Source organism: Peromyscus maniculatus, chromosome 5 (genome assembly GCF_049852395.1).
Source record: "Peromyscus maniculatus bairdii isolate BWxNUB_F1_BW_parent chromosome 5, HU_Pman_BW_mat_3.1, whole genome shotgun sequence".
NCBI lineage: Eukaryota > Metazoa > Chordata > Mammalia > Rodentia > Cricetidae > Peromyscus > Peromyscus maniculatus.
The window spans coordinates 86,256,050-86,544,407 of NC_134856.1; the positions used below are offsets into that span (position 1 = coordinate 86,256,050).

General features: G+C 42.9%; 1 protein-coding gene, 1 long non-coding RNA gene and 1 pseudogene across 8 annotated transcripts; 1 reads left to right on the top strand and 2 right to left on the bottom strand.

The window, feature by feature from the left end:
- Window positions 1-39,249: 39,249 nt before the first annotated feature.
- LOC102915386 (small ribosomal subunit protein uS12m pseudogene) lies at window positions 39,250-39,677 on the bottom strand (annotated as a pseudogene).
- A 5,151-nt stretch (window positions 39,678-44,828) lies between these two features.
- Sfmbt2 (Scm like with four mbt domains 2) lies at window positions 44,829-232,336 on the top strand. Of its 7 annotated transcripts, none has more exons than XM_076572822.1 (21): window positions 44,834-45,147; window positions 65,485-65,631; window positions 72,962-73,056; window positions 75,329-75,569; window positions 125,760-125,848; window positions 127,813-128,059; window positions 133,558-133,655; window positions 154,146-154,247; window positions 159,087-159,234; window positions 169,173-169,255; window positions 176,989-177,115; window positions 184,757-184,870; window positions 186,656-186,698; window positions 188,485-188,555; window positions 191,164-191,303; window positions 201,046-201,155; window positions 210,530-210,705; window positions 213,017-213,183; window positions 214,339-214,602; window positions 215,777-215,905; window positions 227,464-232,336. In XM_076572822.1, exons 2-21 carry the CDS (start codon window positions 65,535-65,537, stop codon window positions 227,602-227,604), a joined length of 2,682 nt encoding a protein of 893 aa, XP_076428937.1. In that variant the 5' UTR covers window positions 44,834-45,147; window positions 65,485-65,534; the 3' UTR covers window positions 227,605-232,336. The 7 variants fall into 7 exon arrangements, 6 of the variants coding, with proteins under 6 accessions (XP_076428939.1, XP_076428937.1, XP_076428934.1 ...); XM_076572819.1 differs by having other exon boundaries at window positions 44,835-45,147; window positions 191,161-191,303; XM_076572820.1 differs by lacking the exon at window positions 44,834-45,147 and adding an exon at window positions 45,398-45,688 and having other exon boundaries at window positions 191,161-191,303.
- LOC121829537 (uncharacterized) lies at window positions 165,991-173,031 on the bottom strand. The gene is made up of 2 exons (XR_006072456.2): window positions 169,983-173,031; window positions 165,991-167,550 (listed from the first exon to the last, which is right to left on the bottom strand). It is a non-coding gene; the product is annotated as an uncharacterized LOC121829537 (long non-coding RNA).
- Window positions 232,337-288,358: the final 56,022 nt, after the last annotated feature.

Consider the following 288,358-nt stretch of genomic DNA (forward strand, 5'->3'; position numbering starts at 1 on the left):
CCAGGTTGGAATCACAGGATACCACTTAGGCATGCATACATTGCACTTTCCAAAAACACATTGAAGGATCTCCACCCACCTGCCTTGAATGTTTGGAAATTCGTTCTTCACACATGTTCAAGAGAATGAGGGTGCTGGCCAATATCTAGCAATACCCTGATGCGAGTCTCCCTTCCTTGTCTGGACTCATGAGCATCTTTTAGTTCTCTTAGCATCTAGTATTTGGTACACACTACAGTTTCACCAGAATGAGCTTGAGTCTTCTGTACAGACTGTTTCAGATGCGATTGAGTCTATGTAGTTATTACTAGTGAAGGAAGCAGAAGAGAACCCACATCCTTAACCTTATCCTTGCTCTAGTGTAATGAGCACTTTAGCTGGAGTAAGAACAGCTCAGAGCAAATGCTTGACCACCTTGAATGAAATATGTAACTTGGGATATAACAACATCTAGATCTGGGGAAAAAGTTTTCTTTTAGTTAATGTTATTCTACAACTGCTCAAAGCTAAGTCTCTGGCTGAACGGAGAATAGACACTCATCTTTTGCTTTCCATGTGGAGTTGGCTCTAAGAAACTCTTCCCTCCCATTTAGATAATCAACAGTCAGAGATTCTCAAGTCCTATAGATATATCTACAATGTGACCTACACATCTTAGCACATCTTCCTGTATACTTCAAATCATCAGAATGTGAATAGATTCATCCAAATAGATTTAGTATAACACTTAGTGTGTGGCAAATCAAATTTATGTTTGAGGAACTTTCTAGAAAATTTTTTAACTTCTTTTTTTTTTTGAGACATTCTGCTGTGTCCCAGGCTGACCTTGATCTCCTGATCCTCCTGTCTGCATCATAATACTTTTGTTGCTTAATTGGTTGAATCCACAGTGAGGACCCAATAGGCATAGAGAGCCAACTGTCTTTTGTTTGTTTGTTTGTTTTTTCGAGAAAGGGTTTCTCTGTGTAGCTTTGCACCTTTCCTGGATCTCTCTCTGTAGACCAGGCTGGCCTCAAACTCACAAAGAACCACCTGCCTCTGCCTCCCGAGTGCTGGGATTAAAGGCATGCGTCACCACCGCCCGGTTCCTGAATTTTTTTATATGTCATTAGATTCCATAGACACACGTGTGTAAAAAGCTCTTCACATGTAATGAGTCCATTTGGGGTTGGACCTGGGACTGGAATTTCTATTGGTAAGTGCCCTCTAATTAAACTGCCCTGTCAATCAGTTTTTTAAAAATCTTGTCTCTCTGCAGAAAAGCACAGGAAAGCTATGTCTCTGTGACTAACCAGGCAGGCATGTGTCACCAGAATTGACCAATTGCCTTCAGCCATATCAATTAAATCCCCATTCTAGGTAGACTCAGAGAAGAAACAACACAGGTCTTGTTGCCAAATCCGAAGAAAGCACACCCTTGTAGCCAATCTCATCTCACCCACAGAAGCATAAGCATTTCTCAGCTCTAATGTTCCTGGGGTGAGAGGCACTTTGGGTATTTATTATACACCAGAGAGCAGTTAAGCACATGCCTTTTAAAAGGCTGCATTTTCAAGCTCGCAAAATAGTGCATGGTGCTGAAGGACAGGGAAGGCTTTCTTCCAGTTAGGTTTTTTTTTTTTAAACAGTCAAACAAGTTGGTTGGGAGCTGGAGAGCTAGAACTAGGTTGGCAGAGTGGATTTGAGGTCAATCCCCAGAACCTTCAGAAAAGGGTCTGGTGCAGGGGCATGCCCTTGTAATCTCTTCTCTGGGAAGATGGAGCCAGGCACATTCCTGGGGCTTTCTAAGCAGAGAGCAGATCCAAATCAGTTAGAGACTATCTAAAAACAAGGAGGATAGATAGAGAATACGGAAGACGTCTGAGGTTAATCTCTGGCCACAGTTGCAGAAACACCAATTCAAAGAATTATACAGGAAAAAATGTCTAGAAAAGAATTGGTATGGTTTTCTATGAGACACATGAGCCAACAACAGTACTAAATGGTTTCAGTAAAAATTCCATCATTCATTCATGAATTCCTTTACTTATTAATTCTGCAGGGATTTATCAAGCACCTGCTGTAGACCAGAATCTCCTCTTTTGGGTGATGTCCAGATAAAGGAGATTCATTAGCTCTGGCCACTCCACAAGCACAGTGTACCAGCTACTTTCCTTGTGGCTGTGATAAAAGCCTGGTTTTTTTTTTTTAAGCAATTTAAAGAAGGAAGGTAGATTATGGCTTACAGTTTAAGTGGCTACTGTCCTTCAGAGTGGGGGAAAGTATGGTGGCAGAAGTGTGGGGTGGCTGGTCACAGCCAGGAAGTAGAGAATAGATTGAATGTGGGGCTGGGAAAGGAACCTCGGATCCTAGAGGTCCACTTCCTCCGTTGAGGCTCTGTCTCAAGGCGTATCAGGAGCTGGGTGCCATGTGTTCCAACTCATGAGCCCATGGGACACATTTCACATCGAGCCACCACGGAACTGGGGTTGACCTGACTCTTCTCTGTGCAGCAGCTGAAACAGTGAGCCAACGGACTCTTCTTCCCAGGCACATTGCTTTCTGGGTGTTTTATTGTTGTTGTTTGTTTTTCAGGACAGGGTTTCTCTGTGTAGCCCTGGCTGTCCTGGATCTCACTCTGTAGACCAGGCTGGCCTCGAACTCACAAAGATCCGCCTGTCTCTGCCTCCCGAGGGTTGGGATTCGCACATTGCTTTCTGAGTTGAAGCATTAACGCTAGGAAAGGAGTTCCTATCTTTCGGCTTCTGTATCAACAATGATTGAAACATTTTAAGCAGTCATCTCTTATAGCTGATGTGTGTGAGGTGATGAGGAGAAGCTGACAGAGCCGTGGCCTGGGCCGAGTGCTCTCCGAAGCCTACTTTTTCTTTTCCTTCACCTTGGCTGTCCCAACAGGACTATAGCGCAGGCCCCTGTGCCGCTTCAGTTTTATAGGACTAGGAGCAGATAGGAAAGATGGCTTCAGCTTGGTGTGGCTGTAAGTGGTGTGGTACACACTTTTAATCCCAGGACTGAGGAGACAGAGGCAGGTGGATTTCTATGGGTTTGAAGATAGCTGGTCTCCTGGCAAGACCATGACCATGAGCTACACAGTAAGACCCCATCTGGCTGGGCGGTGGTGATACACGCCTTTAATCTCAGCACTCGGGAGGCAGAGGCAGGCGGATCTCAGTGAGTTCGAGGCCAGCCTGGGCTACCAAGTGAGTTCCAGGAAAGGCGCAAAGCTATACAGAGAAACCCTGTCTCGAAAAACCAAAAACCAAAACAAAACAAAACAAAACAAAACAACAACAAAAAAGACGCCATCTAAAAGAAAGAAGGCTTTATGTGTATTGGAGGGATCATGGGATCATTTTGTGTTGGTGGCATCATAATTGCCACTAAAATGATAACACATTAGAAAAGAGGTTTACATGAAAAGAGAATAGCTTTTTGTCTACCCAAAGATTCATAACTGGCCAGGCAGTGGTGGAGCATGCCTTTAATCCCAGCACTCGGGAGGCAGAGCCAGGCAAATCTCTGTGAGTTTGAGGCAGAGAAACCCTGTCTCGAAAAACCAAAAAAAAAAAAAAAAAAAAAAGATTCATAACTGGAGTGAGGAGTGTGGGGCATGGGTCAGCAGGTAAAGACACTTGCCACTAAGCCTGACACTTTGAGTTCAATCCCCAAGTCTCACATAATGAAATGAATCAACTTCTGCGAGTTTTACACACACACACACACACACACACACACACACACACACACACAGAGAGAGAGAGAGAGAGAGAGAGAGAGAGAGAGAGAGAGAGAGAGAGAGAGAGAGAGTCTCCATTCCACTTTTATTGTAAATAAGAAAGTCCTCTACTTTGGACCTAAGAGTGAAGAGTCTTCCAGCATCCATGAGATAGGTACAGGTTAACTCAACAGTGTCTAGAAAGGATATAAACCCAGGCTTTGCCTGGTTTTTGATGAGACCACACAGATGGTGCTGATAGAACTCCAGATAGAGGAATTTGATTCAGATCCTCCCGATGTTAAATAACATTAATATTGTATCAGACACAGTCAACTTCTCCTGGCTGGCAGTGGACTTTTTCAAAGAAAAGGGTAGGGTATTTTGATGGAATTTTGAAGGATAAATGGAATTTTAACAGAAGGCTAAGGAAGAAAGAATGTTCCAGAAGAGGGAGCAGAGTGTAGAGACTGAAGGCCAGGAAGCATAGAGTGTGTTATAACAATGCTGCTGAGCAGTGCCTGGTAGAAGTTCCTGGGGCCTGGAGTGAAAGATGAGGTTGAAGGTACAGGCAGAGGCCAGGACACGGCTGCACATGGGAGCACCAGGATCACAGGGAAGTCCTGTGATCAAATTTGTGTCTCTGAAAAGTCCCTCTGGAACAGTGTGTAGATGACCCGGAGAACAATCCTCTGGAACAGTGTGTAGATGGCCTGGAGAACAATCCCCTGGAACAGTATGTAGATGGCCCGGAGAACAATCCCCTGGAACAGTGTGTAGATGGCCTGGGAGAACAATCCCCTGGAACAGTGTGTAGATGGCCAGGAGAACAATCCCCTGGAACAGTGTGTAGATGGCCCTGAGAACAATCCCCTGGAACAGTGTGTAGATGGCCCTGAGAACAATCCCCTGGAACAGTGTGTAGATGGCCCTGAGAACAATCCCCTGGAACAGTGTGTAGATGGCCAGGAGAACAATCCCCTGGAACAGTGTGTAGATGACCCGGAGAACAATCCCCTGGAACAGTGTGTAGATGGCCCTGAGAACAATCCCCTGGAACAGTGTGTTGATGGCCCGGAGAACAATCCCCTGGAACAGTGTGTAGATGGCCGGAGAACAATCCCCTGGAACAGTGTGTAGATGGCCTGGAGAACAATCCCCTGGAACAGTGTGTAGATGGCCTGGAGAACAATCCCCTGGAACAGTGTGTAGATGACTGGGACAACAATCCCCTGGAACAATGTGTAGATGGCCAGGAGAACAATCCCCTGGAACAGTGTGTAGATGACCGGGAGAACAATCCCCTGGAACAGTGTGTAGATGGCCGGGAGAACAATCCCCTGGAACAGTGTGTAGATGACCGGGAGAACAATCCCCTGGAACAGTGTGTAGATGACCGGGAGAACAATTCCCTGGAACAGTGTGTAGATGGCCGGGAGAACAATCCCCTGGAACAGTGTTTAGATGACCGGGAGAACAATCCCCTGGAACAGTGTGTAGATGGCCGGGAGAACAATCCCCTGGAACAGTGTGTAGATGACCGGGAGAACAATCCCCTGGAACAGTGTGTAGATGGCCGGGAGAACAATCCCCTGGAACAGTGTGTAGATGACCGGGAGAACAATCCCCTGGAACAGTGTGGAGATGGCCCTGAGAACAATCCCCTGGAACAGTGTGTAGATGACCGGGAGAACAATTCCCTGGAACAGTGTGTAGATGGCCGGGAGAACAATCCCCTGGAACAGTGTGTAGATGGCCCGGAGAACAATCCCCTGGAACAGTGTGTAGATGGCCCTGAGAACAATCCCCTGGAACAGTGTGTAGATGGCCAGGAGAACAATCCCCTGGAACAGTGTGTAGATGGCCGGGAGAGTAATGAGCTGCAGCAGGAGCCGCTGGGGTGATCTAAGTAAGGTGGGGAGCGACTGAACTTTGAAGCTTCTGTAGTTTCAACATCAACATTTTAATTGACTGTCCAGGAGAGTAGCTCTTAGCCCAGAGTTACTCCAGGCTGGCCAGCTCCACGTTATTTCCTAGTCTTACGTATTTTACTTTGTAAACATTTCTGTACCTATAAGAAGCCTCTTTAAATTAGAGATATATTCTTGGAAAGGTGCACTTGAATTAGAGGAAGATTTCCTTTTTATGAAAGTTAGCAATAGGACAATGGATTTTACTATGACAATTTTATACATACTTTGTTCTTAATTCCCTTCATCTACTCCCCTCCTCCTAACCATCCCCCTCTTGGCTCCCTTTCTGCCTCCCAACAACAGCCTGCTTCTTTCATAGTGTTTGTATGATATCACCCTCTGGCTTGGCTCTCCCTTGTTTAAGATCTCATCTTCCCCCTGTTATGGTACCTTGCATGCTTTTATGATCTTATCACTCCTCTGTACACCACACACACACACACACACACACTAAAACCTGGGAATTGCCGGGCAGTGGTGGCGCACGCCTTTAATCCCAGCACTCGGGAGGCAGAGCCAGGTGGATCTCTGTGAGTTCGAGGCCAGCCTGGGCTACCAAGTGAGTTCCAGGAAAGGCGCAAAGCTACACAGAGAAACCCTGTCTCGAAAAAACCAAAAAAAAAAAAAAAAAAAAAAAAACCTGGGAATTGTGGTCTTATGAGAGGAAACCTGGGATGTTTGTCTTTCAGGGTCTCATCTATTTCGTTTAACATGAAGACTTTCAGTACCACTCATTTTCCTGCAAAAGTCTAGACTAGCATTTCCTCACAATGAATACAGCTGTGTTGTGTTCCTCATCCACTCATCTGCTGAAGAACACTTGGGCTCGTTCCACCTCTTAGCTAGAGTGACTAGTGCAGCAATAAACACGAGTGGGGTGTGGCTCTGTGACAGGAAGTAAATCCCCGTGGGTTAACACCTAGGAATGGCAGTGCCGGGTCATATGGTGATCCCATTTTTTACTCTTTAGGGAGTATGCAGCCCTGGGTTTCTCTTCCCTCACATCTTCACCAACATACATTGCCCTTTGTTTTCTTCATGTCAGCCATTTTGACCAAGTCAAGAAAGCTAGAACTTTAGGGCAAGGGTTGCTCTGTGATTAAGAGCTGGAACTGAGCTGGGTGGTGGTAGTGCACACCTTTAATCCCAGAGCTCAGGAGGCAGAGGCCAGACAGAGGCAGGCGGATCTCTGTGAGTTCAAGGCCTGCCTGGTCTATAGAGAAAGTTCCAGGGTTACATAGAGAAATTTTGTCTCGAAAAACAAAAACAAAATAACAACAACAACAAAAACAAACAAACAAAAGCTGGTACTGCTCCTGCCAAATACCAGGGTCTTCCCAGCACCCACATCGGACTGAACAACTACCCAGAACTCAGCTCACATTGGGCATCTGATGCCTCCAGCCTCTGAGGGCTCCTGCGCTCATCAGGCACACAACTACATAGAGAAATACAAACCTTCACAAAACTAAAAACAAAATAAATCAAAATAAAAAAAGAAACAGTAAGATTATAAAAGAGGTTTTTTTTTTTTCTTTTCCTAAAGAATCTCAAAGTAGTTTTAATTTGCATTTGGCTGGGGGCTAAGGACAATGAATGCTTTTTCAAATATTTAGTGGCCATTTGGGTTCCTTCTGAGAACTGTCTCTTCCCTTCCTTAGACAGCCTGGTGACTGGAAGATTTGACTCTGGTGTTATTTTTTGCCATTTTTTACCCATCTAGACCTCTCTGGACATAGAGTTGGCAAATGTCATCCTTCTGCAGACCTCTTTGCTCTGGTGGTTCCTTACCCTGGTGCAGAAGCTGTTTAATTTCATGCATTCCCATTTGGCAATTCTTAGCATTATTTCTTAGGCTGTTAGAGTCCTTCCCATCAAGTCTTTACCTGTGCTTATAAATTGACATGTTTCTTTTTTGTCTTTTTCCAGCAGTTTCCAAGTTTCATGTCTTATGTTAATATCTTTGACCCAGTCCTAATTCAATTTTGTCTGGGGTAAAAGACACAAACATAATTTTATTCTTCTGAATGTGAATATCTACTTCTCCCAGCATCACTTATTGAAGACGTTACCTTTTTCCTAATTTAGTATTTTTGTCAAAAATTAGGTGGAAGTAGCTGTGTGGTTTTGTTTCTAGATGCTATGTTTGGTCCCATTGGTCTGCGTGTTTATTTTTGTGTTTCTGTCAGGCTATAATTGTCACTATGGCTCTGTAGTATAATTTGAGACCAGGTATTACCATGCCCCAGCACTGTTCTTTGCATGTGAATCTTCCTCCTTCTTTCTCCTCTTCTTTCTTTTCCTCCTTTTAAACTAGGTTTGACTGTGGTGTCCGGCAATGCTTTAGTTACCATGCAATCTTAAGGGCAGCCAACTAAGGACCAAATTGATACAGAGAGGAGGAAGCTTCAAAAGAAATCGAGAAGAGTTTTCGTCAACTGTGGATTAAACTAGTATGTATGTAGAAGAAAGGGCATCTATTTTTATGCCAATCCTAATGCTTAAGGGGAGAGAAAAAAAAAGCAAAGTGAAAACAGTGCCTTCAAAGTAACTGGAGACATGCCAACGTTGCAAGTCGGGTGACGCTAATAAGAGCCACACTGTTAGCCGGGCGGTGGTGGTGCACACCTTTAATCCCACCACTCGGGAGGCAGAGGCAGGCGGATCTCTGTGAATTCGAGGCCAGCCTGGGCTACCAAGTGAGTTCCAGGAAAGGTGCAATGCTACCCAGAGAAACCCTGTCTCGAAAAACCAAAAAAAAAAAAAAAAAAAAGAGCTACACTGTTTGCTAAAAGAAGCTACAGATAAATGATAACTGCCCAGAGGACAGTTAATTAAAATTGTAGCTGTTTAGAAAAGAGTCCCATTTGGCTTAGAATTAACAAATCAGTGAGAAATTCTTTACTGTTCTTCTCTTTGTTATTTGACTATTCCCCCACCCCACCCCATCCCACTCCCTGTAACATCTGTCTCCATTTGTACAATCTCATTAAGGGCAACGTCACCCATCTCTGAATGTTGACAAACAGTGGGTAGTATTGCATTCTTTCATTGCGTTCTCCTGAAGAGAGTTTGTGAGAGTTAACATGTTTAACTGAAAGATAATTTATGTGCCGGAAGGAAATAAGGAAATGGTTTACCTAGAGGTCCACAACCTCTGGAAGAGATATAGTGTTCTCTTCTGTGCCAACTTCTTCTCTGGGCTTCAGTACTAAATGTGAGCAATTAAAGCACAAATTAACATTTTATGAAATACATCTAAACACTTCATAGTCACAAATACAAAGCTGGAAAAATTATAAGTGAGGAACCTCTGTCTCAGAATAATTATACCCTTAACACTCTTTCTGGGTGCAAAGTTTAGACGTTTTCTCTAATTTCTCGTGGTGATTTGTTATTACAAAGTGAAAAATGAAGAGAAAGCAGAGGGTTTGGGAAAATATATCAGCCACTAAGCAGCCACTACTGGAGGGAAAAAAAAAGAACAGTGATTTCTTATCGGGGAGAACATGACACTAATATTCATGACCCAACAGGAGCCCTGGGGACCAGACGTCTTTTGTGCCCTCAGAATCAGACATCTGCCATTCCTTGCCTATGATGGCCACACTTTGACTGTTCCTTTTGTATCTGGCTTGCCCATCTGTGTCTCAGAGGTGGCTTTACTGTATCGGAGTTCTGGGTTGATGGTGTTTTTTCTTTTCTTTCTTGAAAGTTACTCTTTTGTTGTCTTCTGGCTTGCATCATTTCTGATGAGGAGTCAGTTATGATTCTTATTGCTAACCCCGTGACTCCTTTGATTGTTAATCTTTTCCCACACTCTGTCCCAACTTGGCATGTCAGCCTGTGTTCAGGTTTACTAATACTTTCACTGAAAATGCAAGTGACTGCTAATGGCATCCAGTATATTTTAAACATTTCGTCTTTGGGTCCTGAAATCTTTCTCCTGTCTTCTGAACTACTTCTGTATTTGCCAATTATATATAAATTCCCCTTACATTATTTAAAATGTTTATTATAATGGTTCTAAAATAATTGCAGCTGATTCCAATAACTGGACCTAACTACAGGTCTGTTTCTACTAACCGCGCTTGTGTTTTTTATTATCATTCAGTATCTCCTGTTTATCTGCCTTAAAGTTTTTATTGCATCTAATATGTGCATGTAAAACACAGTGATGATCAAAATATGGTAATGTTTTTATTTTATTTGCCAGAGGATGTAGGACCTTTCTCTCTGAGAAGTTAAAGGGAAAATACTCAGATTCTCTCTCTGGCTAAATCTGCCTTAGATCTGAACTGAAGCTTTAACTCCTTTGAGGTGATTTGTGTGCTAGCTCAGCCTCGTTCCTTCACTACTGCCTTCTTTTGATTGTCATCCGTATTTGATTTTCTGGGCTTCCGTTCTAGACATTTGTCTTGTGTTTTTAGCTGCAACTCAGTAGGATCCTGGAGTCCAAGCACTGGGGGAGAGTCCCTGGGTCTTCAAAATTCTCCTCTTTGTTTTCGACCTTTTCTTTACTCATACTGCTTTCTAAGTTTAACTGTGAGGGGGGAGTGATGTGAGAGTAATTGCCCAATATATTTTCACACTGAGGGCATTTCTGTGCGACCCACTCCTGAAGCCTCAGCCACCATCCACAGCTCAGCTGACTTCTCTTTCGGGTCAGGGCAGTCCTGCAATACCTAGATCAGAACTCATCAGGAAAGGAAACTGTCCCCATTGTCTCTTTACCCAGTGGAAAGCTCATTTTAAGGAAATGCAGCTCAGAGGGTCTTCATCTATTCCTTAATCTTTGTTTGTTATTCCTGAAAATACTGTTATTTCCTTGATGTTTTGGTGTTTCCAGGGGAAACAAAGGCCTTTTGTGCTGTTGTGAAGTAGGCATTTGAACCAATGATTTGAATTTTCTAAATTCAAAATATCACTAGGAGAAAATATAGGAGAATTTGTCATATAATCTTGGATCAGAGAAAGTCTTTTCGATGCAAGACACAACCTCAGATCCTCATGAGCTGTAGGGAAATGTTTTAATTTCTCTTCTCCTTTTGACTTTCTTTCTCTACAGATTTTCTATACATATATATCTTAAACTAATACTGTGAGGTATACCAAAAGCAAATGACAAAGGAAAAATTGGGAGATTTTTGTATATAGTCTAAAGGAGTTGGAAATTTTTTATATGCAATATAGAAGGAAAACAAAAAGTGGGCAGCTGATATTAAAAAAAAAAACTATAAAAAGAGCATCACATTAAAGCACCCCCAATCTCACCGGTAAGAACTTCAAATGAAACCAGGACACTGTTTTTCCTTGTCTCCTTGACAACGTTCAGTGCTAAAGAGGCTATGGGAGATCACCCCTCATGTATGTCATAGGTCAAGTATAAACTGGCATGATGCTCTTAGATGTACTTGTTCATGCTGCCTTAGAGCAGTGGTTCTCAGCCTTCCTAATGCTGCGACACTTTAATACAGCTCTGTGTGTTGTGGTGACTCTAATAACAAAATTATTTCGTTGCTACTTCATAACTGTCATTTTGCTACTTTTATGAATTGCAATGCAAATATCTGTGTTTTCTGATGGTCTTAGCCGACTCCCGTGAAACGGTAGTTGGACCCCCCAAAGGGGTTGTGACCCACAGGTTGAGAACTACTGCCTTCGAGTTTTGTTTGGTGATGTCAATCAAAAGTATATAGTCATTATATGCTTTGATTAAGCATATAATACATGGGAGATGTACATAAAGATTTATACAAGAACCTAACAACTCTTTTTCAGAGCAAAAGCTGAAAATAGTCCCAATAGCCAGAGTGCAGGCTGGAGTAAGGGTGTGTAATGTAGTCTCTCAGTGGAATACTCTACAGAAGGAAGTGGGGAATCCTACATGCAGACATACAGAGACTGGGCTGGGGAGATGGTTCAGTGGAAAAAGTGTTTGCTGCACAAACAGACGGATCTTCAGCATCCATGCAAAAGCCAGGCATGACCCCACAAGTCTGCAGCTGAGGAGATGGACACAGATGAATACCAGAGGCTCACTGGCCAGCCAGGATAGGCAAAAATGGCAATCTCCAGGTACAGTAACAGACCTGGTCTAAAATAATTAAATAAATAAAATGGGGGAGAGCCAGCAAGATGGCTCAGCCTCATCAGGTCGAATTTCTTGCTGCACAAACGTGATGACCCAAGTTCAATCCCTGGAACTCTCAATAGAAGAAAAGAACAAACCCCTGAGGGCTGCTCTTTGACCTCCAAATACATACCATGGCACACACACGGTCACACTCGATCACACACACACAATAATAACACATTTAAAAAACAAGGTAGACAGGGATGGGAGAAAGGTCTCCAATGTTGTTGACCTCTAGCCTCCATAAGTACCAGCATAGGCAAGGTACCCCTTATATCCTTTCACACATGTAGACCCACAAAAAGAAATATTATCAAGCAACATCGGCAGTTATGAAAATCATGACATAGAATAACATAATTTGTAGGTCTCCACTTATACAAAAACATGGGGATGAATTTATAGGGCTAACATTGGTCAGAAAGCTTGCAAGAAACTGCTGGTCGTGGCACTAAGAGTCTGGTCTGGGAAAGGCCCTGGTTGTTTCATTTTAAATCACATCATTATTTGAATTGTTTTCATTTTAAGTCATATCATTATTTGATTTTTTTTTAAATAAAAAACTATGTTGTTTTCCTAAGCACAGAAAGTTACCACCGTTACAGAAAAGGGCCTGGGCGAGGGTTATGGTGCATGTGTGCCATGCTCGTTGTTGAACAGCCTGGAGCCGGGTAAAGTGAGTTATGTAACTTGGAAGATTCTTCTGATGAACCTCCAAATGCTAGTCAGCTTAGTGAGCCCCATTCTTAACAGCTGACCAGACAGCAACTGGTTTCACTGATTTGAGAGTGGACTTCCACTTTGGTGTGAGCTGAGCAGATACCTCAGAGGAAATGGGTGTCTTGTTTTGATTGAATTGTGACATTTTGGAAACCAAGAAACTTTGTTCTGGGAATCGATAGTGTAGTCTTGGCCTGGCCACTGCTTAGCATGGAACCTTCTAGCTCTCTTTTTCTTTTTTTTCCTAGACCTCCTTTGTAAAACATTGACTGATGACTATTTATCTTTCTAAAATTATGCACCTTAAAAGAAGAAAGGAAGCTGAAAAAAAAAACAGAATAAACACAACATTCCACATTTTTAAAATGTATTAACATCTGTTTCTGAATAATATTTCCAATGATAGATTATTGCCAAGCGAGCCCCTGCCCAGTAGCAGCCATGGTTTTGGCTTCTCTGAGCTTAGATTTGGAGGGTCTGGAAAGTTCTTCCCTCTCTGATCTTTGACTTCTTCCATTACTAGTGTTACACAAGCTCGGAAACACCCGTTACGGTGTGGGGAGGTAGATGGCCCAGTCAGGGAAGTGCTCCCCGCACAAGCATGAGTGCTCCAGTTCAAGCCCCAGAGCCTCCATGAAAAGCTAGGCATGGTAGTGCATGCTTGGAACCCAGCACTGGGAAGGTAGAGACAGGTGCGCCCCTGAAACTTACTGGCAAGCCATCCCAGTCTACAGCAAGAGCCTCCAGGCTAGCTAGAAAGCTCTGCCTTGAAATCCAAGATAGAATAGGACTGAGGAAGACACATAAGGTTTATATCTAGTTACACACATGAGCGCACAGGCATGTACACACACGCACACACAGACACACACACACAATGCATTCAATATGTTTTTGGCTTGTTATACTATCTCTGGATAGATGGCAGGTACACATACCCATTTCATAGTAAATTTCATCTTACTCATTTAGGGAGAGAGAGCAGTGGTTACCCAGTGATGTCAAGCACATCCTACTTTAAATAGAATGCTAGCAAGAAGCTACATTATGGCCTGACTATTTCTATTAAAATCTCCAACAAGGCTCCCAGGTGAGTGTGGGAAGTCCATGCCTTTGTCAGGAAAGCCATTGTGTACTGGTGTCTGAGGCTTCTGCGCTTACCTGCTGGACCTGGCCAACTTATTTTGATATACATTGATTATTTGCAGCACAGAGCCCTAGACTGGGAACACCATCCAGGAGAGCAACCAGCTCATCCGGGGGTTAGTTTAGCTTGCTAGGCGGACAGCGAAAGACCATCCATCACCAGGTGAAGCAGAGATGCCTGGCCCACAGCCCACAGGACTTCAATTAGGCCAAGACAAATGGAGGAGGCGGCAGTGACGGCACCCTGCACTGTCTCCTGAGAAACACATCTGCAAAGAAAAGGCACCTCAGACCCCACGGGTCTGTCCCCAGCCCTGCTCTGCAGACACACGGGGAAGGACAGAACCAGCTGGCCAAGGCAGCTCCCTCTGCCGTAGACAATGACGGGGCAGCCACATGGCCGGGTGAAATATATTTAGGATAGAGACAGTGAGGCTCCCTGCGTGGTGGTCCTGGTTCTGTTTGCTTGACTGGGTAGTGCGTTTGTCTGGCAGCATTTTCGAGGAAGGAGCTGCTCTTGGAAACCAAAGCAGTGTTTTTTTTACGAAGTCCTCTTTCCTGTGTGCTGGATCAATGGTTCTTAATCAGGGAGTTGTTGATTAAATTAAGGGGGCGGGTAAGTGCTGACAAGGTTGACCTGACTGCTCCTCTATCACGCCCCTCTTCATGGACCATTTATAATACAATCCTATGCCAGTTCGATAGCGCGTGGTTCTAGTCTACAAGTAAATAAATATGCACATAATAGGAATCTTGTTATGATGTACTACATAATTTTGGAGTCCACCACTATACTATCTGAATCATGTGTTCTCACACTCTCGCCTTCTTATTCTAAGGAGTGATGTGCAGAGACAAGGAAACCAGAGACACTGTGACCATGTAAGTACCTCCTCAGCTCAGTCAAATGCCTTGAAGTGTTTCTACTGGAAAACTTAACAAGCAGATACAACAAAATTAGAGTTTAGAGCTGGTGAGATGGCTCGGGGGTGGGGGTGGGGGTAAAGGAACCTGCTGCCAAGTCTGAGGACGTGAGTTCAATCCCTGGGACCCATATGCTTGGAAGGAGAGAACAGACTCTTGGAAGTTGTCCCCCGAACTCCACATTATGCCTTGGCACCTGCATACATTTTCCCTTGCACAGGTTTTACACACACACACACACACACACACACACACACACACACACACAGATACACAGACATGTAAAATTTACTTTTTAAAAAATAAGAGGTTTAGAAGAATAAAAATATTTAAAACAAATTACCATTATAAACATTTAAAGTAAGCATAGGATTTAAAATAATTAGCTTTCTATTCCAGATAATATACTGGTGTGAATGCTGTAACTCACTCTTCCGTTCATGCCACGACCACTTCTCTCTCTGCAGTGTGATAAATAATTTGCCTTCTTTCTATTAAAAAGAAATCGTTGTAAAACATTACTTATTCTTCAGTATGGAAAGGAAGGCCCTGAAGATTCTGATTCCACACCCTATTTTGTGACGTAGAGGATGTCGCGCTGGGAGGGTCATGTCCACAGGTGCATCACTTGCAAACAGTTTCTCCAGCCCCTGTGTCCATCTTAGCCTTGCATTCATCTCACTTGAAAGTCATTTGACTTGTTTGTTGAAGGGAGTATTTGTCTTCAGAACTTCCCCTCGGGCTATGGAGGGAAATAAATAATAGACGAGGACGCAGTGAAACGTGCACCGTATTTGTGTCGGAGACTCTTGGTTTCATTGGCTCTGTTTATTTCACCAGGTCGTGACTTGAGCTTCAGTGTTGAAGTGTAGGTGCCGGGGAGATGCTCGGCTCCCCAAGTGCATGCCATGCACGCACAAGGGCCTGAGTTTTACCCCCCAGGAACCAAGTAAAACACACAGAGATGGTGGTACCCAAGTGTAATTCCAGCACTGGGAGGATGGAGTGGATCCTTGGGGCCCATCGGTTAGCAAGCCTAACCCAGTCTGCAAGCCCCCAGGTGGCAATAAAAGACACTGTCTCAAAAATAAAAGGTAAGTGCTCCCGAGGAACACCACCTGAAGTTGACCACTGTCACCTGTGTGCACCCACATACACAAACACACACACACACACACACACACACACACACACACACACACACACACACACGGGGAGGCCCACAGTAGTTCCTCGCCTTGCAGATCATGACACCTGGCTCATCTCCAGATCGACTCTTGTGATGGACACTGGCCATGTTGACTTGTTGAACTCGAGTCTCAGGCTGCCCTCTCTGGGTGTGTTACGTTCTTTCCTCTCTTCTCCCTCTCCCCTCTCCTCTTCTGCCTCACAAAAACCTAGGGCTGCAAACCTACCGAGAAAGAGGAGGAAAGTGTAGTTGAAAGAGCATTGGGTGGGAAGGTGGCACCCGGGCTTCCAAATTCAGGTAGTGGCTCTTTTAGAGAAGCTGAATAAACGGAGCTCGAATCACTGCCGGGCCAGCAGATTTGGGTACAGAACACAATCAACTGTCGGAAAAGCAAATCCCCAAATCCCTGTTCACTGAACACAAGGTCCTGAATTGGAAGGCAGGACTGTCGGCAGTGAGGGGGCTCTGACCACACCTGCTACACCATGGAGTAGGAAGGGGGTTAACTGACTGGCATTTGACCCTCAACCAGCCAGGGACCAGATCATCTATTCAAGCTTACATGGCCACTTCTTACATTTTGACTGTAACCCTTCTCACAGATCTGCTGACAGGCTTACTGTTTGTTTATAGGAGTTGGCAGATTGTCTCCAGTTGAGGCAATATTTCATTGCCAGGTTATGACGTATTACTATTTTTACATATTGCAGGGCTTCAGTCTGCAGAGTTCTGGTGGCTTTTGGAGACTCCAGGGTGAAAAGTATAAAATGCAGGTACCCGAGACAGTAAGGATTTTTGTTGTTTTTAACTTTTGCTTTGAAAGTGAAAAATTCATGGTGTGTGTGTGTGTGTGTGTGTGTGTGTGTGTGTGTGATATGTGCTCCAGTGTTACTACACCTGTGTGCATGTGCATATGGAGGTCAGAGGTTGGCATCAGGTGTCTTCCTCAGTCTCTCTCCATCATCATCTATATGACAGGGTTTCTTCTCAGTGTAGTCCAAACTGTCCTGGAACTCGATTTCTAGGTGAGGCTGGCCTTGATCTCAGAGATCGACCTGCCTCTCCCTCCTGAGTGCTGGGATTAAAGGTGTGTGCCGCCACCACCCAGTTATCCATCTTATATTTAGAGACAGGCTCTCTCACTGAATGGAGAGCTCACTGTAGGCTGACTGTCCAAAAGTGCCCCAGGGATCTGCCTGTCTTTGCTTCCCCAAGGCTGAGATGACAGATGCATACCACCTGTCTTTTTATGTGCATGCTAGGAATCTGGATTTGGGTCTTCATGGTCATGTGGCGACCGCTTACCACCTGAGCGATGTTTTCAGCCCCAGACTTCATTTTAAAGCTGCTAATTTAAATCACACTCTCACTTTCCATTCCCCAGATGATGCAGACATGTTGGACTTCAGAACACTCTGCATCAGTCTCATCTTTTGCCTAGGCATTCCAAGAGGCATGGGCGAGCCAGATATGGCACACGTGATTTCAAAGGAGAAACAACGTGGGAAATTCGAGAGGATCATTTTTCTCCCCTGCCAGTCCTTTCGCTTTCTGGGGATGTTCCCGGAGACAGTAATTGCACTGGTAAAACCTGATGGATTACTTCACAACCAGGGGCAAATGGAGGCAGTGACCCACCGTCTGCTCTCGCACTTTCTATTCTGGTCTCATTTTTGCCTCGCTTTACAAAGTCCCCCACCATTCCTACTCCCAGTTTCTTCTGTAATTGGTGTGAGTGCCTTTCCCAAAAGCAAGGCAGGAAACATGTTTAGAGGGTAACATAAAGGTCTGAGAGATGTTAGTGGGTGGGGACAGATCCAGGGTTGTGTGAAAGGACAATTCTCTATTCTTTGTTCATTGCAGAAAGTTAGGCTAACTGTTTTGCCTAAAGGGGTTTTATTGCTTGTCTCTTAAAAAAAGATGTTTTGTGTGTCGTTCATGTGATCTCTCTCTGTCTCTGTCTCTGTCTCTGTCTCTGTCTCTGTCTCTGTGTGTGTGTGTGTGTGTGTGTGTGTGTATGTGTGTGTGTGTGTGTGTGTGTGTGTGTGTATGTGTGCATGGAAGGTGATGTGTACATGCCACAGCAAATGTATAGAAGTTAGAGGACAGTCTCTGGTCTTGGTTCTCACCTTCCATGTTTGAAAGAGAATCTTATCGTCATTTTTCTGCTGTAAACTGGGGCAGCTGCTCCCCAACTTTCAGGAATTTTCCTTGTAAGAACACGGTTACAGACGCAGGTTACTGCACTTGGCTTTTGCATAGGCTCTGGGTATTTGAATTGAAATCCTCATCCTTCACCTACTGAACCAACTCCTAGCTTTATGGCTTGTCTTCATTGTTATCCCTGTTTTTGCCTTTTCTAATTTAGGTGACTGCGAAGCATTATTATTACTCTGAAAGTCACAGCCAAGACTCCAGAATTCACTGGCTTCATCTTTCACCCCAGGCTGCATTGCGTAGTAACAGGCAAATCATGAGGCTTATCGGAGACTTGTAATTTTGGTCACAAACATGAGAATCAGAGGTAAACAGAGTTAGAATCAGCGTACTGTTAAGATGTGTTAAGTTTTCATAATATGCATTGCTGCAGTGGCCAGATTTTGCATTTGAGCTGCAGCTGCAAGATTTGAGTAACAGATCTGTCCATTTTCAAAATTCCTAGAGCTTAAGAAACATGACATGTTCTGAACATCTTCGTTCTCAGCTCTCCTGTATGCCCAGCAGAGAGACACAGGCCCACATGGGGACAAATTAACAACAACAACAACAACAAATCTTACTTCTTCCACTATTGGTACAGCTCTTACCAATATTTTAAGTCATAGGGAAAAAAAGGGGGGCCATTAAGCACATCTGCCAAGGTCTATGAAAACTGTGCAATAGTTGTAGAAAATTTCTAAACAAGAACCTAAATAATTTGTCAGGGCTTTGGAAAGAAAGAGAGAGAGAGAGAGAGAGAGAGAGAGAGAGAGAGAGAGGGAGGGAGGGAGGGAGGGAGGGAGGGAGGGAGGGAGGGAGGGAGGGAGGGAGGGAGGGAGGGAGGGAGGGAGGGGAAGGAAGGAAGGAAGAAGAGAGAGAAAGAAAGAAAATATGTTCTTTGCTTGAACCAATTGCTAAGTTAAGTGCCTGCTCCTCGCTCATTTTTATTAGCAGGCTAAATATAGTCTGTTTCGATGAAGGCCCTTTACAGCATAGAATAAAATGCGTTCATGACTCATTTTCCTCTTATTATCCTTCAATTGCTCTCGCTCTCAGCACTGCTGAAAGTGGACATTAGGCCCCAGGAGCCAGAACATTACAGAGTGCAACTGATGGTAATCCTTACCAACCCAAAGCGCCCAGACCTGCAAACACTGCACCTGATCTCTTAGTCAGTGCTGAGTCTCCCGACATTAACTCCAGTTTTATCCTCCTGTAAAACAGGGAGTTCCCCTCTTCTCTTCCATACAGCACTTGCTCCTGTTCTGTAAGTGTCACGGGCCCTATTCAGTTAACTTAAACAATTTTCCCTTAACACACATGGTGGGGGGTGGGGGAGGGTTCACAGAACTAAGGTTAATATTGCTAGAAACAACTGGACAGTCACTAAAAAAGTTCATTCACAGACTGGCTTCAGATGCTACATACAAGTGCTATTGTTTTTGGATGACTGCCAATAATTGTGTTATAAATTAATCCAAAAAGAGGGGACAGTCCCAGACCATGCATTTGTTTATTGCATGGATTACAACCTTTCTCCAAATATCTTCTACTTCCTCACGGTGATTACAGCACCCTCATTATGACATTTTATCTTGATCCCTTGATGTAATAGAGAAAAGTTAGAATCACATCTTAAGGAGATAAACAAGACTAGCTTTGGTACTTTAAGTTAATGTCACTTCATTCACAAGTAGAAAGTTTAAATTTTCATTTGTAAGAAGCACAGGGCTTTCTCCCTGAAGCAGCAAGCTATTTATAAATCTCATGGTCCTTATGGGTTGGTAACGCTCCTCTGCCAATCACAAGTGGAAACCCCACCTCCTACTCCCCATTCCTGAGTAACTCAGGTAAGTTCTTTGTGGCTCCACTTCCCTGTTGGCCAAATGAGTAAATTTCTAGCCAGTTCTTCAAATTGTTGGGAGGATGAAGAAAGCATCCCCATAAAATACTTACCAAAGGGCTGTATTAGATACTCATAAAGATCAGACTGTCATATGGCATGCCCTTTTCCCCTTTGATTCTTTTTTAATGCTGGAATTGAAGCCTGGGCACCTTAGACATGCTATGTGCATACTCTCCCACCTCACCACACCCCAGCCTTGAGATGGCTGCTTTGATATTTGAGCTAGGTCAATCCTCACAACATGATGGAGTCAGTCTTGCTGTTATTGTCCCAAGCATCAATGGGCAAATTGGTGAAAAGGAGTAACTAACATCTTCCACAGCTGCCTGTAAAACCTACTTCAGGTCCCAGTGCAACATGCTTCGTGTCTGAGTCCACGCTTTGAGAGCATGAGAAGGGCTTGGAAGGCATTCCAAGGTCTTGTTGCTGTGAACAAAGACCTGAAAAAGCAATGTAAGGAAGCAAAGGTTTATTTTGATGTATAGTTTTACAATACAGCTCACCACGATGGAGGAGTCAGCCAGCGAGAGAACAAAGCTGTTGCTAACAGTTCATCTATAGTTAGAAGCAGAGGGAGATCAATGCTGGTGCTCAGCACACCCTGTTCCCTGTGATGTTCAACCCATGACCCCAGCCCACAGAATGATGCCACCCACATTTTTGGTCAGTTTTCCTACCTTAATTAATCCAATCTGGAACCCCCCTCATAAATACGCTTGTGCCCTTGGTGATTCTAGATCCTGTTAACAGTGAACATCAACCACCACAGCACCTATGCTGTCCATACTTCTTGAGTCTGTTATGCCCCCAAAGGCAACCCTTTGTCCCCAACTGAAGTAAGAACCCACGGAAGTGAATCATCATTAAGGGATGAAATGGGAATAACACACTCACGAACACAGAATGAAGCTGCTCTGCTGCCTCCTCACCCACCACGGAAGGATGGGGAAAACTCTGTACCAGCATCAGGAACCCTTTCTTGTCCCAGAGAGAGTGAACTCAACTATCCTCCTCAGTTCTTACCCGGTCACATAACCAGACAAGACCATGCCCTAGGGCTAGTCACTCCAATATCATTGACTGAACAGATTGAATTCCCACAACACCCAACCTTGTCCAACAGAGCTATCCCACTGAGGTTTTTTTTTTTTTTTTTTTTTTTTTTTTTAGCCTGGGGTCATGGAAGAAGTCCATCCTCACTGGAACCATATATTAGTGGTTAAGTGAATAAGAAACTTAATGTTTGGTTCTAAAAGTAACACTGCCACATCTTGGGTGGTTTATTAATACTGGAGGTAGCACAAGGGGTAGGTTAACAGAGAAAGGGCTTTCCTATGGCACTGATAAAACTGAAAAAATGAAACAAGGAGTGGCACTGGGGTCAGCCCCAGTCCTCCAACTGAATTTGGCTTTATTGTGATGAAAACTGGGCTTCAGGACAAGTGGTGAAGATTTAAAACGATCGAAACACCACTTCCTCAGAAAGTCAGCCCCCTGGGTCAAAAAGTTAACTTAGCTCTGATTTTTATCCTTGGATAAATGACCATGGAAGAGCTTGCTTTTATAAAATGAGCAGTCAGTGGCTTTGAATAGGACATCTGGAAACCTTAGGGTCTTGAGCATCCCATAGAAACATCAGTAACTTAATGAGCATTTGAAAGCAATTCAGTTGGGTCAGGTGGATTTTTAGCAGCCCTGTGAGCAGCTATGATGGGAAGCAGAAAGGGGAAGAAGAAGCAAGAGGAACTGTTGGGAGAGTTGATCTTCAGAAGCTCTAGGTGAGACTCTTATCTCCTTTCTTCTTCTGCCTAATCTGCTCACATCCTCCTAGGCTCCCTGAGGTACCCCAGCGATAACACATCCTGCTCTGCCCTCGCTTCTCTATCCCCACCCACCTTTTGGAAGATGCCTGTCACATGGGTTTGATAAGTGTGATTGTCTTGTCGGCCCAGCCACACGATGTGTCTTTTGTTCCAAGTTCCATCCCTGACTATTTCCTCTGCTGCACCCCATGGTCCAGCCAATCTTCTCCCAACTAGAACCTGCAGGTTTCACTCTGGCCTCCTTGGTCTTACCTTGATCATGACTGGGGGCAACTCCACAGGCCAATGAGGACAAGCTATACCAGAGGAGTTAACCATTGCTCAAGGCCACATAGAAAGTTGGGCACCAGAGTTTTCTAACTTCTAGTATATGTATTTAGTTTAATTTTCATTCAAATTCATATTCTATAGTCTCCTCCCAACCCACTACATTCCTTCTCTCTCCTGTTAGTTCTCCTTCCCCCAGGACACTTCAACACTAATGCCATATACTTCTGCTATTTTATGAATCTTTATAAAATCTAGGGAGCACAAAAGAGAGAAGACACGATATTTCTCTTTCTGAGTCTGCTTTAGTTTGCTTAATATGATTATTTCCAGTTGAATCCATTTTCCTGCAAATAACACAACTTTATTTTTTCTTGTGTGGAGCTAGGATGTGACTCTTGAACTCATGTGTTCTGTTAGTTAGTAACTTGATCCACACCTATGTACCCAAGTCATTCTAAATCCAAAATTCATGGTCTTAAAGCTAGACTCCACACTACACAGAAACACACCGCTGGCTGAATCCCTGTCCAAGGTGCCAATCCTATCAACTCTTCCCCATGCTTTGAAATTTGATGGTGCCAGAAACTTAGCTCATAGAGATGTGGCACAATCACACCGGAGGCTGCTGTGACTTGCAGTTAGGGAAGAAGACACTTCTATGAAAAAAACATGAACCCAAATACACCAATGATGAAGAACCAGGGAAGAGAAACTGATTTCCAAAGGTCCTTAAACTCTGAAGTGAAACAATGACTATCAATTCCTCTCCCCACTATTTCTGTGTCCCCAGTCCTCACATCTGTATTCTTACTTCCAAGTTAATAAATGCCATCCCTTGAATTGAGGTAATTTTCTTGACAGTTTGAATAGCCAGCTCATCTTCTGAGAAAATGGGATGGATCGGGATGGCACTGGCTTAGCTAATGAAACTTAGATGACAGTCTGAGGAGAGTGTAGAGAAACTGGAGTGGTGTGTGTGTGTGTGTGTAGGGCAGTGTGTGTTCTTAGGTTGGCTCATGTCGTGTCAATGCTGAGTAGCTCAACATTTCCTTCTTTGATGGTAGCATTTCCACCTGGCTCCCTCAAGAAGGGGAATATGTGGCCGTGTATGTTGCAGCCTCCATTCATGGTTGGGCTTGAAAATATTGTGAGCTTTGGCATTGAGGAGATGAGTGTTTATGTAGCAAAGTCTTTGATGAGCTGTGTGGCCTTGGGTGAATGACTAAACTCCTCTGAGTGCTTCTAGAGCTATATAAACACAGATAATGTCTACCTCCCCTGCTTTAGAGGAGAAAGTAATCAAAGAAGGATTATTAAAATTCCTAGCTTCCAGCCAGGCGGTGCTGGCTCACGCCTTTAATCCCAGCACTCGGGAGGCAGAGGCAGGCAGATCTCTGTGAGTTCGAGGCCAGCTTGGGCTACCAAGAGAGTTCCAGGAAAGGCGCAAAGCTCCGCAGAGAAACCCTGTCTCGAAAAATCAAAAAAAAAAAAAAAAAAATTCCTAGCTTTCACAAGCAGGTAAGGAAGAGGTGGTAGGTTTTTTTTTTTTTTTAAAAACAAGTATTGGCTTCCCTTTTCTTTCAAAATCCAGCAGAGATAAATGTTTCCTAGTCCTCAAATGTAAATACATGCCAAGGAATCCTCATAGCCATCACACAGCATCATGCAGAGAGACGAATAGCCCCCCATGCCATAGTCAGCCAACTATCTCACTCAGCAAAGGGACCTTGGAGATGGATCAGTTTCTCTCTGTGATGTCCTGACAAAGGGGGGTCATGGAAAAGAGATGAACAGACTTTCCCCAGAACATAGCCAGGATGTGGGAACAAAACAGGATGGAAACGAAGGAAAAGGAAAATGAAAACAGCCAGATTCCAAGTCTACTGGACTTAGAATTTTCAGTCTTATGAACCAAAATATTTCCAGAATTGCTTGTTTCATTTGAGACCTAGAAGAGTTATTTGTAAAACGCTTAGGACCTGTTTCTACTACAGCAAGACTAAGCTTGTGACATTCCGTTTGGCCCTGGGGTTCTCATGCTGGCTGCCCTTCACTTTCCATGGGGGAGAGCATCTGTTCTTCTCTCCCCAAACACACATTTCTGTCCCTTCCCCTGCCCCCCCTACTCCCCTCACTGAGCACCCTGTTCTCTCTTTGTTTATGCTAATGTAATAACCTGTCCCCAGGGAGTGCCACTAAACATAACCTTAACTAGTCAACAACATAATCAATTATTCTCACTGGCGGGAACGGCTTGTTTACTTAATCTCTCCTTTAAAAACAGTCATTTCTAGAAAGGCATTTAATACCTTACTTATTTTGACAGCATCAGGAAACTCCATTGTTAATCAGAAGCATGTTAAATCAAACAGACATACATAAAAGCAGCAGCCGAGATCTGTCAACCGGATCGACTTTTACAGCGTAAAGCTGTAAAAACATTTTATAAGGACAAGCCATTTAGGGTCCGGGAAACTCACACTGAAGGACAAAACTTAGGCCAGATGAGTCCAAAGGCAGAATCACATGTTAAACACCCAAATTCCTTTTAATACACCCTTTTTGTAGGAAGAGATTTCAGAATGAATGAATTTATAGGAACAATAAAATGTTGAGTTCTGAATCATGAAGTATATTTGGTTGATTTATTTTGACAGGTTTGCCATTTAGTTTTAATGATTCAAATAACACTTTGTAGGGATTCTAAAAGTCGGCTGTGTGTGATTTATGTGTGCAGTGATGAAATCCTGGCCATATGAATCTTACTGTATCTTAGTGGTTAAATCATCATTGAGGAGTTGATCTCTAGGTTTGTATGTCAGGGAAACGGTGCAATGCTGGCTTCCTCTACTTGATGATAAGAGGTTTTAAAAATGTCATTTATTTATTTTGTATGTCCATGCATGTATGTATATGAGTGTGCATGTGTCATGGTACATGTTTGGAAGTCAGAGAAGAACTTATTACAGTCAGTTCTCTCCTGCCACGTCCAACAAGCTTGGCAGCAAGTGCTCTTTCTTGCTGAACTATCTCACTGGCCCATTTGAAGTTTTTGTTTGTTTGTTTGTTTGTTGGCTTTTGGTTTTTTAGCATGTTTCCTATCTCAATTTCTTTCTGTATAGGGAATACTGAGAATTGTATTCGCTGTGTAATTATCCAAGCTCTGGTGTCAATTTTTGATATGACTGTCACAGACCACAGAATCTTCTTACACCAGTTGTTTTCCCAAATGGAAAAATAAAAATGATGTTTCTGCTAAGAGAATTAACATCTGGAAGGAACTTTAAGATCTCTTTATGAAAGAACTCTTCCTGAGAGAAAAAAATGATATGCCTTATGAGATAAAAGAGCAGACTATAGATTTCAAATACAGTGGAAGGTATTGAAGAATTATAAAAAACATAGCAAAGGGATATAATTATCTCCAGAAAGACACATCACATATCACTAGATAGACTATAATGCAATGATAAAAAGAGGTAGTAAAAGGATGTTGGATGGAGCTGTGCAGGGTTTAGGGGCCACCTAATTGGCTCTGATGGTCTGCTTGAGAAGACAGCCTCAATTGAGGAACTGCCTAGATCGTGTTGGCTCATGGGCATGCCTGTGGCAGATTGTCTTGATTATTAATTGTTGTAGGAGGGCCCAGTCTACTGTGGGCAGTACCACTCCTAGGCAGGGGGTCCTGGATTGTTTAAGAGAGACAGCTAAGCAGGAGCCTGGGAGCAAGCCAGAGAGCAAGACAGCAAGCAGCATTCCTCCATGGTTTCGGCTTGAGTTCCTGCCCTGACTTCCCTCAATACTGTCCTGTGAAGTGTAAGCTAGATAAACCTTCTCCTCCCTAAGCTGCTTTTGTTCATGGTATTTAACACAGCTATAGAAAGCTAACTAGGACAGGGCTTATGCCATCAGCATGAGCCCCTGTTTGGAAAGCGCTGAATCAAATAGAATTATTGTAGTAGGATATTTTGTTTGTGTTCTGACAAACACAGCTTGCCTGAAGATCAGAGGGCAGAGCTAGCCACTAGTTAACCAGAGGGGTCAGGCAGTGGTGGCACACACCTTTAATCCCAGCACTTGGGAGGAGGAAGCAGAAAGATTAGGAGTTCAAGGCCACTCTGGGTTACATGAGATTAAACTAGTGTAAAAGAGAAACAGAGTGGTGGTCCACTAGGGAGGTGGAGACAGGAATGTAAGGTGGGTGGAGACAGGAATGTAAGGTGGGTGGAGACAGGATCTCGGCCCCACCACTGGGTCTGAGGATTCGTAGAGGTAAGAAGTTTCTAGTGGCTGCTGCTCTGCTCTGATCTTACAGCTTTCACCCTCAATATCTGACTCTGGGTTTTTATTCTTAAAAATAATTAGAATTGTGTTTCATATGATCCTGAAAACCAAATGTAGCCCCAGCAAGTTGACATCTAAACTGCAAGAACCCTGGCAATCACTAATCACTGAAACTTGGTGTGTGTTGGTGGGGGGGCTCATGTTTTTTCCTTATCTCTGGTTTTTCTTCTACGTATCATTACTGATTCCAAATTCTCAATCCAGAGTACCTTGTTCCAGCCTCCCTTATAGGTCTGAGTAGCCAGACAGTTAAGTAACGCCTGTGAATTCTTGTCTCCATCATGTCCTGGTCTTTGCTTAACGGAGAAATAGTCTACCTGTTATACTGACATAAAAGCTTTCATTTTCACGGAACTTCCATTCCTTCCCATCAATTGTGTTTGTTTAAATCGTGTTCACAAAATGACTGGACGTTTTTAGAAACCCACATATTTACAACCATTTAGTGAAGAAAGCATTTGGCTCCCTGGTGGTATTGGGCAACGCTGTGTTGCGTGCTACAAAGGAACAGATAACTGAAGCCAAGAGGGCTGAGTCGGTCTGTTCTACATCCCTGTGATAAAATGTCGGACAGAAAAGGATTAGTGTTAGAGGTGATGATATCAGGGCTCTGTTGAGGTCCATTAAGAAAATTCTATTTCCTCCTGGCCAAAAGAATAGATGGAAATATGACATTCTGATCTTCCCCAGAGACTGGAACAGTTCACACTATTGCCTTCTCTCTTAAGGGTTACTCTACCTGGGCTTGTCAATCACCTGACCATCCCCTAGGAAAGCTGATTCACCTAAAGCCATAATAAAGAGATGGGAGGAATAATTATCCCCTTAATTATATAATGATTTTCCTTCTAAGAAACCTCTCCCATGGTGCAGTGGGTTAGGAAGCTGTCGCCGTGACGTTAAGTCTGCCTGCTTTTCTCAGTCCTGACTTTAGACAAGCAGTTTTCTTCTTCTCTTCTCCCAGCTCTCTTTCAGCATGGCTTCTCTGGCATTGGAGCTTTCTCACTGTTTTTCTAACTCTACCCCACTTTTGCCATCTGACTGCCTACTGCCCTCTGTGATGAACGTGGCAGCCTAACTGAAGTGACATGGCTTTCTCTCTCCTTCATCTTCCTCCTCCAGGCAGCTTTTTTGATTTACAGCTTTCATGCCTCGTTGTGTTTCTCGCCAATTCTAGTAAAAATGTCCTTGAACTTCCTTCTGAATCTGGCTTAGTTTTTTTTTTTTTAAATTTATCTTTTTTTTTTTTTATGTGTATAAGTGTTCAACCTGCATGCAAGTATGTGCACCACATGTGTGTGCCTGATGCCTAGAGAAGCCAGAAGAAGGTCCCGGGTTCCCAGAATTGGGGTTAAAGTGTGTGAAGTCCTGGAAACTGAACCAGGTTCTTCTGCAGAGAGCGGCAAGTGCTCTTAACTGCTCATCTAACTCTCCAACCCTCTGAGTCTGTTTTCAAACCATTTCGTTTTGTTGGAAATTTAAAACTCAAGGTGAATTCAGCCGGTAAACACTAACAGAGGAATTGGTGAGAGAGTGTGAGTGGAAAAGTGAAAAAAAAATTCCAGTTAAATCTTTTGCCCAGAGGAATATATTAAGAGACACAGGCACAATGTTGTACTCTGTGGGAAAATTAAACAAGATTCTCCAATGAAACCTGCGTAGAAAGTCAGGCTACTGGAATTAGGTATTACCTACATTGGCTGTTGTCTTCAAATTCTTCTTTCGTTTAAACGAATAAATGCCCCAATTTTAAGGCCGACTATTGTACACTTTAACTGTCTTTTGTTATTCAAGAAACTATTTCCATTTTTAATGTTTCTAAATACTAATTAATCATTTGACCCTCCCAAGACTTTAAAATTGAGGTCAGAAAAGTTTTTAAAATTTGTAATCACTTGATTTCCCCAACAGGCCTAAACATAAATGCTTCTTTTTTTTTTTCCCAAAAGGAAAAAGAAAAAAAATCTTCTAATAAATACCTAGTTGATTTGAAACTGTTTGGAAAAATCAATTGAGAAATTAAAATGATGGATAATCACAGTGTAGAGCTAAGATGTTACATTAACATTCATATTTTTAGAAGAGGATTGCATTTTAAATATGGCAATAATTACCATATCATAGAGAAGACAGCCTGTATTTTTTTAATTGAAGTTGCACCTGAGGCCTTCAGGGGAGGGTACCCTGATACTGGGGAAATTATCCTCACTAAGGGACGGTACATGATGCTCAAGAAAGAATAAGTGTTCATAGGGGTCAGGACGTATCAGCTGGCTACGTGGAAACAGATGTAACTCTTCCATTTGGGGGAGCATCACCCTAAGCTTCTCCTGACAGCCACAAACTGAGCATGCCCAGCTGTCAGGGTGCAGCTCAATCGTCTGGAACAACATCATATTGGTCCTTCCTAGTCTTCCATGTAGACTTACGTCTTAAATTCACCCTGTATGGTTGGTTCTTTCAAAAGACTAGTTTTTATTTCCATCTATAAAGAGAGAGAGAGAGAGAGAGAGAGAGAGAGAGAGAGAGAGAGAGAGAGAGAGAGAGAGAGAGAGAAGTGGAGCACGGTTTCTTAAACCCCAGCTTGTATGTGTGCCACCCTGGGATCTTGTTAAAACTGTGGGTCTGAATTCAGGAGGTCTGTGAGATGACCTTACAAGTCAGCTTTCCCTCTCAGCTCCAAAGTGATGCTTGTGGTGCTGAGGCGAGCGAGCGAGACCTGCATTTGGGGCCGTACCAGGTCCTGCGTTTCCGTTTATCTCTGTAAGGGACTTCTTCATTTGACCCAGGATTTCTGGACAACTCAAGCAATGCGTGATGGAAACAGAAATCCTGGGTCAAATGAAGAGGTCCCTTACAGAGATAAGCTTAGAGCATTACCTCTCCTCTCCCTGGAAAAGGCTCAGCTTAGGTTTTTTGTTTGTCTGTTGTTTTTCTGGAGATGGGGTTTCTTTGTGTAGCCCTGGCCGGCCTTGAACTCAAAGTTCCACTTGCCTCTCTACCTCCTGAGTGCTGGGATTAAGGGTGTGGGTCACCGCCGCCGCCCAGCTTTAGATTTTGTTTTTAAAAAGTTCTTTAGAGTGAATCTTTGGGTAAGCAGATAGTAGGCATTCTCAAGTTTTAATAAAAGCCACAGGCTTTGAAGAGAATATATTCTGAACCAGTGAGAGGTCAGTAGGTAAAGTTATTTGTCATTCAAGCCTGACAAGCTGAGTTTGATCCCTGGAATTCAGGTAAAGGTTGAAGGAAGGAAGCTGACTCCACAGTTCTCCTCTGATCTCCATTTGTACGATATGTACCCTGGCCCCTCCCTCTCCACATGTCAGGCACATACACACAGTAATAGTGAATAAAAATAAATAAAAGGAAGAAAGGAATGAATGAATGAATAATATTCACCTTAGCTGACGATCACAGGCTCAGGTTCTCTTCAGACTTCTCCAGCCATGGTTCATGTGATGTGTTCTCTTTCTCCCTCCCCATGTACATTTGTGTTCATGTGTGTGTAGGTGTACATGTGTATATGTTTATGGGGGTGCCAGAGGACAACCTTGTCTATAATTTCTCAGAAGCCCTACACCTTTAAAATTCATTCTTTTTTAGAGACAGGGTCTCTCACTTCCTCGGGATTCAAATAAGCAGGCTATCTAGAGTGGCCCGTCTCCATCTCCCCAGCACTGAGACTACAAGTAAGCACATACCACCCCCTTTTTTAATATACACATTTACAGGTTGTCGGGATTGAACTCAGGACCTTATGATTGTAAAGTGAACACTTTACTGGCTGAGGCATCTCCTCAGTCTATGATGCTTCTAATTGCCTTGAATATTTGATTGACACTCCATGAATATGAAATATTCACTGTATTTTCTTTCAGCCTCCTGGACTGGTAGATGGCTAGAGGAAAGGCTGCGATCTGGCACACTAAGCTCAGCTGGAGATGCTGAGATAATTGAAGTGCAGCCTCAGCAACAGCACTGCACTCTTTAAAGTGTAGGTTTGTGCTTATTTATCCATTTCAAAGGACTTGAGTTCAAATCCCAGACATGATTTGAACTCAACGGACAGGAGTCAGCTCTGGTGCTGTGCTGCAGGACGTGCCCCCTGGTCTTCAAATGACTCCTTCTGTTTGTGCTTTGGTTTCCTTATCTGTCAAGGAGAGAAAGTTTTCACAGTTAAGAGGATTAAGTGACATCATTCCTGTCAACTATGAGAAACCTGTCACACCATGAGTGACTGTCATTCAAGTTACAACTTTTGAATCTCCTTTCAGACTGTGGGCATTTGATTATCTATGAAACATGTGTAATTCCTGCTGCTATATACAATGTATATATAGTAGTGATGATGACATCTAATATTAATAGAACCTTAGCACTTATAAAATCTTGGTAACTTGCACATTTTAGAAATTTTAAAAATGTGTTGTATGGCCTGTAGACACTATGGAGAACATAAAATTGTGTGGGACCAACTGTGTCATTGAAAATGTTCTATCTTTGGCTGGATAGATAGCTCAGTGGTAGAGTGCCTCCTAGGAGATTCAAGGCCAAAGTTTGATCCACAGCTCTGACGGAGCAGGAGGAAGAGGATGAGGGGAGGAAGAGGAGAAAAAGGGGGAGGAGAGGAAGGATGAAGGGGAGGAGGGAGAGGAGGAAGAGATGTCCCTTTGGCACAGTACCACATACCTATAATTAAAGGCAAGAGCATCAGAAGAGAGTTCAAAGTCAGGCTGAGGGGAGAAAGGGCTTACACTCACGTAAGTGTGTTTTTCACTTCATAGCTCACATCTGTAATCCCAGCACATAGGAGATAGAGGCTGGAGGATCATGAGTTTGGGGCTAGCCTGGGCTACATACCAAGTTCCAGTTCAGTCTAGGATACATAGGAAGGTTCAGTCTCAAAACAAACAAATGGACAGGCAATTGAACACGTGAATGAATTGATGGAATTTAATAAGGAGAGAATGTTAGTCATCACAGAATTGGGTAACAAATGAGTACTTTCCCCTACTCTGTGGTAAAACGTATAGAAAATCCAATCAGGGAATGACTGCTTTTGTTCTTTCATTTTCTTTAACTTCTAAAGACTGAATTTTAAATTTGCCAAAATTATTCTGAAATTATTCTTTTCAAAGTGGACTAGTGCTATTGTTTTCTTGATTACAAAGGTAACATGTGGAAAGGCAGAGCCTACCTAGGGGACACTGGGGAGGCAGGATTACTGTTAGGAAGGGAACAATAGTTACGTTCTGGAAGAAGGCTACCTTTGTTGCTGTTTTCTGCTCTCTTGTCTCCTTTCCATTTGAGCATTGCAAATATTATTTACCAAATTAAGTATTTTTCATAAATCAAGATGCATCTTATGATATATATTACATAGTATAGAGAGTTAAAATATATATAGAAGGTGAAATTACTCATTTTACTATTATTCAATTATTATCTTATCTGTTTTCAATTTCTGAGGATCTTCAATTCCAAGCAGAAATGCATTTAAAAAAAACCTGAGATTTAAAAAAAATGCTGAGATCATGCTATACATGCTATTTTAAAAATATCTTTCATGTCAAAATGGATAAATTGAGAATATAAGTTTTTAGTGCTTGTTTTGTTCTTTTGTATGTATGTACATCAGTTGATTCAATCAGCTCTCTAGAGATGAGTTTTTTAACAACTGAGTCATAAATACGTGCATGTTTATGTCTTTGTCTTGTTTTCTTAGACCAGCTTTGATTGAGAGGTAAAGATATACATGTGAAGTTGAGACTTCTTGGGCCTAAGCATTGGCTCAGCAGGTAAGATACCTGAAGTCACCAGTTCAATCCTTGACTCCTACATGGAAAAAGGCAAGGACTCACATGAAGGAAGGTGAGAATAAACTCCTACAAGTTGTTCTCTGACCTTCACATGCGCACCCACATACACACACCTGCACATACACACTAAATAAATGAATTCAGTTAAACTTTTCTTCTCTTTTTAAAGTTGAATATTTTCTTTTCTTTTTCTTGAGAGGCGGGGTTTCTCTTTGTAACAGCCCTGGCAGTCCTGGAATTCGCTTTGTGGGCCAGGCTGGCCTCTAATTCACAGATAACAACCTGCCTCTGCCTCCTGAGTGTTGGGATTACAGGTGTGCATCACCATGCCTACTTAAAGTTGAGATTTCAAATGATAGCAGGAGCAAAGAAATGCTGACTTTAGCTCTTGCAATTCTTCCAAAATGGAAGAGGTGCATTGTGCTTCAAGGCCAGGAGCGCAAGGAATCGAGCTGTGGAATCTGATGAGAGGTGGAATCTGAAGGGGATGAGGACAGCACTTACAATCTCTCATGGTTGAACAGAGTGTGCCAGGGAGGAAAATGGTAGGGGAGAAGCTGGATCTTGGACATTCTCAGTTGAATTTTGCTTTTGTTCCTCCACTTTCCAAAAGGAAATCCCTCCTCTCATCTTTGAAGCAGCTTTAGAGTTGTCTTTGCTTATAGTCCCGTAATGTTCCTGTGACTGTAGCTAATGTGCATCTTAATGAGGAGAGGTGGAATCTGAAGGGGATCAGGACAGCACTTACAATCTCTCAGTCAAGATGCCAGCATCAATCCAAGCAGAGAAGAGAAATGGACGGATAGATGGAGACAAGACCTGATGGCAAGTTGGTTCTTTTTTCCTCTCTTTTCAACTGGATATCCTAAAAAGGATATTTAGACTAAAAGTGGTGAAATCGCTTGTCCAAGATGATAACGGAATGTGGAATGAAGAAAATCTAAACTGTAGTTGGGGTTATTTGAACCATGTCAGACAAGTCCGAGTCTGAGTGGGCAGAGTGTCTGAAGCCTGGGCACAAGCTGGCAGAACTGTTTTCTCCATTACTTCTTACGAAGGCATTTAGGGGTTCCCTCTGGGATAGTCAGTGCTTCATTCAGTTTCCCTCTGGTTAGGCTCACATATGAAAAGAAGGAGCGTGCACAGTTTAGCTAGGACAGCACTGAGATAGATGCCTTCAAGGTATTTACATCTGCACTGAATGGGAAGCAGACTTCTTGATCTTTATTTGGGTCTGCAAGGGGCAGAAGTGTCTGCCATTGCAGTGTTGTGGCCTCTGACAGAGGGGAGCTCCGGGGAAGATTGAGTTAGCACCCGGGCATTCATCCCCTCTCTGCCAACCCCTGCTTCTGGCAGTCCTCATAGAGCCCAGCAGCCTCTTAACGAACCGCTCTTTACAAGTGACAGCCATTGAGCTCAGCATTATAATCAGGGAGGTAATAAATGCAAGCTTGGAGAAGGCCTGCAGTGTAATTGGAAATCTGCTGGAAAAAAAAGGAGAGAGAGAGGAGGGAAGGAGGGAGGGAGGGAGGGAGGAAGGGACGGAGGAACCGAGGGACGGAGGGAGAAGGAAGGTTTGTGAGCAAAAAGAGCTTTAAGGTTATTTTATTTTTTGGAAGTGTGGAAGCTTCCAGAAACAGAAAAGGTCAATTTGCAACTCAGTCTCAAGTTGACATACAAGGTTAACTGTGAGAGTGCTCATACTCTAACTTCTGTGCCCCCACACTTTTGCAAAAGAGAGAAGAAAGCAAGTCTCAGGACTGATAGTGCTGGTCCGTTTGTTTTCTCCTGGATTGTAGCCTTCAGTGGTCAGTTTTCACTGTCAACTCGACACAACCTAGAGTCACCTGAAATGAAACTCTCAATGAGAAACTGTCTAGATCAGGTTGGCCTGTGGATGTGTCTATGGGGGTTTGTCTTAATTACCTTAATTATGTGAGAAGTCCCAGACTGAATAAGATAGGACCTTTCCCTGGGTTTGGGACCTGTACTGTGTGAGAAAGCTAGCTGAATACTAAGCATGCACACATTGATGCTCTCTGCTTTTGATTGTGGATGTCATATGACTAGCTGCCACAGAATTCTGCGTTTGCCACTCTTCTGTAAGAATGAACTATGACCTGGGATCTTAAGAGAAAAGATGAAGACTTCTTTACTAGTTATGAAAACTTGGCCTTAGCTTTGGCTTGTTCCCAACTAGCTCTTATAACTTAAATTAACCCATTTATTATTATTCTACAATTCTGCCACATGCTCATTACCTCTCCTCGATATAGTACATCCCACGTTCTCTGTCATTATTTGGGAGCTGGCAGTCCGGTTACACAGGTCAAAGGTAAAGAGCCCCCAACAAAAGCTATGACAGTGTGAGCTGTAAAATGCTCCTCATGGCCCAAGTAAGGAAGACTGTGGGTCATGGCTTTGGAGTTGAGAGTCCACATCTTGGGAGGGTTGTTTCTGTCCAGTGTGCCAGGCAAAGGGTACACTCGACTTCTTAGGATGGTACTCTCAAGTCTGCTTTGAGATGGATCTGCCAGTACCAGCCCAGCAAGTGTCCTTGCTACAGGCTCCTAGGTCCAAGGCTCAAGATAAAGTAAGAAGGCTGCTACTGACAGTGGCTCATGGTGGGCCGGAGCCACAGCTCTATAATCCCAGTTAGCGAGGAGGCTGAAGCAGGAGGACGCCAAATTCTAGGTCATTCTGAGTTACAGAGTGAATTGAAAGTCATCCTGAGCAACTTGGTGAGACTGATCTCAAGACTGAGGAATAAAACTCAGGGAAGTGGCTTAGTGGACAAAATGCCTGCCTACCATGAAGGAAGCCCTGGGTTCCATCCCAGATGTGGTGGCACATTTCTTTAATCCCAGCACTGGGAAGCAGAGGCAGGCAGATCGCCGTGAGTGTGGGGCCAGCCTGGTGTACACAGAGAGTGGCCCTGTCTCAAAAAACAAAAGAAAACCGTAAAAAGCAAAATAAAAAAGGGGGTGGACAGGGCGGTGGTGGTGCACGCCTTTAATCCCAGCACTCGGGAGGCAGAGCCAGGCCAATCTCTGTGAGTTCAAGGCCAGCCTGGGCTACAGAGTGAATTCCAGAACAGGCACCAAGACTACACAAAGAAACCCTGTCTTGAAAAATATGGGGAAAAAAGAGGCTGGGCAAATAAGTCAGAGGTAGAAAGCCTGCAAAGCCCCTTGGTTCAATTTCCACAATAACAATAATAAAAAAAAAATCCCAATTTGTGTTGTTCTTTATGGCTGAGACAGGAAGGAAGAAAACTACCCTGAGAAAGACCCTGGGACCTTTCTGCCTCTACACTGGATTATCCAAATGAGAGTCACACGGAGGCCTCTGCATCCTGCAGATTGTTAGAGTGCTGACATTCACTTGATAAAAGTAGCATTCTTATGAAAGGCACCAGCAGTCCATTGCTGTCACATCCCCACTGGCAGGATCCACCCTCTCTCCCCACAATGACATCACAAAGAAAATCACATCAAGTGCAAACCTGCATTTACGGAGCCCACGGGTCACTCAAAAGCCGTGTAAATAAACTTTGCTTTGAAAATCCCCAATCTGATCTACACTTTCTTCTAAGAAGTTAAGGAAAGGCCCTGGACGATTTCTAAACAATCTTCTCTCAAGTGTTCTTTCGACACCCTACACTTGTTTACAGAATGAAGAAGGAGGTATCAATCCATAGACGACATTCAGATCAAAGCTCTGGCCTTGACCTTACATTGCAAATATTTACTGAGACTCTTCGAGGAACAAATTACTGAGGTCAATATCAGGTTCAAGCTATGATCTTAAGATATGTGTGTTATCACTGCCAAAAGTTAGCTAGGCAATGGGGGAAATGACTCAGCAGATAAGAGCACTTGCTATACAAGATTGAGAACATGGGTTCAAATCCCCAGCACTCACCTAACCTAAAGTATCTGGTACCCCAGCACTGGGAGGGGTGGTGGAGGAGACAGAAAGATTTCTGGGGTTTGCTTACTACCAACATAGGCTGATGAGAGACCCCGACTCCAGGAAATAAGTGGGAGGGCAATAAAGCAAGGCATCCTAAGTCTGCTTCTGTATACACACCCCTAACACACACACACACACACACACACACACACACACACACACACACACAAGCTAAATAATTTTCCTCAATTAGTAGGCAGAAAGAATCAAAACTACCTGGTGGCTTTTCAAAGTGGAAAATATTGGTTCATTCAACATGGTTTCTATTACCTAGATTGAAGACTGTAAGAAGAGATGAGGATATTTCTGTCTCACAGAACTTTTTGATTTTACAATTTTTCCTTCTGGTTTTCCTCTTCCTCTTCTTCTGCTATACCAGTAAGAGACACCCTTGCGAGAGTCACAAGAAATGGCATCCGTAGGTGGGCAAGTTGACTCAGCCAATAGTGGTGTTTGCTGCCAAACTTGATGACCTGAACTAGGTCCCCATGATCACCATGGTGGAAGGAGAGAACTGACTCCTATGAGTTGTCCACTCACCAACACACACACACACACACACACACACACACACACACACACACACACACACACACACTAAAATTTTTATTCATGCTAAAATTTTTGTAATTCTCTTCTATCTGAGAAGCCGAGGCAGTTTGAAATATGAGCACAAAACAAGTAACTAAACGAGATGAGTGGTGCTGGCAATAACTTACTTGGATTAGGGCAAACTTTATGAAGCACCTGAGTAGGAAAGGGTGCAGATGGCTGTCTCTAAGTGTCACTTTGCCCAAGGACCAGCTAAGGCAAAAACAGTGTTTGCTCCCATTTATGACTCAAGATTAAATTTTAATTTGGGGATTTTTGTTAGACTTTTGTTTCATTTCTGGTTCCATAATAACATGTTTCTATGGTTTCCCTTGATTTTTGATAATTTAGTTAATTATCAACTTAAAAAGGGAGAGGTGCTCAGTTGGGAGAGTGCTTGTCTCCTGTGTTGGAGACCTTAGGTTCAATCCCCACTATTATATGAAACGGATGTCCCCATCTGTAATCCTAGCATTTGTTAGGTAGAGGTGGAGGAGGTTTCTCTGCTGCAAGTTCACAGCTTTGGGCTGCCTCAAAAATAAATATAACAGCACCAACAAAAGAAAAATAACAAGAAAGAAAAGAAGAAGAAAGAGAGGAAGGAAGGAAAAGGAAGGAAGAAAGGAGGACTATGTGGTTTCCCATCTGGAATTCTGAACACATTGCTTAGTTTAGGCAGGTAAAGTTAACAGTTAGTGCTCATGAGGTTGAACAAGTGTCATCAACTTATATAATTCTTCCTTCCAAACAAGGAAGTCTAGGACATTGGAGGTCTTCAGTATTGCTGAGTGAGTAGGTGTGAACACAGTCGTTACTGTTGTTGGTTGTTTGTGGTGATGGGACCTGAACCCTGGGCCCGGTGTGTGCTGAGTGACAGTCCTATCACTGAGTCACAACCTGCCCCTTGTTTTTAGCTTTCATTACTTCCCATTCTTCTAGACCTAACTATAAATATTTATCTCTTCAATAAATTGGCTTAGGGAAACTTTGAAAGGGTTCCTTCCCTTCAAGGTATGAACATAAGGTTGGCACCTTCAAGAACTTAAGATGGTGTTCATTTCATGGGCACTTACAAATATTAAGAAAATTCTTTAATGGATGATAAAATATAGTACTCTCTCAAAGAGCTCGTTTAAGTGATTCATTTTCAAAATTGGAAGCAATTTCACTTTTCAAAGAGCATTCAAGTACTTTATATGCCTAACACTTAAAGGACAACTGATTTGAAAGGATTATATTTCAGCTTCCTTCTACATGAGATGTTGATGCATTATATTACATTAAACATAATCAGGACCCACGTCTTCCCTTACTACTTCCCTTACTACTGATACTATATTCGCTAATGTTCTTTCTATTACAAACAAATAATAACAAAAAGACTACCTTTAGCCGGGTGGTGGTGGTGGTGGTGGTGGTGGCGGCGACGACGACGACGACGACGACGACGACGACGACGACGACGCACGCCTTTAATCCCAGCACTCAGGAGGCAGAGCCAGGAGGATCTTTGTGAGTTCGAGGCCAGACTGGTCTACAGAGAGAGATCCAGGAAAGGTGCAAAGCTACACAGAGAAACCCTGTCTCGAAAAACCAAAAAACCAACCAAACAAAAAAGACTACTACCTTTAAACAATTCAAAGGCAAGTCAGTATTTGCTTCCAGTAGATGGCAGTGCAGAGCAGCCTTTGTAGATCTAGTGATACCTCTTTGATCATGAGAATAATTATTTATTCTGTTATAAGGTCATATAAAGAAACTTACACAGTGACAACAAACACCTAGGGGGACTTTGTGCTGTGTTCTGTCACTGACATCTCATCTATACACAATAGCTAAAATATTGGGCGCCCTGCCACTGAAAGGACCTACTATATGTATGCATGAAATCACTTTTTGATGTTGGATTTTGCCTGCTTGTTTTAATTTGTTTATTTTATTTTGTGTTATAAGTCCAGTGGGGCTGTATACATTAGCACAGTGCCAAATTTGATCTCATTCAGGCCGGTCAGCATACACAGAGGAAGGACTGTTCTAGAGTCAGAAGCCATATCCCCGACCAATGTGTGTGTGTGTGTGTGTGTGTGTGTGTGTGTGTGTGTGTGTGTATCCAATACCTTTAATCATTAATATGTTGTGTTAAAAATGCTAGTGGCTCCAGAAAATGCCATTTCCCTAATTAAAAAACAAATCACACAATGTTTCAGGTACAGTGATGGTAAGTTGGAACTCAGATTGTGTAACAAGGAATATATGTTTACCCTATTTTTTTTTTGACACCACAACCTGCAAATGTGTTTATTACAACTGCCATCCCAGCATATGAGGTCCCACCTGTGGACACTGAACATGGGAAGCCACGGGAGCGGGCAGAGGAGTGCTTCCTCCCAATCCATCTCCAGAACTCTTGCAGATTAATAGCAGTCTTGATGAGTCCCAGTGAGAGTTGAGCCCAAGACTAGCTGTCCCTGGAACAGGAAGAACTGGTTTCCAGGGACCCAGTGCCTGACCACTGCGAATTATGGTCGCTTCTTTTACACGTGGCCACAGTCATACTTGCCCCTCACAACTTTGAGTATAACCCCAGGCAGGTCTTGGGTGCAGCTGCTCTCCATGAGGATCACATGGTGCTCCCGCAGGGTGTGGCCCTCCCGGGAAGGAAGCAGATGGCTTTCTTTGCCTGTGCTGAGGAGCACTTGGCAGCTCTTGCGCTCCGCAGAGGTGGCCTTCTTTGGCTTTCTGATAAATGTGCGCAACACCACACCCTTCTGCTGTGGCCTGCCCTCTGTGGGACCCAGACGCTTAGGGGGTTCCTTCCAGCAGGCGGCCTAAGCGATGTATCTGGTTCAAGGTGGCCATGGAACCTGTGGCCCAGAGTTGGGGGACCTAGGACCAGGCCAGGACTGAGGGACTTGGTGAGACCACAGAGAAGGTTGGGCCAGCACATCTGGCGGTATGGTGCGTCCCTCACCAACCTAGCAGTGTCATAGACCTACACTATTTCTTAAAACCGTTTAGAAGAAATGTTACACATGATATTGACTAGTAGTTACTACATGCTATCATATATAAAAATATGCCTAGACAAGTGTCTGGGGCTAGGGATATGGCTCAGTTGGTGCTTGCCTAAGCTCAAAAGGCTCTGGGTTTGATCCCTAGAACCCCATTAAAAAGAAATGTGGCCGAGCGGTGGTGGGGTACGCCTTTAATTCCAGCACTCAGGAGGCAGAGGCAGGTGAATCTCTGTGAGTCGAGGCCAGCCTGGGCTACAGAGTGAGTTCCAAGTAAAGGCGCAAAGCTACACAGAGAAACCCTGTCTCCAAAAACCAAACCAAACCAACCAACCAACCAACCAAACAAACAAACAAAAAACCCACAAATGTGGTGTGTGGTGTTGCTTTCGAGAACTCACCATCCTCTAGTGTATAAGTGTATAAGTGAGTTTAAGGTTAGCCTGGGCTATATGAAATCCTGTCCCAAAGCAAAACAAAACTCCCTTTCTTTCTCTTATCACTCAGCGCATAGAGAAATACAAAGGACCAGAAGCAGAAAGCCAGTTTCTACTCTACAACTTGGTCCAGTTAAAGGCACTGGCCATATAATCTACATTTCCGGATTCCAGCTCTCAAAATGGCTGGACATGAGGCTTCAGGACAGGGAATAAGCTGTCTGAGAGAAAACATCATGAGATGTAATGTGTGTATCATTGTCCACTTAGATATGTTACTGTGTGCCCAGGTGTTCAAGCCAATAGCTATGAAAGTTCTCAGTGATATTTGTCAGGAGGATTTTCCTCGGGGGAAAAAGAAGCCATTAGTCTAAACTGGCACTCTACAAGCAAGGTGTTAGCTCTTTCAAAAAATGCCCCATGAGCATCTAGGCACAATGCACTTTTAAAATAGTTTGTGTATGCTCTTTTTTTTTTTTTTATTCTTGCCGAAGGAACCCAAAATGTCTTGAAATTATACAAGTAGCCACAGCAATAATGAGTCTCTGAATTTTCTAGAGATACATGAGAGGTGATTATATTTTTGTGGACATCACTAAAACATATGCATTAATAATTCTTTAGCCATGTGAGTACGCCTTCTTTCTCTGGGTGCCTTTTGAAATTACCTTCATGACTGACATCATATTCACCTCAGTCCTGAACATTGCTTTAGGCAAAGCAAAACCCACACAGAAACGGTAATAATGGAACAGAAGCCCAGGAAGGAAGAATTATGATCCAAAGAATATCTTCCCAGGACGATCAGGTGAAGAGGACCCTACAGATGGGTCTACTTGATTTTTCTTTCCTCTTTGTGACCCCCACAGTTTATTCTTTTGCCCTATATGTAATTGGTAGAGATAGTGTTAGGATATTACAGAAAGCAATTTGTGGCATTGGGGTAAAGCGAATCACTAGATAATCTTTGGAATCTTAAAAGGCTTTATGGAACATCTAACCTCACATCTTTAGTTTACTCACTGGGAAAAAATGCAGCAGAAAGGGAGGCCACTGGATTCCCAGAGGTCACACAGATAATTAATGATAAAGCAGGGGCCAAGGTCATTCGATTCTTGGTACTTTGAGCAAGTACTATAATGCTGGTAAGGGATAAAGAAGAAGGTGAGAGAGAGAGAGAGAGAGAGAGAGAGAGAGAGAGAGAGAGAGAGAGAGAGAGAGAGAGAGAGAGAGAGAGAATTTAGACTTGGTGACTTAGGAGAGAATGGAAAACGCTCTTTTACATAGTCTGAGAGAAAAGATGTTTTAGGGTAAAGGTTCCAGAAAGAGAAGATTGCACACATTGGTCAAATATTGGTTTTGGCTGTTAGCTCTCCTGATTTTGTGTAAGCTTCTATGTCCTGTCAGTTTTAAAGAATATTCACATACAAAGAGTTTCTGGAAAGGCGATTTCTTTTTCTCCTTTAAAAGAAGTGATGATGTAAACAATGGATGTGGCTACGCAAAGAAGCAAGATTTATTTACTTACTTACTTATTTATTATTTATTTTAAGAATGCAACAAGATTTAAAACACTGTGTTCTTTTAATAAAAACACACTTTTCCAACTCTGCAAGTTCTCATGATGCAATTGTTAGGAATGTACAGATGATGAAGGAGAAACTTTTCTTCTCCTAACTTCCAAATTTTTCCCAGTGTCATCAAAGAAATGGAAGAGCACACACATATTTTACAGTTAGCAAAACTAATGTAAGTATTTTAACATAGTGATGAAATCCATGGCTTAGCCAGAATTTAGGAGTGCAATAGTATCCATAGCCAGTGCTATCAAAGACTTATTTGAGAGGAGATTTTCAGTGTTAATAATGCAGAGACAAATCTTGTATTAATCATGAGACTTACATGACTTTCTCTGAGTTGGAGTGCAATTTGTCTTTACTTTGAAAAAACAGTCTCTGTTCTTACTGCTTCATTCTTGGCAGAGGTTACTGTTTTATTGATTCGGAGTGGATCCCACATTTGGAGTCCCACATCCCTAAAGGGTCTGGTTGCAAAGTAAAAATGGAAATTGGAAGAAGGTATGGGAGTGGGATGAAGGGGTCGCTTTAATTGCCTGAGGGAATCTGTTAACCACTTTTCATTTGTCTCCATGGTGTCCTTGGATAAAAGGGAATAGTGGGAGGTGGTTTAAAAAAGAAAGAAAGAAAGAAAGAAAAGGCAAGGGACGTTAAGAAAAGTCACATGCAAAGAATGAATCAAAAGTAAAGGAAACTGAACTTTGAGACAGTTCGCTGTAGATATCATTGAAGTTCTTTGTGTAAACAATGCAGCCATTGTGTGCTGTGGTAGCGCAATGTTTTTATTTCTTAATCACGACAGGTAGATAAGTAAGTAAATAAATAAATGGAACTCCGAGCCATTTATTCTAGATCCATGGGCAAATTTACATAACGTGGTTCTGAATATCAACCATCTAAAGAGATTGCTCTTGGAGAATCGGGTAAGAAAATCAGATGTGTGTTTTCAATTTTTGATGGAATAACGTTCTATGGGGACTCATGACTTAAAACCAGTAAACAGACCCGAAACTGCATACCGGTGGGTTACAACTCAAGTTTCTTGGCTGGTGGACTGGTAAAATTCGATTTCCTTCCAAACAAGAGCTGCCCGGAAGTCCTGTGGCGATCTGGGAGCTAGGTGGGCGGTCTGGGACGCACAAAGGAGTCCTGCTGCCTAGGGCGCCTTGCGCAGCCACAATCTGCGGCTTTGGGGAGTTGGGAGGACCCAGTGTGAGCTCCAGGCCATTCCGGTTCAAGAGCGCTTTGCATTGGGGAGGGGGGGGCGGGGGATGGACAGGACCGTGACCACTGTCGTCAGGACAGAAGAGCAGGTTGGGATTTGTGCGCTTTAAGTCTCCAAAGATGACTCTGAATCTTGTTCCCACCCCTCTCTGAAGGCTCCACTGTGTGTTGAATGAGAGAAAAGAGGTGACTTGAGATTTTGAGACCCAGAGCTAGCATTGGAATCCTCGGATTCACAATGGATCCATCACCTAGAACCACCTCCGGGTGCTGAAAGGGGCAATTGCGGGTGCTGGTGGCATGGGTAATGTTCAGGGGTCTGATACTGTTGTTTTGAGGACTCTGCCATCAGTGGCTTTAAGGGGCATGAGCTCAGAACTACGGTTTGGTGTTCCTAAAAGTTGGACACCGGTAAGCTTCAGGAGTGGCAAACTCGGACTGGGGATTCAAGTGTGCACCTCAGAGAGTACTGACAATCGAATGACTGGGAGCTTTTGGGTCTTAAGTGGCTCATGTACTAAATGGAGGTGTAAAGGCAAATGAGGCGCTTTAGAGCTCCTAACGAGTTCTTCAAAAATGTTAAGGAAATAGGATCTTCCCAGACTAGCAGTGCTCAGTCTCTCCTAACTTCCACCACCCTCCCTGAATCTCTAACCTTCGGCCACGGTTTTTGCGGAGGTCCATCTGTGCTGTGGCAAGAGCCATTTCTGGGTACATCCCTTCCTGGTTCTTCCAGAAGAGCTAACGCCTCATAGTTGGTGATTTCTTCTGCTCAAGGTTAGCTCCTGGTCCCTTCACTCCATTGGAGATCTCTAGCCCTCACCACTCCTTAGGGAACCACACATGAGGATATATATATATTAGGATCGGGGAGGATGACAAAAATCCCAGGATGTGGTCGTTTTTCAGCGAGTGGTGCAGAGAGAGATGGGCAACAGGAGACTTGGGGGATGGGGAACTTTTATCCAGTGTTTCAAAGGCAAAGACCGTGAGCAAGTGTGTCTGTTGTCTCCTAGTCGATGTAACCGGCTCTACACTCGCACTTCCCCACTGCTTCCTAGCTTCACAAGCCGCGGATCTTGACTACCTGAGCGTCGCCAGCTTTTCCGCACCGGGAACATTTCGTTTGTGTTCTGTCCAGCCATTGCGCCTAAGACCGGGGAAGCTCTTCAGTCCTCCCACCACGTCTGTGACAAAGCGCGCGGGCTGACCCCGCAACCCAGGCTGCGTTGATCTTCTTCCGCACTCTTCGTTTTTCTCGATCTGGCCCAGGGATTCTTATTCCCACCCTATGGGAACCCATCCTGGCCACGAGAAGCCTGGCGAGCTTTGTCACACGCATCCCACTAGATCACAGCTGGTAGATCTCCCCGACAGTCCAAACTTAATTTCCAGCTTCTCAGGCGTGGTGAGAGCCCATGGAAAAACCTCTCCTAAATCCCTCGTCCCTCCCCCAAGGGCAGGAGACTTGAGAATCTTAGTAGAAAAAGCACAATTAAAGACCAGGGGAGGGCGGACCAGGCGGGACAATCGATTTTGTTTTGGGGTCCCCATCCTCCCCACTAAGGAAGCTCTTGGGCAGATATAGCACAAGTTTGTATACTGGGTCGACCAGGGGATTGCAAACCCAGAAAGCAAACAGCCGCGGAGGAATTGCGGAGTTAGTCCAGTTGTCGGTGCAAATGGGTGTTCGGGGACGCTTGCGGTGTGAACTTTCTACCCATCACTTATGGAGGGAGTTTGAAGGAAAGGAGGGAAGGGAGCGGCCCCAGGGGGGCCGCGTGGCGTGAACGGTGCCTGCCTGGGAGGTGTCTGTGTATGCCAGAGCGTGGGGGTGGGAGGATTTCGCGCTGTGGGCGGAAGGAGTCTACCACGAACAGCAGGCTAATTGGCTTGAGACATTTTGCAAGCGCTGGAAAAGGTCGTTGAAGGAGTTCGCTGTACAGAGAGAAAGAGAAATCTTAAAAAAGAGTGCCGGGCATGCGCATAGAGAGGATGCCATATTGGAATGAGGCTGTAGTGGGAGCTGGAGGACCCGAGCGGGCGCGCTAGGGAGGCGGCGGGTAGAGAGCGAGTGAGCTTGGAGGGCGGGTGAGCACGACCAGCGCCCACTCCCGTCGCACCCGGGGGCCAGGCTCCACTCTCTGGGGCAGGACGAACTTCATCAGGTAAGACGCCTTCCCAGCCACTGTTCCCTCGCCTAACCCGGCCCGCAAGCAGATCTCTGGCCCGCAGGTTGAGTGCGCCGAAAGGCGTCTTTTTTTCAGTTTAGTTCGAGGAAAAAAAAAAAAGAAAAAAAAGAAAGAAAAAGAAGAAGAAGGAGAAAGAAAGAAAAAGGAAGCCCGAACCAAGCTAGGGGTGGAGGTGGGGGAGGCGGGGGGTTGGGGAGGAAGGAGGAGAAAAACCGAAGAGCAGGGGCTGGAGAGGAAATGAGCAGCACTTGAGCGAAGCCTCTAACTCCTCTCTGCGCTCTGGGTTGTCATTTTTTTTTCTTTCCCCACCCCCTTCCCTCTGGCTCCGGGCTCTGAAAAGCCAGGCCTTGCGGGAGTCTGTCCGGAGTTGCAAAGTGACCTCGTCCTCCTCCGGGTGCAGCCCGTTCTCTCCCGCCGCCCACCTTCCTTGCTTGTGCACTCGTTTTAGCGACGCAGCCGCCTCTGCCACCTACCCCGCGTTCCCGCGTCTCCTCGACTCTGGGGTCTCCCTCTTTTGGTGTGTATTTGGAGGTTTGGGGGACTAGGGAGAGGAAGGTGGTGGTGGTGGTGGAATTGGAGATCAGCAGGGGTCGGGTGGGGGCTGTTTCCAAAATCGCGCAGACATTTGGAATCGCCCGATTGGAAACATTTGCCTTGTGCAGCGGAACTGAAATTGTCAATAGTAGTTTCGGAGCGAGCTCTAGCAAGGGCGATCTTTTTGTTCATTTTTTTGTCACCGTTTAAAGTAACATCCCGTCACTTGGGGCTTTCTTGTGTACACTCATCCCGTCTCTTTTCAGAATTACTAACCTGATCGAGCTCGGGAGTTTATTTATTTATTTTTATGTGCGTGTGTGTCTTGCTGAAATCCTCTTAAAAAAAAAAAAAAAAAGCAACCGTAGGAACTGCTAGATGTATGTTTTGATTTCTAACCTGGAGCGGTTGAAGGGGATTAGGTTCGTAAAGGGAGAACATTGGGTGTGGGAAGTGGTTGGTTCGCAGTGGCCGGACACACGTCCCCAGCCCAGTCCATACTTGTGTTTTCTTGGAAGCGCTACAGCAGCGGGGAAGGAGTCTTTAGACACCGTACCAGTTCCAATATGGCGGGCTAAGGTGGCTTTTAAAAACTGAAAATAAAGGTTTTGAGGTGGGAAAAAACCCAACTGAAGTGGCCACGCCTTAGTTTCGACTCCTTTTGGTTACTCCAGGAGCTTCTTTAGCGAATTAAGTAGGAAAAAAGAGGGGGAGCGAGCTATTCCAGTTTTTTTTTTCCGTGGTTCATTTGTATCTAGTCCAGAGCTAGAGGGTCCAGGGTGGAGGGGTGCCTTGGGCCGGGATGAGGGCATCCAAGCGCAACTGCCTCGTGCGTGTGTGTGTGTGTGTGTGTGTGTGTGTGTGTGTGTGTGTGTGTGTGTGTGTGCGTGTGTGCCTGTGGAACCGTGTGCAAGCCTGTATGTGCAGTCGCTAGGGTGTGTGTTAAAGAGGCCCCCCTCCCCCACGTCAATGTATGTGTGCATGCGTGTGCGTGTGTGTGTGTGTGTGTCTCGGAACGAGACTCTGCCACGTTCTGATGTGACAAACTGCTGAGGCGAGGTGCAAAATCCACGAGGGCAGAGGGAATGATTAATTTCGCTCCTTTAGGGGTCGTGTTTTCTTGTTCCCTCAGTGTTGTTGGATCCTGCGTGGACTAGGCGGAGCGAGGAGGTGCTTATTAAAAAGACTAACTGTCCAGGGTACTCGGTGCAATAGGGAAGGCTGCATGCAGTCAGTGGGATTTTGTGTCCGGGGGAGATGAGGTTTGTGCCGAATTTAGTGATAGACTCGGGCTTTCCCTGCACTCCCCGCAAAGGTGAGAGGTTGGGGACCCCGGGCGAGGCTCACAGAGGATGAGGAAGCATGGACCTCCCAGCAGCAAAAGGCGTACAAGGTCAACCTGAAGAGTTGCCAGGTCACTTTCGGTTTTCCCGTTCTAGGGAAGGTCAGGGATGGGAAGTGAATTTTAGGAAAAAATTGTCTCTTGCTCAGTTTAGCAACCCACCGGACTGCTGCGGGAGGGGAGCCCTCCATGGGTAGGCGCTCGGGGCTAGGCTTGGGACGTGAATGGAAATTCGAGTGCTGGGGAAAGGTCTGCATCCGGGGTCTGGATGCGTCTGGAAAGGTCTAGAAGTGGAGTTTGGAGATAAAGATTGGAGCAACTCTGGGGTTCTTAGGAAAGCCAGTAAACCTAGACCTGGAAAAAAGCCACTCAGAATGCATGATTGTAGTCGCCTAGCTTGGAACAGGGGTCCCCGACAGGGGTCGCCCGTGTCCACGGCGCAGCAAAGGAGTAGGGTGTGCGCCGCGGGTCCAGCAGAAAAGACCCTGGGAGGAGAGTGGGCGTGAGCCACGTGCCAGTCGCTCGCGATCTCTGGGGAGGGTTGGTCCGGGAGGACGTTCTTCCGCCAACGAATGTGAAAGCGCAAGGCCAAGATCGAGGAAGAGGCATTTAAAAAGGATTGGATTAAAAACAGGACTGGCCAGGTCTGTAGTCACTGCAACAACGTGGTCACCTGGCCGTTGCAGGGATCCAGAAGGTGATTTTACTGGGTCTCAACTCAGTCGGTGGTGGGGATGGGGAGGGGGGGATGGAGCGGTGTCTAGTCCGCTCCAGGGTGTCAGGTGGGTGGGAGATGGGCATTAGAGACTCCACCGCAGGTTATTTCTTCCCACTTGAGCGATTGTTGACAGGCGCGGGACAGGAAGCATTTTATCTTCCCAAGTGGAGCGCGCGGCGCGTCCCCAGCACTCCCAGCCTGCGCGTCCTCGGGTGGGGGTGGGGGCATCCGTGGGCTCAGTTGAGGTGAGGATAAGCACAAAATGGTTCTGTGTTTGCAAACTGCAATTTCAACCAGGGTTCCCTCCCCTCTTCCTCCCGACGTTGCTGCTGCTGAGGGCACAACTCATCCTAAGGCATCGAAACCCACAATTTTGCACCGGGTCGGGCCATGGAAGTGAGTATCCAGTTAATTCCAAAGAATACTCCACAGGGTTGTCGCAGGGCCCAAGTGTTCCTTTCTCATGGGGAGCGGCGGGAAGTGGGCGCGCGGGGGGGGGGGGGAGAGACTGGAGTGGTGCAAGCCACCAGCGCTGCACAGCGGGGACTTGGGACACTCCAGTGGCTGACGTGTGGGGACCTTTGCGCATAAAAATCCTAGGGAGATCCCCGGGGCCCTGCGAGGAGAGGCGGCAGGCGGGTGATCCTTCTTGATGTCAGTGCGGCATCCAGGAGTACCCCAGACAATGCCAGGAAACAGGGTTCCTGAGACACTTCCCAAACTTTTCAGTTTTACTTTTGGAATTTCAGGGATATTGAAGATTAGAGGATTTAGGTGGGATTTCGGGAAAGGCTAGGGACGTTCGTGCACCTGTGGCTCAGTTCCAGGACTCCTAATCCAGTCCGGTTAGCTCTAGTTTGCGCCATATGCCTGGCTACCGCGGGTTCGGGGCACCCAGCCTACAGATGCTGACTGGGAAGGGAAGGTCTTAGCCCCCGGTGAGAAGGAAGCTACTTTGGACCAGGGCTCACTGCCCTTGTAAATCATTGTCAGTGCGCCTACTCTCACCCCTCCATCCTGTACCATAGTCCAAGGATCTGGCTTAACTACACCAAATGAATGAACGCAGGCTCCATCAGGTTTGAGGAAAGGGCTACCTTCCTTTCTGGGGAGATGGTGGTTGAGTTGTTTGGTAATTGGAATAGGGTGTTTTAAAGGAATTGTTGGCCAAGCTGTCTTTGAGACAAACTTCTGCGACTTTCTCCCTACTGAACACTGAATTTGCACTCCCTGGGACCCTCCAAACCATAAAGAGATGCTTTTAGATCATTTGTCTTTGCTCTTTCCTGGGACAGTCAATGGGCAGGAAAAATGTGTGCATACCCTAATAAGTCATTTGTGCCATAGCAAAGTTCTACTGCTAGCAAGACTCACTCCTAGACTGGTGTCAGACCCAGTGAGGAGGGATGGGCATCCGGGCCATCCTCATCTTAGGAAAAACAGCACCAACTACCCCTCGCTCTCTAAACACTAGCCTAGATCTGCTTCTGTGACAAATTGAGCGTTTCCCATCTCCAGTTAGGGTACAGAGACCATGGACCTCACACAGTCAGTTTGCCTGAGATATTACAGACTACATTTTAAAAGACGATGGTCCTTTGTAGATATAAATAACGAGTTCCATGATTCCTGAAAAAAAAAAACTACAAAACAAAACAAGACCCCTTTTCTTTTTGTCAAAAGGTTTGCTGTTTGTGTTCATCAAACCCCTTTTCTGCCCACTCTAGCTGAGGTGACATTTAACTTTTTTTTGGTCCTCATGCCAATAATGCCCCCAAAGAACTGTGGGAAGAAACAGGAAGTGTTAGCAACATTGCTCTGAGCTGAACATGAGATTTGGTTTACTTAATATAGCATGCTCTTGAGCGTAAGTCCATACAGCAAAACCCCAAAGCTCTACTGTGGGATCTAAATACCCTCCAGTTTGGTATAGTCAGTTTGGATAACACTTTCTCTCTTTGTAGTTCAGGATTTGGAACTTTTGTGTTTATGTAACAGTGTAGGTCTCACAAAGAAATTTATCTTGTCAGGAAGTTGAAGCTCATAAATCTTTTGTACCAAAATGATATTGAGGTTTGTAATTCAAAATATGTTTTTATGCCCCATTCCCAATTCATATCCATATTGCTTCAATAGCAGCTTGCTATCTCTCATCCACAATTGAAAGAAAACAGGGAAATTAGTGCATTAAGTTTGATAACCCAGGAATGGCTGCCTAGTTTGTATAGAAGAAAAATTGTTGATAGGAAGAGAGAGAGGAAATTTAGGAGGCATGGCCTTTAGTTTCAGAGATGGGTCTGTTGAGCTGTGTGACCTGGGATGAGCGTTGTTATCATACCAAGTCTGAGCCTTCTTGTCTGCAAGAGGGCATTGGACTGGAGTTTCCCTCAGTGATGTCCCTGTTACCATGAGGGACCAGAAACAAAGAGACAAAGACGAACATGCTCAAGCGATGCTTGAGCTTCCTGTCCCCAAAGTGTAGTAAAACACACTGGCCTTAGGTGACAGTTGTGTGACCTAAGGTCCGAGAGCAGCTGGTGAGTTGTGGGTCACCGTGCAGAAGTGAGTGAGTGCTGTACTGTTCAGTGATGTAAGGGCCACATGAGGCCTTGTCTTCATTTCTGCTCTGGAAAGTAATGCACATACTGGGTTTCGTGAGCTTTCTTTGAATTCGAGTCATGAAGAAATGCTTGATTTGATTTGCGACTACTTATGCCTAGATCTAAAAGGGGCCTTTCCAGAAAGCACTGTGTACACCACTATCCCAGACTTGGTGGGGGTTGTTTAGCGTGCCTTGGCTAATGGCTGTAGTGTGTCTTTATGACGAAGGCATACTGGTAGCCAGTGAAAGTGTTCACTGTCCACTGGGAGACTTAAAACTTCCTATCTCCCGTCTTTGGGTTTGGCTGCTGGGCAGTCCATCCTCTGTAAGACTGGGGCAGTTCTTTTCCTTTTGTTGCTTTTTATGATTTATTTTTATTTTATGTGTATGGGTGTTTTACCTGCATGGATATCTGTGCACCATGTGCGTGCTGTCCGTGGAAGCCAGAAGGGGTTGGATCCTCTGGAACTGGAGCTGCATCTGGTTGTTAGTCACCACGTGGGTGATGGGAATAGAAGTCCAGTCCTCTACAGGAGCATCAAGCTCTCTCTTAGTTGAGGAACCATCTTTTCAGCCCCCTAGGCAGTTATTAAAAATAATTTCTTACTAAAGTAAATGCTAACTGTGTTTACATCAGTGTAAAGATAGTTAATACGTAGGATTGTGTGTTGTAAATAGACACTCTGGATAGAACTTTGAATGTAACAGGGAATATTGCATATTCATATTGCCAGTTCAACTTTTTTTTTTCTTCTGAAAAGATGCTGCCCTTGCTCTGACCACCTTGTTGTCCAAAAGCAATGAGTTAGAAGTGGTAATATGCCACTATACGTTGATAGTTCTCGGTTAGGCAAGGTGTGAACCCTGTGTTAAATCTACATTCCATTGCTGTGACAAATAGCTGACGTAAGGAAGGAAAGGAAAGAAAAGTGTATTTCAGCTCACTGTTCCAGAGTTTTCCATCTACAACCCTTGACTCTTGTTTTGGGGTGTGTGGTCAAAGCATCGAGGTGGTGGGAGCGTGGTGCAGAGACTAAGTGTGTGGGGATATGAGGGCCCAAGAGACAGCTCCCGAGAACATGACCCTGGTGACCCAATTTCTCCTCCTGTTTCCGGATAGCCCCACCAGCTGAGAACTGAGCCCTGGAATACATGCGCCCCCAGGGAGGGCAGTTTATAGCCAAACCCCACCATCGCCAATAGGCTTTTCTTATATGATTGGATGGATGTTTTTTCACACTGACTAAAGAAAAATCCATTGTGTTTGTTTTTCTGAAAAGAAAAAAAAAACAAAAGACAAACAAACAAAAACCATAAAGTAGTTTAAAATAGAAATTATTATAACATTTGTAAAATAATTTGTAAATTGTTATAACATTTGTAAAATAGAGCAAATGTCAGTGTAGTGATCGGAGGAAGATGCATGAAGCTATTATTTAATTAACTTACCAGCTCCCTCCCTCCCTCCCTCTCTCCTCCCTCCCTCCCTCCCTCCCTCCCTCCCTCCCTTCCTATTTGGTTTTGGCCCACCCTTTTCTTTAGTGTCCCTGTATTTGTTCAACACACACCCAGTGGTCTTGTTGGGGGAGGGGAAGGAGAGGCTCTCACAGAGTCTGGTGAATCATCAGAAAGGCAGAGGATGGTCATGGTTATCAGTACGCTCTCTGTGCGCACAGGCAACCTCCCTGTACTTAAGGCGGGCACATTTTTATTCTGGGAGTTTGTTTTTTCCCCTGCAGTTTTACTTCTTGAGAAGAAGGGGAGTCAAACTGTGCCTTCTCTGTTCCCTGGTAACTGTAGTCATTTGGTTTTCTTCCCCCCACATTTGATCAAAACTAATCCATGAACTGAATGGTGTCGCTGGGGTCTGAATTTCAGGTGCACGGTCCCGCAAAGTCTCCTATTAATGGTAACTGAAATCAGCAGCAGGTCACTTTGCTAGAGGGCATCCTGATCTAAGGATCCCAGATGAGCCTGTGAGCAGATTGTGGGTCAATCTGATGGCTCAAAACTTCTCTTAATGTAACAGCTGCTGAGTTAATCATTGGCTGTTTGGCAGCCACTCTTCCTAGTGTGTTGTGTTCTTCTTTTGTCTTTGTTTTGTTTTGTTTTATGGAGACAGGATCTCATTCTGAGGCACAGGGTGGTCTTAAACTCTTGCAATCTTGTTGCCGCAGCCTCCTATATGCTGGAATGTTGGGAGCCAACATACCAATTGCTCATATTTGTTGTAGTGAGAAGTGTGTGTGTGTGTGTGTGTGTGTAGACCAGTGGTCATTCCTTAGGTACTCTTACCTTGTTTTGAAGACAGTCTCTCTCATTGCCCTGGAACTCATGGACTGACCTAAGCAGGCTAACCAACAAGCTCCAGGGACCTACTGTCTCTACCTCTGAGATTACTAAAGTGTGCCACCACGCTGGACTTCCTCACATGGATTCAGGGCACTCAGCCCATCGTATTTGCCTGGCAGGCACTTTACTGGTAGATATCTCCCCAGCCCTGCCTTCAGATATCATAAGCAGTGCTACGGAAATTTTCTTGCAGAACTCTAAGTCTCTGCTTCTTTGTCTTTTGTGGTGTGTGTCTCCAGAATCTAAGCTACATCTCCAGGCTAGTGAGGGCTTCTCTCCGTTTCCTAGCTGGGAAGACTAAGGCCCTCTTTTATTCCAGTACATTCCTTGTATTCCCTTTTACCATGTCTGTAAGGAAGGGAAGCAGGCACGGAGACTCCTGTGAGTTGGAGTGGGAAGGGAGATTTGAGAAGGCTTCCAGAACAGCTCTGTTTTGCAGCTCAGAGCACAGTTCTTGGAGGGGTTAAAAGGTCCATCTCATGTTGGTAAGTCGTATTACTGTACACTATCAGGCTGGTCCAAACTACAGCCTACGGGTTACACATGGCAAAGTACAGCTATGAATGTGGTCTGACCCGAACCTTAAGATACTTTGCTTTCCTTGTGTGGCCCAATCGTGCGACTTTTGGGTATGACAGTAGTAGGTGACAATTTCCTGTTGTGGAGTAACGAGACTGGACAGTCTGTCTTCTGAAAATTCCTATACATTTTCTAAATTCTTTCCTAAGTAAATTAGGGTGTTTTTTATTTACTCTGCAAAAATCTTCAGTTTACTTAGTGAGTTCCCCATGCATTTAAATGATATAATTTGTTAAACTTTGATGTATATGCAAATTTGTGTCTTAAACACACAGAAGTCCCTAGACTTGTGTGAATTCCCAGCCAGATGGTGGAGCTCTGTAGGCCTACTTTCTGGCCATAGTTTTCAAGAGGCTGCCCCCAAAGTTGGTGCTTAGTTTTAATGTTCTGGTTGCCAATTTAAATCGATGCTTTGGTGTATGTATTGATGTAGTCTGTGTGTGTTGTGTGTGATATATGTGTATGTTTGTGTGGATAGGTGCACACGTGCCCATGTCTGTGCAAATGCATGTGGAGGCCAGTGGTTGACTTGGGGTGTTTTCCTCAATTGCTCTCCACCTTATTTTTTGAGACAAGGCGTCTCACTGAACCTGGAACACATTGATTGATTCCGTTAAACCGACCGGCCACCAAGCTCCAGGCTTCCCACCGCTATAGTGCTGGGACTGCAGCTCAGTGCTGCCCCCAACCGGCTTGTTATGTATGTGCTGGGGTTCTGAACCTGTGTCCACATCCTTGCCTGGCAGGCACTTCATTGACCAGGACATGGTTCCTTATGCATTGTAAGCTTGGTTGATGTCATCTGTCAAGCAGTGCTGCTGAGCATCTGTTTGGCTTGACATTCTCGATCCATAAACACCACCCCAAACACTGGACTCTGGTTATTAGACAGTCTATGCAGTCCAGCTCAGAGAAAGTTTTCTTGTAAGTTTCTCCACTTTCTGAGTTCTCTTCACTGAGTCGCCACTGTCTGGCTTACCGTAAGTGACTTACACGTAGATGCACAATGTGTAGTAGATAATTTGTTCACTCACTATGTGACCACTTGGGAAGATGCTGTAATTTATTCTTTTTAACATTAGCAGAACATGAGAAATCTTATATTTGGGGGTTTGTTCAGTGTGTCAGAACCAAGAAGACCACGTCCGTGCAGATTCTAAAACTTAGATTTCTTCTTGGGCTAGGCTTGGTGGTGCACATCTTTAATCCCAAGACTCAGGAGGTGGAGATGGATGGATATCTGTGAATTTGGGCCAGCCCCGTTTACCTATTAAGCCACTGTCTCAGAAAAAAAAAGAAAAAAAAAAAGGCTTTAAGCAAGTTTATTGAGAGATAGAGAAACAGTTCCTGGCAGCTAGAGCACAATGGAAAGCAGTTGGCCCTCCCTTCCTCTCCCCTCCCCTCCCCTCTCCTCCCCTCCCCTCCCCTCCCCTCTGCTCTAACTTCTTTTACTTGACTCTAGGACCAAGTTCAATCCTTCCTGACTTGGATGCACATTCCTGGTACAGGAAACCCTAATTTGGTACTCTGATGCCAAACCCTCTTGTATTCAGGTTGAATTTTCTAATCCAAAAATCTGAAATGCAAAGTGCTCTGAAATTTAAACCTTTTGGAGATCTGATGGGACACTGCACATGGAAAAGTCAACGCCATGAAGTTCTATTTCAGGTATATAGTGTTAGCAGCCCTGTCTAATAAATAGCTGGGTTTGGAGGTACCTGCCTGTGACCCCAGCACTTGACATTGTGAGTTCAAGGCCAGTTTTGGCTGAATACACAGACAGTTTCTAAAACAACAACAAAATCCCCTGATATTAACTAATTCAGGTTGTGTGTAAAAGGTGTTTATGTAGGAAACATAAATTTCATATCTAGACTTGGCCCTCTATCATATCATATTATGCATTTGTATACTCCAAACTCTGAGAGAAAAAAAAAATCTGAAATCCAAGACACTTTTTGTGCTCAGCATTTTAGATAAGGGATTCTCAACTTGTGTGGTATTTAACTGGGTAGTTCACAATCGTATCTTTCTTTATAGTGAAAAAATAACTTGTAACTAACTAGTTGATAAATAAACATACTTTCAAGTGGAAGTGCACTAATCTGAACCTTGAAATTTTTTCCTTCTCATAGAAGGCTGTTATATTTTCAATCCTGTTGCCGTGATAAAGTTCCCTGACAAAGAGCCACCTAAGGGAGAAAGGGGTTTATTTGGAGTTTTAAATTCCAGGTTATAGTCCACCATTTAAAGGAAGTCAAGGAACTCCAAACGGCTAGTCACAGTCGTCCACCGTCAAGAGCAGAAAGAAATGAATCTGCTTGTTTGCATGTACTCGGGTGAATTTCCCCTCTGGTATACCATTCGGGACTCCCTTGCCTAGGAAATGGTGCTGCCCACAGTGAACTCAGTCTTCCCACATCAATGAATTTAGTTAAGCTATTTCCCTGTAGACATGCCTATAGACCAGCCCAACACAGACAACCCTTCACCAAGCCTCTCTTCCTAGGTGAGGGATTCTGGGTTGTGTCAAGTTCATAAATAAATCTAGCCATCACAGACACTTACTTTTACATTTTAATTGATCATTTTTTGCTTGTGGTATGTATGTATATGTGTTCATGTATTCGTGTGTGTGTGTGTGTGTGTGTGTGTGTGTGTGTGTGTGTGTGAATGTGTGCCTGTGGAAGGTATAGGTTGATACTTGACGTTTTCCTTACCCTCTGTATTTTGAAACCGTGTTTCTGACTGAGCTTAGATTCTGATTCTGCTGGACTGGCTGGCCACCCAGTACTGGGAGTGTAGGCATGTATTGCTTCATCTGGCTTTGTTTTATGTGGATCCTGGGACTCGAACTCAGGTCCTTATGCTTGCACAGCATGCACCTTACCAACTGAGTCATTTCTGTAGCTCAGGAGGCTTGTTCTGCACAGGCCCCTCTGTGAGCAGCTGACTCTGCTCACTGTATAGTCCCTGCAGCAGACATTGTTTGAGGACTGAGGAAAGGAGGCCCTTTAGAAACAAAAAGTTGCTTTGGGAGGCAGTGACTGCCTCCGGCTCTGGTATTTGCTCCTGGAATGCCTATTATTTCCAACATATCTTCTATCCTAGTATTGGGGTAGGCATCTGATTGCAAAGAAATTAGCATTTCTTATGCTGGGGCAGCAATTTGTGTCAGATTTCAATCTATTTAGAGTGAAAACCAATGAAGTCTGGTTGAAGAATGGAGAGTAAATTGCTGTCCTAATCAAGGTAAGTCAGACTCTGTGCTGATGGTAGATGGCATCATTCCACGGACCTTCTGCCCCAAACAATCAGGCCATCTCATTTGACGCAGGGAGGAGGCAGGGCTTGTCTGTTCTTAGGAAGGCTGAGAGTTGTCTAGTGAAAGCCGGAAGCGATGTACTTAGTCAGGCATTATTAGCAGAATGAGCCGGGTGACAAGGTGACTATAAATAAAAGGGATGGTGGTAGCGCTTGGCACTTAACACCGCTTTGCCTCCTCAAAGCCATTTGCAGGAGCGTTCTGTTAGGGTCCTGTGATTCCTGGCTGTGTGCACTTGGTTTCTTAGGAAGAAGTTAGGATTTCTCAGAGATCAAATTTTGGTTCCAAACTTGGTTGTGCTTTCTTTAGATTTCTTTGAGATTTTCCTCTTTGACTGGAATCTTCCAAAGGTCCCAGCTCGGTGTCCTGAGCTCATTATGAATTCCTAGTGTGGAGTGACAAAGCTGCGATTCACACATGCAGGACTTCACAAGACTTTAGTGTAAATCTTTGCATTTTATTTTACTTTTTTTCCCTCATGAGTTGGGGAATGAAATAAGTAACTGCACGGTAAGCACAAATCAAATGAGCTTTTGGAGAATGAAGTATGTGGAAGTTAGTGGAAGAGCCAGAGAAGAAGCTGAGAAAGTGCTCTTGGTGGTAGATTAGGAGAGCAAGGATTAATTAAAAAAAAAATAAAAGGAGAAATGGCGGAGGGCCAGCCTTTGAATGAATGAATAGTCGAGGGAAAGAGGAAATGAAGGTGAGGAAATTAGCAATAATTCCATAAAGTGTCCCAGAACTAAAGAAATCGACAGAAGTCAGCGAGCGACCCCAAACCCTCAAATAGATTGCCTAGACACAGTGTTGTGACATTTCTAAGCATCAAAAGACCCGGATTTCAGATGACATCAAAGCTCTTGTGGGTGGAGGCTGGCAGGTGGTGGAGGGCTGCCCTCCTTTTGAGGAAAGATGTCTTTCCAATTGAAGATTAAAATTTCTTTACATTACGTTTTTATTCATTTTGTGTCTGTGCGTGTGTGTGTGTGTGTGTGTGTGTGTGTGTGTGTGTGTGTGTGTGTGTGTGTGCACATGTGCCACAGTGTATCTGTAGAGGTCTGGGTTCCTGGGATTGAACTCCAGTCTTGAGACTTGGCGGCAGTTGCTTTTATCTTGCTAACCACCAACTTAAGATATCTTTATCCACCTAAACTATAGGTTAAAATATTAAAAACATCTGCAGGCAGACAAGGCCTGGCGATTTCTCCACTCAGTCCTTTCTTAGGGAGCTACTAGGAGTACTCCAACAACAGCAGGGAGAAACCGAGAGCAGACATCGGCAGATCCTGAAAAAGTGAAATCTCTAGACATCATCTACATCCAGTTAGGGAAGCTCCAGTGTAGATCGGAGCAGACAAAAGTACTAGTAGATACTGCCACAAATGGAAATTATTACTATTTCCATACTTAATTTATTCTTTTACTTTGTACATGTGTATATGTATGTATGTGTGTGCACATAAATGTTCGTGTGGAGGACACAGGTCAACATTAAGTGTCTTCCTCCATTACCCTCAACTTTGTGTCTTGAGTCAGGGTCTCATGAACCTACAGAGAGCTCACTGATGGGCTAGACTGTCTGTGCAGTGAGCTCCAGGGATCTACCCTTAGCTCCTCACCAAGTGCTGGGTTACGAATGCCTGCCACTGAGCTTGCCTGCCTTCCTTCCTTCCTTCCTTCCTTCCTTCCTTCCTTCCTTCCTTCCTTCCTTCCTTCCTTCCTTCCTTCCTTCCTTCCTTCCTTCCTTCCTTCCTCTTCTCTCTTTCTTTCTCTCCCCCTCCTTCCCTCCTTCTTTCTCTCTCTCTCTCCCTCCCTTCCCCACCCCTCTCTCTTTCTTTCTTTTGAAACATATGTGCTAGGGATCCGAACTTGGGTTCTCATGTTTTCCTGATTGGCACTTGTAGATGGAGCCCCATATCTCCCTGGGCCCTATATTCTTTATTATGGAGAGGAGCTGTAATTGCAATTTTGCTGGCTTCTTTATGTTCTTCAGAGTTAGCTCAGGCAATGGGTGATTTCTGTTCTGTTTTCTTGTGGAATTGAAATGTCTAGATGAGCACATCAATGCGTACTATAATTCTTTTTAAACCAGAGAGATAGCATTTGCAATGCGAATAGTCTTTTCAGCAAAAACTTTTCCTACTTGATAATAAGCATAAAAACATTACCCTATTCATTATACAACCATTTTTCCTGCTCTCAAAGAATTGTTACAGCATGATAAAATGCTCTCTATGTAATGTTAGATGAAAATTGGGTTAGATTCTGAATTTTTTATGAACTCACAAAAATGTGCACCAAGAAACCATCTTGAGAAGATAGAAACACATGCAAATGATTTTCCTAGGTGTTAGGGTTAAAAGTGATTTTCGTTTACTGTTTTTATTTAATTTTATTTTCCTGGATGTCTGTCAAGACTGCATTCACAATTCATGCAGGAAAGAAACTGTAAACATTGTTGAAAACCTGAAAACGTGACATGCCATTTGCCCAAAGAAACATTTTTTCAGCCATGTGAGAGGGCATAAAGAAAGGCTGGCGGGTCTGGGAGGGTTGCTCACTGAGGAAGGCCTTGCTGTGTGAGCATGAGCTCCTGAATACGACCCCAGCACCCACATGAAAAAGTAAGCTGTGCTTATAATCCTGGCTGGGAGGAGGTGGAGCCAGGCAGGTCCCTGGTGCTTACTGACTGATTCTGTGAGCACCTGCAACACCTGCCTTCTGCGTGTGGCTTCCAGGTACACTCACTTCCACGTCCTTGTACACACACATGCATACATACCCATACAGAGAGAAAGGCTTGGAGTGATGTGAGGTTTCATTCTCCAGCTCATCCTGGAGATTTTCTTTGTTGCCAGTATCGTTCCCTTTGAGTTCTATTTAGAATGATCCATTTGGTACATTTACATCAGTGTCTGATTTACAGATTATCCTTCTGTGGTGTCTTGTGAGATACAAATGGATACAGAGTTGAATCACTGTGGAGTCACACACTTTATCAACACCTCCCCCCGTTCGATAGGTGTCAGAGAAACCACCGATATCTGATTTATTCATAGGTACATTCATGCCTCCCCACCCTTTTCAGAAGCTATGTGTCTGACAATATTTTTCAGGTGGGATTTTTTTTTTAATTTACAAATAAGCAAGAAAAGTAATTGCAGTTTTAGAGTAACATAAACAGGTTGTTTTCTACGATTGCTTCTCCTTTGACATTGTCTGCCATCAAAGCCAGCACACTTGGTAACGGTCTAGTATTAGAGGAAGCTTGTCACATGTTACTTGTAGAGGGAAATGGGATTGCTTGTAGTTTCCTAGACTTTGAAATCCCTAGTTCTCTTTTAGCAAGCTTGACATTATTAAATTAAATGAATAGTTTTTTTTTTTTTCAAGAGAGCCAAGAATTGGCGGTGGTTTTAGGATATGTCTCAGTCTCAAGTGTGGCTTCCCAGTGTTGGGTGTCTAGTATGCAACTGTTGGACTCCTGGGGATATTTAAGATGTGTGTGTGTGTGTGTGTGTGTGTGTGTGTGTGTATCACACACACCCTGTTTTGTTTCTTTATTTAGATGAGAGCGTTTTTATTGTACAGAGTGTGATGTGCCATTGAACTGGAGTGTGTTCTCTTCCTTGGAGTTGGGCTTTGGTTCTCTATGTTCAAGGCTGCTCAGTTGCTGTCACTATTGGTGTGTGTTCTTCCAGGATCAAGGTGTGCACGCTCATTTAAAATCTTGCTTTTGATTCTTTGTCTGGCAGTTCTTTTTCTGGATTCTTTGTTTTGTAGAAGTGTGTCCACAGCGGACCCAGCATCCCAAAGTCAACATGGTAACCCCTCCTATGCCATAAGATCTTTAAGTTTAGTTAACAGGAAGTGTCCAAGTCTGTCCACAGCAGGTCTTAATGATCCATATGACATCAAGTCTCTCAGGGAATGCTTTCAACCTGTAAAATGCCTAGGGGTTTAAAGAGCTTCTTCTCAGCTTCCAAAGTGAGTCCTGTCTGAGCTCATATCCACCCCCACCCTGTATCTACCCACCCTTGTTTTTTTTTCTTTTTCAAGAAAGGGTCTCCCTATCCAAGAACTCACTCAGTAGGCCTGTAGGCTCCAGGAGTCTGCTTGTCTCAGCCTCTGAAGTTGCTGGGATCATGTAAGTGTCACATGCCTGGCTTTTCTTTTAAATACCTTCTGGTCTGGGGATTACTTACTAGCAGATCTTCATGGTTGTAAGGCAGGCAGTTGATTAGCTTAGCTATCTTCCAACTCCAGATATTTAAATATAAATTTGCTTTAATGAGGCCCTGTAGAACACACCCATAATCTCAATACTTGGACAGTGAAGGGAGTAGATTCATGAATTCGAGTGTCATTCTTGACTACATAGAGAGTTTATGACTAACCTGAGCTACCTGAGACTCTGTCTCAAATCTTCCTTCCCCAATCCCCAGATTCTTAAATTGAAATCCAGATCCTTAGTTATACTAGCTAGGTTTTGTGTGCCAGTAGCCACATGTTACTGGGGGGTACCATGTCACCAGGCAGGTATAAAAATTTCCTTTGGATGGTGTTGACATTCAAAATCGGTAATTCCATCCTGATTTTAGAGTTCTAATACCACCCAGTGAGTGTCCTTCTAGACTCATTTTCTCCCTGACAAAGCTCTGCTTAACTCATGCTAGAATTAGTTGTATTCTGTAAGTACCCCCCAAACAAAGGAAAAAAGGAATAATTCGGCTAAGAGAGGGAGGTTTACTGTATTAAATGTGGTTCAGATAAAATGATAGTCTGATGGAGAAAATACACAATTAATACTGGAGAGGCATCATAGCTCCTCAGCCTGTTAGAGTTGAAAGGGATCTTTGATTGCCCGTAATCAAAACTCTTATTTAACTGATGAGAAATTTGAGGCACAGAGAGGTTCATTGATGTCCCACAGCTCCATAATGGCTTAGTTACTCCATATTCAAGTTAGTGGTTCTTTTCACAAGGCCAAGGAGACTTCTGCAGTAAGTTCCCATGCCGAAGTTCCGTGGCTGCTCTGCTCTGGAGGCGAGAGGAGCCAATTGTCATGCCTCGGTTTATTGTAAGAAAAGGAAGTTCCCCTTTAGAGCACAGCTTGCCGAACTTTCTTTGTATGTCTTTGGAAAAAAGAATTCTGCCACATTTAAATAGACACTTTGAACTTTGGTTTTGAAATTATAGAGTTTATTTAAAAATAGGAGTAAAAAAGGATGGGAGTGGAGCTTAGTGGAGGATTTAAAGATGAAGGCACACACTCACACATACACATGCACACATTCTCTCTCTCTCTCTCTCTCTTTCTCTCTCTCTCTCTCTCTCTCTCTCTCTACACACACACACACACACACACACACACACACACACACACACACACACCACAGCCACATGCACACTGAAAAGGAAATACGCTTCCTTATTTAAAAAAAATAGCTCTTTTTGTGGGTTGGAGGTGAGAGTATTGTTGTTGGGAAAAGGATTTGGTTTTTAAAATATCCTGTTACTAGCCAGACATGGCCAACAGGCCTATAATCCTAGCATTTGGTGCATGGAGGCCGGAAGATCAGGAGTTCAAAGCTGGACTTAGCTACATAGAGAATTTGAGGCCTATCTGGGCTCTATGAGGTCCTGTGTAAAAAGTACCAACAAACAAAAACTTAAGCAAAACATCTTTATGTGAGTGAGTGTGTGCATAAGTTCTTGTGCTCGAGTGTGCATGCGTGTGTGCATGCATGCATGTGCCTCTGTGTGTGTCTTTTATTTTTGTTTTTGTGGAGGGTTGGGGTGGAATGCAGGGCCTCCCACATGCTAAGGAACACTGGAGCAGCAAGCTAATCTCCAGCCTAAAATACTCCATCTTTATTTTGCTGAGCTTAATGGATTAATTATTTTCACCAGTAAGACTCGACCTCTCATCCCATTTAAAGTAAAATAGACTTTAAAAAAGGAAGGTAAACAGAAATTTCTGTGAAGTAGTGTGCCATTCTAATATTTAATAGGTTTCCCCCAGAACTATTTCCATAGGCTACATTAGTGGCTGAGAGCTGGCTGTGTAGTGATTTATTCTAGCCTCAGTAGCTACATGCTGTGAAAAGATTGTGTTTTGCTAGGATTATTTCTTCTGTGTTCTGTTGATTATGCTTGTTTTCTTTATTCCTTCTCCGCTACTTTAGTTTTACCCCATAACCGTTGCCTGCACTTTCCTGTCTTTAGTCAGCCCTTCTGTCAGTGAGCTTTTCACTGCTGTGACAAAATACAAAACAAATACAAAAACAAAACAAAACAGAAGCAAGTTTCATTCTGGCTCATAGCTTCACCGCAGGTATCAAGAAAGTGGAGGCCCAAGGTTGTCAGGAATCCCACTCAGTCCTTCTCCACCTTATTCAGCGAGTCAAGGTCTCTCAGATAAGCCCAGAGGTCTGCAAGCTGGCTCATTTTGCCAGCCAGCTTGCTCTGGGTTCCCTTCTCCACTTGCATGGCTTGGGATTATGGACAGGCTGCCATTCCCACCCAGCGTTTATGGTGGTTCTGGGGATCCTAACTCCAGTCCTCAGGCTTACATAATAGATGCTTTAGCATCTGAGCCATCTCTCCAGCCTTCGATTTAATTTTTGTTCTTTCTTTTTGTATCATCAACATCTTGGTCATGTATCCTTATGCTTGCTTCATAAAACATAAGCCTCTGTGCTTAGAGAATATTGAATGAAGAAAGATAATCCAGTTGTTTGGAGGTGCCTTCTGTCTTTGCTTGTTACCCCATTTTCTTATTCATGAGCAAGATGCTCAGATGGACTGTTTAATGAACCACTTCAGGCAGTCTTATACTTTCTAGTCTAAAGAAGGCATTTTCAGGAAGTTTTTTTTTTTTTTTTTTTTTTTTCTTCGAGACAGGGTTTCTCTTTGTAGCTTTGCACCTTTCCTGGATCTGACTCTGTAGTCCAGGCTGGCCTCAAACTCACAGAGATCCGCTTGGCTCTGCCTCCCGAGTGCTGGGATTAAAGGCGTGTGCCACCACCACCCCCCGGTTTAAAGAAGGCATTTTCGTCCTTTATACTTTAATTGAGAAATAGCCTGGGCTCCTTCCAACAGTGTTTGGTGAGTTTTGATGGAACAGGTGGATAAATAAATATGCATACAATTTAATTTTAGTTCTGGGTGCCTGCACTTTGTAGCCTCTTCCTGGTGACTGGAGCTGTTTTTTCATTTTCTTACCATTGCACAAAGAATTCACACTCCATTTATACACACATACACACATGCATACACAGGTATATATATCAAACAATTATGGTTTTTATTCTATTATTTTTTATTAAAAATAGATTCTTCTCTTATACAATACATCTGGACCACAGTTTCCCCCTCCTCTACTCCTCCCAGCTCCTCCCACCTCCCCTCTCCTCCAGATGCACTCCCCCTTCATTTCCCAGATCCACACTTTATTATGAACCTACAACTGATCAGAGATTTAACGGTTTTCTAGGAAAGGAAACTTAGTAATGTGTGTGTGTGTGTGTGTGTGTGTGTGTGCGTGCGCACGCACACTAAGGAGGTGATATAGTCTTGGACCACTTATTAACATTTGAGCTACACATTATTCTACTGTTAGACATACATGTACTATATTCTTTCTAGTTTTGCCTTTAGCTTACTTTAGTTTTTATCTACATGTGAAAATATACAAATTATATATATAATTTTTAAAATTTGTGTGTAATACAATATGTAAGTACATATAAATTAAAAATTTTTTAGAGAGGACACATGTGTCCCAGGCTGGCCTTGAACTTGCTATGAAGCCAAGGATGACCTTGAGTTTCTGATCCTCCTACTTTTCCTCACAAGTCCTGAGCTGAGATTCCAGGTGTGCATCATCACCTGGCTTGTATGGTACTGAGATCAAACCTAGAGCTTTATGCACTCTAGGCAAGCAATATTCCCAACTGAGTCACATCCTTTAGCCCCAAATGAATAAAGATTTAAAAATGCAGTAGGGGGGTGGGGAGGTGGGAGGTGGGGTGTGGGGGTACAGTCCTTTGATTCCAGTACCCAGGAGACAGAAACAGGTGGATCTCTGAGTTCCAGGCTAGCCTGGTCTAGAGAGGGAGTTCCAGGACAGCCAGCGCTACACAGAGAAACACTGCTCCATGACTGTGCTGTCTTCCAGAGCTGAGCATGTCCGTCTTAGTAAACATTGCTCCTGGTATCTTATGGTCTCTGGCATAATGAACTATGTTGTAGGATTCTATGGGACCTGTCTGTGATTTTACCTTTCTCTTCCTAGACATAACAGAATGTAAGTGAGGAATGGCAGAGCTATATTATGATGGGGAAATTCTTACCCATTTCTAACTTGTGAAAATAAGCAAACCAATGCGTCAAGGCTTATATAACTGTTCTCAGTCCCAACTCACTGTGAGACAGGATGACTTCTTACAGAGTCAGGAATGCATGTGGAGGGCTGGGGCTGAGGTGAGTTTGTAACATCTCAGCATCAAGGGAGAGATGGCTCTCTAGCTGTCTGATGTCAGCCTGCGGGATTGGCACTTAGATCCTATTTGTTGGTGAAAATTGTGTCCATGTTAGTGATGCTAATGGCCTCTAGACAATGGCTCATTTTGCTGTGCTGTGACCTTTGCTGTTGACGCTGTGTGGAGATGTGATGTGCCGCCGTTCGGCCTCATTCCTGGTGTTTCCAGTTGGCAGCTGCACTACCCTGCTTCTGAAATGTGACGATGAGTTGGTGGCCACACTGCTAGGGTTGTGGTACGTTAGGAGAGCTAAAGGAGTTGATATTTTGAATCCGATTGAAGTCCTCCGATCTTCTGTTTTTGGTGGCCCCTTAGGTAACTTGCCGTAGGATGAACTAAGAGAAGAGGACCCAACACTGGTCAGCATGGAGAGACGTTTCCCAGTTTCCAAGATGCAAAACTCATCCTCACCATTGGAAAAGCAAACTGGCCCAGCAAATGGGAATGGGGATCTTGATTCAGGTAGGATTCTGTATGTTGGTTTATTTCTGAAAATGTGGCTCATGGACCAGTATTTTCCTGAGATGCTCAGGAACAGTGGGTAGCGTGTCTAGAGCGGACCGACCACCAGCTCTTGGCGTTTGCTGTACTAATCAAGTCATATGCCTGCAGATACAGCAGCTTTCAAGTTATGATGATTTGGGGTCAGTATTAATACTGACCATACAAACAGAGTGTGCTAGGTTACAGCCTGGTGACATAGCACTTCTAAGTCTCAGTGCCTTCTGCTAGTCAATGTCTATGAACATCTGTGCTGACCTGACAGCTGTTATGGTGCCCTCGTATCTAGTGACTGTACTGTCCCTCAGTGCTGCACCTCAGCAGTGTCCAGGTTAGTTTTCATGGGAAAAGAAGAGCTGGGGTATAACACATTACTGACATACCCTCCAAAGTATCGAGCATAGCTTTGTAGTGTGAAAGAAATTTAGGTCATGTGCATTTGTGTGATGTAATTGGATAAAACAAAGCAAAAAAAAAAAAACCCAACAAAAAAACAGATTGTGTTTGATTGGATTTTAATATTTAATGAGTTTATAAATGCATCTCTAAAAACATTTATGTGATGGTTTATTTTAAAAGGATACTTCTTTTTCTGAAAGTAGACTTGCATGATTTATAGATCAGCAAATTAAATAAGGGCAAGAGAACTCTATGAATTGGTAATGTTTGCTACAGTGAATTCATACAAAATGTTGCCCGTTAACTTAGGGGGAGAGTTGACCACTGTCTAATGAAATTAGCAAGTTTGCCTTCACTTTAAAATAATAAGGTGTGTATGCGCGCGCACACGTGTGTGTGTGTGTGTGTGTGTGTGTGTGTGTGTGTACGTGCGCGCGCATGTGTGTGTTCACTCATATGCTGTGGTGCTCATGTGAAGGTAAGAATTAGAAGATGACTTGGAAGAGTGAAGTATCTCCTACCTCATAGGTGATGGGGAGCATCTTTACTTGCTCAACCAACCATCTTGCTGGCCCCATTTTCATGTTGATCAAACTAAGTCAATGATGGAATCAAAAACTGCTTGATATCATTGAGCTTGTTAGATCAGGTTTCCCCATTCTCTCTTTCTCTGCAAAGCTATAAAAACTGAGTATCTAATAGGATAAAGGCATGTAGCATCTCTCCTAGGATGAAGCCAGTCCTCCTGGTTCTTCTATATATAAAGAGGGAGGAAGAAACGTCAGTAAGCACAGAGGGTACCTTGCCCCCCTGCAAAAAATGAAAATGTCTTTCTGAGCGGTCCTCACCCCCCCAAGGCTGAAGGTTCATATTAATTGTCTTTTGTTGGAATGTAGATTTGCCTCTCTCTCTCTCTGTCTCTCTCTCTCTCTCTCTGTGTGTGTGTGTGTGTGTGTGTGTGTGTGTGTGTGTGTTTGTGCAAGCATGTACATGAGGTTGATCTCAGGTGTCTTTTTCAATGCTCTCCACCTTATTTATTTGTATTGATTATTAATAATAATTCAGGCAGAAGTTTGTGGGTCACATGTGGGGGTCGGAGGACAGCTTTCATACTCAGGTCCTCAGGTTTCTGCCATAAGCACTTCCCACTCACTGGACTTTTACACCAGCCTTCCACCTCATTTGTGGAGGAAAGGTCTCTTACTGACCTAGTGGGGGTCTGCTGGCTTTACTTGACTGGCTAGCCTGCAAGTCTCAGGGGTCCTCCTTCTCTCTGCCTCCCCAGCACCAGCATTACAGGCATACACCACCTATACTTGGCTCTTATGTGGATGCTGGGGATCTGAACCCAGGTCCTCAAGGATGTACAGTAAGCAAGTACTTTACTGACCGGGGGTATCTCTTCAGACCCAGTTACATTTTCTTCTAATGGTGCTGGAGATTGAACCAATGGCTTTGAGTATGCTAGGCGAGCAAGCACTCTGGAACTACCCCCTAAGCCCCAGTCTTTTTATATCTGCTCGGTAAAGTGATCTTGCACGTTGGAAGTTCCTGGGCATTTCCTTTATTTTTGTAGTGCATCTTCTGCACGTATCGCTCTCTGTGGCTGTGTCATTTTCAATGATAAGTTTTCATTTTCACACAGCTGCCATATTTCTCTCTAGCGTAAGTAGATTCTGAAGCTCATTACTGATAATCTACTGTCAGGAAATTATTCTTACTGACAAGTTCTTCAAAATGATATCAGAGTCAGGGGGATTCCAGGCTGAAAACCCGTCGTAGATACTCATTCATGATTTGTTCTTTACTCTCATGTAGTGAATGGTTTAAATCATACAAGATGCTCCGATCTTTAATACTGAGATCGCTGAATGATTCTAAATTATGTTTATATTTTTCAGCTTCTGATCCAGATCTTTCCCCACTGTGCTGAGGGTTTATGTGTCCCTGTTTCTTAGTATTTCAATGTTTGTGATAAGGAAGCTTTGATTGTGCTACAATTTCTTTAGATTCAATTAAAATTTTTGTGTGTGAATTTCATACATGAGTGCAATGTCTTTTCATCATACCCATCCCATCTTCTATCTCCAGCTCCTTCCGTGTTGCTCCATTGCCTCGTTCAAATTTATGTCTTCTCTAGCTATAATTATTGTTGATATACCTATTGAGTCCCATTAGTGTTGCTCATATGTACTTGAGTGTAGAGCTGACCACTTGGGCATGGGCAGACTATCAGGGGGCTTTTCCCAGAAAACAATCCAGCCTCTCACTTGGTAGCCATCCACTGCCTGTAGCTCTTCAATTATGGGTGGGATCTATGTGCCCCTCCCCCACCCACACTGGCATGTTGGCTGGTGTGGTCTTATGTGGGTGAGCATATTGTCAGGAGTTCATGAGTGTAATAACATAGTGCCACACATTTTAAAAGAGAGTCTAAAACCTTATAGACAACACAGGCTGACTTAATGATCAAAATCACATCTGATAATAACATGATCAAGTATGACTCTTCAAGTCATTTTTTTTAAACCTTCCTTTCTAGATTCATTTATGATGATAATCTGGTTGTGGACTCACTGGGACATGCTTAGGGATGCTCGGAACCTTTTTTTGTTTGATTTTCAGATGAGCTTTCTGGATGTGCAGAATAAGGCATATTTGATCTATTCAGTGGGCTCTAGATGGACTTGTGAATTAGGACAAATGGCATACAAGCATGGTTTCTATTGATAAGTGCTCATACTTTAGAGTCCCTCGCATGTTAAGGATTAAGCTGACTTAATCTTCAGTGCCTGGTAAAGTGGCTGCTTTTTCAGGCCCTTCTTACAGATGAGGTGGGCTTGTGTGAGTGGTGTGCTGGAAGCAGATTTAGTCTCAGGTCCTGGAGTTGGTGTCCTGATGTCATCGGAAATCCTCATCCCCTCCTCGTACATCACTCAGATTCCTTCTTCTTCTCTTCCTTTCCTTCTCCGGAGCTTTGTTACGTGACACATGAGGGCATCTCCTTAGCAAGTGACACCACCCAAGAGACTGTAGCTTGCCGGGCCCTGCCATGCAGGTTCATAATCCTCACGACTTGAGGGGTTGAGACGGAGATGTGAGTTTGCAGCCAGCCTGGGTTACAGAGTATGAGACTACCCTGGGGACTTGTTGAGACCATGTCTCCAGAAAAATGTATAAATGGGGCTGGGATTGTAGCTCATTGTATGAGATGTGGGAGGCCCCTGGTTCAACTCCCAGGACAGAGAAGGGGGGAGGAGAGAGAGAGAGAGAGAGAGAGAGAGAGAGAGAGAGAGAGAGAGAGAGAGAGAGAGAACACATGAATAAGTCTCTACAGCTCTCTCCTGAGAAAACTGTCCTGACTAATGATCAAGGGACAGAACTCTAGTCTTGTGGCTTCAGGGCCTTTCTCTTTGCTACGTTGTTCAGTCCCCTCTGTCCCTCTGTCCATTCTGTCCCTCTGTCTACTCTGTGCCTCTGTTCCCTCTGTCCCTCTGTCCACTCTGTCCTTCTGTCCACTCTGTGCCTCTGGCTGATTTACCCCCTTGCAATGATGATTCTTCTGTGAGATCCATCCCAGCTGGATTGAACTGACTAGTTTTTTCTTTCTTTCACTTTTGGCTTTTCCTCAGGAAAGCTCAAATCTTAGCTGGGATCAATAACTCAAATGTGAAGGCTGCTCTTGAAATAAGATAAAAGGGCATTCCCTCCCAGAAACAAAGAGTGTGTGCCTGAAGTCAGTGCAGATAGACAAATTGTCCAGGATCCTCAGGTCTCCCCAGCAGGTAGAGCACCCCGAGGCACACGGGAATGAAGCCCACCAAAATTCTGAGTGTCTTCAGTCAGAATAAAAGCAAGCAGAACAATGTGGGGACACCACAGTAAGAGGTTCTGTGACGTGGTTTGTGCAGGCCTGCTCAATGACATTTCCCAGGGGAGCCTGTGGTATTGTACATGCAGCCAAGACCAGCCTCTGAGTAAAAAAAAGGAAGCAGAACCACGTGAACTTGAGTCTTCCAAATCATAAAAAATAGTAGGGCCTGAAAGGAAGCTCAGGCAGTGGAGTCCTTGGCTCTAGAGCATGAGGACCTGAGACATGAGCCTAGAACTCTCCTGGGGAGGCAGAGATGCGGAGATCCCTCAGGCCTGCTGACCAGCCACACTCTCTTAGTTGGCGAGCCAGTGAGACAGCCTGTCTTAAAAAGGAGGTGGATGGCTTTTGATGAATGACAGTTGGCATTGACCTCTGGCCTCTGCACATGCCCAGTTGCAGGCTTACTCACACAGATGAATGCACTTATACATGTGTGCACACCTAGAAAGTATATGAGCATTAAATACATTTCTCTCCGTATGTATTGTCTATGTGTTAAGAGACAGGGCTACTTACGTGATTGTGCTTTGCTTGCTTACACGTAATAGTTCTCCTGCCTCAACCACCTAAGCCCAACGCTTGGCTCTCACTGGGAATATATCAAAGAGGCAGGCCTCTTCAGTTTAGAAGAACACGAGTCAATGCTCCATTTTTTTTTTCAAGACAAAAAATGTGTAGCTTTGGAGCCTGTCCTGGAACTTGGTCTGTAGACCAGGCTGGCTTCGAACTCACAGAGATCCGCCTGCCTTTGCTTCCTGAGTTCTGGGATTTGCCACCACAGCCTAGCTGAGTCAAACACTCTTAGAGAAGTTCAGGGCTCACTCTTCATTCTGAGAACTAGTTCTTGGAAGTCAATATTAACCCTTTCCCACCCTACTCACCCCCCCCCCTTTTGAACTTTAGGCTGCAATTGTGTGTTTGGTCAGATCCACGGTGGACTGGCCACTATAGCTCCTTTCTGAGTTATCTAGACTGCTGTTCAGATTTGTGCTGTTTTCCTCTCCTGGTGCTAGGAGGAGCTACCAGCATCTAGAGATGATTTAGTGTCTTCTTCCCATCTCTTTGCACATTTTAAAAATTACCTAGCATGCGAGTTTGTTCATGCAGAATCTGCCGGTTTTCAGAGCCCTGTATTGTGGCAGTTACAGGCTTTACTATCCAGCCTTGTGAAGCCAGGCTGCCTTCAGATTGTAAAGTGAGCTTTTCTCAGGTTTTATTAAGAAAAAAAATGTATGGGGCACTTGTTTACCATATTTTTATTCTAAAGTCACTTGTGTTCCAGCTTTTCATAAGACATTCTCTTTGTGTTTATTCTGGAATATTCTGGTCCCACAGATAGCTTTCTGTTAAAAAAACAAAAAACAAAATGAAGCTGGAGCTGTTTAATGAAAACGCTTGTTTTCTTTGTAAGGTGTGAAGTGTTCATAGCAGCTTTTCATAGTTGGTTTTCATGACATCATGGGGAAATGTCTCCCTAGTTCATTTATGGTGGAGGGGACTGTCAGAGTCTCTTTGGCAAAACGTTTTGGGTTTAAGAGGTTTATGGATCAGCTGTAAATACTTTCTCTGGTTTATGAGATCTCTCATAAACATTGTGTGTTTATAAACCTATTGCTCATTGGGAGCGCCTTTAGAGAATCAACTGTTTGGGGGCACAGGCCAGGGGAGGGCTTGTATGTGGCAGATTTGAACAGGCTGGCTTAGGAGTCAACCTAAGTTTTGTATACAGCTTTATTGCTCCAACAGCATGGCTGGTGTTGCTGGTGCTGGACATACCGATTCTGTATCATTTGATCTCATTCTGGGACTGACATGTGGTTTACTTTCTGAAGTGCTTTTGTTTACCAGAACTACTGCATGCTCCCTGTTTGCTTCTGTGTGTGACTTAGATGCTCCAAGTCCTGTGGATCCCCTGGAGCTGGAATTATAGGTGCTTGTGAGCTGCCTGATGTGGGTGCTGGGAACCAGACTCAGCTCCTCTGCAAAGGCAGAAGCACTCTTTTTTTTATTTTAATAAAATAATTTTCTTTAAAAAAAAAAGATTTATTCATTTCTTATGTATACGGTGTCCTGCCTGCATGTATGTCTGCAGGCCAGAAGAGGGCACCAGATGTTGTTATAGATGGTTGTGAGCCACCACGTGGTTGCTGGGAATTGAACTCAGGACCATCTGGAAGAGCAGCCAGTACCCTGAACCACGGAGCCATCTCTCCAGCCCCGTGCAGAAGCACTCTTAACCACCGAGTCCACTTTCCAGCCCATTTGCTTTTTCTTAAAATGTTACCGAAGTCACAGTTTTATAAAGGTCTCTTATTTTCCAGTCTGCAGCCTTAGTGGGCAGGTAGTTTGGTGCCTGTGTGTATCTTGGCACACACTTTGAAGTGTCCTCTTCTGTTTCCTTCAGTCTACTCAAACGGAGCTGTCTACTATGGCTAATGTTAGGCTAATCCACGTTAGCTTTAAGACAACTCTTACTCGTTTGACTCGAAAGCACAAATGTTGCTTTTAATTTTGACCGGGGATCCAAGTGTTGCCGCTTCTTGTCTCACTGTCTCTGTCTCTATCTCTCTGTCTTTCTGTCTTTGTCTCTGTATCTTTCTGCAAGGCTGACATCAAAGCTGGCGAGCTTCAATTACTCTCCATATTATTTATTTGTTTGTTGTTTGTTTAGGCAGACTCTCTCATTGAATCTGGGGCTCACTGATTTAGCTAGATTGGATGCACAGCGAGCCGCAGGGATCCGCCTGCCTCTGTCTCCCTTTGATTACATACATATGTGTGTTACCCAGCATGGCTTTTTATATGGGTTCTGGATATCTGAACTTGGACAGCAAGCAGTTTACCAAAGCAGTCATCTCTCCGGCTCCCCTTCCTCCTTTTAAACTCAATATTTCTACAACAGCAAGGTGAAGCTTTTCAGAGAGTTCAGCCATCTCCTCTAAAGCGCTGAATCAGTCTGTGTCTCCCAGGCACGCCTTGCCCTAGTTCTGATATTCTTGTTTTGTTTTGTTTCCACAGAGGAAGGTTCCGGCCTGGAGGAAAATGGCTTTAGCTGGGGAGACTATTTGGAAGAAACAGGCACCAGGGCGGCGCCACACTCATCCTTCAGGCATGTAAGTCAAGTCTTGAGCAGCTCCTCCCTTCTGGTCTGTGGGAGGGAAGGGAAAGGGATCTGTTGGGTGATTCAGGAACCAGGCAGAAGAGAAGAATGAAAATGAAGCAGAAGAAGACTTTATAGGAAGAAGGTGAGATGGGGAGTTTGGTTGTTCCTAGGCAGCTAGCTGCACATGAAATAGGCCACAGCTTGAGTCTCACAAAAAGCCAGCGAGTTAGGCAAGATGTTACATTGATGTCTTCTTTGTAGGTGTGATGACTGTATATTCTTTTATAATCAGGTGATATTTGGGGCTTGAGTCCCCTCCACCATAAATTAACTAGGGAGACATTTCCCCATGATGTCATGAAAACCAGCCATGAAAGCATTCAGTTGATAGAATGCTTTCCTAATAGCGTGAAGCCCTGGGTTTGATCCCAGCATGGCCTAAAATGGGGTGTTGTGGTGCATCTGTGTATTTCTGGCACTGGGAAGGTGGAGGCAGGAGAAAAAGGTTGATACTATAATTTTGAAAAGTCATATTAGAGTTTTCTAGGCTTTAGAGAGAAGGTAAGTTGGGTGGGAGGAATCATGATAGATATTCTGAAAATGTATGTCTCACAAAGGTCATTCTCCTTAATAATATCTATTTATATAATCTGGCTAGCATGTCCACTGGGGGACCCACCTAAGAAAAAGAAACATGAGTTCTTGCCAGATTTTTCTTAGGTGTGAACTTTTGTTTCTACAACTCTAGCATGGAAAAGATGATAGTCCCCCAAACTAAATTCTTACATGGGACTATTGAGCCAAAAAAAAATTTTTACTTCTGAAAGATCTGTTTTCTCATCAGCCTACCCCAGCAACAACTGAGCCTTCTTAAGCTTCTTCTGGCTCCTCAGCTGAAATAAGAAAGCCACATTAAGTTCTACTGAGAAGTGGAGTGTTCTTTTGAAAGGGAATTTAGGACCTCATGAACTGTGTAAGATTGCAGCGCCCCCTTCTTCTCTGTACTCACCAGGCTGTGGTTTATTCTGGTCATGGTTGTAGCCATGTGGTGAAACCAGGGGCTGCGTTTTCAAGCCCAGCGAAAGCCGTGCCTCTCTGGCTTATACAGCTGGCGTCACGACCCTGCAGAAGCCCGGCTGACAAGATACTGGGATGGCCTGGTGATTTCCTGAAGGCAGTTTGGGAAAGAAGGGTGATCGACAGCTTTCCCCTTCTTCTCTGTGCAGTGAAGTCATGTCTTCAGTCATGAGTCACCTCCAATCCTCCGATTCTCCACTTCTCTCAGGTCCTTTTCAGCTGAAGTATTTGCCACCCAAAGGCTCTCATGAACATGCGCTCATCTTTCAGGATGTCTGTATTCCTGAAGGATGATGCCAACAGCTACCCTTCCAGATGCAGACTGTCCCAAGGCCTGCGTGCAAGATTGACAGGAAAAGTAGCCTCAGTTTCACAGATGACCAATTCCTGGTCCCATTGCTTTCTTGGCTTTGGAATGTGGAGAACTCCAGGTTGGAAAGTTTTTTTTAGTTTTCTTTTTCATCCTGGTGGTAGCTCCTGGAACACAGAAAACTTGAATCACATAGAAGAGTACGTAGCTGCAATTGAGATATGCTGTTCATTGAACTCAAGATCTTGAGAGCCTTTGTTCAAAAACACTAGCCCTCACCTTTTTTTCCCCCATGTAACCCAGTCTAGTCTCAAATTTATCATGTAGCCAAGAATGACCTTGAACTTCTGATTGTTCTGCCTCCACCTGCCTGCCCTGTCTCCCCCCCAACCCCCAACCAAATGATGTAGTGCTGGGATCACACTCCGGACGTCCTTCATGTTTGGCAAACATCCTACCCACAGCGACATGTTCATTCCTCATTTACTTGTGCCTCACTTGGTGTTGAGCCAGGGTCTATTTGTGTCCCCAAGTTGACCTAAACTTAGGATATTTGTGCCTTGGCCTCTAGACTCCTGGGATGACGGGTGTGTGCCACCGTTCCCGGCTCATTCACGTTTTGTGGTAGTAGGTTCATATTGAAATGACAAACTGTTGAATTTAATGGGTAAAATAAAACTTGTTATGAAAATCCGTTTTATCTTTCCTTTGAACGTGGCTTCCATAAGACTTAGCCTTGTGTTGGAGGCTCATGTTCTGTTTGTCTTAAGTACGTGCCTATGTTAGGGCTGCAGAAGTTCTGTTTTAAAACGTCCTCTGCTTAAGTAGTTCTCAACATCTTCTGAGGCACATGGCTAGTGTGATTATGGTTTTCTTGTGTTTCTGATGTCTCAAGGTGGAAATCAGCATTCAGAGTAACTTCCAGCCGGGAATGAAGTTGGAGGTGGCCAATAAGAACAATCCGGACACTTACTGGGTGGCCACCATCATCACCACCTGTGGACAGCTGCTGCTTCTGCGTTACTGTGGTTATGGGGAGGACCGAAGGGCTGACTTCTGGTGTGACGTGATCATAGCAGATCTGCACCCTGTGGGGTGGTGCACACAGAACAACAAGGTGTTGATGCCCCCGGATGGTGAGCTCACATATCGAAGGCTTTGATATCAAAGAGGTTGCTTTTCATGATGCCTGTCCTTGCTGAAAGGGCAGAGAGAACCTTCTAGAAAACCCTGAGTGGGTTTAGTGCAAAGGTTTTCCATTTCTTTAAAACATCTGGGGTTTTATTATTTAGCAGATGCTGTGGGGTAGGTGGTGGGTGGGTTTTTGTTTACTAGAAATGCTATTGATTTTCAGCTAGTTAGGTCATACAGGAGGAAAAATGGTTCAAGACCAATTCTTAGGTTGTCTTTGGTTGGTAGAAGAGGAACTTAAGCTGGATGCTAAGGAGAGAGAGACAGAGACACAGAGAGAGAGAGACAGAGAGAGAGACAGAGAGAGAGAGAGAGACAGAGAGAGAGACAGAGAGACAGAGAGAGAGAGGCTCTGGGGATTAGATGTGTTGCTTTTACTTTTCTGCAATTTTAGAGAATTGACATTTGAAACAGCCTTCTTTTTTTTAAAATTAATTTATTTTTAACTATGTATGTGTCTGTGTGTAGCTGAGCGCACCTGAGTTCAGGAGCCCAGAAGAGGGCATTGGATCCCCTGGAGCTGGATTTACAGGTTATTGGGTTGTGACTTGGGTGCTGGGAACCGAACTCGGGTCCTTTACTATAGCAGTACATGGTCCTAACCACTGAGCCACTTCTCCAGTCCCCTTACATAGGCATCTTTCCAAAGTTTGCTTGTTTGCTTTCTTTTCTTTTCCCCGCCCCTGCTTTTGACAAGGTCTTACGTAGCCCAGACCGATGACCTTGCCTCTGATCCTCCTGCCTCTACTTTCTCAGTGCTGGGATTATAGACATTTGCCACTACTGGCCCATTTATGCAGTGCCGAGGATTCAAGCCAGGGCTTCCTGCTTGCGCAGCAAACACTCTACCAACTGAGCCACATCCGAGGCGCTGCGTTTAGTTTTTGAGCTTTATTGCTGTGGGGAGACTGAGGTTATGAAACAGAAAGACAGCTCAGCTGATGAGAACTGACATCACTCAAAGCAGTGGTCCAAGATCATATAGACACGAGATTAGTTTAGTCGCCACAGAACAATGGTTCCTTATTGGGCCAGGTTTTCCCCCAGGAGACATCTGGCAATGTCTGGGAATACTCTTTTGGCCCCAATGAAGGGGAGATGCTACCGATACCTAGTGAGAACAAGCCAGAGACATCCCTGAACCTCCTTCAATGCACGGGACATCTCCACAATTGAGTATCACCAGGTTCAACCTTCCTGAAGTGCTGAAGTTGAGGGCTCCTGCTGGGAAAGAAGGCACTGAAGAAGCTCCTATGGGTCTGTGAAAACTGAGTTCAACCAAGTATTTGACTCTGATCTCTGTCTTATTGTATTATAGCATCAGTGGTTTCCAGTGGTGTTGCTACTGTCTCCCAAGGGTATTATTCCATGATCTCTGTACCCAGATGGCTGCTCTTCCTTTGGAGTAATCTCTTTTCCTCTCCTTCTCCATCTTCCTTCCCCTCCCTCTCTCTCCTCTCCTTTCTTCTCTCCCTTTCTCTTCTCACCACTCTTTCCCTTCTCTTCTCTCCTCTCTCCTCCCCTCCCACCTCCACCCCAACCTCTGGTATGATTTTTCTGATATGGAAGAATGGTCTGTGGCTTTTTATTTCATCCCTTTGTTATGCATAATTGATGGCTTGCTAAAGAGGGGTCATAAAATTGGCTGAAGCTCAGAGTTGCCTTTCTGTGACGTTTGTCAGGGTTGAATCCATTGCCTTGACCTCAGCTGACATCATGACCCCCTATTGTCCCAGAAGAAAGAGAGAGAGAGGGCATCCTTTTAGATTGTTGTGTCTGTTCTGTCCTATTACTGGAACTACTTACCTCTTTCCTCCTCCTCTTCTGCCACTGGTCCCTGAGGACAGAACCGATCTGTGCTCACAAACAAGGCTGTTGGGACCTTTATGTCACTCTGTGTGTGTGTTTAATGTAACTTAATTAATGTTGCAAGGACTTTGAGAATACTAAGCAAACACTCTACCACTGAACTGTGTCCTGAGCCCTGTATAATTTTAAAACATAATTCATGTACCATAAAAGTCATCCCTCTAAGTTCAGTGATTTTTACCGTATTCACAAGATTGTGCAAACAGACTATCAAGGTCTGGGGTGATTTTATCACTCCAAAGTTATTCCCCATTCTCACCTACTATAACCCTCAATCTGTTTTTTTTTAAATCACATTTTAAAATTTATTTGTATGTATGTGTGTGAGTGTGTGCAAGTGCACACATGTGTATGTGTGTGGAGGTCAGAGGATAACATAAAGGAGTCTGTTCTCTCCTATGTATGTCCCAGGTTTAGCAGCAGACACCTTTTTTTCTTCTTTTTCTTTTTCAAGACAGGGTTTCTCTGTGTAGCTTTGGTGCCTGTCCTGGAACTCACTCTGTAGACCAGGCTGGCCTTGAACTCACAGAGATTCACCTGGCTCTGCCTCCCAAGTGCTGGCATTAAAGGCATGTGCCACCACTGCCCGGCTGGCAGCAGGCACCTTTATCCTCTGGGGCATTTTACCTTCCTCTCCCAAGCCTGGTGGTACTTTACAGTAGCTGCTGCTTTTGTGACCCCGTCTATAGAGTTTTCAAGTCCCGACGTTAGTACTCTAAGAGCTCCTGGGTTCATCAGGGATGGTCCCTGCTGTCCCTGGAGAGACAAGGCACTGTGGATTCATCAGCTCCCCTCTCTCACTTGGAAGAAAAATATGGCAGTTGTCAAAGTCTCAGAAACACCATCAAATTTGTATCCTGCAGACTCTGTGCTATTAGCCAAGACAAAGATGCCCTTAAAATGACAAGATGAAAATGAAAAATGGAAAAATCCTAGGAAAAGGGTGACCATTAATGTGATGGAAAGATGAGAAGTCTTTTCAAACAAGAGAGAGTGATGTTAGCTTGAGGATTTTTTTTTCAGGGCTGTCTTGTAAAGAACTTAAAAAAATTTACTCTGTAATCAATATGACTTGGGCATCTTTAGTTCAGAGAACAAAGTCAGGAAATAGCAGGTTCACGGGGCAAGAGGTTTTATTGATTTCTGTGGGGAGGGATAATTATTGCTTCATAACCAAAGGCAGTGGTTGTCCTACAGGGAATAGGTGGAATCTGTGTTTTGAATGGAGATTTTTATTGTACGGTTTTCTTAGTGAGTTAATACTATAAATACTACAGCTGTGCCTGGATGATCTTTATCTTTGTTGTGGTTGAATTGAAAAGGCATTGCAAAATATGGAATAGCAATCCAAGACACTAATGTTTCTGTCTGAGAGGCTTGTATGCGCATACAAGGGTTGTGTGTGTGTGTGTGTGTGCGCGCGTGCGTGCGTGCGCGCGCGCGCACCCATGTTTAGCAAAGGACAAACTTGGCTGTCTTTTTTCAGGTCTATCCACTTAAAAAATATATATATATTAGACAGGGTCTCTAGTTGGCCCTGAGCTTTCCAGTTAGGTTAGGCTGGCTATCCAGCGAGCCACAGGAACTGCCTCACTGGTACTGAAATTACAAGCACATGCTGCGAGGCCTGGGTTCTGGAGATCTGGCTTATGTTGTTGAGCTTTTAAAGCAAGAACTTTACAGAATGAGCTATCACTTCAGCCCAACTGAGTCCAAGCATCCCAGGAATCAAAGGAAGGGATGCTACAGCGGACTAGAGATCTGAGATTTTAGGAGCAGCCATCATTAACTTAGTTCCATGGTTGAGTCCCAACCAACATTCTCTGGCAGTCCGTCTTTGAAGTGGGGCCTTCTGTATTGTAATCTCAGGGGGCTACCTGGTCCACCCTCCCTGTGTTTGGGATTCCAGTTAAAGGAGAAAAGTAGGAAAGTGTGACTGATTACTTTTCTATTTTAGGAGTGAGGCATGGAGTTTGTTTTAGGATTAGGATGCATCCATGTCAGCTGAGGAATCTACAGAAAGCATAGGCACAAAATGCCAGTGTCCTGGTTGGATCATGGCATATATTCTGGTTTTATTTCTGTTGCTGTGTTGAAATATCCTAACAAAAGCAGTGTGGAGAAGAGAGGGTCTATTTGGGTCACAATTCCAGGCCATAGCCCAGTATGATAGAGAAGTCAAGGCAGGAGCTGAAAGCATCACAGCCGGTCAAGAGCAGTGAGCGAATTAACACATCCTTGTCGGCTTCCAATACTGTTATACAGCCTAGGGTCCATCAAGTGAAAAGATGCCGTCTACATTCAGGGTGGGTCTTCCTACCTCAGCTTACACCAGCATAGTCCCCCACAGACTTATTTACAGACCAAGCTGAGACAATTCCTCAATCGACTCCATCGGTGATTCCAGATTGGGCAAGTTAACAATGAAAACCCATCAGCCGTGACGTATGTAGGATAGAAGATGCTTGTGGTTGCCTGGGTAGAATGTCCTTTAATCAGCAACTGAGAGTTTAGTTCCCCTTTTCAATCTAGATAACTGAGAGTTTCTAGTTCCCCAGTGAGTGGTCAGGGAATGAATGGTAGCTGACTCCTTGGGCTTTTGCCTACTGTTCTGTGGGAGGAGAAAAAGGAGGATGGGCGTTGCTGAGTTCAAGATCTTTGGATTATCTAAAGTTGTATCTGCATCAAAAAAAGAGCAATTTGATTGATCCATTGTTGGATACATTGTTTTTAGTGACTGAACCCAGGGCTTTGTGCATGCTATGCAAACACTGTACCAACTGAGCTACATCCCCAAATCCAGATTTTATTATTTCAGATGCCAGTTTGATAGGGTACAAAGACCTGGTTACAGTACTATGTTTTCCTGCTGCCCTGTTTTAACTTTATCTTTGAATGAATGTAGGTCTTCATAAATATGTTAAATTTAGCAAGGAAAATCAGTGGGGCAGCATTCCCAGTTCATGTCATTATGGTGTGATTCTCATCAGCAGTCAGAGAACTCCATTAACAAGGACACGCTCAAAGACAGCTGAGTTCAGTGGCCAATTGGCCGTTGAGAGAGCCGTGTTCCTGCTCCGGGGCTACCCAGTGCTAATCTTTCATATTAAAAGTATTAAGAGACGTACTACATTAAAGCCTCACTAAGTGCAGCGAGGGATTAGAGCTCCTATTAGCAGAGCAAAATGGAAAGCGTTTTGGCTTAGTAAATCAATAAGGCTTGATTTATTCATAAGTGTGTGCCACGCTCGCAAAGGGCAGCTGCCAAATAATTATTGTTTATGGTGATAATGTACGGAGATCATTTAATCCAATGACTGTTTTCATTGTTATGTATTCAGAAGTAGCGACATTACCTCTTAATGTCAGGGGCCCGGGAGCTTTGGTTCTCTGATGCTCCAAATGGTGCCTATTGAATTCTTTAAGGATGCTCCTGTGTGAGATTGCAGGTGAATATTTGTGAAAGATGCAGGGCAATAAAAGCCCTCGGATTCTAAACAGGCAAGTATTTATGTGTGCTTTCGATTGCTGCACTAAGAGTGTGTGTTGGAATTATAGTGCCTTAGGAGTCCTGCCACTAATTTTTATTTTCGCCATTATTAAAATTTCTGTAATTTGAATTGCAAACACCTGCAGGCATGCCAGAATGACTGTATTTACCATTTCGAAGTGGAATCGCCATTACCGGAGTTAGTTAATATATATAACTTATTTGAATAAAGGAATGTTTATTCATGAAGTATGAGGAGAAAGTGTGAAGATGGCCGTCTGTCATGTGGGTAGATCTGCCAAGTTCTCTGGCGTGGTGAGGACTCTAGTTGATTGTGACGGAAGCTTTGCCACCAGGTGGGACACAGAACTAAAATGTCCTGACACAAGGACACACTTGTCCACAGCCATTGTTTAAGCATGGTTATGAGGAAGAGAATATGAAGTTTTATGAGACTATTCATTTTTAGTTTATTGTTTTCTTTTCCTATTTTTTTTGTGTGTATGTGTGTGTGTGTGCACATGTGTAGTGTGCTTATGTGGTGGGGATACATGTGAACAGATGTATGTGCATCTTTGTGCCCGGGCATGTGAAGGCCTGAAGGTGATACTTGGAATCATCCTCCATTTCTCTACCTTATTCTGTGAGGCAGGCTCTCTCACTCAAACCCAGAGCTTCCTACTGTGGCTACCCTCAGGGGATTCTCTGCATTCTGAGGATGGAGTGGACAGGCCAGGCTACCATGGCTACCCGATATTTACATAGGTTCTGGAGATCCAAACTCTAGGGAGCATTTAATCACTCAGCCATCTTCCTAGCCAGAGAGTATTCATTTTAAAAACTTAAAGATTTAAAATGACATTTTAGTAATATTAGTGATACTTAATGACTTTTTCCCTTTGGAGATCTTGTTTATTAACAAAAATTGCTAATGATTGTGGCCTCAAGCCCACAGTCCTCCTGCATCAGCCTCCTGAGTGCTGGAATTACAGATTTCTCCTACCATGCCTAGCTATGCCAGTCGGTCCTCTAATTGAACATTTGGAGTTGGGAAGCAGGGGGACACTCATTTGCTATTAGGTAATTTGATGTGAAGAGTATAAAATAATATTGGTATGAGAAAAGATAGAATATATTTGATAAATATGACAGTAAATAAATTAATAATAGTTGTATTTTTAAAAAATCTTTTGGTCAAAAGTCACTTTTCTTATTTTTCAAAGTAGAATCTTACTCCCTAGCCTCGGCCTGCCTGGACCTCACTGTGTAGATGGCATTGACCTTGAATTTGTGGCAATCTTCCTGTCTCAGGCTCCTCTAAGTGTTGAGATTATAGGTGTGTGTCAACACACCTGCCTCCAAAGCTAGCTTTTCAGAATGGTGCATGAGAGAAGAAGGTGCTGGCCGGCAACAAAGTAATCCTTCAATGTGGGCTCAGGAGATCTTTTAAAATAACTTCCATGGGTTTGAAGCCTTTTTGAGCAGGTGCAGAGTCTGTGTAGACTTGTGCCATAGTGTAGACTAGAGTGAAGTTGGCCTGTGAACAATCATTGAGCATATATGTATGTAAGTCTGTCTTTCTCCGTCTCTCTCTCTCTCTCTCTCTCTCTCTCTCTCTCTCTCTCTCTCTCTCTCTCTCTCTCTCTCTCCTCTCTCTCTCCTCTCTCTCTCTCCTCTCTCTCTCCTCTCTCTCCTCTCTCTCTGTCTGTCTCTCTCACCTTCTGTATGTTTTGTCTTAAACAATAGATCATTTTCAAATAATATCACTAAAAACAAATCTTTGGGCTCTGAAAAAAATTAAAAGGTATATAGACAGTTGAGTCTACCTTCTACAGGGCAGCAATTACCTACAGCAGCCACCTCTTTAGATGGTCATTTGTTTCCTGGACCCTTTTTTTGTTTGTTTGTTTTTGTTTGGCCTGGTATGTCTTATATGTGTATTCTTTGTGCCTGAGCATCAGGCATGGGATCAAGAGGATTGCAGATATCTTTGTACAGTCTCCATGCATGCGACCTCAGATCGGAGCAAACTGTTGGATCAGCAATCTCAAGCTTTCTCTCAGTTCAGAAATGTCCTGCTTAACCTGACATGGTGGCACACACCTGTAATCGCAACACTTAGGAAGGTGGTGGAGGCAGGAAGATCAGGCATTCAAGATCAGCCTTGTCTACATGGCCAATTTGAGGCCAGCCTGGGCTACATGAGACCTTGTCTCAAAATAAGAACAAAGTCCCAGATGTAAGAATTCAAAGAAATGTGGTGAATGAGATCTATGAAAGGACTCCTGAAGAAACGGGAGCCAGAGTTGTGCTTTAGCGTCTGGAAGGAAAAACAACGGAGACCAAGGGAGTGGAGGTGGTTTTGATGGTTCTTCTGTAGAGCAGACACGTTCATGAGGGAACAACGAAAACATTCTGCTCTGTGGATTTCAAATCGGCAGATTCAACCAACCACACAGAGTGAAAATACTAAAACAAAAAATTTGCATGTGTTCTGAGCAGGTACAGACTTTTTTCTATTGTTCTCTAAACAGCACACCCCAGCATCTATTTACATTGCTTTATATTGCATTAGGTACTATAGGCAATCTAGAGATTCCCACAAAGCACATGTGTAGGCTGTATGTAAATTTCACATGATTTTACATAAGGACGGAGCATCTGTGAATTCATAGAGTCCCAGATTCAATCCCCTTTATGCATCAAGGGGCAGCTGTACTTTTTCTACACAGTCCGGCATGGCTGAATCTCATGATACTCTTGACTCAGCCTTTTGTGTGCTGGGATTATATGCATGGGTCACTGTGCCCAGCTAATCTTTTCTCTTCAGAATCCCTGTTTGGTGTTAGTGTTGTCTCTTGACAGTTACTGTGCCCTATTCTCCCTTTATCATTGTCTTGTACAGTGAAAAAAATCAGCCTGGAATTTTGTGTTTGTAGCATAGTGCTCCAATTAAAGGTGGATAGATAGATAGATAGATAGATAGATAGATAGATAGATAGATAGATAGTGCATATGTGCAGGCATGTTTACATATATGTATATGTCAGTGTGGAGGACAGAGGTCAACCTTTATCATTTTTCAGCCAAGAGCCACATTGATTTTTGAGACAGTGTCTCTCCTTAGCCTGAGGCTGGTTGGTTTGGTCTAGGTTGGCTGGTCAGTGATGTACCTGAGCCCCTGGTGATAGGATTATAAGCGCATATGGTCATGTTCAGTTTTTTTTTTTTATGTGGGTTTGGAGGCCATGAACTCAGTCCCTTGTGCCTGTACAATAGGTTCTTGGCTGAACTTAGCCACTGCCTCAGCTTTCCAAAGCAGACTATTTCTTACTATGTGCCTATCTACTGTAGTTCTAAGTGTTTAATCCTGTCCTTAGAAAAGCCATGTAAATTGGCTGGTGGCTTTTTTTATTTCACATTTGAAGAGAATGTGGCTGATCCTAAATCAGATGACATGCAGTATAGATTTAACCCAAGGGTGACTATTCCCAGTCTTGAAATCAATGATTTGAAAAAAGTTGGGGTGGGGTGGTGTCAATCATTGTTTGGTTACTGGTAAAATTCTGTAAGATTTTGTACGAGAATGAGCGACCTTGTAATATTAGGAACAGTCTCTGAGACAAACCGTCGGCCCCTTCTTGTGATCTTTAAGAGCAGAGTGGGAAGCTGCTTGCCCAGAGTGTTTCCCATCTTGTCTTTTTTGGCGGCAAATAAACGGAAGAGCTGTGGTCTGGAACTGCTTTGGCGAATGGTAATCATGAAATTATGTAAAGTTATGTAAATTGGATCAGATGCTATTTGGGTTTTCCCTTGTTGCATGAAAACTGTAAGCGCAAAGCCAGGAGCAGATTTTCTTTTCTTGTGAGTCATAAGTGCACTTATTTTCTGTAGCTTCTCAATTGAGCGACATATGTACTATAAACCGAGCATGCGTGCGGTTGTGTGGACCACTAGTGTGAGTTCCTCTGGTGTGTTTCTTTGACCTCTGGTCACTCCTTCCCCTGTTATTTCTTCTTATCTCCTTCACTGTCAGAGCCCTGCTCTCACTTGGCCAATGCCTCCTGTTGCCCTCCTTTTCCCTCATCCAGAGATCCTGTCCCTATCCTGCTCAGACGACATGGCCTCAGTCACAGGGGCCTCAGCTCCATCTGGCTCAGTTCCTGCTCTGGGAGGACCATCTAATGTCCTACATGCACTTGAGGTTCATTCTGTGGGGCAAGTTTCGTGGCACCTGCAACACACAAGTCCTCTGGACTCAGCTTGTTGGCTGGAACGTCTGATGGTTTTTGTCCTCGATCCCACTTCATTGTCCTCCTTTGTGTCCACCCTGAGCCCAGAGTCTCCAGCTCTGCCCACTGCTCTCTGTCTCTCAATTAATCCATTGGACTGGTGAGCTGTGCCCAGTGTGGTTTGGTCTTTTGGTCTTCAGAAAATGCACCTCCTGTACTTTTTATTAAAGCTGGCTCATGGATCAGTGTTCTGGGCCATGCCTCTACTCCATGGCCACATCTTCTCCGGTGATTCTTCCACTCCAGGGCTGGGCCTCAAGTGTGGGGTCAGGTCTCCAGTCCCAGCAGCTCCTTCATTCTGGACTATCTGCAGCCTTCCAGTCTGTAGACCTTCCAGAAGAGAGTTTGCCTTCTCACCCAGCCGTAAGGGAAGGCTCGGCTTGCACATGTCTTCTGAGCCCGAGATTATTTTAAGGCTCACTGAATACAATTTCAATTCAAGTCTTGAGCACTAAAATGGTGGGATTCAGAGATTAGGACTCTCTAGAGAGAGAGAAGTGATAGAATGTGAATATATATGTATATATGTATGTGTATGTATGTATATATGCATATGCACATGTGTATATGTATGTGTGCATATGTGAGATATATATATATATATATATATATATATATATATATATATATATATATATATATATATGGATTGGTTTCGGCTAATATGGTGAGTCTGAGATCAGATGGCAAGGACTGGAACATAAGACTCCACCCAGGAAGGAGACTTAAGAAAGAATTACAGTGTGAGTCCAGGAGGCCCTCTCCTGTACAGACAGGAAGAGCTGAGGATGCAGGTGAAGCCCTAGGGCCTTTCCTGGAAAATTCCTTCTTACTAAGATAAACTGCACCCTTTGTTCTGGTATGCCTTCAACTGATTCAACGAGACCCACCCAAGTGAGGGAGGCAACCTGCTTAACTCAGAATGCTGAGTTTGGGGACTGTGAATTGTCAGAGTGAAAGAAGAATCAGTGGCCAAATTTACTTCTCTAAGAGATCATAACTATGATGGCATTTGTTCATGTCAAGTATCACTGAAGTGCTGCATTGGCAAAATAGCAAGCATTACTCCCCCCACCTTTTTTGGGGGTCCTACTTATGATCCTAGCTATCCTGCCCAGTCAGAGAAGAGCTGGCAACAGTTGTATATATTATCTGCTGAATATTTTATCATATTAAAACTGGATTTTGTGTTTACATCGTACTAATTCATGTTACTCTCACATATGTAGATGTTGCTCCAGAAATGGTATGGGTGAAAGATAATTTTAATTTTTTTTCATGTTGGCAGTGGGTAGACATGGACTCATTGATAGCATTACGTAATTTTTTTTATGAGCACATTTAATTAAAATCAAGTGTGAAAAAAATTTAGACAAATTATTAACTTTAATTGTCTTTGATTTTGGATATCCATAAATAAAATTCAAATGTACATATTTTCATAGATAGATTCAAATGATAAAATAATAGACATTCTGTGCAGTAGCTTTTAGAAGGAAAATAGATAGAAGGAATCTGTTTTCTGGGGACTGTAAAGCTCAGTGGGTAAGGTGCTTGGCTGGAATGCAATAGGTCCTGGGTTTGGGTCCCAACATCACAGAACATAGGACATGGTGGCACATGTTTGTAATCCCATCACTCAGGATGAAGAAGCAGGAGGATTAGAAATTCAAGGCTACATAAGACCCCCTCCTTACGTGTATCTATACTACTTTAAGATTTTGTTCCTTCAGTTTGCAGTTTTTGATGAAATATTTAAGATATTTCTGTGAATAGTTCTATCAAAATCTTGACTTTTATCTTGACAATGATTTTGCTGAAATGAAGGCAAAAGAAAGTCAATGTATTTCTTAGAGTAAGATGCAATTGTCCATGAATTAGGTAAATCTTTACTTTGTTTCTCATCTAAATGTTGCTGGCCTATTAGGACAATACCCAGACTTGGCCTGTAATTACATTTAGTCAGCTTTGGCCTTCTGCCAACTTCGGTGTGTTGTAGGTACCAGAGCTTGTGCTCTCTCTAGTTTTCCTCTCCCCGTCCCTCGTTCCCTCCTTCCCTTCCTCCCTTTCTCCTTCCCTCTCTCTCCCTACCTCCTGTAGATCTGGGGTGGTATGTGTTGGTGTGGTATGTTAATGTATATATGGGTATGTATGTCCCCCTGCCTCCTGTAGATCTGGGGTGGTATGTGTCTGTGTGGTATGTGTAATGTGTATATGGGTATGTATGTGCTCCTGCCTCCTGTAGATCTGGGGTGTTATGTGTCTGTGTGGTATGTGTAATGTGTATCTGGGTATGTATGTCCCCCTGCCTCCCACCTACTCAGTTGCTAACAGGGAAACTAGAGCTGACACAGAGAAGCCAGTGCAGTGACGGGCAGAAATTCTCATAGCTATCAGCAGCCGCTTTGGGTTCCCTTTAGTGCTGGGGTCATATACATGCTAAACGTGTGCTCTGTCACAGGGTGATACCCTCCAGTTGATTCACAGACTGTATTACTGTTGCCATGGAAGCAGAAACATTTTTCTACCAGTCTATGGGCAGTTGTTTATTGACGGCTTCCATTTTCTGTTCTTGTTGAGACCATGTGATACAGAGATTACTAAGCTTACTAAGATTGGTAAGTATTAATTGAAACACATATGTAATACAATCAACTTCTAGCCAGTGACATCCCAGTTCCCTTCATTTTTGCTATGGCTAGTCCACTGGGATAGCATTTTCATATACTTTTAAATTTAATTTTAATTTCTTAAGCCCTTTTTTAATACTAGCATACAAAATAATGGATATGATTATGACATTTTTACTATACTTTGTCCCTTGTGGTCTGTGTAATGTGTATATGTGTAAACTTCATACTTATTTCCATAGTAGCTGAACCTAAGCTCTCACCATCAGTGAATAAGGGTTCCTCTTCCCCTCACACCTTAGCCAACATTTATTTGTTTGGCAACAGCCAAGACTGGGGTGAGGTAAAGCAGTTTGAATTTGCATTCCACTGATGCCCAACTTCCTAGTTTAACCATTGATGACCAATGTAAATACCAGGCAACTTTTAGAGATGTGTAGAGTGGAAAGATCCAGTGCCAGCATGTTTTTCTTTTTTAAGGTCAAGGACTTTTTACCTCAGTCTTTACCTAAAATGCTGTGACAGGGACATGTGATCAGCAGGAGCTTGCATTCTGTGGATTCTGACAGGGCCCCCCTAGACTGCTGCAAAGACATCCCCCCCCATCTCATTAGCTGGAAATGCTTCTTTCCACTTGGGCTACTGTCCATAGTACTGACAAAAATTCTTTGTTGTTTTCCCCGTTCCCTAAGAATCTTTTTACCTGAGTTATTTTTGCTTTCTGTTAAAGTTGTTTATAGATACAAGCTCTCATTCATCTGATTGTATGAGTAAAGACTTGTGCACGTTTTGTAGTCAGAAGTATATCCGTTTGGAATTCCTTTACCGTGTAAATGTATGATGAGGTGTCTCAAAGTTTCTAAACTTTCTGACCCTCAGTCTCTCAGGTATAGATTGGGGCTGAAGATCATGGCCTGTTGATCATTTTATATATTAAATTTGATTTGCATAGATTCCTCAGGGCAGTGCGAAGAATATAAGAGACAATAAGAAATTTGTATTTCTCCCATTCATTGCCCTTTTGCTTGAGGGTGGTGTTTTATTCACTTTTTAATTTCTTATAAAAGCTTGCACAGAGTTAGAGCCCAGGAGTTCTTCTGCAGATAGGAGATAAAGCCTCTGAGCCAAGCCAACAAAACACAACACTAGTTAATACTGGTGTTTATGTGTAGTGTATTGGAGCACTCTGTTGTGTGTGAGCATGCATGTGTGCGAGGGTGTACAGAAGAGGCCAGGAGACAACCCCCAGTGTCATTTCACAGGAACACTGTCAACCTTACTTCTAGACAGGGTCTCTATCTTGGCATGGAGCTTGCTCATTAGACTATCCTGATTGGCCAGTAGACACTGGAATCCACTGTGTGTGCCTCCCCCATGTTAGGACTGCCATCACATGCCACCACTCCTGGATGTTTTAGGTGGGTTCTGGGGCTGGGCACAGGTTCTCATGCTTTCAAGGAGAGCCCTTTGCCAACTGAGCTGTCTTCCCACTCCTGGAGATGTCTCTGTAATCTTCCTGTGCTCATATACATGATAGCAATTGTATTCGGCTCTAAGACCTGGTTCATATTTACCTGGCACATGCACACGTAGAAACCAGGAGAACTAACAAGTCACACTTACTTGTATCAGAAATAAATGACAACCGTCAGCCTGGGCGCGAAGGTGAGGACAGCTGGGATAAGTGGATGTTGCATGCAAGCACATAAATACCTCCTCCGTAGAAATGGAGAGCCCACCCGTAGATCTGGAGGCTGCGGGCTGCAGACCGAAGTGTCAGCCTTGACGTAATGAAGCAGAAGAATTGACTTTTATGAACTCAGTTCTCATGAAAGTTGTCAGACTTCTATCTACCAAGTAGGAAGTTCTGGCAATGGCTAATCTCAGGAGTGAGGTCTAGTGTAGAGAAAAAGATGTTGTCAGCAACTCTCTCTTTGAAAGACAAATGCTTGGGAGTTCAAATGTGTGATAGAACTTTTCTCAGGTATGTGGACAAGAGCAGTCTTGATTCTGACTCCTTAAACTGGTAAAGCCCCTAACTAAGGCCAACATCAGGAGCCTGCCAATATTGACCCCAGCACGTGGGTGTTTAGTTAAACAGTGTGTTCTTTGAAATGTACTGAGCTGTGGTGATAAGCTCATGGTCACTTGGGAAGTTGTTTAGCAGGCACGGGGCAAATGTCGGGAAGCTGTCATGCTTGTAAAACAAGGCTTACCTGGAAGGGTTGCAACAGATGCCTCCAAATGGAGAATCCATGGTCCATCCGTATTTGAGTCTGAGGCTTTGGATTGGCCAGAACGGACAAGATCCTCATCAGCATGATGCTTGTTTGCTAATTGTTGTTGCATAGCTGTGAGGAAACTCATGACAGACACAACTTAAATGAGATCATTAGTAAAGATTATTTTTGCTCACAGTTACAGATGGTTCATTCTACCCAGAGCAGCTAGATAGGACATCATGGAAGAGGGAAGTGTGTGTGGTGGAAATCCATTTAATTTATGGCAGCCAGGAAGCATAGACCAAGACTGGAAGGGATTAAGGACAATGTGTTCCCAAGAATCTATCTTCAGTGGCTTACTTCCTCTAGAGAGGCTTCACTTCCTAAAGTTTGTTTCCACGGGATCCTCAAACAGCTGGACCAGTGTATTCAAAACATGAGCCTGTGGAAGGCTTTTCCTATTCAAACCATTCAGGACCCCCTAGGAAGAATCTTGAGCTAGGAGTGTGTTCTAGGCTGAGAATCCTACTGGGAAGGATCAAGGCATCTCCTGGTCTCACTGAGTAGGTAGAAGCAGACAGGGAGAGTAGCCATGAACACTGAGTCCACGCCTGGCTTCCTGAATGAAGCAAGCTTGGTAGAACAGCTGTGTGTCCTGACTCTGATGGCTTATTTCAGCTTAGGATCCACTTGTGAATGACAACCTTCTTATCTCTTTGAGAAAGTAGTATACACAGGGGATTCCTAAAACTTGGGTCATGGTAGCTTTGGTCCTTAAAATATGGTCCCTAAGCATTAAGTGTTCTAGGTTGGTGATTGGCAGGGGCAGACATTGGTGAACACAGCTAAGGGGCTTTGGAGGGTGAAGGGAATCCCTGTAGCACGCTGTTGTGCTAGTGCGTACTTTTGTCTGCTTTAAGTGCCAAACAGTAGTTCCACCAACCAAAGCAGTTTTGAGACTGAACTGTGAGTTAATATAGCCAGTTGAGGGCTTGAGGGACAGTGCGAAACATTTGGAAATTGAACTGGGACAGTTTTTAATGACTAGATGGTTTTTATTTTCACATTTATGACCTTTGGGGCGAAGGAAGGAGCCTGAGATTCTCTCTGCTGTGATTTCATGTGAGGGAAGTTAAAAATGGACTTGATATTTCAGAATCAGAGCAGAATGGGGACCAGAGAGGTGACAGGTGGTCCCCATAGTCGATGTTGCTCAGTCTCATACTGCAGGGTCTCACCTTTACCCTGATTGAGATAGATGGCTGCCATTCTTACACTTCTGAATGTACAGGCCCTGAGGAGCTTGTGTTCTTACATGCCTGCAATTCCAGCACTCAAGAGGTAATGCAGGATTGTGAGTTCAAGGGCAGCCTTAACCATATAGTAAGATCCTCTTTTAAAAAGAAAGAGACAAAGCTAAACTTCAGTAAGGCCTGTCTCATGTCCAGGATTATTGCTACTCTGAGTATACTACAGAGTAGTCCCCAAAGCCTCAGCATTGGAGAGCTGCCTTTCCCTTTAAGAGGCTAATGTTTAAAAGGATATGCCTATTTTCCAAAGAGTAGCACAAATTTCATTTATTTTATATCCAACAGCTTTTGGAATTGAATAATTACACAAATCAAGGCACAGTTGTCCTTTGAAATGTTTCTGTGGTTTGCAGTAAGCCTGTAAGCTAATATTTCTGAAGAGATTTCATCAGAGGGAGGGCCGAGGAAGTGAAGAGAAACTTGATTTTGAGGAGTTTTGTAATTATTTGTTTGATTATCTTTTATCAAGGAACAGAGCTGCTGCTGAACATAGTTGATTAAACAATGTAAAAATTTTAGAAAGCTCATGACATATTTATACAACGGCCTGGAAAAGACCCCCCCCCCCCCACATATCGTGAATTATAAGAAGTGAATAACCATTGAACTAATCTGTAATTACTTTTTTCCACAATGAACAGTTACGTCATCTGATCCTCATCCGTTCAGCCTGTTTCTCAGACAGTTTTGTGATGAATCTCTTTTGAGGCCGTCACATACTGCAGCAGCCTTCCAGTGCCTACACCCTTCCTCCCCACCCTCCAAGGCAAACAAATGAGGCTCATTCAAAGTTACCAAAGGCAATAATGTATGTTAAGAACTTTTCCTCTCCGCTCTCTCTCCCTTTTCCTCCTCCCTCACTCCTTCTTCTCTTCCCTGCTTCCCCCCTCTTTCTCTCCCTTCCTCCTCATCACCCCCCATCTCTCTCCCTCTCCTTTCTTTTGACAGTCTGGCCTTGAAACTAAATACAAAGTTAAGGCTGACCTCTGACCCTCTTGCCTCCACCTTTCAAGTGTTGGGATTACAGGCATGCACCATCAATGCCAGTGTCAGGCTAAAGACTCCTTTTCTTTACTTTTTTTTTTTTTAATTTTTAGTTTTTGGTTCTCTGGAGACCAAGGTGTGGTGTACAGATCTTGCTTAGTGTTATTTGCAACAGCATTTAACGGGATTTGTTTTGTGAGATGAAAGCCAAGTTCATTCCATGATCTTCAGCTGCACATCTGATGTGAAATTTGTTAGTCTACCGAAACTGAAGTCTCCGATGTATGCGGATCTTTAGATTTATAAGTATTGCTAATGGTTCCTTCTGTGAACTGTGAAGTGCTAATGTGCTTTTCTCGGGTGGATTTCTGTGAAGGATATCGCAGGGACTGTGTTAACATAAATAATCCACCAGCAAATTTACATCAATTAAAAGTCCTATTAGGAGAGCTGGCAGAAGTCTGTTGATGTTGAGTACACTTATGTAGAGATCAGACCTAATATTTCTGAGGAACTTGTCTGTTTCTCACCTTAACTGATCTTGCTACTAACAAAGGGGACGGTTAACATTTAAAGGAGTGGGCTCTTCTATTCAGGGAATGCTCTGTGTTCAAGTTTTACCAAGATTTTAGGTGTTTTTTTTTTTTTTAAATAGATTTGCCCACTTTTGCAATGTTTTCCCCTACTTCTAAATAAATTAGGCCCCCCCATTCCTGTTTGAATTTTCGTTCTTGAATTTTCCTTGGGGTTTTATAGCGAAAAGCAATTTTTAATAATAATAATTATTATTAATTATTTTATTATTATTTAAATTAGGCAAGGCTGGGCTGCACAGACCTGCCTGGTTGTCAGAGAATGACAGCTCCCTTGGAAATAATAGAGCAGAGAAGAGGAAGGACCCAGACAATGGTCACTGCGCAAACTCATTTAGCTGAAAAGACTTGAGCAGAGGTTGCATGTATACCGAGCTGGCCTCAGCCTCCTTGAACTCGGGAGCCTCTTGCCTCCACCTCCTGATACTTTTTGTAGAATGATGGGTGTAACGTTGACTAATTTGTGATCGAATTGCTGCAGGTGATGGTCTACTTAGATAATGAAGACCCATAAATAAGTACTGGCTTTGCAGGCTTGAGCTATCATGCCTGGCTTATTGATGCCGAAAACGGAACCCAGGGCTTCATGCCTTGTAGGCAAGCACTCTACCAACTGAGCACTATCCCCAGCCTTGACCAAATTGTTTCTTACTTTTTTTCTCAATTATTTAACACCGAGGGATCAAAGCAAACTTTATACGGCCTGCAGTACAGGTGTATAGTTCATTGTTAGATGCAAAATTAGGCCAGAAGTCAAAATTTAGACTTCAGTTTTGAAATAAGAAAAAAAAAAAAAAAAAAAAAAAACGAAAGAATTTGGAAGTGTGAGGACTGCAGAATTAACCTTTTCAATACCTTTTTATTTGCCTAAAACATGGTAGGAACTGAGTGTTGTGCTAAGTCCTTGAGAATCACATGGTGTATTCTCAGTATTGAACATTTTGGGCTACTCTTGATGCTGGAAGAATCAAAATTTCATTCCTGTGTGTGTTCCTGTGCAGAAACAGATGAAGGGTGTGGTGGCTAACCTTGGTTGTCAATGTGACCAATCTGGGAAGAAGGAACCTCGGGACTGCCTCCATCACATTGGCCTATGGGCATATCGACTTGGCGTTTTCTTGATTGTTAATTGATACAGGAGAGGCCAGCCCAGAGTGGTCACTACCCTCCCTAGGCAGGTAGGCCCAGGCTATATAAAAATGTAGCTGAACATGAGCCCAGAGACTGACGTTCCTCCATGGCCTCTGCTTCAGTTCCTGTATCTGGATTCCTACCTGGGGTTCTTGTCTTGGTTTCTAAATCCTTTCTTCCCCTAAGTTGCTATTGACCAGTGTTTTCATCAGAGCAACAGAGAAGCAAGCTCGGACAAAGGGTGAATGTCATTCAAGCCAAAGCTTGATGCTATCACATTGTGATGGTATTTTCTGCTGGCCCAGGGAGAGGGAAAACAGATTTCTGTGTGTGATTACTTACTGCAGGGCATTTGACTCTGAATGTGTTCTGTAGATGTAGACTTTGTGTAGGATGAAGGACACAAAACTGATTGGTTTGTGATCTATTTTTTGTGAAAGGTATAAGAATGTTCTTGAAGGGACTTACTGACTTTTAGGAAGGTCTTTTGAACCTACCACTTCTGGGTATACATTTGGCCTTTTGTAGGGCCCTGGAATGTTCTCCTTTTTCTTTTTGTATTGTTAGGGTTAGAATCTAGGGTCTTGGGTATGCTAGGTAAACATTTTATCCCTGAGCTACATCTCTAGCCCTTCAATTCTTCTTTGTTTGTTTTAAATTTGAGATAGTGATACACTAAGTAAGCTACCCTGCCTGGCCTTGAACACAGTCCTTTTTCCTCAGCCTCCCAAGTAGCTGGATTACAGGTATGATTCTCCATGTTGGAAGACCTTCAACCTTGTAAGGTGTTTTGGCTCTGACCCTGAGGGGAAGTCATGTGGCCCCTTGGGCAAGAAGTGGAGTCCTTAGCTTTTTGGTTCATGTGTTGGCAATTTCTCTTCTCTTCAGGCTGTCCTGAAACCATCTTTGTCAAGCCCTTAGCTTGTTTGGTAGGTTTCTTTTTTCTCTTGATTTCTCAAGATTATATCATAACCTTCTTTGACGGTTGTTACCCATAAACCGTAGCTCAAAAATGTTAATTGTAAGAGCTGGGATATTTGTTCATGAGAGAGCCCTTGCCTAGCAAGTTCAACCCCAGCCTCACCCCATCACTGCCAAAACAATTTAACTATAAATTTTAGATGAATGAGAATTTCTTTGCTCCTTCTTCTTTGGTAGCCTACCTGTGTGTACAGCTCTAAGCCAGAACATGTAAAAAACTTAGTTGAGCATTAGGAAGACAGACCAAATATGTTCTTTTTCTGAAGCAGTTCACTGCATACACAAACAGGATGAGGAATTAAATCAAGAAGGCATGAAAGGTCCCCTGACTAATTTATTCCAATTAAACTGACTGTGGCTTCCTTCAGAAGTGTATGAATAATTGTGACTGGTACTTGATTTTTAGATTGGCAGATGAGAGTCATAATAAAGATGAACATTTTCTTGCCTCATTTTTAACTTGAACTCTCAGAGACTCTTACATAACAACCTACTAAGATACTCAGCTTCCACAGGACCTGACAGGGTAGATGTTGCAATCAATGTTGTTGTATTTCCTGCTCTCAGCTCTGTTGTCCCCATTCTCTGAATGGTGTGCTGCTGGGTTAGAACATCAGCTTCTCCCAGCTATGTTAACATTGGTTCTCTGTGTCCTTTATTCTTCTGACAGGTTTTGACGTATACATCTCTTTCCTCCTTACTCCCCTTCACAAAGATATTAATAGAATTTCCTCAGAAGGTGGTGTAATGGTTTAATAAAATTAATGGTTTAGTGAAAATGTTTTTCTTTTGATTTAGCCCCATAATGGCTTAAGTAGTGGCTTATTTGAGCAGTTATTTCATGATAGTTTTAGGCAAAACAAAAGCAATAATTATATTGATTAATGATTATAAACTTGAATAAATGCACATTTCCTGGTAACTACAAGAGTTATTCCTCTATGATTCAGTATTGTAGTTTCTCAGTCTTATTCCCTTCTAGAAGCTTCCCCTTCAATCCATGAGTTAAACTAACTCAGACAAGCACATGTGCACATGCCTAACTTGCTGTAGTAGCTAATATGTAAACTAACTCATGCAATACCTACCAGTTTGCTTGTCATACAAATATTGTGGTTTTCTAGATTAATATCTGGTTATTATTATTATTGAGGTTTACATTTGAAGATCTTGGGGTGCTCACTGTGGACACGTGATAAATTATTTTTAACGAGACAGTAAACTGTCTTCAAATTCTCAACTCTCTGTTGGCATGTTCTACTAAATTGTATGCACCACAGTTTCTTCCTGTGGTTTATAGCTTTCCTTTTTTGTAATGAATGGCAGAATGTCTCTCTAATTCTGCTTTGAAGACTTTTTTATTATGGGAAATTTAAGTATATCCAGTAACAGGCAAAACCTCGTATGTTTGTTCCTCAACACTAACCACGATCAGTTCAAAGCCCATCTTTTTGTTTAATCAATACACCGCCCACTTTCCCTGGCTTTTTCTGCTTAAAAGCAAATCCTAGACATCATATCAGTTCATCTGTAAATATTTTAGCATGTGTCTCTAATAGATAATTCTACACATGTGTGCGTGGAATCATTGAGAAGGCATGGCAATTTAAAGGAAGGCTTTTTTATTTATTTTCAAGATGTTTTTTAAGAAGTGGAGCCAAACATTGATTTAAAAAACACTCCCTTAGTGGAACTTAAATGCCCCTTCCGAAAATCTGTGGAATGAGTAAAACCCAAAATTAAATCAACACCTCTTCTCGGCAAACTGTACCAAAAATTAAAACCAGAAGGGTGCACTTTCTTCTAGATTTAAAAATGCTGAAGGTTTGCATTTTCTTTCTATGGTGGACCTGGAAATATACTAAATATAAATGTCATAGGTTTAGCTCCAGACATAATAGCATACATTGCAATCTCATCACTGGGGAGGCTAAGGAATAAGGCTAAGGAATAAGGCTTGTGAGTCAACCTTGTCTATAGACTTGTATCTCAAATACAAAATGACAATAACAAAACAGTAAATTAGTAAAGAAATTTAGTAGCTCTAGGTTTATAAGACATGGTAGTGGTGGTCTTGTGTGTCCAAAGAGCTCATTACTTCCCATTTTTTGTTTGTTTTGTTTTGTTTGTTTTTGGTTTTCGAGACAGGGTTTCTCTGTGTAGCTTTGCGCCTTTCCTGGATCTCGCTCTGTAGCCCAAGTTGGCCTCGAACTCACAAAGAGCCGCCTGGCTCTGCCTCCCAAGTGCCGGGATTAAAGGCGTGGGTCACCACTGCCCGGCCCTACTACTCCATTTTTTCATTTGTGTATGTTCAAAAGAAAGTCAGCTAATTTTTAGTACTCATGAAAGACCTTTCTAGATCTCATCTTGAGAGGAGTTAGGATACTGAGAAAGTTAAGTCACTGTACTGAGTGAATTGATTACTTGCTATGCTAATAATTTTTCTCATGGTTGTGACCAGGGCTTATTTTGGTTTGTAGATTGAAATGGGAGATAGTTCAAGAAGGCATATAGTCTGTCACAGCAGGGAAGACATGACTCAAGGCGAATGAGGAAGCTAGTCCCATTGCCTCTGCAGTCAATAAACTGAGGCACACAGTAAATGGGACCTGGTTTTTAAGACCTCAAGGCCCACCCCCCATTGACTCACTTACCCCAGCTAGACTCTACCTCCTAAAGGTTCCAGAATCTTCTAAAACAGCTCCACCAGTCAGGGACCATGTGATGAAACAGGAGCCTGTGGAGGATGTTTCACCTTCAAAATGCAATGCATGCTAAAGCCAAGGTTATTTGTTCTAACTCCTTCCCCTTAGAGAAAATGTGTGGATTAGAAGACTAGGGTCTGCTCAGCCATCAGCATTACAGACCTGAGTTGATGCTGTGTCACAGAAGTGTGGGCATCTCTGCTTGGTTGTTGAGCAGGGTCCTAATAACCGGTAATGTTGGTTATCACCTAGAATGAACTTGAAATCAAGTCAGGTCCTTCTATAATACATGCATGCCTTTAGATTCTTTGTACCCTGGAGGATCCCTGCAATCCTGTCCCTAATAATTTTCTTGCTAACTGACAGTCTGGGCATGCACAAGTAAGCATGTCTGCACACCCATAAGTCCACACACACACACACACACACACACACACACACACACACACACACACACACACGGTGTTCTCCACTAAAATGACTTTCTACTTAGACATTTGGTAACTGTAAGGTAAAGTATTAGATTCAGGAACATAATTGGGTTTGTATACTTAAAGATTGTTTTTCATTAGTACTGTACTGATCAGCTTCCACCTCAGTCTCTTGTTCAAATGGAAAGTGAAAATTATTTTTCTATTAGACATTGTACATAGGCAGACATGTGGTTAGACAGTATTGATAATTAATTGCATGTGTTGCAGAATAATGGAGGCAGGGAAGGATCTTAGCATGTACAAGATTTATTAACTTAGTACTCCTGATGGCATATTTATTTCTGCACACTAACATGCTTTATGATAAAGATTTGGTAGGCTGAGTAATTGTATTAGAAGATGATGGTGTGGGAAAAGGAGGGGAGAGATGGAACATGGGGTGCTTTAGCACCTCCATAGAGGGTTTCTTGCTTATGTGTCTGGTAATTTTTGTCTAGCACAGTATCCCCTAGAATCCCATGGGCATGCCTTCCTGACTGACCCTGTGTGGAGGTCACATGCTTAACACATTCAAGGGTAGGTGGCATAAGTCTGCAGGGCCACTGCATGCTGCCTTTCTCAATTTTCCTTCTTTCATATGATACCAAAATGAACGAATTAACATTTGATTTTCATGTTTATTCCTTCTAGAGTTTGAAAAACATGTTTCTAGAACTATGAAAGATTAAAAAGTGTTTTCTATTTAATTGCAGTTAAAATTTATTTGATGTGTATGAGTGTTTGCCTGCTTATGTGTATGTGCACCACATGCTACGTCCTCAGTGCTGGAGGACACCCGAAGTGCCCGAGTTCCTTGGAGTACAGACTGTTGGGAGCCACCTTGTGTGTTCGGAACAGCAAGTCTCAGAGTCATCTCTCTAGCCCCCAAATATGAGAGAATTGTGGTGGAATTCATGCCTGTGTAAGGAAATTCACTGTTTGGAATACAGCATTCCATCTAGACCATTCCTTGTCTAGTCAGTCCAGAAAGGGTTGGCTCCCTTGTTGCCATAGTGTGAAGCAATTTTAGAAGTACCCAACACCTCTAGTGCTTTCTCAGTCCACATCCATTGAGAGGCTAAAGTTATCACGCTCTCCCCAAAACCCCACTCAAGTTTGGATTGGACTTGCATAAACCAAGGAACTGAAATAATGATGAGATTGAACTCAGTTTCCTTCTGTTTTAGGAAAGATGTCTGAGCATGTCAGAGATTCTATTTTAGAGCCTGAGTCTCACTGTTGAAAGGGTCCCAGAGAAGCGCTGAAGCCTGACCTCAGTTCACAGCTGTGTCTGGAAGTAGAATAGACAGAGCCATGAAAAACTGGAGATAGGATCTTACAATTCTTTTAAGAAACATGCAAATGTCTGGGTTAAAGGCTTAAAAGGAAGCGGGGCATGTCCTAAAGGCCAGTTTATTTAGCAATTTTCCAAATGTTTTCACTGTGTACCCTCTATAACATTCCAGATGGTTTTAATCCATGTCACTATTCTGATGCTCATAAATGCTCTCCTGAAATGTTGGTTGCCTTCTCCTTTTAAAGGGGAGATAGCCATTTTAATTTCAAAGAAGAGGCTCCCTTCTTCCCTCCAAGAAAGATTGTTAATTTGTTTTATATTGAGAGCAATCCTGTAATAAAATCTGTCGTATTGTTAATTAAAGATCTCATTGTAGGTCCCCGGAGAGCAGATCTTGTGAACTTTGGCGTAGGAATGTTGCTTTGGGTGGTGTATTTAATTCTCTTCAGTGATCCAACGGAGAGAGGAACTAGGTGCTTGGCAGGTTTCCTTTGCCTCCAAGCAGAATGGCTGATTGATAATTCCATCATTTGCATTTGTGATGGTTAATCTTCATTTCACCTTGAGGGGAACTAGATTTTCCTAGGAGTCACAGCTCTGGTATTGGATGTGAAGTTTAACTGATGAGGACAGAGTCAATCCTAAATGTGAGTGGCAGCATGCCCTGGGAAGGGGCGGCAGACAGAAGAAAGAGGAAAATGGGAAAGCCACCCAGCACCAGCACCTGACTTTACTTCCTGCCCGTGGAAGCAGTGTGATCAGCAGCCTCTCACTCCTAAGCCTTTTTGGCCACGACAGACTGCATCTTCTAAACAAAGCAAACCTTTCTGTCCTTAAATTGCTTTATCAGTTACTTTGTCACAGTGGCAAGAAAAGTAATACAGCAGCACATATAGAATCACTAATGTAAGTCTCTCAGTGAAGAAACCTGTTCGGAATTTGCCTGGTAGAGGACACGCAGTTTGTGATCCAAGGGACCCACACATCGAGTCCTTGCTTCAGGAAAACAAGGCATACCTTTCTCTGAATAGAAGGGGTAGTATTATTGAGTGTTTTGAAATGGTACCAGTGGTCAGCAAGTGTGACTTCTTTGTGACTGTTGATCTTATATCCTATAGTGACATGTTCCTTTGATAAGAAAATACTTGAGTAATTCTCGTGGAAAAAAAAATAAGTGCAGACAAAAGGTTTCCAAAGACAAGCTTTCCAGTGACTTGAAGTCATTTCCACTCTGGTTGTCTCTGGGTGTATGTCTGAGATGGAGAAGAAGGTCTACAACCCCTGGCTCGCCAGCTTGTTTCGTTCATACCATGGGCCCAGACATTGGAGAATAGCTCATAAAAGGAGTTGAAATCCCTTGAGGAAGCACCAGATAAAAGCTAGTCATTAATTAATTTTTAGGAGTCAGCAGCTGCACACTCAGGCATCTAGTTTGATAGGAAAGGAAAACAAATGCCTTGGTTTTAAATTGCCTTGTGTGTATGACAGCATATTAAAGTAATGAGAGCAATTCATCTTGCCACGATGGACTTGTCAAGCTTTGATTCCCCACCCTGCCACTCTCCTCTCTCTGCGTATGTGTGTATACTGCCTGTTAGTTTCTATGTGTGTGTCTGCGTGTGTGTCCAGTGGACAGTCACATGTGCATGTGCATGTGGAGGTCAGAGGTTAACATCAGGTGTCTTCTTCCATTACTCTCCATATTGTATATGTAGGCAGAGTCTCTCACTAAACTTGGAGCTTGCTCATTCTGGCTAATGTAGCTCGCCACTTGCTTCTGCGATCTCTCGTCTGTGCCTTCTGAGTGCTGGGTTTGCAGGCGAGCTGCCACATCTCCCCAGTTACTGTATGGGTGCTGGGGACCTGAATTCTGGTCCTCAAGCGTTTGTGGCAAATTCCTCATCTACTGAACCACCTCCACAGCCCTTCTCTGTCTCCATCCCCTCCCCTTTCTCTCTCGGCTAGTTTAATCCCTATGCTTTATGTACTATAAAAAAGATAAAACAATAGTGATAAGAAAAACAAAACATGAAGTTATCACAAGCACACAATTCTACTGATTGCTCAAGATACCTAGACACAAAGCTGCCCTGCCAGAGAATGTTTGCCTTTCCCAAAGGTTTATGTCAAGTAATGAAGACACCTCTGGGTGTGTCTCCTAGATGGTTCTAAATCCAATCAGGCTGGCAATGAAGATTAACTATCACATGGTCCAAGTGGCTTCTTAAGGGAAATTCCAGAGAAAGACTAATCTCTAGGCAGAGAATTTAGTGAACACTGGCATGGACATCCTGACAGGAGTCCCCCATTCTCATACTGCTAGTTGTGAGGGTATGTTCCTGGCACCAGGCAGAATTTGAGAAGCAGACCTGCACACACACAGTCAACAGATATGTGTTGAAATAATTCATATCTTCTCAGTGTTCTTTGTAATTCTTGGGGAAGTTTTGTTTTTGTGGTGATTCATGCCTCTGTGATGTGATCATGTGATCCCACCTTGAATTGCACGCTCCTCTCATGCTTAGGATGATAACACTATGCAATGTTCTTGGAGCTCCTTGTCATTCTTCAAGAATTTACAAAAAAAAAATTCAAGTATATTTTTCATCCAAAGAACCACTTCAGCCCTCTCCTTGGTATTACCAGGGGTTTACATCATGTCCTTGCTAATTGTACAGAAATTGAAGCCTAATAATTAATGTTACTTTGTACATTAAGTAGTACAGCTTTCCATGGAGATCTGACTCTGAACTTCTACACTCTCTCTGCCGAGAGGGTCAAGAAGGCCATGCAATTATGATGTTGTTGATGTATACATTTTGATTTTTGTTTCTAGTGATGGATCTCATAGCTATACCAATAATCTCTTATTTATTTAAGTAGTCTATTCATGGGATGTGTGGGTGGCTCTATTCTGAGACACCCTGCGCCAAAGTCCACTGAGGCTCAGTTATCCGATGACAGCCCTCCTTATCTAAATGCACATGGTGATGTTTTCTCTTCTATTCTGTTGCTCTTAAGAAGTAAAATTTTAATCGGGTTATAATGAATGAATTCCATAACTCATGCTGGATTGTGATCCATAGTTTTGAAAATAAAGGTCCAGTTAATACATGCATATGAGGTTTCTGATTCTAAGGAATTTATCCTCCCTTTCAGGCAAAGTACTCTAGGAGGGGACATTAAATCAAATTCTTTGCAGGAGCCCTCTGGTGGTTTGAATGAGATGTCTCTCATAGTCTCAGGCATTGAATACTTGGTCCCCAGTTGCCAGTGCTATTTGGGTTGAAATAGGAGGTGTGGCCTTGTTGGAGGACGTATGTCACTGCAGTCTAGCTTTGAATGTTCGAAAGACCATTCCCAGTTCGCTGTCTGCCTGTTTGAGGTTCATAATGTGAACTCTCGGCTGCTGCTCCTGCTGCTACACCTGCTACATGCTGCCTCTGCTCTCCTATCATGTAAAAAGTTCGGAGTATGGTGTTGCATGTCTGTAGTCTCAGCTTTGGAAAGACGGATAGGAGGATCCCCTGAAAGTTGTTGGCCAGCCAGAACCAGTAAGCTCCAGGTTCAGTGAGGCACCCTGTCTCAAAAAGATAATGTGAGGAGCAATTGAGGGAGATGCCTGATATTGACCTCTGGCCTCCACAAGTATGTTCCTATACGTGCATTTGTACCTGCACGCACACACATCTACTACATAAAACATGTCCACATACACCTGCAGATTTTGTTGACCAGTTTTTATGCTATAGTAGATGAACCAATACACAATCCAAAGCTCCTTAAAATAAGGACCATTGGTAGATGGAAACACATTTTGGGAAAGCAGGCAGAGCACTTCGCATTAGCACCAAGTGATTAGTGAATATGGGAGCTCTTTGTCATACCAGATGCAGCAAAAGCAATCATAAGCATCCACAAAACTAAGCATTAGTTAGTGCGTACTGGATTTCCTTCTTAATCTTAGCACTGATACATCAACTATCCATAGAATTAAAGAAGTCTGGGTTTAGTTCTCATTTCCAGTTTGGTGAATAGTTGCTACAACTTGGAATTGAGAGAAGCTTTTATTTAAAATAAATATGTTAATTGTCATAGGGGCAGAGCTGTGGCGTTGACCCTGTCATCTCAGGCTGAGGAGATAAGCCACTGTGGCACACTGTGGCATCCTATAGTGCCCCGAGGATTGTTACAGCTGGGTTAGTGTGAGCCTACCCTCTGAGCAGCCAGCGAACTGAAGTTTCCTGGGGAGGACACAGCCTACTCCTGGAGGAGCTGGATGTGCCCTGGCTTGTAAGGGCCAAACCTTGCAGGGATGACAGGACAGTTTTAAGAGGAGTCCGTATTCATCTTACAAACAGGGTTGAGCTCTGTAACATGTAAATGTCAAATTTATCATTAGAGAAATAAATAGATGCACTGCCATATTTGGGGATGTATGTATTTGTGGGTGGTATGACTGTCTGTAGGGTTGTCATGTTTAGCAAAAGCCTTTCTATTTAAAATGTGGCCATATGATGTCAAGAAATTCATGTGAGTTTGAGACCAGCCTGGTGTCAAGAAATTAATGTGAGTTTGAGACCAGCCTGGTCTACATACAGAGTTCCAGAATAGCCAGAGCTACATGACAGAGAGTCCCTGTCTCAAAAAAAAAGAAAAAAAGAAAGAAAAAAAATCCATGGGCACCTCAGGCAATAACAACTGTTTTTAGAGGAAATGCTTGTGGAGATATCTTTCAGGTGAGGCATGTGAGGTAGACCTTGAGAAACATGAAACATCTTTAGCAGGCAAGCAAGACTAAACTCATCAATTGCCTGATTTCAGGCACTGTATTAGTTATCTTCATGGCGCATTTATTTGTCAACACATTATCACCATTCCTGTTTTGCATGCAAAAAGAGGGAACACCACACCGGCTGGGTTCAGGGTTCCTTGTCAATCCAATAGCACAGAGCCGCTGCTGAGCTAACCCTTAGTGATGGCCTTGGCTGGCAGTCATCCCCACCTGATTGACTCCTCTGCTTTGTGGGTGCCAGCCGTGGCCCGTGACTTAGCTCTGGGTTTATTCTGCAGCAGGTCGTAGGCAGCCTGTGACCCACTGTTTTGGTCTTCCCTAGGTTTCCTGGATGTGGGCTTCAGGCTCTGAGCTGCTCATCCCTATCTGACTTTCTCCTGGGATCCTTTGGTTTAAGGTTCTCGCCTGCAGGGCTCAGGTTCTGCTTGCCTCTCTTCTGGTCCACATTTAAGTTATGTACTGAGCCCTTTTCACTGCCTTTCCCTAGCCATAAGCATTACTATTCCCTTTGCCAATCGGATAAAAATACAAGAGTCCCATTCACTAATTAGAACATTGTGTAAACAGAAGTCTTGGTGAGGGAGGTCAAGCATTTTGTCCCTTGTGAAATTTTTACCATCTATTTCCTCTGTGTGTTTCTTTTTGCTATGATCAAGTAGGCCAAACTCAACTTCCCATTTTCCCCAAGAACTGGGAAATATTTCCAGTTTTCCTTGTCTGGTCATTGTCCAGATACATGCACTTATACCTGAGTGTTTAGTGACATCAGATGTTTATATAGGGCTTACTGTGAGGTTTGACACTGTTCCGGAGTCTTCTTTTGTGTGTGGGGAGAGTATAAGTGTCAGTGTACATGTGAGTGGATGTGGAGACCAGGTCAACCTTGGGTATCATTCCTCTGGAGTAATTTCCCTTGTTCTTGGAGTCATAGTCTCATTGGTCTGGAGCTCACAGATTCAGCTAAGTTTACTGTCAGGCAGGTCCCCAGATACGCATCTGCCTCCCTTTCCTTGGCTTTAAGATTACAAGTGCATGCTACTTTGCCTGGCTTTTTCACGTAAGTTCTGAGGGTCAATCTCAAAACCTCACGCTTTCACGGCAAGCTCTTTAAGACTAACCTGTCTTCCAAGCTGTGGGCTGTATTGTTCATGTTGAGCCTACCAGTGGAGGGGACTGTCACTGTCCCTGTTTACAGAAGAGACACAGGAAAGCCAAGTGTTTCATACAAGCCACACAGATAGTAAGTGTGTAGGTTAGATTTAAACTCATTTGAAATTATTTGGCATTAATTCTAGTCAATGTTCTGACTGGTGAACCAGATCAGTTAGAATGAAGACACATAACGAGATTTATTTTAAAGGACAGTCCCATGATTATGGCAGCTACATTGGCTACTCTTGTATCCTTGGGACAGAAAATCTGTCAAAATCAGCTTAGGGGTTTGTTTTGTCGCTCAGTTCTAATTCATAATTTCTAAACCTGTGTCCTTGAGAAGAGACTCATGATGGTAGGACCATGTGGCAGAGTTGTTCAAATTCTGGTGGATCAGGAAACAGAGAAGGGGTTAGAGGCCGGAGCCAGATGACCAGAACCTGCACGTAGTGACATGCTGCTCCCAGCTATACCCCACCTACTAAAGGATGGATCCACAGCCTCCTAAGGTATCCCCACTAGCCTGACATGATCATCCAAAACCTGAGCCCATGCAGTCCATTCCAGATTCTAACCCAAATCTGTCTATGGTTGGCAAGGTAGAGATTCAGGAGAGCTGATGGTGGAGTTTTGAGTCAGTCCAATGCTGCTGAGAATCAGAAGAACTAATAGTGCAGTTCCAGGACAAAAGCCAGCAGGCTGTCGACCCAGGAAGATGAGTACTTCAGTTTCATTGGAAAGCAGGAAAAAGCCATGTTTCCAGATGAAAGGCAATCACCAGCAGGGAGTCTTCACTCAGTGGAGGTGTCACCTTAGATTTCTTCTTGTTTCTACAACTGACTGTATGAGCCCACCTCCATTGGCAAAGACAATCTGCCTTATTAACTCAACTGATTCACATCTTAGTTTTATCCATACATACCCAGAACAATGTTTGAGAAGGATTTGGACACCATAGCCAGTCAACACATGAATAGCTATCACATTGGATCTTACCAGCTCCTTGTGAGCGTGTGTGTGTGTGTGTGTGTGTGTGTGTGTGTGTATGTGAGTGTGTGTGTGTTTGTGCATGTGAGTGTGTGTGTGCATGCACGTGTGCACAAAGGTGCGGGTGTGTGCACACAGCATGTGTGTGGTTATAATGTTCTTGCCCTTTTGAATAGCTGTGCCAGGAAAGGCTGTGTAATATTCCCACTGAGTGAGCTTGAGTTCCAAGTCCTAGGAATCTTGCACTCATAGAAACAGAACAGGTGATTCTTGCTTGTTCCTGAGAGGATCTGGGGTTTTGTTTGCATAGTTGCCTTTGCATTTGTTGTCTTGAGGTTCATCACGTGGCTTTGCCATAACCAATTACGAAGTCACAGACTTGCTCTGGGAATGTCTTGTGGCTTTTTCTGTAAGTGATAAGGGGCAGATGCATCATTTTGCTATGGAGAAAGTAAAAACCGGCTGAAGCTGCTGGGTATTACCAGCTGATTAGTACCATGCCTTCCAGTTAAGACTCATTCTCTCTCTCTCTCTCTCTCTTTTTTTTTTTCCTGAAAATAAATAGTAGTTTGGAAATAATTCTAAAACTTAACAGTGATTCTGTATTAGGCTTTTATTAAATTTTCTGATAGATGTTTCAAACTGGATTAATTTCAGTGTTGTTTGGTTCAGTTTTCTGTTGTTCTTGTATGTGTGTATGTGGATGTGTGCAGGTGCACATATATGTGTGGAGGTCAGGTGTTAACACTATATATTTTCATCAGTTGCTTTGCACATTAATTTTCAGGGAACAGTGAGCTCCAGTGTTCAGCCTCGTGCCGCCCCTGTAAGCCCCAGGTCAGCTACCTATGCGACCCCAGCCAGCTTTTTACACAGGTGCTGAGCATCAGAGCTCAGGGGCGTGAGTGTGTGCAGCAGGGACTCTACTGGCCAAGTGTCCCCAGTCCCAACTTTACATTATCAAAAAATGGCAAAAGTCATAAAAATGAACATAATACGTAAATAAATGTGGTAAAAATGAACAATTATTTTCCTTACTTTTCTTCAAACTCAGTAACTGCTGAGAAGATGTGCATTTGAGGGGGTATTATCCAATTCTATAAAGATACTTTTTTCTCATGAAAATATTTTACAATGGAAATGCAAGTGAGAAGAGAAGGCTCTCGCCTTCCTCAATGTTCTTGTGGTGACATCAGACAACACAGAGAGCTCAATCAGCTGGGTTTCTCTGCATCGCTTGATTTATTTAGTCAACAATGGGTGCTTGCTGCTTCTGTGTTGGCAAGCACAGCTTACAGCGTGAATTTGCTGTACTTTACAATTTCTTTTCTTTATGATCAGCAGACATATGGGTTGTTCTGGGCTTGGCTCATGAGTATAGGGAATAACCGCTTTGAGGACAATCCTCTCAAGCCAATTGGCTTCACTGTCCTTTTGGGAACAAAATTCCGCATATTGTATAGTTTTGTCCTCAGAGGTAGGTGGAAGGTTTCATGTTGACTTGTTTCAACTATTTGATATCGCCAACTACGGAAGCATCCACAGATTTTGTCAACCTCCTGCCAATTTTTATTTTTTCTGTTTTGTGAAATTCAGTTATACAGTATAGCCACCTGGTAAGCGATTAACATCTCAGTTTTAGGGCTTTGTGATGAACTCCAACTTCAGGCTTTATAACTTCCTATCCAGGAAGAGTCAGTAACCGCATTTTAGTACAGATACCCTTTCTGACAGCTGCCAAAGAAACAACCATTTAACTGAGGCTGCCTGGCCCAGAGCAGTTCCACTTGGCTAATCTGATAATTATTGGTGGGTATCTGTATAAGAATGTCTAACTGAAGCCCCAGAGGTGATTAAAGAGGAGGCTATTTATGGCACATTGCCTAGAAAGTGGGATCTAAGGCAAAACGTTTAGGTTTCCCCATTCAGTGTTACTTCGCTAGCCTCGTTCACATCGAGTTTGAACACCTCTGGACCACTCCACTGCCCTGATTTGTGTCCGGTAAAAAGGAAGAAGATGGTCACTCGGACTCACTTAGTCTGAAGCCAGTTTTAGGGGTGGATGGACTGTTGCAGTAACCCCACCTCACTCAGCCTTCCAGAACCAGACTTACATTATTTCTGCATGCGCATGCTGTTTGCTTATGTCTAGAAGATGATCTGATTTTTGTAAGTAATTTTTAAAAAATCATTCTGGGCCAGGGAAATGAAAAGATGTTTTTAGCTATTGATTTTTGCAGTGGAAGGAAATAATTTGAATGCGTTACAAATGATCTTTTCAGGCACCACTGTGCCAGCCTTTTTCTTGAACTGTCCTCTTGCTACAGCACTGAAATAAATCCACTTTTTAAAAGAGGCATTAAAAAGGGCTGTGACAAGTGTAGTTTCAGCAGATAGATTTAGCCCATGCATTTTATCTGCATAATCTGATTGTAATTTATATATCTTCAGCCCAGATAAGGCAAAGCCATTTCTTATTACCAAATTCTTCTCATTGTCAACATGATGTGAGCGGGATATTGACTGTAACTGAAGGGTGGTGATTAATCATAGCAGCTTGCAGGGAGATCATTTATTGCTTTGTGTAGCTGAGTGACTGCTGGTGGAGCTGTGAGTCAATCAAGATAAACCCAAGTGGGTTAGTTGTTCTCAGATGACAATGGACGGTGTGATGGATTTATTAGCCATATTCTCGATTAAAGATCTCTTTACATTCTTAGCCAGGCAGATTGCAAATAGTAAAATAACGAGTTACCCTCAATGGAAGAATCTGCTTGTTTCCAAAGTAGAGTTGAGCCAACTGAATGTCACAAGAGAAGATGAATTACGAAGATATGGCCACTGGTCATACTCAACTCACGATTAGTTTGGTCAAGTTAAAAAATGGCAATTGTGTTCAGAGTAGTTTGCGCATTTGCTCAACGAGGAAGAAAAAGAGTCATCCTGTGTGGTTATCCAGGTTGTGCAGTGACAACTTTTTTCTAATTTATAGGCAAATATGATTGCCCTGACATCTCACTCTCTCACTCCTTCACTTGGCTGCCTGTTTTTTTTTCCCCCTTGAAGAGCTTGTATGTTTTTAGGGACTGTGTATCTACTTGATATTAACTAAGGTTGATTAGTAAAAGAAGATTCTAGGGGGCCAGTAGGATGGTTCAATGGGCAAAGTACTTGCCACAGAGCCTGACAACCTGAGTTCTACCCTGGTACCCACATATAGGTAGAAGGAGAGAGCCAACTCTACAGACGTGTCTTCTGATGTACACATACGCTATGTGACACCCACTCAACCAACACAAACCAACACAAGTCACACACAAACACAGTAGTAATGGTAAATACAAATGGCAGAGAGTAGAAGATGCTAGAGAAGATCCAGTCAGGGAAGAAAGAAACTCAGCAGACGTTATCAAAATCAAATGGTGGCAAGTCCTGCATCATCCCGTCCATTCATCAATCCCCTCACTGCCATTCTTTGGTATTGAAGATTGAAGTGGACTGCCTACTTTATTAAAATGCTTTGAGTACCAAATAGTATGTAAGTCAATACCCTTCTGTCTCTTTCTGGGCTTGGGGAGTCTAGGACAGGAGTCAGAAGTGCGTGTGTATGCATGGTGTTGACGTGCTCTAACGATGGGCACAGTCGCACAGTCGGAAGAGTCAGCTCCTGGTTGTGAGTATTCAGCTCCTGACGTTTCTCCAGTCTTCACATCTTCTTTCACTGTGCGTCCTTTCTGGCCTATGATGTGTGCTGGTTGGAAAGGCATTTTTTCTGTGTGTGCATGTGGTGTCTGTAAATAGACATGTATGCACTTGTGTATGTAGGTGCAAGCACAAATGTGTGTGTGTGTGTGTGTGTGTGTGTGTGTGTGTGTGTGTGTATGTGTGTAGACCAAAGATTGATGTCTGTTATCTTGTTCACTTGCTCTGCACTTCACCTTGTATTTTGAGACAGGGTCTCTCCCTGAACCTGACACTCATGGATTTAAGCTAAACTGCCTGGCCTGCAAGCCCCCAGGGATCCTCCGTTTAGACCTGCTCCAGTCTGAGCGTATAGATAAGTGTTCCTGTATCAGGCTTTTTCTATGAGCACTGTGACTTAAAGCAGGTCTTCATGCTGGTGTGGCAAACCTTCACTAGCTGAGCCTTCTCCCCAGCCCTGGAGAGGCATTTCTAAGGCTTTAATAAACTCATGGCATTTGGCTGGAGAGCAGTGAGACCATTACGTTAATATATATGTTGGAAACTGTTTTCCAAGTGCTCTCTGTCTGAACCATTGGTTTCCAATTGCGGAAGATTTGCCACCTAGTTACCTTCGAAACTATCTGGGGACAAGTTCTGTTGTCATAACAGGGGGAAGTATTCCTGGCATTAATGGGGGAGTTTCAAGAGACTGCTAAGAATATGTAGCACGTAGAATAGCTTCCTGGCAAAAACAAAGAATTATCTGGCCCCAAACGGCGGAAGTGTTAGTTTGAGACAGTGGCCTCACTGTAGCTGTCTCTGGGCTTGGTTGCTAAGAGCTTATAGTTCTTGGGCAAGTGGCTGGTAGGTTGTACTTAGAGTAAATGTCTTCATAGGGACCTATTGTGTTCTTTTATTTTTGTTTTGTCGTTGTAAACCTCAAATTGCCCCATCTTCCCTTGGCTGAAGAAATAATACTTGCAAAGTGATTAGGAAATGTGTTCTTCTTCCCTCATCTGGCATGAATTGTTTGTTTCACAGAAGTTGATGAATTGCTGCTTCTAAGGCAGACACGCTGGCTTTTGTTTGTTAACTATAAATCTCATCTAGTCTGGTCTCAGTGTTAACGAGAAGAAAACCATCAGTTAATAGCTGTTACATTTCATTGCTTAAAACTAATTGTTAGTGGTAAAGCTTCCTTTTACAAATATAATTTGATCTCTTGTAATTGGTGGAAGAAAGCTTGGGGAATTTGTCCAGGCTCTGATTACAGTAGGCCTTTTCTAGACAGGCCACATGCAATAATCCACACGATGTCTGTTGATGTGATTAAGCTGGCAGACTTTATAGTCAACGTTCAAAATGACTCAGCGCCAGCACCGGTACCCCTTCACATATTCCAGCTCTTTTGTGAGTCGTTCATGGTGCCTTTGCCTGATACACTACTGCAGCATTTTTGCTTTGTTTTAAGGGTCATACAGGGCAAACCCCTAGGGATTTACTCATTTGAAATTTCCTGTTTACTCAGTGAGAACAAATGGAGAGATGGAGTTCAGGGTTGAGGATGTAGCTCAGCTGATAGAGAGCTTTCCTATGTAGCATGTGTGAAGCCTTAGGATCTTCCCTGAGCACTGCATAATCCTGGTAGGAGAGCACACTCAGGCGATGGTAGCAGGAGAATCCGAAGTTAAAGGCAATCCTCGGCTACATGGAGAACTCGAAGCCAGCCTGGGCTCCCTGAGACTGTGTCCAAAAACAGTACGAAATATAAGATAAAATAAATAGTGCAAAAAAGCCCATCGCACACTCAAATCGACTCCTTCTCATTATTGCCGATCACATTACTTTGTTCATTTCTGTGACCAAATAAAGCAATCTGGGAGGAGGTTTGTCTTGGCTCATGGTTTGAAGAAGGACAGTCCAGCACAGTGGGGATGGCATGGAGGTGGGAGGAGTTTGCAGCTGTGGCTACAGGAGTGTGACCTTGTTTGCTCCCGTCTGGTGGGTCAGGAAGCAGAGAGAGGGGACTGGTGCCCGGCCTGTTTCCTCCTTCACTTCCTCCTTTCTTACCTCCAAGCCCCAGGCTGTGGGATGGTGGCATCTAAATTCAGGCTGACTCTTTCCCCCTCAGTGAACACCCAAACGTTTGCCTCAGTCTCCTAATGTGAGCATCTTGGCAGAAAAGAAGATGCTCTAAAGAGACACCTGATGCCCTCAGCAATGGATCCCAAGGGCTTGGGACTTTCCAAGGAATCTCATGCTGGGAGAAGGAAACCTTGATGCCAACTAAGGGGGGTGCTTATCTCCACATGGTATACACACACATACTTGACACATACACACACACATACGTACACACATTTGTACACACTCTCACACTTATGTACACACATGCACACAAACACACCACGCATGCACGCATACTAGCATGCACACATGAGCATACCCACACAGCCTTATATTCAGTTTTACGGGCTCGTAAACTTTATGAAATCTGTCGTGGATGGCAAGTTAATACCATTTACTTTAGACTAGGATGTAATAACCCAGTCAAACAGGCTTTAGAAATGGATTGTCTGGGAGTAGAGAATTGGCCCGGCTGTTAGATGTTTGGTTAGGCAGAGTCTTACAGGTTTAAATGTAGCAGCTCAATAACCTGAGATTTGGGTAGCATCATGTGCAAAGGGTGTGTCTTTGTTCCCATGTGTCTCTAAGGGTGTTCAGGGCACGAGAGAAGAGCATCATGGTGAGGTTTGGATCACTACTCTAGGCAGAGGATGAACAAATGGATCACGTTGGTTCCTTGTTCCCAGGAAAGCACCAGGAAGATAAGGACCATTACAGTTTCTGTGAGACACCGGGTCTTTCCAGGTTGTGCAGATTTCTAGTTGTTTTCTGAAGAAAAAAAAAGTCTACCCATCACTGGTTAAGGGGAAAGTAGATTCCTTGTGAGCTCTAGGCTCTGGTAGCAGGATGCTGTGGTCCATAGCGACAAAAGTAATTCAGGACCACATCTGCCCACCCCAGTTGAGGTGGAGGCAGCCTTTGGGCGGAAGTGAGAGCACTCTTCATTGAAGATCAGTCAAGAGAGGACAGAGTGCAGGAATAAATGCTGAGAGATATGTGGCAGCAGGGCAGGGTGCAGAAATGTATTGTAAACATTGTTTACAAATATGCAAGGTGACCTTTTTTGTTTCCTTTTGTTTTTTGAGGGAGGATCTCATGTAACTCAGGCTGGCTTTCAGCTCACTAGGTGGATAAAGGCACACTTGAACTACTGATTCTCATCCATTCATGTCCATTTTATCTGATGTTAGGGATTGAATCTAGATCATCTTGCATGCTAAGCAGTCATTCTATGAAGTGAGCTCCATCCTCAGCCTTTCCATGTGACGTATAGACCAAGGTCACAGTCTTGGATGTGCCAAATGTGGTTGTAGCCCTCACACAAATGAATGCACTAGTCATAACAATTTAGTGTGTAATTCCATTTCCTCTTCTTGTTTGAAGCAGTGATTTGACTTTGTTAGTTGTCTGGGTTTTAGTTTTGAAATTTAAAAATGTGACTTCTCAATTAACTTCCTTTTGAATAATTTCTAAAATTGGCTTATTTCCCTCTCGTAGCTCATTGGGGGTGTGATCATGTTACCATCGTCCTTGCTGACACATGTGTCCTCTGCTTCCTCGCTTTCCCTCCTTCTCCTGACCATCTCCCTGCCTTATTCAGTTTCTCTCCCCCCACTCCTCCCTCCCTCTCTCCCTCCCTCCCTCCTCCTTCCCTCCTTCCCTCCCTCCCCCCTCCCTCCTTCTGTCTCTTCCCCTCTCCCCCCCCCTCTCTCTCTCACTAAGTCCACAGACTCCATATCACATTTAACACATCTACAGCTCTACCAGGTTGATACTGTAAATCCAGTTTTCTAGGTGAAAACCTACACCTACAGGCTAGATGTTTTTTTCTAATGTCACACAGCCATTATGGGATGGAGCTTCCATCCAACTCAGCAGGGCTGTCAGAGAGCTGCCATTTCCTATATTAAGTGGCTTTCTCAGCGGCCACAAGTTTATCTCAAGTTTCTTACTAGTTACTGTCTAAGGTACATTTGCAGGAGTCTCACATGATTGATCTTGCTTTTGGCAAGTACTTTTGTTCTTTCCTGCTTGCACACTGAACTTTTCGAATAGAGATAATAAGGCAGTTGTTAATCAGAGTCCTCCAGGGAAATAAAAAATAGCAAGTATGTAGACACACCTGCACCTATACACCACATACACACTCACACGCATGCACACTCACACTTAAGATTATGGAGACTTGGAAGGTCATAAACCTGCCAGGGGAGTGTAAAACACTGGGGACTTAGGAAACAGTGGCAGTTTGAAGACCTAGGGGTGTCTGCTGAGCCCCCCCAGCCCCCCCAGGATGATGCTCCATGGCTTTCTTTGCTCTGGAAGCTAGGTAATTTTCATTTGGTGCCTGCACATAGTGTATAAATGTGTGTATGTGTTTGTGTGCATAAGCAATCACCTCTGTGTATGTACATGTGTGTGTGTGTGTGTGTGTGTGTGTGTGTGTGCAGGCTAGACGATGACATTGATTATTTTTCTTTACGCAATTTGATTTCTCAGTGAGCTTTGAGCTCACCAGTTGACTAGAACAAATGGCTAGCAAGCCTCTAGGATCCACTGTCTCCCCTTCTGCCATACTCCCTAACCCCTCAAGGGCTGGGGTTACATATTTTCACTGCCACACACAGCGTGTGTGTGTGTGTGTGTGTGTGTGTGTGTGTGTGTGCGCGCGCGCGCGCGTGCGCATGCGCGTGTTGGAGGCTGCTGGTGACCCAAACTCAGGTCTTCATTCTTATACAGCAGGCAGTTTACTGTCTAGCCATCTTCCCAGCCCCACTGATTTTTTTCATTCAAATGATTAGATGAGGCTCACTCACCTTAGAGAGGGCAATCTGCTTTAGAAGCTTAGAACACATCCTCACAGAAACACCCAGAATCATATTGGACCATACATCTGGACCCCATGGCACAGTCAAGTGGACATATAAAATCAACTATCACAGATAGTGACTGGAACGCTGTTAACCAGAGACAGGCACAATTGCATCAGAGAATGTAGATGTTCATCTACAAAGGGCATGGAAATGTTAATTTTTTCCAAGTCCTCCTCTTTTTAAGACATCTATCTTGGGAGAACGTTGGAAAGTATTTTAATGGCAGCTCTTTTGCTCCAGCAAAGAAAGCAGCTTCTCAGGAAGAAGTGTGTCAAATATGAAGAGGAGAAAGAGCAAGGAGAATAAGAATCTTGAAGAAGCCAAGTTTCCATTTAACTTTGAGCCCTGGACTTGAGGGAAATGTCAGTTCCCATTCAGCAGTTTCTCTGCCCTGGGAATGAATAACAGACCTATAGGAAAATTTTCCTAGTGAAGAGAGGAGAAAAGCTAACTCTCTGTAGGGTGTTCTGAAAAACTGGAGATTGTTTAAAGCAGTAGCAGGAATGTCTATAAAAATGAGGTATTAACAGCTAGAAAAGACCTAGAGCGAATGGGCAAGGACAGGAGGCACCCCATATTTTACTGGTTGAAAAAAGTCTCCAACCAGCGAATAGTTTTAAATTAAACAGTATTAAGAATAAAGTTTGAAATTCCTTATAATGGTTTTAGAGGCTGTTTTGACTTCTTGTTTCTAACAGACATACTGGGGAGTAACGTGGGTTATACTTCCAGGGTCCTGAAAACAGCTTGTCTATGCAGTTTCTTCTGTAAATCTTGATCATTTTGAGTGCTAAGAGCTTGGTGGGAACTTCAGGGAAAGATGCCCATGGTCCCTTTGGTCTGCTGTCTGTATTTCTGTATCCTAGGGGCTGAAATTAAAATTATAGATGATAATTTACCTCGTGTAATAGCCATCAGAAAGAAATGCAGTACGTTGTTAAGGCTTTACCTCTGATGCTGAGCTGAGCTGAGCTGTACTGACAAAGGTGTGCACAATGCTTGCGGTGGCAGTGACTTTAGTCTGGATTTGAGAGCTCCTCGGAAGATGAACTGAACAGATATACTTTGTAAAGCCAGCCAACTTGACAGCCCTTCTTGCAAGCGAACACTAATAACTGTAACAAATGCCTGCGGTGTGCTGTTATTCTAGGGGTTGGATGTATACCTGTGAACACAAGGGCTGTGGCAGTGCATAGCTCCCTTGAGACTGTACAGATGAATTCAAGCATGGTTACACACTGTGACGGGTCAGAGCCGGGGACTGAGGGGGTGAGTGCCGTGTATCACAGATCAGGGAGGACCCGTGAGGAATGGCTGCGTGAGGTGCTGAGAGATGGCCAGGAAGCTGTGTGCTTACTTTCATGCACATGGAAGTGTGTTTGCTGAGCCTTCGTGGGGTTCATTAAATTGAGGAGATCTTAGAGAAATATTAGGGTTGCAAACAAAGAAAGGATAATGGAGAGGAACCAAATTACAGAGGCCACTGCCAAGCTTCGAAGTTTGACCGACAGGGTTCAGGAACTGAATGAACCTGTCCTATTTCTGGCTGTAAAAGGCTCATGCTGAACACCGGGTTGTATTGATCAAGAAATGAGTGTCCAGTATATATGAAGAGTTCCTTTAAATCAGTGTACGCCGTGTGTGAATATGTTATATGTGTGGCCTGAGGTCAATGTTGTGTGTCCTCCTCCATGTCTCTAGTTTTTGAGAAAGGGGCTGCTGTAATGGAGCTCACTGATTTGGCTAGGCTGACTGGCCAGCCAGCTCCAAGGATCCCTGCATTTGCCTTTCCAGCTTTGGGATTACAAGAGAGTGCCAGCACGCTGCTTTGTATTTTATGTTGGTGCTGGGTTCTGAACTTGGGTCTTCATGCTTGCATGGTGAGCACTTTAACAGTGAGTTATCTTCTGAAAAGAAGAATCCATAGAAAAGCACACCTTAGATGCAAATAGGGAACTCCCAGAAGGGAACCTGAATTGTCATAAGATAGTGATAATAATGATAATCAGTGCAATGAAAATGAAAATTTAAAAAAATGTCAAGTTTTATATACTTGACACTGGTGGACTTGTGAAGTCTTATCCTATAAAATACTGGCAAGGATGGAGGGAGAAGGGAGCTTGTACACTGATGACCAGAGTTTAAATTGTCAGAATGACACAGTAGAGTAGGTTGTCGGTATCTGACAAATCCTTTGTTGTTTTGCTCATAGGAATGAATTCTAAACAAACAGTGTCATAAAAATAAACGGTCTTGCCGGGCGGTGGTGGCGCACGCCTTTCATCCCAGCACTCGGGAGGCAGAGGCAGGCGGATCTCTGTGAGTTCGAGGCCAGCCTGGACTACCAAGTGAGTCCCAGGAAAGGCACAAAGCTACACAGAGAAACCCTGTCTCGAAAAATCAAAAAAAAAAAAAAAAAAAAAAAAATAAACGGTCTTCTTCAGACTTCATCTCATCCTAACAGCAGCCTTTGACACCATTGATCTCTGTTCTCTGAAGTAGCTTCACTCGGTGGTAGCCTTACTGGAGACAGGGCTGTTCAGCTGAGTCTCCTCTGTGCACATGGCTAAGGGTAAACTTCACAGCCTCATACATGGTGAATTTAAGAAGAAGTTTCAGGAACCTTTTCTCATTTCCACATTCTCATCTTGCTTCCTCTGCATCTGGCTGGTGACTCTTGACTCTGCCCTTCCTCTCCCCAGAATTTTTAGTTTGCTCGCCCTGCCTATACTTCCAGTCTGACTACTGACCAATCAGCATTTTATTAAACCAATTTTTTTCCATGTAGATTCTTTTTTTAAAAAATTTTTTTCCTTTTATTTTACAATACCATTCAGTTCTACATATCAGCCATGGATTCCCTTGTTCTCCCCCCTCCTGCCCTCCTCCCTTTTCCACAGCCCACTCCCCATTCCCACCTCCTCCAGGGCAAAGCCTCCCCCCGAGGACTGAGATTGACCTGGTAGATTCAGTCCAGGCAGGTCCAGTCCCCTCCTCCCAGACTGAGCCAAGCGTCCCTGCATAAGCCCCAGATTTCAAACAGCCAACTCATGCAATGAGCACAGGACCCGGTACCACTGCCTGGATGCCTCCCAAATAGATCAGGCCAATCAACTGTCTCACCTATTCAGAGGGCCTGATCCAGCTGGGGGCCCCTCAGCCTTTGGTTCATAGTTCATGTACATGATGAGAATGTGGAAATGAGAAAAGGTACCAAGCCACATGGCTAAACATAGATTAAAAATTATAGATGTAATTAATATAAGCTTCTGTATGGCAATTTGGGAAGCAACTGCTGGGTATTTGGGAGTGTTGGTGGAACAGAAACTTCCATCTACAAGAAGCTGTTTCTCCAAAATACATTGCTTAGTTGTAGTGGTAAGTGGTATTTCAAGATTATTACTGAACTGCTGTTATTTGTTTATGCGTCTTTTCAATAGAGATAAGAAATCATATATAATACAATATTAAATGTAAATTATATTTCCATACTTATACTACATAAAATATGTAAACCAATAATTCAACATAAAAAAAGAATTTGTTTCAGGAAAGGGAGGCAGCTAAAAAGGATCCAAAGACCTAGAACTTATGAAGAAGAAGGCCTGTGGGTCCCTATGCCCTTATCCCACAGAGATGCCTTTGGTCCTGTGTGTGCACTTTGATAGGAAGATTCTTCCATTGGTGGGTTTCCTTCTGGTAAGGTAAACCTGGGAGCAGCCTTGTAAATATTTAACAATTTCAGTACAGCACCAACCGGGGTCAGGAGAGGAGGCCATCACCAATGATAATCAAATGATTACTGTGTTCTTTAAAGATTTTTATTTGTCTTTAAATATTGACTTATTGATTTAGTATGTGTGTGTGGAGGTGGGGGTGGGGCTAACAAGTGGTGGCCCAGGGAACTTGTGGCATAAGTTCTCTTCTGTGGAGAGAGAACCATGTGGCTTCCTGGGAGTGAACTCAAGTCACCAAGTTTGGCAGCATGCGCTTCTACCTTCTGAGTCATCCTACTGGCCAGTGTTTCTGTTTTGTGCCATTTATTTTTAAAACTCTTAAGTCATCACAGTGACTGCCTCAGTAGCTCTGAAATGCTGTTGCTGTGAAGCCCTGCTTTTTAGAACACAATCACTCTGGCTGCTCCCTTTGCGATCATGCAGGTGTGCTCATACAGCTGAAAGTCTTGAAGAGTTCATTCAAAACTTTCCCTCCAACTATGTTTATGTGACTATAGACAGTTGTGGTTTGAACGTAAAATGGCCCCCATTGGCTTGTGTGTTTGAACTTGGTCCCTAGCCAGCAGTGGTGTTTTTGAAGCTGTGCAGTATTTTAGGAGGTGGAGCCTTATCACTGGAAGTAGTCACTGATGTGACCTTAAGGTTCCATACATTGCCTGGCCCTTTTCTAGTCCACAGATACAGTGTGACCAGCTGCCTTACACACCCGCTGTCATGTCCCTCCATGATGGGACTGTACTCTAACCACAAGACAAAATAAACCCTTCCATGCGTGTGTGTGTGTGTGTGTGTGTGTGTGTGTGTGTGTATGTATGTGTGTGTTAGTGGATATTTGACCTAGGGCTTTGTGCATGCTAGACAAGGCTTTGCCACTGACTTATACCCCTAGTCCTCTTTTCAATTTTTATTTTGAACCAGATCTTATGAAGTTGCTGCAGCTGGCCTTGATCTCATGTTGTGACCTAGGCAGGCTTTAAACTTTGTGCTCTGCCTGCTCTAGTCTCTCCCGTAGCTGGGATTACAGGCCTGTGGCACCAGACAGTGCTAAGAATATTTGCATCTGTCCACCTGACCAACCACTCTATGTGGTTTAGTCTATTTGTATACAGGGAAAGTTTCAGTCCTATTGAGTCATTTGAAGGTCTGTCCTGTTTGTAAAACCAGTTTTACTTGAACACAATATGAAAATATCAATGCAGATTCTTCCTCAGAACCTTCATGGGAAAGATCTCTGTAGTTCTCATCTTAGTGGAAATAAGCTCTTGTATTTTTCATCCAGCACCATTACCACTTTGTTTAACTAAGTATTTAAAATCCTTTTCTGACTTGTCAAAAGCTGCTGCCCAAGCTGTTATTGTAAAGTTTAGTCTTCTCAAGGCTGGAGAGGTTTCTAAGTGGTTAGAACACAGGCTGCTTTTCTAGAAGACCCAGGTTCAATTATCGGCACCTACATAGTGGTTCATAACCATATACATATGGTTCATAACTCCATAACTCCAGTCCCAAGAGATCCAACAGCCTCTTCTGGCATCTATGGGCACCAAACACACACATGGAGACTAGAAAAAAGACTCTTACACATAAAAACCAGGTCTCTCTAGGTTTTCTGTTGCCTCACATTCCAGACTGTATGTTGCAGAGACCCCAGGAAACCTTTGTCATAAGAAAGAAGGATGAAGATAAAAAAAATACAGTCCCCAGGAGTGAAAGAAGACCCAGGGAATAGGAGAGTGGAAAACTCCCAAATTACTCTAATGAAAGGGTTCAAAAAATTTCACTTGTTGCCAAAACAAAACAAACAAACAAACAAAAAGATCCTATAAGGAAGAAACCACCAGAGACTAAAGAACAATCTTACAGTCCACAGGATTCCTTCAGAGAAGGCCTGGTGGAAAGTGAGTTGAAACAATTGTCCATGGAGCTCAACCAAATACCCTGTGTTTTTAACCTCTGAGAGACAGGCCAGCATCCCAAACCATCTCAGTGTGGCCTGGAGGATATTCAAATGAAAAGCCCCACCCTTTGCATTGTGACTTCCCTCTGCCTCCCGGATGGGTGGAAAGGCGTGGTGTGGCTGGTGCTCTCTAGTTCACTGCGTACGTGGGAGGTTGAGGAACATGCACAGCCGTTGTGAATCCATGTGACACTCCTCCCCGCTTGCTCAGCAGAGGCTTCTTGGTGCACGGTCCCCTCCCATCTGCTCAAATGGACAGCTGTACCCTTGGGCTGGGCTCTGGAGAAGGTGACATCCTTATTAAGAGGCAACCTCTCCTTGAGCTCCGTGTTGACATTCACTCGATTGGGTTTGAAATCCAGCAGAAGGGGTGCTTTTCCGGAGCGTGCAAACGGACAGGAATCTCTTGCCTGTCACTCCGATTATTGCCTTCTAATCCTAAGAAAGCTGCTGTGGGATTTGGGGCCATGCCTAAATGTCTTCACAAAAAGTCTTGTTTTCTATATCTCAGTGTCACAATGAGGGTTCCTCCCCAAATGACACATTTGTGGAGTAAAACTTGGAGTTTGGAAAAAGTTTTGTGTTTACTTACCGTAACTGAATAGAACTTTGGAAGAAGTTTGGAGATATATGTATATTAAGATCTGCAATGAGACAAGAGTGGCAGTTCAGCCCTTAAAGCTCTTGTGGCACAAGCCTGAAGTCTTGAGTTCGATCCCCAGAACCCATAGTAAAAGCCAGATGTGCTGGCAGGTGCTTGTAATCTTAGTGCTGCAGAGGTGAAGACAGGATTCCAGAGCGCATCCTAGCTGGCGAGTTCTAGACCAGTGAGAGACACCATCTCTCAAAAATGTGGTGGATGATGCCTGAGGTCAGCGCTAGGCTGACCTCTGAGCTCATCATGCAAGTACAGATATGTACCCACATACACACACACACACACACACACACACACACAAACACACACACACACAACCACACACATACAGTCACACAGAGACACACACAGTCATGTACACATATGCATACATACACACACATGGTCACACACACAGGTACACAGAGGCACACATACACACATATAGACACATACACAGTCACACACACAGACACACACACAGTCACACATGCATAAACACACACACAGTCACACACACACATGGTCACACACACAAATACCATGAAAACATAAAATATAAAGATCTGGACTGTGTGCCTCTTATGAATTTCTAGAACATTCTTATATTGAAACACAGGTTGGTAATTGACAAGTCCTGGTAGAATTTCCTTCAGCTGGAGTTACACAGCTCTGGCTTCCAGCCCTTGATCATTTCTTTCCCTCCTTACAGCACATGGGTGTGTTATAGATGGTGCAGAACAGGTTATAGGCTTTCTGACAGTTAGTGTGTAGTATAAATACCATGGTAGAGATTTAACCTCCTTTCCTGTGAAAATTTTCTTGCATCAATACACATCTGATTCTGAGTCTTAAAAGGAGATGTGTTGTAAACTTTTACAGTACTAACCTTGCGTGTTGCAGTATAAGTGGGCACAAGAAACAGCGCCCATCAGCTTCCACTGCAGTGAACTCTAAGGGATTCCCCAGGGCACTGGAATTGTTCTATAACATAGCCAAATTGGAAATTGCTTAAAACATGTACAATTGAGAGAGCTGTAAATTTGTTGTACTTAGTTTTATGTTAGGGACATATTTACTTGTTCTCGTATTTTCTCATTTTGCATGTGGGTGTGTTTGTATGTGTTTAGCACTGATGTGCCCGTGCCTGTGCCTGTGGAGGCCAGAAGACAACCTGTAGTGTATTCTCAGGATCCATGTCCACCCATGGTGGGGTTTATTAGGATAGGGTTGTCATCTGTTTGAAAATTCAGAGCTTTGAAGGCTAAATGCTACCTGAAACAATTCTTTTAAAATGCACAAAATTCCTGAGAATTGTTTCACCACCATTTTTAACTTATGGCTATCAGTGCACTTCTGTAGGCTACACATGCGTTTTCCCTGTCCTGGATATTCAGGATCCCTTCCAAGTTTCTACCTAAACATGGTAAGGGACAGTCTGAAGACTTCAGTAGCCCAGGGCTCACAAGATGCAAATTTCAGGACTATCTCCATGGCTACCCCCTCTCTAGCTCTCAGGATAATTTAAATTCCACAATTGTCTGTGTCTTCATAATGTGTTTTCATAATTTAAAATTTTAACATAAATGTTGACTTGGACTACATGCTTATTGAATGACCTTAAGAGGAAAATGAATTTGTTTTCTGTTAGACGTAGACAAAAATTCTGTGAAGCGTAGTGTTGGAGGATATTTGATCATACTGTTAAACTTGAGACTGTGGCAATAAAATCAACCTTGGATGGGGTGGGGGCCGGGCAGAGCCAGCAACTACTGGACAGGAATTAGCCATAGATAGTACAGAGGAGCCAGGAAGACGGATAGAGAAACACACAGGAAGGAGCAGGGATGGACTTGGAGATTGGCAGTCTTTTTTTTTTTTTTTTTTTTGAGATGGCTGGAGAGATGCTCTCTTCCTGGGTCTCTGGCCAAAAAGGTTGCTTCTTGGCCTCTCTGATCTAGCAGGTTTTCGCCCCCACATCTGACTCCTGAGTCTTTGTTGGTAAATAGAATGACAGAGACTTAGTTAAAAACTGTATTTGACGGCAGCAGAACTGGTACCAGTGGGACCAGAGATCTCGCCAGGCTGCAGCCTGAGCCGCGGAGCGCTGACTGTGGAGTCACGGGTCGCAGATGATATAGTAAAATACCATTAGACTCAGGTACAGCTGCTAAGCCCACGGAAAACCAGCAGCACGGGGGCCCTTATTGCTTTATTGGTGTTGTGATAGGGTACAAAATTTGTATTTCTAGATACCGTTGTATGTTTTGACATTTGGAATCGGCAGATACTTTCCTGCTATTCATCCTGCCTAGGACTGCTTTATCTTTTTATAAAAATTGGGAGCATTGCAGATTGCAGTGGAAAGATCCCTTGATGTACGGCACGTGGGTTGTTGGAGGCTTGCGGCTGATTCTCTTCTTGTTTTCTTCTGTAAGAGCAAGAGCTCCTTAAGGACAGCCTCGTGGAAAGGAGAGAAACAGGGTAACGGGAGGTCTTCGTGTGCAAAGCACATGGCAAGCATCAGCCAATTTACCGCGTGTGTCTTTACTTCTGGTCTCAGTCGCCTCTGCCGTGCAGGAGGGCTAATTTTATGAAAGGCATCATTGGCTGGGGTTGTAGCTTAGCGGCAGGGCACTTGTCTAGCATTTTTGAGGCTCTGGGTTCAAGCCCTCATCAGTGTTAGAAAAAAAAACTAATTTATTTTTAAAAACTACTGTAGCATTGAAAAAAAATGATTATTATATTTTCTATTGATGGCAACAGTTCGCATAGATATAATTTTCCTCCACATAACAATATATATATTTTCACATGAGTGTGCATGTTCAAAATAAAGAAAATGGCATTCTAAATTGTGGGGGACCCCTAGGTGTAAAAGAAGAGGTAAGAGCAGGGCTTGGGATGTTACTGTGGCACACAAGACTCTGATTTCAGTCATTGTAGGTGGTAGGAGCATCATAGGTGATGGTTGTTAGTTTGGAACTTGATCCTTCATGGATTCTGGCAAGTGTGTGCATGAGACCCATGTTTATGATGGGTAAAGATGGGGCGTGCTGCTGAACTCCATTCTGATGCCAGTTTTGCTAAGACTGTTGAAACTTTAAAGACAATTTATTTTGTTTTTAATTAGTGTGTGTGCGTGTGCGTGTGCGTGTGCGTGTGCGTGTGCGTGTGTGTGTGTGTGTGTGTGTGTGCAAGTGCCGACAGGGCAGAAGAGTTGTTGGATCCCCTGGAGCTGGACCTGAGGTGTGAACTGCCCAACATGGGTGCTGGGAACCCCCCTGGGGTCCTCCGCAAGAGCAGCAAACCACCTCCCCAGTGCTGAGATGCCAAGCACAAGCCACCAAACCTGGCTTTTCCTCTCGCCTTTCCTTTATTGTTTTTTAATGGTTGTGGAGATGGAACTATAAAGTTCTCATGCTTTCACGGCAAGCACTGGCCAGATTGAACCACCTCCTCAGTCCCGACTGCCTTTTTCACACAACGTCTCCGACGCACGCCATTCATTTTTACAGCGCTGTCCGCCTTGTTTTCCAGCCCATGCTTTTGTCCCTAGACACAGAAGCACCTGGTTTTCCTCTTTTGTAATCTTTGTTTGCACTCAGACATTCGTAGTCTTACAAGATTGCTCTCACACAGAGACCTCCAGTTTCTGAAACGTCTGTGCTGACGGACATGTCCAGCTGTCCACTCAATGTCTCTTCTCTGTGAAGTGTGCTTACCCAGAGCTCTCCCACCCCTTCTTGATTTCAGGCTGCCACTCATTATCATACACTGTTTCTTCTCTCTTGAAAAACCCCTCTTTGCCTCCTGCTCTATATACCTGTTATACAGCTCAGGGCCTGGCTTTGTTTGCACACTGAGAAGTGTGCCTCTGATGCTCTAGCCCTCCTCGACCGCTTTCTCTTGGAATTTTCCAAACCGCTGCTGTGTCTTTATTGTTGCTTCTGACAGGTGTCTAAATGGGTGTAAACCCTAAGGGCCACAGGTTCTTTTCCTCTCTGGATGCCCAGGTGCATGGTAGGTATGATGTCCATGCTTGCTAACAGATACGTGACTGCAATTTCATTATTCTTTACTTAATCATCAGGCATAAAATTCGGAAAAACATTGACGTAAGCTCGACACACAGAAAACTGCAGTGACCCTAGAGTGTTTGATACTCCACTGATGTGTTGAAGGGTTTTGTTTTCTCCCTTGTTTCACTAGCAATCAAAGAGAAGTACGCGGACTGGACAGAATTCCTCATTCGTGATTTGACTGGTTCTCGGACAGCACCTGCAAACCTCCTGGAAGGTGTATGTATTGCTATTATTCATCTCTTAGAGCCCCGAAGCACCCTGGGCCTGTGATCTCAAACCTAGTGGCACCTTTGCACGTATCCTTCTGCAGATACATGTGGGCACAGATGATTTTATTCTCGCAGCTGAACTTCCTGTTTTTTACTCAGTTACATAGGTGATGAACTTGAGTGGTATTGACTGATGTTTTCCTGTGTTATAAGCAATACGTGGGAAGTCTTCTCTGTTCGAGTGCATTAGATAGTTATGTATTGGGATGTCTTCTCATTACCCTTAAGCCTTATCTTGTAGGATAACTTTTCGGCAGGTGATGACTAAGCAGATTTATGTTCTTACTGTAGTCTCCTGCAGCCCATTAATAAGTAGCAACATTAGTTGTTCATCCCGGGTGCATAATAACTCCATGATCTCACATGTATGTGTCACCTAAGACTATTGATTAGCTTTCTCCATAAAACAAGAGGAGACATGGCTGACTGTATTGGAATGTAGCTAAGGCAGGTGTTAGGCATAGAAGCAGAGTAGTTTAATCTTGAGTCTTGATACTTTGTTTGAAAACATTATACTGAAATATTAATAGTTCTTATGTGTACTTGAACAGAAAGACAAAGGCAGTGTGTCACATGTAATTAAGTTACCAATTCTGTCTCAAGGGTACCCCAGGAAAGGGGAGCCCTAAATGAATGGCTGGGAATAAGATGTGGATTTTTGTTATCATTACTATTATTGTTATTATTATTATTAACATTAATTTTCTTCCTTGGTTATGGTATTAATACATAAGACAACCACCATGTGATCTAGTGTTCAAAAGTGTTTTGTGTTAATTTCGCCTGATATATTTATCTTAATGGCTAACTTTGACCATTGGGTTAAAAGACTACAATGATGATTACTCGTTTCATAGGGACAAGTTGCCTTACCGTGTTAATTGTTAAACATATTTGCCTAAGACACTGACTAAACAGATACTCTTCATATGCCAAGAAGGTTCCTCAGAAAGGGCAGTACTTAAATGTTCCCAAACCAGTTGCCTGGCTAAGTAGTAATTACTCTCTTCATATGCCAAGAAAGTTCCTCAGAAGGGGTAGTGCTTACACGTTTTCCAAACTAATGTCCAGGTTAAGTAGTAGAGTAACCTCACATAATATAGCCAGATGTTAAAAAGAAAACAAAAAATGCCTGATCTTCTAATCCCAGCACTGAAGAAGCAAAGGAAGGCAGGTCCCTGGGATCCACTGGCTAGGCAGCCTAGTTAATTGAAGTTCCAGGCTAGAGAGAGACCCTGTCCGTGTCAGAATAGTTGATGATGACTGAGGAACAGCACTTGAGCTTGTCCCGAGGCCTCCACTCATGCACAGGCATGTGCACCTGCACTATCCATATGGCCCCCCCCCACACACAATGAGAAGTTGAATGTAAGTGAACACAAACATGTATTAGCCATGTCACCTGTACACATCTGCACTCCTTCACTTCATCTGTGATGACAGGGGTGAACTTCTTCTCTTAAGGGGTCACGGTATAAATTTATAGCACTATAGTAGATACATCTGTCAATTTGAAAAATAGATATTTTGTTATCAGGTATTTTATCTCTGGGTGCATCTGAGTATAATTTATTGCTTTAAAATGTACTAATTTCTAACAAATGCAATTTTATTTGGGAAGGATAATTTGTGTGATAAAATACCAGCATAAACTGTTATTTTCTATTTACTTGTGATTTTTTTGTTGTTGGGAAATGATGTCAGCTTGTGGATGTGTGTGAGGGAGGAAAGGGAAGCGGGTGTGTGTGGGGGTGATGGTTGAACAGAGGATCGGGGAGGGGGGTGATGCCAGACTGTTTGGCAATAGCTTGGATGATGGTGTGAGAAAAATATTATCTTCTGCTGTCATCTGTTTCCATGAGAACCTTAAAGTCAAGTTTAAAATACGGAGTTTTGCTTCTGTTTAAACAGCCTCTGCGAGGGAAAGGCCCTATAGACCTCATTACAGTTGATTCCTTACTAGAGCTGCAGGACTCCCAGAACCCCTTTCAGTACTGGATAGTTAGTGTGATTGAAAATGTCGGAGGAAGATTACGCCTTCGCTATGTGGGATTGGAGGACACTGAATCCTATGACCAGTGGTTGTTTTACTTGGATTACAGACTTCGACCAGTTGGTTGGTGTCAAGAGAATAAATACAGAATGGATCCACCTTCAGGTAAGAGCTGACACTTTTCCTTTGTGACATGCTTGAGATAGCAACCTCCTGTGGGTGTGTCTCGGAATGCATCCTCTGATGTGTCTTTTACATGCCGGTGTGTGGATTTTAATTGTGTTGACTTCAGAATCTTTTGTACGGAGACTAAAATCCAAGGTGCTGATCAAAAGCATTCTCAAAGGAGAACATGGGTGCTGTAGCCTCAGGAAGCTGGTCTGCTTCCTATGGTGTCACTGGCTCAGAAATGGAAGGAGTGATAGATTGGGGTTCGAGCATCATCTCCCCATTCTTTAGGGATTGTAGTCTTGGGAGCATATTCCACATTCTCTTGCTTTCCCATCTTTCTGATTGCCTGTTTTCTATTCATTTGTTCACCCATTCTTCTGCCCACATTCATCCGTCCATCTGCCCTTCTGCCTATCCATATAAGTTACTATACATCCATTTATGCATGTGGGTCATCTATATATCATCCATTCTTCTGCTCCCTTCCTTTCTTTTTTCTTTCTGTCCATCAATCCATTTATACCCATTCATCTCCCCACATCCATCCACACCCTCCCACTTACCACTTACGTGGCTGTACACCATTTATACATTCACACTGGCCAGCCAATTGCTCTCTCTATCCATATACACCCATTCATTTGTCCAGATTCATCCATACCCCATTCATCCACCCTGCTACCTTTCTATTTACTCAATCGTGCAACCATACACCACCCATTCATGTCTATCACCTATCCATCCATCATCCATCCACCTATCTGTCTATATCACTTATCTATTTTTCTATACATCCATCCATGCAAATTCCATAACACCTGCTTATGATTATGTAATTCATTTTGACAAGGAAATAGCAACCAAAGGATTAATCTGTTTACCCTTTTCCCCTGTCAAGTGTCCAGGCAGCTTCCAGTGTGCTGGCAAATGGCTTTGCATAGACGTAATTGGATAGAACAGTGCATTCTGCCCTCGGATAGATCTGTCCAAAATCTCATATTTACAGAATAACTATTCTTAAATACTGGTCATAGTCTAGGTGATTCTACATCTGTTACGTTTATTTTGATTCCAAATATGTGGGGCATGCTTGGTGTGAATCTCTTTCTACAGCCAATGACAGAATTGTGATTGAGATTAAGCTGCTTCTCCAGGCCCCCCTGGCGCTTGTAGGGAGTAGCCTGGGTGCAATTAGAGTTCCCAGGTCCTAGGCTCAGCACATTTCATTGCCTCTGCTGATCTCTACTACTCTTACCAACCTTTTGGTGAAAAACCTCGGAACAGCAATGTCACATTGTTAATGCACCTACATAAGCCAAGGAAGAAATACTTCTTTTTGATAGAATTTTATTCTGTGGTCAGCTTTACAGGTATATTTAGAACAACTAATTAGTCCAGGGCTTCATTAAAATTGCTACTGTGTTGGTTGCCAGTGTGAGTCTTGTGAACGTGAAAGTGAGAAGTTATATTTACTGCATCTGTCACTCAAGGGCTCTGAGTGTGGAACATTTCCTGGTTCTGGACCCCGTGTATTTACATCTGTGGTAAATCTGACAGGCAGATAGATGTGTAACCTGGTCTTTTATAATAGCTGTATTGTTGTTGTTGACATTTTGATACGCAGCCAAGAAATCCTTTTATACCTTAAGCATTTTGGGTGATAACAAACAAAGATCTTGTCCATACTGTGAGAAAAGATTGAGCTCAAGTTTGCCCAGGGATTCATAACCTGGCAGGAAAAATTTACTTGTGGGGAAAGGTGGCTGTGTAAATCTCAGCCCAGGGCCTAATTGCTTTATAAATTCTGGAAGGAACTTTTCCTTGCCAGTGCAAGGATTTATAGTAAAGCAAAGAGTTTCCAGTTGCTTCTTAGATTCTTTCTCCTGTCTTTTCCCTGTGAATCCCAGGACTAAAAGTCAAAAGCTGAAGGGGAAAATCTCCCTTTAAGAAACATTTGCTTGTGAGTCTTCTCACTTTGGATGATTCTGTCTTTACAATGCATGACTAGACCGTGCTTATCTGTCTTAGAAATTTCAGGACATAACGCTGATTTCACAGAAGAGTTCATGAGTTTGTCTAAAGACTGGACAAGTGATTTGTCGACAGTTTATTTCTCCAACACTTAAAGTGTTGGTGTGAATGGTTGTATATGGGAGAGAAAGTAAAAGGCAAAATGTCACTCAAATATAGTAGTTACAAGATGAAAACTGGAGGCTGCTACTTCCTTCAGTGAAATAATACCCCTGAGAAAAGAGGCAATTATTACTCCGATTTTACACATGGGAACAGAACCCGATATGTTATATCTGTGTAAATTAATTTCAAATCCCAGGGTACCTTGCGCCATTTAAATGGTAGCATCATTTCCTGAACTGAAATGGCATAATGAATACAAATTCAGACAGTATAGAAAATATTAGGCTGATTCTCTTCTTCCCAGACACTAATAACCCAATACAAAATTACCAGCATTCAAAACTGAGTTGGGTTGCGGAGGTGGCATTGGGGGAAATAGAGTAGACTACATGTGTGCATTGAGAGGAAGGCTGTGGAAGCTGACCTTGCTGCCAGATCCCCTCTGCCATGCCTTTTCTCCAATGTCATCACCATGCTTGTAAATAGTCTCCACTTCTCACTTTGTGTTACTCTCTTGTTTTACTTTCTAAAGGACACTTTCTTCCTCAACTGTTCAGTCTGAGCAGATAGACTAGAAATAGGTAATAGCAAGTGGCTGGGTCGTTGTTCATTGGAAACTCTGGGAAAGGTACTGGATGTTATACTATGTACTTCTGAGGATCTAGCATTGTGGGACTTTCCATGTCTAGCCTGAACTCTGGCACTTGAGAGCAGACAGAAAGCAAATGAAGGCATCCCATCCTGCAGTATGGGAGCAATTATGCAATTGTGCTCTGTGTGTGAGATACATCAGATGATTGACAAGTGATTTAAACCATGGTCAGAGTATTTTGGCTAGCCTTTGGTTTTCCAAGAAGGTTGTCAAGTCAGGGATAGGTTGGGAAGCCCACTTCTTCAGCTGCAGATGTTTAGAAGACATGATAGATGTTTTGGTCTTACAGAAATGAAGGAAACAAAATTCTATCCTTTTCTAAGTCGAGACTTATTTTTTTAAAACGTCTCCCACATTGATTTCTTCCAAAAAGAAATCATTCTTTCAAACATTTAGATAGATCCTGGAATCAGAAAATTTCAGGATAGAACTGAAATACTTCTTGCCTAAACTGTTTGTGTTTTCAAAAGAGTTGGTGTGTTTGAAATTTTTTTCTTATATTGCCCAAACAAAACACCAGAGTCTGGGTTGCTTAAACAGTGGATGTTTATTTGATCACAGTTCTGAAGTCTGGAAAGCTGAAACAGGAGTGCCAGATTTCTAGGGATCTGGTGAGGGCTCCCTGGCTTCTACTGGCTCTTCCTGGAGTTCATCAGCATACACTAATTCTCTTAAAGGGCCATCCCACCAGACCCCTCTTAAGCCTCATCACCTTCTACAGCTTTTCCTCCAAATGTCACACTGGAGATTCGAGGTTTTATGTAGGAATTTGGAAGGACACAGATTCAATTCATAACATTTTCCAGTACTTTCTGTCTCCTAATTACTATTGCTCAGTCTTTCCTCACTGGCACGGAGAAGGAGGGAATCGATTCATGGTGATGGTTAGACCTCTGAAAAGGGGGCCCTTCCACAAGGCCTCCATTTACTTATGGTTAGTTATTTATTTTTCTATTTAGGGTGATGTGGTTTCTTTCTGCAACACTTTCTACCAGAACATTGCAAACTTTTGCATGAAGGGAGATCTCCTCACTTTCCTCTAGGCTCCTGGTGACAGATGGGTGAAGGCCATCTTTTTAATTGTTTATGACTTCCCACGACCAGTAAATGGAGTCTGATGAACACTGTTAAATTCCCTGCAGTGCAGGTCATTTTGAGAACATGTTTTATGTCCTTTTAATAGACCTGTTTATTGTTCATAAATTCGCTGGTGTACCCAGGGTGGCTCTGTCTGCTAAAACACGCACAGGGAACATTGTGCTCTGTGAATTGCATCCTGGAAGTGTTTCGTCTTTACAGGTGGCAGAGAAGGCTGTCCAAACTAAGTTTTACCTTTGCAGAAAAGATGGTGCCTTGCCATGGTGTTAGATCCCATCTGTGTTAGTGACTTTCCTCATTGCTGTGACAAAACACCCAACCAAAGGAAAGAAGGCTTACGTAGCTCTACTGAGGAAAATCACATGTATTTCTGTTCCTACCTAAAAATGCCAGATTAGGGGGAAATATTCTCCTAGAGGTAGAAAGTTCTATATGAAATGCTAGAAAGAATCTTAGGCAAATAGAAGATACTGTGTTCGAAGTCACCTTCCGTGTCAAGACCTCAGACAGTGTGTTGGTAACTTGGCTAAGTCTGATAAGGTCTCTCAGCAACTATAATTATATCCCCCCAAATACAAAATAAACCCCTATAACATGGGGGCTTTGAGCTCAAGGTGAGTTTAGAAGCTGTAGGGATCCAAATATATGGCTTCATGCTAAAAAGCAGACATGCAAGAAATTAAAAATATAGCCTGAAGGTTTAATGTTGCCTTTTAAGTGTGCTTAAATTCATATTCATATCCCAACAGTCTGTCTGAGGCAGTGAGGGTTGATATAGGGACGATATAAACACATCTACTTCCAGTGAGAGCTTCCACAAATCCTATTTTGATAAGGTCTTAAATCTGTTGTGATCAGGCCATAAAATTCCCCTACAGTTTCAGCAATACATGAAAACAGTGCTCAATGTGTTTTTTTCCCCTTTTAATTTTGCATGCAGCCTGTATAGCCTCTGTGTGTAAATCTTCCCCCTCCTCCAATGCCTGGGGGAAAAATATGGGCGACATGTGGTATGTTAGGAATATTTCAAGTATAAATATAAAACTTGGTTTGTAAATTTTAATTTACCTTTTAATAATTTTTCTGACTTATATGGCCGTGTGTGTGTGTGTGTGTGTGTGTGTGTGTGTGTGTGTGTGTGTGTGAGAGAGAGAGAGAGAGAGAGAGAGAGAGAGAACTTGAGATTTAATGGAGAGTGTTATAATAACTGGGTGCTGGACCAGCGCTATTCAGAGGTTAGAAATTTACCAAAGAATGATTTCTCCATCAGTGGGAGGATGTTTTAGGTGATACAAAGAATCGTGGCTATAGACGATGGAAGGTCTTGCCAATGGGATTAATGCCACTCAATTACTTACAGAAGACAACAGAACACACAAATGTTCCCCGAGGAAGAGCCCTGTTAAGCAGTCTCCATTTCTGATAGCAGAATCCCAAGCCAGCCGCTCTTTAGTTTCCGAGAATCCCTTTAGCAGGTGGCTGCTCACGGGGAAGTGTGAGCACTGACACTTGCTATGGTATCCTAGGAGCAGAGGAAGACAACATTTAAAGAACCAACTAACAGAATTACAGTCCTTAAACTCTTTGTGGTTTGCTATTGCTACAGAACTCTATCCTCTAAAGATGACTTCTGAATGGAAATGTGCTCTGGAAAAATCCCTAATTGTTGCTGCAGAGTCTCCTCTTCCAATGGAAGTATTTAAGGTGAGTTGTGAATATTCTCTCTCTCTCTCTCTCTCTCTCTCTCTCTCTCTCTCTCTCTCTCTCTCTCTCTCTCTCTCTCTCTCTCTCTCTCTCTCTCTCTCTCTCTCTCTCTCTCTCTCTCTCTCTCTCTCTCCTTTCCTTGCTTCTTCACACCCCTCCCTCCCCTCTCCCTTTTTTCAAATATAAACTAAACTGTTGGGAGGCTGTGGAAATGGCTCAGGGTAATGCAACTGCCATGCAAGCATGAGGTCCTGAGTTTGGATCCCAGCACCCATGTAAAGCTGGACCTGTTGATGCACATCTGCAACTGGATGTGTTAAGGCATATCTGTAACCCCCGCACTCCGTGGTGTTAACGCACACCTGTAATCCCCGCACTCCTGTGGTGAGATGGGAGGCAGAGACAGGATGGGCCAGTTGGCCTAGTGCTGTGAGCAAGAGACATTGTGTAGATTGACAACTGAGGATGCCTTCTTGTTTTATAGGCATATTTTATAGGCGTACTGTGGCATGTATGTGCCTTCACGCACACACATGGGCACACATGCATGCACACCTCATATGTACATGCATATTGTGCATATATATCACACATACCAATTTGAAAAAGTAAAGGAAAACTACTGTACGGCAAATCTTGTTCCACGGTGAGGAAACTGCCTGCTTTGCCCATTTCCATTTTAAACTCTGCAAATTGTGTCTGCTCCCCATTACTACTTTAAAAACGACTTTTCATAAATATTCATGTCATGGGATGTTGATTAAAATATTTTTGTTTATTCTGCTCTCTGATGAAAATCTGTTTCATCCCCCCCCATTCCATACTGAATCGACAGAAGAAATTACATCAAGTCTAATTTTACTGTTTTCTTTAAGGGGTTAAACATGGTCTGTGGGGACAGTTCAGTGGGTCAGGCTTGCCTCGCTAGCAGGAAGACCTGAGTTCGAGTCCCTCGGGGCCATGTGAAAAAGGGGGACACGGCGGCACACACTTGTAATCTTAGCACTTGAAAGGTAGAGAGAAGTGGAGGTGGGGGCTGTGGGGGGAGGGAGGGAGGGAGGGAAGAGAGGGAGGGAGGGAGGGGGGAGTTTTTTTCTTAGACTCAGTTTTCTCAGTGTCTGACGAGACTTGTCTGGAGTGTCTGCTCCGCACCAGGCTTTTGCCGGGTCCTCCTACAGCAGCAAATGGAGTAGGAAACATAGTTTATCTGCAGTGGATTGGCAAGCTCTTAACTTCTAGAATCACATTGCCACCGTAGGCATGGCCATTTTAGTCTGAGGGGCTTGGGAGTGGGTGTTGATCTTCCAGGGTGGGCTCGTGAGAGCCTCCAGAGTTCTCACTGTCCACACTTATTTTGCGAGGCCTTGTTTTCCATTGCTTTCGGAGGTAGCTGGTGTTCTAGCTTCTGAACCTTTAGAGGAGTATGAACTGTTAATGGGGTTAGTGCCGGACCTTTGTGCTGAAGACGTCAGTTTGGGTTTCACTGAATTGGTTAAATTAGATCCTTGTTCATCAGCTGTTTTAACTTGCCATACTTTCGTGGTTGCGTGTGGGCTAGTACCTTAAAAAGAGAACAAGCCAAAGCCCTCCGTACTGCGTTACACTTATTGTTTAGGACAAACTTAAGGTAGGTTTTTGGATTGTCACCTTAGTCTGCCATTGTGGTTTTCAGAACCCCCTATTGCTGGGGTTTTTGTGCTAAACATTGCTGCCTCATTTTCCCCAGGCCTATCAGATATAGTGTGCTGCTTCCCCTGAGGGTGCTGTGTGGTGACGAGTCTCCCTGGGTACCTCCTCGTGGTTTTTGTTGCTGTTGTTTTTAATTTCCTAGCTCCCTTTCACCTGTGCTTTTTTTTCCTGTTAAATTATTACTCATCTTCCAATCTCAACTATTAATTCTCAGAGGAATTCTGTACCTGCGCTCCTGGTCTGAGTCCCCAGCCTCAATGAGGCTCTGTGATCAGCTCCTGGGTATCCTATGTGCCACAGTAATGTGTAGTCATTTGTGTGGTTCTGTGTCTAACAGCCACCGCTTTTTAACTAACTTGAAGCTCCAGGAAATAGAGGGCTATATGTTTTGTGCATGGTTGGAAACATAATTCCTGGCACTTAATAATGATTTGTCAAATAAATTAACAGATTCTTGAATGGACCACATGCATTTAACTCACTAGATTTAAAAATTCCTAGTTAATATACTTATGGATTAATTGAACATATAACTGTACTTAGAACTGTGAATACTAAGACTTGAAAGGCAGAAACATTAATAATCTCGATCCGTTTTTAATTAAAAAGGAACCGATTCATTAAACATTTATTGGGTAGCTATTCTCTGCAAAAGACCATTATGTCTTGTTGCCCTGATTCCGAGATTTAATTTAAGTTGGTCTGCATTTTCTAAAATGCACTCATCTCCTTTCCTCACCTTAAACTCATCCTATGAGAATTCAGACTATTCTTTTGATGCATTACCATCTCAGAATTACCATCGTACTCAATGTTCTGCTATAACTAAGCATAACTTCAAGAGTAGGTGCTGAATACCTCATGGGGCTTAGCACAAGGAGGGTGTATGCAGTAGGCACTTCATAAGGAAAAGTTGGCTGTACTCAGTACTTGTGTTGTTAAAGTGTGTGAGATACTTTTTAGAATGTCTTATTTTATTTGATGGAAGAGAAGAGAAGAGGACAAGATAATTTTATTTGCATGGAGTCCATATTTAATTTATAGGCCTTGAGAAAAGTTTGTTTCCTAAGACTACTGTAAAAAATTGCCACGGACTGAGCGACTTTTTGAAAACAATGAGTTTACTTTCTCATACTTTTATAGGTTATAATTTAAATCAGGCTGTGAACGGGTTCAGAATCTACCTGAAGAGAAATGTGTTTGGCAGTCTGTCCGACTTTTGGGGCACCTGTCACATCTAAAATCCCTTGGTTTGTAGTGACATCAGTCTATTCTTCCCTCTTAGCTTCTTATGATCACGTGACCTCATAGTCTGTGTGTCTGTCCACATTTCCCAGTTCTAATAATGACACTGGCCATTGGAACAGCCCTTATGCTAACCAGAACGACCTCATCCTAAGTACATTCGCAAAGATCTTGTTTCCACATGAGGTGTCCTATTCATGGGCTCCAGCAGATGTAAACCTGAAGGGGATGAACTTTTTTATCCAATTCCACTACATTTCACATACAGTTAATAATTTTATTAAAAAAATACTCTGCTGAATTGCTAATTATGTTCAGAGGAATTACCGGAAGGTGTGTGGTGTGTGATGAGGTCAAATGGTCTCTACAGTTGCTTCATGCCTTTTTTTCCCCTCTCACATGGATTGTTAAGAGTCCCTGCAATATTCTTCTGTAGATCTCTATAAAACTGACCCCCCCACTTTCCTTTTCATGCTATATGTATGTATACATGTGCGCATGGGTACATGTATATGTTTGTATTCCAGTGTGTGTTGAGGACAAAGGTGAACATGGGTTACCTACCTCAGCTGCTCTCCACCTCGTTTTCTGAGACAGCATCTATCACTCAGTTTGGAACTCAGTCATTTGGCCAGACTAGCTGGCCAACGGGCTCCAGCCATCCTCCTGCCTCTGCCTCCTACTAAGTGCTGGGGTTACAGGCACAGGCTGCCATAGCTTTACATGGGTTTAGGGCTCCAAACAAGTCCTCGTGGCTGCACGGCAGACACTTTACCAACCGAGCCACCTCTCCAGCCCCGATAAATCTCCATAGACATACTAGTGATGATATATATATATATATATGTATTCCACCCACCCCACCCCCCGTTATGATCAGGGTTTCTCAGTGAGCAGACTTCTCTTCTCTTCCTATCGTTATAGCACCAGGAATATATGTTTGAATTCAGCAGTGACTCATCTGGGATGCATGTTGTTATGGAAAATTGCCATAGTGTTCTGCTGTTATGAGATAGAAGTCAAAGCTAAGCACATTTAATGGCCAGATATGAGCAGTGTTTCCAGGCAATTCTTTTTATTATTTTTACACTTTAGATAAAGTAGGTGGTTTGAGGGAATGCATCTCATTATGCGCATCTCCTTTCTTTGGGCGATGTATCCTCACGCTCCGCGTCTCTTCGCGCAGTCAGTCATGTTCATGAGCTCCGCGTTCCCTCTGCCTAACACAAGCAGAAACAATACACCAAGAAGCTCATCAGCAGGCTTTTTGCTGTTCTGCACCTGGATCCGAGACAAAACACCGAGTAACTTTGAGACTGTGCCATTTTGAAGGAATTCTGACTGACCGTTTATGGACAATAGAGACAATCCTCAAAATGTAAACTCAGTTGAAAGATAAGCAGTTAATGTCATAAGCTAAAATAAAAACTGAGGGACATTAGAAAATATACTTTATTGGAAAATGAATAAGGATAATAAGGATTTCTCCCTGACAACCAGCCTAAGGATTTAGTGCTTTAAAAGGTTTAATAAAATGATCCCTATTCTGGAAGGAACTTATTCTTTAAAAATGGCCGAGAAGGGCTGGGGATGGGGATATGGCTCCATGGTGGTGTGCAAAGCCCGGGGTTTGGTCTCCTGCACCTCATACACCTGATGTGGTAGCACACAACTGTAATCCCAGCACTGTGGTGGGAGAGGCAGGAGAACCAAGGGGTTTGGGGTTATCTTGGACTACTTGAGTCTCTGCCTCAAAAATAACCAACAACGATAATGGCGTGGGGGATCATGTTGCATGGTCACATGATTCTTACTTAGAACACATTTGCCTGCGTTACCATCTGGGTAATTTCTGCTAGGGCTCTGTTAAAGATGCCTTTATATGTGGACGCAAACGTCAGTGATAGAATAGCATTCACCTGTTTGCAGCCCCTGGGTTAATCCCCCCGTTTGGTTAACTGACTTATCCCCTGCCACTGTGCTATTTTTATCTTTTAAAAAGAGCTAGCAAGAGGTTTTCCTCCGAGCTCCTTTCTACCATCACTGAAGCTCCGATGGACATGTTCATCCAGCTTTGTGGTCAACAGTGTTTATTGTTTCAGTTTTCTAGTTCGGTGTCTGCACAGAGAGAGAGTGGCAGGCAGGGGGCGGGGTGTGGGGGAGGGTTTGGAGAGGGGAAAGGGAAGAGAGACAGGTTTAATTATATTAATCTAGAAAGATAAGATAGATTCAAATATATATATATATGACTAAAAGGTTAGTGGGAACTTGGTTTCAAAATAGAGCCAATGAAGAATAAAAACTAAGAGCTGGTCCATAATGAATAACCACATGCTGCTCTGCAAAGCTTTCTTTATGGTCTTTGAGGGATGAGACTCAGGTCATCAAGCTTCTACCACGAGCACCATTCAGCCACCTCCCTAGTCCTCCTGATTCTCTCTGACCCTTGGACCTATGAACTTCCATTGTGTTCATGTTGTGTGATGTTGTGTGTTCCCTCTTACGTAGATTCGATTTCCTCATTAAACAGACGATGGAAACGCAGTGTGCTGGAGGAATGCACCGACAGAGTTGGTGTTCAATGATGGGTTCTGTTTCTAGTCTGCTTATTTTCTTTCTCCCTCTCACCTGACTCCTGCCTGCCACAGGTATCGAGGTGTTATCACCAAACAGTTGAGACATGGCTGAACAGTGAGGTCTCACGCTTCCATATTCTTTATTGCAGCTGAGGAGAGGGCTGTTTTTATGTAATATGTACACGGGAAACTTGAGCTATGATTGCCTTTGTTATTGCTTCTCTGCCCAATTCCTCATCCGTCTCTATGGGTATCAGAGAGGTCAGGATAGCAGGTTTTGATTTCACCAGAGTTCTTAATAGATCAAAAGCACAGCTGGAGCTTGGGACGTGCCTCAGTTGGTAGAGTGGTTGTCTAGCATGCACAAGGCCCTGGGTTTGATTCCTACCACCACATAAGCTATGTGATAGGACAATCTCAGCTATTCAGAGTGGAATGAGGAGGGTCTAGGCCAGATTTGGCCAACAGAGCAAGCTGAAGGCCAGCCTGGGACTCATGTAACCCTGTTCGAAAACAAAGTATGTCTGGTCTGAGTACAGTTGTGCATTGTTTAACAATAGAGGTGTCTTCCGAGAAAGACATCCTCCAGTGGTCATGACATTCTTTGAACAGCACAGAATGTTCTTCTAAAATCCCAGATGGTGTAGGTCACTTAGCACAACCTTTTCACGCATACAGTTGGAATGTGTAGTAAACAGGAGATGCGCGAGGCTGTTGCCGATGTAACACACATTTTAAAGAATCCCGTTTTTAATAAATAGAAGGCTGTGCTCTAAAATAGCAATAAAGTATAGTATAACAAAATGTATAAACCCACATCACACTCTTCCACTCTGTTGTCAAGTATTCTGTGCTGAATAGGATGATGTGCCCAGTATTTCCTTATGACCCTACAGTAGGGTTGTTTACATGGGGCCACCGTCCTGTGACATGTTACTGTCTACAATGTCTCTAGACCATAGAACATTTTCAGGTCGGCGATTAGGATCGTTTGGGGCACTGTTGTACAGGTGGTTCATCATAACACAGCAGGAGGCTGTACTTCAACAGTGTCCTGGCGTGGTTCATTTTCCGTCACATTTGACACAAAGAGCTGTTAAGCAGATCCAAAAGTCCATCCAGGTAGCTGTGGGAGACAAATGCACCTTTCACCTTTGCCGTCTGTAAAGAGAGTTGTCACAGTGGCTGATCTAGTTTGGTGAGATTAGCCGGCACGAGGTGCCTCTAATCCGCGCGTTGTGTTTGCCTTCTGAATTTGTTACGTTTCATAAACACGGCAAAGGGGCAGCCGGGAGAGGACTGGTTGAGGCCATTTGTTTCTTTGTACAAAGATCCCACGCACACGCTTTCCTAAGAGTTTGTTCATGTTGCTGGGGAGAGCGCTGCCTTGGTAAATACTTGGCAGTGCCTTCTGAAAAAGCGGGGAGACATGGTGTGAATTCTAGTCTTGGGGGCGAGACTTTTGGGCCTCTGGGCCTCACTAGCCAGGCAATAAAGCTCTAGGGATCTGTCAAAACAAACAAACAAACAAATAAAATATAAAGGAAGAAAAGAAAACTGCAAGGTGCCTGAGGAACTAGCCCATAGATTTCTTTCAGACCTGCATCCACATGTGCACATACATGTGTGTGTGCATATCCACACTCGCACATACCTGCACGGAAGAATCTGTTCATGACACACCAAAGATTCTGAACCTTCTAATTTCTTTAAACTTTACTTCAGTGTTTTAGCCCTGGCTGGCCTCAGACCCGTGCTCTCCCGCTTCAGTCTAGCGAGTGCTTGGATTGCAGATGTATGCCACTTGGTGGTGTTTCATTTCTTCTGTTTTCAAGCTTCAAATTATGTTCCTGTCAGGGTGGTGATAGATTTAGCCCTGAAGAGTGAGTCTCTTCTCTGTTTTGGTGTTCAAGACTTAGGTTGGGGACCAGAGAGACACTGAGTGTGGCAAAGCAAGGAATGCTCTTCTTTTTCCTGTCTGGTATAGCCAAAGGGTTATAAGAAAGGACGGGCCCGCCATGTTCTGTGCATCAGGGTTTATGGTTTCTACCTTTTCTCTTGTTCAGCGGTAGATACAGCAACAGTGAAACGTGTGTGATAGCTGTGCTTTGCCTCAGGAGGGACTCTTAGATTCTCCCGGAAGTGAGTCCTCTGTGTGGAAGCAGAACTTTGGCCAAGGCACTGAGCGATACATATTTATATCACAGTGTGTTTCCTTCTCGTGTCTGGAGGCCCCAGTCGTTCTTTTAAAGGAAAGGGGTGTTGACTGCACGGCGCCTGCCATCAGGTTAGCTGTCCTTTTGTCATCTGCTCGGTGTCAACTACTGAGCTTGTGAGGGATGGAGGCTGATGTTTGTAACTGGCTTTCGTCTCTGGGGCCCTCTCTCGCCATCCAGGGTTGGCAGGCTCTGTGACATGTGACGCATAGGCTCTCGGTCTGTGAAAATATTAAGCTGATTTCATGTCCATCTTTTGCTCCTCACAGAAAGGGGAGTTAGAGGAGTTGGGGGGGCTGTGGGTAAAGTGCATGTCGTACAAACGTGTGGACCGGAGTTTGGATCCCCAGAACCTACACAGAAAGCTGGGTGTGGCAGAATGTGTGTGTGTGTGTGTGTGTGTGTGTGTGTGTGTGTGTGTGTGTGTGTGTGTGATGATGCATCAGAGACGGGCATATCTCTGGAATGTCTGGAACTCACTGGTTAGCCAGCTTCACCAATCTGTGAGCTTTCATGTTTAGTGAAAGATTATCTTTAAAAAAAAAACTAGGTAGAGAGCAGTTAAAGAAGAAACCAGATATGGCCTCTGGTCTCCACACATGTTGCACATGTGTGCAGAACACTTGAATTTATATATCATACAAATATATGCATACCCCCCCAACACACACAAATGAGAGGCAGGGCTTGCTTGTGATAATTGTTTGTATTCTCTGGGTTCTTGAGCCCAAACATGAATTACAAAACAAGAAAGAACCACAAGGGCCATGGCATTTTGTGAGTATTGGAGAAAAATCGTAGATGAAATAAAAAGGGCAACTCTGATCAAACAAGAGGTGTAATATAAAAGTCACAAAACACACATGCAGAGTTCACTGCAACAGTCAGGGGCCGCATGCTGCTCTCTGCAGTCTGTTATGTAGTAACTTGATTTCTAATTTTAAACATCGAAAATGGAGGCATAGTGTCAACTCTCCATTGTCTATCTGGGAGCTGTCACTTCAGAGTGGCTTTAGTTCTTTTTGGTGTGGGGAGAACAGGGTGACGTTAGCGTTAGCATGAACTTAATGTAGTGGTTATGTGGTATGTTGGGAGTGCCAGGACTAAATCTCTATTAGATGTATAGTTTCAAAGGGCTTGTTCTACCACATTTTACTTTTTTAAGATTTAAACTCCAGCCATCATTGACAAGGATAGATTAGAATCCTTTCATCTATGGGGCATTTTATTGTGTATTTATGTCACATTTCAAGGAGGCATTTTACTTTCCATAAAAATGCACAGGGATGCCTACGTATAGTCTAATGTGCACAGTGTCTGTCTTGAACAGGAAGTTGCAAATAACAGGGACTGTGGCAGGGAAACCAGTAAGACAAAGTGTGAGCTTCTCATTTGACCTTCATACCATTCATACCTTCAGAGGTTTACATGAGAACTACATGGCAAGGTCATGCAGCCTTGACCTTGATCAGTGGATGGATAGATCCATATCCATATACATATGATATATGTATATCTATCTGTCTCTATCTATCTATCTATCTATCTATCTATCTATCTATCTATCTATCTATCTATCTATCATCTATCATCTCTCTAGGCACCTTTGAATGCCATGAAATAACAGTAAAGGCAAACGAAGAAACAAACCAAGCCATGGGTAAATCCCATGTAAGCCACCATCCTTTTCCAATGGAAACTCGTGAGGTGGTTTTGGTGAAAGTCCCTAATTGTTGAGTACCAAGTGATCAGAGACATGACTATGTGGGTCATTTCCCATTCAGACCACATCACATTGCTGCCGTGAGAGTCACGAGGGATAGGAAGCATTTGAACCTCTGCCGTCCTCAACTACACATGTATTTATATCACTATTCCTTAACACCGCATCATGCTCAGAGTAGTGGTACGTTTGCCGCTATGCCCTTTATTCCCAACAACATCTTCTAACATTACACACTAGGCCCCCAGAGCGATGGCAGGTAATAAAAGCAATGGGCTTGCGTACAGACGGCCACAAAGACAGGACTCCCAGATCTCTTATTGAGGGAGCATTGAAGTGGATCAGTGCTACAGGAAATGTTTTTGTGTCACTGGGGCAGTAGGACTCTGAGCTTCAATGATGAGTTAGTGCTGGAGGGGAAGGAAGAATCGGTAGGTGAGAGATTCCGGGAACATTCACGAAAAGTGACGAGGAAGCAGACGGCACTTCAGGGGTCTTGTTGAACATCTGACTTCCTTCTCTCCACCCAAGTCCGAGGTTCCTCGCGGGAGGGCTACGGTGGGGGTGCAGCGTGGCTCATCAAAGAACATGATGTAGTGTCTGGTGATGTTCTGGTCGTCACAGCGAGGTCTCCTGTGTTGCTGGCATCTAATGTGCCAAATATTCGGTGAAATATTCTATGGGGCAGTTTCCTACAAGGAATAACCTGGTCCCCAAAGTCAGCAGCATGAAATTCTGAGAAATTCTTACCAAAGGAACGATGACTTTGTGACCTGTGACCTGGAGAAAGGATGGCCAAGGAGCAGGTGTGACCTGTGGGAGGGCCTTGGAGCTGGCTGATTGGCTGCTGCCACCTTATCGTTTGCAGTCTTCCCGCCATGCCAAGCATCCACTACAGGCTTGCTCCCTGGGTCGCTGTGACTTGTCATGAAAAGGTGGAACTGTCAGTCAGTCGGCTGGGTGAATCATTGTTCCTTGCTAACTCCTCCCTCTGTGAAAGGTGGCCTCTCTACAGAGAGACAGCTTAGGATTTGTCTCCTGTTTCCATGGCGATGCTGGAGTTGCAGTTAGGTGGTCCAGATAAAGGGGTGCCTCTGGCTAATTGTGTCCTCCAGGGTGGTCAGGGTGGATGTGGAGCTAGTAGGGCAGCCTCCCCCAGTCTTGTTCCTTTTCAGCCCATACTGCCCAGAGCGCTACCCAGGGAACTTAAAAGGGCCTCTTGGCTTGTTGGCAGCGAGTTAATGAAGCAGGAGGAAGAAAAGAACAGAAATCGATGTTTATGCATAGAAATTGGACACTAGGTGTGCTTTTTATTTGTTTTGAGTGCGTATGCTTGTGCGCATCGACATGAGTGCATACACATGTGTATTTAATTGTGCTTGCCTGTGCATCCAGTTTAAAGGCTGGAGGATGCACTGAATGTTTGCCTTTCTCGCTGTTATCTTTTGCGAGAGGGCCACTCACTGAGCCTAGAACTCACTTTCTAGGGAGCCCTTGGGAGCCACTTGTCACAGACCTTCTAGGGTTACCGAGATGTGCTGCTGTGCCTGGATTGTTTGTTACGGGGGGGGGGGGGGGTGTTAACCAATTCGAACTCAGGTCCTCATGATTGTACTGGAAGCCTTTCCTGAGCCATTGCCTCATCCCCTGAGTTTCCCCTTCTGGCGCTGTAAGAAAGGGGAGGTATCTTGTTACTTGCCCATAGTTCTGTGTTGGTAGGTGTTAATCGGTGGAAGATATTCCTAATGCCTGTGGCTTTACGTAGTTTTTTTTTTTTTTTTTTTTTTTTTTTTTTTTTTTTTTTTTATCAAATAATGTAGTATCAGTTTTGCACTTAACCATGAAATAGCCCTGACATAATCACCTTTTATGAGTTGTGTGGTCCAGGTTGGCGTACGTAATACTTCATTTCTTCTTACTATTTTTTAACTTGATTGAATGCACCACTCGGAGATAAAAATTGCTTTTTACAGCTGTGAGCATCAAATGGAAAAGCTTATCGCTGTTAAGTGTATAGATTTTTTCATTACATTTTTGTTATAAATATTTCACTGGCTAAATTCAAATCAGTATGATGGAGTTGAAACGTAATAATATTATTGATTTAATAAATGCTGGCATTCCAATGTCATTTCTTGATAAAATTAATATTATGTGAGTCGTTTTCTAACGAGTATGAACAATAAGCCATTTTCAAACAAAAAAAAAGGAATACTATGAAACAAATGGCTTTTTTAAAAAAGTGTGGCATATGCTGATGTGAATAAAGTTACCAGAGTTCATTATATAGCAATCTGAATGTAGTGCTAATTAAAACCTTCCTTTAATTTTACTGAAGCCTATTCTTAGATATTAGGCAAGTTATTAAGGACTTGAAGAAAAACCTATGTGATGTTTAATTTCCCAGTAGACCAAAAACTGGCATGTTGGAACTAAAAAGATTAATATTGTGCAGTATTTGTGTATTCATTATTTTTGTGTGTCTGTGTGAGTGTGTGTGCACTGTGTGTGTGTCTTTCTCTGTACTCATTCTGTTCCTCAGAGGCAGGATCTGTCTCCTTTTGAACCTGGGTTTTGCATTTTGTAGGCAAAGCTGGAAGCCAGCAAGCCCCAGGACTCTTGTCTCTGCCTCACCTTGCCACCTTGGAGCTTGGGATCACAGGAGTCTGTCTGTGAGATGTCTGGTTTATTATGCAGATGCTGAGATTTCACTCTAGCCCTCAGCACTGGGCACCAAGTGCTCATAGCCCCAAGCCATCTCTCCAGCCACACTCTGCTGTACTTTTGTGTAAGCACAATAGACTAAATGATTTAAGGACTTCAAAGAAGTCAGGGGTGTATAAATTACATACGTATTTTTTGTTTAATTTCATATTAACATAATAGCAAGAAAATTTCTTATAGCCTTCAGTTCTGGAAGTTAGGCTCAGAATTTGGTTTTGTATGGGGATAATTGTCTTGCTTTTTTGCATTAAAATCCTCATCAAGTGCATTGAAATTGTGTTGTGGTAATAGTTTGAACTCAATTTCCTCTGCCACATTCTGCATACGTTTGCATCATGTGGGATGTATTGATCTAGTGAAGTGGAGATGTAGAATCTGAATTAGCCACATGCTCCATTCTAAGAGTATGACTTGAAGTTTTCCCAAATCTCTACAGTAAATGTGTGTGCAATGAATGAATGTTCAAGGTCAAGCAGACACCTGGGGCATGCCCGCTCTTTCTTGTTTTCCGTTTTCTTTCTCTCCCTATCACCTTCCATAGATTACTAATCATAGTAATTTGTATGTTTATGAAGGCCTTCATTATTCAACCCAAAGCTTGATCAACCCTGCCAAGAGAGTTTGGCTCTCAGACTTCCCAGATGACTCTGTCAGAAGCTATGTTTGATTCCTGAAGAGTCACCTATTATCCTTTTCTGGGAGCGGCAGTCACCTTCAAAGGGAAGATGTTACCATATGCTGATGTTTATAGCAATGGGGTGACCACTGTCTTAGCTGGTACACCATAATTGATAGTGATGGATCCCCAGCCTCTGCTTCTGAGAGGACAAAGGAGCTCTTGTCAGAACTGTAAAGCTGAAATACCAAATACATGGAGGTGTGTTCAGACCTATTCCTCCAGAGTATCACTTCATGTTTCTCACGGCTTGGATGTTTATATTCAGTTTAAACTGCATCTCAAGCCTGTCAATGTCAGAACCACATCATCTGCCCTGCTTGCCGTTCATTGTAGCTTAGTGCTTAACATACAGTGTTTAAAACACCACTGACAGATGGAGACTGATGTGCAGTCACTGATGAGATTAGCCTGTCGTGGTTCACACTGATAATGGTAGCAGGAAATAGGTATCGATGAGGGATGACTGATGAAGCACCAAAGGCATTTTGCTGCACACATTCCTTCCTTCATCCTTACTCAATGAACCAGCGCACAAAAGTAGAAAGGATATTTATCCATTATTGATGAGGGCCTGGGGCTGTAGCTCAGATTGGAAAGTGCTTGCCTTGCATGCATGAAGCCCTGGGTTCGATCCCCAACACAAACCAGGTGGAGTGGCACACACTTGTCACCCCACACTGGAGAGGTGGAGGCAGGTGGACCAGAAGTTCGGGGTCATGCATCACTATGTAGGGCGTTGGACTCCAGCCTGGGCTGCATGCAATCTTGCCCTGAAAAACAATTGGCGAAGACTATGGCAGGATGGATATTAACATTTTGTGAGGCCATTCTAATATCAGAATTCTCTCTGTTACACATTTTCCCCTAAGCCATTGGAGGTTGTGCATAAACAGTCAAAATGAGAGGTTTTTTTTTTTTTTTTTTTGGTTTTTCCGAGACAGGGTTTCTCTGCGTAGCTTTGCGCCTTTCCTGGAACTCACTTGGTAGCCCAGGCTGGCCTCGAACTCACAGAGATCCGCCTGGCTCTGCCTCCCGAGTGCTGGGATTAAAGGCGTGCGCCACCAACGCCCGGCCAAAATGAGAGGTTTTTAAGTAAATTATTATTAATAGCTGTCACTTTTCAACTAGGTAATAAATAGCTTTTAAAATTTTAGGGAGCCTACAGTTTACAGGATTTTCTTTTCTTACAAATTGTTGATTTTAAAATTACATTTAATTAATTAATTAATTAATGTGTGTGTGTGTGTATACACATACCTGTGCTCCAATGCACACGTGGAAGCCAGAAGACAACTTGTGAAAGTCTGATTCTGTCCTTCACCATGTGAGTCTCCAACCACCACACTTAGCAGCAGACCCCTTCACCTGGCAAACCCTCTCACAAGTCCAAATTTTCGATTATTGTTTTAAAGCACTGGCCTTGGAGTCACGCTGTTTGTGTTTGAATTTGGGCCCTGAGTGCCTGCGTTGGTCACTAAACCTCTCTGTGCCTTAGCCTCCTCTCTGTAGGATAGGTACCACTCTACTGACCCTGTGAGGGTGGACCACCCCACAGAAGTACTTACAAGCATTCCTAACCTCTTAGGGATGATTGCTTCCACCTACCAGATCTTAGCTACATAACCAAGTCAGACTTAGTGCAGGTCAATGGGTGCTCATGGTGAGACCTGCTTGGGTCTTGGAGGAAGCTGACTTGGTGAGTCCTGAGCAGATAAAAGGCCGGGTATTACAGATTCCCCTTCACTATGGCATGCCACTGAAGCTTGTCCCCAAGAAGAGGTGGTCATGGTGGCCTGCTAAGACAGTCCTCCCATTAAAAAAGAATATTTTTTAGTTTCAATCAATAAAAAACTACTTTAGAGTAAAATGAAAATGGGGGGCTTGGACTCTAGCTACGAATGACATCACAGGTATTTGTTACAGGAGAGTAGTTCTTCAGTAAGACATTTAAGTGGACTCCAGTCCATGTAAGTAAGCAGGGTTTCTTGATGTGACAGGCATATTTGCACGTGTCGTAAGGACTTAGTGCTCTGTGCTGGTATCCGTGGTACAGCCATCTTTGATTCAGCAGTTGTAGGTAACTTCCTAGAGCTTTGTCAACGGTTCAGTCTCTCTCTTAAGCCACATGAGTTTTCCACTATCTCTCAGTGGAAACTGAGTTTGCATATTCTCTCCAGGAACCCAGAGCTCTCTTGTAGCATTGGGGACAGGTAGCCAGCCATTTGAAGAGGAATGCATGGGTTCTGACTGCCTTACCAACCCCACTGTAATTGAATTTTAATGACAGTGTCTTCTTCCTGCTTTCTCATAAGTGATTATGGATGTCCTGACACATACATAGAGCTCTGCTGACTTCCGTGGTCACTGGATAGTGTCAAATTCCTCAATTATCCTAAAAGCTTGGCATTTTTTTGGGAGTGCTAAGTGACTTCTTTTTACTCCGTACACTATATTCACCTCTCTCCAGCCTGTAAATCCAAGTTGCATGACTCCAGCTGACTCCTAGAGTCTTCTCTCTCTCTCTCTCTCTCTCTCTCTCTCTCTCTCTCTCTCTCTCTCTCTCTCTCTCTCTCTCTCTCTCTCTCTCTGTGTGTGTGTGTGCTCATGCATATGGAGGCCAGAAGTTGAATTCTAGTGTCTCCTCTATTATTCTTCACCTTATTTTTTGAGACAGAATCGCCCATTGAACGCAGTGCTCACTAATCGGCTAGACTGACTGACCAGTGAGCTCTGGGGGATCCACATGTCTCCACCCAATCAGCTCTAGAGTTACATATGACACTATATGATTTTGTGTGGGTTCTCAGATCCAAACTCTGGTCCTCATGATGACACAATAGGCACTTTGCCCTCTGAGCCATGTCCCCAACCTTTTGTACTCACCTTTACAGATATTTGAGTGTCTTGATCATTAGATATTTAGAATTGTAAGTTACAAGCAGAAGAATATGACTGGGACCTCTTCTAAGCCTTTGTCTTTGTGGGTTGGGCTTTTTCTGTTCTGTTTCCCTTTTCCTTTGCTATGTGATATTTGCATGCCTCTCTTGATGCACATGTATATGTTCTACGTGACATCTAGTGGTCTTCTCTGTCTTCCTCTAATGAATGAATGGTAGAGCATAAAACTGGATAGATGTTGGGAAATCATCTGGCTTTTTTGTTCTGTATTTAGTTTGATAGGTATTCACTGAGGTCTTTCTGGGATGAACCACATGCATAAACAAGAGAGTCTGGAATTCACCAGATAGTACTGTGTATATAATATGACCTCTTTAATTATTTTCAAATTTTTCTAATGGCTAGAATTTTTCAGTGCAAACTCCTTAAGAACATATGGCGTTTTTAAAATAAAGTTTCTGGTATTGGAATTGGCCAATAATCGAGATGGTAGATTTGGTCAAACTCTTATTCTTGGGTGCATTTTGTCTTGAGTTTTAAATTTCCATTATGCTGGCCTAACTATTTTAAATGGGTAGGATTTCTGCATGGTTATAGAAGGAGAGTTTTGTTAGTTTGTTGGTTTGCTTTAGAGCCTGGTTAAAAAGTGGTCTTAGGACTGGAGAAATGGTCATTCTGTCAAGTGCTTGCCATGCACACATGAGGACTGAGATCCCTCAGCACCTATGTAAAGAACTTGGTGTGGCAGAGCATGCCTCTAACTCCAGTGCTGGGGGTAGGGTCGGGGTAAATGTGGGGACCCAAGACAGATGGATCCCCGAAGCTCATTGACTAGTCAGCTGTTTGATTGACTAGCCTCCGCCTCTCTCAGAAAATATTGTTGGAGAGTAGTGGAGAAAAGACAGCCAATGTTGTGTACACACACACACACATACACACACACACACACACACACACACACACACACACACACACACACACTGACAAGTACAGACAGAACACATGCCCCCTCCAAACCACACACACAAATGATCTTGAGAAAGTGGACTTGAGGGATGCAAGGACAAGTTCAGATCCCTTCAGAAGAAGAACCTTTCTGCATGTTTTATTTCTATGGACAGACCGCCATTGATTGGTTCTCACCAGACAACTGTACATGATACAGAATCAGATAAGCAACTCATCTACATGCAGAGTCCCCTGAGCCACAGAGCTTTTTATGTAGTACCAGGAACACTGGGTGTAGCAGGATGGATGTGGACTTAGCTCAAGACATCTTCTAGTCAGTGATCAGCATCAAATTAAGATTCTGGGACAGAAAGGCTTTAGAGTTGTAGATCAGCTGTGCTTGGAAAGCTGGCTCAACTGCCACAGCAGAGCTGGTACAGATGCTGGAGCTGAGGGCTTAAGCCTGGGTAGACCAGAAGTCTAGATTGCTGATGGGCCTCTTTTACAAAGAAATTGGGATGGAAAATTCCACAGAGAGCTCTGAAGATTAGAGGTGGCTAAGAAGTTACCATTTGCTATGATTAGTGAGCAAGATCACATGCAGGTTTAGCCTAGCAGCTTTGCACAGTGAGTAGAAGGCCATATCGCAGCAGAGAAGCTAGCAGCAGGATCCTGAGACATCAGTGCCTTCTCCCAGGCCAGTCGTAGTTACCTGGGACATGTCTGTATTGTCAACACAGCCCAATAATAACGGCTTTAACTTGTTGAGGACATACATGCCGGGAAGTCTAACTTCAGAATTGAGGACATACATGCCGGGAAGTCTAACTTCAGAATAAAAGGATAAAGAGTTTTGTTTAAAAGAGGGAAACACTTACCTGCAAAATCCACTAGTGTGACTCAGATCTCACCCATAAGTACTGAGGGTGTCAGTGTCTGCAGGAGAGCATTGATTTTAATCTTTTAACTCAGGTGTCAATTAGTAACTCTTGTGTTTAGTAATCTGCAGTTTGCAGCCCTGCTTTGGTTCGTCTGTGTTAATTCACATTAAATCCCTGGACTGTGGCTTTGAATTCCTTTTCTTTTTCTAAAGTGCCTTTGAAAGGAGGTGCTTTGTTCGCCACACCACCTGTATTGAAGACTTTCTCCTTGCTCTTTTCCTCAGGCTTCTAATTTTGTAAAGTGTTGATTGTTCGTTCTTAAGGAATTTATAAAGTTTGTCATGTAAACAACAAAGTCACCATCTGCTTTTGAGAGCGTTTCCTTATGCATGTAATTTTTATAAAGTGTTGATCGTTTATTCTGAAGGAATTTATATAGGTTTTGAATGAGTGAGGTCCTTTGAATGTCCCCTGACCTGTGACTGCATCTCTTCTGTTCACCACTCCCCCGCCCCTGCCACACACACACACACACACACACACACACACACACACACACACACACACACACAGCACCAATCCCGTCACCCAGACCCTGAATGTGTTGTCTTTGGATGCAGAGAACTTCATAGATCACTGTGAAGATATGGAGGTGAAAGGATCTGGGGCTGGAGAGAAGGCTCAGCTGTTAAGAGTGCTTGCTGTTCTTGCAAAGGACCAGAGTTCGGTTCCCAGAACCCATGTCAAACAGCTCGCTACCATCTGTATAACTTGAGCTCCAGAGCTTCTGATGTTCCTTCTGTCCTCCAAAAGACATTTGCACAACTATGTGTATGAGCCTATGTATGCATACACAGGTGTACACACAGGTGTGTACACATGCTCATACACACACAGGTGTATATACATGCTCATACACACACAGGTATATACACATGCTCATACACACACAGGTGTATATACATGCTCCTACACACACAGGTGTATACACATGCTCATACACATAGGTGTATACACATGCTCATACACACACAGGTATGTACACATGCTTATATACACACAGGTGTGTACACATGGTCATACACACAGGTGTATATACAGGTGTATATACATGCTCATACACACATAGGTGTATACATATGCTCATACACACACAGGTGTGTACACATGCTCCTACACACACAGGTGTATACACATGCCCATGCACACAGGTGTATATACAGGTGTATACACATTCTCCTATATACACAGGTGTATACACATGCTCACACACAGGTATATACATATGTTTATATACACACAGGTGACACACACACTAAAGAGAAGTGTAATTGTTGTGTGCTTATATTCTATCCTCTTGACAAACTGGAGAAGTGTTAGAGAGTTTTATTTATTTACTTTTACGAATTTTCCTTGTTTTCAGGAGATAGGGTCTCACTCTGTAGCATAGGCTGAGGCTAGAACTCAATATGTAGTTCAGACTTGCCTTAAATGTAGTCTTCCTGCCTCAGGCTCCTAAGTGATGATATTATAGATATAAGCCACCTCCTCTCAGGGGTGGGACATGCTGGAGGAGGCACTCACCCCTGCTTGCACACGGGGAGGATAGAGTTCTATACTGGATATCTTCCTCTGTAACATTCTACCTTATTTTTCAGACAGGGTCTGCCTATCACTGGACATGGAGGTAGCCATTTCAGCTAAACTGGCTGGCCAGCTAGCTCCTAGATCCATCTGTGTCTACTCACTCATCTCTAGGGTTAGAGACATTTGTAGTGCAGCTGGCTTTTACATGGGTATTGGAGATCTGAACTCAAGACCTCACGCTTTGAATAAAACAGTTCATCAGCTGGGTCATCTCCCCAGGCCCTCCGATGGAGAATGTTATAAGGAGCTCCTCCTTTCTGATCTCCTGGTGGACAGAGAGAATTGGTTAACTTTGGGGGGAAAGCTGGAACACAGACACACCCATCATGACTCTGCCTAATTCTTAGAGTTGGCTAGAGAATGGCATCATGAAATTCATTCACAATTCACTTGAGATTTCCAGATCCAAGAAAGCAGTAGATTCCAATTTATGTATTTGGAAATAGCAAGTTTTTTTTTTTTAATGTGTTAGTACCTCAGGGACAGACTGCAAATTTGTTTATTTATCCATGACTACATATACTGTGTGTGAGGTATGAGGTGACCTCCAGTTCAGCAAGATAAACTCTGATATCCTGAATCCAGTCAACCTCGTCTTTAGCTGTGTGGCTGAAGAAGATATTACAGTTTGTTTTCTCGAAGAGGCAAGGAAGCCCCAGGGCTCACACAGCAGGTTTCAGGGAGAGGTCAGAACTGGCAGACACTATTAAAAAGGAAGTGCAATGCTTATCATTACTGAGTAGGAGTCAGGGTCAGACTGTCCCTAGGACAGCTGCAGGGTCACAAGCACTAGGATCATGGACTCAACCAGTGACCAACCCAGCCACCAGCCTGTTTGGAAGGAGAATAGGAGTTTCACTGGTGGATGTCCTGACTTGTAATTTGGTGGCAAAAGGTCATGCCTTTTTTCTGAAGATAATCCCACTGGGTTTCAGATGACTGGCAGCCACCGCTATTGTGTGGGGCTTCAGCAGAGAGCACCTGGCAAGATCAGAGCAATGTAGTGGCACGTGAGTTATTTTGCTTCATGTAAATTTAAGCATGGCTGTGAAGGCATGCTGCCTCTCCCCTGGAAAAGCAATTTAGCCTGCAGAAAATAATTAAATCCAGTGTCTTGCAATAATTAGAAATTTGAAATGGGGAGGATTAATTATTTCCATCAGATTTCAGTCATTCAAGAAAATGCTCAAGAACGAAGGCCAGACAGTTGCCAAGTTAATTCACATTGCTGTGTTTTTTAACGTGCTTACCTTTGTCCCTACAGGACCATGCAGACCTTCGAAGCCATTTCTTCACAGTTGGGATGAAGCTGGAGACAGTGAATATGAGTGAGCCCTTTCATATCTGTCCTGCATCAGTGACCAAGGTGTGTTTTCTGCTTTGCTCCTTGCAACCACCCCCCCACCCCCCCCACCCCACCCCCACCCCCCGCCCTGCCCAGTAAATCACATACGTCTTCACAGGTGCGTAGATGCAGGATGCAGGATGCTCCTGCCAGGAGCACTTCCGGCAACACCCAATCAATAAACCAAAGGGAGATGAACCTCCTTCCCAGTTCTGCATTAAGCTCTTTCTGTGAACGGGGCCAGAGGAGTCTAACCACATACCTCCTTCTTGCACGTACAGAGTGACTGTTCTCTTAATAGTTGTCCACTGTTGCATTTTACAAGCACTGTAAGGTTAACTTACTGGGCTCAGTGGATAAGAGCTATTTCAGTGCAAGCGCGAGAACCTGAGTTCAAACCCCCAGATTCTATGTTAAAAGTTGCATATTGCATGCCTGCAGTACAAGCACCTACAGGGCAGGAAACAGAAGGATTCCTGGGGCTCGCTAGTCATCCAGCCTAGCCAAATCCAACTAGCCACCACCACCACCACCACCACCACCACCACCAACAACAACAACAACAACAACAACAACAAAGGCCCCAACATAGCTCCAGAGTCAGTGAGAAACCTTGTTTCCAGGGGAAAAGGTGGAGCATGATAGATCAGGACACCTGCCATCCTCCTCTGGCCTCTGTACATGTGCATGGAATGCACACACCCACACACAAGTGCACATATAGGCCTGTGCCACACACACATGAAAGACTAACTTGCTCCGCCTTCATGACTGCCTATTTGTATTTAGAAAATACCTGGAAGTAGTGAAAGCAGGTTCTTATTTCCTCCTAAACTAGCATTTCTGCTCCTTTTATTATCACCTGTTTTCATTGGCTAAAGGCAAGCACGTGCTTCCGAGACTGGCAGTCAAAATGAAATTCCTTTGCTGTATAAAGTTGTTTTTATGCTGATCTGGTAGTCTCTTAAGATTATATGATTATTAAGATTATCTCTTCTTCATAAGAGAAATCCCAGTGGTTCTAACAATGGTCAAATTCAAATGGTGTGCTTCCCACCTTAAATATTAGCTTTTGCTAAGTGGCAGGAGACGCTGACAAGCTTAGCATTTTTAGCCAAATGTATCTTTCAGATAATGACCTTTTATATTCAGAGGAAGAATTTGATTAAAGATTCAAGGTCGGTTGCATTTTAATTTCTATTTCCAAAGGAAAGAGGATCTGAGTTACTACTATTCTTGTAGTAACTCAGACATTATTATATTTGAGCTCTTCTTTCCTTCCTTCCTTCCTTCCTTCCTTCCTTCCTTCCTTCCTTCCTTCCTTCCTTCCTTCCTTCCTTTCTTCCTCCCTTCCTCCCTTCCTTCTTTCCTCCCTTCCGCCTTCCCTCCCTCCCTCCCTCCATTCATCCCTCTCTTCCAATCTTTTTCATGATTTGGTAGAATATCAGAAAATTAATGGTGACATTGCATTAAACATGATTGTAATCATGACATACAGCTTTTTTCTTTTCCTAAATGTTTCTTATTTAGTGAGCACATTAGTTTTGTAAATTAAAGATGTATTAAGGGGAAAAGTTGATGTGCTAGATAATATTGGGCTTGAGACTCAGGCACTCCCGCTCTTCTCCTACCTATTACAAACCTTTGATTGGAAACAGTGTTTGCTGTCTTTACTGTGTTTCTGGTAGCTGTCACCAATTTCCCCTAGACTGGAGAGTTGTCCCTCTGTCTTAAAACCTGTCCCGAATTCCCCTGGTGCCAGAGTGGGGTGGTGTAGCAATGGCAGCCACCCACTTTTCTGGGTATATGGACTTGTTTAAAACACTACAGTACCAGCTTCCCAAGCTCTCTAGAAAATAAGCCAGCCGAGCTGGTGTGCTCAGCCCACAGTGGTCTCATTTCTCATATTTCTATACCTTTAAATGACAGCTATATTCAGTGCTAGACAGTGACACATTTCTTACTGGTAGCCTCAAATATCGTCAGTTTGGATCGACTTTCAGCAACAGAGGTTGCGATTTCACAATTAATTCTCCTTAAATCACCTCACTGGGAGGAGGAAGTATTTGTGGTTATTTTGAAACTACATGTTCACATTACTTTTCTTAGCGTTTATGTCAGAGAGGAAATGCTTATATCATTCTTCTCATACATATCCCATTCTTCTCTTATCGCCCATCTGTTATTTTAATGTGTGAGCTGGAATGTGTGGTTTTGTCTACCAGAACCCCTGGAGATAAGTAGGTTCAAGTATGCCTTATCAGAATATTTTTCATTTTAACAGTATTTATAATTATATATATTTTCACTGGTGGGGATTCCAGGAGTTGATATGATCATATTTCATGGTAGGCATGTCTGAAATTCTCAAAAAATACATTGAATGTATTTCTCTAAACACTGAAAAATGTCTTAGAATATTTTGCTTGAGAATATAGCACACTGTTGTCATTACTTTTTACAGTGGACGTTTCGCACACATGCATCCCTTTGAGGTGTTTCCTCTTGGCAGTCCTATTGAAGATAGAATAACTGATATTAACGCAGAGAAAATGCAGAGTGTCAAGTGACCAGGCGGTAACAGTGTAGCAGGGCTGGTTCTAGGATTTCAAACACTGGAAGATGAGGTGTTAACTCTGGCGTATGTGAAATGTGTTTGTTAGAGGACAGGACACACAGGGAATTCAAAGTCAGGACCTCTGGTCCCATCACTTCCTCTCCTGTCTCTTCTATTTCTGTTCCTGCCTGTTCTGAGCTGTGCAGTCTTGGGCGCTCCACTTCCCAGGCGTGTGAGCTCTCTACCAGAGGGAGCACAAAGCAACGATTTTCATCCCTGGGAACACAAGTCCTGATAGATGTGTCGGGAGCCACTGAACTTTTCTCTGAAATGTTCTCACATCAATGTGCAGTTTGATAGGTTCTGAAACTCTTTAGACAGGGTCTGGCGGTGCTTAGATACCCTGCCGCTGGAATATCCTAATGTGTGTGAGGACTTGTGTGTATGTGTGGTAAGCCTGACCACAGTAATCTTGCAGATAGTTACTGAGGGGTCAAAGGCATTGCTCTGGACAGTGAGGCATAGACCGAGCCCCTGTTGTTATAAGGTATACATTATACTGGAGGGAATCAGACAATAAAGAAAATTAGTGAGTAAATAAATACAGTATAATGTATGCTAAATACTAAGGAGACAAATCTCAAGACGGGGTTAATGAAACCTGGGGCTGATGGGGAAATGGGATTTTATTTTTCTAATTTTTGTTTTATGTGTATGGATGTTTTGCCTGCATGTATATCTGTGTACCGTGTGCATGGCTGGTGCTTGCAAAAGCCAGAAGAAGGTATCAGATCCCTTTGAAATGGAGTTACAGGGAATTGAACTTGGGTCCTCTGCAAGAACAATCAGTGCTCTTAACCACTGAGCAAGTTGTCTCTCCAGTCCAGAGAATGTGGTTTTAAATACAACCAGGGGTTAATATCCTGGGCAAGCTGGCCATATCCGTTCTTCTTTTAAAAATTATTATCTATTTTAGAACAGGATCTCACACAACACAGTCTCTTTTTAAACTCCTGACCCTCATGCCTCCCTCTGTCTTCAGGGTTTGGGATTACAGGCTGGGCCACCATGCCCATCTTGAGTCTCTGCTTCTTAAAGTAGACTTTCGAAGGCAACCCTCAGTGAGAACAGTTAGAACTAGTTACTGGAATCAAAATGAAGAGGTACAGATTGGAGTCGCTCCTCCTGCTTAATGTTCAAGTAGATTTGTCTAGAATATTCTTCGTAATGGAGGGAGCTCAGAAACACAGCTGGTAAAAATGGAAAGATACTGCATCTTTCTCTCTTTCTGTGTGTGCACCTGAAGTGTACATATGTGTGCCTGGATATGCATATGTGTGCCTGCATACATGTGCAAGCTTGTGGGGTATGGGACATCCGATTTTGCTTCTGCTTGGAGCTTTGTTTCTTTTCCTTTTCCTTGTGGTATTGGAGATCCAATCTAGAACCTGACACGTGCTAGGCAAGTGCTCTACCACTGAGCTGTGTCCTGAGTCCTTTGTAGATTTAAATTTTGCTCTGAGGCAGTCTCACTGACTTGCCCAGGCTGGTCTTGAACTCACTCTGTAGCCCAGACCGTTGGGAAATTTATGAACTTTTAAACCCCCTGACTTGGCCTCCTTAGGTAGGCTGACAGACTTACACCGCCAGACCTGGCTTGTTCATTTTTTATCATTGACATTTTTCTCATATTCATTGTATATTCATGTACAACACATTTTCTATGCCTTTGTGAATCATTTGATGAATAAAAGAGGTCACTGTCCTCAAAGAACATTTGATATTTTGGTGGTGATGGGTGGCAGGTGGTGATGGGAACATGGAGTCAAGGCAGGTTTTGCATACATGACTTCCTCTCTGGCTATAGTATGTTGTACTTTGAAGGCTGTAATTCATGAGTCTAGAAGTCTCCCAGCGCTGAACTCAGAGGTGATGAAGCATCTGGTGTGAGGAGTTTGGTCTTTTGTTGAGGCTGGGGTGCCATTTCAGCCTTTTAATACCCAGTTTAATTTTCTATATGTCTGTCTGTCTGTTTGCTTTTCTTCCATGTGAGGCCCTTGTTTTATATTTCTGTCTTTAGTTTTCCTTTTCTCTCTCCTGTATATTTTAGTTATGTCTCTCTCCATGTATGTGACCACATGGCTAATTCTACCTTTGGCCACTAGATTAATTTAGTAATTTTTACAGAAATGTTGGTTTACATTACAGTTCCATAGGACATGCTCAGTGTCTTTGAAACAGTGGCAGGATTTACATGTGTAATACAGAAAAATTAACTTGGACTCCATTTTTTTTTCTTTCAGGTTTTTAACAATCATTTTTTCCAAGTGACTATTGATGACCTAAGACCCGAACCTAACAAACTCTCCATGCTGTGCCATGCAGATTCTTTGGGAATTTTGCCAGTACAGTGGTGCCTTAAAAATGGAGTCAACCTCACTCCTCCCAAAGGTTTGTATCCCATGAAATGTGTGGGGTTGGAATGATCTAGGCTGCTGATTTAGGAATGATCATGTCTCTGAAATGACGTCATCACATTTACATGGAGAAGTTGCAGTGTGAATTGGACCATGATGGAAGCAAAGAGTTCTTCCTTAGTTTGATTGACACAGATGTCACCAATAGCTCCACCCCTTGGGGGGTTGATGGGTTGGGATTTTAGCCTCAATGGCAAGGCCCTTCCTCCACTAGTTATTGAATAGCTGCTTCTCTCTGATGCTATGTAGTGAGTGATCCAGGCAACAGTGGTACCCAGGGACTGAGTTAAAGACACAGAAGTGTCTGAGAAGTCCTTTTATATGTAAAACAAAATGCCAATGGTGTATTCCTTTAGACTTTAGTGTACTTTCTCCATTGCTCTGATACTCTTAGGATCCAAAAATTTAACGTAATAACACATTATGGTAATTTACTTAATGCTATAATATGATCCCATAATTCACTTCATGTGCAGTTCATTACAACAATTCACACAAGGCCAGGTTGCATTAATATACTTTTACACTGAGATCTGAGAGCCATATCCTTTATAATGCCCTTGTTTGTAATGTGGGTTTTTGTTGGCTACCTGCCTAAAGTTTACTCAGGGGGGAAAACCATAAATGAGAAGTGAGGCCCTACATAGTGGTGTACTCAGACAGCAGAGGCAGGAAAGCCCGGAATCGAAGCTCATCCTTAGCTACATAGTGAGGTTAAGGCCAACCTGGGCTACAAGAAACCTTGACTAAGAAAATAAACTAAATACTAAGCAAAATGAAATATAAGACTGTGAGAGGGTATGCAAAGGGAAGAGCAGGAGAGAAAATTAGAGAAAAATGACAAGAATAAACTTGATGGGGCAGATTTCAGCAGACTACCTTAAATAAAAAGAGGCTTTATGCTAACCTTTTCAGATCTGTAGGGATTATGGGATTACTTCTGATGTCATGCTTGCTAGCTGGCTCTCATGAGCTATGCAGTCATTGGCTTGTGCCATGCCTGGCTTATCTGTGGCATCCTTTCCTTGTTGGCCTCTGATCCTCATTTTTCTCCCATACTCCACTCTATGGAGGAAGTACTTTTGTGTATCTCCGTTTCAGCTCTTGACTCTTCAGATTACAGTTGCATAGTTCTGTGGGCTGATGACACAGCAGTGAACTTTCTTGTCACTGTTTGAAATTTCTGAGTCACTGTGTCTTCAAAAATCCTGTTATGAGGATACTTCAATTGCTGACAGTACATATAATGAGCCATGCCCAGAGAAACAAGAATTTGAGTAACAGACAGCAGCAGTGGTCTCCACATCTGCCCCTGATGACGGTGGAAAAAGCTTCAGTCTGTGAGCGCTCTGGGCATTTCTGTGTAAGTTTGTTCTTGTTGTGACCTGAACCAGAGGAAAAGCTCATGCTTCAAAACTGTCACGGGGACTTCATGGTAGTCTCTAAGTGGCACACGGAACCAAATTGACTATCAAACTCTTACACGTCTATATACAAGCTTCTACTCTGGGTGGTTTATTGGGGGTTATTATGATTTCTTTCTCACTATAGAATTTCCGTGTCTGACTGGCCGCTTGCACAGTTTGAAAGCCCCTAGATTCCTCTTCATTTCTTTTTGACTTCTGCACTGAAACATGTGGAATGGACTCCATTCATCAGAAGAGAGCTTAGATAATGGAAATGCTACTTGGTTAGATTTCATAAATCTCTACTTAGTAATCACATCTATTTTAGAATTAATAAAGGACACACACGTATATGCTGATTTTGACTATTTGATCAGTTCATTGTGACAGAGGCTTTTGTGGGCATCCATGTTAAAGAATTTTTGAATACACGTCCTTTGAAATGTCTGAAAAGAGACTGTTGATGTCTATATACAAGCTTGAATATTTATTAGGAAAATACGTGTAGCTATTTGGCTACTCACATTTATGATACTAAGAAAATTATTTTTCATTAATATAATTGAACGCTTAAATCTACAATGACTGATTACACACACACACACACACACACACACACACACACACACACACAATGAAGTATTTTCTGTCTTAAGATTATTGGTGTGTGGGTGTGGGTGTGTATGTATGTGTGTTCACCTGTGTGCAAGTACACCTGAGGCCAGAAGAGGACATCAGATCATCTGGAGCTGGACTTACATGTGAATGCACACTGCCCAGTGTGGATCCTGGGGGCCAGACACTGGTCTTTGCAATGATGTCACCTCTTTTAACTGCTGAGCCCTACCTGTCCAGCTCCAAGGTCTTTATCCTTACTGACAGTCCACCATTACAGGTTTTTCTTTCTGTCACCCAAATGCTTCTGACGCTTGGGTGAAATTGTCTTGCGCATCCTTCTTTACCAATCCTTTCAAAGGTGAAACATGCCTTTCAGCAGAATTTGAAAAAGAAAAAAATGTTTCCTCATGGATCTGATCATTTTTAATAGGATATTGAGTTATGGTGATTAGTACTTGCTAAAAAGAAAACCCCACTGGCAAGCCTTTCAAGCACCGAAGTGGCAAGCACCTTTAGTTAAAGAGCCAGTGGTGATCTGTAGCTGTCTGCAGGCCGTGTGGTGGCTTTACTGAAATAGAAATTTTACTTATCTAATGAGAAAAAAAGAAACTTACAGAAAAATGGACAAGGATTATGTGTGTCATCTAAGGAAAGTACAGTTTGTTTTTTTTTTTTGTGTGTGTGTGTGTGTGTGTGTGTGTGTGTGTGTGTGCGTGTTTGTGCATGCCAATGTGCATGCACACAGGTACATCTGGAGGCCAGAAGCCACCCTTAGCTCTTGATCCTTGGGGCCTTTTTAAAATATATGTATTTTATTTATTTATGTCTTGACGTTTTTATAGAACATTTTTTCATACAATATATTCTAATCGTACTTTTCTCCTCCCCGATGGTCCCCAGTTCCCGAAGCATCCAGTTTGATGCCTTTTCTTTCTGTCTTTAAACAACAAATAAGCAAGCAAGGAAACAAACAGAAACCCAAGAAACACACACACACACACACACACACACACACACACACACACCTCACAAAAACACAAAATCGAAAGCAAAGAGAAGAACAGCAGCACTTGGATTTGATGATTGTAGAGAAACAAAAACTCTTAGTCTTGGCTGTGGGATTATAGGTGAGTGTGGTGGTGTGGAATACAGACCAAATATTCCAAATATTTTGCAGATTATGAAGAGTACACAGGAGGATGTGTTAACCATTATATTTAAACCCTAGATCATATTATATGAGGGATTTTAGCACTCAAGTGGAAGGTTTTCATATTTGAAATGGATCTTAAAAGTTATCTCATTTAAACCCCAGTCATTTTTTCCCCTGGGGAATCCAAGTTCTGTTATGTTAAAAGATTTCTGAAATCCGAAGAGGGTGTCTAAATCCCAGCCTTATAATCTCAAGTGAATGCTTTTCTGCGTAACTACAGCACACTTTGCTGCTGTTCCATGCCTGGCATTTCCACACAATCCATCCTTCAGGTCAATTTGGATGGCCCTGGGCAGGGCTGGCAGATTTAGTGGGCTGTCACTTTTGCATGGGTAATTGGTCTATGCTTCAGAGCAGGTGGTGAATTACAGTTCGAAGGTGTAATTTTCCAAATGTTGATGGTTATACCACAGTTGTGGCTTTGTTTATTGGGCTCCGGTTTCATCTCATGCGGGTAGATTATATTTATTTTGGTAATTGAAGTGAATGTGAATTTAGAGGCCTTGGTACTGCTGAGGTTTGTCCTGTGGTTTAGGGGTTTCCTTCTGAGGTAGTTCAATCCATGTCTTATCTTACTCTGAGCACTGGGAACCCTGCTACAGGAGTTTTCAAACACCATCCCATATTTTACTAATATATGAAAGAAGAAGGATTTTTTTAAGTCTGTTTTAAGCTTGAACATTGGGGTTTATAGTTAGGTGTGTAAGATATAATATGCATATCCCCAGGAGATTTCAAAGGTTTTCCCGTGTGCTTAGATTTTGTGAAAACTGAATACTTCTTGCAACTGGATGTTTCCTGTTCTCTGACAGATTTTAGGTAGAAGGGCACACAGGAGAGAGACTTGCCAAGAACACAGATCTCTTTTCATGTTGTTTTGACTCTGCTCTCTTTTAAAGAGAAAGGAAAATATATCTGCTCCAGACTCTGGAGACAAGACTTCTAAGCTAGGACGGCCAGGAACTTCTCAGTGGCGCCCACCTCGGTGCTTTGCTGTTATACAAAGGATAGAACCTTAAAGAGTTGATCCTGTTAGTTTAATCCAATAAAGGACTTACAGTATTGTAGGCCCTACCAAAAGTGATTAAACAGATACATAAACAAGTAAACTAGAATATAGGATTCATAGGGTATGAACCTTCTGGGCATATAATACTACAGATTAGTTGTAGAATTCAAAGAGGAAGAATTTCAAACTGAGTGGGGGTCGGGGGCTGTGTTGGGTGGAAAACATTAAGCCTTTAGATTTGTGTTGTAAAATGTAGGAGCCAATACTGAAATAAACTGCTCATTTTAGCACTTTGCTAGTCTCTAGGTAGGCCATTTAATAGACATATAAACTGTTTAATGTAATTTAGGAAGGAGAGGTGTATTTAATTATTATCGGGGCACAAAATAGTGACTTCCTAATTCCAATTCTCTTTTCCTAAAGAATGTGAGCCACTGGCAGTCGTCCTCAGTCATTCCAAAAATTCCATTTTGTCAACCATTTGCTGTGTTGTAGAGAATAATATATAGGCATTCAACCAGGCGTGGTGGCAAACACATAATCCCAGCACCTGGGGGACAGAATCAGGAGGATCAGGAGTTCAAACTCATGATTAGCTACATAATGAGTTTGAGATCAGCCCGGGGTTCATGCAACCCACCTCTCTCTGTGTATATGCATGTGTGTGTAAGTGTATGTGTATATGCATGTATATATGTACAAACACACACACACACACACACGGATGACACTCATTGATGCATTCAAATGATGTTAGCATTTTGCTGTATGTGATTTAGAGTTTCAGAGATAATGATGTACTGGGCTAGTCAGATGGTTCACTCGTTAAGTGAGAACACTTGCTGTATAGGCTCAGCAATCTGAGTTCGATCCCCAGGACTCACCACACATGCACACGTCATGGTGTGAGCCTCTTGGTTTGGGGGCACCTGAATTTTTTTTTTTAACTTTTGCACATTGTGATGTAATTAAGTTAAAAAAAATATCCTTCATCTGGCACTGGAGGCAAAACTGCCTGCCTGATTAATAGATATGGACAAAGAAGCTTATTTCTCATCTTCTGATTCATTCTCCACCAGAGAGGTCACTTTTAATTGAAAAGAGTTAAGAAGGTGAACCTGAGTTGCCTTTAATATTGAAAACATTTCCGTCTGTTAAAAACTTAAGAATCCTTTTGTCTTACTTACTCTTTCTTTAAGATTTTTAAAGTGTTATTTTTTTCTACCAACACTTGATATTTATATGATATTGGAGTCTATTTTTAGAGATATCTGTGTCTCCTAACATAATTCACAATAGCATGTTGGTTTTGCTTTTACGCAGAGAAGGATTTTAATTGGCCCTCGGTGCCCTCTTACTAAATGCCTCCCAGCCCAATTCCTATTCTGCAAGCGAAGCATTGTGGCTAGTCTTCATGCCAGTCCAGCTCTGGTTCCTCGCCTCTTGCCTCGAGTTCCTCTGCTTTTCTGAATGATTCCATGAAGAGAAGTAGAAAGAAGAACTCCCATGGGATGGATGAATGTCCGTCTACTGTTTTCAGTGACCATGGACAGAGTCCTGAGATGTGTAGATGAATATTCAATACTTTGCACGGCTCCCATTTTTGTTTTCCGTTGCTGTTTGTGTATAAAACACCAGCACATGGTCTTCTTATATTGGAAAGTCTAAGTGCTCTGCATGTGTTTTCTATTATGACTGTACCGTTAGGATTGTGTTCTCACCAGCTTATTCTATCCCAGCGTTACCATATTCCAATTCACACCTGGGTGTTTGGGCTCACAGATCCATTTTCATGCAGGACCTATCCCCCACACTCTCAAAGAGCTGGGTCTCTTTCCTCTGTTCTGTGACTCATCACCATGCATCACTACACCTGACTTCCCTCCCCTCCCCTCCCCTGCCTTGCCCTGCCTCTCCTCCCCTCCCCTCCCTTTTTCTTCCCTCCCCTGCCTTGCCCTGTCTCCCCTCCCCTCCCCTGCCCTGCCCTCCACTCCCCTCTCCCTCTTGCCTCCTCCTCCTCCTCCTCCTCCTCCTCCTCCTCCTCCTCCTCCTCCTCCTCCTCCTCCTCCTCCTCCTCCTCCTCCTCTCTCTCTCTCTCTCTCTCTCTCTCTCTCTCTCTCTCTCTCTCTCTCTCTCTCTCTCTCTCTCTCTCTCTCCCTCTCAGCACAGGTTCTGGATAGAACTCAGATCCTCATGCTTATAAAGCAAGCACTGTACTAGCTGAGTCCTCTCTCCACCACAGCTGACGTTTTAGATTGGTACCTCCTCTGCCTTTTCTGATAACTCCGTTCTAAGACTCGGGCAAGGAGCAGTCCTTGAGGTAGGACTCCTTGACTCACCTCTTTGTACCAAAGTGAGGCCTCCCTGAGAGGCTCTGCATTTGGATAAAATCCAGATTGGTGAAGCTAAGGAGTATGACTTTGGTAGGGGTCACTCCGCATGTGACACGCAATCTGACTATGTATTATACTAGAACAAAGAAGCTAGGCTAACAAATTTTTTTTATTGCTGAAATCCTTTCACAATCATGAGTGAAAACTTTAAAAAGTACAAAGAGGTTGAAGACATTTGCCACAAGTTCAAAACAATTATTTTTCTTACATTTTTCTCTTCTTTCCATAGTTTGCATAACTCTAGTAATTCCATATGTTGGCAGTTAGTCTTTTTAGCCAAAGCCTTAACAATTATTTTTTTCATGATTTTTCCCCGCAAACCACACAGTTTCATGCCTGTATGATATCCTAGGGGCTTAGAGATGTCTTGGGTAAATCTCATGTCATTTTTTGTTAATGCAAAGTTATTTCTGCCTTCTCTAAAGTTTCATAATCTTCCCATACATTTCCTAAAATATAATCCATTTTTCAGTTGGAGGGGTCGTTTTATGGGATAAGTTCCTAGGAATGAAACTGTGTCAAAGGGCGTAACTCTTTTATACTGTAAATTTTTCCAAGGCACTGTCCATTTGCACAACCATACTTAATGGCTGCAAGTAGAGCTGCTGGACGTCTGTTAATTTTTTATCACAAAATGGGTCATCAACCTCTTCCCTCTTGCACCCATACCATTTGGAATGTCGTCATTCAAAATAAATAGCAATAAAGACTTAAATACTTTTAATGGCTGCCCTTCACACAGTCTCCCTAGGTGGCTTCTTAGGAATTGTGGTAGCTTGAAGCGTTTTATTTCCTCTTCCCCCCCCTCCTCTTTGCTGTTTTCTTCCCTCCCTCCTGGTTTACAACACGTTTTCCTGGCTGTGCTTAAGCCTCAGTACTTCTTGTTCTGTCTTGGTTGATGAATGAGTGTAATTGACCCCTGTTGTCTCTATTATACAATCCATGGCAATTTGTTTTTTATGTAGTAGTTATTTTCTGAGCTGTCTCAAAACTGCCTTACAAAAAGAGCTCATTATCAGCCCAAAGGAAAAGAATTTTAAATGACGGAATGAATAACAGTCCCCAAGAGCAGGGGGAGGAGAAGTCTAAGCCATTCCAATTTTCAAGTAAATGAGTGAGTTTTAGGGTCAAGATAATTAATTGCTGCTTAGATGAAGCCCAGTAAGACTTGATTATATCTAGAAATTATTAGATTAGAAATGGCTTCCCCGTGGACACTGTTGCACTCTGGATGCATAGAAGGGTTGAATGCAGGTCCAAGATGGCCCTCTGGGTGACATTTGGCAGCCCATTCGAAACTGGTTGTAGAAAACCCAGCTAAACAGCTGTATGTGACAACCAGGGGTGACTTCTGAGTCAGAAGATTCGATCTGAACAGATATGAGCCATACAGAACACCCAAATGCAAGTCATACATTTGTATGACTATCAGAAAATACTTGGTACCGGAGAGATGGCTCCGTTGGAAAGTGGTTGTCTCTCACACATGAGGACCAGAGTTCAGTCTCCAGGACCCATGTGAAAGGAGCCATGTCTGGAGTGGCACATGTCTGTAATCCCAGGGCTATGGAGGCAGAATCAGGTAAATCCCCGAGGGCTCTTTGGCCAGCTGTCAGAGGCTGCTTGTTGAATTCCAGGCCACTGGGCACTCCTGTTTTAAACAAAACCAAACATAGGTGGCATTAAGAAACAATAGTAAATGTTGTTCTCTGCCCTCCACACACATATTCCTTCCTGAGTATACACAAACTCAAACAGACATGAAAACATTTGGCCATTCATCCCTTTTGAATTTTCCAGCTACTTCCACACCATAATCCCATGAAGTTTTAATTTGTAGCTTTGTGTATGTGTATGTCTGTGAGTGTGTCCCATGTGTGTGGTGGTGACTGGAAGCCAGAAAAGGGCCTGGCGTCCTCTGGAGCTGGGGTGACTGAGATGCTTGGCATAGGTGTTGGGAACCTCTTAGGTCCTCAGGAAGAGTAGCAAGTGCTCACAACCCCGAGTGCTCTCTCCAGCCCTCCCACCAACTTTTGTTTTTTATTCGGTTAACAGAATTAACCAAGGAAGTAGCAAAATTACAGGGAAGCAAGTCTACATGGAAGCAAATGCTGACTTTAGCCACCTCAGCTTGTCTGAGCCAGTGGGCCCTTGTTTTTAGTACACGCAGCCCTGTTTGGTGGGGGAAGAGCAGAGGAGAGTTTTAAAGTATAAACGCAGACGAGAGCCACTGGAGAAGCAGAGGTTTGTGTGACAAAGTCCCCCTAAGAAAGGAAGGAAGCAGGAGGGTAAGAGGCCTTGGTACTGCCCTGCTGAGGGTGCAGAACAGAGTCCAGGGCCTCTCTGCGGTGAGGCTTTGAAGTAGAGGATTCTGGGAGGGGCTTGAGAAACAAGTGTGCTGACTTTAATTGAATCACCCAGATCTTCCTTTATGTGGCTTCTTTCTCCTGTCCTCCTTCCCCTCCTTTGTAGTGTGTGTGTGTGTGTGTGTGTGTGTGTGTGTGTGTGTGTGTATTTGTGTCTGTGTGTGTGTGTATTTGTGTCTGTGTGTCTGTGTGTGTGTTCACCTTGGCAAACAAGACAAGGCCTGGGAGAAGATGAGAGCTCCTCTGGATCCTAAATGAGCAAGGCCTAGCTGGGCGGAGCACCCCACCTCATACACACATAGTCAGTGCAGTCACCCTGACGCATGGTCTTGAAAGGAAGGGGAGAGGGTGTCTGTATTTGTTTCCTTTGATTAGGAAGAATGGGCAGGCAAAAGTACACCCAGCCTCGATGACAGCAGTATCACTGGTAACTTCACCTAGTGCCTGCCCTCTCTGCCAGTTCAAATTCCCCAAATAAGTCCTTAAGAGACTTCTGAAGCATAGTTTTGGCACAAGTGCCCCACCCCACCCCCCATCCCCCACCCACCCACCCCCCTGTCTCTTGCTCTCACCCCCTCTCTCTGTCAGATTCTCTCTCTGCTGTTCTGAGCAGCAAATCTCCCCATCGTCAAGGGTCTGTCTAAGGCAGATGGTTGCTACCAACTTCCTTCGCCCAGGGGTCAGGTCCCAGGTAAGCGTCTGATAGATAACACACCTCCCTTACCTGTATTGAACACTTTCCGCTTTCTCAAATGTTTCATGTGATCCAGGAAACTCAAGAGCCGTGAGGCTCTCACAGACTCCACTCTTGGCTTCTAAACTTAAGTTTTCCTAAGATACCCGATCCAGGCCGATCTTTGACACGAATCCAGCTTGGCTAAGGCCTTGTGTGTTTCCTTCCTCACAGGTTACTCGGGCCAGGACTTTGACTGGGCAGATTATCACAAGCAGCACGGGGCAGAAGAAGCACCACCCTTCTGCTTCAGAAATGTAAGACACTTCCCATTGGTTCCCATTTGAAGTTGTAGATGCAATGCCGTGTACACTGCTTGAGTTGTTTTTTCCCCTGTTCGGTGATCAGATGTGGAGGACGGCCTTGCACAGCAGGACCGTGGAACCATCACAGGTTTCCAAACAAGTTTCATTTCATGTTGTGTGGATGAGGCCAGGCTGCTCTGGTAAACTGACTAACAACTGCACAGGAGCTGGCTTGAACATGCTGGAATTTAGTTTCCACTTTTAGAAGAGTCAAGGATCAGAGATGCTTTGCTCCTGAGGTTTATCAAAGGGTGTAATCCTGGGCTGGGAATGGAGTTTAGTTTGTAGAATGCTTGCCTAGAGTGAGTGAGTCAATTCCCAGCACTGCATAAACCAGGTGTGGTAGTGAATGCCTGTAATCGCAGCACTTTATAGGTAAAAGCAGGAAGAATAGACGTTCAAAGCCATTCTCTACTCCATAGTGAGTTCAAGGCTAGCCCAGGCTACAAGATACTTTGTTTTCAATCGGTAGATAGATAGATAGATAGATAGATAGATAGATAGATAGATAGATAGATAGATAGATGATAGATAGACAGAAAACATTTTAGGAAGTGCTTTCATTACTAGTAAGACACCAGCTGAGCAGCTTTGGGAAATTCTTACTTGAAACTGTTAGATTTTTGTCATTGCAGGAGTATTTTAGTGACATAAACTGGAAATAAATAAATAAACTTACTCAGTAGCAAGAGGTGGTAAAGTTTGGTGAAGTAGTTGGCAAAATTGGTCCTTTAAGTTTCTTCAACCATGGAGACTATGGCAAGGGATCTGAGCTGTTTCCTCTGTTTTAAAAATGAAGTGAGTATCGCCATGTGTGTTCAACATATTTGTAGTTAGGGAAGTAAATCCCCTATGCTAAGAAAGAAATGACACACCCCTTTTACTTCTGACCTGCAGCTCCCACCCTGCGTAGCATTTGCAAATCAAAGGCTTGCTCTGACCCTGTGATCCCAGACTTATTGACTGACTGTCCACCCACACGGAAGTCTGTGCCACAGGGACAACAGAATTCAAAGGGCAAGAAGGGAAGGCATTGGCTTCAGAGAAGCTTGGCTGTGCATAAGTCAAATTGAGATGATGAAACATGAAGCAATTTGATGACTGAGGTCATGTGTGCTCCTAAATACAGAGCAACATCAGCAGCAGGATTCGAAATAAGGACTCATTTGACTATCTGACCTTTCAGTTAATGATATTAACCTATAGGAGCAGTTTCTCTGTAGCAGCATAGCACTATGGGGGTGTGTGTATGTATTTTAAACTGTGTGATGGAGACAGGCATGGCTATGTTCCAGGACCCCTTGAGGCTTGTCAAGTCTAGTGACACATGACTTTATACTGTGTTGATGTCACTCTCTCAGAATCTACTGGCCTGCCTTTCACGGAGGGCTGGGGAAATAGCCCATGATGCCTCAAACCCCGTTCAAGATTGGGCTTTCTACCTCATGAGAGAAACACTCCTTCCCTTGATTCTAGCTTTGGAAAGAAAATTTTCACATCACTCCTTGTTCCATTTTTAGAGTGTGTTTCTCCCATGGCAGCATAATTCCACAAGAGAGAGAGATTGGGGGTAGGAGGGTCCTAGAGGTTAATGTTAGGTGCCTGCTTCATTCAATCCCCACATCTATCTATCTATCTATCTATCTATCTATCTATCTATCTATCTATCTATCTATCTATCTATCTATCATCTATCTATCTATCATCTCTATCTATCTATCATCTATCTATCTATCTATCTATCTATCTATCTATCTATCTATCTATCTATCTATCTATCTATCTATCTATCTACCTACCTACCTACCTACCTACCTACCTACCTACCTACCTACCTATCTATCTTAAGCAGTGTCTCTCTTGGAACCTGGAGCCCACTGGTTTCTGTTAGACTGACCGACCAGTGAGGCCCAGGATCTTTCTTCCCCTCCCCTTCCACTGCTGGCATTACACCAGCTGCCACCCATGGCTTTTTCCATGGATGTTGGGGATCTGAACTCAGGTCCTTATGCTCAAATGGCAAACACTTTACCTACTGAGCCATCTCACCAGCCCTCTGAAAATTTCCTTTTATCCAGTAGTGTCTGCATGGCATTTCATTCAGGAGCAATTAACCACATGCCAGGTTGTCTTTGGAGCTTCCAGGATTCAGTCACCAAGATGCAATCTGGCTTAATGAATTTGCTGGTGTATTCATTAGGAGTGCTTTTGTTTCTGGCTCCCCATTTATTTAATAGACAGGAGTGTTGTCTGCCTGCTGGCTTATGCATTGCATAGTGGCACTCTGCTGAATCTGTTAGCTTGCTACGAGTGCTCTTTAATGGAATGCTTATTACGAATTCATTTTTTAATCACGCATCTCATGTGTACTAGAGGAGAGCTGTGGAACTGGATGTGTGGAAGACATTTCCCTTGGGGACGTTTTAACAATCAGAGTTGGTTCTAGGATGGATTGACATAGCCAAATGCTTAGTAAAGGAAACTCAGAGGTAACAGTTTTGCTATTGATCTTTTATAAATTACCCTCAAGCAGCGAGAGGAAATGAAAAGAGGTTATGTGGTTGTAGCTTTGCCTTATTAAGTGAGATAAAATACTTTTTAACTTCAAGGTTTTCCATGAAGCCATCCAGCTGTGCTATCAGAAAGAGGCTTCATACATAATTGTGTGAATAAAAGAGGGTGACTTGTGTGTTGGGGGGACCATAAAAAAGTCCACCGTAAACATCTCTGCCTCTTATTTGCAGAGAAATATACAGGGAAGGAGGAAATTGACTTTTTTAAGCATGCAGGACATAATTTTTGTTCTGATTACATAAGGATACAATTGCCTTTTCAACTGCTTTTATGAAAAGACACTTAAATCTAAATGACTCTGATATCTATCCCCATAAGAGTCACATAACGATACAGTCTTTTATTGGTTCTAGAAATCTGTTTAGATGAGTTTATATATTTCAGAGTAGATATGTTTTTATAGTACTCTAGCATATTTGATTGCAATTTATAGTAGCTACTGTTTGGCGAAAGTCAGATTTATTTGAGAGTAATATTTGGAGAGAAGTTTGCTCGTAGCACTGAGAAAACTCATACAGAATTGATCTTTCTGAAATAGCTATTTAACTCCAGACCTAGTATCAAAAACACTCACTTCAAAGTTGTGGAGCATGAATAAAAACAACCTGACATGTTGTGGAGCGGAGCAAGCAGTTGGAAGGAAGGACCATGAACAGTCTTCATATTTCTGTATTCACAGTGTGAAGATAGCGTAGGCTGACAGCATGTAAGACATTAAGGAGTGGTGTGAAACTTGGTCTTTCTGCCCTGATAAGTCAGACTCCAGAGTCCAGGCAAACACAGATGCTAGAGAGTAAGATAAAATTTCAGACAGTGGAGAACCAGGGAGCCAAAGCTCAGAATCCTGTTCATTAAATGTCACCTGCATCATTGGGGAACTCTTGAATCCTCCATGTCCCAGAAGGTCTCCAGTTAGCCCAGGTGAGGAGAGAAGAACAGAGTGGGCATTTAAATTGCTTCTAAGGAGACAGAGTTTGTGGTATGAATTCAGTCGAGAAGATGGTTTGCTAAAACTGAGAACAGAAACAGAAGCAAAAAGCCCATACATAGCCTTGTGGGAATATAGCGCAATCCAGAATTTCTGTGTCATCGCATTTAGAACATGCATGTTTCAACTAAGGCATACAAAATCTGGGGAAAATGTATTCCTTCTGAGAAGGAAGAAAAAGAAAAAGAAAAGAAAAGAAAAACCCACCATGATTCCGATGCTGGGATTAGCAGACAAGTATTGCACATCCCCTATTGTACTGAAAACTCAGGGATGGAAGTGTGGTCTTCCTATGTGATACCCACACCAGCAGCTTTAGCGCCCCCTAGGGGCTTATTGGAAATGATGATTCTTTAATTTTCTATGTGTTTCTGATACACCCTGGAATTTGATAACAGTAGATGTAAAGAAAAGTATCCTTGTTAAGCATGTAAGGATAGGAAATAAAAGCTGTCAAAGCTAGAAGCTCTAGAATTGAGAAAGATGTCTGAATTAAAGGAATTCTTCAGTTTAATAGCAGAATGGAAATTAGAGTTACTGACCTTGAATGTAGAAATTACAGGAGGCACAGAACAGAGAGGAAAGAAAAAATGTCAAGGGAGAATGAAAAAGACAGATGAATCTTAAGGAGTGGTCTCCTGTGAGATTGGAGACCTAGGAGTGACTGAAGGAAGGTGAAAACAGAGACCTCCCCTAGCGTATGAAAGACAAAGAAACGAGAAGCTACTGCTTAGTAAGCAGGGCTTGTGAAAGTCAGAAGCACGATGATGCTTCTCCAGTGTGATGGTTAGTTTTGACTGTCACCTTGACACAATCGAGAATCGCCTGGGAAGAGAGTCTCAGAGATGGGTTTTCTTTATCGGTTGGCTCATGGGAGATTATCTTGATTGCCTTAACTGATATGGGGAGACCCAGCTCACTGTGGACAGTGTCTTTCCCTGGGTCTGACAGCCCACTGTGGACAGTGTCTTTCCCTGGGTCTGACAGCCCACTGTGGACAGTGTCTTTCCCTGGGTATGACAGCCCACTGTGGACAGTGTTGTTCACTGGGTATGATAGCCCACTGTGGACAGTGTCGTTCACTGGGTTTGGCAGCCTACTGTGGACAGTGTCATTCACTGGGTATGATAGCCCACTGTGGACAGAGTCGTTCACTGGGTTTGGCAGCCCACTGTGGACAGTGTCATTCTCAGGGTTTGGGTCCTGGACTGAGCAGAGAAAGTAAGCAGAGTAATAAACACTCATGTGTTTGTTCCCTTTGCTCTAACTGTGGACATAATGTAACCAGCTGTTTCAAGCTGTTGCTGCCTTTACTTCCCAGATATGATAGGCCATGTGCTGGAATTGAGTTAAAACAAATGCTTTCTCTCCTAGTCACTTTTTTGCCAGGATGTTTTGTCACAGCCACATAAACCAAACAAAGACAACTAGGTGTAAATGGAGGTGGAGTTTTCTGTCCCCAATGCCTGTTCCCAAATATCCAGCAGCACCTTCCCAAATCACCACACGGAGATTCTATTAATTATAAATCCTTGGTCAATAGCTCAGGCTTTTTATTAATTAGCTCTTACATTTAAATCAACCCATTTCTATTCATCTATGTATTGCCACACGGCCATGGCTTTACTGGTCCTCTGACATCTTACTACTTGGGCAGCAGACTCGCATTTCCGCCTGTCTTCATCCAAGTCCTCAGTTTGATTGTTCCGCCTAACCTTGTCCTGCCTTCCCATAGGCCAAACAGCTTTATTATTAACCAATGAGAGGAATACGTATTCACAGCATACTGAAGGGTCATCCCACAGCAACTAGGTAACTATTAGAAAGGCTGAATTTGGGAACACAGCCATGCCAATGCTCCTGGGGAGTTATAGCCACTAGGACACTTGTGGGAATGCAGAAGTGAGGAGACCACTTTGCAAACCAAATACCATAAAAGGTTTAACGCCTGTTTTTTATATCACCCCACAATTCTGTTTCTAGAGAAGTGTAAATTTATTGTGAAGGGTTGAACTTCGTCTACCCCATTCATATCATCATATCTGAAACCCTCAAAATGTGATGATGTTTGGAGTGACGATGTCTAAAGAAATAACTATGATAAGATGAAGTCCTAATCCTGTGTGACCTGTGTTCTTATTGAGAGAGTAAGTCAGGACCCAAATACACATAGAGAGATGACCATGGGAGAACACAGCCATCTGTAAGTCACAGAAGGAGACCTCAGCTGGAGCCAACCGGGTGAAAGATTGATGTTGCAGTCTCAGCTTCTAGGACTTTGAGATAACTAATTTGGTTGTTTAAGCCACTTAGTCTGTGGCATTTTGTTAAGGTAACCTGAATGGTTTCATGTACTTCTTCTGACCATACAAAAATGTGTATGTGCCTGCAGGGTTGTAGCAGCTTCATTTCCAATAACTAAGTTTTGAAAATGGTTCAATGTCCCTTAACCAACAAATGGATTGATAAATTGTAACATGTATACATTAACTACTCAGCCATAACATAGAACAAACTATGCATGATCCTTGCAGGAATGATCCTCAAATGCATTTTACCAAGCGTGCTGGTTTCATTTCTGTTGCTTCAATGAAATATTTTGACCAAAGCTACTTAGGAGAAAGATGCCAGCTTATAGTCCATGGGACCAGAGAAGACAAGGCAGGGGCTTGAAGCTGGTCACTTAACATGTACAGCACCAAGAAAAACAACCCCCTCCCCATGTTTTTATGTGTTGCCCTTGTCTACGGTTTATGACCCAGCCCGCGAAATGTTGCCATTCACATTTAGAATAGGTCTTCCCTCTCAACCAACAATCAAGACAGTTCCTCACTCACCCTACACGCTCTCAGGCCAACATGATCTGAGTTATTTCTCACGAAGACTCTCTTCCCAGTTCATTCTAGGCTGTGGCAATTTGACTTTTAAAATTAACCATCAACTAAGTGAAGGAAGACAGACTCAAAAGGTTTCATAGAATGTGACTCTATGTATGTGATAATATAAAATAAATACATGCAATTACAGAAACAAAAGCCTGATTCATGATGGCCACTAGGAACTTGGCGTCAAGGACTGGGTACACAGGGCTAGTGCGAGGTTGTTCGGAGGAGGTGGTGAGAGGGCTGTTTTGCACCATGACTGTAGTTGTGGGCGAATATGGTTGTGTGCATTTGTCCAAAAGCTTTATCTTTGTAGATCAACCAGAACACCCTAAGCAGTGAATTTTACTATATGTATTTCGTGTGTGTGTGTGTGTGTGTGTGTGTGTGTGTGTGTGTGTGTGTGTGTGTGTGTACAGGTCTGTGGACAATGTCAGGTGTCATTCCTCAGCTATGGTCCACATTTTTTTGATATAAAGCCTCTGTTGGCCTGAAGCTCTCCAAGGGGGCCAGGCTGGCTGGCTAGCTGCCCCAGGGATCTGTCTGTCTCCTTCCCCAGAGCTGGGATTGCAAGTAAGGGCCACCACACCTTGCATTTTTTTAAACATAGGTTCTGGGGGTTGAACTTGGGTCCTCTTGCTCACATGACAAGTACCTTACTGACTGAGCTATCTGTCTGTATCTCCCAGCCCCTACTACATATACATAAAAAATTTAAAGTTAATTAGAAAAGTAAAGACAAATAAAAGTAATAAGAAAATAAAGACGATTTCAGATAAATGAAAACTAAGGAATTTGTCACCAACAGGCCTGTGCTATAAGCTAAAGGGCATTCTTTAAATGTCCTTTAAAAGAAAATGATACCAGATGGATACTCCATCTGCCTTGTAAAACACCCTAGGTATGATTTTAGCAAGGAATGTAGAAGAGTAGAAAAATGATGTGTTTTAGAAAGCTCATAGAATTGAAGTTCAAACTATTCGAGAAAGAATGTGTCCATAGCCTCATTCATTTTAGCAAGATGTCTCAGGTGTCCAGTGTGTGTGTGCTAAGCACAGTTCTGATCCTGACCTATGCTATGCAATAAAGAATGCATGACCCTTCGCTCATGGGGAAAGCAAGCCTGTCTGTCTCAGCAGTAAGATGCAATTGTGGCTACTGTCTTCACTGGCCAGTTCTGTAGTCCCTCACTATTCTCCTCTGAGAGCCGCTGGCTCAGGCCTGCTTTCTTTTTCTTTCAGGCAGCATTCAATCGGGGCTTTTCAAAGAACATGAAGCTGGAAGCTGTGAACCCCAGGAATCCAGCAGAGCTGTGTGTGGCCTCTGTGGTCAGTGTGAAGGGGCGGTTGTTATGGCTCCACCTAGAAGGTAGGTACAATAAGCTGCTGTCTAGGAGTACTTGGGGGTCCTCTCCAGAGGATGGGGTACAGGAAGATTCAGCACTCTCATAAATGCCCCTCTTGTTACCCTCTGTTTAAACAGATCTTAAATTATTCAGTGTTCTTAAATAAGTGAAACTAATCAAATACAAATTCATTCCGAGGCGCTCATCTTAACTAATAATTTCATGAAATGAGATGCTGGCGAGATAATTATGTTTGGAACACACTGGTCTTTTTACATCTATGATTATAAAAGCTAATGTTGCAATTAAATTAATATGAGTCACTAAAAATGGTATTTGAGGTCTTGGTCATTATGAGAATAAAATGATATATTTGCATTTTAATGTGGGCAATACCCTTCATTTTGTTTTCTTTTGTAGATGTTTAATTTTTCCTCAAAATACTAACTGATGGTTTCTCTCTCCAAATACACTTAAGCTTTTTTCTTCAATGATGTTGAAACTGTTCTTTACAGATAGTTTATTTTAGAATATGCAGAAAATTCGCAGTGTAATATATTTTGTGAATAGAACTTTTGAGATTTAGGTACAACATTGTGTCTTCCATGCATTGCATTTTAAATTAGAAATAATTAGAGTGGATTTAATCTCTAAGGATTTCCAATCTTTTCATAACATAATGACAGAACTCAGATGTTTGATGCATATGCAACACAATAAGAACAGATAAGATTATAAGAGACTTCTAGGTCTCCTGGTATATGCATTGTAGCTAGAGTTTTCCTGCCTTGCCAACAGTCAGGACAAATCTTTGTCACCCACCAGTCCCACAGCCACTCAGACTCAACGAAGTAAACACAGAGACTTATATTACTTACAAACTGTATGGCCGTGGCAGGCTTCTTGCTAACTGTTCTTATAGCTTAAATTAATCCATTTCCATATCTATACCTTGCCACGTGGCTCGTGGCTTACTGGCGTCTTCACATGCTGCTTGTCATGGTGGCGGCTGGCAGTGACTCTCTCCACCTTACTGTTCTTTCTTTTCTCCTCTCTGTTAGTCCTGCCTATACTTCCTGCCTAGCCACTGGCCAATCAGTGTTTTATTTATTGACCAATCAGAGCAATTTGACCATCTCACAGCAATGCATCATTTATATCTTATGACATGTTCCTGTCACTATTTGTCTTAGTTGCTTTTCTATTTTGATACAACCCCATGACCAAGGCAACTTACACAAAGGAAGCATTTAATTGAGCTTATGACTTCAGAGGGTTAGAGTCCATGATGGTGGAGCAAAGGCTGCATCACGACCTGCTGAGAGTTCACATCTTGACCTGCATTCGCGAGGAAACAGTGGCAATGGCAAGAGTCTTCTGAAACCTCAAAGCTTGCTCCCCGTGCCACACCTCTAACAAGGCCACACCTCCTAATCCTTCCCAAATAATTCCAGGAGCTGGGGTTCATTAGGGACATTCTAATTCAAACCAATACACTATTGGGAAAGAAGGTGTGGAAAAAAGGGCTAGACTTGGTACTAATATCATGTGATCCTTATTTCCTGTGGAAGCAAGTCTGAAAATCGCATACCAAGTTCTCAGGTTAGTTTATAGCCTCATAAACACTACAGTTAAATAGATTGTAAGATATGAAGCAGTCATCTTAGATGTCATTGTGTCATTGTTTTCCAGATCGTAATGTAAACATTGCTGTAGTTTAGGTGCCCAAATCCATCTGAATTAAGTGGAATTCTGAGAATGGGTTTCGCTTTGTGGATTCCTAGTGAATGGTTTCTGCTTGGAAGCAATCGAAGTCATGGGCAAAATGGTGATACTTACAGTTACAGAGGGGACACCTTTGATTTTTGTTGCTACTTGTAGACTTAGATCAGTTGATGTTGGAGCCACAAGATCACTCCTGTGGCTTCTCATCACTCATGTATCTTCTATGTGTGCTGAGCCACACTAACGAGACTCTGCATTAACTGCGAGACAGAAATGGTGATGTTAGAAGCCGGTGTTTCCTCTTTATTATTTAGCACATTATGGTTGAGATTCCGTGGCAGTCATTATTTATTTAGCAGTTTCTCCTTTTAGTATACTTTGCAGCTGTTAATTACCTAACACAAACAGCGGTAAGAGTGTCCTGATTTTTATAGCTGGAGAAACCAGCTAAGCCATTAGGATCTGCCTGGGAGTCATTTTCATTGCTCTTGACATTTTCTGTTGCTTAATTCACTAGACGCTGCAGCTTCCTGCTTCTTAAGAGAGCGATGTGCAACATTTAATGCATGCTTAACATTTTTGACCATACTTTTGTTGTTGTTGTTCTGATCTCCTCAAGATACAAATTTTGGGTTTTACTGGAAAAAGAAAATCTACCCAAAACAAAAAAATAACCCCACCTCACGTGCATTCTTATTTTTTTTTTTACAGTGCTCTGTGTATTGAAAACTAGGAAGCAAAAATTTGAAAAAAGAGTATCCATTTTCCAGACCTAATTTATATTTTAAAAAAGTGCTTGTAAGCAACTGGTTGAATATTTTCTAATGACTGTTGAACAGTATATGGCATTAATAGTCAAAATCATGCACCTGTTTCTTAACTTAAAAGATATTTGCTGTGACAGTGTGAGAACCTAAGTTTGGATGCTGAGTACCCATGTAAAGAGCTTGATGCTGAGTGCTCATGTAAACAGCTGATGCAGAGTGCCCCTGTTATCTTAGGACTGGGAAGGCAAAGGGAGGTATATCCCAGGGACACTCTGGTCAGCCAGTCCAGATGTGTTGATGAGCTCCAGGTTCACTGGAGAGACCCTGTCTCAAAGTCAGATGGCCAACACTGTCCTTTGGCCTCTATATGTGTGTGAGTGTGCTAAGGTGTACACACACATACACACATGCACACACACACATCATACATTAAATTCCAGACCATCTTCTTGGTTTCGCATGAATTTGGTTTTTATTTTGTTTTGTTGGGACTTTGACCTTAGAGGTTCTTTTACCTTCTAAAAGTGTCAGCACGGTGGCACCGATTTCTCTTCACTTTACAATTTTATCTATACATAGCATCCCTGTCCTTGGTCCTGGGGATAAAATGTTAGAGCTTCATTATGGTCACTTTGTGGCTATTAAATTACTTTATAGGGTAATCATTATTCTGATTACAGGCCATTTATTTGACACTTTAAATTTATAAAAGTCTTTACAACAATGTTATTAGTTATTTTAATGCATTAAATCAGTTTGAAGTCTTTTCAGTGCATGGCTGATTGACCACTTTTAGGTAATTAAAATGATCATTTCTAGTTAATATTTGACTCCTTAAGAAGCCAGATCATTCTTTAAGTATCTTTAGAAGGTCTTTTGTTAGAAAGAAATCAATGAATAAAGTATATGAGATTAATGTAATATTTTTAGTTCACACTGGAAAAAGATTCTAATTCTCACACACCACTGACTGGAAGGGAGACATATTGTACCAGGGATTAGTGTCTTGGGATGGACCTGTACTGCTTTCTCTCTTCTCGTTATTCTAGTGTAGGTAATCCGATCTAAAGCTATGAACACTGTTCCTAGACAGCGCCATACTTTCAGTTTTGACAGCTCCAGTACTGCAGCCGTGAGCTGGACTACATGCTTGTCAGTCGGTCGTCTCACAAACTAGGGAACCTTACCCCAGGTCACTTTCTTGTGCAGCAGATGTAGCCTGGCGGTTTACGTGTTTTCATGGTTCTTTTGTCCTTCAGTGGGGTCAGAGCATTGTGTGGCCTTCTTTGGCCTCTTTTGTGGCACCACTTTCTCAGAATCCTTTCTTTTGGATACATTATGAGGTATAAGATGCCAGTCCCTTATCCAAAGTGCTTGAGAGCAAGTCTTTAGGATTTTTGAATATTTGCTTGTATGTGGGATCCACATCGAAATGTGAAATCACATCCTCCCTCTCTCTCTCTCTCTCTCTCTCTCTCTCTCTCTCTCTCTCTCTCTCAGAGACAAGTTGGGAGAAGGAGAGATGGAGGGAGGGGTCTGAAAGTAACTTTATGAATATTTTTAAGAGACTGTACAAAATAACCAAATTTCATACTGGATTGCTTTCTTTATAAAGTGTCATAATGGCACTCTGAAATGTAAAATTTGGTATCCTTTTGCATCTGGGAGTGTGTGGATTAAGCATTGTCTACCCGTTTATCTGTGTGTAGAACTTTATTGCACATTTCATGGGAGACCCAATGGTACTCAGCTCAAATTCCCAGTGTTTAATACATTGATTGCTCAAGAAACTTCAGAGTTGTTTAAAATTTAGAAATTTTAGTTGTAAAAGGTATTGTGCCTTTGAAAAATTGTGGTAAAATAAATACATGTAAAGTTTACTCTTTTGACTAAACTTTTTGAAGTGCCTGGGCATGTGGTATTAAATTAATGAACATCATTGCGCAACACCATCAGCATCCATTTGCAGAACTTTCTTATCTTCAGATGGAAACTTGGTACCCATTGCCCTAAACTCCCACAGATTTCACTCCATCTTTAGCCGCTGCTGTTCTGTCTCTGTGAACTTCCTATAACCCCCATGGAGGTAGTCCTGCAGTACTTGTCTGAAAATAGTTTTGTGCAAGATTTACTACTAATACTAATACTTTTATGCCTATATCTTATTCTATAATGATTTGCTTTGTCCTTTATTTGCCTGCATGTGTGTAGCAGTGTGCATGTACATATGTTCATATGTATGTAGGTGCACATGCATAGGTGTGTGCACATGCATATGTGTGTATGCACTTGCATGTAGAGGCCAGAAATTGGTGTTAATTTATTTGCCTTCCACCTTACATATTCTCTCATTTGAACCCAGAGCTTGCTGATTCAGGTAGTATAGTTAGCCAGCTTCCTCGGGGGTTCCTGTGTCTCCTCTGCCAATGGGTCTGGATTACAGACAGACCACCCAGCCCAGCTAGAATTTATTCGAGTGGTGGCGAGCCAGACTTGTGCCGGTGTGGCAAGCACTTGGCCGAGTCATTCATCTCCTCAGCCCCATCTCATCTCTTTATTCTTCACAGACCTGGCCACTTCATTGGCAAGATTATTAAGATGTGAGAAGCTCATGGGTTATTCGGAGTTAAAACATCGCAGTCAGAATAGCACTCTCTTCCTGAATAGACGTGGTGCTTCTGTTTCTCACCCTTGCAGCTCATTTTCTTGCATGAGCTCATTAGTCGTCAGTCTGACTGTGACGCAAGCAGCTCCAGCCTGGCCGGTGCTGAGGGTTGCTGATGTAGGGACGTCCACAGTTCCAGCTGAGGTAGCAACTTTCCTGCACAAATCTGTTCCTTCAAGGATCCTAGTCTCTCTCCATTAGAAAGAGGAAGTACCCTCGAACACGCTAATGTCATTGTTAGTGTTATAAGCTATTCTGTGTGACCCTGTTCCCACCTCTCCACCGCACCCAGCACAGTGTCTATTCACAACCTCTTGTGCACTTTGCTCCCTCGATGCTGCTGAACAAACAGGAAGAATAAATACAGTTTGTTACAGAAACCAATAGCAGTTTCAGGGGCCGCCATCTCTTAAGAACTTCTTTTCTTTTTGACTGTGCTGGAGATTGTGGAAGCCGTGTGTAAAAGAGAACATCCACAAAGGTACAGAACCCACAAAGTATCTCACTGATGGTCTCTTCTCAGGGGATACCACCGTTAGTATTTCACATTTACCCTCAGGTTTATTTCATGCATACATAATTAGACATGTCTTCACCCCTTGAAAACAGCGTTATGTGCCTTACACTCACAGGCTCAGCCTGTCTTTTCTCACTCCACGACACATCTTGGAGATCATTACATTAAATATTTAAATAGCCGCAGATTGTTCCATCACTTGAATACACCCTACCTTATTTCAACACTTTCCCGTGGAGGGGCTGTCTGCTTCCTAATGGGTTTTGAGATGGACTTCCACCCAAGTGTGAGAGTGAAAGTGATGCTGAGGAGATGCAGCCGAGACAAAGGCAGAGCTCAGCTGTGGTCTCGTCTAGAAGGATGTTTTCTTTTCTTTTCATAACTATTTTTGTTCCTTCAAGAATTCCATGCAGTGTGTTGTGCTTACATACGAAGTGACAGGTAATGCCTCGAGTCTTGGATGAAGCCTCTGGGCTTGCTTCTGTAATCCCAGCAGTGCTGGAGTGAGCAAGCGAGCAAGAGTCCTGGACACATGCATCATTTCGTAAAGCTGTTGGGTCTCCAGGCTTGGAAATAATAAGCTTGCCCTCAAAAGGTTATCTGGAATCTGGCCAGATGTATCTACACTTCTGTGATAAACACAGCAATTGATAAGGCTGATAAAAGTAAATAAGCAATTGCTACTCACCATCCAGAATGGCGTTTGAAAGATGGGGGTCAGGAAAAATTTTCGTGGGTGATACCCACATTGCTTACTTGAGCATGTGTTTGTTCTCTCTCTCTCTCTCTCTCTCTCTCTCTCTCTCTCTCCTCTCTCTCTCTCTCTCTCTCTCTCTCTCTCTTCCTCCCTTCCTCCCTCCCTCCCTCCCTCTCCCTCCCTCTTACTGTGTGTGTGTGTGTATGTCTCCCTCCCTCCCTCTCTGTTTCTCTCCCCCCCTTGCTATGGTATATATGTGTGTGACATATGCATACACTCCAGCTGCTTTCATTCATCCTATTCACAGCCTGCGTGTACCTGTACAGATGGCAGGGAGGGACTTTGGTGCCTTCCTCTGCTTTCTTTCCGTTGTATTTCCTCAAGACATGGTCTTTCACAGAATCTGGAGCTCGCCATTTTGACCAGGCTGCCTGGCCTGGTGAATAAGCTCTTAGGATTTAACCTTTGGGTGGGGAACATGAGGATGCAGAGACAGGTGGATGCCTGAGGGTCACTGGTGAGCCTACTTAGGATCTCAGGGTAAGGGACCCTATCTCAAAAACTAAGGTACAGGTGCGTGTGGCCAGTGACATTGGAGGTTGACTTCTTGGCCTCCACATGGGAGTGCACTCACACACATGCAACTGCACATACACAAACATGAATACACACATACTTATACACATACACATACATATACGAGTCACTCCAGTCAAAGCTGAGAGACAAACACATCCTCTCAGGAAATCGCCTTATCTCTAGTCTGTTCCTAAACAGTGGTTTCCCTACAGTTGTTGCTTTTGGCTGTAAAGTTTGCTTTTATTTAGTTGACAGTTACTTTTTGCTTGGTGTGGAACAAATTCTGTCATGGTGGCTTACAAGTTGTACCACATGTCTTTAATTTCGCAGCTACTCTTAGGAAAGGGGACATCTGGTCCCTTTTTGAGCATATCTGGCTCTGATCCAATTTTTCCCAGCATCCTTCTTCTCTCCTCATTTTTAGGGCAATATATATCTTTTCCCCAAACTCCTGTTTTATTTGAAATATCTCAGATTCTCACCGTTAAGTAATTTCAATATTTGTACCCATCTTAAGACTACACAATATAGAAGCCATCATCTATGCTATTATCGTTTTTTAAAACATTTGCAGGAATGCATTTCTGAGTCTTAGGGATGCTTTTGTGTGTGTGTGTGTGTGTGTGTGTGTGTGTGTGTGTGTGTGTGTGTGTGTGTGTGTGTTTCCTTCTATTAATTTTTGGTACCCATTATGTTGGTTTCTTCTCCACACAGGTCTGCAACCTCCAATCCCAGAGGTCATTGTGGACATGGATTCCATGGATATATTCCCCGTGGGCTGGTGTGAAGCAAATTTTTACCCTTTAACTACACCACAAAAAACAGTTTGTAAGTGTTGTCCAGTGGGATGGGATGATCGAACACATAGTGTCCACAATCTTGGTGAATAAATGGGGGAGTTGGTACAGGAGGTTGTGAAAATAAAGGTCCTAGATGTCCTAAGGAGTGCCTATGTTATTATTATCTCAATTATTCTTTAAGTGGTGATATCAAACAGACATTTGGACATATTTTATAGGCGACAATTAAAGGAGGCCACGTAATTCATTGTTTTGACTTGGGAAAGCAGAGATTAAACATCATATTTTTAATTTTCTTTTCCCCCAGTTTTTGAGAAAGGGTCTCACTATGTTCCCCAGGTTATTTTTTACTTTGTGTGTATGTATGTGTTTATGTGTGGATATATGTACATGTGAGTGACCATCTCTCCAGTTCCTCTGTTAATATTTATTTCTAACAAATGATTATCACCTTTATAAAAAGGTAGGCCTTAGCATGATTTATATACACTTTTGTTGTTAATCAGTCTTGATTCAGATAATTCCGCATTTTCTAACATCAGCATTTTTTTCTAAGACAAGGTCTCACTATGTAGCTTTGGCTGTCCCGGAACTCATTACATAGACCAGGCTGGCCTCGAACTCACAGAGATCCGCCTGCCTCTGCCTCCCGAGTGCTGGGATTAAAGGCATGCGCCACCATGCCAGTCATAGCATTTGTTAACGATAATCAGATTTCTGCAACTGTTGGAGTTTGGTGGGATAAGAGTTCGTTTGCCTCCTGTGCAGCACAGTGTGTGCGTGAGGAATGAACGCAAATATTGGAGTTGGAGAAAGGGCTGGGTCCGGTTCCCAGCACCACATCAGGCGGCTCAAAACCACCGGAACCTCCAGTTCCGAGGGATCTGGCACCCTTGGCTGGACTCACATACACATAACCCCACATAGACACACTTGCATAATTATAAACGAAAACAGTCTTCAAAGAAATAGTGACAGAGTGTGTTCTCCTCTCCCCAGATCGTTATTTGCTGGTTTATTTGAATATTTGACCATGCACATTGCGAACTGCCTGTTCCCCTCCCACTAATTCAGCGTTTTCTTTTCACTGAGGTTGACTTGGGGCTATATTATTTTGGAAGTATTCTTTACCTTATCACAATTTCTGTCGAGCTTGCAACAATTTATCTTAATGTGTGTTTATGTGCAGTGCAGTATGTGTTCTCCTTATCGTCCTTATTAAAAGTGACCTTTAACATTAAATAGTCAGTGCAGTGATAAGATTAAATGTACTTACAAAATTTTCATACTTGATAAAACCATATCTCTTCTATGCTAGTAGATAGTATGTAAATTTGTGGCTTGACTTCAGCAACTTTTTAGTTATAAGAATAGACACAGGACTCATCTTAATAAAAAATAATAATAATTAAGGATTTGTCCTCGAAACCTATCCTCATTATTTAGAGGCTGAAAAAGCTTAGAGAAATGATTCCTGTCCTAGTCAGAAATAATGAGGGGCTGGGGAAGCAGCTCTGTGGAGACAGTGCATACCTACATGGCCGCCTACCCAGCATGCACTGAAGCCTGAGCTCGGTCAGGCCCAGCACTGCACAAACTGGGAGTGGTGGTGCACCCAGGAAATCCTAGCACTTTGGAGGGGGGTCCTGGAGGACCAGACATTCAAGGTTGCTGGCAGCTACATATCCAGTTCTAGCCTGAATGAGGCCCTGTCTCTAAATAAATAAAACAGGGTGCACTTTTACACTAAGCTATTAAAAAAGGACTAACCTCACTAACAATGTCGTTTTCATTTTGTTTTCCTGTTTTACAGTAGAAAAGAAGAGAAAGATTGCAGTTGTACAGCCGGAAAAAAAGTATGTTTTTCTTCTTCCTTTTTTTCCCCTCCCAAATTGCGTGATTAGCTATAAAGAGCCTGTGTGATTTTCTTGGGGCGTTAGCTAACAAGCATGTCATCATCGATGGTGACAGCTTTTATTCCTTGCGCAGTTTTTATGTGCAAAATACAGAGTCCAATCTCAAAGCCTTCTACAGCCCCCATGGTTATTTCTTACTTTTTATTCCACGCTGATGGAAACTACTGTCTCTGGTACCGATTCTTGGTGGCCTCATATGACAAGTGTAGTTTATAGATGGGTGATCTGTTTTGCTGACCCTGAGCGCCTAGTGGCAAAAGACTTCAGTGTCACCCCGAACCCCCTGTGACGCAGCTGGCTGAATGTGAGAAGCTGCTTTACCCCTTGACATCTTAACATTCCCATTTAAAAACAATACTTCTGAGTTTTTTTTAAAAAAATATTAAATTTGGTTTCATGTAAAAATTGTGGGTTTTTCCATTATGGTGTGCGATTTTTGGGGAATGAATGTTTTAAGGTAAAGTGTTGTTCATGTGGGCAGGGTGTATTTGAAAAATTGGAACTTCTGGTGAGTCTTTTGTGCATTATAAGGTATTTAAAATACATCCAAATGTTCTGTCTACCTGAAGTGATTGTGTTTTCTTAAGGAACAAAAACATATGGTTATAAAGTTAACCGAAAACAGCACCTTTTCGTGTATTCAGGCTTACAAATAAATCAAAATGAAACAAATATTTGCACCAATAATTGACTGAGGATAATGGCTTTGAGGATATTTTATGTGCGATCATCACTGAATGCCATGGGTCGGGCTTGTAACTGGGCTCCAGTTTGTCTATGTAACATGAAGTAGATAGATTAACAAGAGACTCTTGATTGAGTCCTAATTTGTGGTTCATGGATTCATGATTCTCTCACCTCACATGGATTGCTGGGCCCTGTCCTCATGATTTCTGATTTAAGCTATCTGGGGTGTGGTCTGAGAGTCTGGATTTCTACAAATTCCCAGCTGATGCCAGTTCTGTGCATCAAGGAACCACACGGTCTGTTATCCACTGCTGTGGAGGATGCACCCCTCCCTATCGTAAGATATCTGTTGTGGTTTATTTGACATTTAGGTCAATTTTCAAAAACCATGATTGCTATGCAGACAGCACAGATGAGCCCTCATATGTCCCAGCTTTCCTATGTTTCTGTAAGACTGCGCGCGCATGTGCGCGCGCGCGCACACACACACACACACACACACACACACACACACACACACACACACACACACGGATTTATTTATGAACTTTTTATTTCAACTTTAACAGAACAAGCCAGAATTAAAATTTTAACAATCACCAGTCTCTAGTTTTTCCTCTTGAGTCTTTTTAGTATGGTCGTGACCCTCATAGGCACAGAGCAAGAATGCCCAAAGTCACCTCAAGGTTGTTTTCAATTAGACAATTACAGTGGGAAAGTCTGACATTAATTATATGTCAGTTGTATCTAGAATGTAATTGAAGACATTATACTAAGTTCAGAAGAAACTCATTGATCAGGGCTGGCCACTCGGGGGCACTTGCGCCCTAGACTTTTTAGGGTCATCAAATGGATTTGAAAACCAATTTTCCAAAATGACCTCCTTATTTAGTTTACTGGTGCTCCTCTTGTGTACACAGCCTACCTTACAATGACTTTTATCTTGAATTTGTAGCATAGTAATTTTAAGTGATGAAAAAATTTCACAATGCACTCCTTTCTTCTGTGCCCTGTAATAGTTGATTTTCTATATCCACAGATTGTCATCCACAGTGCCTGTTGAGAAAATACCTCATGACCTTTGCTTGTTCCCTCACATGGACACTGCAGGTAAATGGGCCCCTTGAAGGACTCGATCTCATGCCACTGTGTAGCTGTGACTGGAGACATGCGTATTGTTTCAGTCACTGCATCTCAGCTTTGAGCCTATTTTTTCTTCCTCAGTTGCTACTCACTAACAGATAAACCTTTTTAAAATTTTTATTAAGCTAAAGTTGTATTTCATCTTTACTACTGTTGGATTAAGAGCTGTAGACAGGTCCTGTAATCCTCAGGAAAAGGATTTGTTTGCTATTTGGCCATTACAAATCAGATTGGCACTCTGTGTCATGGACCACGGTGAAGAAAGGGAAAACATTGAGCATTAGTGTTGGGCATTCCTTTCTTGACATTTTATCACAGTTCCACTTGACCCTTTTGAGACATGGTCTTGCCATGAAGCCCAGGCTAGCCTTGAACTCTCAATCCTACTGAGTACGGGGATTCCAAGTATGTCACTGTCTCCGGCACCTTTGCCCCAGTGACTCTTACATCCCACTCACTGTTGATTTATTCATGGAAACCTGAGTCTGAGAAGATAATTGTGACTGATAGATTTGTTAACACACTGTTACATCTTTGTGAGATACAATTGTGAGCTGCCATTGGACCACCAAATGTGACTACAGATATGTCTGCACGAACTGGTACTTGACTTGGGGGGTTCTGTGTTCTTGACCAAACAAAATCTGCTTTGAATTCCAGGATTATGGTCTACATGGTATGATTACTCTCATTAGCTGATGTTCTTTTTGCAGTAAAGGGAACAATTTTATAAGTAGACTAGATGAACATTTAACTAAAAGTCTGGGTAATACTACCAAAAATTATAAGGAAATTCAGTTGTGAAGTTAATTATCCAGCTTGTTTTATAAAACTCAAATTTCAAAGTGCTCTTTTGGAAAACCACATCAGCTACTGTTTTATAGTCCACTGCAGTAATGTTACTCTTTTTCATACATTCAGGGTAAAATCCCTACCTATCTACTGGGTCTTAAGTTTAAGAAACCAGCCTTTCTGAACTGTTAAATTACCTTCACACAAATAGTTGTATTTCTGAAGAAATACCGCTGTTTCTGTGGCATATCTTGGGTAAGAGCTGAGTGAGGACACCAGAGAGTCGTTCTCTTAGCCCAAAAAGGGACTTCATTATGTATTTATAAACACCAACAAATTTTAATCAAGCCAGATGTGGTGTTGCACAGCTGTTATTCCAGCACTTGGGAGCCCGTAGCAGAAGAGCTCTGAGCTCTACACCAGTCTGGGCTACAGAGCTAGAGACCCAATATGCCCCGCTGAGTGTGTCAAAGGATAGGAATTCAAAAGCCATCGGTGGGGTGCATTTTCTCTCCATCATATTGGCAACGCGGAGAAGCCTGGCAATGCCTCCTAGGCCTGGGTGTGGGACATCAGCAGCTCTAACACGATGCTGTTGGGAATGTCAGCGGGTTGTCACTGTAGGGAGCAGTGTAGTCATCTTTACTAAGAGTGTGTCTACCCAGATGGATGGACAAGCCAGTGTCCCTCTTGCTCATAGGCAAGAAGTTGATTTTTGAAGACACATTCCTCAAGTCATTACTGGATGACTTAAAGAAAAGCTGAGGAACGACAAATAAACTGGTGTATCCATAAGAGCAGTGACTTATGTATAGAAGTGAAAACTGAATGTTTTGAGTTTGTTGGCAAATTTGATATAGTTTTATTGACTTGTGACTCTAGGAAACTTAAGTAAGCTAACAATATGTGATCGAAAACCATCCACTAGATGTTTTTGTAAAGACCCCAGATGCATATCACTTACTGCACACTTCCATGTGTTGAGAAGTAGTTTATTAATTTGTGTGAGAGTGATGAATAGCATCTTTCAGGGTGAGGGTTATTTCTAAGGCAGAGGTTCTCAACCTTTGGGCCACAACCCCTTTGGGGGTCAAACGACCCTTTCACAGGGGTCACATACCAGGTATCCTGCATATCAGATATTCACATTATGAATCACAACAGCAGCAAAATTACAGTTATGAAGTAGCAATGAAAATATTTTATGGTTGGGGGTCACCACATGAGGAACTGTGTTAAAGGATTGCAACATTAGGAAGATTGAGAATCCCTTTTATAAGGGAAATGAGGGGAGTTGCTGGGGTAGAACAGTGGATCTTATCTCTATGACGGTAGCTGTTCTTGGGCTCTGTAATGATTCCTGGTTAGTCATTCTTACAGTCTGCTTCTTTCTGTATCTCAGATGCTGTATAATCTACAGAAAAGTCTGTGTTGATGTAATGGGAAAAATAAGCAAAGTGTAAAAGTATCTTTAAAAAGTGTAAAAGCATCTTAAGACACTTTTACAGACCTGGCAATGTGCTGGTGTTAGGACACAGGGCACCTTTCTCAAAGGAGAAAACCACATTTCTGTGTCATACTTTGAAACTCAAGTCAAGCTGCCCAATTAGAAACATAACAGCTCTAGCTCTTGGGGAAGCAGGGACCATTCAGAGCCCTTTTCCACTCCAGATTCTCTACCAGTCAAGACGAGATCTTTGGATCCAGCACAGGTCTTGACAGCACTGTAAGTCATGGAATAGCAATCCCCAGCATCCACCCTGTCATTCTTCTCTCCCAGCAGGCACTGTCAATGGGAAGTACTGCTGTCCTCAGCTCTTCGTCAACCACAGGTGTTTCTCAGGCCCCTTCCTGAACAAAGGGAGGATTGCAGAGCTACCTCAGTCAGTGGGGCCTGGCAAGTGTGTGCTGGTGCTTAAAGAGGTAAGACATTTATCTGAACTGTTCTCACAAGAGCTTTACATTGTGTTCAGTTGCCAAAGGAGATGTCTGATCCCTTGAGTCGATTCTGTTTAGTTCACATCCAGAAAAGCACCTCTCATCTCTGGGGATGGAACACTAGAGATTCGAAGATGAAAAAGCGACATCCTTACCATAAAAGACTCACAGTCTAAACAACGTGCTCTCCCCCATGAATTAGGGGGGATATGTTGTGATGTACTTAAATCAAATGTTCTAGGAAGACAGGAGAATGAGGATGTCGAGTGAGCACTCAGGACCAAATAGTTGAAGCTTTTCAAGGAAGAAGGTACCTTGGACAGCCAAGGGACCTCATAGGCAGGAGTGAGTGGCTAATATCTTTTCTTTTCCTTCTCTGCTTTTTTAAAGACAGGGTTTCATATATTTTGGGCTGGCCTTGAACTCACTACCTATTCAATGGTGACCTAAAATTCCTTATGTCTCTCCCTCCACCACACCACCACCCAAGTTTTTATGTAGTGATGGTATCTAACCCAGGGCCTCCTGCGTTTTACCAACTGAGCTGCCAACCCAGCCCACATGGCATCTTTATGGTCCTCTCTCTCTCCACAGTGCCTGCCTGGTACCTGTACTTAGACAGTAATAACCTGCCTGGTCTCTAAGTGTGTTCACAAGTTTTGTGTTGTTGCTTGGTCCAGGCTAAGCCCCGGCTACCCAGCACCCAGAGAGTACTTCCCATTTCCTTCCTATCTGGGGAGGTGACCTACTGTAGAGGCTAACCACGAGGAAGTAAATGGACATTGGAAATCCTTCTATTGCATGTTTGTTTGTTTGAGACAGTTTTCCTGTGTAATAGCTCTGGCTGTCCTGGAACTCTACTTGTAGACCAGAATGGCATCGAACTCACAGAGATCCACCTTCCTCTGCCTCCTGAGTACTCGGATTAAAGATGTGCACCACCACTGCCTGGCATAAACCAACTTCATTTTATTAATTTTTGTGTGTGCATTGGTGGTTTGCCTGCATGTGTGAGAATGTCTAAACTGGAGTTACAGAGAGTTGTGAATTACCATGTGGGTGTGGGAATTGAACCTGGCTCAACCCAGCTCCTTTGGAAAAACAGCCAGTGCTCTTGACCACTGAGCCGTCTCTCCAGCCCCGCTTCTACTGCATCTTACTGGTCCAACTTCAGGGGGTATCTGGTGAACCCACTGGGATAATAGAATAGTTTCTGGACTCTTCTAGGAACTCTCCGCTCTCACCCTGCACATACCAGGGCTCTCTCTAAGAAAAATGGTATCACTATGACATTTTTATTGCTGCGCTGCCAGGATGAATGCTCTTTAGAGCACAATTCTGTGGCTACAGAATTTACCCACTGACCAGTTGTTTACCAGGCAGCTGCTAGGAGCCGGGTGCTATCGCTGTCTGAACCACTGGATCAGACCCAGCCCTCTTAGCCTTCTGTCTATCTGATTTTCCCATTTAGTTTTGGGGAAATTATATGATCCAAAGCTAAATAATCGTAGGTGTAGTCTAAAGAGAGGTGGGTGCACAGTTTTCTGAGAGCAGAGGGGAAGGGGGTAGGGGGACTAAGATATGTCCAGGCAACATTTGGCTTGACAGAGGTAAAGTACAAACTCAACTGTACAGTATGGGTGGGCATCTGGGGAAGATTCTGGCCAACAGGCCAGGCCTAGCTGGAGCCGAGGACATTAGGCTGTGGCTAACCAATAGGTATAAAAGGGTGTGTTATGTTTTAAGACTAAAACCCAAGAGGATTCAGGGTTGTCTGGTGCTTCACCATCAGGTAGCACCAAGGAGCTCAGAGGAAGCTGTGTGGGAGTAGCTTTCTTGGTATTCCAAGCAGTTTGAATGTGAAGCCTGGGTCGTGGGGATTTCTCAGAGTGCCAGCAGGCTGACGTGATTGGACTGTGGCTAAGGTGGCATAGTTTGTTTACCTGTATTAGTGCCCAGTATTGATTGACAGGTCAGGAACGCCAAACCTGACAGAAATACAGTGACTAACCTAGTTTCTTTGCAGGCGCCTGCAAGCCTAATTCACATGGCAGGTTCTGGTTGCTAACGGGAGACTCTCTATCATCTGCCAGCCACGTTAACCACCAACAAGAGCTTGGCTTTATTCTCTCTTTAGGGGCTGGCTATCTTACTTGACTAAATGATTTTGTTTTTCAAGTCAAAAGTGGTTATTCCCAATCATTTTCTGATAGCTTGCCAGCTACCAAATTTAAAAGCCTAGCCAGAAGCAGTTTTCTGATGACAAAAGTTGATTTTTGCTGATGGTTAAAAATATGCGCAGCAAGATGGAAGGAAAAATAAATAAATAAAAATCAAGCGCTTCAGTTCTGTGAGTGGAAGAAAAATGTAAGTTCCACCAAACCAATATTTATGCTAATGCTCTTCCTTTGGTGCCAGAGCCTCTGCATGGCTTCAAATTTCATTTTGCTTAAAGAGAACGAGGTAATTGAAGCAGAGACAGATGCCTTGCTTTTCCGGGCCATCGGCAGTATTGGGAATTTAAACACTTTTGTATCTTCAGAAAATGTGAAACGGGAGTTGTTTTCTCTGTGGCTGGTCTGCTCTAAGTAGATAGTGTCTGTAGGCAGATGCAAGACTGGTATTTGGAAAGGCTAGCTGCAAGCTGAGGAGAGGGGTCCTGAGATATGTGTGAGGGGGTCTATATGTTGGAGAGAAGGAAGCTTCTAGAAAGTGGTGGCTAAAGCATGCATCAACTTGTTTTCTGGGTATTAGACTTGGGAGGGCTTTGTAGAGATTCGGAAAGCAATGTATGACTGACCTTGACTTCAGAGATGGTATTGAGAAGAGATAGATTTAATTAAGCTGGAGCCAGAGTCCATTCAACTCCCAACATTCTCTAAAAGTAAACTTGGGACCTGGAGTGGGTCTTGACCTTCTGGTGTTATGCATCAAGTCAAGTCTTATGATGACTCCTTATATGCTGGACCATTTTATGGGCATCATAGAATTATCAGGGACAGATAATAGTGATGACATTTGTCATAAACCTGCATGCTCAGTCAAATCATTGCCAGTTGGGACCATCCATTATAACAAATCATTCTAACTTGCTGTCTTCTCCAGTGTGCCAAGGTCCCTGACACATAGACAAACCATTTTATGTAGTATTATTCTAAGACTGTTAGTATCTTGTGCCATCCCCTGAATCACCTCGTCTACCTGTTGCATTTGGTTTATATGCAGTGTGTTCCTGGGGTGTGCACATCCTCATATTAAAGGGAGAGCCAGCCAGCAGGGATATGAAACTAGAGAAACAGGATGTTTCATCTGCTAACTCAGGTCATTGTGTCCTGGGATGAGTATCTCAACCTGTGATAATGAAATGGGAGAGTACCACCCAGGTGTTGCCGGCAGAAATGACTCTGAAAATACTCAATGTGGCGAATAATTGTTCCTTTGTCTTTAAGGAAACTCAGCAGGCTGTGATGATAGAATCCCAGGGTGGCACATGAAGGTTTATTCTCTATGTTTTCTCTTAGAAGGCATTTGCCTTAGAATATCTGCCAGGGTTGAAAACCCTGTGTTTAACAAAAAAAAGAAACATGGCATTACAAACGGGGAGACTCCGGGGGTCCCTTTCCATGCTCTCCACATCATTTAGGATGTATTCAGCTGGCTGTCACTCTGTGATTGCATAAGCTCTACACAGGTTTGACCTCTCTTCTTTGGCAGCCTGGGCTGTAGAGATAAAGAAAAAAACAAATAAATAGAGGAAAAACCGACATATTGTAAATGTCTACTAGAACACAAAAATATCACAATCTTGTCTTCCCTCTTTCTTTTTCTGCTGCTAATTTTTAGGAGAAAGGTTCACAGTGCTTGTACCTATAGGAAACTTTTGGATGTGATAAGCCTCCATGAGTGTGTCACTTCCTTGGATAGGTGTGATGAGCCTCTGTGAGGGTATCACTTCCTTGGATAGGTGTGATGAGCCTCTGTGAGGGTATCACTTCCTTGGAGGTGATGAGCCTCCCCGAGTATATCACTTCTTTGCTGTGTGACTTTCTACTCTAGTGAGTTGAGGTTGTGAAGAAGCCATGAGACTTGTAGGCATGAGTCTGGTCAAGAGACTGAGTGTGATAGTACGTATCAGGTCCACCAAGATGGGCATCCTGTTTCTTATTGAAGAAATACAGATATAACCCTGCTCCATACAGTCTTAGTTCACCTACTCAATTATCACCACATTCACCTGTCTACCCCCATCTCAGTATCTGCCCCCTGCCAATTTATCCGCCTATCTAACCATCTGTCTGTGTATTATTTGTCTTTTAGTATCCAAACTCTGTAACTTTCCATCAATTTGTCTCTCTCCCACCATCTATACCTGTTTGTTACCTGTGTCTTTAATTCGTCTTTGTTTGTTAGCACCTGTCAGCCTGTCTATCTATTTATCCAGTTATCATCTAGCTGCATTATGATTATATCTGTCTCACTTATCTTCTCTCTTCCTCCTCCTCATCTATCATCTAACTCTATTATATATCATCATTATGTCATGTATCTATTATATATTTACAGCTACTTATTTATATCTATATGTCTACCTATTTACCATCTATCATAGTATCTGTCTACCTTCTATTACCATCATTATCATCTATCAAATACTTGTATCTGTCTCATTATTTATCATCTATCCATTTCTAATGTATGAAGGCAGATAGTGGTCTATTTGTAGAGCTGATGGCAAATGAGGATGGCTGTTAAGCCATGTTCATCAGTGAAACAGACAGAAGTTGGCGTTTAAGTAACAGGGATGGTCTTATATTAATTATTAGTTTTTTATTAGCATCTGTTAAATAACAATGGATTTTATTGTGACCTTTTCATATGTAAATTTATTGTATTTTGATCATATTCACCCCTGAATATGTCCATCTAGTCCATCCCCCTTTTTACTGATACCTTCCTATTGTCAACTAGTCCCTTCTACTTCAATAGTTTTTGACCAATGAATTAGGGTGACTTATAGTAATGTGGGTGAGTGGTAGTTTAAAGGAGGATGGGCACCTTGCCCACAACTGCACCACTGAAGAAAATGAATCTTCTCCCAGCAACCCTTAAGTAACCCATAAATCCTCAGGGAAGGGAAGAGCCTCTTATGTACCCCTCTACTCTATCTGGAATATTCTGTTCCCAGACTTATGCAGACTTATGCAGGTGACCATAGCTGCTAAGTGTTAAAGAATGCAATGGGTGTGTCATTCCCAGAAGACAGCGTCCCACAACACTCCCCTTCCTCCATCCTAGATTCCTTCTGTCCCTTCTTACACAGTGCTACTTGAGCCTTGGAGAGAGCACTATAGATGTCGCATTTCGGCTAAGTGTTCAATACTCACTCACTCTTAGTAACCCATTGTGAATCTCGATAGTAATGGCTTCCCCCAGTAACACTGGACAGAGTAAAAGCCTTGTGTCGCTGAATCCCAGGTAAGACAGTCATCAGAATCAAAGGCGGAGGCACACATGCCTCATGAAGGTGTTCTGCTGTGCGTTTGCTGCTACGGCCGGAAGTTAATGTTGAACATCAACCCATTAAGAATAATGCAGCAGGCTTGGGTGAGCGTGTTCATGATAATGCATGTGCCTGGCTTGTGATGCAGGTGTTTGTGGGATGCCTGGTAATGTCTGCAATGCACAACTAAAGGATAGTGCAAGCTGCTTTTGCTCCTGTGGCCCTCTCTATTGTTTTCCCATATGGAAGACATGATACACTTGTTGAACTTTCACATCATACCATAGAGGAGGACTTTGTATCAACGACAATCTAAAACCAAAGCTATCTCCTTCCTGAACCCCCATTCACCCTACTGTATGGTATCAGATAGATTCTTGTCATTAATTTTCAGTGCTCTAGCTTCTGGTTCCATATTGAAATTTACTGAACAAAATTTAAAAAGTCGATCAGTTACTTGCCAGTGCCAGTCACAGTCTAGCTACAGAGAATGTGGTGGCATGGTGCCCCTGCTTTCTGCCTGCTTAGATTGACAGTATAGTGATAAGGGAGAGGGCTGATGATGAGGAAAGGAAAGTGGTCTTATGCGGAGGGTACTCAAAAGAGGTTTCTGTGGAGGGACTTTTGGAAAGATGACCTGAGAGAGAAAAAGAATGGGCTATGTAGGTATTGACATATTTCATTACTGTAGCGTACCTGAGACCATCGGTTTATTAAAAGAAAAAAGAATATTTGGGCTCAGAGTTGCTGAGGTTCTAGTCATGATCCAGTTGGTCCAGTTGCTTTGGGCTCTTTGGTGAGATAGTCCATCATGGCGGGGAGCACTTGGTGGAGGAAAGCTATTCACCTCCATGCTGTGATAAAGTGATAAAGAGAAAGAAGACAGGGCTAGGATTCCTTCATCCCACTCCAGGACACATTCCTAGTGACCTAAAGATCCTAGTACCTTTCAGTGCCTGGCATTGGGACCAAGCCTGTACCATCTGGGCCTTTAGGAACCTTACAGACCCAATTCATTGCAAGAGAAGTGGACAGCCCTTAAGAGAACTTTCTACAGTTCCTAGCTAAAGTGGCAGAAACCAAATAAGCAGGGGACCAATAGTGTCAGGAGCCTGTCCCTGCAGGGTCCCAGAGGCTGAGCTCAATGTGGTAGCAACCATAGGGAAAATGACCAGGTAAATGAAAGTACTCTACATACAAATGGAGAAAGTCATTTTGCCCAAAGACCTGTAGCCTCACAGGGATCTAACTGAGATTTGATCCCAGATGTATCCAACTAGAGAGGTCATTGATTTTCTCCCATAACCCATTAGAGAGGAACATGCTTATGGCAATATGTTTTCAACATCCCAAACTCCAAAGGATGCAGTGAGCCATTGCTTTGTGGTGTGGATTTTCTTTTGGAGTTACTCAGACATCTTGTTTGACAGTGTCCTTAGCTGAGGGTGGGCTTTATGCTTTTTCTAATCTCTTATGGAGAACATACTGCATTTTATTCTGATAGTTTGCAAGGCAAAGTCGTTTGGTTTAACTCTGCCTAGTGACAACAATAACTATCTACTTAGTTCTTATTCTTCCATTTGTGTGCTTGTGTGTACTGCACATACGCATATATGCATATTTACGTAGGTGCTGGCATGCACCTGGAGGGGTGTGAATGCATTTGGAGGCCTGAGGTGTCATCTTCTACTGTATTCATAGAGACAGCACATCTCAGTCAAACCCTTATCATATGGCTAGTTGGGCTAGCCAGCTTGCTCTGGGATCTCCTCTTTCTGTCTTATGAGGCTGGGATCACAGGTGGGCCACCACCCCTAACTAGCATTGATGTGGGTCCTGAGACCAAACTCAGGTCCTCACACTGTCTGCCTATCTCCTTAACCACTGAGAAGTTTCCCCAGTCCCCACCCATGTTGTTCTTTTCATTGGGTAGCTCTATTTTCTTCAGCAATCATGGACACAGCCACTGTGCATATCAGCATGCTAGCATTCTAGAACCCTTGTTGAATTTGAAGACAAATGGGTTGGTATTGGGAAAAGCCATGAGAAAAAAATCTATATTGGGTGCTTTTTCAAATTTAATTGCTGCTTCTTTCTAGGCTGAATTGAACTCTGGAAGGCATGTTCTGATTCTATTCACAGTCACAAAATGCATTCTGATACGCAGCAAATGACAACACAGCTCTGGGGTTTTCTCCGCTAGTCACAATGAAAAGAAGGAACTGAAATGTGATTGCCTGATGATAAATACTTCACTTGGTACTGCGGCCAGCTCTAATTAGATTTATTTTTAAACTCAGTTTTTAAATTGCACTGATGGCAAACAGAAAAATCAGGTGATTGTTTTAAAGCAGAAAACAAAACGCACCACAGCATCCTGTATTGCCTTGCTGTTCCATCTAACCCCCTGGGTTCAAGTATGCCTCTTGTTGGGGATAGTCTGGGCCATTGGAACAAAGCCCAGGGCCACCTAGGGCAAAGTGGGTTGCATAGTAACTGTTTAATGCAATTTGTCTCTCTCTTTTGGGAGGTGTAAGTGGTCATGTTTGTATACATGTATGGGAAGATGTGTGTGTATATGCGTTTAAGTACACCTGGTGGCCGGAAGTCGACTTTGGATATCTTCCTGACTTTTTATGCAGGTACTGGGACTTGAATTCAGATTCTCAAATTTGTGTGGCAAGCACTTTGCCAATGAAACCACATCCCTATCTCTGAAAGCTTCATTGTTTTCAGAGGTTATCAGGGTATATCCATCCCAGGCAATATTTTCCTAATGTCACCTCCTTTATGTTGACTGATTTCCACCCAAGTAGGCATGGCGGCAGCAGTACTTATCCATCTTGGAACTGTTTTTCTCACTCTCTGTCCTATGTGGTCACCACACATGCAGTCTGTGTGCCTTTAGCCTGATGTGACTATTTACACCTTTTCTGGACTTGGGTAAACTTGAGAAGAGGGTGGTACCATGAAATTCTCCTACCTGTCTGTATTCCTAGCATCCCATGGAACTGCCACAGACGGCCACTTTGTGGAATTTACCACTTGACTTCCTGTTTACTTCTTCATACTGTTGATGAAGTTGGCTATCAGGAGCGTGGAGTATGGCAGAGCTTGTGAATGCTTAGAGTTAATTATGCAGGCATGGTGACACATTCCTGGAGTTTCGGCACTTGAGAGGTAGAAGCAGGATAATCAGCGTTAGAGGTCAGCTTTGGCTATATGAGATGCTGTCTCCAAAACACAAAAATGAGGAAATCATGGCTTGCTTAGTGAGAGGCCAGTGCCCAGAGGTCTAAGTTCCACGATTGTTTTAGTAAATCAGCACACTGAGAATTGCTACAAACACCTCTCTTCTCTAGAATCTGCTCCTTTGAATAGTATAGTATAGAAATATCTGGTCATTCTGGGTACTTTGCTATAGGCAATTACCGTATGATTATTTTCTTGGACTTCAGATTTGGAATTGAGCGTGTTATTTGAAGATATATAATATTGGATAATGTTAAATGCCCCAGGCTACTGCTTAAATACACACCCAAGAACACTATCAAATTAAATGTCCATTAAGTTGAGGCATTATTAGCTTTCAGGAATTCCTAACACTTCTTACAGGTATCTGAAGTCTCCCCCACAGTGTTAGCTCAAACATATTATTTTCTTCATTGGTTACATAAAGAAGTACAAGATTAACGTTTATGTTTAATTAGTTGTATTTGAGGGGATATGCACAGGAATACAGACATTTGTGGAAGCTGGAAGAGGGTGTTGGAGCCCTTAGAGCTGGAAGTGCAGGCAGTTGTGAGCCGCTAGGCATGGGCACTGGGAACCATATACAAGTTCTCTGAAAGAGCGATACCTGGTCTGAACCACTGAGCCGTCTTTCCAGACCCCAACATAGGTTTTTAAAAACAGAATGAAAGTCTCAGGACCCTAGTGAAGAAGCATCCAGTTGGAGAATAATGAACTGATGAGTTCTGGAGCATCAGGTACTCCTGCTAGTGAGCAGTTTTGAATTTCCAAGCCAGGGTGGATGGGGTTTGTGTTTTCCGATTGGTGAATTAGTTCCATATTGCCTCAGTGTTCTATTAGGCTTCATCAGAGCCCTTCGCTTAATGAGATGTAAGGCGGAAACCTCTTGTCGACAGCGTGGTTTTCAACACATTCTTGTCAAACTCAACAGGAATGGACACAGTTGTGGCTGATTTTGTATCTTCCTCCCAACAGGTTCTTAGCATGATAATCAATGCAGCCTACAAGCCTGGGAGGGTATTGAGAGAATTGCAACTGGTGGAGGATCCACACTGGAATTTTCAGGAGGAGACACTCAAGGCAAAGTAAGTATTTTCAATTCTGGGAAACAAAGGATTTGCAATATTTCCCCTGCTGTTTTGAAACTTCTCACCCCTTGATTTGATATTGCCCAGACAAATAGAAACAAACTGAAAGTCTGTTGTATCACACCTCCATGTGCTACATGTAGACTTATTGTCTGGATTAGTTTTTGTTATCTCCATGATGAAATACTTAATAAAAGAAACTTCTGGGCTCAAAGATTTATTTTTCCTCATGGCTTCAAGGAGTTCAGCCCATGCTCAGCCGGCTCCATTTCTAGGCATATATTGAGACAGAATATTGTGACAATGAGACAGTGTGGCAGAGTTATTTACATCACAAGTGGACAGGAAGCCGAAGGAGAAGAGGGATGAGGTGATTAGGTATAATCTTCCAAGACACTTCCCCAGTGACCTATTTGTGCCAGCTTGGTACCCCCTTCTAAAGTTTCTACCACCTCCTAACAGGACTGTCAACTAAGGACCAGATGTTTAATAAATGGGCTTTAGAGGGACATCTCACATCCAAACTGTAACAGTGACATTTCTGCTATATTGAGCTGCCTTAGGCATTAAGATTGCTAACATGAAATGCAGATTTGCTTAACTAATATTTTGTGCATGTGTGTGTTTTATGTATATGTGTGCATTGTATATGTGCAGGTATGTGTGTGTCTGTGTGTGTGAGCATTATGCAAATATGTATGAAGGCCAAAGAACACTTTTGAGACAGGGTCTCTCATTTTCCTAGAGTTTGCCATGTAGGCTCTGCTGGCCTAACAAGTACCTCCAGACATCTTCCTCTTTCCTGATCCCCAGCTTGAGGATTACAGGCATACATCACCTCATCTGGCTTCTTTGCATGAGTTTTAGGGCTTGAACCCAGGTCCTTGTGCTTGCAAGACAAGCATTTTACTGACTGAGTCATCTCCCCAGCCCCTTAAGTAATAATACATTTTAATTGCTAAACATGCGGGGGAAAAAAACTTACTGTGTCTATAAGCCAATACATGATTTGTTACAAATGAGAAAACACAGAGGCAGTGATGTTCCCTATCATCACTGCAGGATGTTTGTTAATAGTCCTCAATATTTGCTATTGTGACCTGTTTCTTCCACATAAAAAGTTCTCTGCTTTGGAGTGGAAAAAGCTAAAGATAGAAGAAATTGATACATCTCTTTGGCTTGCATTAAATAAAATGGCAAAGAATTCTAGGCTCACATATTGGCTGACTTTCTTTTATTTGGAAATTGGGAAGGTGATAAGTTTGCTTCACTCGACATCTTTATTTCTTTCTCTTTTTCTTTTCTTTTCTTTCTTTTTTTTGTGGGAAGGAGTTTTCAAATTCAGGGCCTCTGTTAGTCAACCTAGCTTTTTAAATTTTAGTTTGTGGCAAGTCTCACTAAGTTACCCAGACTGGCCGCACATTGCTGTGTTTCTTGGGAGACCTTGAGCTTTCAATCCTCCTGCCTCAGCTTCTTGAGTAGTTGGGGTTGGAGGCATGTGTCAGCACACCTGGCTCGCTTTGCATTTCTCCTTCTCGGAAAAGGAGAGCAAGGCCATTGACATGCATGCTCTTGGTTATAGAAGAGACCATAGGAAAAGGCCCCTTTCTCAGGGGAACTTCATGCCGAATGTTACTTAGTGTCTGAGAAGGCTGTTGCTCTTCTGTGGGTTTCCATGTATGGTAGAGATAGCTAAGGATGACTTTGGACTTCTGATCCTCTTGCTCGCACGGCCCAAGTGCTGACATTACAGGTATGCACCAACACATCCAGTTTAAGCTATGGGGATGTAAGCCAGGACCTCGTGCATGATTTGTATGGCCAGTATAGTTTCCTCTGTTAATAAATTTTTCTGGTACTGTGTATGGGGCTAGTGTAACAGTTTATGGTTAGCTACCTACTCAGCATTCCTGGTGTCTCTTTAGATCAGCCCTGTTATCTTCAATTCCATGAAAGCCATTTATGGTCTAACAATGCCCTGTCCAATCACAAGGGGAAGACAATAAGGAGAGGGCCTATTTTTACAATGCTGAAAGCCAGTGATGGGCAAAATTATATGTCATCATTCCAAGAAACTCGTACAGGAGCTTCACCCATAGCACAGAAGAAACAAAGCAAATTTTTTTTCCTCTTAGTATTCCATGTTCTGTGTTCTATGAGGGGGGTCATCTGCCATAACAGCATTGTTTCTAGAGTCCTATTAAGCTGGTGCCAGAAGACTCCAGCAAGTATTTGTGCAGAGAAATCCTTACTTCTCACTTTGGGATTTTTCTGTACCATTCACTATAACCCAGAGGCACTTAACAGCTACGGAAATAACCAGAACACAAACATCTTAAGTCTCATTAAAAGCCCTGCTCTCCCTAAATCAGCCAGAAACTATTCCATGACAGGAAGAGTTCATTTTGCAAATGTTTGCACTTATTTTCATGTCGCCGAGTCGATGGGAGCTTTTATTAAATTCAGCCCTGTAGAATTGAAACCGACACCTTGCTTTCCATCCTGCTCAATTACAGCGGCAACAGATTACCTCTTCCATTGAGGGTGGCAGGGAGGTCCTCAGCAAAGCCTTACGCAGCATCTTCTCGGGAGGAAACGCCTGTCTGCACAGGCTTTCTCCTTGCCTGATCATAGCGTTCCTTCTGAGCAGCTGCTAATGATGACAGCTGCAGTTGGCAGGAGCCTGCTGGTGACAGGTCTGTGGGTCGTGCCACCTCTCCTCATGGCAAACGACAACTTTCCAGATCCTGACAACTTGGCTGTGCTTTTCCTCTATGCAAATGGGGACAGACTGGAGAGGGAGCCAGCTTCTTCCTCCTCCGTTCTGACAGGCGGGAGTGGTCTTCATTGTGAATGAATTAACTTAGCAGAGGTTAGACCTGACATTTGCGACTGCAGTTGTCTTTACTGTTTGAGCTGAACTGTAATGTTACAGTGTCTGCTGGAGTCGAGGTCTGTGATAGCCCTCAGGGAAGTGTTTGTTGGGATTGCTCACTGTTTTTGTTGTTGTTTTTAAATGTCTTTATTAACATTTATGAATTATATATAATAACTAATTTTATTAGGACATTTCTCTTCATGTATATAAGGAATTTTGATTCTATTCTCCTTTATTCCCTCGTTTATCTCCACGGATCCCGTTCTTCCCAACTAGTTACCTTTCCACTACATCTCCTCCTTTTGGTCCTCCTCCTCCTGGTGCTCCTGGCCCTCCTGGCCCTCCTCCTCCTGGTCCTCCTCTTCTACCTAGTCCTCCTTCTCTGCCTGGTCCTCCTCCTCCTCCTGGTGCTCCTGGCCCTCCTGGTGCTCCTGGCCCTCCTGGTCCTCCTCCTCCTGGTCCTCCTCAGTAAAAAGAAGCTTTTACTGAATATGAACAACTTGCCAGTGACTGTACCACAGAGAATAGGGTCTCCCTCCCTCATTCACTGGGTTTTCCTTCTTTTTTTATTGGGGGATGGCATTTTCCTCAAAGAATAAATAGATATTTTTCCCGACAAGATAAATGTGCCTTTCAGAAGATTTTCACCTGTAAATAAAAAAAATAAAATAAAATGGAACCCAGCATCATCACATACAGTGGTCTATTGGTATCTTTCTTCCCTTTCCACCAGTTACACCTTTCACACTACTAAGGAAATGGTTGCAGGATTTGGAGCACTGTAGGAAGTATGGCTTGTCATTGTCTGAAAGCTGGACTGCCTGTCCTGACAAAAGCATTCTGACATTGTTTGTTGAAACTGTTTTTTAATGGAACAGTTTCCCTCGGATAAATGTAAATATTCCAAACTACTCGCATTATTCTGAATTTTAAGATGAGAACAAAATTTTACTCTCACCTTTAAGGGCATCTAAAACAACTGAAATGTTTTCAATGCATCCTAAAGTTTCTTCGTATTTCACCTCTTCTTTGAATGACTTTGAGCCTGTGTTAGGGGAGCCGGGGAGAAGTTTACAGATTTTTCTTTTCCAGGCTCCTGTTGCCGCTTTGTTGTACTTGGTTGTCGTGTGGGCAGGGGCAGCAAGGCTACGTCAGGCCTTGTTTTGCTGTGTTAACTGTGGAGTGCTCACCTCTCCCACAGGCAGGGGCTGCTTTTGTGATCCTTACTTCCTGGCCTCTCTCCCTTAGCCATTTCACAGGCTTCTGTGTTATGAACAGAAGGATGTAATATTGCACCATCCTGGGCGACTTGTGTGAAAAAGGACTCCCAAACAGAGATGTTCACTGGAACAGATTTTGTGTGGGGGGGTGTGCGCACGCTCATTTGTTACTTTCTGTTTACCTGGCTCAGAGAAGGACAATTTGTGCTCCTGGAAATAGATCTGATGATTGACCTCAAAGCCAGTGACTGCCTAATTGAGGAGCTTACTGCATTGGGGATGTGAGTGGGGTGTTAGTAGTAAATGAGTCAGCGATGCAGCTCAGAGAGATGCTTGCTTAATGAGCTTGGGGTCATGGGTTTCAACCACAGCAGTGTGTGTGTGTGTGTGTGTGTGTGTGTGTGTGTGTGTGTGTGTGTGTATGTGTGTATGTCACAGTCTGCGTCATAGTGTGTGTGTCACTGTGGTGTGTGTGTGTGTGTGTGTGCGTGTGTGTCACAGTCTGCGTCATAGTGTGTGTGTCACTGTGGTGTGTGTGTGTGTGTCACAGTCTGTGTGTCACTGTGGTGTGCGTGTGTGTGTGTGTGTGTGTGTGTGTGTGTGTGTGTGTATGTCACAGTCTGTGTCATAGTGTGTGTGTCACTGTGGTGTGTGTGTGTGTGTGTGTGTGCGTGTGTGTCACAGTCTGCGTCATAGTGTGTGTGTCACTGTGGTGTGTGTGTGTGTGTGTGTGTGTGTGTGTCACAGTCTGTGTTATAGTGTGTGTGTCACTGTGGTGTGCGTGTGCGTGTGCGTGTGTGTGTGTGTGTGTATCACAGTGGTTGTTACATCTGGGAACTGGGGTTCAAAGCGGTAAGACTGCAGGAGTGGCTTTCTGTGCCTCTGCTGTACAGTGTTGGTGCTAGGCTCTTGCTTTCTTGCTAGACTCTGGAATTTGCTCTGTGTTGGGCTGGAGGACTCAACCCTCTTGCCCAAGTTCTCAGATGCCAGCCCGAGGTGCCTGTGGCTTTTCTGAAGCTAGCATCTCCAGGGCAAGTGGAGCAATAAACCCAGATTCCTGTCCCAGCCCACCATGCCAGCATCACCCTGGCCTTTCAGTCCCATTTACAGCTCCTGCCTCTGACCGCAGGAAGCCTGCTGTAAACACACAGTAAGAAGCAACTTCAGGCAGGGAGGGCTTGCTTTGGCCCACAACCCAAGGGCAGTCCATCATGGTGGGAAGTACGCTGTAGCTGTGGTGGCAGGACGAGGCAACTGGTCACCCTGGATCTACGGTAGGAAAGCAGGGAGACGAATGCTGGTCTCAGCTGGCTTCCCCCTTACTGCTTTTTGTTCAGTTTAGGACTTGTGGGCCTTCTTTCTTTAGCCTCTCTGGAAACATCCTCACAGACATATCGGGGCGGTGTCTTCTAGCTGATTTGAATCCAGTTGACAATGACTCGACCATGCATATCGGCCGTCACACCTGCACTTGCTAACTACAGTATGCTATTTGATCAGATGGCCAACATCACTTCAGTATCCTCCCTCCCTCCCCCCTCTCTCCCCATATCTCTAGTCCCACAAGCAAACAGCCTCCTCACCACTACCCCACTGCAGTCTCCCCTCTCCCAGGACTAGTGCCTCTTAGATGGATTGAATTAAAAAGTCTAGCACCTTTGGTAGGGAGGGGAGGTGCAAGACTTGGCAGATGGTTGGTGACCTTCAGGATACCTGTCATTGGTGGCTCATGAGCTGCTCTGGGACTAAAGAGGCCATCTTGATTGCCCTGAGCCCAATCACCAAGCCTTTTCTGCTTCCTCCATAGTCAATGGTTAGATGGGAGCTGTCCTAGAAAAAGCAAGGCAGCTTTGGACAGTTGAGGCAGACCCTAAAGGAGCCATGGCTGGTTCTGTGTGCCTGCAGCATCCTGCCCTCAGAGTTGGGGCAGCCAGAGTCTGGAGGAACAGTGTCTTGTCAGGTTACAGCGCTCTACCCATACACTATACTCTTCTTCCTCAGTCCCTCCACCACCATGGAATCCAGATAGACATGTGAAAGGAAGCCATCATCATTTGACTGTGGTTTAATTCTCATTTCGGTGCATTTAGATGAGTAAAGCACACGCTTCATTGTAAGACAGTACAATGACATATGTATGTGGTTGTCATAATGAAGCCCATTACTTTGTGTGCCAACTTTAAAAGGTAATAAGACAAAAGGAAAGGCTCGTCTCCACTGAATCTGCCTGAGTAGGGAGGGAGATAAATGGCTTTCCCCTTGGCCACAGGAAGCAGCCCTGCGCTCTCCGTGTCTCTTCATGCACCTTGTCACTGCAGGGTTCCCACATGGACATGCTTTGTCTCCGAGTTCCCCTTACACAGTTTGGCATCTGACCTGGTTTCCACATTTCCCCTGCTCTTTGTGTGTCATGTTATTTCATTTTTGATTTCAAAGAGACTTTAAGATTCTTGATATCAAGGTCTTTCAAGCAGAGCTGTAGGGCCACAAACAGGTAAAAGATAAAACTTACAAGGGGAAAATGTACCTGTAAAAAATTTATATTCTCTGTTTCCCACAAACCTGGGGATATACTGTGTTCTCAGAGCAGGACTATTCTTGTCATGAAACGCAACAACAGTAGAAAGCGAGACCTTCTCCCTGCAAAGTGCATCCGAGCAGCCGTCCCGGGGCGCAGAGAGAACAGTCTCTCTACAGAGGGCCCATGAAGGTTCCAGAGGAAAAAATCAACATTGATGCAAAGCTGTTCGATTTAAAGCATCATTTTGTCTACAAAGCATTGGTGTGAGTTCTTCCCATATACAAAGGCAACCTCAAACATCAGAGGAATTGAAGAACAAGGAGACCAGAGGTCCTAGGACATGAGAAGCCAGAGAATAAATACAAAAGACCTTTTCCAGTTAGAGCTTAATTTTATTTTTGCTGTCAAGACTTTGGAAAATGAATTATTAGGGAAATCATACTATAGCCTCCCCAAAAGACATTAATTAGAAAAAAATCAAGATGAAATCTGTTAAGAAGTACTTTTTTCTTTTTATTTCTACTTATACATTTTTTCTTTGTGATCCAGATCAAGGTTTTTAAAGATTGATTTTATTATCTTTAATATGTGCATGTGTGGGTGTGTATGGGGTGGGTGGTAATGTGTGCACATGAGTGTAGGTGTCCATGCAGACTGAGGCATCGGATCCCTCGGGAACTAGAGTTATAAGGGGTTGTGAGTTGCCTGATGGCACTGGGGACTGAACTTGGGTTGTCTGGAAGAGCAACACTCACTCTTAACTGCTGGGCCACCTCTGTAGCCCTGGTCAAGGGTTTTAAACAATGTTTTATCTTCTGGTTTTGAACATGATGGTCTCTTTATCTTACAGTATCCATTTTTTGAACGTGTCCTCTAGGCTCCGTGGCCTCGTCTATTTGAGATTTGGGTCCCCAATGAAGGGTTGATTGTGCATGCATCCAGAAAGATGAGTTGCACTTCTTTGGGGCTGGCAAACTAAAGCCATGGTGGACAGAAAAGTAGATGACTTCTCCAGAGTGATTTTATTTATGGAGCCACCTGTTACTCTGCCAGCCAGGAGAGAGACGGAGATGCTTACTCTGATGGCCAGGGTTTGGTGGAGGGCTTTGCTGTTCTGTATGGATCCTTAGATACTTCTAACATACAGAAGCCTGTCTCTGTCACCACAGTAGCTTGCTTGTGGTCAGTTTGGGTTCTGTGGGTACTAAAGCTGCTGGCATCCCCAATTCCAGGACTTCTCAGGGGGCAGGCTGACTTCACAGGGCTGTAGGACAGGGTTTTGTTAGTTTTGATTTTTCTTATAAAATCTTTTGCACTTCTCTCCTCTTGATGGTGACCTTGCTTGCCTGCCACCATGCTGCACAATGCCCACTTATGAATAATAGAGATTGTCTCTCATTTCAATAACGTGCTGTGCCGTCTTGACCAAGATGCCATTTCAATGATCTGATTTTTCGTAGTTTTTCAAAGCACATTCACTATCCAATATGCACTCATGCTTTCAAAAAATAAAAAAGGGACAACCATTAGATATCATTATCTTCAGTCTGAGGACCACGAGCATTAGATGTATCCTAGGCTATTCTATGTCGTACTGGGCTTAGCTATGAGGCTCCATATAACATGGTGAGAACCTGCTAATAGAAATCTTTACTACAGGAGGTTTAGCCCTGTTACCCTGCCCTTTGTGCCCACCAGAGGATAATTCCTAAACATATTCCCAGTGAGATTATAAGGAAGTATCAAAAGAAAGCAGAAGCTACACACATCCCTTATGTTGTTAGAAAATAGAGATGTCGGTTTGGGAATACACTTGCTCTGGTTTGTTTTTGCTGTCGCTGTGACAAAATGCCTAAGCTGAGAAAAAGTAGGGAGGAAGCACTGGTTTGGGCCCAGAGTTTCAGTCCATAGCGGAGCAGCGTGGCGGGGAGTGGATGGTAGGACAGAGCTGCTCATCTCATGGAAACTGTGTATGAAGCAGAGCCATCAAGAGGGACTAGGCACAAGATAGACCTTTCAGAGGCACACCCTGGTGGCTCATTTTCATCAACTAGGCCCCACTCCCAAAGTCTCCACCTTCTCTCATTAATGCCATCAACTTATGAACCCACTGAGGAATTAATCTGTTGATAAAGAGACACCGTATGATCCAATCATTTCCCGAAAGCCCCAGGGCTGACAGCCATACATCTAACATTTAGGGAACAACTCAGATTCATCCCTTAACAATGCTGTGTGTCTCCAACCCTTGGCTTGTGGGCTGTGTGCACCCTGGGAGAGTTACAAATGAGGTCCAACACAAAATCACAAACTTACTTGGAACTTCATGAATTTTTTTTAAAAAGATATATTTATTTTTATTTTATGCATATGGGTGTTTTGCTTGTGTGTACTTCTGTGCCCCATGTACCTACAGTGCCCTCAGAGGCCAGAAGAGGGGGTAAGATCTTCTAGAGTAGGAGTTCCACGTTGCTATGGGCCATCTTGGGGGTTGCTGCAAACCTAACCCCAGTCCGCCGGAAGTACAGCCAATGCTCTTAACCACTGAGCCATCTCTCTAGACCATCAAGCCATTTTTATAATGGAACTTTTGTTAATAACTGCGTGTGCAGTTCTCATGTGTGAATTTTGTAGGTGACAGGTGACAACACCCGTGTCTCTCACAATGCCAGAAGGTTAGAGGTGCCTTCCAGTCTAACAGAATAAGTCTGAAAATGGACTCACCGTTCCTTCTCTGTCCTTTATTTTCTAGGTACAGAGGCAAAACGTATAGGGCTGTGGTCAAGATCGTGCGGACATCAGACCAGGTGCAACATTTCTGCCGCCGCGTCTGTGCCAAGCTGGAATGCTGTCCGAATTTATTTAGTCCTGTGTTGATTTCTGAGAACTGCCCGGAGAACTGTTCCATTCACACCAAAACCAAATACAGTGAGTCCAAAGGGATCCTGAGCTATGGTGTGGGGTACTTTTTTTTTATCGCTTTGCATAGTTTTTCACATGAATAACTGCAGAACTCTTTACGGTCTGTGGTGCAGGTCCATACGTGTTTTAGCCTGACATAAGAAAGGGATGGGATGGTTCAAACCTGGGGGGATTGTCATCAGAAGATTTTGGGAATGGAGAAGTGACAATCTCAGAAGACCAACTGATTCCTAAGCCATGTGGGTGGGAACAGGACATGATACACTGATTATTAGTAATGCTTAGAAACTCTAATTAACTAACTTCTTGTCCTTACACTCAGGATTTGCAATACTACTTTTTTTTTTGGTTTTGTTTGTTTTTTGTTTTTTTGTTTTGTTTTGTTTCTGAGACTCGGTCTTTCGTTCTGTAGCCCAGGCTGGCCTAAAACTCATTATGTAACCCAGGCTAGCCTCACACTCTCAGAGCTCCTCCTGCCTCTGCCCCTTGTGTTGGAATTACAGATATGAGCCACCACGCTGGCTAACAGTTCTTTCGTCCAACAGCAGGAAAGTCTCTGAGTGACCACGCTGGCTAACGGTTCTTTCATCCAGCAGCAGGAAACTCTCTGAGCGTTTTCTTACTGTCCCGACCCTGTCCGTTTCTCCCTTACTTAGCTACTTCCCTCAGCACTCTCTCAGGCGTGTCACTGGAGGATTCAGAAACATCTCCCTTCCTTCCCAGATGCCTTTGCTTCCCCACTGCTGTGCAGGACTCTGAGTTGGCCCCCCCTCCCCAACCTGTAGTTCTTGCCTCTGCCAACTCCCAACGCCCTGAGAGACCTCACCGCGGCCTTAGACTGACAGCTTCCCGCAGCCCTTCATTTCCTCTATTCTGAGAACTTCCTTCTCCCATTCTTGAAGGGTTTACCACTGTAGAGGCCTCTACCTGGGGCATCTCAAGCTCTGAAAACTCAGTCTCCAGCTTCTGAGCTTGCTAATCTCCCCTTAGTTCTCTCTGGTCCTGGGGCCATGACAAGGAAGCCCAGGCTCCAGCCACCTACTAGAGTTTAAGGACGCACACAGTGTGGTCAGGGCTCTGTGAACCGCAGGCACCTGTGACATATCAACTGCTTTGTTGGAACCAGGGATATGAGTAGGCTCGAGATCCTGTTCACAGTGTGGCTTTGTTCTGTACACAGACACAGGTAGACAGGCACACACATACAACTGTGCTTGGCAAATTAACCTTCTACTCCCAGCCCCTCTGAAAGTCAGAGGGTCATCTGTTCCCTCTATTACATTTCTATGCCTTTCCACCTGCATACTTAGTTCCCGGTGAGAGGGACCAGGGCCTAGAAGCCGGTCTTGCACATGCTAGACAAGCATTCTGCCACGAGCCACATTCCCCGGCCTTGATGTTTTGAGACACGGTGTGTTCATTTCTGTTCCTTGTGGCTGTGATTGATCAAACACTCTGACACAAACATCTTAAGCAGGCAAGGGTTTATTTTGGCTCACACTTCCCAGTGACAGCCCACCATAGCAAGGACGCTACAGTGGCGGGAGTTAGAGAGAGGTGGCCATGGTGTGTCTGTAATTAGAAATAGAGAACTGGGAGTACACGCAAGTTCTCAGCTTGCTAGCTCGCTCGTAGTGCAGTCCAGGATCTCAAGCAGTGAATGGCACTGTCCTTGCTGGTGAGTCGTCCCACCTCAGTTTATTAAGTCAAGATAACTCCCCACCTGCAAGGCCATATGCCTTTCTCAGATGGTTCTAGATTCTGTCAAGTTGACCACCCTAATCATCACATAGAATGTCCCTTTGTGAATTAGGCTGGCCTTGAACTTCAAAAAAAAAGTCTCTTTTGGAGACCTATACATACTCTATCCCTGGATGTTCACATCATCTCCCTGCTCATTTCTGCATCACCTTACCTTTGGCCAGTGGAAGGGTTTGCTGGCCAGCAACTGCTCCTGGAAGTAACTGCCTTGACTGAGGACTTCAGTTGCTTTGACTGTTGACCTTGCAAATATGGTTTCCTGTAGTCCCAGGACACCGGGGAAGAGGAAAGGGGTGGGCATGTGTGGAAGTGAACTGAAAGATGATTCTGGATCTCATTTAACAAAACTTCAAAAGGCTTAGACCCTTCAGTGTGAATATTGCTGTCACTGGAAACTGAGCTACAATGGGAGGAAAAGCAAAAAGAAAACAAACAAACAAACAAACAGCCATTGGATAGAATTGAGACTACTGAGGGCAGGGATCTCCCAGCAGGCTCTGCTCTATGGTGGACCTATTATTGCTTGTACTCAGTCAGACCATCTTCTTCCCTATAGCCTATTATTATGGAAAGAGAAAGAAGATCATTAAACCCCCAATTGGGGAAAGCAGCATTGAAAGCGGGCATCCAAAACCAGCCAGGAGAAGGAAACGTCGGAAATCCATCTTTGTGCAGAAGAGACGAAGATCGTCTGCGGTGGACTTCCCAGCAGGCTCCGGGGAGGTACGCTAGCCTTAAAGGGCTTCCAGCATTAGAGGAGAGGTGTTGGTTGGCTTTAATTTTACTGTGTGTGTGTGTGTGTGTGTGTGTGTGTGTGTGTGTGTGTGTGTGTGTGTGTGTAAGAGAGGCGGGGGGAGGAGAATGAGAATGCAGGCCTATGCCTGTGTCTGCCATGGTGCACCTGTGGAGGTTAGAAAATAAATTCTGGGGGTCTGTTTTCTCCTCCCACTGTGGGATTTCAGGATCAAAGTCAGGTTGTCAGGTTGTACAGCAAACCCTTTCGCCTGCCGGGTTCGGTTGTTTTGGGGGATGGAAGAGATCAGGCCAACCTCGTGAAGGCTGGGCAAGCACTTTGCCATCCAGCAACAACCTAGCCCTTGCAACTTTACAGGTTCTCTCTGTGTAGCTCAAAGTGGCCTTGAACTGCGTTTGCGTGCGTGCGTGCGTGCGTGCGTGCGTGCGTGTGTGTGTGTGTGTGTGTGTGTGTGTGTGTATACACAAACATGGGAGGACAAGAGGTCAACCTCCTCGGTTGTCATTCCTCAGGACAAGGTTCATCTGGGGTTTTTGTTTTGTTTTTGAGGTAGGGCTTCTTACTTTTACCTAGAACTCATCACTTTGGCTAAGCTGGTTGGCCAGCAAGTCATAGGGATCCATCTGCCTCCACCTCCTCCAGGCCCAGCTTTTCCACATGGCATCCGGGGATCAAACTGAGGCCCTTACGCTTGCATGACCAGCACATCACCTGTCAGGCCATCTCCTCAGCCCCTGACTAGTTATTTTTTTTTTTTTGAGAGATGGTCTCAGCATGCAGTTTAGGCTGGCCTTAAATTTACTAACCTTTTGCATCATCTTCCTGAGTCCTGGAATAGAAACCTGGGACAAGACACTCCCTGACAGCCCCTTTATGTACTGAGAACCAATTGCATGTGTTCAGCTACTGGCTAGGAAAAGGCTGTGTCAGGAGAGTCTTTGGTACCACGGGCTCTCTTTCAAGGCCTCCGTGGACAAACCTTGCCAAGAGCTCTGTTCTGGGAGGGAAAGCCACGTCATCCGGTCATCCGGGGCTGGCGATGTGGCTGTCTGTGAGCGTCACCTTACTGCTCTCACTCAAGTCCCCGTCAGCATGCCCTCACTAAGCACATGCCTCCCTCTCAGGAAAGTGAGGAGGAGGATGCGGAGGCCCCGGAGGATGACACTGCGAGTGAGGAAACGGGTTCTGAGGTGCGAGATGACCAGACAGACACCTCGTCAGCAGAGGTGCCCTCCGCCAGGCCCCGGAGAGCTGTGACCCTGCGGAACAGTTCAGAGGCCGTGAAGCGGCCGCCAGTGGAGAGGCCACGGAGGGTCCGCCCAGGGCCAACTACTACCTCTGCTGTTGAGGGAGACAAGGCCCCGCCTGCTAGGCCTGAGGAACCAGAGGTAAGTAAGCTCAGAGAGTCATGGCTCCTCTTTAAGAACGTGGAGTGGAGTTGTGGATGCTGTTCAGGAAAACCTCTTTCAAATATCAGAAACAACCGTAGATGCTCTGTCAAAATTCCCAAGTCTGAGAACAAAAGAGTGATTTTTTACCTCTGGGTTGAGAGGGCGAGGAAGCATCAGAAAGACGTTCCTAGGGCTGGAATAGCATCTCCATTTCTGGGTAATTTTAATATCCCAGAGCTTCCAATCAGGTGGATGGAGAGGGTCCGGTCCTGCAGCTGTGGGTCTCACAATGCCATCTCCACATTTCCCGTTTCCACACGTGACTTCTGCAGCTCTCTCTCCTCCATGGGACACCTCTCTATCTCCTTCGTACATTACGTCAGCATACTTGACACTCCCTAACCGTATAGGTGGCATGTGAACAGCTACACAGGTCCTTGGCAACATCCTAACGAAAGCGAACGGTGACTGGACTGCATGGGTCTGGCTATACCGCTTAGTATCTGTTTGCATTATAATCAGTGATGATTCCTTAGTAAGCAGGCCCTAGATTTTCTGAACTAGGCGGTCACTATGCCATGGGGTGGGACAGGTGTGCAGGTTCATAAGTGTGCTTAGAGGTCAGGGGTCAACCTCAGATATCATTTCTTAGGAGCCGTTCACTCTTCACTCTTCATTTATTCTTTTGTTTTGATTCTTTTATTTTTTGAAAAGGCATTTCATGCCTAGAGCTTAGTAGTTTAGGCTGATTGACCAGTACGTCCCAGAATCCTCCTGCCTCCACTTCCCCAGCACCACCAGTTTTTTGTTTTTGTTTTGTTTTGTTTGTTTGTTTTTTAGTGTGCGATCTTGGTATTGGACTCAGATCCTTATGCTTGCGTGGCAAGCATTTTGCCATCATCTCCCAGCCCTGCTGTACCTTTTGTTGTTACTGTTCTTGAGCCTTTGAAGACAGCCAGGTCATTGCAGGTGTGAGCGTCACCAGACACAGGTTGCTAAGAAACTCCACAGAGACTGAGCTCTGTCCCTGGCTGTGTGTCCAGCAAAGAGATCAAGAGAAGTAGGAGCTCTGGTCCCGTAGTGTGGAGTTGAGGCACAGAGGTTGTTAGAAAGATGTAGCTGGCCCTACATCTTTCTGTTCAGTAACGGTGCCCTGCCCCCTTCCCTGCAGGAAACAAAGCAAGAGGATGAGGAAAGGCTGATTCTTGAGAGCAATCCGCTGGAGTGGACGGTCACAGACGTGGTCCGATTCATTAAGCTGACGGACTGCGCGCCCTTGGCCAAGATCTTTCAGGAGCAGGTACAGTGGCTTGCTGTGTCTAAAATTTATTTTCTGGACTCCAGGTCTTGTCTCCCTGTGTTTGCATGTCTCTCTGTGTTGAGCATAAATATATGTGTGTTCATGTGTGTGCACTTACTTGTATTTGTGTGTGTGCATGTATGTGCATGTGGCTGTAAAGCCCAGAGAACGACAGGGAGCCTGCCATGCCTCAAACGATGCCACCTTTTAGAGACAGGTTCACTCTCTGACTTGGAACTCACTTAGTAGGCTAGGCTGACTGGTCAGTGAGCCTCAGAGACCCACTTATCTGTGCCCCAAAAGTGCTGGGATTACAAGCACGTACCAGGACGCCTAGTTTTGTAAAAGTGAGTTCTGGGGATCAGTTTCTTCTCCTCACTAGTCAACTACTGTACCGACTGAGCTATCCTCCCAGCCCAGAGACTAGATCTTAAAGGAATTACCTATCTTATCTGGCTTCTTTATGACTTACCAGGTAGGAGTAAAGTCTCAGGTGCCCTTTATCTACATGCTACAGTTGATACCTGTAAGTGGGCTCATCCATAGTGCTGAGCACCTGACGTGGGGGTCTTGTTTCTGGTTCTTAATTGTCTCATAGGGATGAGGGTTTTCTGACCGAGACGTAGCTGGTACTGCCAGGCGAGCGGTGACCCTCTAGGCTCCACCGTCATTCACAGCTGTAGCTCATTCTCTGGTACCGGCTTCTGTTGTGCTATTGCTGTGATAAAGCACTGACCAAAAGCGACTCAGAGAGGAAGGCGTTTATTTCATCTCACAGCTTGAGGCATTTAATGAAGGGTTGCCGGGAAGGAGCTCAAGGTGGGAACCTGGAGGTGGGAACTGAAGCCGAGACATGACGGAACTGGCTTGCTGGCTTGTTTACCACATCCAGCTCAGGGAACTTTCTTAGACTGCCCAGGGCTACCTGCCCAGAGGTGGCACCACCCCAATGGGCTGGGCTCTCCTACATCAATAATTAATGAAGAAAATGCCCCCAAAGAGTTGCCTACAGGTCACTGATGGGGACATTTTTTCAATTGAGGCTCCCTCTTCTCAAATGATATTAGCTTATGTTAAGTTGACAAAAACAACAACAATAAACGAACCAGCACAGCCTCACTGAGTAAATATGTCTTTTAAGGCCTAGTATTATTTATATACTATTTTCCATATAGTTGATTAAAGATATGCCTATCTAGCCTCTTTTTAGATTTAACAAGCCAATAATTAGAGAAGATAAAATTTAAACATTAAGACAGAAAAAAAAAGTCTGATTTCCCAATCATAGAGGGAATTTTCCATCTTTTGGTCCAAGTCAATGCAGTAATATGTTGTAAAAAGCAAATTAATGAACATCCTAGTCCTCTACTTCCCACTCCCAAGAGTGTGCTCTTGGTATCCAAGCTCTCCTGCCTTGATATCCATGAGACAAAGTGATTAATCGCATTCATTCTGGAAACTTCTGCAGACTCCAGAGAAGGTCATGTGGAAGGCACGAACAGGAGCCAGACAGGAGGCCCGGCTCTTGGCTTTCTGGCATTCACTGCTCTTCTTCTCCGGGCACAGACAGGGAGGCAGACAAGGAGACGAGCTTTCTGACCTAAAGGAAGAGGGTAATGACCTCTTCCCTTCATTGCAACAAACAAACAAGACAGGAAACGGCGAACAGTGCTGTAGCTCAGCTGGCACGGGGCTTGTTAATAAAAGTTCACCCCCATCTTAGAAACAAACACAAAGCAAGAGCTAGAAAACCCATGTAGAGGACTGCCCGGGGCAGATTCCCCAGTCTGGTGCTGCTTAGTCATAATGGCACCACCAAAAATCTACCAAAACAAGCGGAAACCTGTATTCAAGTACATGACAAATTGTGGGGAGGGATTAGCTAAAACACTACATTTACAGTCTTCCTTTCTCTCACTGCTAAGTCCACTTTCCAAAATCATCTCAGAATGGTTCAAGGAAATGGACATGGCTGGCACATCCCCACTGTAGATTCAGAGTGGGCAAAGGCTTCCTCCGTCCACCTCCTCCGACATCAGCTAAAAGCTTTGTCCTTGATTTAGACGTTAGGTGGGCTTTAATGGATGAGTCTTGTTCCCAATTAATTTTGCATTTCACATTAGGGATTTTCAACTGTTTAAAAAAAAAGTTGCCTGCTGGGCTGTCTAAAGTGTATGGACACTTGAGTCCTTTCTGGCCCATTAGACTTTTAATGACTTATTTTTACTAATTTGTTCTATCATCATTTTGCCCAAATGACAGTGCTCTGATTGGGTGAGGCCTCCAGCATTTTCTGAGCTGTCAGATGAACTCGGTGTCTGCAGACTATTCAGCAGCCTGCACAGGAGATCACAGTGTACAGAATGATAATAGCTGTGTGCGTTCACGCCTAGGGATGTTAGGAATTCAGAGATGGTTCTAATCACCAGGAGCGATTGCAGACATTACACACTCCCCATTACCAGCATATGGACCTTTTATCTCTGAAATGTTGTGGCAGTCTCTTAGTAAAATCTATTCTCTATAATTTCATGCTGCAAATCTGAACATTATACAGTGAAAGTCCATGCATCTGTAATGTGTTTTTAAACACACAATCCTGACTAGCATGGTCTATGTGCTCACTCACTGCCGATCGTTCCGCTCGCAAGAGAAGCAGACTGCCTGAGTGAGTCGTTTATTTTATGAAAACTTTAGAGGATTGTTGACAGTTTTAGTTGTCTTTGAGGGGTTCTTCTTCATTTCCATTGGCCCACATGCTTGTCCATTTTCGTCCCGATTTAAAGGAGAGAAGTTTACCTCTTGTCAGTCCCTGGTCGTGTGGGTCTATTTTTGAGCTCCTGTGACAATATCATCACGGAGTGCCATGGTGAAGCAGAACTGCATGCTTACTGGTCAAAAGAAAGCAAACAAAGACCAGAGCAAGGTTCCAAGGCAAGTGCTCGGTGACCTATCCAGTGCATCCATCTGGATCAGGACGTGGTCCTCCGGATCAGGTCACTAGCCTAAAGCCCATCAGCTTAGCATTTAGGAGGGACCCTTTATATTCATGCTCTCCCAACCCAGATATCTCCACTAAGGAACTGCCATATCCTTATCAGAACTCTATCCAAGTAAGTGTCCGTTTTCTATATCCTAAGTGTGACTTTCGGGTTGGGCATCATGTCGTATCTTATTCCTTCAAAATGTTCTGCAGTTATGGTGAGTCCGCTTAATTTTTGTGTATATTTTATTCAAGTCCATGTCCTTAAAATTAGTCATCCATTAGTGATTCTGTTCAATATAACAACAGATCTGCCAGAATTTATAAATGACACAGGAACATATTTATAAAAATTCAATCAACTGTGAGTCTGGCATATAACCTACATAATCCATTAGGGGGACAAAGAGCAAACGTCTTCCAAACTGAACCAAAGATTACCTCTGAAACACCTGGTACAGGGGGATTCCCTGCTCACTCTTCTATGCTTTACAGTGTCATCTCTGTGTCCTTTTTTACCCAGCTTTTTCCTGTTTACACCTTTTTCTTTCCTAGCTGACTATGAGATAAAACAAGCATTGACTCTATGGAATCTACAGCAAGAGTGAGTCCAAAATAGGGGTTAACCTAGGGTTAGTCTTTGCACGAGAGTAACAGCCAGATGGTTCAGTTGCCAGACCTAGCTGTTTTCAGCAGGCAGGCAGCGTGCAAATTCGAAGTCTGGTTGTATTCTGAGTAGCATGGTCTTCTCAAAACCATGAACCCCATGAGTCGTATTTCCCATCATTTAAGGAAAATGGGAAATGACCTGAGAACACAGAAGTACTAATCATGGACCTTCAGGTGGCTGAAATATAGACAGACTGCATTTTAAGCACTTTGTACCTCTAGATATCAGGCCTAGTTTTAGGTGAATTTTTACCAGATAAGAAGGAAGGTGAAAGTTCGCTAATTAATCAGATTGTTTAGACTTAACCCTTTCCCTCCGCACATCATCTTGTAGAGAGGTTTTCATTCAGCTTAGTGCCAGATGTCCAAAAGCTGCTTCTGTAGAACTCAGGTAAACCAGCTCCTAGAGAGTTTCAAAGTCGTGGCCTCTGTCTGCTTCTCTTCCAGGTTGCCAACCTTGTCATCCACACGAGGTGGTATAGACTCTTTCCCACACTCCAACCCATGACTTTAAAGCTAAAACCCCCTATAAACCTGGGGCTTCCATCACTGCTGCTGGCTGAGTGGGAGAGGGGACCTAAATGTTCCTTCCCATTTGTTCTCTTCAGAGGAAGTCTAGCCGGAGAAGTGGCCATGCGCTGGGGCCAGGACAGGAGGGGCATCTGATCTGAAAAGGTCAGAAAATGACATTTCAAGGTCCTTGACATCATTTTTAAGTGGCCTCATCCAGCCTGCATGGCGTCTGTTAGGTCTGCCATTCTCCTTAATGCTGTGACCCCAGGGCGGCCTTTACCACCACGTTGCACAGTGAGCTATGGAACCCTGCCCTGGAGAAAGGATGGAAAGAACATAGTATTTCTTTGGACAATTAAGCTGACTGCCCAGCATCTTCTATGTCAGGTCACTGTGGAATCATTTTTCTGAATGGTTTCTTCATCTCATGACTTTCATTTATTTTATGTGTGAATGTATGTGCTCATGTGTTCATGTATACATGTGCACACGTTTGTATGGAGGCCAGAGGTCAACATCTGGTAGCTTCCTCAATCATTCTTCACTTTATTATTTTTGTTTGTTTGGTTTTTGTTTTGTTTGGTTTTTGTTTTTTCGAGACAGGGTTTCTCTGTGTAGTTTTGGTGCCTGTCCTGGATCTCGCTCTGTAGCCCAGGCTGGCCTCGAACTCACAGAGATCCGCCTGCCTCTGCCTCCCGAGTGCTGGGATTAAAGGTGTGCACCACTACTTTCACTTTATTTTTTTTTAAGATTCTTTTAAAAGTAGTGTCTGTCTGTCTGTCTATCTCTCTCTGTGTGTGCGTGTGTGTGTGTGTGTGTGTGTGTGTGTGTGTGTGTGTGTGTGTGTGTGTGTAAGTTCAAGTGCAGATGTTCACAGAAGCCATCAGATCACAGAGAACATCGGATCCCCTGGAGCTGAAGGTAGAGCTAGTTGTGAGTCTTCAGCAAGAGCAGCAAGTGCTTGTAACTACTGAGCCATCTCTCCAGGCCCTCCACCTTATGTTTTTTGAGACAGAGTCTCTCACTAAATCTGGAACTCTGTGATGGGTCTAGACTGATTGGCTAGCACACCCCAGAGGTCTTACCATCTCTTCCTTTCCAATGCTGAGATTACAGTCATACACAGCTGCACCTAGCTTTCACAGGGATGCCACGGCTCTGAACTCTGGTCCTCACATTTGTATAAACACTTTATTAATGAGCCATCCCCAGACCCGGTTTTCTTTTACAGCACTCACAGCCAATTTAAAGAATGTACACATAGGGGCCAAGCATTTAGCTCTTATCACCTCATTGTTTGCTAACAGAATTCTACACACCTACAACCAAAGTTTATTAGTTCTATTACCTGCATACCTTAATAGATTAAAAAGAGTTAAAAGGCAAAACAATATCAGTGGGGTGTGTCTGGTAGACAGAATCTTCTCATTATTTCCATCTCTTCCTTTAAGCCTCCCTTTATAGAGTGTTCTTATATCTGTAGTTAAAACATGTTTTTAAATTGCTGACTTATTGTGATGTGGACATACATCGACTTTGGTAAAGATGTTGAGTGCCCCTAAGCCCAATTTATTCTAATTCTTTTTTCCTTTTTAGTAATTTTATTGTGACAGTTTCATGCCTGTATTTAATGTATTGTGCTTTCTTTCTGCCCCCTCCCACCTTCTCTTACCTCTCCTCTGTCTCTATCAATTCCTCACTCTATTTTTTTTAGTGCCTTTCCCCAAATCAGGACTTTTGGGTATGTAGCCATTTCCAGGGACACCTGTGTTTAGAACTATCCACAGGAGTCTGGTGGGGTCATTAGTGGGAACATGGTTAAGCAGTGAGAGGTAGGGCCACTTGGAGGCTTTCCTCCATCCATGCCTGACTGTGGAGGGGACATTTCTTGTGCAGACCCAGTCCAAGTATCCACAACTACTGTGAGTCCATGATTGTAATGGCCGTGCCTTGCCCAGAAGATAATTTTGAGGTTCTTTCCCCTGCTTTCTGCTACAGTATTCCCTGAACCATAGAAAGGATATTTTAAAATGCCTGTTTGGGACTGAGCACTCATCTGTGCTTATTCTCAGCATCTTGAACAGCCATGCATCTCTGCATTCACCACTCTCCATTGAGAAGAATGGCTTCTCCCATTAAAGCTGGGAGTAGCATTTGTCTATGGGTAGAAACATACATATTTAAAAGGCAGCTCGACAGTATGTCAATTTAGCCAAACAACAGTATTCAGCTCCCAGTTTCCAGCACACATGACTCAGTACTTATATTCTATTAAAATCTACACGCTGGGAACTCCATTTATAAGGAAGATGAGAATGCTCGCAGATGTCCCGTCATTCCCTAAAATGTTTTCCCAGTACCTCACCGCTTCCCCTCCATATCCTCACCTTTCAGCATGTCGGCCATTTTGGGGAACAGTCACATGCCTTCATTGTGCCTACTTAGCAGGGTGTAATACATCATAGGAGAGTAAAAACTTCCAGAGAGAAGATTTTTTTTCCAAGTCTAGAGAGGATTGTTAACAGGAGGAGTTGGAATGTGGAAGGAGAGAGGTAGAAATGATGTAAATACAGTACTTACATATGAAATTCTCTAAAGAATTAAAATTTTAAAAAAGAGAGGATGCCATTGATGTCTTCATAGCCAATCATATACAAACTAACTCCTTATTGTCTTGGAATTTAGAGTGACCTCCTTGTACAAGGTGCTTTTTGAACAGTTGACTGATAACAACAGTGGAGGAAAATCCAACGCCCCACGTGTTTATATGGGCAAGCTGCAGTTTAAAGTACTTCTCACCTTTGAGTCTTGGGTCTGGTTTTTAAAATTAATTCTTCTGAGCTAAAAAGCAGAGTGAAGGGTCTCTCTGATCAATCATAGTGGTTAGCTTTAGTGAGTGAGCCTATGACTAGAGCTTCATTCAGCTGTCAGTTCCCATTCTGCATCCCTGAGATGAAAGGCTAGTGTCTGTGTAGAATTCAAGCAAGCAGGTTCTTGGGGGAGAGCTTCACAGATGTTCTCTGTCGCGTCTGCTCCGGGTCGCCCAGCTTCAAATTCACATTGTGGAGTATATATTCTCCCCCCCCTTCCATCAACAGATTCAGAACCGATTCCCCTTTTAAACATAGGATTGATTTGAGGCAGCAGGTACAGATACGATTTGGAGATGCTCAGACCAGAGGAAAATGGTGGTGTCACTGACAGTTAGGAGGTTATAGTTTAAGCAGAGAAATTGTAGAAATTGCATTGAACTGGGTTATGGAAAAGATGCCAGTTACAGTAGTCCAGGAAACTTTCACTAGCTGAACAAAAGACTCATAAAGCTGGGTGGGGAGGTGGATATCCCTGTAGATTGGGGAGAGTGAAGTAAGGTTGGCACTGAGGATCCTGGACCAGGCAGTGACTGCAGGGTTGGAAAGAAACCGTGGGAGCAGAGACAGGGCAGGTATGGCTGACAGTGAACGACAGTGGATAATGAAACATTTTCCCGAAAACAACAGGAGATGACATCCCACAACAAAGACTGTGTTTCCCCCTCAAATCTGGACTGTAATGGAGCAGCTCTTCACCATTTGATCTTGAGGACCAACTTTATTATTTATTATTTCTCACCTGTGTTAAACATCTATCCATTCATAGAATGTTTGGGTATTGTTTGTATTCTGGATACTGTACCCAGGTCAATCAAGTATATGCTGGGTGAGCTAAGGGTTTGACAGTCATGATCACTATGGTACTGTCTGAATGTGCAGAAGGTTGCTTGTCCAGTACATTTATTTCACGAATCAAGTAGCCAGTATTTATGGAATAGTTTTTGAAGTGAGCCACACTCTGGCAGTGTAAAAAATGGTACATTTTTTGTGGGTGATTTAAGGTACCTGGCATGACCACTTTAGCTATTAGGAAGGAATTGGTGGTCTTAAAACCTCATAAACTTTACATTTTATGATCAGTAGATATTCCATAAACTCTTCCCGATAGTCAAGGAAAAGTTTTGGAAAAGACTTAAAAGTGGGGTGGGCTTCTTCATGTCCCTGGTGATCTGGATCTGTTATCTACTTAAAAGTCACTTGCGTTGAGGGTGGAGCCAGGGAAACACATCAGCCACCAATATCAATATCTCTTGCTTTGTTGATGCTTGCTCCAAAACTGTGCATTGTGCACTCTAGGAGCACCCTTGCTGACTTCATTAACTTGATCTGCACCTTTCACTTCCCATTTTTCCAACTACTGCCATTCTTAGCAGTAACGGCGCAGAAAGGTGAAGTGACGTGGAAGAAGAATATGGGAAAAGAAGAAGTCCATATATAACATGAAAACACATGGGAAGCTCATTTGTTTTCTGTATGGCTGTGTATGAGACTGATCTACTTATTTTTGAGGTTTGATAAGGTCATATGTGTCTTTATTCAGACATAGCTTATTCCATTAGCACAGCCTGTGCTCATCTATAATTTAAAAATAAATAAATTCACAGCGATACTTTTAAGTTAGTGTCCAATTTTTACTGCTACTGCACTTATCACGTAATATTGTGGATTTGGGGTCTAATCAGGTAATAAACTCCCTTGCTCCTGACATCAGTCCTTAGATAATAAATGATACTTCTCTTGTCATTTGGCTCCTCACTGCTACATTCTTTATGTATTTGGGGACTTTTCTTATTATAGCTTTAGAAAGTAAACAATCTCTTTAAGATGGAAGATCTCTATATGAAATTCATTGACAGGTGGTTTCTATAATATTGCCTAGGCAATGGTGAAAGGCTGGTGAGTTCTTATGGTTCACGAGAGCCCAGAGTATAAGACATCATGTGGCTGAAGATCTGCCATGCTGAGTTCAGTTTATTGCCACTCACTCTTAGCATCACTTCAAGCCTCTGATCTCACTAATCCTTAGTTATTCCTGCTGGAATATGAAGCCTGCCTTAGGAAATAGGAAGAGCAAGTTGCAGTTAAGCTCAGCCACACAATCCAATGGCATCTACATGAACAAACCAGCTTGCAATAGGAAACAAACTGGCGGAGATATATACTAACAGAATGATCTAAGGCTTTGGAGTGAGTTTTTGTGCCCTTCCCTGTAGAGCAGAGTTAACAATCACTTGGTGGATATCACTATAATATGGCACCTATTGTGTAGATACAGCAAGGCGTAGTAGAACAGGGAAAAAACATTCCTAAATATGAGTGCATCTCACTCTGAGGATTGGATGTGTACACAGGTATGTGTGGGTGTGTGTTTTCATGATGGACATTTGCTTCCAGGTGTAGGATTCCTTAAGCAGTTTTTAGAAACCTAATCTATCTATCTATCTATCTATCTATCTATCTATCTATCTATCTATCTATCTATCTATCTATCTATATCAGCTCTTGCTATAGAGCTCTGAGCTCTGGCTAGGCTGGTACTCATTCTTTTGGGACTTTGGATGTGGCATTTCTTCCTAAGACTGCTAAGATGTCTGCTGAGAAGTCTGTGGTTATCTTACAATGATTCCCTAATGTGTACCTTGACACTTTTTCATGCTGTTTTAGAATTTTCTTTCTCGTGGGTAGTTTGACCACACTGTGCCCTTTTTGTGGTCTTTTGAGCCTCCTGGACCTGAATGCCCATATTTTTCTTAAGATTTCAATTGTTTAGAACTATTATTTTATCAATTAGATTTTCTGCTCCCCCTCAGGCACCCATTTGAATATTAGTTCATTTAGTGGCGTCTCCTAAGGCTCAGCTGCTTCCTCTCCCCCTCTCTCCTTTTGTGTCTGAATGTGTTATCTCAAAGGACTTCTCTTCAAGCTCGGAGTTCTTTCTACCTGCGTGGTTGCTGAGGCTCCCGCCTGTATCTGCTGCTGTTGAACTCACTCAGTTCTGTAGCTGCAGGGCTTCTCTTTGGTTCTTCTTCCTAATCTTCATCACTTGGCTAAATTTGTCATTTCAGTAGGAGCTCTTCTCCTAATTTCATCGAGTTGTCTGTCTGTATTCCCTTGCATTCCATTTAACTTCCACAGAGCCATTCTTTTGAATGAAAAAAAAAATGTTCATCTTGTTCATTTCTTTAGGTGTCTGTTGCTTGTTCTGGGGTTCCTCCAAAGGCATCAAGTAGTTTTGACTTTTTTCATATTTTTATGTATCTATATTGATTTTTATTGTGCATCTAACAGATCCTTTAGCTCTAATAGTTTTGGAGGGTAATTTCTTTCGTAAAAAATTTTCTTCCAAAGATGTTTTTCAGGGGTGTTTGATTGGCATATGACACTGACTTGGATTCCATTTGAACATAGAACATAGTCTCATGATTTCATCAGCAAAAAAGATGGTTTAGGGCATGGTACATGTGACACTAGTGTTATAGACTGGCCATTTTTATCACTATGTGGCAATGGGAAAATATAAGTGGGCCAGGTAGATACAGCCCACATGTCAGTGTGTGTGTGTGTGTGTCTGTCTGTCTGTCTGCCTGTCTGTCTATACACACCACACACACACACACACACACACACACACACACACACACACACACAAGCACGTGAGTATGTGCATGTATTTTCGTCTAGAAAATTACAATATGTAGTTGACATTTCCATTTTTGGTGTCTTATAACCTGTCCTGTGATATCAGAGCTTACAAACTAGTAAGAAAACTTTTACTTTTTAGTATCCAGCTATTTTATGGTGCTCAGATTAGCATAGAAGGACCTGGTCTGGAAAGAAGTTGCTGTTCCGGAAGGGGATACTGAGCTTGGGAAACAACCTCTGGAGCCTCCTACCTGTTCCATTGCTTGTCTCCACCAACAGAAGCTTAGGAATTTCAGAGGAACTAAAATATTCTTAGAAAAATTATTTTGAGGGCTGGAGAGAGAGCCCACTCACTGGGTAAAGTGCTGGCTGTGCACACCGGTGACCTGAGATTTTATCCTCAGAACCCGCATGAAAACAAGAGACAACAATGTACATGTGTCTGCAATCCCCGCACACTCCTGTGAAGAGCTGAGAGACAGAGACAGAATTCCAGACCAGCTAGCCTGGCAGACATACCCTGTCTCAAACATGGTAGAGGGTGAGGACCAAGACTCAAGGTTTTCCTCTGACTTCCATCTATATCGCTGTTCTCTCTCTCTCTCTCTCTCTCTCTCTCTCTCTCTCTCTCTCTCTCTCTCTCTCTCTCTCTCTCACACACACACACACACACACACACACATATGTGCACACACACATTTTTATTTAGCACAAGCATTCAGTAGTTACCAAGTTAATCGTTACCTATGATATTATGCTCCCAAATTCAAAGCAGTAAGAGCAGTTCTTTACACATTTGGCTCCAGGACAAAGCTTGACATGGCAAATACATCCTCCGAGTATGTCTGCCTTCTCTGACATGTCTTTATCTCCGGCAGGACATCGACGGCCAGGCGCTCCTCCTGCTGACTCTACCAACGGTGCAAGAGTGCCTGGAGCTGAAGCTGGGGCCTGCTATCAAGTTATGCCATCAGATCGAGAGAGTTAAAGTGGCATTCTATGCCCAGTATGCCAACTAGCTCAGCTTGCTTGGGGTGGTGCCTGATTCTGATGATGCTGTGTTTCTGAAGGTTTCCAGAAGTGAGACCTTGATTTTCTAGGTGCTGTGAAATAAATGGTACATTCATTGAGGATCTCCAAAAAGCAAGAAGCCCGCGACCTCCTTCATGCACCAGCCTGTTGGATAGTTCAATGTCTCTAAAGCACACAGAAGGACTGCAGCAGCAGTGTCTGGGACTGTAGTGAAAGTTCTGTCTCAGAAGTTTCCCGGCTCTGGACTTGCTTTTTGATCTCTGAGTTTCAGTTCTCTCCCACCCAAGCTAGGCAGCTTCCTGTAAGCCGGGTTTCCTTACACTGAGGTCCACGTTCTTGGAAAACTGAGGTGGACTGAGTGCCTCCACGCAGAATCCCTGACTTGCCAGCAGTTTTTGCCTGACTCACTCTCAGGCTCTTTCACAGCTCTCTCTGGCCCACACATGCAGACTGCTGTGGTTTAGAGTCACCTACTATCCCATTCGATCTCAGTGACACCGCCTTTCTCCAACACAACTACCGGCGCTGTTTCAGGATGCCGCTATAACACGATGTGCTAAGCTCTGTCCTCTATGTCAGAGTGCCTTTCACAAGTATGGCTGCTTACAGCAAACAGCTACTCTGTAAGCAGAGCCCAGAACATTGGCAGTGGCAAACACTATCCATAGTCTCCTGCAGAACCATGGCTTCACTGTTCTGAGATCACTGTGACCCGTCAGGAGGAGGCCAGCTTAGGGAAATATCAAATTCTGTATTAAAGAAAAAGCTTTCAGAGGGCCAGCATGGGAAGAGATTTGAGGAAGCGTTTTGTGAGCTAGATGTATCTACTTAGAAATGGTAACACAGCTGGTCACTGCAAACAAGCCTCTCTGCACCTCCCTTCTGCTTATCTGGCTTGCCACACGGAAAGCCAGCACGAGGAAGCGGCAATGCCTAGCATGATATAGCCGAGAGAACACTGGATCTGGACTCGGTCTGTCTCCATCCTGCCTTTGCTGATGACCAACTGCATGTCTTTAGGGAACCCCCACCACTCTGGACTCAAGCTTCCATTGAAGGGAAAGGCAGATCCCTTAGTAGTGAGGCACTGGGTAAACCATCTCCCCCTGCCTCATGCTTGCTAGAGAGGAGTCCGGGTGGACCAAAATGGGAAAAGGAGTGGGGCCACAGAATTTAACCTGCCAGTTCCCGCGTTTCACTCTCTTTGAGGTTGCTCATGAAATTTCACTAAGTCATCTATAGAATAATCAGTGATTATAAAGTTTGCCCAATCTTTTCTGCCCAGCGCTTCCTCTGTGTTTTCTCATAAGTGGTTCAACATGTACTTCCAAACCCCAAGGGACTGAGGTACATTATGACATGGAAGTCACCTCCCTGCCTTGTCTTTTTAAAACCATGCAAGGAAACCGAACTTTTACTCTGTTTAGGAGTAAATGTTGATTTTGGAAGCTTAACTTCCCACCTTTATGGATTTTATTGTTTTGCTTTCTGGTTTTTCATGTTTTGTCATAATTATGTTGGTCTTTTCTCTCTGACTAGTCTCAACTGTCCCATCACATAGTGTGACATGCTGCTTGTATTTTAGTGACAGTTTAAGGCATGGTGATCTGTCAGACTTTGAGCACTGGCCTTGCTTATGTTAACTGCTCTCAGCATTGTGCAGTGGTTGCTGATGGAACCAGAAATCAAATTATTTGTGGTTGGGACTCTTCCCTAAAGCTGGTTTTCTATTGTCAAGCTACAGATCTTTGGTGAACGGGTGTGCCCAGGGACAACGATGGTTAGATTGTGTCCTTTGTGGCGCTATAAGGATGGAGGCGCCCCATGCTCTTGCCTGCATGGTTGCCTTGTAGTTGAATTTCTCTTCTGTGCTACATGTTGAACCTTCTTCAGTTGGCCTGCCTTCTCAGCCATACGCTTTTGGCCATAAATACTCAATTCATTGGTTGGAAAGGGTATCTATTTCAAGATGGTGTGGCATCTCTCCAGTGCTGACTCCTTGATTCTTCAGTGTGCTCTTCTCAAGATGAGCTCTTTCTTTACATCTGAAACCCAGATGCAGCTGTGGCATTAGTAGCACACAATATGCTTTGAGAGCAAATGTCACTTTCTCATGCCATTTCTGGTAATGACACCGAGGAGCAGGTGTTGCTTCAGAACATGGAGATTTTTCTAGACATCTTCTGAGCCCACAGAAAGAGCCAGAAGAATATTAACAGAAAATCCAGTCAGGATGTGGCCGCCATTGGTCAGAAACCCTTCATCCTATGGAACCACGAGTCCCAGCCTGTCCTCACCCTTCAGCCGTGCAGTTTAATGTCAATGCCTCTCTGCATGGTATCATTCCCTTCAGGCTCACTCTTAGTCTCCAGCTTTGGCAAGGAAGAGATGGCAGTAATCAGACCAGCAGAGTGCCCAGCCAGGGTCCACCCCCATCATAGTGGCTGTCAGTGGCAGTCAGCCCAGCCCTCCGGTAGACTTGAGAATTACGAGAGGATTGAAGAGGATGGTGTTCTGGGAGATGCCAGCATCCTCCAGAGCTTTGTTTCAGGATGGGATGCTTATCATGCAGACAATTTTGTTACCAGATTGTAAAGTGCATTTTGTTTCTCTCTAGACTCACCTCTCCCCTGCTTCTGTCTTAAACACGGGGCTGATTCCCAAGGAACAATTTGTTCTGTATCCCCATTACTAGGGCAGAAAAAGAAATGGATCTTACACACATACTCCAAATACCACCACAGCCTGTACACCAAAAACATTCTACTCTAAATATGGTCAAACGATGCCCTCCCGCGTATTCCTTCCTGAATGGTATAATTTCATTATCTCTCTGATTATCTTCTGGGACCAGTCCTCTCCTTCATGTCCCCACACCTTGGGTACATCACACCATTCATTGCCTCCTATAACCAGCCAAACAGACGCCCTACCGTCTGTGCCATGCAATCGAGGAACGGAAATGTCACCTCAACTTAAATAATGACAGTCCATCATTTATGCCCACTCCAAAGTTTAGTGAGTTTATTTTAGCCCTTAACTTCCCGGCTGCATTTGTGCTGTATTGTAAAAAAAAAAAAATAAAAATAAAAATCCTGTTCACAAAATAAAACATATCCCGATCAAAGCTGAGTACACTGGCATTGCATATCTTTGCAAATCATCAATGGTGTCCTTCAACACAGCATCTAACCTAGAGCTCACAGAACTGGTCTGTCACTTTTCAAATTAGATGCCTTTGATCAATTTGACTCACAGACAGTATTTGAGCTCTATTTAAGTCCCTAGACCTTATTTGATCATATTGGAAAAAACATTTCCTGTGTTTGCTTTGATTTGGTCTTCAATAAATTAAAATGATCCACACCGTAACACTGCCACACCTGACCTTGACTGCCATCTTTACATGGTTCCTTTCGATCAGCCTTTTGAAGATAGGTCCCTCCTAACCTGTCTCACAACTTTGAGGGTTCTATGAGACAGATACTGGGTTTGTCTTCTATCTTACACCAAACATCCCTCCTGAAAGTTGTCCCTTAGATTTGGAAGCACTCGGGGTTTTCATACTTATTTTATATAACACCCATTTATATTTATTTCTGTATATAGAAATAGAACAAAACAGTAGTAGGATCTTTGTTGTGGTTTGACATTGCTGCTTTTGGGTTAGGATAGTGAATTTAGGTTCCAATCACTCTCTATTCTGTCTTTGGAGAGCTGTGATTGAGTGTGCAATTATTTGGAAGGAGAAAATGTAAATGAAGATATCTGTAGTGTTTATGGAAGAAGTCTCTGGGGACATCTACTGCTTGTGTCTCTTTGGTGCAATAATTAAGTAACAAGGAGAAGCTGACATGGCAACCATACAATCTAGTGATTCTCTTGCTCGCGATTCCTTTCTCCTCACAAATTTTCTGAAAATTACTCTCTTTAACTGGGTTAACTTTTTAAGTTGCTTAATTCTCATAGCTTTTAATACTAGGGTGGTTTAGAGGTATCCAAAACATGCTATTACAAAATGAAACTGTGGTATTTGTGACCCATTTAATTTACTGAAAAGTTGTAATTGCTGTCCTGCCTCATCTCCTTGGGTTTTAGTTTTAAAAAGCCTTTGTGGTTTAAATGATAAATAATGATTCAGTTTTCTGAACTATAGACTTCCTTGTTCCGTTTTCTTTCAATGGCTAGGACTCAGCACCAGTGAGGATGCGGGTCATGTCACAGAACCAAGGTAGAACAGCGCTTTGGGAAGGGCAAAGAGAAACACAGAAGAAGGAAAAGTCTAGAACAATATTTTGCTAAAAATTGATTTATGATGAAAACTGATGGGAAGGGTTTTTTTTTAATAATAGAAAAGGTCAACACCATACCTGTCATTCAGAATGCAAGCCAACACGATCTGTGTAAGCAGTCACTAATGGCAGGAGCCCTTTATCTTTCATGCTCCACTTCGAAGTTTGTTTTGAAATTTGGTTCGTATCTTGGTATGTTTTGGTGCATAAAAGAGAAAAATATCAGTGTCTTTACTTTTGAGTTTAAAGGACAAAGGGCATGCTCTCTCAGTTTGTTGTAAGATTGTATTCTGTATATATGTTTCCATGTACATAAATGAAAATATATATCAGAGTTATATTTTAATTTTTATTCTAAATGAAAAAAAACCCTTTTTACTTGAAAACATGGTAAGCCACATTGTTAATAAAGTAAACATAAATTCTATGGTGGTGTTTGTGTTTATGTGTCAAAGGTTATTAAATATATGTTTGGAGCTTTATTAGGGTCATTTTCTTCTGAAGTCCTTGTTTTATTTTTGCATTTTATTATAGCATCTACTGTTAAGTTGGTTAGAACCATGGATCTCAAAGTCACCTCATTATTATATATTTTACTCAAACAATGTGTATCTAGTCTAGTTTCATTTTTGTTGCTTTGATAAAACACTAACTAAAAAGCAACTTATCCAAAAAAAAAAAAAAAATGATTTGTTTGACTTACACTCCCAGGTCACAGATCGTCATTAAGGGAAATCTAGACAGGAATGCAAGCAGGAACTAGAAACAGAGATCAGTGCCCACTTCCTCATTCATAGGTTTATGCTTAGCCAGTTTCCTTATACTATCTAGGACTACCTCAGATCTGGGGGAAACAGTGCAATGGAGCTTTGGGAATGACTCATTTGGTAAAGTGCTTGTCTTACGATCATGATGAACCAATTACAAGTTTAGAACCCAGGTAAAATTACCTGTAGTAATGTTGACACTTTTTATCCCAGCTCTGTGGAGGTGGAGACATGTGGATCCCCAGGGCTCACAAACCAAGGACTCTAGGCTAATTGGTGAACTTCAGTTCAATGAGAAACCCTGCCTTAAAGAAGGTGAACTTCCTGAGGATAATTCCAAAGATTGTCCCCTGACTTCCACACAAGTGCATTTGTATGCAGATACACATGAACATACACACACATATACATAAAAGCAGTATTGTCTATTTTTATATTGTTCCTGACCTTCCCGATTTCAACCATCTTTCCTTTTCTAGGATTGCCTGATACTTTGGAAGAAAGATGGCTTTATTCTATAGGCGCCCCAATTTACTAACCATATCGATACATCTTAGGACTTGCTATCACAAGTAAGTCTTGAGTATCCACGTAAGAGAAAAACCAGCCTGTTGCTGTGGTGCCCCACCCCTGCGATCTCACAGGAAGAGAACGCCCTTCCTTGTCTGTCAGTGTGGCTTCCATCACCCAGGGAGGGTAAGAAGGTAAAGAGAGTTAGACCCCTGGGGAATGGGCTGAAGAGAGCAGTCATTTCTCCTTTAATCCAGTCTCCAGTGACTCCACTTTAATTCCCTTTTGATCCTGTTGACATTTAAAATCCACATATATAAATTTTTGCATTCTTTTAATTATGGATGCCTTTAAAAAATAGATTGATAACACAGGTTTTTACTTTGCAGTTCAAATTGCTTTCAATCTTGAAATCTTTTGCCTCAGCTTTCTGCATGCTGAGATTATAGGTGTGTGCCACCATGCCTGGCTTACATGAGGTAGTTTTTATTTGTCGATTTATGACTTATTTAAATACAAAGCTTTACCAGAGAAAGCAGAACCTTTAAAGCACAATAAGGAACATCATTTGTTTTCCCCAGTATACCAACAGAGATAGAGTAGTGTACTGCTGAATAAATACAGCCATCATATTTCTATTTATACTTGAATATCCTTGAAAACAGAAGTCTAAACACTGACTATATGAGAAGTAAAATCTGAACACTTCCAAATCTCTAGATTGAATAATTCAAAGCAAAAAAAAATTGTTCATGTTGTCATGAGAACCCTATTTTTATTTTTTTTCTTCTACTTAGCCAGGCTGCGTACAACTTTCCGTTCACTAGAAGTTATTTCTCCTTTATTCTGAGGTTTGTGGTACAACTGTTTTAAGTCTGTAGGAAAGCAAAATGCTTACTAGAGATTCCGAGAATGTTATGTTTTAAGTGCTGATTGTGTGAACATAACCTTGGCTGATTCCATGTGACGACCAGTAAGGTGAGAGTACTACCTGAGCTACAAAGAGTTGTCGGAATCATTTCATGAAGCCATGTTTATGACATTGGCTCAAGCCTAGGTCACAGCACATCTCTGTTGAATGTAGTTCATTTGTTATATCAAAGTTTAGTGTCATTTGTAGATGACATGTCCAAATGATATAACATTCTAATAAATAAAAGGAAGTTTTACTTAGTTTTTCTGATGACAGCCCAACATACAATGAGTGTTACTAGATTTGTTCTGTGTTAGAAATTGACTTCTTTGCTGTGAAGTTTTGGAATAATAAATATAATATAGTGGTGTATATATTATATAAGCACATACACAAATATTAGGCATGCATATATACAATAAGTATGCATATATGTACATTATATATGTAGTGAATATGTATGTATATATGTATCATGGGTGTGTGCATATATGTACATTTGTGATGTGTGTGTGTGTGTGTGTGTGTGTGTGTGTGTGTGTGTATAATGTGAGGTGGTATGCTTTCCAGTTCTATAACACAAGACTTCAGTTTTCTATAAAAGGTAAAGAGTTATGCATGTTAACCTTTACGTGGTTAACAGGACTGAATATGAGACAAATCACTGTGTGATCCTTAGCCCAGAGTAGGTGCCTCAGATTCCCACCTTCATGTACCCATCCATTCCTGAGTCCCTGACCATTTATTTACCCATTGCAATATCTTGGCCACCTTTGGCATGACTGCATTCATACCCATCTTATAGGCACCACCAACTAGACAGGAAGCCATAAACAAGATAGAAATGCCAGAGTGTCTTGGCAGTGTTGATACTGAAGTCAGAAGCTAGGAATGGGTCTTATAGTAGAGATGTCATGCAACTAGGACTGGGGCAACTCCAGGCTCCTTTTAACAACACAGTTCCGAGAACGTTGATCATCTCGACATCTGAATTTGCCACAGTGTTTGATGGTATCATGCCAGTTCTAACTGGTTTATAAGAATATCAGCAAACTGCATCAAGCCAGAGCCAGTAGTTGACCTCCCACCAATATTTAGAGACATGTTACATGGCTAAAGATTTTACAAGTCCAGTGAATTATTCCCAAAGCTCCCCTCCAAAGAATGAATTGTGGTTTCTACATTTTGCTTATATCTAACGCATAACACATGGCTGGCCTCAAACTTGTAATGTAGCCAAGGATAGCCTTGAACTTCTGATCCTCCTACCTCCACCTCTGGAGAGCCAGGGTTACAAGCATGTACCGTCATACCCAAATAATGAGTTTTCATTACTATCCTGAAACTTGACTCCTAATATTCATTGTCTTCTTTTATATGGTGATTGGTGAACACCTTGAAACCTTGAACACCTTGGCAGATACAAGTTGAATATCTTGAGAGTTCTTCTATACAAAGAGAGATTGGTCATAGTGGGGTTATTCATGGATTTCTTCCTGTTTTCTCAGCACCAACTTATGTTTTCTGGGTAAATACAGATACTGTTACTACTTCCTCTGCCAAGACTTCCAACTCTCATGGCATCCCACAAGGTCATTGTCAGCTCCATGGTAATAACCACAAACCACGCTGGCATTCAGAGCCCATGTACCTGGGAGATCAAAGCTTTACTTCTGTATGACATAAGGGAGTACTTCAGGTGACGGAACTTGGAAATGTTTAAGGAGTAACCCCATAACTTTCACCAATAACATATAGGTTGCATTAACAAATCCTTCTCAAGAAGGACAGTTATCCCCTGCATGGCTGTTCCATACAGTTTGTCCAGAAACAACTCACAGGCTTCCACCTTCTCTTAGAGTTATGCCCAACCTTACAATGCACCATTTTTGTTTAGTTTCCAACCTTCCATGCCTAACTCTTCAGCTTGAAATTGCTTCCTGCCCCCTCAGTTTAGAAGCTTTTCCTCAGGGCCTCTTTTCTAGGAAATTCAAACAAAATGTAGGCATTTGAAAGCGGCTATTATCATAGTCATGCAATGCGTAAACAATAATGAAATATTCTGGCCATAACTCAGCAGACCTGGAAACTCCCCAGCCTTCTGTAATTGGGACACTCATAATACAAGTCTTTTCAGAATTAAGACTTGGGTTAGAGGTGAAAAGTTTTAAAGTACTCTTTCTGATTATTAAAGCAGTATGTTTATATTACAGAGCATTTGGAAGGCAAAGGTGTTATTAAGTTGCCCATTATCTCATTATGTTCAATTATAATTTCATCATGTTTGCATTTATATTTAGAGCATAATATTGAAATTAAGCCATCTATACCATTTGAAAGATTTTCATTGGTATTCTGCAATCATCCTCCATGAGGTGGCATTAATATTCTCAAATATTAGCACCTTTGTTTTTAATATACTTTATTTTTATCAATTAATTTCATTCTTTGTCAATCTCATGTGAGTGTATAATGCATCCTAATGACTCCATCCTCTCATTATCTCATCTCGCTCCCACCCTGACAAATGCCCTCCTCTCTAACACCCCTTTCCTGGATTCGTGAGTTTGGGTTTTATTTTGTGACCCATTTACTTTAGCTAGGGCCATTTGGGTGATACTCGATAGCACTTCTATTTTAAATGCTTAAATAAGCCTATGAAAAATCCAACATGATCCAGTAAATGTACAGGTCTTGCCGACCTGGCTTCTAAAGATATTGACATTTTGCTGCATTTGCTTCAGATTTATGTATATTACCTCATAAAGTCAAACTCCCTACATCTCCCTTATTCCATCTCTCTTCCTTGAATTTCAGAGATAACCATCATTCTGATTTGGGTGTTATAAATTCAAAAGCATGCTTTTGAATGTCATTGTATTTCAATGTAAACCTTGTCATGGATCCTACTTCTGTGGCTCTTCAAAACTCCTGGTTAGTGTTACTTCATCGTGTTGCTTATGTGCTATGCTGTGATTTGTTTCTTTTTATTCAGTAATGCATGTATGTTGTTATAGATGCTTTTAATTCATTTATTTGTTTTCACTAGTGCATAAATTTCAAAGAATAGGTATCATGACTGGTGCACTTGTGCATCTATTCAATTTTTCTCAGTTTTGTGCACTTTCATAGATGTTGCCATGAAAATTGTCTGTGCATGTTTTCCTGTACACAAGCAGCAGTGTCTCTGGCAGAACAGAATTAATGGCCACTGGGGGAGGGGCAGACACATTCCTCAGTGGTATAGGCACAGGTAAGTTGTCTTTGCTGAAGAAACTCCCCCTCCATGCTCATTCCGGTAACTCTGATTAAATTCAGTAGATCACACAGATTTTTTTTTTTAATTTTAAGACATGAAAATGGGAGAGGGACTTGTTGGGAAAGAAGATGGGGATTGGTGGGAGCGGGGAGGGGATGAGAGCATAATGGAGAGAATATGATAAAAGTACATTTATCCATGTGGAACAAGGATGACTGGACTGCTACTCACATCACCAGTGAGGCTACCTGGAAAACGGGACCCCAAAAAAAGACACGGAGAAATGGACGAGATCTACATGAACAGCCTGGTCATGAGTGGGAACAATGAAGGGCGACAGTCGAGGGAAAGAGAGTGGGAGATCCTAGCTGGATCAAGAAAAGAGAGGGAGAACAAGGAATAGGAGACCATGGTAATGAAGACCACATGAGAAGGTGAGAAGAGGAGGAAGCAGAGAGCTAGGGAGGCCCACGGAGATCCACAAAGATACCCCCGCAAAAGACTGCTGGCAATGGTCGCGAGACGGCAGGAACTGACCTACTCTGGTGATGGGATGGCCAGACACCCAGATAGTGGTGCCATAAACCCCATCCAAGGACTGAGGAATCTGAAGGCAGACATCCACGGCTGGGCCCCTGGTGGAGCACTGGGAGTCTAATTAGTGAGAAAGAAGAGGGTTTATATGAGCGAGAATTGTTGAAGCCAAGGTTGGATAAAGCACCGGGACAAATAACCAAATGAATGGAAGCACAGGATCTATGAACCAAAGGCTGAGGGGCTCCCAACTGGATCAGGCCCCCTGAACGGGTGAGACAGTCATTTGGCTTGATCTGTTTGGGAGGCAGCTGTGCATTGGTGCCAGGTCCTGGGCTCGTTGCATGAGTTGGCTGTTTGAATCCTGGGACTTATGCAGGGACACTTGGCTCGGTCTGGGAGGGGGGAATGGACCTGCCTGGACTGAGTCTACCAGGTCAACCCTGGTCCTCGGGGGAGACCTTGATCTGGAGGAGGTGGGAATGGGGGGTGGGCTGGGGGGAGGGGTGGGCGAGAGGGGGAGAACAGGGGAATCTGTGGCTATTATGTTGAACTGAATGGTGTTGTAAAATAATAAAAAAAAAGAATAAATGCATTAAAAAAAAACCCTACCACCTACAGACAAAGCTGGTGCAGGGACTGCTCATACACCAGTGGCAAGAGCTCCAAGTAAACTCAGCAGGTCACATCTAGAAATGTGGGGAAGTGCTCAGTCCACAGCCCTGTAGTCCTGTCTCCAGGGACTCTTCCAGCCTTGCCACAGTACCATTGATGGGGTTTTCCTTCTTGAGTAGCACCCACATGCACAGTGTCACCCACCCTTCACTGCATATATGTGGTCAAAGGACCAACTCCACCTTTCCTAAAAGGCCTCCGCACATGTGCCCATGGCCTCTCCTCTTTCCCTTTGTGTTTACCACTTTGGTGAATTACTGAAAGATGGTGGCTCTGTCTGAAACTCAGATTTTTATAGTTGGAGAAATCTTACCTCAAGCTCCTCACCCTCAGCTCTTCTGAAGTGCTTGCCACCACAGAATCAGGCTTCTACATTCAACTCCAAAGCCCAGCACATTGTGGCACGCTTTGAAAATGGAATCATTTCGCAAGGCCCTTGCATCAAAGCTATTCTATGGTATTCATCAAAGGAAGCGCTTCTGTGCTACTGCCTGGGCCACAGGGGTGCTTCCTAGTGCCCCGCCTGGGACCACCATTTTGTCCTTCATACCATTGCTGGTCTGCACAAGCATTTCTCTCTTTTTCTTTTCTCTTCTCTTCTTTTCTTTTCCTTCCTTCCTTCCTTCCTTCCTTCCTTCCTTCCTTCCTTCCTTCCTTCTTTCTTTCTTTCTTTCTTTCCTTTAGTTCAGATATGTCTTAGTGATTTCATCTATTGGTCTTGTGTGCTTCAAGAGTGGAGATGTGTCCAAGTTTAAACATATAAAGCTATCTTTATTAAAAATCTCTCCATGTTACCAAGCAGCAGGTGGCATGGGGTGTGTTCTGGGAACGACACTAACTCTTGTGATATTGCAGCTATTTAAAAACGAGTCATTGAAGCCCAGATGAACATTTATATTGGCAAGGGGTCCATTTAAGTTATAATTCCCCAAACACTCAGCTAGCTGACATTTCTAAATGTCTCTTCCACGTAGTAAAACTTTCATTTTAGAAAAAAAGAAGGGGGGTTAAAAATAAAAGTTTTGCATGTTGTTCTCTTTGCATTCTCATAAATTCCAGAGTCTGAAAGAGGCGTCTTGAATGGAGTAAATGTGAGAACAGATCTTGTTTTCTCCTGTCACTCACAAACAAGCTAATACTTACCACAACTTGAATGAATTGGTCCAGTCTTTTCAAAGTAATGATGGGGTGAATGCAGGTATGTGCACCACTTACCAACTGGGCCCATTGGAAACAGGCAACCTTAGTGTGTAAATGGTCTGAGTTTACTTAAATGCACCCACTTCAGCCCTAATAGTCCTATGCAGTTCATTCCCATGAGCTGAAATGAAAACATTTCATGAACATTTAATAAGGATTGTGATGACAACTTGTGTCATAATAAACTTAAGAAGCATTTATTCATAGGATAAGATCATTTGTATCTTCCAAGTGGGGTATGTTTTTGTACCTGATAAGTGGGGTTCACTAAGCTAATCACATTAGGAGAAAGAGTATCTTTGTTTCTACTAAAAGTTGCAGAACTGTGGAGAAGGGACCAGGTGGACAGAATGGCAAAATGCGGAATGGCAAGGGACCCTTGCCATAAAAGCAAAGCCAAGGAGGGCGGGGGAGGAGGTACTCACATGTGCATATGATGTGTGTGTGCATGGCACATGATGTGCATGTGTGTACAATATTGACACAATAAAATACTATTATGGGGGCATTGACTTAGACAGTAAACAAGCCTGGATGTGCTGGGGCCATAAATCAAAAACCTCTGATGAGAATATGTGACCCTCCCAGGCTCTGTCTCCTGGAGGGTGCCCTGTGTGTTAGTGACTTTCCTTGTTACTCTATTTGAATATCTGACATGAAGCATACTGGGGAGGAGGGGGTTTACATTGGGCTCGGTGCTGGTCCCTGTTCAGCAGCATCTATTGTCCCAAAGAAGAGCAGAAGCATTTACTTCCAAAGAGTCTTCATCAAAAATATCACACACACAGCCCCGATACAGTCTTTGAGGGACTTCCCTCTGAAACTCTACAAACCAGGCCTCCTTGGCCTGCATTTTTTCCCTCAGTCTCTTCAAGCCCATTAAGCTTGGCGTACTTAATAGCCTTTCCAGCCCAAGTTCTGAATACTTTCACAACCGTCCTCCAAACCAACACAGAGAGGCCCATCAGAGCCAACATCCCACTCTTTGATACCAGTTCTGTTCTGGTCTGATTTCTACTGCTGTGATAAACACTGTGACCAAAAGTGACTTGGGGAGGAGAGGGTTTATTTGGCTTACACTTTCTGATCACAGTCCATCATTGGGGTAAGTCATGCAAAGAACTCAAGGAGCAGAGGCAGCAGCCGTGGAGGAAAGCTGCTTACTGCCTTGATCTTCAAGGCTCACTCAGCTTGCTTTCTTATACAACCAGGACCAAGGTGCCCAGGGGTGGCACCATCCACAGTGGGCTGAGCCCTCTTGCATCTATTAACAATCAGGAAAATGTCCCCCAAGACTTTCCCATAGGCCAATCTGATGGAGACCATTCCTCAGTTGAGTTTCCCTCTCCCTAGATGACTCTAGCTTGTGTCAACTGCAGAAACCAACCAGCACAAAAATTAATAAACAAAATTAATTCACATCTTTCTTTCCTTTTTGGAAAGGCTTATTCCATATTGTCCAGGTGTGCTTCAGACTCCTGGGCTCAAGTGATCCTCCAGTCTCAGCCTCCCAAGTTCTTTGTCTGCAGGCCTTGCTTGAATTCAGAAGTCATTCTTAATAGTAAAACTATGAACTCCCTGTAGGAAGGTAAGAAGCTTCACAAAGAGCATGATTTGGAATTTCAGAGAAAGAGAAATATTAATATCCAGGAAACAAATAAAAAATAAAATTTTAATGTAAAAATGCAAATTAAGTAACCATAATTTTTTATAGCTTCTACCCAATTGACCAAGGATAAAGTGTGACTTAACCATTGGCAGAGAAACAGTATAAAATGAATCACAGTGCACCAGGCCCACTGCTGAGACTATGAACCTGTTAGATGGGACTACAGACTGGAGATATGGCTCAGTGGGCAAAGGGCTTACTTTGCAAGTGTGAGGACCTGAGTTTGAATCCCCAGAACCCACATAAACCTAGGCATGATAGACTATGTCATCAATTGCAGAGAAGTTTGGGAGCTGTCCTGGAGCATGAAGCAGCTAACCACACTACTAAACAAACAAACCAACAAACAAATGACAGACTCACACACATTGGCTCACACATGAACACACACATTAGCTCACACATGAACACACATGTACACGCACATACACACAATAATGAGACTGTTAAGCTAATGTTTGTCTGTTAGGGTTAAATTTCATCATTTTTACTTAAAGTTTTACCAGGAAAATTTAAAAGACAAGTAAAATATTTTAAAATGACATCCAGTTTTGATACTTCAGTTTTATTGTACCTACAGACATTAAGCCAAAAGAAATAGTGTTGAAATAATCACGTGTATAGAAGGCATGTATATTGAATGCTAACTGAATCATTGTTGTAAATAGGGAAGATCTTTAAATAAATAACAATATAAATCTATGTTGAAACTGCAATTATTAATAAGGATCGACTTTGCTTTATTAAAGTTAGCTACTTTAGTGAGACATCACTATGGAGAAAAAGGGGTAGAGTATCATATAGTCCCTTTCATGTGAAAAACAAATGTATACATGCATTTTTGTTGCATATTGATATTTGTACTCAAAGGCCTACAAGAATCACAGTTACTCTTGAATTAAGAAGTTATGATCATCATTTATACTCTGCATAGATATAAAATGTATTAGTTTTTTTAAGTTTGTTAATAAATGATAATTGGTGTGTGTGTGTGTGTGTGTGTGTGTGTGTGTGTGTGTGTGTGTGTGTACCCACGTACACATACACATAGGCAAATAGAGGCAAGAGGCCAATTCCAGATGTTGTTTCTCAGGAACTGTCCACCTTGAATTTTTAGACAGGATTTCATGGCCTGAAACTGAGCCACTAGGCTAGCTTGGTGGCCAGGGAACCTTGGGGACCAATCTGTCTCCTCCTCAACAAGCATAGACCATCACATCTGTGTTTTTGTGTGGTCTCTGAGAATCAAATTCACATTCTCTTGCTTGCTTTTCAAGCACTTTACCAATTAAACTCTCTCCAGCCCCAGCTGTATTTTTGAAGGTTACAAAAGGAACTAGTCAGGCCTCAACATCCATCTACATTCGCCATCTTTCCCATTCCTATGGTATGGCAGGGAAGAGGCTGTTCATGTATTAGGAGTCAGGTACCTATTTGGGAGTCATTCATCTCATAAAGCCTGAGCTACCCCCACTGTATGGTCTTTCTTTCCATCTACCTATTTACAATGATTCTCATACAGTTCAAGAAGCCCTATGAGAACCAGTTCTAGGTGTCATCAAATCTTTGTTTGAACTCACAATCCTATGCCAGAGAATGCCAGGCTACATTGAGTTATGAGTTCTCAGTATTCTTGTATAGCCCTAATGAGGCCTGAACAAGCTGGGTGGCTTTCTCTCCAAGGTCACACAGCTTGGTTCCGTCCCTAGTAACTGTGTGTTTAATAAACAGTTAACTGAACAACCTTGAAAGCCGAGTTGTTTAAAGCCAACGAAGTGTGGAGGAACATGAAGCACACATTGAGAACAAATGGTCAGGTTGTTGGAGTCTAGAGGTCTAGGCAGCGGCATTGAGAGTGGAGGGGAGGAGATGGGGACGAGGGTGACTGAAGCCAGGACAGCTCCTGCAAGGCTTCCATCCTAGCTCCAGTTGGCATTCTCATTTTGTACTCTAAAAGCATAAGGGCAAGCAAGCCAGACTTTACAGAAGCTTTCCAGGCAGTGAGCAGGTTGTTAAGGGCAACAGCCCGTTGTTTCCACTCTTCCTCCCGGTCAGTCTGTCCCAGGTAGCAAGTGAAGTTGTGCTTGGCAAGTAGGCACTACAGGCAGCGCTTTCCATAAATCACTAAACAAATCAATAAACCAATATCTAAAAGGTCACTTTTCTACTTTATTCGACTTCAAGATCAAACCTTTTTTTTCCCCGTAGAAATCGCAGGATTCTGCTTGTCTGGATGAGATGGGAGAGACTGCCCTCTTACTATTGGTGAAATTATTAAGGCCACTTACTTCACGTAGTTAAAAGGGAAGTTTATTTTGTGGGGTAACTTAAAAATGAAGGGATAGTTTACAGGGTCTGGAAAAGGTGTGGCACAGTCCGACAATGTTCTCTGAGAACTCTGCTCGGTCTACCTCCAGCATCAAGGGTCCAGGAACCAAGAGAGCTGGCGCATTTGGATCTCAGATCTTCAGGGTCCTCCCTTGGCCCCGCCTTGTAGGCATGACAGTTACTGAAACCTCAATGGGGCTTGGAACTTCCAGATCAAAGCTGGAATGGCTACCCACTACACTCTTACCTCCTGGCCCACTAAGGTGTGGTGATTAATATTGATTGGATCTGGAATCAGCTAAGAGACACCCTCTGGTGTTTCTTATTGTGAGGACATTTCCAGGAATGATTAACTGAGGGAAGATGCTCTACCAGAATGGGTGGTGTCTTCCACCCTGCAACAGCTCAGGCATAATGAAGTCCAAAGGAAAGTCAGCCCTCACTTACTTTCCCATCTTAAGCGTGTCTGCTTTGATGTCACTGCCGCCAGCACCACCATCCTTCATTGACAGTGGAACCCAGCTTCTTTGGTCTTCCGATGGGAACTTAAAGCCAGCAGCTGTCCAGGAATCTTCCAGGCTTTCAAGAACTGTTGAGGCATCCAGGGTTGTGGACTGGGCATTTACTGGATTTTCAGCTTCTCTAGCATGCATATGGCCCTTGTTGAACTACCCAGTCCTTCTCATATACACTAGTCAAATATATCCCTTTTCATATATATATATATATATATATATATATATATATCTCATATATAGGAATCATATATATAGGAATCATATATATAGGAATCATATATATAGGAATCATATATGTATAGGAATCATATATATATAGGAATCATATATATATATATATATATATGATTTTGTAGTTCCATCCATTTGCTTGCAAATTTCATGATGTCATTGTTTTTCACAGCTGAGTAATACTCCATTGTGTAAATGTACCACATTTTCTTTATCCATTCTTTGATTGAGGGACATCTAGGTTGTTTCCAGGTTCTGGTTATTACGAATAATGCTGCTATGAACATAGTTGAGTAAGTGTCATTGTGGTATGATTGAGCATCTTTTGGCTATATACCCAAGAGTGGTATTGCTGGGTGTTGAGGTAGATTAATTCCCAATTTTCTGAGAAGCTGCCATACTGCTTTCCAAAGTGGCTGTTTAAGTTTGCACTCCTAACAGCAGTGGAGGAGCGTTTCCCTTACTCTACATCTTCTCCAACATAAACTGTCATCAATTTTTGGTCTTAGCTATTCTGACAGATGTAAGATGGTATTTCAGAGTTGATGTGATTTGCATTTACCTGAGGGCTAAGGATGTTGAGCAATTCCTTAAATGTCTTTTCTGCCATTTGAGATTCTTCTGTTGAGAATTCTATGTTTAGATCTGTATCCCATTTTAAAAATTGGATTATTTGGTATTTTGATGTCTAGTTTCTTGAGTTCTATATATATTTTGGATATCAGACCTCTGACAGATGTGGGGTTGGTGAAGATCTTTTCCCATTCTGTAGGCTGCCATTTTGTCTTATTTACTGTGTCCTTTGCCTTACAGAAACTTCTCAGTTTCAGGGAGTCCCATTTATTAATTGTTGCTCTCAGTGTCTGTGCTACTGATGTTATATTTAGGAAGTAGTCTCCTGTGCCAATGCATTCAAGGCTCCTTCCCACTTTATCTTCTGCCAGGTTCAGTGTAACTGGGTTTATGTTGAGGTCTTTGATTCATTTGGACTTGAACTTTGTGCACGGCGAGAGACATGATCTATTTGTATCCTTCTACATGTTGACATCTGTTTATGCCAGCACCAATTTTTGAAGATGCTTTCTTTTTTCCATTGTACAATTTTGGCTTCTTTGTCAAAAATTAGGTGTTCATAAGTGTGTGTATTAATATCAGGGTCTTCAATTCAATTTCATTGATCCACATGTCTGTTTTTATGCCAATACCAAACCACTTTTATTACTATATCTCTATAATAGAGCTTGAAGTCAGAGATGGTGATGCCTCTGGAAGTTCCTTTAGGACACTGAATATTTCTCTCCAGGATTTGTTGTCATTTGCAGTGTCAACTTCTATTCAGTCTAAAATCCTCACCCTGTAGCATGCCACACAAACCACACTAGCAGTACTAACCATATTTGAGCAAGTGAGTCCCCACACACCACTTGGAACATGATACCCTTTTATGTCATTTAACAGCTGATGAGAAACAATCCTGGGAAACAAAGGAACCCTTTATGGAGAATGAGTCCTTAGGAAAGAGGCAAAAGTGAGTGTTCTGAGGGTCCTTTGATAGTATGGTCACCCCAGCAATAATGATAGGCATTTATAGAAAAGAAACTTCAGATGTGCTCAGATTTGCATAAGGAGCGAGACAGAAAAAGAAATTGTGGCAATCAGTAACACAATGAAAAACACGAGTGACAATGAAATCTCATTACAAGCTTTGAGTGTGGCAAGTGTGGCAAGTCCAAATCATCATCGCAAATCAGCATTCTTCCAGCTCCAGAGAAATAGGGTAAAAATACAAGCTAACAGAGTGCCTAAATCTCACCAAATATTTCCCTATGCCAGGCACCACCCTGTTAGATAGGGCTTCATTCCAATTGACCCTATCTAAACTTCAGAATCTTCCATAAACTTCATTTCCTCCCCCTTTGCTCTGTTGTCTTTCTTTTTCCTAGAACTTATAACTTAATGCTGTACATTATACTTGTTTATGTGATTTGCTTCTGTTCTTCCTCCCAGAGTAGAATTTTCCAAGCTAATCCCCTTTCCTTCCTTCCTTCCTTCCTTCCTTCCTTCCTTCCTTCCTTCCTTCCTTCCTTCCTTCCTTCCTTCCTTCCTTCCTTCCTTCTTTCCTTCCTTCTCTCCGTCCCTCCATCCCTCCTTCCCTCTCTCCCTCCTTCCCTCCTTTCTGTCTCTCTGTTTCTCTTTCTGTGTGTGTGTGTTTCTCTCTCTCTCTCTGCATACAGCAGAAGGCCAGTACTCAGACCACATTTGCTAAATGACTGAACTGAGCTCTCATTAGGCATTAACATCTTGAATCTTCCAAACAATCCTTTGAGACAGGTACCAATTCTCCTTCACTTACGAGTGAAGAAATGGGAGATTGAGCAATCTCACTGGACTGTGATCAGAAAAATAAAGTGGAAGAGAAACAGGATTAGAGATCTAGTCCAAATTTTTTTAGGATAGAAATATTTTCGCTTTTATTTTCTGACTCATTAAATTATGCTGGGAGACATACACTAAAGCTAACAAGCTATTTCTAGTCTAAAAATATGCCACTCATGTCTACTGGTGCTCTCCAAAAGAACCATCTCATAAGAAAATAGTTCATCTTCTAGTAACAGACCGCTTTTCAGCAAGGGTTGATGGAAAGAAAGGTGGATGCCATGTGAATCCGTTCTCACAGAACTGGTGTCACATGCCAGATTCTTTTTTTTTTTTTTTTGTATATTTTTTTCTTTGCTCCAGGTGGGACATGCCAGATTCTTAATCTGACTTTTGAAGACATCCTCCAGTCATGACCACAACCCTATGAAATGTGTTTTGTGCCTGTATCTGTGACCAGAATACTCAGACACTGATATTGTACCATGGCAACCTGAAATCAAAAGCAAGACAAATATTTTTTAAAAGCAGGTACAAGAACACAGATTTTATTCCCGACCACACAAAAAATGAAAACAAATAAACAAATGCAATAGCAAAACACCCCCAAGCTGAAAGGCATAGCAGAAGGAAGAAATCAGCGGCGAACAGCTCGATCCACCCAAGCAGGACAGCTGATTTAGAAGAAAACACTCTTGGCCCATCAACCATGTAAGGACATGAAGCCAAAACAGACTTCAGAATTTCACGGAAAATTTACCTCATATAACATTTTTCATTTAAAAGAGAATATATTTACTTTCATGTATCTGGGTGCTTTGGTTGTATATATGTTTGTGTATCAAGTGTGTGCCTGGTGTGCAGATGCCATAAAAGGGCAGATGTCCTGGGACTGGAGTTACAGCATGTGAGCTACCATGCGGGTGCTGGGAGTTGAATTCGGGTCCTCTGGAGAAGCATCCAATGTTCTTAACTGCCAAGCCATTTCTCCAGCTTGCTTTTGTTTTAATGATAGCCCTCATCACGTCTTCCAAGAAATATTGGTATTCCGTAAATGTGGACTGTCTGTGCTCTGGCCAGTGTTTAAGGAGAGAGGGAGACTGTGACTGGAAATGCTCTACATACCTAACATTCTGGAGGTCAGCACCTTTCTGTGACAGAAAACAGCAAAAACTCTCTGGCTAAAGGGAGATCTCTTCAGAAATGGGAGCCTTTGGGTCTGAGTTACCTCGGACCAGGATCCAGCTTTCAGTCTAATGACCCATCTCAGACGCCAGGGCGCCTGGATTTGCCACCTTGCTCAATTTAAAACACAGATTATTTCATTTAATCCTCAAACAGCCTTTCGAGGCATTCTCTATTATTTCCACTTTCAGATGAGTAAGCTGTGTCTCAGAAAGGATAAACAAATAGCTCTCATATCAGCTAATAACTGGCAGGCTAGAAGCTTGTGTCTAGCTACAAAGTTCACTGCAGTTGGCCTCTCTGATACATTGCCTCTTTAAATACATTCATAAAGGCCATGCTGTTAACACACAGATCATTTTGAAATTTCTATTATAATCATTATGATTGACTACATATGTTAGTTCCTTGGTACAGTCTTGATCACATGAAAATTGCTCAATCACAGCTCTATAGAGTAAGAAAAGTAAAATGTAAAAAAGACTTATAAACTCTTGAATCTGTTGTCTAGGTTGGACTAAAGGGAGAGGCTCAAAACTAACCCCTTCCATTAATCAACAAAGCAGCAGCTGAGAGTATTTCAGAAAAGTATAGGTACAACCCAGGTCTGAAGAAGCACTCAGTAAATACTTGCTGACAGGGTGGAATCAGGCTTTTATGAATGACATGGCATGGGAGCTAATTGCAAACCCCACCTGAGGAGCCACTTGATGAGGCAAAGCAGACTTCAATGGTGGGATGTGAAAGCAGTAGCATGTTATTGGAACCTCCCTGCTGCTGGGGCTGGCAGGGGGCTGAGGAGAACACGGTCAAGTGCAAACAAGGTCCAAATAGAATTTCTTCAACTTAATAATTTTTGAAAACTGTCTTCCACAGCTGGCATGTTCAATGTCCTGGAAACCGCGCCGAGTCTTTGCAAGTTGCCTCATTTAATCACTACATAAATTCGCAAATGCAATTTACAGCATTCAGTAAACTCATCATACCTGAATCTTCCACACTTACCATTTCAGCATTAAAATAGTATTTAAGATTATACTCTGGAAAATTGTGTTGTGACAGGCTGAAATCAAATAGTTGAACTTCAAGGAAGGGAAGGGAAACAGAGAGAGGCTGAATGAATTGAGGGTAGCGCTGGGCTCGTTCTTGAGAAATAACTATGGTCTTTTCAATTTTCATTTGAAATGCAGCCGTTGGAGATTTGGTGGCAGTTTGAGAAGTCAAAATTTCTTATTAAATTGTGCAGAAATTGACAGATTCTAAACAAATACAGAGAGTAATCACTAGAGAGCACACAATAACTTGGCTATATGGAAATTACAAATTATAATATCTTCCTCCTGAGTAAATGAACTATGCAAAAGAACACTGCGTAATACAATAGAGTTCTTGTAATCCCTGGGCAGCAACTGTTAGCTAGTTATTTTATCACTGTTGTGTATTTCCTCAGTTAGTAATAAAGGCACAGAATTAAGTTTAAAATGAATTATAAAATTCTCTTAAAGTTCAGTTTTTACATAAAATGTCACCAGGAAGTATCAAAACACCCTGCCAACCAATGGCATAAATCTTTTTAAATGTCTGTGTAAACCTTGCTGAACAGTCTACTTTTTTTTTTCATATACCATAATGCTTTTATTTGTGACAGAGCATTTCTCTAATCTGCTTTCAGCCTGTTGGTGTGCGTGGAAAATTTAGCTCTGCCAAAAACGTTTTTACAATCTTGATGCTATCTTAATAAGATTGTTTCTCATGGTGTGTATCTGTGGAAGATGATATAGGAATACAGTGCTCATGGCAATGGTCCTAGTCCGTTCATCCATTGTTTCCACGTCCCCTCCCCGCTTTCTTTTGAGACAAAGTCTCATGTAACCCAGGCTGGCCTTGAACTCACTACATAGCCAAGAACTACTTTGAAGTTGTGATCCCCCTTCTACCACCTCATAAGATTGCAAGTATATGCCAACATGCCTGTTTTTATACTGCACTGAGAGTCAAACCCAGGGCACAATGCATGCTAGGCAAGCATTCTACAAACTAGGCTGCATCTCCATCCCATTCATCACCGATTATTTTATTCAACAAGACTTTAGTATTGCTGTTTGGTAGTCTCTGCTTACAAAACCCCAAGCTCAGTTTTCTAAAATATGTAACACAGGGATCTCTGTCTTTTAGGCATTTACAGCCTTTGGGAGTCAGATTCTCATTTTCAGGAGAACATTCACTCTGAGATAACAACCTCAGCTAACTCCTGATTATTCCCAAGGCATTCCCACTATCCCATCTTGTACACCTTTTCATTTCTTGTCAATCTTACCCTTCACCAGTTTCCCTTGTATCAAATGGACACAAAAAGGAACCTTCACCAGTTTCTTTTGTACCAAATAGATACAAAAGGGAAGATCCCACCAAACTGCACCTGGGAAGTCTAGTCAAAGCTCTGTAGGGTGGGCAAGGTCTGGATGTTGCAAGAGTTGAAATCTCCTTTTCCCCATGAAGAAACTGGAGTTGCATTGTTCATCATGAGTGTTCAGGTCTCAGTTTTAGCAGGTAACACTTGGTGTGAACAGACTGTCTTCCTTCATTTATTTTTTTGTCCTCCTACCGCCAACTACATTACTGTTTCCTATAAAATGTGGAACATCCTAATTCATCCCCAAATGAGATAGAAACTTCATGTTTTTCAGCTATACATCTTCTAATGGAAATGAATCATGTAATATTTCCAGGGATGGCAGTCAACCCAATGGAAACTTCTAGAATGTGGAGTCAGGCAAGATGCTGAGACTGGATCAGAGTCTACATTCAAAAGACAGTGGCAGTCCAAGTGGCTATAATCTTGAATGTTCAGGCAGGTGTCAAATGCCAAGAAGGGTCAATGGGCTTAGGACAACAGTAATCACAAACATTTCTTCTGAAAGCCCTCGACCAGTGGCTCTCATTCTGTGAGTCATGATCCTGTTGGGGGTGAACGACCCTTTCACAAGGGTCTCATATCAGATATTTGCTGTGGGATGTCTTTCTGTATGCTGTGAACGTGTGTTGCTCTGATTGGTTGATTTAAAAAAAATTGCCTGGCCTATGGCAAGGCAGCATAGAGGCACACCAGAAATCCAAGCAGATATACGGAGAGAAGAAAGAAGAAGAGAGAAAGATGCCAGCCTGCAGCCCAAGGAGCAACATGCCAACTTCAGGCCAGGCAGGACACAGGACATCTTTCAACTACAGGTATTTACTTTATGATTCATAACAGTAGCAAAATTACAGTTATGAAGTAGTTATGAAAATAGTTTTATGTTTAGGGGGGTCACCATAACGTGTGGAACTGTATTAAAGGGTCACAACCTTAGGAAGGATGAGAGCCATTGTCCTAGAAAGAAACAAAAGAGTGGGCAATACTCACACATGTTCCAAGATCAAGAAGCCTATAGAAATGTAACCAGGGAGACTTCCTTCGCCTTCTGAAAAATAAAGAGCTGACCAATGAGACAAGACTAATTGAAAACAGAAGGATAGCATTTTATAGAAACTTGGCAAAACTAGACATATCCTTTCAGAATATCCCACACATGTCTCTACACTTGATTAACGCTTTACGATGATTAAAATGCATAAAATTGGTAGCCTATCATCAATGGAGGCAAGGTATGTGAAAATGATTGACATTTAAATGGAAAGGAAGTAGTGTATGTTTTTGGTGCAGTGTATAAGAATTAAATAAATATGAATTAAATGTAGTCGAATAGAAGGGATGAATTGTGGTAAGTAAAACATCTACTTCTGAGACATCAAGAATACAATTCAGATGAGATTGGATGTATTCAGGGTGGTTTGGCTGTAGACCTAGATTAGAAAAAAATCAATAAAATTATTCCTAATGATATTCTGCTATACTTTTATATCAGTGCCTAGCCCAAGCATAATTAGAGAGACTTCTTCCAGTAGCTGATAGGAGCAGATTCAGAGACCCACAGCCAAACATTAGGTGCCCAAATCCATTGGGAGATCTCCATCAGAAGATCTCCTCCAGGAACCCTGTGGAAGAAGGGGTTGTAGGAAGAACTGTAGGAGCCAGAGGGGTTGAAGACACCATGAGAGCATGGTGCACAGAATCAATTGAGCAGGGCTCATAAGGGCTTACAGAGACTGAAACAATAATCATGGATCCTGCCTGAGTCTGTGCTAGGACCTTTGCATATGTTATGGTTGTTAGCTTGGTGGTTTTGTGGGACTCCTAACAGTGGGAGTGGAGGTGTCCCTGACTCTTTCGCCTGCTCTTCAGACCCCTTTCCTCCTACTGGGTTTCTTCACCCAGCCCTGATATGAGGTTTGTGTTTAGTCTTATTGTGACTTGCTATGCTGTCTTTGATGGATATACCTGGGAAGCCTGCTCTTTTCTGAAAGGAAACAGAGGAGAAGTGGAGGGAGGTGGAGAGGGAGGTGGTGAGGAGGGGAAACGACACTGGGAGGAGTGGAGGGGAGGGGAACTGGTCAGGAAGTATTGTATAAGACAATAATTTAAACAGAAAGAACACAATTCTGGTGTTACTTATCTTGTATGTCCTTTAAATTTTTAATTCAGTAAACACCGTTGTGTGATACTCCTGCATGTGTATTGCAGTGTGTATGAAAGATGCCTGTTCTCTAATACTAACATGTTAAAGTCAATGCATGCATGAGCAGAATGAATAACTTGGAGGAAAAGAACTAGGCTTCCTCTGGTCTGAGTGGGAGGCCCAGGAGGTGACTGCAAGAAGATTGAAGATTAGCACGCCCGGGGCTTGTCAAGTGTAGATGGAGGAAGAGAGACTGCAGGTGATGGCAGACGAGGGGCGAGTTCATCTGATGAATTTTAACAACAGCAATTGGTAGAGGGTGTGTGCAACACAACTGATGAAATTCCCTGTGGTGATATTTTATTTGTACTGAAATGTTATTTTAATTTTATGTTAATAAATAAAGTTGCCCTGGGGTCAGAGCTATTAGAGCCATAGTAAGAGCGTGGTGGTTAGAAGAGCTAGGTAGATTTCTGTGTGTTCAGGGATACAGCCAGTATTGGAGACATACGCCTTTAAGACCTGGAGGGCGGTACTTACAGGCAGTGATGAGGCAGTCATGTGGTTGGGTTTACAACCAATGAGAAGGCAGAACAGAAAGATTATTTAAACAGGGACACAGGAAGTACCTCCCTCTCTCGGGGAAGCTAGGAGCACTGCAGGAGGTAAGATTTTATCTCTGAGCTCTGACCTCTCGGCTTTTCTCTTTTACCTTGGCTCTGTGTTTCTTATTTTAATAATACGATTGGTTACATCTACATCTGGCGCCACTGGACAACAAAGTATCCTCAAAGCAACAGGACAAAATGGACAGACAGAACACGAAACAAAGGACTACTGATTCCTGCCAAAACAAGTGTGGTTATGGCTTTATCAAAAGGCATCTTCTGAGGCCAGGACAATATGGCACCATCCCTGAAGTCGCCTTCACAATCTGGAAAAGGTACAGTACCCTTTTCTTAGAAGGCAGCTGAACAGGCAGTGGGCCGATGGCTTCTGTTGTGCAATGGAACAGCAACTGAAAGCTCACGCCTCTCAATAGTAGACTGGCATTTAATAGAGGGATGTGGAGAAGAAGGGGATGCTGAGATGAAGCCATATATACACAGCCAAGAAGAATGGACAGCTGAATTCAAAATCCATCAACAATTTCCAGAATTTAAAATCCTGAATCATGACATGACACTAGTGGAATTCAGGTGTTTCTGGTACATGGACTGCTCTCACCCAAATGGAGGTTGAACTGTTGACCTTGTGTACAACCTACTTCACAAATGAGTCTGTCAGATACCATAAGCCTATAGGCTGAAGATGATGCCCCAACACTGTGGAGAAACCTCAGGTGACTGTCCAGGCAGCTGGCTGTTTCTGTCAACTCACAAAATTTTTGGAAGTTGCTTTTGTGCACTTCCTGTTTTTATTTTTGTTAGCTAATATTATTTCCTTCTTGGGTCTCTGAGGGAGTTGAAGATTAGTTAGTTATAGTTGAAGATTAATTAGGATAGAAAGTGAATTAGATACATTTTGGACTTACTAAAATAGGATAGATAAGGGAATTATTTTCTCTGATTTGTCAAATACAAATGGACTAGACATCGTTTAGGTATTTGTTACTTGTATATATTGTATATAGTTATTGTACTTTTGTATATAGTTTTTCTTTTGTTAGTTATAACCTTTTGCCTTTTTTCTTTTTATTAAAATAGAAAAGGGGAAATGTGGTGATATTTTATTTGTACTGAAATGTTATTTTAATTTTATGTTAATAAATAAAGTTGCCCTGGGGTCAGAGCTATTAGAGCCATAGTAAGAGCGTGGTGGTTAGAAGAGCTAGGTAGATTTCTGTGTGTTCAGGGATACAGCCAGTATTGGAGACATACGCCTTTAAGACCTGGAGGGCGGTACTTACAGGCAGTGATGAGGCAGTCATGTGGTTGGGTTTACAACCAATGAGAAGGCAGAACAGAAAGATTATTTAAACAGGGACACAGGAAGTACCTCCCTCTCTCGGGGAAGCTAGGAGCACTGCAGGAGGTAAGATTTTATCTCTGAGCTCTGACCTCTCGGCTTTTCTCTTTTACCTTGGCTCTGTGTTTCTTATTTTAATAATACGATTGGTTACATCTACAATTCCCATTTAGAGGTCTAAGATGAATGAGGTGTTAATGAGGCTGAAGGTGAAGACTGATTGATTTAAAAAGCATTAATTTCAGTGCAATAAAAGGATGAGTTGATATCACCATGTGTGCCAGACTTTCCTGGCTACTCTGGAAAGGCCTGAGACCTCTGGACCAGAAAATTCTCACAGTTCTTGCTATGCAGATTGCAGAGCCTCATTACTGCATCCTTTCTGCTCAGAGTAGGCTCATGGGCTAAACTGGTTTTCCACCTATTCTGTAAGTCCCCAGAGACCACACTCATTCTCTTCTATCTACCGATCTCTTCTATCACCTAGGAGACAAACTCCCACCCTCACCTCACATCTATGGGGAATTATATAGATTAGCTTAGCCTCTGGGTTTGCTTATAAGGACTGTCTACACTAGGTAAGTTGAAATGGGAAGACTCACCTTACCTGTGGGTGGCACTGTTCCATTGACTGGCATGGAAAAAGTGACATGAGAAGTAGCCTCCCTCCCTCCTTCCCTCCTTCCCTCCCTCCTTCCCTCCTTCCCTCCCTCCCTCCCCTTCCTCTCCTCCTCTCTGACCACAGATGCAGTAGGACCAATTACCTCAAGATTCTGTTTCCATGACTTCCCCAGTATTCCCTGGAACTGTAAATGGAAATAAACCCTTCTCTCTTTAGATTGTTGTTGGAATATTTTGACCTAGCAGCAGGAAAAGTAACAGATATATTCCATCTCTAACCAAGCATCAGAGTTCTATCTTGTTCCATTAGTATTCCATGGATATTGGCCCACTCTGAGGATCATCAACTCCCTGTGTAATTTTTGAGTATACACAGAAGAGATGGCAAGGTCTCCAGTTGCCCATGACCTAATTAGCCAGCTAGTGCCTACAGTACCCGGGAATCACTCAGCAAGACCACAGCTCTCACATCCCTATTCCCTCGGTTCAGAGTCTTTGATGCAATTTAAATGGCGGGACAGTGCATGGCTCATTTAATTACCCTGCCATCTTTATAGAATGCTCTTTGACTTAATTTTATCTCCATGAGTGTAAAGCACCGAGAGACTTCTCATAAACAAGGAGTCGCCTCTGACAGTTTCTGGGAAGGAGCCCCCAGGGGTGGAGGATGGTGATTTACAGAGCACTAACAGTGCTACAGAACAGCCTTGCCACCAGAAGTTTCTAGGGCTTAATTACTGCCTTTCAATTTTGAGCTAGAGTTAGACACCAAGCATCATTCACCAGAGGAAGAAAGGTGGAGGATACATGATTGTACAACTAGCAACAAACTTGAAGGAAGATGTCAGTATTATTCTGTCTCCAAGGTCCTATAAAGACATCAGCCTAAATCAGTTGTTGTTCTTTCTATGGCAAATTTGACCAATGCACTCTTCCTATGGTCCATATTTTCTACAAAAAACAACAACACGTTGGGGGCTCAGTGGGAAAAGGAAATGCCAAGTAAGCATGAGGACTTGAGTTTGATCCCCAGCACTCACATAGAAAGCCAGGTGCAACCATATGTGTGTAATCCCTGCATTAGAAGAGTTGGGGAGGCAAACATGGATTCCTGGAGCTCACTGGCTAGCAGTCAAGACTAATGGATGAGTTCCAGATTCAGTGAGAGACCCTGTCTCAAAAACTAAGGTGAATAAAAATTGAAGAAGACATCCATCACTGACCTCTGGTCTTCACACATATGTACACACATCCATAGGTACTACATGTATATGTGCACACACATACAAGACACATATTTTTAATTTAACTGAAATATTCCATCCATAGAATGTTGTGAGATTTATTTGCTCCTAAAAGGATACCAGTATTTTTACTTTTTATTCCTTTCAATCTCTTACCAAGGGTATCAAAAATATCAATACTGTCAGAAAAATGTTTACAAACTTTTAATCTTTCTTTCAAACCACTACTTTGCTACCCTCTTGAACTGTGTAAGATACAGGTTTAGGGGAACTCAGAGCACTGAAAACAGGAGATGTAAACAAACCTACAAGCAACACTGACTTGGCAGTTATAAGAACTAGTCATTGAAAAGACACCAAGGTATCAGCAAGTCTGGTGTCTCTCGAGGGCCTGCTTCTTGATTCATAGGCGGTATCTGATAAGTTTCTGTACCCCGATAATAAGTTTCTTCGCCAATGCAGTAAGCCAGTTCAAACTGAATTAAAAAGTAAAAGAGCAGGTTTATTTGGTTAAATCACCCCCAGGTGACCCACAACCCCAAGAGATCATGGCAGGAGGAAGAGGGCAGGAGAAAAATCACATGGCTGGTCTAAAGGAGGAGGCTTAAATACCCTGTAGTTGAGAGGTGGTGATGTGTGTGCCACAGACTGGGTTTGTACCCAAGTATGGTATGCTTTTAGGCAGGGTCTTGAGCAGCTAGCAACTTCAGGGGAGGAGCTGCTTTGGAACTGGATTTTGTCAGTTTTTCTGAGAGGGCAGCATTTGGAGAGGAAGGAATGACTGGATTATGCAGGGGTGATCTGGAGATTCCAGCCTAACAGTATCTTCTCTGTACCCCTACTTGAAGGAAGGGGTGAAAGAGTTCTCTTGGGAGTCTCTTTACAATTGGGAGCTTTCTCCATTTCTCTTGTTTGTGCAATGAAAAAAATCTTTTTATTACAGTGATGATCATACTTTAAGAATTTAGCATCATGGAGCCTGAGAGTAGGATTCAGAAATCAGTCATGAATGTGCTGAAAGAAATGTGAGTGCTGCGTTGAGCTACAAAGATGTCTGGAAATGTCAGACTCGTATTTTCAGCCACCACATCCAACATGTTGGGTAATCACTGGCATTTGGATGCCAAGAGCCCTTTGAAAGGAGAACCTGAGGCAGGGTTGATTTATCTTATTTCTTGGAACTCCATGGTCCTGATTCAGTGTCTGGCAATATTTGGTCGAGTTCCTCCAGGTACACAGTATCACTGTGGCATTGCCCAAATGGCTACCACTGTCTTCCTCTAGACTTGACAATTGTGCAATAGCCCGCCACCACGTCTCCTGGGGGAGCAGTTCCCAGGTTTCTCTAGGCAGCCACAGACACCTCCTTCTCAGCTTGTTTTGTTCCTCCTTATCTCCTTTGTCAGCTTTCCTCCAATGGGCAGTGAACTCCAGAGGTCAGGGTAGCTGCCCTTTGGTGTGCACACCCCACAACCTGGCACATGGTAGGTGCTCAACAAATATTTACAGGCTGTCAGTCTGTGGGGGGAATCTATAATAAAATACCATACACTGGATGGGTTATAAACAAAAGGCTTCTATTTCTTACAGCTCAAAGTTGCCAACAGAGTTGGTGTCTGGTGGACAATTGCTTCCTAGTTCATAGATGGTGTCTTCTTGCTGCGCTGTCACATGGCAGAAGGTGGGCGAGAACTCTGGGGACTGATTGTAAGGTGTAAATCCCACTCGCACCATAAGATGTAATCGTCAATCACTCAGTGTCAGTCTTACTTTCTAGTCATATCACTAAGGGCTGGGTTTTCATAGATACGTTCAGGAAGATCACAAACATCTAGGACACTGAGGACAACAGAATTCTCAGTCACAGCCTTTTTTTTTTTTTTTTTTAGCTTTTGCACGGATTTTGAATATCAACTTTCTATATGCACAGTGTCATTATTCTGGTAGTATGGATAAATGCTGGTCAAAAACCTGAACTGTACTAGTGGGTGGGTGGCTATTGACTTGATATATATATATATATATATATATATATATATATATATATATATATGACTAAGATATATAACATCTTAGCTACAGAACACAAAGTGAGAAGTGTGTGCCTAAGAAGAACTCCATCCCTGTGCCCAGTTATGTTAATATAGCAGGAAGTTGGTGATAGTGAACTGATAGCAGAGCTGAAGGACATTACCAAAGGACTGTCACTGAGCAGGGCTTTGAAGGTGGAAAAGAACACCAGTTAGCAGAATGGAATGGTGCTGGAAGATAGGCCCCCTCTGCAGATGAAAAAGATGAGTCACACCGCCCTTCATGGCTTCACTGTTCATCATCTCACTGAGTTCTTGGGTCCTTGGAGTGCTCAGTATCAATTATGTACTCCAAAATTTATGTCAATCTTGCTGGGAGCCAAAAATTGTTCTGTGAGGTTGTGAACTGGAAGAGTGAACTCCTGAGGGAAAAAGCAGCAGAAAATTATACTTGATTTCTGAATAGCACTTCCCCTTTCTGCTGTGTATGTTGTGTGTGTGTGTGTGTGTGTGTGTGTGTGTGTGTGTGTGTGTGTGTTGTACTCAGTTCATGATAGAAAGACTAATGGAAATGACTTAGGTCACTTAGGTGGAGTCATTTGTTGGAATCTAAAGGAGAGTGGCCCTAAGCCCCCCACCCTGTAGTAACCAAAACCTACAAGTGGCCAAGTCCCTTACATAAAATTCTATAGCATTTGTTGTGCAGGAGGATGGCTCAGTAGGGACAATACTTACCTCACTAGCATGAGGACTCATTTGATCTCCCACATTTAAAAAGGCAACTGCAGTAGCTCATTCTTCTAATCCCAGTGCTGGAGAGTCAGAGTCAGGAGTGCCCTTGGGGTTTGTCCAGTCTAGCCAAACCATTGAGCTTCAGGTCCAGGGATGGACCCAGTCTCAATAAAAATATTAAGGAGGAAAGCAGCTAAGAGAGACATTCAATGTGGACTTCTGGCATCTACACATGTATGAGTATACCTGCACACACATGTGTACACATGCAAACACAGATAAAATTAAAAAGTAATAGAATACAATCCTGTAGCATTTGCATCAACTTTGGCATATTCTCCTGGGTACTTTGAATCATTCCTAGGTGGCTTATAATTCTTAATATTGTGTGGGATGTTTAGTTCTAATAGTGAAATTGACACAACCCAGAATCACCTGAGAATAGTCTTGAGTGAAGAATTATCTTAGAACAGGTTGGCCTATAACTCTAGGCAGGGTTGATTACTGATGTCAGTTGATGAAGGAAGGCCCAGCCCACTGTGGGCAGCATCATTTCCTATGCAAAGGATCCTGAACTAAATAAGAATAGGGAACTTGAACTGAGCAGTAAGCATGCATGCATCTATTTCTCTTTGCTACTGACTATGGGTGTGACTAGCTGTTTCTAGTTCTTGCCACTGTGACTTCTTTGCTACTGATGGATTGTAACTTTTAACCATAAACTGAATAAAATTTTTCTCCTCTAAGTTGAATTTTGGAAGGCAATTTTATCATGGCAGCAGAAATGAAACTACAATACGATGTAAATGCTTTGTAAGCAGATTTAGTAATGTAATGTTTAAAGATAATTAACAAGACAGAACTCTGTTCATGTTCAATGCATATGTGTTTTAAACTTTTGACTTGTATGTGTTTGAAGTCATGGACTGTGAGGGCCAATGATGTGTGTTCATAGCCTGTCAGAAACTCTGTGGCAGAGGGAACAGGTGATTATGCCATCATTATTGGCTATCTTGTAAATGTCTTGTTACTCATTTGGGTTTTAGTCCTCTCTTTTGCAGGAAGAGCAGTTTAAACTTTCCAGTGCCTCAGTTTTTCAATATGATAACACAATTGTGATAATAAAGCACGTCTTCTTTGCCCTCTAAGATTACTTTGTTATTAAAATATATGTGGCTACTAAATAGTGAATTGCTGACTTTTGCTTCTAAGTATCAGGAAGTGAGATTTCTGCCCTGTTTTGTTGTGGGTGTGGGTGTGCATGGTTGTATGTATATGTGCACTCAAGTGTGCATGCTTGTGTGTGTACATTCACATAGAGACCAGAGGTTGACATCAGATGTCTCTCCTCAATTGCTCTCCACTTAATTTTTTTGAAAGGCAGAGTCCCAAACTGAATCCTGAGTTCATCAATTTGTCTAGGCTGGCTGACCAATGAGCACCAGGTATCTGCTGGTCTCCACACCCACTCCTTCCCCAGTGCTGAATATTACAAGTGCACATTGTGTCCATCATTCCCTGTCAGGTACCTTTACTGACTGGGGTATCTTCCTATCGCCTACTTTAATGTTTTAACACTCAACTTATTAGCTAATGACATAAAGAGAAGGGACATTAAATAGATGTGTTAAAGTTCACCACACTACATCCTGTATGACATAAACAATATAGACAGCTTACTGGGTTGAACAAGTCTCTACCCTATGCAAACTTTTCCATGCCCCGTTTTTAACAAGTACACTCTCTAAAACATCAGAATCTTTTATTTTTATTTTTCTTTAACTATTTTCAAGTCATTATAAGTAAAGTGTCATTGGTAACACAAATGATTCACATTTTCACAGAGCTCTGTGGTCTTGGCTATGAGTTAAACAGTGTGTGTTATAAAAGTGCACTGTATTTTACTACATCATTTATGAATCTAAAATATTTGTAACCATAGATTGAAAAGCTACTGAACAAGTGGACCAGAGTAACGAGAAACATGGGTGATAATTTGTCAACAGAAAAAGAAATAATCTGTGCAAAATGCAGATCGGTGCAGCGGATGCCACACCTTCTAAATGAGCCGCTGGGTTAACAGGGGACCTGGCTTTTATTGCAAAGTGTCACCATGGGAGTCAGGAAGGAACTGGGGTTTCTGGTTATCTAATCTGATTGACACTCAGACCTAGAACTCGACTCCTGTGTCTGGCTGGTGGTTGTCACATGGGCATGCATGTCTGGCTGAACAGTTTTTGTAGTGCAGATCTCAAGATGTTTCAAATGAATTACAGTTTAAAGGATAGGATGGGTTATTAGGAATGCTTTTTTTAAGATATGATTTTCTGAGCAAATAGAGATAACTGGTCTTAAACCTTCTTGTTACAATCCCCAAGCTCAATTATAGTGCAGCTATAATTCTAGAATCCTCTAAACTGCACCCTTGTATTATTCTCTTTAACTTCAACAGCTGTTCATTAGTTCAAAAGGCCTTGCCTTTATATTAATCACAGTTTAGTGGATATAGGAAAAGATATTCACTCTGAACAGCTGCTACCTCTTTGGAACAATTCTTTTTATTTTTTATTATATTGACCTTTTGGAAATGAGACATAACTTTCCCAAGTTTTTTTTAAATATTCTCTGAAAAGCCATTACTCTGTTTTTGCTTCTTGCAATGATATTGTCAAGGGCACTTGCAATAAAACCTTCCATAATGCCACCAAGACTGGACAAGGGAAACCCAGAAAAGGGTCTTTAGTCTACAAAAGAGTGGGAGAGAAAAGATAAGACAGAGAGAGAGAGAGAGAGAGAGAGAGAGAGAGAGAGAGAGAGAGAGAGAGAGAGAGAGAGAGAGATGCTTTCCTATGGAAGGCCATTTGATTATATTTTTAAGCATACAAATAATGATCATCCTTGGGCTCTAAAATACCTTGGGGTTCAAATGAAAGAATATTATAATCTAACACTGGTAGTGTTTAGGATACAGATGCAGAGATTCATAAGCGTTGATGTGATGGTTACTACTGATTTATTAACTTGACACAAATTAGGGTCATCTAGAAAGTGGGAACCTCGGGCTAGAACACACCTTTATCAGATTGGCCTGTAGGCAAGCCTGTCAAGCATTCTCTTAAATAATGATTTGTGAGAGAGGACTCAGCCCACTGTGGACAGTGCCACCCCTGGGCAGGTGGTCCTGGGAGGTATAAGAAAGGGGGCTGAACTTGAGCCTGGGGAGATAGCCAATGAGCAGCATTCTTCTAGGATCGCTGCCTCAGTTCCTGCCTCCAGGTCCCTGCCCTGCTTAGGTTCCCACTTTAGCATCTCCTGATGATGGACTATAAAGTATATGATGAAATAGACCTCTTCCTGCTCGTGTTGCTTTTGACCATGCTACTTATCACAACAATAGAAAGCGGACCAGGACTGTTGAAGTTGCAGGTGCATCAGAAAGCAGTGAGAGCTGTAGTACCCACTCTCTGCTGCTACAACAGAGTATTAAAGAAGCTGTGATTATATCTTATACATTTTTTCCTTTGGGGAAAAAAAAGCATTCCCAATTGTTGGCCTGTGTGTGCCAAAAAGCTGCTGTTGGAGGGTGCCACACAGCGGTGGCACGTGCTCCTGATCTATCCATTTTGGTAAATGTAGCTTAACAGAGGAAAACAGCAGTTTTTTGGAAGAACCTCATGCCATGGAGTGAACCTTCTGAAAATGTCTCTTCTTACATGAAATTATTTGAGGAAGCTAGTTTCAGGGAGTCACTGGTAGAGATTTTTATATTTCAGACTTGGAAAGAATCCCTCAACAACCTGAAAATATTGAACAATCGAGTTGAGTTGCAGAGTGGATAGGATTTGTTGAATATATAAAGTGCTGCACCTGGTGATCAGTAAAACTAAACTGTTGGAAGTCTTGGGAGAGAAACTTATAATGCCGACTTCAGCAAACATTTAGGTGTCTGGTAAAAGTGACTAAAAATAGAAAGTTTGGGGTTCATCCAAAGACTTTCACCATCTGGGTTACTACAGCCACTAAATCCAGACTGAAAAACAGCTGAATTCAGATGCAGAGCTGCACAGTGCTAAATCATAAACTATATCATTAGACATTTCAAAAATAATGACAAATATTTAATCCCATGATCCCTTACAATATATTAGTGATAATCACATTTAGCTAGAAGATATTTTTGTACCAATAACAAATCGCCCATTGTGAGAATTTTAGGCTCATCATGTTCAAGCTTTTCTATGTCTGTATTTTGTTATTAGTGTGTCATTTTTGTACTGAAAAATATTTATAATGGATAATATGCATGTGTATTGGGCAATATACTACATGTATGTGTATACATTTTACAAATAACTTGCAAATGTATAGATGCTTTATAAGTAAAATGCAGATTCTTTGGTTATGTGGGGTTACATGCTGACAAACTCAACATTTGTTGAAAATACAGTAAGTTTTTTTTTTTTTTTTTTTTTTTGTTTTTTTGTTTTTCGAGACAGGGTTTCTCTGTGTAGCTTTGCGCCTTTCCTGGAACTCACTTTGGAGACCAGGCTGGCCTCGAACTCACAGAAATCCGCCTGCCTCTGCCTCCCGAGTGCTGGGATTAAAGGCGTGCGCCACCACCGCCCGGCGAAAATACAGTAAGTTTTACAAAGATTAATACATATAATCCACTGACAATAACAGTTCAGTTATCCTAAGTTTTGTGTTATGTGTTCCAGACACTTACACTAATCTTCAGGTGAGCAAAATCATCTAATACGAGTCATTTTCTATTTTATTTTATTTTGGAAGGGTCTTTTTTTTTAAGATTTATTTATTTATTATGTGTACAGTGTTCTGTCTGCATGGATGCCTGCAGGCCAGAAGAGGGCACCAGATCTCATTATAGATGGTTGTGAGCCACCATGTGGTTGCTGGGAATTGAACTCAGGACCTTTGGAAGAGCAGCCAGTGAGTGCTCTTTACTGCTGAGCCATCTCTCCAGCCCCGGAAGGGTCTTTTATAGCTCCCACCCAGCCTCAAATTCTCTATAGCACTAGGATTGTGGGTATGGCTCCACTATACTCAGTTTTCTGCTGTTCTGGGAATTGAACTCAGGCCTCCATGTATGCAGGATGGCACTCTCTATTTACTTACCTTTATCCTCAGCCTCACAAATCTTGTTTCATAATAGCACATCATTTATTGGATATTGGAACTAAAAAAAAACCCAAAATAACAAACAAACCTAACTAAAGCCTGCCGATGGCTGCAAACGGCTAATGATTTCCCAGCGTTTTGAGGGGATTGTACAGCATGTTGTGGAGTCAGCAAATGATCAGAATTCAAAGTGCATTTCTGAGTATTGTTAAGTCGCCCCATCTTAAAGCTGGAAAGAAACATTTAGCAGCCTGAACCATACTGAAATTGAGAACACACACACACACACACACACACACACACACAGAGAGAGAGAGGGGGGGGAGGGTGGTATTTGGGGAATACATTTTTTTCTGTAGTTTAAAGACTTCATGTACAGAGGAAAGATTAGAGTTGGGTCAGAAGTCCTATTCAAGCTCTGACTCTGAGACACAGTATTGTATACAAACCATGTAAGTGACTGGGGCTGGAGAGTGGGAGGTACACATTGCCTTGGAGAGCTTCTGTGAGGATGTAACTTCCAATGTTGGCTGCCTGGCATGTACCAAAGTACACTCAATAACCTGTGGTTAATGTTAAAAGGCATGAAGACCATCTGGCCGGTTATTTATTTTTGTGGGGGAGGAATCTGAGGCCAGAGGGACAATGGGATGGGTCCATGGATTTGAACAAATTGTGGAGTACTGCTCCTGGAGTTCAGTGTTGAATTCTTTTGAGATCTCACATTAGTTTTGATTATAACTAAAGATTAATTTCTTAGAACAACAGATCCTTAAGATTTCTCAGGAGTCCCCTTCTAGTGTGGTATGGAGAACTGTGTGACCTGTATGCAAAGTGGGTAAGGCATTCTTGTCTCAGTGATTTTCAACCTAAATTACCAACAGGTTGATACTTCCTTAATTTTAATTTCTTCTTTCTGCTGTCTGTCATTGTCCACATCAGGAACATTCTGGAAAGAAAGAAGATTTAAGGGTAGAGCTTGAAATGTTCTTCCAGGCTCCAGATTATATTAGATACTTTATTAGTCAGTATTCTCTGGAGGAACAGAACACAAAACTGCTAGAATATGCACACACACACACACACACACACACACACACACACACACACACACACACGTGTTAGAGTGGCTAACAGGCTGTGGTCTGAGGAGTCCAACAATGACTGTCTTGGGATGAAAATGTCAAGGCTCTGGTAGTTGTTCAGTTCATAGGACTGGATGTCTCAGCAGCCCCAATATGGTGCTGGAGTCCCAGAGAGCTGCCAGTCTTTAGTCCACATTGGAATCCAGAAAAAGTGGGTTCTAATACCTGCGAAGGAATACCCCAGCAACAGGTCAGATAAACTTGCCAGTGATAGTGAGGACAAGTAGGCAAAACCAAAGCTTCCTTCCTCAATGTTCTTTCATGTGGGCTCTCACTGAAAGGCGTGGCCCAGAGTTAGAGTGAGTCTCTCACCTCAAAATGTCCAGTCCAGAAAAAGCTCTCACGGGCATGCCCAGCTGCTTGGGTTTAGTTGATGGTTCCAGATGTAGTCAAGTTGAAACTAAGATCAGCCAGCATGGACACCAGGAAGAGACTGATGATGGTCTGAGTGTTACTCACTTGAAGTAGCTCTGAATGATACATTTGCTCTGAATTTTGTGGGAGTCTTTTATCTCTCTGAGAATTTGATCAACTACTGTCGCTCATTCTATTAGTTACTTTTCTAACTACTATGACAAAAAAACCTGGAAAGCAACTTAGGGATTAGCAACAGAAGGATTTACTTCGGCTCAGAGTTTGAAGATCAAGCTCACCGTGTGTTTTAGAAGGAGACAGGGGCTTCTGGTCACATTGTGCCCATAGTCAGGAAGTGTGTAGTGATGATGTCTGCTTTACTGGATTTATCCAGTCTAGGATCCTAGCCCATGAAATAGTGCCACTCACATTCAGGATTGGTCTTCTCTTCCCACCTATGCCTCTCAGGAAACACTCTTGCAGACTTAGCCAGAGCTTTGTTTCCCTGGTGATTTGCAAGGCCCCCAAGATTACCCATCATAACACATCCCTAGAAAACACATATATGACCATATACATGCTATTGTACACAGGGCTGCAGAAATCAGCAGCTCCTGGAGCTTGTGTATTGTCTGCTCTATCACCATGTTTTCCCACCTACCCAGAGGGGTAAGTCATGCGCATGTCTGACAATTCAAATACACAGCTTGGTGGGACCCATTTACAGAGATTCTTCCCTGTAATTTGGTTTCATGTCACTGACAATGAGGCCAAATCTGTTTCAAATATGTTCTTATGTTCTACTTTAGTTGGGAAATGTAGCCAACACCTAGACGTGGGATTCCAAACACGTATGGTGCTCATTTAAATATTTTTATTACTTCATTACATCTCTCTATGTCTGTCTGTCTGTCTGTCTGTCTGTCTGTCTGTCTGTCTCTCTCTCTCTCTGTGTGTGTGTGTGTGTGTGTGTGTGTGTGTGTGTGTGTGTGTGTGTGTGTAAGATAGTAAGACAGAAGAGGGCATCAGATACCCTGGAAGTAAAGTTACAGACAGTCATAAAAGAGTCACCATGTAGTGTTGCTTACATGATATTATGCTGATGCCTTTTTGTTTTTGTTTTTTTCCCCCCCGAGACAGGGTTTCTCTGTGTAACAGTGCTGGCTGTCCTAGAACTCACTTTGTAGATCATGCTGGCCTCAAACTCGCTGACATCTGACTGCCTCTGCCTCCCAAGTGCTGGTATTAAAGGCATGTGCCACCACCACTCAGCTGCTAATGCTCATGGCATTTCTTCTTGGAAAGTCACAATGAGGCTCACTCAAAGCTGCTGCTTTCATTTGAGACATAAAGAAATGAAAGCTGGGAGAAGAAAAGTAGTTACAGAATGAGTTAGATGTCCAACTCTAGCTTACAGCCCTAACAACCACATGTAAAATGTGAAACAGCAAACACTGATGAGAGTATCTCCCTGAGTTTCTCCACCTGCCTGTACAGAGCTACCTGCCTCTAACTGTTATGGATTCACCAAGAGAATAGAGCAGAGGTGTTGTCTATGGTCTGACCATCTGTGTCTTAGCCATAAATTGGAGTTTTACTATTAGCCGGTAGAATTTTTCACTACTCTACTACACTCTGCCTGAGGCATTATGGTGCCATGCACTCCATGGCAGTGAACACTGGTACCGCCTTACAATTTGAATTCAAACCATCTCTCAATGCAAGTCATGGGGAAATCCATTCTAGTTCCGAATTTGAAGCAAGAAAAATATGAAAAATCCATGGGGGAGGGCATCTTGTTTATTTGAAAATTTTAAATGACTATCAGCTGGGTAGGGATGCTACAAACCAAACAGCACCAAGGCCTCAAAATGTTTCTATAATTGGCTGACAAAAGTGAGTGAAAATATCATAGCTCAAGAGAACATATTGTGTTAATTCTAGGAATGTGTTTATTGGTGGCAAATCAGCCAGTGCTCCTTAACTGAAAAAAAAAAAAAAAGATTGTGTGCTTGTTTCTTTGTTTATAGCAAGACTAAACCTTGAGAGTAGAAACTGAGTCTGAGTCTCAAGATTCCTCCGTATGATGAGGACAATGAGTTGATTGAAATGCTGTGGCTGAGTGATAAGGGATGGTGTAAATTCTCTTAAAGGCAACTTTTTGATAGTGCTCACAAATCACAGGCCCATGAAAGTTATATCCAAACACTCGCTGCCAGGTGGAGTCAAGTGGAATAAGATCTGACAGAGCAGATAAATTTAAGTGCATGTGCCTCTTAGATGGTGACATGTTGAGACATATAAATGGCAGGGAAATTCGTGCCCTGGAATAGTTGCTTTGAATGATTGGGGAAAATGACTCCCTTACTCTATAAACTCACAAATTCATGCCAGTCTCTCATTAGTGTTTGGGAGAAAAATAAAGGTTGTCTTATGTCTTAGTTTGATGTAGGAAGGGTCCACAGCGCGAGCTTGGAGTGGAGCAGGGCTTGTAACCTAACTTTTAGAGGTGACCTCACAGAACTTCTGAAATCCCATTCATTTCACAGGCTTTTGTTTGTTTGTTTGTTTGTTTGTTTTAGTCTATATTCTTGAGAGAACAAGTGGATGCTAAGAAAGACTAGTAGGAATCTGATTCAATTGCAGAAATGACCTCCTTGTAGGAGAACTGTTTTCTGCAGTGTGGTCCAACTGTGACGAGAAAGGATTAGTGGTCCATCAGTCACTGAGGAGACTGCCTAATTTCCAGTTTTTTCCCCAAGAGATATTTTACATCCTCAGTGGATTTCAGGCTGGTGAGTGACTTCTCTGTTCTACTTACAAATGTCCCATGGTTTGCAGTGTATGTAGGAAGAGACCAATGGCCTTGGCCAAGAAGACATCCTCAACATCATTCTTACTACTTTGTGCCTTATCTTATTCCAGCCACCCCACCTGTCAGTGTCCTGAATACACGGATCTCAGCCTTCCACAGTCTTTGCACATGTTCTTCTATGAAGTATCTATCCATAGTCTCCCTTGTACAGTTAATACTATGCATTCTAAACACAGAGATGTCTTAGCTTAAGGGCCACTCAGTTACTTTTATATTGCTATGGTCAAACATCTGGAAGAAACAGCTAAAGAGAGGAGAGGTTTATTTATTTAGCTCACAGTTCAGGGGGATCCAGTCCATGGTGATAAAAGTATGGCAAATAGAGCAGTTTGCTCTGCATGGCAGGAGTTAGTGGTGCCATTTTTCACATGTTGGTGGACCAGGAAGCATAGGGATTGGGCCAGCAGTGGAGCATGGCTATACTCTCCAAGGCATTGCCTAGTTACCCACCTCTGCCAGTTGCGCCTCCCACCACAGAGTTCCCCAAGGCTCCCAAGTATCCAAAAACATAAGCCTGGGGTTGCATTTCCTGTTCAAGTCAAAACAGCATTTTTCCAGAGAGAATTTCTCTGATAGCCACCAATATCAGTTCAATTCCTTTATTGCTTTATTTGGGTCTAGTTTTACTTCTTTTAAAAGCACTAATCTTGATTTATAGCTATATTGTTCTTAGTTTAATAGCTTGATTGGACTATAGCTGGATAGGGACAGAGGTTGTGACTAATACAACCTCTAGTTGGGATACAGTCATTTTTTTTTTAAAGAAATAAATGAATGTAAGACTTGGCTAAACAGGAGGTTTCCTAAGCAAGATGAACAACATGAATTAAAGAGATGATACTATTTGAAGAATTCAATGAAAAGGTCACTAGGGATGCAATGATATATTTTATTTTTATTGGGAACAATACAGTTCCTGGCTCTCAACTGCCTATGACAAAGAATTATGGAGGGAAGGTAGAAAGACCTGGGAAGCTAGCAGAGCAGGAAGTACTGAAATCTCAGCTCCTCCATGGGAGTCACACTGTCAGAATCTGATTTCAGCAATTACTTTGGAATTGTGAAGTTTGAAGGCTTATGCTTTCTGGGAAAGGTAACTATGGTTAGTTTCTGGTATAGTGTGATGGTAGCTGTCCTTCCCCAGCATACTCCTCGATGGGCAGCTGCACACTTGCTTCTGGACATGGGATGTGCCTGTCACACAAATATCAGGAATCAGCTCTGGCTGATGACTACTGCTGCTTATGTTTTATGAATATGATGAAGAGGTAGTAGGCAATGTTGTGTGTCCTGCACTAATGCAGATCTTATAGACTCCAGATAAAATCATTCCTAAGATTTAGAGGGCTTGTGCCCTTAATCCTTCCTACCTCCCTTTTCTTCATTTGGAGTAAGAAATAAATATTAGGATATTCAAGGACAACTACATATAGGGAAAATTAGAAAGCAACTACATATGACCATAGGGTTTCTCAGAAAAGACCTTAGTAGATATTATCTTTGCCCCTCAGACTGCTATTGATGTAAAGGCAATCTACACCAATAGATCTCACCCCCCTCTCTCTCTCTCTCTCTCTCTCACACACACACACACACACACACACACACACAAAATAAAAATAAAAAAAATAAAAATAAAATAAAATAAAAAACCTCAGGAAAAGAGAATTGGGTTCCCAGAGTTACTGCATCATTAGATTCAGGTATCCAATTCTCAACCAATATCTAAAGGCATACAAAGATTAGAAAAATATTTTCCATTGAAATGGAAAATCAATCAATAGAAACTGTCTTGTAAATCGACTTGACCATAGGTCCACTAGAAAAAGACTTTAAAACACAAAGACCCTAAAAGGACCTGTGGAAATGATCACGTAGGGATTTATGGACAAAATGTAAACATCAGTAAATAGGTAGAAACACAAAAGTAAACTTCTAAAAGCTCTGGAGTTGAAAAGTACAGGAACTGAGAGGAAGGATTTACTAGAGAAATTCAAAGGGAAGTGAGAGTAGACACAGGGATCAATGAAGTAAAATCTTCACTCTTAATTGCAACTTGTTCACTTGACAGGTTTTATTTTTCCCCCTTTATTCAAAATAGATTCTTTTCTCACACAATTTATCCTGACTACAGTTTCCCCTCCCTCTACTCTTCCTAGTTCCTTCCCACCTCCCCTCCCATCCAGATCCACTCCCTTTCTGTCTCTCATTTGAAAAGAACAGGCTTCTAAGAGGTAACAACAAAACATAACGCAATAAAATGTAATAAGACAAAACAAAACCGTGGCATAGAAGTTGAACAAGGCAACAGAAGGAAAAAAGCCCAAGAGAAAGGATAAGAATCAGAGGCCACTCATTCCCACACTCAGGAGTCCCACAGAAATACTGAACGGAAAGCTAGAATCTATACCCAGAGATCCTGGTGCAGGCCTCTGCAGCCCCTGTGCAGCTGCTTCGGTCTCTGTGAGTTCACATGAGTTTTGCTCAGTTGATTGAGAGGGACTTGTGCTCCTGGTTGTCCTCCATCCCCTCTGGCTCTTACACTTTTCACACCTCCTCTTCTGCAGGCTTCCCTGAGCTCTGAGAGATTTGATGGAGACATCTCATTTGGAGCTGTGTGTTACAAGGTATCTCTCTATAAATTATGTATGGCTGTGAGTCTCTATATTTGTTCCCTTCTGCTGCAGGAGGAAGCTTCTCTGATGATGGATAAATAAGGCACTAATCTAGGAGTATAGTAGAATATCATTAAATTTTTTAAAGGACAAGTAGTATTTAGTTTTACCCTGGGTTTCTGGGCTATCTATTCGCTGGTTCTTGGTAACCCAAACAGTGCCAGGTATGGGTTCCGTCTCATGGATTGGGCCTTAAGTTAAACCAGATATTAATTGATTACTCCCAGAAGAATTGTGCCACCTTTGTGCCCTAACATATTTTGCAGTCAAAGGGTTTGGATTTACATTTGTCTTTTGGTAGCCTGCAGAGTATCTTCACATACCAAAGACATTAGAACATGTGGGTGGAGGTTCTATGTACCATCTAGAACTCTCCATGTTCAATGAGTGGTGTGGGTGCTGTCTTCAGCAATGGAGTCTTGCTGTCAGTTTCTGGAGAGCAAGCTATTGTCTGGGCAACAGCCTGGGTTGTTTGGAGATTTCCATGGGATCCCTTTGACCAACAACTCAAGTGAACATGGACCAATGTTGGTACTGGAAGCTTCATTTAATGACAAGAGATGGCCAGCTGGGATACCATCTCCTCTATTATTTAGAGACTTCATTAGGATTGCCTTCATATATTTTAGAAAGTTTTCACTGTATTGTTTTCCATACCACCCCTCAAATGCCCTTCAGTTTTAGCTGTCTCTCCTCTCATTCTCTCCCCCAACCTCATCTTCCTTCCCCCCACCCCACCTGATCCTCCTGGTCCTGCTCTCCCACCTCTAGTCCACCTATAAAATCTATTCAATTTCCTTTCCCAGAGAGACCCATGTGTTCCCCTCTCATCCCTTCCTTTAGACTTAATCTCTCTGAGTCTGTGGATTGTGGCTTGGTTATCATTTACTTAAGAGCTAATGTCTACATATTAGTGAATACATACTATATTTATCTTTCTGGATACCTCACTCAGATTGATTTTTTTCTAGTCTCATTCATTTGCCTGTAAATTTCATGATAACATTTTTTTTTGACAGCTGGGTAATACTTCACTGTGTAAATATGCTTTTTTTTTATCCATTCTTCTGTTGAGAGACATGTAGATTGTTTCCAATTTCTGGCTATTAATAGAGCAGTTATGAACATGACTGAACAAGTGTCTTTGTCATAGGATGAAACATTCTTTGGGTTAGGGTTTCCATTGCTGAGAAGAGACACTATGACCTTGGTAACTCTTACAAAGGAAAACATTTAATTGTGTGGCTCACTTAACATTCAGAGGTTCAGTCCATTATCATCATGGAGCATGGTGTTAGCAGATAGACATGGTACTGGAGAAGGAGCTGCTACAAGTTGATATTCAGCCAACAGAAAGTAGACTGTGACACGGGGAGTAGCTTGAGCATAAAAGTACTCAAAGCCCACCCTCAGAGTGACATACTTCCTCCAACAAGGCCACACCTCCTAATAGCACCACTCCCTTTGGGGGCTATTTTCTTTAAAATCACCACAGGTGGTATGGCTGGATCTTGAGGTAGATGGATTCCCATCTTTCTGAAGAATCACTACTCTGATTTCTGCAGTGGTTGTACAAGTCTGCACTCCTACCAGCAATGGATGAGTGTTCCTCTTGCTCCATATCCTTGACAGCATGAGCTGTTACTTGCATTATTGATCTTAGTCATTCTGACAGGTGTAAGATGGAATCTCAAAGTAGTTTTGGTTTGAATTTCCCTGATGGTTAGGGATATTGATCATTTATTTAAGTGTTTCTCAGTTATTTGAGTTTCTTCTATTGAGAATTCTCTGTTTAGATCTGTACCCCATTTTTAAATTGAGTTATTTGGGTTTTTTTTTTTTGATATATAGTTTCTTGAGTTCTTTACATATTTTGAATATTAGTCCTCTATCAGATGTGGAGTTGGTAAAAAAAAAATTTCCCATTCTGCAAGCTTCTGCTTTGTCAAGATGATGGTGTCCTTTTCCTTAAGAGAAAAAAACTGTCATGTGAAACAAATTGCAATTAGAAGTGAAGATTTTACTTACTATAATTTGATGGAACTCCTAGTGAATACTTCCCTGTTTTCTTTTGGTTTCTTTGTTTAAGTGAGCTCATTTCAGAGCCCAATGCTAACCTACTCAGAAGTCTGTCTTACATATATACCTGGACTCTCCAATAGTCCAATTTGTATTTGATTTCTTCTGTATAAATTCCTAAACTTGAAAATTACAGTAAAAAATGTAATCAGTGCAAATGAAACTTTATTGCATTCTCAGGAGAAGAAGAAACAATGAAGATAAAATGGGAGATTATTGTGTTTGAGGAACAGAAATGAAAAAAAAATTGAAGGGGACAAACTTATGGTCAAATACACCAACACTTCCATTTCCAGAGTCCCAGATAGGGAAGAAAGTGAGAGAGAGGAGGGAGAATATTGAAATAATAAGGACTGAAAACTTCCCAAATTGTGTTATACAAAAGCTATAACTATGAATACCTAAGAAGCTTAACAAACTTCAAGTAAGATGAGCTCAAAGAAATTCAACCAAGACATTTATGACCTAAGACCAAAAAAAGTTTAGAAAAAAGTAAATATAATCAAATAACAATATATGCAATCATGGAAATATAAGGAAACCCATTAGGTAATATTATTTATTATTTTATATTATATTAGGTAATATATAATACCTAATTATTATATATTATTATGTTATTATATATTATATTAGGTATATTATTATATATTATATTAGGTAATATTTTATATATATATACATATATATATAAAGACAAAAGCATAAAGGAGAAAAAACATGTCTAGAATATTCCAGAAGAGCCTTCTAGTTTCAATTAAGGAAATTCCTGGGTCACCTTGTTGTCTGTAGAGATACCAGGTGAGAGGACCGAACTTCCTTAGAGACCACATGTACAATCAAATTCTGCAGCCTCAAGGTGAACAGCAAAAGCTGTTATGAATGCAACAATAATATGAGTTAGTGTCTAGTAAATGTTTGTCATATGTCATGTGCCATGAATAACTCACTGAATCTTCACACTGACTTTATTAGTCTGTTCTGTGCTGATTTTACAGTTCTGCAAAGGAGGCAAAGTGTTAAACAACTTGAGTCAGATGCAGCTATTATGAGGTGGAGACTGAACTCAAAACTAGGGATGAATGACTCTCAGAAACTCTTATCTTGGCCACTAGCTGTTGTACATATATTTATATATTTGCAAAATCTGCAAGAATAACATTACTAATAAAAAACAATAAAGAAGTTTCTTCCTACTCCCTTTATGGCCCAAAAATCCACCTGAAAGCAAATGGAGGGTTTTATTACAGAAGAAAAACCATGTTGCATGTTCCTTGGGCTCATGAAAAAGAATAGCAATAAACTCAGGCTCTTCTTTGACAGAATTTAAAGAATGCCTTTATCCAGTGCCAATTTTCCCCCATAGCCACTCTGACTGCCCAGGGTGGGAAAGGGAAACACCCATGGTGGTGTATCCATTTGAGGAATTAAGAATGAGCACAGACACAGAATTAGAGTACCTCTTGGCCATTCTGTTACCACAGTGGTTTCCATGTTTATGAAAAGACCAATGACTGAAATTGCATCAACATTAGCAGCAGAAAGAATGCCAGTTGGAAATTGGACTTTTTTCTCTCTTCTAGCTAATGAGGTCTTTTCTCAAGGTGCAGGAGCCCAGGGTGTTAAGGGAGATCACTAATTCGTTTTCTGTGGTTTACATCCACTAATGCCTATTCTGAAATTTAAGCAACATCTTTGTGATGAGGGGAGCTTGTAGGTGACCTTAAAAAATTATCAGAGAAAGTGTTCATCTGAGGATACAGCTCAGAAGAGGAATCTTTAATTAGATAAACTATGAAGTGTTTCCAATGTATGAACAGATGTCACATGCCAGCTTAGCTGTAGCTGTGGTCAGAAAGAAAAAAATCTTTATTTCATGACCCCTTGATGACATTCTCTGGAGACCAAGCTGATGTCAGATGGTTCAGGAAGAGTTGCCTCTCAAGTTACGTCAGCTGCTGCTTTTTCTTCAGATCCCCATAGAAGAGTCACAGGCCCTGCTGGTTTGTGGGAATGTGTTGAACATGGGCAATTATGACCAATTACAAATGAAAGACAGCCGGAACTGACCTACTCTGGTGATGGGATGGCCAAACACCCTAGTAGTCGTGCTAGAAACCCCATCCAACAACTGAGGGACCTGGATGCAGACATTCATGGCTAGGCCCCGGGTGGAGCGCTGGGAGTCTAATTAGCAAGAAAGAGGAGGAGTTTATATGAGCGAGAATTGTTGAGATCAAGGTTGGATAAAGCACAGGGACAAATAGCCAAACAAATGGAAACACATGAACTATGAACCAAAGGCTGAGGGGCCCCCAACTGGATCAGGCCCTCTGAATAGGTGAGACAGTTGATTGGCTTGATCTGTTTGGGAGGCATCCAGGCAGTGGGACCAGGTCCTGTGCTCAGTGCATGAGCTGGCTGTCTGAAAGCTGGGACTTATGCAGGGATGTTTGGCTCAGTCTGGGAGGAGGGGACTGGACCTGCCTGGACTGAGTCTACCAGGTTGATCTCAATCCTCGGGGGAGGTTTTGCCCGGGAGGAGGTGGGAATAGGGGGTGGCCTGGGGGGAAGGGGAGGGGGGCAGGAGGGAGAGGAACAAGGGAATCCGTGGCTGATATGTAGAACTGAATGGTATTGTAAAATAAAATAAAATGGGAAAAAACAAAAAAAAAAATGCAATTTAGTGTTTAGAAAGTACTTTTGGTATATGTGCATCAAAACAACAACAACAACAAAAACAAACAAACAAAAAAACATTTCCAGCAGTATTATGGATTCATTCTGGCACTTTGTAAATGAGTTTCTTTCATTCTGGGCAGACATTATGGGGGTAAGTCAGGAATCTTCAGCATCTCAGTGGCTAGTTAAATGCAACAAACAAGGTCTGTGATGAGGGTGTGCTGACCAGTCTTCTCCCATTCTCCACTCCTAGGCACTATTGGCAATCTACCCATCCTTCCGCCTGACAATTTGCTGGATGGAGATAAGGTATATTGTGACGATGCTGATAAGGTTCGTAGAAAGAAAAATTTCAAACTCAAGCAAGATGAATGTAGGCCCAGTTTTAGGAATGATAATATCTGACAGACTAGGCATTAAAAAATGATGGTGGGAATCTATAGTTTTCATAGGAGAGCTCTGGGGCGGGTCTGAGAAACAGGAAGCAATTCAAAGCTGTTTTAGAAAAGATTGCCACAGTCAGTGTCCTGCTCGATCAATACGGGCCTCCTTTCCTGCAATACTAACAACTGTGTCTAAATTATGCATACAAGGCAAGTGCTTTATTACTGAGCCCTAGCCCCATCCCTTCAGTGCGAACTCTTGACCAAAGCTAGGTTTTCTTCACTAGTTTTTGTGGGTAAAAGCCATCCTGAGGTATTTCTTGTCATTTAGGACCACAATAGCTCCTAACTCCTCGGTATGGTTTCTGATTGACTTCAGTGTGCTACTACAGTGTGCACAAAATTGCAGTGGAAAAAACCAGATGAATACTCACTCCCTAGCTCTTTTATAAAATGATTTTATGTTTTCTCTTAGAGGTGTAATTACTGAATGTCTGGGAGGTACTAAATGCTGGACTAAACAATTTACATATCTGATAGGTAAATATTATTGTTTTCCTTCTGTGTCTCCATAAGAGGCACAAAATGCTAAACTGTCACTCTCAAGCTGGAGAGTTAGAAGTAACAAAGGCAGACCGCCTCTCTGCAAACTCCCCCCCATGCTCCTGCTGTGCACGTATACTGCAGGGTGCTTTGGAGGAAAATTTAAAGTCAGAGAAAAAGAAACAGAAAAAAAAATCACTCTAGTTCCGATAAATATCAGCAACAATTGACTTACTTCTTTCTACATTTTGCCCCACGTGGGGGTTTTCCTCCGCCATTGCGTAGTTCAATTGCTGTTGGTACGAGCACATCATGGGCTCTACTGGCCTTAAATGGAGCAGAAGGAAGAGCCACTACATTGGTCAAGTAACCCCAAGATGCTTCCCTCAAGCCCTAAAGAACTGCACTCACTTAAGAAAAGCAACAATAAAATAAGCCAAATTGGCAGCAGGGGAGGGATAAATAAGAATGAGACTGCCTAAACTGTGGCGTGTGAGCCTCGAACTCACATCTCTTCTGCAGGGCTTTTTGACTTCTTTACCAATTTCAGCAAAAATTACAAATTCTGTCCTTAGTGATTCTTGAGTAAACCAAGAATATAAAAATTCTTAATATAATATGTTTTCCAGATTTTTTATTATTGGTTTATTTCCACATCTTTTAACAATTTTGTTGATATATAAGTGATGTATTATGTAGCATGAATCTTAAAGAGTCTTATTAATAAAAACAAACCCAAGGCCATGTATTGGGGTGAAGGCTGGAAGATCAGAGAAGCAGAACAAGCCACAGCCTCATGTCGCTAGTTCCTCAGCTGATCCTGTTTCCTCAGACTGGAAGCCTCTGTATCCTCATCCAAATGGATCTCAGCTGAACTGCTTCTCAAAAGCCTAAAAGCTTAACCAGCTCTAGTTCCTGGTCCTCATATTTTAAATACCTTTCTGCTTTCTGCCGTCACTTCCTGGGATTAAAGGCGTGAGTCACCATGCCTGGCTGTTTCCAGTGTGGCCTTGGACTCACAGAGATCCAGATGGATCTCTGCCTTCAGAATGCTAGTATTAAAGGTGTGAGTGCCACAATTTTCTGGCCGCTATATCTAGTGGCTGTTCTGTTCTCTGACCCCAGATAAGTTTATTAAGGTGTACAATGTTTTGGGGAACACAATTATCACCACAGTATTAACACTGCACATATTGAATAGAGATGAATTCATGAGTTTGAACAGAGTCACCCATCCATGACGCTGTTGTCACAGTTCTGATAAGAAGCATATGTAGAAATCCACCCACCCAAACAAGCTCTGAGGTGACGCAGGCTATGTAGCTTCTTAGCTATTCACATGGAATCCTACCCTGTAGAGCAGTAGTTCCTAAACATGGGGCCTTGAGTCCCTGGAGCTCTTGACAAATTTTTACTGGTACATAACAAAGTAAGAAATGACTGTTTTTCCTAATGAGAACATATTCCAATAATAGAACTATTATTTACCATCAAATATGTTCTGTTCTATCTTATGATAGGTGTTATTTTTCATGCCTTTACTTGACTGGAATAGAAATCTTTCAATGTCACTTTAAAGTTTTTATTCTTCAAAGAACCAAAGCCCAGGTATCTTGTGTAGCTCTTGGTGGATCTCAGGGGATGTGCAGCTTGGGACGTGTTCTACCTTTATCTCTGCTGCTGTGATAAAGCATTCTAATCAAAAGGAGTGTAAGAGAGGAAAAATGGGCTTAATCTTCCAGGTTACAGTCCACCATTGGAAGAAACCAGGGCAGGAACTCAGGCAGGAATTTGGAGGCAGACTTGCTTGCTAGTCCACACAGCAGCACCAGGGAACTGACTTCATACCAGAAGAAGTACTAGAAACCATAGAAGTGTTTTGTGCTGGGTTACTCACAGGATCATGATAAGCTAGTTTTCTTATACAACCGAGACCACCTGCCCAGAGCTGCCAATGGTGGGCTGGATCCTCCTGCATTAAACAACAATCATGACCATCCCTCATAAGACAAGTCTTACCTAGGCAATTCCTCAACTGAGAATCTCCTCTCATATGATTTTAGGCTGTATCAGGTTGACCAATAGTTAAAGAGGACAGGAAGGTAGACAATGATAGCAGTGACAGTGGTTACAAACGTAACAGGACAGCAGCTACCACCAACAGTGCTTCTTTGTGGCTCTCTAACACCACAGAGATGACTTAACATGGATTTGTTCAATTATTCCTGAGGCGAATCCTCCGAGGTGGATAACAATGAGCACTCTCGTTTTCTAAAAGAAGAAACTCAAGTGCAGAGTTCTTGAATTCCAAAGTCCCTCCATCTTAATAGTAATCCTATGATCTGTATTTGTTTCATTTATTCCCACAGCAGATGGAAAGTCAGTTTATAGGATCGGGCACTGTGAGGAAGCCCCTAGCTCCTATCCACCACTGGGTTTTCCTTGGATGGGTTTTAGTGAGTAGCCCTTCTTTGTGTCTGTGTGTGCATATAGGTGTGTGTGTAGAGACCAGAGGTAGACTTGGTGTTTTGTTCATGTGTCATCCACTTGTTTTTGTGAGAGTTTCCCTCACTGGTCTGGACCCTACCTACCAGGCTAGGCTGGCTGAACAGAGAGAACCAGGAAACTCCCTGTCTCCACTTGCCCGGTGCTGGAAAGCAAACACTTGCTACCACACCTAACATGAAAAAATATTCTGGGAATTGAATGCAGGCATGTTACCAACTGAACCATCTCCCCTTGCCTACTGGTAGACTTTTGAATCATTTATTGACAATACTAATTTTGATTTTATTCCTCATGACTCAGGCTACAGAGGCCAGACACAGTCCTTGGAAAATATTCTTTCTGTCATCTCAGAGGTAGGACCCAAGCAAAGCAGTCCACAGGAAGCGTCATCTAGTGAGCCGGATGAGTTGTATGCACTGTGCTAAAGTTGAGAGATAGGGCGGTTTCATTGTTTCTCCTTGTGGTTACTTATTTCAGGTAGGTTTCCCAGCATGGAAATTCGTTTCAGTATTTATTTAGAATACGACCATTCAGTATTGTGCACAGAAAGCTGTTAAGTGCCCACTCCTTTCTCCCGTCCATAGGTGGCACAACCTTTTCACACATCAATGAAAACTCCTCCTAAATACACATTAAAAAGAAAAAACCTTGCATATTAAATGATATTAATCTCGAGAAGAGCTTTATCTATAAATTATGTCATGGGAATTTTTCCTTCATAACTGTCTTTCCAATTTAACTACTGTGTATTAAATATCATTGGGGCTCATGGTACTTCTTATTCTTTTCAAAATGCAGTAGAGGTCCATCCAAACACTACTACATGCTGGGATTGCATGACTGTGGACCCCTCATTACAGAAAATTTAGTTGCCACGTTTTAATATTGCTTTCTCCAAAATGAATTCCTGGCTTGAATTATTCCCCCAGAAATTTTTGCTTTTGTCTGGTGTTGACAGGTAACACCAACAAAACGTAAATCTCTTTTGAAAGAGGTTGACCTTGCTGGTAATATTTACAGTATTGATGGTATCCAACTGTTCCCTGGTCTGCATATTGTGATCTGACGGTGAATAATTCATTTTGGCGTGGGCTCTTTGTGCTGCACGTCCTTTTTAGGGATAGGGTGACAGCTATATGTTTTGAATTGTATGTTTTGAATTATTTGAGTGGGATCAATGCTAAAGGGTTTATTCTGTTGTCCCCACAGTACTGTGGACTTCAGAATGCACTTGATCTGATTGGGGATTCTGAAAGGACAGAAACCATGGTCAATAACCAGGAAAAGCATACACTAGTTCTCATTTAGAAAGAAAAGTAATCCTGGGTTAAAGATAGTTCTGTGCTTGTCTATACTGCATGACTGCGTATAGAAACATAATCCCTCACAGTGATTGAGGATTTATGGAGTCAATAATTGTGCTAAGCACTTTGGCCATCTTTATCTCTTTTGATCCTTCCAACAGCCCTGGGAAATTGTTACTGTTATGTCTCACCCTTCACAGATGGGAAAAACACAGCTTAGGAATGTCTAGTTCCTCGCCCAGGGTCACACAGCTCAATAGTGAGCCTTGATACAAATTTCAGAGCTCATGATCTTAACCACTTCACTAAATTGCATTTCTACAATAATTCAAATTATCTACCATCTATTTTATCGGTTTAAATTCCCACTTTGTGTATGTTCTTTCTTTCTGTTCTCTGAAAATCTAATCTTTCACCATCAGGAAATAACCACCCTGTGACATGGCAAAGTCCTTGCCATGCAGCCCCCCTGGTCTCCAGCCCGCAGCCTGTCTCCAGGTATCCCATTCTTTGGTCCATTTCTCCCACGCAGGGATGCCGCCCTCTCTGAGTTTGATACACATAGGCAGTGAGAGACTCACGGGAGCTGGCTCTGTGTGCAGGGTAGTGCTGCTCTGGAGCATTGCTCCACTAAATTTGTTTGAATCCAGCTGTCAGCTAGGAGGACAGAGACAGAGTCTGGAAACAGTAGCAGCTGTTGAGAGCAGGGACTTCTCTGGAGACTACAGTCGGACAAAGACCCTTACTGGAAACTCACTGCAGGCTGTCCCCCCTGCCCTGCGATTCCTAAGCATGGGCTGTGGTGCTGGGGTGGTGGGTGACTTCCTCTGAAGATGCATCCAGGTCTCTCCAGAAAAACAAATTTCATCATTCGTACACCGTCATTTCTGTTGTTGTTTTGTCTTTGTGAGTGTATCAGTGTTAGTGCATAAGTGTGTGTTACATGTATGTGTTGGAATAGGGAGGTTGTACACCCATGTGTGCCCTTGTGGAGGCCAGAGGTTGATATCAGGTCGAGTCTCTCTTGCTGTCTACCTGACTTTTTGTTTTATTTTTAAAGATTTGTGTATTTTACGTGTTTGGGTGCTTTAGTTGCATGCATGTAAATGCACCATATGTATGCCTAGTGCCCGTGTAAGCCAGAAAAGGGTGTCAGATCCCTTGCAAATGGAGTTACAGATGGTTATAAGCCACTGTGTGAGCTCACTGAGTCCTCTTCAAGAACAGCAAATACTCTTAACCACTGAGACACATCTCCCACCTCCACCTTACTTTATGAGACACGTATCTCACTGAACCTGCAACTTGCCATTTCAGCTGGGCTAAGTCAGCAAGCCTCAGGGGTCTCCCTGCCCAGCCCCTGCTGCTGAAGTTACAGAGGTGTGCCATCCCACCAGCTTTTAACGTGGGTTCTGGGGATCTGAACTCACATTCTCACTCTTGTACAAGCAAGCCTTTTTCTCATGGAGCTCTCTCTCCAGCCCCCTCCTCAGCGTTTTATTCTTACTGTTTTTCTTCTGTAAGGCTGAGCTTGACAGGTATATGTCTGGGTACTTGGTTGGAAACCCAGTTTGCCTCTGAAAAGTAAATTCCGAAGGTCATTTTTAACAAATACGAGGCTTATTTGAGGCAGTTTATGCACTGCATTAATTAGACTGAGAATGCTGGTGTCCCAAAGGACACCCAAGAACTCTTGGAGTAGAGCTGTTTCCACTGCGTGGAAGTTAACTGAGAACCGGGTTAACTTAAGGGAGGGAAAGGTAGATGGGACGGCAGAGCCCAAGGAAACTGAGTCAGGAACTCATGCAACACTATATCTTAGTAAGTAAATTGAGCTGCAGCTAGAAAATGTGCCAATGGAGCCACAGAATCCAGACAGTCTCACTTCCCACTTCTCCTACCCTCTGTGTGCCGTAAACTGACCTCACCGAGATCCATTTCTAAGTTCATAAGTTAACCCAAATTAGAAAAACCTTTGCTCTCTGTCGCTCCACATGTCTTTTGTCATCAAATAACAACAATCTTATCACCTTAACACCTTTCAATTCAATCCCTGTCAATCATCTCTAGTATTTTCTTATTTTGGACCCTTGTTGCCTTCTAACTAGACTAACAATAGCTTACAGCATCTCATGAATTAGGCTACAAAATACATCGAAAAGTTTCTTTGTTCTATGTGAACGCCAAACACTGGGGAACGCATGATGAGCCAGATTTAGCTCCTATGCAGAACACAGTGTCTTCATCACAGGAAGCAAATGGCTCACTTGAGCACAGGGGGCCCTAGGAGCACATAGACAGAAACCAGAGAGGGCTTCTGGGAAAAGGCAATGTCCTTTATATATAGATGACAAGAGAGGCTTGGCTGGTTGGGATGATGGAGAGGAGAAAGAAATTATGGAAGAGAAAATAGGAAAGGAAATGGCAGGAAGGTTGAGGGCCAAGTGCAGAGTACAGATGGGAACAGGTTAAAAAAAAAAAAAAAAAAGAAGAACCAGAGAAGAAAGTAGGGCTGCCACCTTGAACCTTTTATAAGTGCATTGAAATAAGGAGTAGAACATTCTGCAGTACTCTGTTAAGACAAGATGTCCCTGTCAAACCCAGGACTGGCTGTGAATCCTTTGGTGGAACCATGTAGAGGGGTCACCCAGTAACTTTGGAGCACATGACCTGCTGAGAACAGCAGTAGCTAGCTAGGTTCACCCAGTGTTGTGGAGTTTGCATTTCCACTGTCTGAACCAGCAGTACCTGACAGAAATCCATGTGGCCATGCTTCGGCCAGTTTTCTGCTCGCAGAAAAGCTTGAACTCAGCCTCGATTGGCATTTCTTTTATGTAGCTCAGCTTAAGAGGTGTAGTGAGAGTGAAGAGACTGCAGTGCATTTCACAGCTTCGGCGCCATATCTGTCAGTCCAGACTGCTGACCATAGACGTCACAGCTGAACAAACAGTAGGGCATCATCAGTTAGCTCCAGAAGCTAAAATCCCAAGACCAAGGACGGATCTGATTCCTTTTGAGGACTTTGAGAAGGAAATCTGTCCAATATCTCTACTATAGCATTTGGTGAGTTTGGGAGCAATCTTTGGCATTCCTTAGCTTATAGGTTTATGAGGACACTAATCATAGTGGATTATGGGGTTACCTATTAACCTCATTTTAACTCCATAATCTCTCTAAAACTCTGTCTTCAAATATGGTCCCAGTCTGAGGGACTTAGGACTTCAACATATGGGTTTTTGTTTGTTTGTACGAGAGAGATACAATTCAAACTACAACAATCTCCAATTCTAGCCCCTAAATATAAGCATCAAAGAAATAATATAAAACTATATTAATCAATAAATATGAGGGATATTTAGAGATAATATAAGCTAATAATTTTCAAACCTCTTTGCTACCAGTTTGAATTAAAATAGAATGAAATCTCAGCATGTAAAATTGGTCAGTGCTCTGGTGAAGGGTATAGATGAAGTAGGATAATGAGCAGCTTGATTAAATCTAATGTCAATACACAAGCTGAGAGGCAAGCACGCGCGTTTGAAATGCTCCCCCCCCCCTGCCCAAAACACACCATGGGTTCATGCCCAGAAAATGTTGTCCCCAGCTGGTAGCGATGTTTTGGAAAGTTCTATGAATTTGGTGAGATGGGGCTTAGCTGGATGAACCAGGTTCCTGAGATGGGTTTTCAGGGTGCATTATCCCTGCTCACTTCCAGTCTTACTTACTGCTTCTCAGGCTAGTGTCAGGGGGATAGCCTCTACCACAAGCTTTCATGTGAACTGAGCTGGTCTGCCATGCCGTCGCTGCCATGTTGGATGGAAACACCTGCAGCTGTGAGAGAAAATGAATCTTTCTTCCTCCAAGCTGCTTCTGTCAGATACTGTGCCTGCGAGACATGAAAGTAGCTTATGCTCACTGGAAGACACAGAAAGAGAAAAACATGGGGCTGAGGCAGTTTAAAAAGATAGAAATGGGAGCTTGAAATTGCAATTCTCCCCAAGGTGGTCTTGGGCTCTACCCTCTTACTGCGAAGAGCAAGACCCCTTAAAGAAACACAAACACCCAGATTCAGCTTGAGAGGAATGTCCTGATCTTGGATGCTTTAGAATTCTTTGGAAGAGCCACAAGGAAATATGAGCTATTTCTTTGAACTGTATTTTACTGGGCAATCAGCACTGACAGCTTTGGGCATTTGCATGTTAAGAAGGTACGCTCACCATGATGGTCCTCAAAGTATTAGTTGCCAGAAATAGCTGATAATCATTAAGAAGGAAAGTTTTGAAAAACTTTAGCTTTTAGAGGTGGAAACAGTGAGACTTTTCATCTGGAAGGAGATAGTTTATTTTGACCTAATAGTTAAGAGCTTCATCTAGCAAGAAAAGACAAGCCAATAATTGTGAGAGGAAGTAAACAGCATTTGACGGATATCACTTTCCCTATAAAAATTCAGCATTCCGTTTCCTCTGAGCCCTAGTGATTCTAGATGACTCCTTCTAGGTGTTTGGGCAGCTTACTGTCCCTTCTGCCATGGGTCCTTTGCTGTGTGCTCCCAGGAGCTCATGGGCTACAATCCCAGTATCTTTCCCTGAAATCAAAGTGATGATGTGAGGAGGCAGAGTATTTGGAGAAGTGCTTAAGTCAAAAGGGTAGAATTAATGCCCCTATCAAATGGACCTCAGAGAGACCCTTCACTCCTTCTTCCATGTGTGGACACACAAGGAGGCACCATCTGTGAATTAGAAAGCAGCTCGGTGCCAGACACAAAAGCTGCTGATGCCTTTGGCTTTCACTCTGTGACTTGAAAATGGTGAAATCAGTACCTTTTATCCACAAATCGCACACTCTGTGGGGTGCTTTGTTCCAGCATTCAAGAGCATTCCATCTGGAAAAGTGGGTGACGGAGCTCAGTCGTCTTGGTGGGACTGGCAAGGTGGGTGCCTTAACCTAGTAACTCTTAAATGCATATGAATGAAGGCATTTTCCTCACAGTAAGGGAAACCCTGAGGTAAAGGAACCCCTGCACTCAAAGTGAATGTAAATGAACTCAGAAAAGGAACAAATGGAATGGAAAACTGGAGCAAGGGTCCTGGAGCTCAAGCCAGTTGCTGACCTCACCTCCCAGTGGCTACAATGTTAGCTCCTACTGCCTCCTGACAGGCCTGCAGCAACAGAGCCAATCAACTACAGATGGGAACCTCTAAAACCACAAGCAAAAATCAACCTTTCCTCTTTTGAAATTGATAACCTCAGGTATTCTGTTACAGTAATGGAAAACTGATTAGCATTCAGCCCAAGATATTTCTGCTACTTCTCAGAGCACCATTTATTCTGTTTGACAAGACTGAGATAAAGCAGGTAGCTCCTTGTTAATGGTATGTGTAGGGTACGTGGTGTCATCATCTTTTAGCTGTGACCCTGGTGGTGCTGGTAAGAAGCCCTGTTAGAGGATTAAGGTTTTTAGGACAAACCAGTAGGAAAATTCACAAATGATTTCCTTTTCAAACTCAAAAGCAAAGCGAAAAAGGCAGCTCTGTGGTTACTGTACGCACGAGCATGATGGCCAATTCAGATTGCTAGCACCGTGTAAAAGCTAAGTGTGACCGTGTGCACCTGTAGCCCTAGCATGTGCCAGGAAACCGAGCATCTGCCTATAACCCTAGCACACACTGTGAGCCTTGTACTGGGTGTGGAGAAGAAAGAAGGGTCTTGGGGGTTCAATGGCCAGCCAGTCCAGCCAAAACTGTGAGCTCTATGCTCAGTAAGAGACTCTACCTCAAAATATAAGACAGAAGAAGTTGTTGAGGAAGATAGTCCAACACCAATTCCTGGTCTCTATATGCACCCACACAGGCAAGCACACCTGCGTACACATGCGCACACATGCATACACCTCTCACACATAACCGGTACACACTGAAAACATAACCCCAAAGCTTGGTTTAGCAAGTTTACTGTGTGTGTGTGTGTGTGTGTGTGTGTGTGTGTGTGTGTATGTGTGTGTGTGTGTGTGTGTGTGTATGTGTGTGTGTGTGTGTTAATTCAGGGAGATAATTTTGCCTCAGATAGCTTACTTCTGTGCTTACTTCTGTGAGGTAGGAAATGTATAAGAACCAAGTGAGAAAAGTACCCAGATCAACAGGTCAGATCGTATCCCCAGTGCCTGAGAGATTGTGTGAAAAACCAAAGTTGAGGGGACAAGACTCATGAGGCAACTGTGGTAGAACTCTCCGTCTCTTCTATTCTCCTCCTTCTTCCCCTCTCCTGGAATGTGGGGAAATGCTGGCATGTCCTTTTCTTTTTGCCAACACAATCTCTTCACAAGACCAATCACCACCCCCACAGAGACATTCCAATTATCTTTCCTGTGACTTTGCCCTGTTGTCTTGAGGGTCAGCTGTAGTCATCTCTTATGTTGGATTACACAGATTCAGATTAATTAGGGAGAAATGAATGCCTTTGAAAGTGTACCCACAGTGGAGTATGTAGCCAGAGAAGGGCCAAGTGCCTGTGGATTTCAACAGCGAGCTGTAAGGAGTTTCACAGGCCACCTGGGCTGACTCTTTTGCCTTGAAAATTGAGAGACTAAACCTGGCAGGAAATTTTGGCTTTCTGAATGCATGAGGAGTGAATGCTGACTTGGCTGATAAGACTTTTATTGAGAGGACCATCTTCAAGAAACTGCTAACTGAACTAAGGCAGCCTGTTTAGAACCCAGAGAGGACTGGATTTCCCCCGAGATCAGTAGCCATCTAGGAAGTACGCAATAAGTACTTTCCTCCTTGGATGAGTCCTGGGAGTAAAACAGAGACTATGGATCCTGGGGCACCTCATGGGTTTGCGAGTCTGTTGGGGAGAGAGCAACTGGAGTGATGGTGTGCTGAGTGCTAAGAAGAGAAAGTAGAGTACCAGGAACACCAAGGCAGAAGCAAAACCCCGCCTCCCAGAACCTTTGCTTAGTCTGGCCTGGAGTCTCATTTTTTGTCCAGAGGTGTCCATGCATTTTCCAGTAGAATATGTGCCTCTCTATGAGGAGAGCCTATGTGAGTTATCTATGGGCCTCCTATGCTCAAAGGAATGCACCCGGTTGGAAGAGGAAGGGACAGACTAAGACCCAAGTGACTTGTGTGAGGTATCTGATGCACTGATTTGAAAAAGGCCAGATTTCATGCAGGGGATAGAGCCTGTTTACTGTGGCTGAGGTTGTAGAATGCACTGATCCTGGCACCCAAGGCTCCGCCTCCTCTACAGACAGGACCCTGTCTCCTGAAGTTCTGTACTTTCAGTTGTGACGTCTCAACTACCAATTGCCAGAACCTGCCTCTGGAGCACAGCGTCCCCAGGTTCCTTCTCCCCACACATCCACTCATCCTCTCCTTCCCTTTCATTACTCTGTTACTTCCTGGAGAGCCAGCTTCACTACAGAGGAGCATATGAAGTCAGGAACCA

Bases quoted from the DNA above. Each gene is read 5' to 3' on its own strand.
- Sfmbt2 (XM_076572819.1), top strand. From the start codon at position 65,535: ATGGAGAGACGTTTCCCAGTTTCCAAGATGCAAAACTCATCCTCACCA. The intron at 154,248-159,086 runs GTGTGTTTTCTG...TTTTTCTTTCAG, and splicing joins GTCCTGCATCAGTGACCAAG to GTTTTTAACAATCATTTTTT. The intron at 215,906-227,463 runs GTACAGTGGCTT...TATCTCCGGCAG, and splicing joins CCAAGATCTTTCAGGAGCAG to GACATCGACGGCCAGGCGCT.